The following is a 288358-nucleotide window of genomic DNA, read 5'->3' as shown; positions in this document are numbered from 1 at the left end:
TTTTTATTACAGTGGTTTGATTTTTTTGCATTTTCTTGTGATTCTAGAGCTTCCCCCTGCTTACTTTACCCATATATTTTCACATGTTCTCTACTTTTCCATTAGCACTCTGAAGATATTAATCATAGTTATTTTAAAGTCCTTGACTCATAATTCTAACATCTGTGTCATATCTGAATGTGGTCTGATGGTTGCTTTGTCTTCAGACTTTTTCTCTTGCCTTTTATCACGCCTTATATTTTTTTGTTATTGTTGAAGGCCAGACAAAAATGTATCACATAATAGAAACTGAGGTAAATAGTCTGTTAGTATAAGGTTTTATATTTCTAGGATTAGGGCTGTATTGAACGTTCACTGCAACTGTAAGCACCAAAGTCTTCAATTCCTTTACTATCCTTGATTTTATCTCCCTTGTTGTCCTTGGCTTCCCTGAGATGCCATCCTCAGACAGTCTGTTTTTCAGTTCTTTCAGCTATGAGGCACTAGATCCCTATTGATGTGATAGAAGGGAATGGAGGGGAGGAAGCATTCTATTTTATTGTGACTAGGCTTTGCACCTTTCATGGGCTTTTCCCCTGCTGCTGCTGCTGCTGCTAAGTCGCTTCAGTCATATCCAACTCTGTGCAACCCCATAGATGGCAGCCCACCAAGCTCCCCGTCCCTGGGATTCTCCAGGCAAGAACACTGGAGTGGGTTGCCATTTCCTTCTCCAATGCATGAAAGTGAAAAGTGAAAGTGAAGTCACTCAGTTGTGTCCGATTCTGGCGACCCCATGCACTGCAGCCCACCAGGCTCCTCCATTCATGGGATTCTCCAGGCAAAAGTACTGGAGTAGGGTGCCATTGCCTTCTCCGTTGCCCCTGGGCTATTACCTTTACAAGTTACAACTCTTAGAATTTTTTTTTTCCTCTTTGGTGTTGCAGGAAAGCTAACAGAGGCTGGAAAGGAAAGAATTCCCTTCCTTAGGTGGCTAAGGCTCTTTTAAATCTTTCCCTGATGCATACACCTTTATTATAAGACTTTTATGAGTATTTCACAGTGGCTACTTTTCCTCTCCCATGTGAGAGCCAGGAGGGGATGATTCTTGGCTCTTCAAGGTAAGAACCTGGAATGGTTCCTGGAGGTAAAACTCAAGAAAACATTGGGAGTCTTCTTAAAAGTACAGCCTCCAAAATCTCTCACTTTCATGCTAGTTCATACCCAGCCTCTAGCAATTCATCAAAATTATTGTGTTGCCAGCAGTATATGACCCCAGTGACTTCTTTTTAAGGGAAAGAGATGGAGACTAACTCTACATTTGCCTTTTTCTCTGAATTTCCGGATGGCAGTTTGCTCTGCCATATCAGTTCTCTGATAAGTCCAAGAAAAGTTATTGATTTCAGCTTTTTCTGGTTGCAAAAATGGGAACGACAACTTCCAAGCTTTTGCATGTCAGAGCTGAAATTGGAGGTTTGATCTCTTTTTATTTTTAAATCACTAGTGCTAGACTATTTTGCCTGCAAAAAGTCTCAATACGTCTGCAGTTAAATAGCCAAGTCTCTGTTTGTCTCATAAACAAGGATATCCATAGATGGGCTTGCCTCTTCTAAGGCGAGAGAGGAAATTCATGTGCCAGGGGAAATTTTAGCCTTGGAGTCATTCTCAAGGTTCTGGAAACCCCCACACTTGAAAAACATAAAATTGATATCATCATCCTCCAAGTTTTTATTTTGCTGCTTTTAAAAGTAGTGAAATATATGCCACAATATGTCTCATTCTAAAGGTTGAAAAATTTATGCTATGACTGTAATGACATCATTCTGCCTCCCACAGAAGGCTTTTGCTTGAAGAGTTCAGCAAGAGAACAAAATTAACAGGAAACGTCACTTTCACACACACAGATGGAAAAATGTTAACATCTCCTAAATTCTATGACAGGCTCCTTGATAGGAACATATATGTCACCATAACGTACCAACGATGTGCAAACACATCTTATGAGTAGGTGCTAAACTGAGGTCATTGCTGGAAGGTGGAAGTTTTGGCAGCACCGAGAACAAAAGATTGCTCCTAGGTATAGATTGCAGTTAAGAAATAAGAATCATGTGTAAGAAATGTTCCAGGCAGGAAGACTTTTGGACGCTTTGATGACAGTGTACGGAGGAGGCTTCCTAATACTTCTATTCAAACTTCATTTCGTAGATCACAAAGCAATCCTACTCCTTACTTAAAGACTTTGTAATATAAAATAAAATTTTGTCTCCTGATTAAATAATGTTGTGATTGTTCCAAAATGAAAAAGGAATATGTGACCCTTGTTCCCTGAGGCCTAACTTCATAAGAGTGAATTATGAAAATAGTACAGAAATATCTAGCAGATTCCTTTTGCTCAAATATTCCCTATGGACCCTTTAAGTAGTCCTCCTCTAAAATGTATGCCATGTTGTCAGTATACTGCACTAAGGAGCAGAGAAAGGCAATATATGACCAATTCTATATCCAGGGAAAATATTAATGTGAGTTTTCTATACATAAGATAGAGGAAACACTCTTTTCTTTGCCATAATCCTAAAAAAGTATTATTACTTATAATCCTAAGAAAGTTTTCTATGAATCTTCACAGTGCTATTAAGTGAGGATATCTTTTTGTATTTCTGGAAATAGAAGACAAATTTGATTTACAAAATGTTATAGTCAAAGAAAAGTAACATTCTTGATTGGTCCAAACTATTACCCTGATCCAATCCTGCTTCCTTCCAGTCCTAGCATGCACACGTGTGTGCATGTGCATACATGCATGCACACACACACACACACACACACACACAGAAATACTCTTTTCTGGTATTCTACTCCGTTAATTCTCTCCTTTCTATTGCCTTGGCAATGTATTCCTTTCTTCTGTCTCTTTCCTTCAGCCTAGCAAAATCTTTTCCTCAGTTCTTCTTTATTTTCAAGATATATTTATCTTCCTTTTGTATGTCTTTTGTTATAGCCTTAACATTTGAAACTGTGGACATTGTGTTACTTTTAGACAATCACCTACACATATGTAATGAGGAAAGTGATGAATGTTTTGATGAAAGTGAAAGATATGTATGATGAAAGTGATGATGTCTTGATGAAATGGAAAGAGGAGAATGAAAAAGCTGGCTTAAAACTCAACATTCAGAAAACTAAGATCACAGCATCTGGTCCAATCACTTCATGGCAAATAGATGGGGAAACAGTGGAAACAGTGAGAGACTATTTTGGGGTGTCTGAAATCATTGCAGATGTTGACCGTAGTGGCCAAAAGATGGCCATGAAATTAAAAGACTCTTGCTTCTTGGAAGGAAAGCTATGATTAACCTAGACAGCATATGCATATTAAAAAGCAGAGACATTACTTTCCCAACAAAGGTCCATCTAGTCAAAGCTATGGTTTTTCCAGTAGTCATGTATGGTTGTAAGAGTTGGACTATAAAGAAAGCTGAGCACCGAAAAATTGATGTTTTTGAACTCTGGTGTTGGAGAAGACTCTTGAAAGTCCTTTGGACTGCAAGGAGATCCAATTTATCCTTAAGGAAATCAGTCCTGAAAACTCATTGGCAGGACTGATGTTGAAGCTGAAACTCTAATACTTTGGCCACCTGATGTGAAGAACTGACTCAATAGAAAAGACCCTGATGCGGGGAAAAATTGAAGGTGGGAGGAGAAGGGGATGACAGAGGTTGAGATGGTTGGATGGCATCACTGAATTGATGGACAATGAGTCTGAGTAAGCTCCGGGAGTTGGTGATGGACAGGGAAGCCTGGCATGCTGCAGTCCATGGGGTCACAAAGAGTCGAACACAACTGAGCAATTGAACTGAACTGAACATACACAAAAAACCCACAGAATGGTGGACAAATGTTCTTTACTTTTCCCATTTAGCAGGGTTTCCATCTCCCTCCAAGGAAAGACATAAGAAAAATCTCTGAGTTTCCTTCTTATCACCATGTTTCCTCAAGTCCCTCTATATCCAGGATCCTTCATCTTCTTAAACTTTATCTCAAGCAGTCCATCTATTCCATCTGGTTTTCTCTACATGGAAATTATGTGTGAGTGTGTGTATGTATAGTTTTAATTCCTCTGAGTATTTTTCAGTTTTTGGCTAGAGAATAAAAGAATATAGTTACCTCGAAGTACTCAATAACTCTCCTGAACTTGCTTCATTAAGATAACCAGTAAGACTCAAATGTGTCTTCTTGGTCTCCTTCCCCCTCCTACTTATAACTCTGTAGTACTTGAGCCTTTCTATTAATACTTTGAGCTTCCCAAATGGCTCAAGAGGTAAAGAATCTTCCTGTAATGCAAGAGACACAGGATATACGGGTTCGATTCCTGGGTGGGGAGGATCCCTTGGAGAAGGGAATGGCAACCCACTCCAGCATTCTTGGCTTGGAAAATCCCATGGGCAGAGGAGTCTTGTGGGCTAATACTTTATCACCTTAACTGACCCCTGGAACACAATTTCTATTGGTTTTCATCCTATAACTTTAAAAATTCCTTTTCAGTCACCTTCATGGAGCTTCTGAAAGAACAGGGAGTTATATCTAAATATAAGCATTGCTGAAGGTATGTTTTTGGCTTTCATCTCATTTTGCATATTTTTTCAGGCCATGATATCTCTGATGATTCATCTGTATGTAGATGACATTCAAACTGGTACTGAGGAAGTGACATCCAAACTGGGTCTTGAAGAATGAGTGGGAATTTATTAGTTGGATGATGGGAGCAAAATCAGCTTAGAAAAATGGTACTGCATATTTAAACACAGAGAGAGGAATCAGTATGGCAAATTTCAGGGTACTGTCCACAGTGTACAAGAGTGTGAATTGTGCCACCCGGTCCTTGTTAGAATATTAGGAAGAAGAGGGACCTGTGGAAGATGAGACCACAGCAATAGTAAGATTATTCGTAATAAGGAGTTTGCATTTTATTCGTCATATCAGTATATTCTAAAGTATTGGTTTTTAGAACAAATGATTGCCAAAAAAATTGTTAAATATATTTAAAATGCCCATAATCACATGAATTCAGGCTCATTAGATTAATCACATTTAAACATATTTCTCTACTGGAGGGAGCGCCTTATAGCCAATTTACCCTGTGACCCTCTTAAGAATATAAGATGTAGCACTTGTCATGGAACTCTTTGGAATTTTCTAGAATATATATTGGGAATATGCTTTAAGTAGTGGAGGTCATAGAAGTATTCAACTTGTATTTTTAAAGATGACTCAGGTAGCAGTACAGAAGATGGCTTGAAGATATAAATAGGATAAATATTGCCACAGATAGTCATCAAAGAAAGGAAACAAAGGATAAAGGAAGCAAGATGAGTACTGAGGATTTTATCTCAGTATAATCAGTGAGAAAATGATGTTCTGAATAAAGCAGTGTCACAAGCAATGACAATGGAGAGGAGTCAGATTTTTCAAGGGCTTTTAAAGAGGCAGACTCAACCTACTTGTTCAGCTTCTTTAGGAGTGGACTTAACAGGATTTAGTTGATAGCAGACAGAGGGAGATGGGAGAGAGAAGAGTCCAACGTAGGAACCTGGATTCTGATACAGGAGCTGTGGGAAGAACTTGGGCAGGATATGGATATTCAGTCCTGACTGAGGTGGTGGCAGCATGGGTAGGGCAGTTGCAAGGAGAGCACTACGAAGTGAGAAGCAAAGTGACGGAAAAGTGTTGGAGGAAACCTCTGCAATTTGCATGAAACTGCACACACTTGAAAAGGAACACTTTTTCACACTGTGTGACTAAGTATAGTGAATAATTATCTCATGTGATATGCTATCAGTGATTATTACTAATTTATTTCAATAACATTTGTTTCTATGTAAATTTGATATCTTTAATTGCCATTGAAGCACAGACAAAATTCAGGTTATGGTACTAAAATGAAAAAAAAAATCACCATTATTTCTTGTGTTCATCTCTTAAAATCTCATTTCTGTCAAGCAAACATATAAATAATTCTCCCATAAAAGAGGGTGAAGACCACATTTTTCTCTATTTCTTCCCTCATATTCCAGTCCTACCATTTCATCTTTTAATATCTCTCATATGTAGAAGATCTCAAAACATTCCTGAAAGGCTAAAAAATAGAAGTGGACATATAAAAAACATATTACCCTCTTGGGTGGTAAGGTTTAACACTATAACTGTGTCAACATAATTAAAATATCACTAGGTTTTATTTTTCCTAAGCTAAACAGAGTTTAGCTGGAAAAAAAAAAGTAGTAATAACTCGGAAATAAGATAACGCTGAAAAAGAAAATAATGAAAATGATCTATCCCTAAAAGTTACTGGCACATATGACAAAGCTTCCATAATGAAACAGCATGGAATTTGTGCATGAAAAGATAAGCAACATAAGAAGAAATGTTTACAGTGACTTTTAAAACACAAGAACTTGACTTCCCATCCTTGGAGTTATTCTTAGGTCCAAAAAATGAAACTTGAAAATAAACTGTACACTTTGAGGATTTGTATTGTAGGTAGCAGTACTGTGTTGCTAATATGAGACTGTTACTGCAACAAAGGAAAAAATAAATAAGGATTTATAAGATTATCATTATCATTAAGATCAAGGAGTGTTGTCCATAAGAAAAATAGGAAATAAATGTAAGATCAATACATTTAGGTAAAAAATATACTCCTTAATATGATTTGGAATTCACAATAAACATACATAATATGAACTCACAATAGACTTTATCTTAAAAAAACACACATTTCTTATCCTTGTGCTCTGCTGCTGCTGCTAAGTCACTTCAGTCATGTCCAACTCTGTGTGACCCCATAGATGGTAGCCCACCAGGCTCCCCAGTCCCTGGGATTCTCCAGGCAAGAACACTGGAGTGGGTTGCCATTTCCTTCTCCAACACATGAAAGTGAAAAGTGAAAGTGAAGACACTCAGTAGTATCTGACTTTTAGTGATCCCATGGACTGCAGCCTTCTAGGCTCCTCCATCTATGGGATTTTCCAGGCAAGAGTACTGGAGTGGGTTGCCATTGCCTTCTCCATCCTTGTGCTCTAGAAATGTATAAAAACAATGACTAACTCTATAGCTGTGAGCACACCTAGAATTCATTTGTGGTCTTGAAATTCCATTCCACAACACAAGTAATAGAGTATCCTTGGAGAATTGTTGATTCTGAGTGGTGAGTAGAAAACTTAGAAGATGATCCTGGGACATCTTGTCATGTAAGCAAGGAAGCTTTCAAAGGCTACTAGGGTTGTATCAAAAAGATTCAGAAGTCAATTTAAAGAGGTTTCCTATGGGGCAAAGATACAACAATTTGATCAACAAGGAAAACTGCAATAGATTGAAATACATCAAACATATGTTAATGCATGAGTTCATAAAAATTTCTTTTAAAATAAAGAAAATGATAACTTTGGAGCAGGTTAGAAAATCAATTCTTTTTTTTTTTTTTTTTGAGAACTGGTACATAAAGAGAAATAGATAATTTTCCTGCATTTACTATACAAACTATCAGTTCAGTTCAGTTCAGTAGCTCAGTCGTGCCTGATTCTCTGAGACCCCATGGACTGCACACGCCAGGCTTCCCTGTCTATCACCAACTCCTGAGCTCTTGTCCATTGACTCGGTGATGCCATCCAATCATCTCATCCTCTGTCGTTACTTTTCCTCCTATCTTCAGTCTTGCCCAGCATCAGGGTCTTCTCCAATAAGTCAGTTCTTCACATCAGGTGGCCAAAGTATTGGAGCTTCAGCTTCAGCATCAGTCCTTCCAATGAATATTCAGGACTAATTTCCTTTAGGATTGATGCTTGTATCTCCTTACTGTCCAAGGGACTCTCAAGAGTTTTCTCCAACACTACAGTTCAAAAGCATCAATTCTTCGGCGCTCAGCTTTCTTTACGGTCCACCTCTCACATCATACATGACCACTGGGAAAACCATAGCTTTGACTATATGGATGTTTGTCAGCAAAGTAACGTCTCTACTTTTGAATATGCTGGCTAGGTTGGCCATGGCTTTTCTTCCAAGGAACAAGTGTCTTTTAATTTCATGGCTGCAGTTACCATCTGCAGTGATTTGGAGCCCAAGAAAATAAAGTCTATCACTGTTTCTATTTTTTCCCATCTATTTGCCATCAAGTGATGGGACTGGATGACATGATCTCAGTTTTCTGAATGCTGGATTTTAAGCCAGCTTTTTCACTCTCCTCTTTCACTTTCATCAAGCTTCATTAAAAGCTCTTTAATTTCTCTTTGCTTTCTGCCATAAGGGTGGTGTCATCTGCATATTTGAGGTTATTGATATTTCTCCCCGCAATCTTGATTCCAGCTTGTGCTTCATCCACCCCGGCATTTCACATGGTGTACTTTGCACGTAAGTTAAATAAGCAGGGTGACAATGTAAGACTTTGACATACTCCTTTCCCAATTTTGAACCAGTCCATTGTTCCATGTCTGGTTCTAACTGTTGTTTCTTGACCTGCATACAGATTTCTCAGGTCCTGTGGTCTGATATTCCCATCTTTTTAAGAATATTCCAGTTTGTTGTAACCCACACAGTCAAAGGCTTTAGCAGAATACATGTTTTCTGGAATTCTCTTGCTTTTTCAATGATCCAGCGGATGTTGGCAATTTGATCTCTGGTTCCTCTGTCTTTTCTAAATCCAGTTTGAACATCTGGAAGTTCTCAGTTCACATATTGTTTAAGCCTAGCTTGGAGAATTTTGCGTGTTACTTTGCTAGCATGTGAGATGAGTGCAGTTGTGCAGAAGTTTGAACATTCTTTGGCATTGCCTTTCTTTGGAATTGGAATGAAAATTGACCCTTTCCAGTCCTATGGCCACTGCTGAGTTTCCAAATTTGCTGGCATATTGAGTGCAGCACTTTCACAGCATCATCTTTTAGGTTTTGAAGTAGCTCAACTGGAATTTCATCACCTCCACTAGCTTTGTTCATAGTGATGCTTCCTAAGGCCCACTTGACTTTGCATTCCAGGATGTCTGACTCTAGTTGAGTGATCATACCATTGTGGTTGTCTGGGTCATGTAGATCTTTTTTGTATAGTTCTTCTGTGTATTCTTGCCACCTCTTCTTAATATCTTCTGCTTCTGTTAAGTCCATTTCATTTCTGTCCTTTATTGTGCCCATCTTTGCATGAAATGTTCCCTTGGTATCTCTAATTTTCTTGAAGAGATCTCTGCTGCTGCTGCTGCTGCTGCTAAGTCGCTTCAGTCATGTCTGACTCTGTGTGACCCCATAGACAGCAGCCCACCAGGCGCTGCAGTCCCTGGGATTCTCCAGGCAAGAACACTGGAGTGGGTTGCCATTTCCTCCTCCAATTCATGAAAGTAAAAAGTGAAAGTGAAGTTGCTGAGTCGTGTCCGACTCTTAGCGACCCCATGAACTGCAGCCTCCCAGGCTCCTCTGTCCATGGGATTTTCCAGGCAAGAGTACTGGAGTGGGGTGCCATTGCCTTCTCCCAAGAGATCTCTAGTCTTCCCCATTCTATTGTTTTCCTCTATTTCTTTGCACTGATCACTGAGGAAGGCTTTTTTATCTCTCCTTGCTATTCTTTGGAACTCTGCAATGATATATATATATCTTTCCCTTTCTCCTTTGCCTTTCACTTCTTTTCTTTTCTCAGCTATTTATAAGTTAAGGTAATCAAATTATTGATAGGAAGTTTCTACTTATAGTATTTCAATTAATAAAATGAATGGTTGAATTAGAATATCACTTTTTAATAGTTGCTATAATCCACCAAATATTATGTGCTCCCTGATAGAACACAGCACAACCTGGAGACAGTTCTGTCTTGTCCTCCCAAAAAAATCTAAATCTGATGAATTTTTAAAATGTAACAACCATTTTCTGAGAAATATAGGAGACAGATGAACATTGTAAATAATATCATGAGTGTGTAACTAGCAAATACTGTCTCTGCCCCTCTAAAAATAAATTTCAAGACACCTTAAAAATGGAAAATAAAGCTAAAAATTAAAAATATTTAAGAAACATCATCAACCTATTACAATAAATGAAACTTATTTTAATAGTAATTCAAAGAAATGAATTACAAAAAAAGTTTAAAGTAAAAACTTAGAGAAATTTGAACACTGATTATACATTTGGGATTGTTAAGAACTAGTTAATTTTTCAAATATGATAAAAAATTTTTAGGTATTATGGCTATGTTTTCACACACTTAACACCAGTAGCTACTCTGCTTAAAATTTATGACATTCCTTACTTTCCTCAAAAATAAGTGATCATAAGTTTATTCTAAATAAAACTTAGCTTGACATCAAAGATAAACTTACATTCTACTTCCTTTCCATTCAACTCTCTGACCACTTCATTTCTATGAACTTAATGCTTTAGTCTAAGCAGTCTACCTGTCCACTTGTCCGTGTGTGTTAGTCAGCCAGCCATGTCCAACTCTTTGCGACCCTCCTCTGTCCATGGAATTCTCCAAGCAAGAGTGTTAGAGTGGGTAGCCATTCCCCTCTCCAGGGGATCTTCCCGACCCAGGGATGGAACCCGGGTCTCTTGCATTGTAGGCAGATTCTGTACTGTCTGAGCCACCAGGGAAGCCCACTTGTCTACTTTCCTTAAAAGAGATGTAGGAATTCCACCTCCACCTTTGCTCTTGCCATGCTCCCTGTCTGAATAGTTACTCTTCCTCTACATTTATCTTATTTATTCCTCAAATGACTATTCAAGTCTCATAGTGTTTCCCAAAGAGTTTTCAACTATGGTCAAAGCTCACTTATTTGAACTTCAGTCTAGTCCATGTGTCCCAATAACTTAATCCTGCTAATCAAGATGGTTTAAAAGATACAACCAAACAAAAATAAAAAACCAAACAAAATCCTATTTCAAAAATTCCTCATTGGCTTTATGTAACTCAAAGAATTACAAATGTCTTAGTATAGTTTTAGAGGTTTACAATCATGGTATTCAGTCCCATCACTTCATGGCAAATAGATGTGGAAACAATGGAAAGAGTGACAGGCTTCATTTTCTTGGGTTCCAAAATCACTGAAGATGGTGACTGCAGCCATAAAATTAAAAGACACTTACTCCTTGTAAGAAAAGCTATGACAAACCTAGACAGCATATTAGAAAACAGAGACATTACTTTTGCTGACAAAGGTCCATCTAGTAAAGCTATGGTTTTTCCAATAGCCATGTATGGATGTGAGAGTTGGACCGTAAAGCAGGCTGAGCGCTGAGGAATTGATCCTTTTGAACTGTGGTGTTGGAGAAGACTCTTGAGAGTCCCTTGGACTGCAAGGAGAGCCAACCAGTCCATTCTGAAGGAGATCAGTCCTGAATATTCATTGGAAGGACTGATGCTGAAGCTGAAGCTCCAATACTTTGGCCACCTGATGTGAAGAACTGATTCATTGAAAAAGACCCTGATGCTGGGAAAGACTGAAGGTGGGAGAAAAAGGGGATGATAGAGTATGAGATGGTTGGATGGCATCACCAACTCAATGGACATGAGTGTGAGCAAGCTCCATGAATTGTTGATGGACAGGGAAGCCCGGCATGCTGCAGTCCATGGGGTCTCAAAGAGTTGGACATGACTGAGTGACTGAACTGAACTGAATCAGAACAAACCTAAAATCCAGAACAAATTTCATTCTCTTTATTTCCCTGTACATACACTCTGCTTCAATTAAAATAGTCTAATTTTAAATATCTTTGGAAGCTTTCCTGTTCTATTTCCATTAAACTTCCTTAGTTTAGAGCTTCATAATTTCTTGGATTGTTTCAATTCCTTTACTAAACAAAGACCTGGTCTCCTGGCATGCTCCCTTCCAGTTCATTCTTTCCCCAGCCATCACTGAAACCCAAGAAAGATTTATCCTACTTAAAATTCTTCTATGACAATCTTAGCTATAAAGGCTAAATGTCTATTTAAAAAAAAAACAAACAACTTTTCATTTTGTATTGGGGTATAGAGGGTTCAAAGTGTTGTGATAGTTTCAGGTGAACAGCTAAGGGACTCAGCCATACATATTCATGTATCCATTCTCTCCCAAACTCCCCTCCCATCCAGGCTGCTGCAAGCCTTACCATGGTGTGCAAAACCCATTATGATATTCACTTTCATTACTTCAAATGTCTGCTATATGCTACGGATTTACTGTAGAGGGGTAAAGAGTCTACATCTCGCCCCATGAGCTCACTGTATAGTGAGGGGAAAGTGGAAAAAAAACCAACACACATAAATACATGATAAAGAACAACAACAGCTACAACTGAAAAAAAATGCTAGGGGAAGGAAATTTAGGGAGACATAATTTAGATTGATGAGAATAGGCTGAAGTAACATTTATTATTTCCTTCAAGGAGAAAAAGTTATAGAAGATAAAGATTGAGGCAGCTTTGAGGCTAGAAAGAGCAGTAAACTTAAAATACCATCTGCTTGTGTTCATTACCTGCTTGATATAATATTATCTTAGAATAACTGATAGTGGGAATGCTATTTAAATTATGATAACCCTTTGTATTGGGCTTCCTTGGTGGCTCAGTGGTGAAGAATCTGCCTGTGATACAGGAAAGGTGGGTTCCATCTCTGGGTCAGGAAGATCCCCTGGATTAGGAAATGGCAACCCACTCCAGTATTCTTACCAGGAAAATTCCATGGGTAGAGGAACCTGGAGGGCCACAGCCCATAGGGTTGCAATGAGTTGGGCATGACTGAGTACATACACAACACTCTGTATTACACACTAAATATTTTTCTATTCTGCCATGTGTTTTTATGCTTATAAAAATTTTTCCATCAGAAGTTTAAAATTTAAGCAGCTTAATTTTGAATTTCCTGCTTTCAATACAAGATTATTACACAGTCAGATATGTCTTATATTTTTACATTTTTAACATTTATTTAATCCACCTGATTTTATTTTTGACATGAGAGGGAGACTTTTGTCTAAGTGGTTAGCCATTTATTGATAATAAAAGAATTAGCATTTATTGTGATTTACTATAAGCCACTCACTCTACCAGATGCTTTACATTTATTATCTCTTATTTCTCATAACCCAACAAGGTATGTGTTATATTCCCCTTAACCCTCATATAAGGGAGCTGAAGAACAGTTAGTTGATTTGCTCAAGGTAATAAAGCTATTAAATATAGCTGGAATTAGAACCAAGCACTATGACCCAAGAATCCATTCTCTTCACAAGTATATTGTTATGACTCCCAGAGTTCTTGTCTTGCCCATAGATTTGAAGGGTTTCCTTTTTCATATAATAAATTTTTATTACAGGTATCAAAATATGTTACGACTTATGGTGTTTCTGGACTTTATTTACATATATATATATATTTCATATAATGTTTATATGTGATAGTTTTGACATTAATAAAGGACTGGTAATTAGTTCTTTTAATTCTATGTTTCTATGCTTCTACTAGTTGATCAATTCATTTAATCAAATTATTTTTGCATACTAAAATGTGTTCAATACTTTTACTCTCAAAATCATCTCTATTCAGGTTCTCTGCTATTTCTCTTATGTTTTCCCACTTATTCCTACATCCAACTTGATTGCAGACTTTGAACTAATAATACTAAACTCCATACATTGCTTTTGACTACTTCAGTAGTAAGAACATTCGTGTAATGTAAGCAGAGTACATCATGAGAAACGCTGGGCTGAATGAAAAACAAGCTGGAATCAAGATTGCTGGGAGAAATATCAATAATCTCAGATATGCAGATGACACCACCCTTATGGCTGAAAGTGAAGAAGAACTAAAAAGCCTCTTGATGAAAGTGAAAGTGAAGAGTGAAAAACTTGGCTTCAAGCTCAACATTCAGAAAACGAAGATCATGGCATCCAGCCCCATCAATTCATGGGAAATAGATGGGGAAACATTGGAAACAGTGTCAGACTTTATTTTGGGGGGCTCCAAAATCACTGCCGATGGTGATTGCAGCCATGAAGTTAAAAGACGCTTACTCCTTGGAAGGAAAGTTATGACCAACCTAGACAGCATATTAAAAAGCAGAGACATTAGTTTGCCAACAAAGGTCCAGATATCTAGTCAAGGCTATGGTTTTTCCAGTGGTCATGTATGGATGTGAGAGTTGGACTATAAAGAAAGCTGAGCACCGAAGAACTGATGCTTTTGAATTGTGGTGTTGGAGAAGACTCTTGAGAGTCCCTTGGACTGCAAGGAGATCCAACCAGTCCATCCTAAAGGAGATCAGTCCGTGTTCATTGGAAGAACTGATGTTGAAGGTGAAACTCCAATACTTTGGTCACCTGATGTGAAGAGCTTACTCATTTGAAAAGACCCTGATGCTGGGAAAGATTGAAGGCAGGCGGAGAAGGGGATGACAGAGGATGAGATGGTTGGATGTCATCACTGACTCAATGGACATGAGTTTGGGTAGGCTCCAGGAGTTGGTGATGGACAGGGAGGCCTGGCATACTGCAGTTCAAGGGGTCACAAGGAGTCAGACACGACTGAGCTACTGAACTGAACTGAAGAAGAGATTAGTTTCTAATTGCTATCTACTGTTCTAATGTAGTATAGTTTCATGATATTAAAAAATTAGTAAAACATTCTTCTTGTCTCAGTTCTTGCTATAAAACATAAATGTTACTTGCTTTCAGAGTGTGTTACACATAGTTTAGCAATGTTTTGAAAGAATACAGTATCTGTTACATATTACGATCTCTTGAGATATTCTATAAGAGGAACATCATACCAATGTTTCTCTATAGGATTATTGAATTTCCATTGGCTCCATTTTTCCTTCCATAGCAGAGCTGCTGTATTAATCATTGCCACATGCTCTATTAGAGACTCCTTCAAATGACTTCTCTCAACTTAATATACTTACATTAGATGAAGCTGCCAGTGAGTTATTGGGACATATTCTCTGCTCTGTACATTGCAAACTAACACTGAATTGGCCACTTACGAAAACTGCATTAACTCTTTCAGGCCACCAGGGTGCCATTTAGGGCCCTCATGTAACATTTTCCTTAAACCAGGTCATCATGATGTCATTTAATCATTTTAGAGCACTGAAATAGATATTTATGAGATGGCCCCTAGTAGTCTGAAAGGATTAGTGTAGGTCTCCAAAGACTATGACCTGCTCTAAAGCCAAATGAGATGAACTTCTCTTGGTGTGTCAGTGATTTTTTCCACTCCTAGCCATAATTCTCAGACAGAATGTGCAGCATTTAACGATGGAGAGGAAATCAGTTGAAATTCCAGTACCTAGTTCAATAAAAGGTATTCACTGAAAAACTATTCTTTTCTCTTCATTCCATTTCTGTGTTTACTACACAGCCCTAGCCTAGTTCAGGACTTATTAGCTGGTTGTCTATTCTTACCAGATGATACTCACCTAAGAGAAATTGTCACTAATGGTAGAATCACAGAGCTGGAAGCTACCCTTTGAAACTATCTGGTTAAAAATGGAGTCCTCCAAGCAGAGCCCTTGTTAAATTACATTAAGAAATTATCCTTTTAAGGTTCTCCAAATTTTCTTTCACTGCTGCTGCTGCTGCTAAGTCACTTCAGTAGTGTCTGACTCTGTGCAACCCCAGAGATGGCAGCCCACAAGGCTCCCCTGTCCCTGGGATTCTCCAGGCAAGAACACTGGAGTGGGTTGCCATTTCCTTCTCCAATGCATGAAAGTGAAAAGTGAAAGTGAAGTCGCTCAGACCTGTCCGACTCCTAGCAACCCCATGGACTGCAGCCTACCAGGCTCCTCCATTCATGGGATTTTCCAGGCAAGAGTACTGGAGCAGGTTGCCATTGCCTTCTCTGTTTCTTTCGCTAATAGGATACTATTCTGTATTGAGATAAAAGTTCCCTTTCTGGTCTTATTGAAGATGTAAGGATTTGGGGAAAATATCATGTAGCTGTTCTCTATAGAAATTTCTCTACTAAGTAAAAATCTTTTGACCTAGTCATGTAAGATCTGTGAAATTGTCAGAATATAATATTTTTATAGCCCTCAGCACAACCTACAGGAGATGTGTGGGAAACTGTTTATATTGTCACTTTTTGTGATACCCTAATGAGGTGAATGTTCTAGAAATTGGAGAAAAAAATACATGAAAGAAAATGTTTCACTGTATTAGAATAAAGTTAGCCTTTAAAATTTTTTCCAAATTCCCATTTCCATATCTATTATCTGCCTATTTTTTACTGGTTCGAATTCCCAGACATGCATTTATTTATCAGTTTTGTGCAGAACTTTTATATAATGCAAGGAATGAAATTATACCTTGTGATGTCATGTTGCTGTATTTAACAGATATTTCAAATTGTAGTGATTCTCACATCACTACTCAGAATTTCCATGAATCAGAAGCCAGATAATGGAACTGGAAGAAAAACACTACTTTAGAATAGAGAAGGCAAGATTTTCTACATTTTATGGGTGAAAAATCAGGTTTAATTTGATTTTTGTTCATAATTTTCCAGAACATTTTATTAGACTTCTATCTATAAAAACACAGTACTTACTGTTACATTTCCCATCTTCATCTGCAAGTAGGAGAGTGTCCTTTAGGCTTAAAGCTCCATTCAAAATGCCATGCTAACTATAAAAATGGGTTTGTTTGCACTTATATACTTAGCTCCCTATTCCGGCCATTGTGTGTTTTACACATCGCATACCCGAGATCTATATTCTGAGTGCTCGAGGCAGTCTTATGTGGGTTTGTCTCTAAGCCAGATTTATCTTCGTATTTCCCATTATAGCCTGAAAAAAAAACCGTATTAAGGAAGCCTTTCTTTTTAGTCCCTGCTTGTGATTGCTAACATATCAAATTTATTCCTTCGTAATCCAGATCATTTTCCAGCAGCTTTGAGGGCTGCGTGTAGTAGTTTGTCAGAGAGCTCATAGTAACCTTACACTGACAGACCAAAAAGCCCTTCGACTGTCACTTTATGTCATTAACAATTTTCTAAAGCCATTACAGATGGGATGGACTGATTAGAACTGAGGAGGGAGGATCTTTTTCCCAGCCAGAAATATCCCTTGAGACTTTCACGCCGTGTGAAGTTTCTAGTGATTAATGGGAGAAAAATAAGGCCGCCTGCCCCACAGTTGCCAAAGACTTTATTTGGGAAAGAGCTTATTTATATTTGGTGAGCTCTCTGGATAGCTAAACATTAACATGCTAACTTAAAATACAGATAGGGCAATAGATTTCAAATGATAGAATACATGTCAGCTTTAGGTCCTGAGGTTGGATTTTCTGTCCTTGTTTGAGGATAGCTATTATAATTTAACGTCAGCGCTCTTCTAAGATGAAAGTGTTTATCTTCCCCTGGCCTTTTTCCCTCCTCTTCTGCTGTTTTATTTCTGTAAATGAAAGCTACAGCTGGAATATTGTTTTACTGCAAATCTCACACCAGCACTGTCAGTTGGGATGTGACACCAGAGATTCTTATCTGTAGGTTGGGTTGGAATTATTAAACATTCTCACATTGTGCAAAGTGTTGGGGATGAACAGCAGTGCAGTGAGGTGCATCCGACACTTCTGTCTTTCCCACCTGATCCTTGAAATATGACTCCTTTAAAGGGCTAATGTTCACTTTCTATAGCTTTATATAGAGAAGTGACAGTACTCAAGAAGTAACATGAACTGAAAATTACAGCAACTTCCCATCCTTTGGTCTTAATGCATGCTTTCAAAAGCAATCTTAATGGTAGACCTCATTTGAAAAGAAAACCTTTAGCCATTTGTGATTAACAACAATGAGATTTTTATGAAGAAAAATTGCTTGCAGCCTAAATATTAGAAAATATTTACATTTACTTTTTCACTTCTTTTTTCAAATAACCTTTCCTTTGGCTGTGATACCACAGCAAAGCATTTTATCAAGTTAGAAAGAGAACTGAGCCCCGTGCTTTTTTTATGAAAATTATTATTAAAACTGTGAAAACAGAAGTGCTCTTATGTTCTTACATGTATACACCATAATTATATATTATTTGCCATCTTGTTAATGCTTAACAGATACGGAGTTTTCATCTTCAAAGCAGTCCATAAATGTTAATCACTGTGACACTTTGGGAAGGCTGGAAAGAGTGCCTACAGCTTAAAGATAAGGAGACAGAAGGGAGATGAAGTGATTTGTTCAGGAGCACTCATTTGACTGTGACACTCAAGGGTTCCTGGATTCCCAGCTTGGAGAGAACATTAAATCCATTTCTCAGAGCCTTGACTTCAAATAGACAGTATGGCTCCTGGGTCACTTAAATGAAACACTCTGCCTCAAAGTTACACTTACACTTTCTAGAGAGAGATTTCCAAAAGTTGTACAGGACAAAGCAGAGCTGTGATGATACTTAGGCTACAAAAATTGTCCCAGGGAGTCTGAAATATGTGTCCTGTGTTCTTTGTTTGTTTGAGGTAGGAATGACTAGCTAACATGCTCCATTAAATAGGACTCTGGGGTTGTTGTTGTCGAGTAGCTAAGTTGTGTCTGACACTGTAGGGACCCCATGGACTGTAGCCTGTTGGACTTCTCTGTCCACGGTTTTCTCCAGGCAAGGACAGTGGAGTGGGTTGCCGTTTTCTTCTCCAGGAGATCTTCCCAACCCAGGGACTGTACCTGCATCTCCTGCATTGGCAGGCAGATTCTTTACCACTGAGCCACCTGGGAAGCCCCACTCTATAGTTATAAGATCCCAAAAGCAACTGAATTAGTGTGATTGCAAGTGGTCAAAACTATGGTTCCAGATAAAATGCAGGCTATCCAATTACACTTGAATATTACATAAACACTGAATATTGCAATATTTTTATTATATGATATTCCAATGTAACTGGGCATCCTGTATTTTTATTTGCTAAATTGGCAACCCTAATCAAAACTCAATTTAAACATACTTAGGCATGTAGGAGAATTACTGATTCGGAAAATCTAAGAAAGTTTACACATATAAAGGGGGAAAAAGGTCAAAGATGCAGCTAGCCTAAGGATCAACCAGAAGCGACAACATGAACATTTTCAGTGTTTTCTCTTTATTGCGCATCATGTGTTGGCTGCAGAGTCACTGAAGACTTGCATTAGTGAGAAAAACTGGCCTTCGCTGAGTTTTACATTTGGAAAATGTGTCAGTCGGGAGAGAGTGGTCTAATGGTCTCCCTGCTTCCAGATTCAGAAATACGGGAGAACAAAACTGCACTGGGTCTAGACCTTTCCAGGTACCAACCTCTGGAGTAGTCAATTAAGATCATTGCATAGGTCACCACTTATACAAATATAACACCTTTCACAGAAACTATATAAGTAGAGTAAGACAAAGAAGCAGAGAAAAGGAATAATCTCGAAAAGAATGAGCATGCTGCTCCCAGTTGTAATGGTTTTTTTGGCAGGAGCAAATAGTAAGCAAAAAACACAAATATACATTCCAGGTCAAATCAGTTCATACAAAATGGGGCTTTTATTAAAAGGATGCAATGTTATCTTTAAAGAACACATAAAAGGAAGGCTATCTAGGCATTCTAGAAGACCTAGACAATCAACAAGAAGGCCATTAGGACACACTCCCTTTATCTCCTGTTTCTCTCTTTTTTCTTTTCTATTTTAATTGTTTAATCTCTGCAGACTGTCTGAGGAGGTCTGATCCAAGTAGTCACAGGTACATAGCAGTGCATACTACACAGATGCTGGAGGAACACGTCATGGATAGCAAGGCGAGGAGCAGGGGGCATTTGAGAAAGTTTAGGGAGTGGAGTACAATTTTCTGAGAAAGGATATCTATTACATTCTGATATTTTGAAATAAAGAGTTACTACTTGTTTTATATCTAGGCCCCAGGGGAAAGTATATATTTTCATCTCCTTTCATTTCCTTTCCTAAATTAACTGTACCCTTGGGATAACCATTCTCAGGGAAAACATGTAACTTAGTCATATTGATCCACAGCACTACAATGATCCCTAGATCACTACAGAATACTCTGAGTGGTCACATTCTATGAATTCCATAAACAGGGATTCCCTACACTTACCAATAAAACAGCTATTTCTTTTATGCTAATTGCTTAAAGGTTTTATCCTAAAAAGAACAGTTTAACTAAGATGCATTTGTCATGTACACTTAGAGACTGATGACTTTGTAGCATGAACAGCTTGTCTCTTTGACTTAATACTGACAAACATTCAATTTGAAATTTGAAGAGGTAATGGTGGTAGTTACAAGGAAATGAAAAGCTTCAAAGCTTCACATTTTCTTGGCATGACCTCTACAACAGCATCTGTTCTTGCCTTTTTTTTTTTTTAATTCTTGAGTAATACTAGGAAGTTGCTAGACCAGATGAACTTCCTATGACCTATTTAGTAGACCCAAACAATTAGCAAATGGTTATTCAATCACTCCTAAGAGTAGACTTATGCTAGACAAGTAGACTATCATGGCCTTTTGATTTATTTTATATAACGTTCCATGTACACTTTTTCTTACATTGCCTGGCACATAGTCAGAGGTGACGTGGGTTGAATGATGGCTTTGCATAGGATATAGAGATGACATGTGATTATTTTGCATTGTCTCCAATTCTATTCACTAGACAGTCTTCACCTCTGGACTCAAAAGGGCTGACCCTGCAGACTACATTTTCCTGATTGTTAAGAATGGTCAATAGCAATGTTTGTTGTTTTTGTTAAATCACTCAGTCATGTCCTATTCTTTATGACCCCATGGACTGCAGCATACCATGCTTCCCTGTCCTTCACTATCACTTGGAGTTTGCTCAAACTCATGTCTTTTGAGCCCATGATGCCATCCAACCGTCTCATCATCTGTTGCACCCTTCTCCTCCTGCCCTCAAAATTTTTTAAGCATCAGGGTATTTTCTAATGAGTCAGGTCATCACATCAGATGGCCAAAGTACTGGAGCCTCAGCTTCAGCAACAGTCCTTCCAATGAATATTCAGGGTTGATTTCCTTTAGGATTGACTGGTTTGATCACCCTGCTGTCCAAGGAACTCTCAAGAGTCTTCTCCAGCACCACAGTTAGAACACATCAATTATTCAGTGCTCAGGCTTCTTTATAGTAAAATTCTCACATCCAAACATGGCTCTGGAAAAACCATAACTTTAACTAGATGGACTTTTGCTGGCAAAGTGATGTCTCTGCTTTTTAATATGCTCTCTATGTTTGTCATAGCTTTTCTTCCAAGGAGAAAGTGTCTTTTAATTTCATGGCTGCAGTCACCATCTCCAGTGATTTTAGAGCCAAGAAAATAAAGTCTGTCACTGTTTCTATTTTTTCCCATTTATTTACCATGAAAAGATGGAGCCAGATGCCATGATCTTAGTTTTTTGAATGTTGAGTTTTCAGCCAGCTTTTTTACTCCCCCCTTTCATCTTCATCAAGAGGTTCTTTAGTTCCTCTTTGCTTTGTTCCATTAGGATGGTGTCATCTGCATATCTGAAGTTATTGATATTTCTCCTGGCAATTATGATTCCAGGTTGAGCTTCATCCAGCCTGGCATTTCACATGATGTACTCTGTAGAAGTTAAACAAGCAGATTGATAATATACAGCCTTGACATAATCCTTTCCCAATTTTGAACCAGTCCGTTGCTCCATGTCTGGTTCTAACTGTTGCTTCTTGACCTGCATAGAGGTTTCTCAATAGGCAGGTAAGGTGGTCTGGTATTCCCACTTCTTCAAGAATTTTTCAGTTTGTTGTGATCCACACAGTCAAAAGCTTTAGCGTGGTCAGTGAAGCAGAAGTAGATATTTTTCTGGAATTCTCTTGCTTTTTTATGATCCAACAGATGTTGGCAATTTAATCTCTGGTTCCTCTGCTTTTTTTAAAATCCAGTTTGTACATCTGAAGTTCTTGGTTTATGTACTGCTGAAGTCTAGCTTGAAGTATTTTTGCCTTTAACTTGCTACCAAGTGAAATGAGTGCCATTGTGTGGTAGTTCGAACATGCTTTCTCATTGCCTGTCTTTGAGATTGGAAGGAAAACTAATCTTTACCAGTCCTGTGGCCACAGGTGAGTTTTCCAAATTTGCTGGCATACTAAGTACAGCACTTTAACAGCATCATCTTTTAGGATTTGATATAGCTCAGCTGGAATTCCATCACTTCCACTAGCTTTGTTCATAGTAATGCTTCCTAAGGCTCACTTGGCTTCACAATCCAGGATTTCTGGCTCTAGTGAGTGATCACACTTTTGTGGTTATCTGGGTCATTAAGACCTTTTTTGTATAGCCCTTCTGTGTATTCTTGCCACCTCTTCTCGATATATATTCTATTAAGGCTATATCATTGATTTTTTTTTAGGACCCTACCGTTTCTGTCCTTTCTTGTGACCATCTTTGCATGAAATGTTCCCTTGGTATCTCTGATTTTCTTGAAGAAATCTCTAGTCTTTCCCATTCTATTGTTTTCCTCTATTTCTTTGTATTGTTCACCTAGAAAGGCTTTCTTATCTATACTTGCTATTCTCTGGAACTCGGCATTCAGATGGATATATCTTGACTTTTCCCCCTGGCGTTTCCCTTCTCTTCTTTTCTCAGCTATTTATTAGGCCTCAGACAATCATTTTGCCTTTTTGCATTTCTTTTTCTTGGGGATGGTTTTGATCACCGCCTCCTGTACAATGTTATGAACCTCCACCCATAGTTCTTCAGGTATTCTGTCTATTAGATCTGATCCCTTGAATCTATTTGTCAGAAATGGTAGGTGAGTCTTATGAGTGGGGTGTTCTTTCAGAGATGTATACAAGATAGAGAAGAATGGAAGATGGAATCCTGAGGAATACTGTGTATAAGGCGGATATAATGATGGTGAGAAGCCCACAAAAGAGATGGAGGTTTAGTCTTTAAGTGACAAAAACTGGTTTAGTCTTTAAGTGACAAAAATCTAAGCGAAAAATGGCATGAGAGAGTCATAGAAGTGACAGAAAAAGGAAATATCAAGGAGAGATGGACCGAAAGCATCAAATTGTATAAAGGGGATCCTGGAATGCATATCCTGAATTAGGTTAGAAGTTAACAGTGACATTACAGAGGGCCGTTTCAGTGAAGTGGTGGGGAAAGAAACCAGAACACAGGAAGTTAGAGAGATAGGAGGTAGAAAAGTTTACAAAATGGATATCAACTACCCTTCTGAAAAGCTTGGCTGTAGCCATGCTAAGTATGAGCAGTGATACTGCATATTTTATTATGACTTTAAAATTCTCTAAGCCTAAGAATAATTTGAGACAAAAAGTCACCAATGACCTGATTAAGACCAGATGATTATTCCTGAGAATTCAAAAGGCAGCTGCTGCTCCTCAGTTTTTCTCTTCTTTTGGGAACAGCACTACTTAATTCTTAGCCATTTCCAAAGCACCTACCTGAAGGTCAATCCAATAAAGTGAAGAAAAGGGAGGCACTGTACATATGAAATTTTACCCTTTCCCATAAGTCATCTGCTGAGATTTGTAAAAATGTCCCCATATCCCCAGGAGTTGAAGACATAATGTTGGTAGTCTTTGTTTAGGTGATGTGGATTGTAGTAAAATAATCTGTCAATTAGTTCTGTCATACTTTCTTAATAAAGATGTTGTATAGTACCAAAATGACAGAAAATTATAGGCAGAAGTCTACATCATCCTGTCTTTTGTTTTCGAACCTTCAGCCTTCCCCTCCTAGTCTGTTTTATACTTCTCTGAAGTACCTATGATTTCTCTAAACCCACTTTGTCTGGGGTTGTGCTGGCAAAGGAAGATCTGAGAAACTCATTCACACCAACAAATGATGGCAAAAGCCACCTACCTGTCACCTCTCCCTAGACTGCATATCTGAGAACTAAAATCCAGGAATTAACTTCAAATTAAAGAATTTTAGTTGTGTAGGAGGATGAAACCTTAGAGCTAGGCATGATCCTGTGAGGATATCACAGATAGGACTTACTCTACCTAAGTATATAGCCAATATTGATAGCTCACTTGGTAAAGAATCTGCCTGCAATGTAGGAGACCTGGTTCAATTCCAGGAAGATCTGCTGGAGAAGGGATTGGCTACCCACTCCAGCATTCTTGGGCTCCCCTTGTGACACAGCTGGTAAAGAATCCACCTGCAGTGTGGGAGACCTGGGTTCAATCCTTTGGTTGGGAAGATCCTTTGGAGAAGGGAAAGGCTACCCACTCCAGTATTCTGACCTGGAGAATTCCATGGGGTGGCAAAGAGTTGAACAGGAATGAGCAACTTTCACTTTTTACTACATAATGTTTCCAGTTAAAAGAGCAGACACTCTCAGGAAATAGTTATCACAGTTATCTGTGATAAAAGGGACAAGTTATTTTTCTTTGATATTTTAGAAATATTTACCAGTGAGGTAAACCTTAGATTTTCACTTACACATATGTGACTACACAATTCCAGATTTCAAATGAGTTTGTGGAGCAGGCTGAACTTTCAACAACATCATGATTCTATGGCTATTGTTTATAAAAATGTTAGAGGACATCAACAAATGAACAGATAAAGAAGATATGGTATATATACACACACACAATGGAATACTACTCAGCCATAAAAAATTAAATAATGCTATCTTCAGCAATGTGGATGGACTTCAAGACTATCATACTAAGTGAAATAAGTCAAAAGAAAGATAAATATCATATGATCTTACTTATATCTGGAATCGAAAATATGACAGTGAACTTATCTATGAAACAAACAGACTCACAGACAACAGACTTGTGGTTGCTAGGGGAGGGAGTGTAGGGAAGGGGAAGGATTGAAAGTTTGAGATTAACAGATGCAAACAATTATATATAGAATGAATAAACAGGTGCTACTGTATAGCACAGGGAACTATATTCAACATCCTGTGATAAACAATAATGGAAAAGAATATGAAAAAGAATGTGTATTTTATATATATATATATCTATCTGAATCAATTTGCTATAGAGCAGAAATTAATGCAACATTGTAAATCAACTATACTTCAATAAAATAATTTTTTTAAATAGGAGAAGATTTCAAAGAAAACGGTAGAAATTTATAAATCAAGACTTTTGAATATTGATCAGGCTGTAATATCTAATTAACATTTTCAAGGCTACCACTTCATTTGGATGAATGTCAGGCCTTGACTGGCAGCCACAAGACAGCTGTTGAAAATGATTACAACAAAGAATTTACCTTTGTCAGACACAGACTTTCAGCAATAGTGTTCTCTTGGCTTAATAAAGTTGAGCACCACTTATAATGGATACTTCACTTTGCTTCTATCATATAGCATGTTGGTTGTTCTGTTCTAAGAGCAGACATCTGTGGAGGTGTACTCTCCCACTGTGTAGTACTCAAATTCTCAAGCTTCTAGCTATAAAATAGTTACACACAATACAGTGTGAATTTTTATAAGCTGGTATCCATCATTACTTAATATACCAAAGATTTATATTTCCCAATCTTTTATTTTGACTCATGTATATATGCACTGAAAAAGCCTCTGTGTTTCAATGTGTTAAAAATATAATCACTGAAAAACAGTTATATAAATTTAAAACAACTAGCCTCAGTTTTTAAAAATTACAAAGAATTTATGAAATGCATAGGCCATAGGAAGATATGTTCAAATAATGACAGGTTCAATTATAATTTTATCAATAATGATGTAATAGGTAACTCAAAAAAGTTTTATTGATGAAGTTTGATACTGCATTATTCCAAAAGTAAATTATCTTTTTTAAAACTTATTTTATATTGGAGTAACAATGTTAGGTTAGTTTCAGGTTACAGCAAAGTGACTCAGTTATACATATACAATATCTATTCTATTTCAAATTCTTTTCCATTTAGTTTATTACAGAATATTGACCAGAGTTCTCTCTACTATACAGTAGGTCCTTGTTGGTTATCTATTTTGTTGTTGTTGTTGTTTTTGACCATGTCATGTAGCTTGTGGCATCTTCCTGACCAGGGATTGAACCCAGGCCACTGCAGTGAAAGCATCGAGTCCTAGCCACTGGGCTACCATGGAATTCCCATCTATGTGTACATGGCAACCCCAAATAGAGTACTGAGTAGAGTCTGGTTTTGGTATCAGGATGATGGTGGCTTCATTGAGTAAGTTTGGGAGTGTTCTTTCCTCTGTAATTTTTTTGAATAGTTTCAGAGGGACAGGTGTTAACTTTTCTCTAAATATTTGATAGAATTCACCTGTGAAGCCATCTGGCTATAGATTTTTGTTTGTTGCAATTTTTTTTTTTAAGTGAATAATGTTGCAAGTTTTTAATCACAGTTTCAATTTCAGTTCTTGTGATTGGTCTGTTCATATTTTTATTTCCTCCTGGATTACTCTACAGAGATTGTACCTATCTAAGAATGTGTGCATTCTTCTAGGTTGTCCATTTTATTGGTATATAATTTCTTGCAGTGGTCTTGTAAGATCCTTTGTATTTCTGGCATGTCCACTGTAACGTAACTTCCCCGTTTTCACTTCTAACTTTATTTATTTCAGCCTTCTCCTTTTTTGATGAGTCTGGCTAAAGGTTTGTCAATTTTGTTTATCTTTTCAAATAATCAGCTTTTAATTTCATTGATGTTTTCTATTGTCTCTCTTTTATTTATGCTTTGATCTTTATGATTTCTTTCCTTCTGCTATCTTTGGGTTTTGTTTGTTCTTCCTCTAGTTGCTTTAAGTGTAAGTTTAGATTTTTCTTATTTTCAGAGGTAAGACTGTATTACTGTAAACTTCTCTTTTAGAGCAGTTCTCTTTTAGAACTGCTTTTGCTACATCCCATAAGTTTTGGATCATTGTGCTTTCATTTTCATTTGTCCCTAGGTACATTTTATTCCTTTTATTTCTTCTTTTATTTCTTCCATGATTCATTGGTTGCTTAGTAATATATTGTTTCATCGCCATATGTTTGTGGTTTTTTTTTTTTTTTTTTCCTTGTAGTTGATTTCTAATCTCCTAGAGAACTCCTGGAGTTGGTGATGGACAGGGAGGCCTGGTGTGCTACGATTCATGGGGTCGCAAAGAGTTGGACACAACTGAGCAACTGAACAGAACAACTGAACTGAGAGTTGTGGTAGGAAAAGATGCTTGATATGACTTCAGTTTTGTTAAATTTACTGAGGCTTGCTTTGTGACCCAGCATGTGATCAATTCTGGGGAATGAGCCATGTGCACTTGAGAAGAATGTGTATTCTACTTTTGGATGGAACTCTCTAAATATCAATTAAGTCCATCTAGCCTAATGTGTCATTTAAGGTCTGCATTTTCTTATTTTCTAAATGGATGATCTGTTCATTGATGAAAGTGGGATGTTAAAGTTCCCCATTATTATTTTGTTACTATCAACTGCTGTTTTTATGGCTATTAGTATTTACCTTATATATTGAGGTTTTCCTATGTTGGGTGTGTGCTAAGTTGCTTTGACTCTTTGTCAAAGAGACTATGGACTGTAGCCTGATGGGCTCCTCTGTCCATGGGCTTCTCTGGGCAAGAATTCTGGAGTGGGTTGCCATGCCCTCATCCAGGGAATCTTCTTGACCCACATATCAAAACTACATCTTTTATGTCTCCTGCATTGGCAGACAGGTGTTTTTTTTTTTTTTTTTTTTTTTACCACTAGCACCATCTGGCAAGCCTATGTTGGGTACATATATATTTAGAATTATTTTATTCTTTTGGATTGATCACTTGACCATTGTGTAGTGTCTTTCTTTGTCTCTTTCAACAGTCTTTATTTTAAAGTCAATTTTGTCTGATATGAGTATTGCTACTCCAGCTTTCCTTTGATTTCCATTTGTATGGAATACCTTTATCCATCCCCTCACTTTCAGTATGTGTGTATATTGCCATAAAAACAACAGCTCTGAAGTGTGTCCCCCAAGCATATAAATAGGTCTTGTTTTTGTATTCATTCAGTCAGTCTGTATCTTTTGGTGGAGCATTTAATCCATTTACATTAAAGGGGATTATCAATATGGTACATTCTTACTGCCATTTTGTTAATTGCTTTGGATTTGTTTTTGTTGGTCTTTTTTCTTCTTTCCCTCTTTTATTTCCTTCTCCTATGATTTTATGGCCAACTTTTGGGTTGTGTTTCCATTCCTTTTTCTTTTCTGTGTATCTATTGTACTTTTTCTTTCCATTTCCCGCCCCCCCGCCCCCCAAGCAAGGATTTGTCAGGGCTCCTGCTGGGGGTAGTGAGAATAACCAACAGGTTCCCTTGCTTACTCCCCAGCAAGCTTGTTCCTTATATGGAAAGAGGGTAGGAGTGTGTCCAGGGTTTGGGCCACAGGAATGGCTTAGGTGTTTTGCTCACCCCTTAGGTGGTGGTGTATGCAGGGGTCATGTGTAGTACCCTGCTTTTGCTCTGGGTTCTTCAGAAGTCGCAGTTACGTTTCTTGGCATCTTTGTGTTTTTCTAATCCAGAATTTCCCCTAATGCATGCAGTTATTTTTAGTCCTATACAGTTTCTCTGTATTTTGTTGCTTGAGGAGAGGTGTGTCCAGGTCCTAGCACTGCAGCACTACAGCAAAGGGTCCCAGATCCCAGGCCTATCTCATTCCACATGAAAGACTCTATACCCTTATTCTCAAGGGTAAGGGGCCAAAGGTCTCTTCTTCTGAAACTTCTTCCTACTGGACAGGGGCCACAGACCCTGGCCTACCCTAGAGGTGGAGAAGTCCCACACTGACTGTTCCAAGGACCTGTGGGGAACTGAGACACTTTCCACTGGAATGAGCTGAATTCCTTGAGCCATTGTGAGATTTACTTCAAACTGTTACAGCCTAAAAGGCACAAACAATCAAATGGTTGAACAAGTAAAGGCTAAAAAAGGAGAACAATAGCCATTAAAGGGCCTAGAAATGTCAGGAACCAGGTTAACTTTGGGCTTCCTTAACTATTGATCAGACAAGGGAGGCGATATTGCCCCTGCCAAAATTATGAAGCCACTCTGCCTGGTCATATATTTCCTTGATATGAACTTTTGCATGTCCTGTCACACTGATCCAAGTGCAACAGGAAGTATTAGTTCTCACACAAACTCTACCTTGTTCTGCCAGAAGATAATCAAGGGCCAGATGACACTCAACAACCGCATCAGCCAAGAAAACAAGAGAGGTCTCAAGTCCCATTAAGGCTTCAGGTAGGAGCCAAACCACTGTATCATTTTACTTAACTGTTGATAATGCCTGTCTTTTGAGTAGGTATCTCAGACCTTCCACTGGCTCACAGGTACATCATTCTTCTTTTTTGACCTGCAGGGTTTCTGGAAGTAAAAGTTTTTCATCTGGACAAACATATATAACCAGATATCCTCTGCAGTTTGACAGCAGTAGGGGTGGTTACTTTATAGGGGCCCTTCCATTTTGGCAATAGTTGGTCTTGGGAGGACCCCTCTTCCTAGGTTTTAAGAAGAACTTGGTCCCCAGGGTTTGTGAAAGAACTGCTCTTTCCTCTGTATTTTTAGTGGGAGTTGGTAATGTCTTGTGTGCACAGTCCTGGACTGCCTTCTGAACTTGTCCTATATTAATAATATATCCAGGGCCCAATTGACGTCCTCATGCAGTAGAATGTCAGTAGTAAGAAAAGGCCTCTCGTAGGTCATTTCAGATTGGCTAAGTCTCAGACCACGCCCAGGGGGTACAAGGATCCTGAGGATTGCATGGTCCAGTGTTCATGAGTTTCTTGGCAGAGCTTTGCTAAAGTTTTCTTTAAAATATGGTTCATTTTAGACTCTGGGTGCCAAAAGGTATGTAATTCATAGTTTAGTTCTAGAGCCTCTGTAAATCTCTGTGTGATTTTGGCTATAAACTGTAATCACTCTAGAAGGACTTTGGAGGTCCAAACCAAGGAATTAGTTCTATTAAATGGAACTTGCAGATGTCCACAGCCTTTTCAGATCAGGTGGGTAAGGTAATATCTGTTGATATTTTTATCAACAGAGTTTCAAATTTTTATCAACATCAGAAGATGTTTATAAGAAAATGTTTATATCCTGATCATGGGGGCTTTTGGGTGAAATCTAAATGCCAGTCTTCCACTGGAAATGTCCCTAGTGATGGGCTGGCTTGAGTAACAAAGATGGGGATTGGACAGGTCTGTGGGTTATCAGAGGCACATAAAACACAGGCAAGCTTTACTTGTTTTACTGTTCTTTGTAGCCAGGGGTCCTCAACATCCAGGTTCTAATGCCTTGTGATCTGAGGTGGAGTTGGTATAACAATGAATGGAACTAAAGTGAACAATAAATGTAATGGCCTTGTTGTTCTTCAGTCACTAAGTCATGTGCAACTTTTTGGGACCCCATGGACTGCAGCATGCCAGGCTTCCCAGTCCTTCACTATATTCTGGAGTTCATGCAAACTCGTATTCATTGAGTCGGTGATGCCACCTAAACATGGGATCCTCTGTCGTCCCCTTCTCCTCCTTCCCTCAATCTTTCCCAGCATCAGATTATTTTCCAATGAGTTGGTTCTCCAAATCAGGTGGTCAAAGTAATAGAGCTTCAGCTTTAGCATCAGTCTCTTCAATGAACATTCAGGATTATTTTTCTTTGGGACTGACTGGTTTGATCTTCTTGTTGTCCAAGGGACCCTCAAGAGTCTTCTCCAGCACCACAATTCAAAAGCATCAATTCTTTGATCCTCAGCCTTCTCTATGGTCCAACTCTCATATCTGTACATGACTACTGGAAAAATCATAGCTTTGACTATATGGATCTTTGTTGGCAAAGTGATGTCTCTGCTTTTGAATATGCTGTTTAGGTTTGTCATAGCTTTCCTTCCAAGGAGGAAGTGTCTTTTAATTTCATGGCTGCAGTTACCATCTGCAATGATTTTAGAGCCCAAGAAAATAAAATATGCCACTGCTTCCACTGTTTCCCCTTCTATGAGCCATGAAGTGATGGGACTGGATGTCATGATCTTAGTTTTTTGAATGTTGAATTTTAAGCCAACCTTTTCACTCTCTCCTTTCACCTTCATCAAGAGGTTCTTTAGTTCCTCTCTGCTTTCTGCCATTAGAGTGGTATCATTTGCATATCTGAGGTTGTTGATATTTTTCCCAGCAATCTTCATTCCAGCTTATAAGTCATCCACCCTGGCATTTCACATGATGTACTCTGCATAGAAGTTAAATAAGCAGGGTAACAATATACAGCCTTGATGTACTCCTTTCCCATTTTTAAACCACTCTGGGGTTCCATGTCTAGTCCCAACTTTTGCTTCTTAACCTGCATACAGATTTCTCAGGAGGCTGGTCAGATGTTCTGGTATTCCCATCGCTTTCAGAATTTTCCAGTTTGTTGTAATCCACACAGTCAAAGACTTTAGTGTAGTCAATAAAGCAAAAATAGACATTTTTCTAGAATTCCCTTGCTTTTCCTATGATCCAGTGGATGTTGGCAATTTGATCTCTGGTTCCTCTGCCTTTTCTAAATCCAGCTTAATCAAATGAGTATTCTTGGTTCATGTACAGTTGAGGCCTAGCTTGAAGGATGTTGAGTATTACCTTGCTAGCCTGTGAAATAAGCACAACTGTAAAGTAGTTTGAACATCTTTGGCATTGTCTTTCTTTGGGATTAGAAAGAAAACTGACCTTTTCCAGTCTTGTGGCCATTGATGTTTTCCAAATTTGCTGGCATATTGAATGCAACACTTTAACAGCAAAATATTTTAGAATTTTAAATCATTCAGCTCTAATTCCAGCACAGCCACTAGCTTTGTTCGTTGTAAAGCTTCCTAAGGCCCACTTCACTTCACACTCCAGGGTATCTGGCTCTAGGTAGTGACCACACCACTGTGGTTTTCTGGGTCACTAAAACCTTTTTTTGTATAGTTCTTCTGTGTAATCCCCTTGAATCACCCCAAAACCATTCCCAGTCCTACCTCCCTGATCTGTGGAAAAAGTGTCCTCCATGAAACCAGTCCCTGGTGTCCAAAAGATTGGGGCCTACTGCTTTAAACCCCTTCCCTATAAAACCTTTTTGCATCAAGTCCCATAGTGCACCGCTCCCATAATGGGTGGCATCAGGTAAGCTCTTAGTGAGTGTCTATTGTTGGGTCTCAGGGATTAGAACCTTATCCTCCTTTTTATACCAGCCTGTACTTGCTTCTCATAGCCGCATTTTTCTGCGTTTTCTTGTTCCTGTGGGGAATACTGGGGAATGCCAGAGAGCTCAGAGGAGAGCAGTCAATAGAGCCATAACTTTTTCAGATTTGGATTCTGCAATCCAGCTCCCTGTTTTGCAGTTTCATCAGCTTTGATGTTACCTTGGCTCACAAAACATCCATTCCTCTGGTGGCCCCCAGTGCACTACTGCTACCTGGATCTGAAGCTGTGCTGCTTCCCAAAGAGTCAGAATGAAATCTTTATGTTTTCTGGGGGGATTTCTAGCAGTTAACATTCCTCTTTCTTTCCAAATGGCAGCATTAGTATGTGGAACCCACATTTGGAGTCAGTAAAAATATTTAATTTGTTATCCTTCCCTAATTGCAGAGCTGTCACTAATGAATTAGTTCAGCCTTCTGGGCTGATGTCTGGGGTGACAGGGCCTTGGCTTCTATGACTTCATGTAGACTAACTATGGCATACCCAGACTTTTGGTTCCCATTTCTATAAAACTGCTCCCATCAGTAAACTGTTGTTTACTGATGATGTTGGGGGTTTCCATTAGGAAGGCCTGATATCTTGTTAAGCTTCCTCCAGTCAACCAATGATGCCCTTTGACTTCACTGGCTGTTGGGTGGGGCCAGATTTGGGGGAGAAAATGGCAGCCTCCAGCAGGGCTCAAGCCAATGAGTACTCCCTGGAACTACAGCTGTCTACAAAGGTCTTTGTCCCCACAGTGAGCCATAGCCATCTCCTGCCTCTGCAGGAGACCCTCCAGTAAGAGCATGGAGGTCTGGCCCAGTCTCATAAAAGTACTGCTTTTTTCCTGGGTCCTGATGTATATCAGATCAGTGTGTGCCCTCTCAGAATAGAGTTGTTTCCCCTAGTCCTATGGAATTCTTGCAATCAGGTCTTGCTGGCTTTCAAATCCATATTCTCTGGGAGCTCCTCCTCCCAATGCAAGGCCCTCAGGCTGGGAAGCCTGACTTGGAACTCAGAACTTTCACTCCTGTTGAGAACTTTTGTGATAGAATTAATTTTCAGTCTGTGGGCATATGATTTGATTTTAACACAATTGCACCCCTCCAAACCATCTCACTGTGGCTTCCTCTGTGTCTTTGGATGTAGGGTATCTTTTTCTTTGGTCCCAGGGTTTTTAAATCAATGGCGGTCCAGTAATTAGTTGTGATTTTGGTGTTTCATAAGACGAGGTGAGCTCACATCCATCTACTCTGCCATCTTGTCTCTGTCCTCAAAAGTAAATTATCTTGACTGAAATCTTTGGTTTAGGATCTTCAAAAGTATATAATAAGATTTTAGTTTTTGTCCTTTGAATTTTTTTCAAATGTCATTCTACTCTAAAATTACTCTCATGCAACAATCAATCTTTACATACTTCAAGGTGAATAAAAAGTATAGTAATTTACTGCAAGTTGAACTTGGATATAGACTCTAATAAAAATTTTGTTCTTAAGTAATGATAAAATATAATTGGAAAATATTCATTATTACCTGAAGCATTACTTACAGTTTATCAATATGAAGCCCTGTCACCCTTTTTTTTACTTCATTAATTTTTGGTTGTTGTTGCTCTTTCTATCCTCCTTATATTTTCCTCCTGGGAAGATAGACTGTTGAAACATCAAAGTAAGGTCTCCAAGGAAATGTTCCTGCTTGCACTTCTGAAAAATCAGTCTTACGTACCATAGCTTTGTCTCTCTTGTGTTTTTATGGAAGCCAGTAACACACCAGGACTTAAGGAATATATATGTGATAGTGGAGATCTAGCTCAAGAGCCAAAATAATGGTCAAATAAATTGGGTAGAATAAATAATTCAAAAGACATGTAAACACTGGAAATTACATAGGTTTTTTCACAACAGGAAAACTTTATTTCTTCAACTCGACAATTAAACAACTATCTCTTATGAACTTTTTTCTTCAAAATACATTCTAAACTTGAGAATCATAGTGAAAAGGTATCGCCTTTCTCCAGGGCTACAAGGAAAATTTTGCAGGGGTTACTGAATGGAGGAAGGGACACAGAGCTGGTGGAATTTTGAACATTGGACAAGACACAAGTTTATCTACTAACAAGGGGAATTCAGAATGACCCATGATTACAAAGTACTGCTTTTCCTTTTGTTGGAGGACAATTGCTTTACAGTGTTGTGGTGGTCTCTGCCATACATCAATGTGAATCAGTCAGAATTGTCTATACCCCCTCCCTCTAGAACCTCCCCGCCACCGCACACATTCCACCCTTACAGGTCATTACAGAGCGCCAGGCTGGGCTCCCTGTGTTATACAGCAGCGTCCCACCATCTCTCTGTTCTACACATGCTAGCACACACGTGTGACCTACCTTCACAACCTGCCCTACCGTCTCCTTCCTCCGCTGTGTCCACTAGTCCTTTCTCTACTTCTCATCTCCATTTCTTCTCTATAAATATCTTCTAGATTTCACATGTACACGTTAATATACTCTATTTTTCTCTTTCTGATCTACTTCACTCTGTATAATAGGTCCAGGTTCATCCACCTCACTACGAGGTACTGCATTTGGAGCTGTATGTATGCTTATCTATAATGTTATAAAGAAGAATTTCCTATGACTTCTCATGTTTACTATAAGGTAGTTTTGAGAAATTATCAGTGGAAGATTTTACAAGTCAAACAGGTAACTTTAAGAAACTATAATGGTTTGAACAGTGTGTAAAATTATAGAATAATATGCCATGAGGATTTAGGAGTACACATTATTTGTTAGGCTTATAATATGGTTTATGCTGAATATGGATGATATTACTGTGCTATTGTACCTAACAGTTAATTGTTGTGGCTTTGGATTTCAGAAGAGGGGGTAACTGTGTTTAGGTTTAACCCCTTTTTGGAAGATGAAGAGGAAGTGCATTTAATGTACCCTGGTTTGTACATCTGCACATAATTCTTAACAACAGGAAATCCACTTGGGATAGAGGTCATGCCAGAATGAAGGAATAACCCTCAATGTCATAGCAACCATTTACTCACATCACTGAGTTTGATAAGGACAGTACCAGGGTATTTTTGGAAGAGGAAATATTGCTAGTACCTACCTCTGACTTAACAAGTGGTAAACCCTAAGGGATGTATGTCTCTAGAACCATGCAGAGCCTTCTGGGTTTTAACTATAGTTATGTGTGTGTGAATATATATATATATATATACACACACATTATATATATAATCTGTCTATATTAAAAATATAATTATACAGGAGATATCGTTCATGCTAATATTTACTCAGGATCAACTCTAATTTGGAAGACATAGAATCTTTTTCACTCAAACTTCATTTTCAGAACTAGGAACAGTAGTTACTACCATCTGTCCTATGATACTGACCTTCTCCAAATTATTGGACTCTCTTTCAGTCCAAATAAAATTGGGTTGTGGAAATCTTTCTAGTATTTTCTGGTGTTACTGTACATACCCAACTGAGGAACATAAATTCAAACATACAAAGTTATGGGAGTGAGTTAAATATAATTTGTGTTGCTTCTGTTCACCAATTTTTGTTTTGTCATATTCAACATTTTTGGAAAATTCATTTGCCTTTATTAGATAACCAAGAACTCTGTATCAACTGAATAGCAGAAAAAACATATTGGCCAAAGGCCCACCCAACAATGTATGTTTTTCCATCTACAGATCCAAATGTACTTAAATGAATGTACAGTATGTACTAAAATGAATCCGTTGTGAGACATTCCAAACTCAGGATGTTCTGGGACTCTCATTTGAACAGCCTATAGGAGTCACTGTTTATACAGGTGGTAAGAGAAACAACTGTTCTCTAAGTATGTGGACAACCAGATCTATCTAATAAATTTCTTCCTCAATAGTTTATTCTAGGCACTGGAAATAGAAGTTGGCCACTTGAGATAATAGAGAAATCATCAGTAATCAAGAGGTGTGCTTTAAATGGGGTTCAGTTCAGTTCAGTTCAGTCACTCAGTTGTGTCCGACACTTTGTGACCCCACGAATCGCACTAGATTATAAATGCATTCCGTACTGTTATGATCTAAAATGCCAAAGTACCTATCTTGTCAACTGTAGTTAGCTAAAAGGATATTACAATTTCTCAATATTTCATCTATTCTTCATCACTAGCAAAACTTCTGGTCTTTCACATGTACATAAACAAGTTACAGTTATATTCAGGTACCTATAATAAATCAGATGTATCTCTTAAAGCTCATTGGGTTGAGAAGATCCCCTGAAGAAGAAAATGGCAACCCACCGCAGTATTCTTGTGTGGAGAATTCCATGGACAGAGGAGCCTGGTGAGCTACAGTCCATGGTGTCTCAAAGAGTCGGACACAATTGAGCAACTAACACACACACACACACATCTCTTAAAGCTATTCACTACAAGGTAGATTACTGTACAAAAGCATATTAGGTTTTGGTTTATCCATTGGTAAAATGGAAGTAAGGGCTGTATTAATTTGGCTATGATTTGGGAATTCATTTGGGGATTAAATGAAATAATAGAGGTAAAATATTTAACATGCCTTGTACAAAGCAAGCTTTCAACATATTTTAGTTATCATTAGTTTCTTTTTAGTTAAGTGATACTCATTATTCTGAACCACGCATTTTATTGTTGAACAATGGCATTGAACGACGACAACTAACCAATTTAGCAAAACCACATTATTTCTCAAAGTATCTGGGAGTCAGTAATAGTTTCTTAATTTTGTCAAATAGCAACAGTGAGACACCATTCTTCTCAACCTTATTTTACACCAATACATATCTGTCAGCTCATCTCCTTGACCATTTCAGAAGCTTCTAAGTCATTCTAACTAGTCCATCTGTGCTTCCGTTCAACATAAGAAATATCTGAGTGTTTACCATGTTCAAAACATCAGTAAAATATGACCCCTGTGTTCAAAGAGTTTATAAGCTGTGTATAATTTATTTTATTGACCTGGACTTAAAATGAATTAGTCAGCAAATTTTGAAAGCTAGCCTCCATAGTGTTATAATTAACTTCCAAAGTCAGATTGACTCTATAATTGTTAACCTTAACAGAATTACAGCCCACTTTTTCAAATACCATGTGTCCTTATTATCATATTTACAGATGAAGGAACCACAATAAAGGTCAAGTGAGTTGCTCCATGATTAATGAAGCAAAAAGTAGAACTCATTGTCTCCTCTTATGTTTAACCAAGAGTTCCAGAGAGACAGTACATTGTGAACAAGTTAAATTAAATTGAAATGTTAAAACTTCCTGGAGCAATTTTGAGACAGGTATTCTATAATAGTTAATAAAGGATGCCCAGACACAATTTCAGTTATGTGTAGTATTTGTTATACTCTAAGAATGGTATAGTTTGCTTCAAACAATGATTAAAAAATAGAAATAGTACCCATCAATGGATATATTTTCTCTTTGAATTTACTGACAAAAAGGTGCAGATGGTACCTCAAATAAGAGACTGGCAAGGACCAGTATCTTCTCTGTGAAAATGACTAATGTATCACTACACTTCTGCCAGAAATACATAGAGACTGCCAAAAATGATCATATCATTATCAGCTAGTGTTCTCAATTGTTCACTGTTTGTGTCACATATGGATCCTCTGAAATGCAGAACTCCTACCTAAAGAAACCCTAATATCATTATAAAACATGAACTTTTGTATGTTTTAAAAATGTTTTAAGGAAACTGCATTTCTTCCATAAACAAACATTTTCCTGGTGTCAGTAAAAAGAAAATAGTGCAAAAATTTTTGACATTTAAGCTTAAAAAGTTGTATTCCTAAGCCAAATTAGAATATAAAGAATATTTGATATAAATGACTGTATAAATGACAGAAATTTTGTTTTTGTTCTTTCAGCTACTTTGTATTTTTTGCTAACAACCATCTACCAAACATCTAGCATTAACAATTTGGCCACAAATTGAGGGTCATTGATTTCCCTCAATTTGTAAGATTTTAATAAAGATTAATTGAATGGCATGGTAAAATATAACATACCCTATGGCATTAACATAGAACATAAAATAAGAGATTAGTATGGTTATATACAAGACATTAAGCATCTTTTAGTTTCTTATTAGTGAAACCCTGGACCCCAAAGTTAGTTGGTTTTCACATGAATATATATATTTATATATACACACCCACATACATAAACAAGGAAGTGAATAGTGATACATAGTTACACACACATACATATGTGTGTGTATACACATATACCTTTTAAACTATCAATTGTAACATAAGAGAAATTGAGACCTAGATCAGTTTTATATGTAAAATATTTCAAGAGAAAAATCTTAGTTGGAAACAGAAAAGTGTAATTTGGAAAGTAGGCCTGTGTGATGGAGGATGGTGAATAGGTGAGAATTTTTAGGTCAAGGAAATATTCTGTATGACGTACTGGGGGATGTATGGTGCTGTGCATTTATCAAACCCACAGAACTTTACAGAGCAGAGTAAAACAGTGTGAGAATTCAAAACAAAAACAAAAAACTAGGAAGACGGGATGAAAAGATGCATGTAGAATGTGACCAGAAAGAAATCTAACTAGATTAAAAATATATGAAGTGATCTCACTAAAGAAGGGAAATGCTGACATAAGGAGCCAGAAATGAGTGGACTCTTCAAGACTAAAAACAAAAGGAATTGTGGGTAAATACTGTAACCAGATTATAAACTGATATGGGATAACAATTCTGAAACCACTACACGCACACACACACACACGGATATTAAATAATTAAATAAGTGGGTGGTATATGGTGAGAGACAGATTTCTCACTGTTGGAATGAGAAATTGTAGACAAGCAAGAAAAGGCTACAGTGATTCATGTGGTAATGGATCAGATTGGAAACATCAATTTTTAAAATCTAATTATATATGAATAATAATACTAATAAACAATATATTACGATATATAACATATATCTAGTTATATATACTATTATAATACTACTAATAATATATAACATGATTATATATAATTATATATGTTCTATATAATAGAATATATTAGATATATAATTAGATATTAGATACGTATATAATATATATAATTAGATTTTATATATATATATATAAATAAAGAGTATATTGCCTGTCAACTGAAAGAGTCTAAAAGCAATGATATCCCAGTAGCAATGAGTGTAACTAGTACCCAGATCTTGGTCTAACTCTATTCCCCAATGAAATGAACCAGAGGTGCTTGGAAAAACTGCTGATTCTAGAACTGTGCAGGAAATATACAAAGACTAGATAGAGTATATTGTATTGCCAAAAAAAAATGAGTGTGTTAAAACACACACAGACAATGATGGGGGTATGTCAAGGGGACTTAGGAGCCAACAGAAAGAATTCCCAATGGCCAAAACTGGTGGTACAACTTGAGCGACAAAAAAATAGTACTGGATTATAGCTCAAAGTATAAAATAAATGTTCGTGAATCCATACTAATATATAAATGATTCAAGAAATAAAATAGACAAATCTACCATGCAAAAGATTTTCTTAATTGTGGGTTTCTCATTATGACTATTTCCAAAAAATACAGAACAAACTGGGGAAGTTTTTTTAAAAAAAGTGTTCAGTGGAGAAACCTAACAACAGTACCTCATCCAGGTGATCAAGGGCATCAGCAATAATTAACCACATTGAAAGTATGTATCCTAGTAATTTTCTGGTGGAATCTTTAGGGTTTTCTATGTAGAGGATCATGTCATCTGCAAATAGTGAGAGTTTTACTTCTTCTTTTCCAATTTGGATTACTTTTATTTCTTTTTCTGCTCTGATTACTGTGGCCAAAACTTCCAAAACTATGTTGAATAGTAATGGTGAAAGTGGGCACCCTTGTTTTGTTCCTGACTTTAGAGGAAATGCTTTCAATTTTTCACCATTGAGGATAATGTTTGCTGTGGGTTTGTCATATATAGCTTTTATTATGTTGAGGTATGTTCCTTCTATTCCTGCTTTCTGGAGAGTTTTTATCATAAATGGATGTTGAATTTTGTCAAAGGCTTTCTCTGCATCTACTGAGATAATCATATGGTTTTTATTTTTCAATTTGTTAATGTGGTGTATTACATTGATTGATTTGCGGATATTGAAGAATCCTTGCATCCCTGGGATAAAGCCCACTTGATCATGGTGTATGATCTTTTTAATGTGTTGTTGGATTCTGATTGCTAGACTTTTGTTAAGGATTTTTGCATCTATGTTCATCAGTGATATTGGCCTGTAGTTTTCTTTTTTTGTGGGATCTTTGTCAGGTTTTGGTATTAGGGTGATGGTGGCCTCATAGAATGAGTTTGGAAGTTTACCTTCCTCTGCAATTTTTTGGAAGAGTTTGAGCAGGATAGGTGTTAGCTCTTCTCTAAATTTTTGGTAGAATTCAGCTGTGAAGCCGTCTGGACCTGGGCTTTTGTTTGCTGGAAGATTTTTGATTACAGTTTCAATTTCCGTGCTTGTGATGGGTCTGTTAAGATTTTCTATTTCTTCCTGGTCGAGTTTTGGAAAGTTGTACTTTTCTAAGAATTTGTCCATTTCTTCCACATTGTCCATTTTATTGGCATATAATTGTTGATAGTAGTCTCTTATGATCCTTTGTATTTCTGTGTTGTCTGTTGTGATCTCTCCATTTTCGTTTCTAATTTTGTTGATTTGATTTTTCTCCCTTTGTTTCTTGATGAGTCTGGCTAAAACCAGAAAATTACTAGAAATAATCAATGACTATAGTAAAGTTGCAGGATATAAAATCAACACACAGAAATCCCTTGCATTCCTATACACTAATAATGAGAAAACAGAAAGAGAAATTAAGGAAACAATTCCATTCACCATTGCAATGGAAAGAATAAAATACTTAGGAATATATCTACCTAAAGAAACTAAAGACCTATATATAGAAAACTATAAAACACTGGTGAAAGAAATCAAAGAGGACGCTAATAGATGGAGAAATATACCATGTTCATGGATTGGAAGAATCAATATAGTGAAAATGAGTATACTACCCAAAGCAATTTATAGATTCAACGCAATCCCTATCAAGCTACCAACAGTATTCTTCACAGAGCTAGAACAAATAATTTCACAATTTGTATGGAAATACAAAAAACCTCGAATAGCCAAAGCAATCTTGAGAAAGAAGAATGGAACTGGAGGAATCAACCTACCTGACTTCAGGCTCTACTACAAAGCCACAGTTATCAAGACAGTATGGTACTGGCACAAAGACAGAAATATAGATTAATGGAACAAAATAGAAAGCCCAGAGATAAATCCACACACATATGGACACCTTATCTTTGACAAAGGAGGCAAGAATATACAATGGATTAAAGACAATCTCTTAAACAAGTGGTGCTGGGAAATCTGGTCAACCACTTGTGAAAGAATGAAACTAGACCACTTTCTAACACCATACACAAAAATAAACTCAAAATGGATTAAAGATCTAAACGTAAGACCAGAAACTATAAAACTCCTAGAGGAGAACATAGGCAAAACACTCTCTGACATACATCACAGCAGGATCCTCTATGACCCACCTCCCAGAATATTGGAAATAAAATCAAAAATAAACAAATGGGACCTAATTAACCTTAAAAGCTTCTGCACATCAAAGGAAACTATTAGCAAGGTGAAAAGACAGCCTTCAGAATGGGAGAAAATAATAGCAAATGAAGCAACTGACAAACAACTAATCTCAAAAATATACAAGCAACTCCTACAGCTCAACTCCAGAAAAATAAATGACCCAATCAAAAAATGGGCCAAAGAACTAAATAGACATTTCTCCAAAGAAGACATACAGATGGCTAACAAACACATGAAAAGATGCTCAACATCACTCATTATCAGAGAAATGCAAATCAAAACCACTATGAGGTACCATTTCACACCAGTCAGAATGGCTGTGATCCAAAACTCTACAAATAATAAATGCTGGAGAGGATGTGGAGAAAAGGGAACCCTCTTACACTGTTGGTGGGAATGCAAACTAGTACAGCCACTATGGAGAACAGTGTGGAGATTCCTTAAAAAACTGGAAATAGAACTGCCTTATGATCCAGCAATCCCACTGCTGGGCATACACACTGAGGAAACCAGAAGGGAAAGAGACACGTGTACCCCAATGTTCATCGCAGCACTGTTTATAATAGCCAGGACATGGAAGCAACCTAGATGCCCATCAGCAGATGAATGGATAAGAAAGCTGTGGTACATATACACAATGGAGTATTACTCAGCCATTAAAAAGAATACATTTGAATCAGTTCTAATGAGGTGGATGAAACTGGAGCCTATTATACACAGTGAAGTAAGCCAGAAGGAAAAACATAAATACAGTATACTAACGCATATATATGGAATTTAGAAAGATGGTAACAATAACCCGGTGTATGAGACAGCAAAAGAGACACTGATGTACAGAACAGTCTTATGGACTCTGTGGGAGAGGGAGAGGGTGGGAAGATTTGGGAGAATGACATTGAAACATGTAAAATATCATGTATGAAATGAGTTGCCAGTCCAGGTTCGATGCACGATACTGGATGCTTGGGGCTAGTGCACTGGGACGACCCAGAGGGATGGTATGGGGAGGGAGGAGGGAGGAGGGTTCAGGATGGGGAACACATGTATACCTGTGGCGGATTCATTTTGATATTTGGCAAAACTAATACAATTATGTAAAGTTTAAAAATAAAATAAAAAAAAAGAAAGTATTATATCCTTGACATAATATGTAAATGGCACTTTACCTCTGTGACTTCCTCCTAAAATCTGAGTTTAATTACAATAAATTCATCAGACAAATTCTAAGTGACATCCTACAAAATACCTGATGAGCATTCCTCAAAACTGTCAGGGTCATCAAAATCAAGGAGTCTAAGAAACTATCATAGTCAAAAGGAATCTAAGGAGTCATGATAACTAAATGTAAGGATCCTGGAAAAGAAAAAGATATTAGGTAAAATGTAAGTAAACCTGAATAAAATAATGACTTCAGTTAGTAGTGATATATCAATATTGGTTCATTAACTGTCAAATACCATACAACATGCTAATTGATGAAATATACTATAGGAAAAGGAGTATGTCAAGGCTGTATATTGTCACCCTGCTTATTTAACTTATATGTAGAGTACATCATGAGAAACACTGGGCTGGAAGAAGCACAAGCTGGAATCAAGATTGCCGGGAGAAATATCAATAACCTCAGATATGCAGATGACACCACCTTTATGGCAGAAAGTGAAGAGGAACTAAAAAGCCTCTTGATGAAAGTGAAAGAAGAGAGTGAAAAAGTTGGCTTGAAGCTCAACATTCAGAAAACTAAGATCATGGCATCTGGTCCCATCACTTCATGGGAAATAGATGGGGAAACAGTGGAAACAGTGTCAGACTTTATTTGGGGGGCCTCCAAAACCACTGCAGATGGTGATTGCAGCCATGAAATTAAAAGAGGCTTACTCCTTGGAAGGAAATTTATGACCAACCTAGACAGCATATTAAAAAGCAGAGATATTACTTTGCCAACAAAGGTCCATCTAGTCAAGGCTATGGTTTTTCCAGTGGTCATGTATGGATGTGAGAATTGGACTGTGAAGAAAGCTGAGTATGAAGAATTGATGCTTTTGAACTGTGGTGTTGGAGAAGATTCTTGAGAGTCCCTTGGATTGCAAGGAGATCCAACCAGTCCATCCTACAGGATACCAGTCCTGGGTGTTCATCTAAAGGACTGATGTTGAAGCTGAAACTCCAATACTTTGGCCACCTCATGCAAAGAGGTGACTCATTGGAAAAGACCCTGATGCTGGGAGGGATTGGGGGCAGGAGAAGGGGACAACAGAGGATGAGATGGCTGGATGGCATCACAGACTTGATTCACATTGAGTTTGGGTGAACTCCAGGAGATGGTGATGGACAGGGAGGCCTGGTGTGCTGTGATTCATGGGGTTGCAAAGAGTCGGACACGACTGAGCGACTGAATTGAACTGAACTAGGTATATGGGAACTCTCTGTACTACCTTTTTAAAACTAAATCAGTTTTATTTATTTTTGGCTATGCTGGGTCTTCATCACTGCATGGGCTTTTCTCTACTTGTGGGAAGAGGGAGCTACTCTAGTTGCAGTGTGAGTGCTTCTCATTGCGATGGCCACTTACTGCAAAGCATGGGCTGTTAAGCATGTGGGCTTCAGTAGGTGCAATTCTCAGGCTCTAGAGAACAGATTCAATCGCTGTGGCGACCAGCTTAGTTGCTCCAAGGCATGTAGGATCTTCCTGGATCAGGGATCGAACTTGTCTCCTGCACTGGAGGTGGATTCTTTACCACTAGCCACCAGGGAAGCCCCTTAATCAATTTTATAATAAACGTTTATCTAGAGAAAAAGTGGTCTTCTAGATGAACTAAATTATGGATTGGCTTTAAAGTGTTGTCCTGAGTCTAAAACAAATGAAAGTTTATAATTTGATAGATCAGAACTCAATAGAAAATTTTTTTATTTAAACACTGACTTGAAACCCCTGTTCAGCAAAAACCAACTCAGGGCTTGCACAAGAGTGAGCTGTCACAGGGCCATGTAGCAGATGGGCACGAATACACACACCTGGGAAACGAAACCCAGGACCAGTTGGAAATAATCATAGGATTCCCAATCCAGGATATCCCAATCATGACAGACTTTTTGTTTAGTTTAGTAAACTCAGTTTATTGAATTAATTTCAAAGGGTGTTATAGGTTACAAGGACACTCAATACAGTGATGAGAAAACAGTAAAAGCTTCTTGCTGGCTTCGGCTATGGGATTACTCCTGCCATTAAAAGAAAAGTTCTTGGTTATTTTCCATCTCAAGCACTCTAGGGTCTCTTTCATCTCAGTCATTTGAAGATTCTAATTTCTAGTAATGAGACCCTATATCCATCAAAACAAAGCACATATCTAAAAAACAGCTTTGTGCTAAAACCACAGTGACCTTGGAAACATCTGAAATGCCCATCACACAATGAGTAAGTAAATAAAATGTGACATATCCATACAGCAGAATTTCGAGGCCATAAAAAGGAAGGAAGAACTGATACAGGCTATGATGTGGATGAACCTTGAAAACATTATGCCTAACGAAAGATGCTAGGCACAAAAGACTACCTATTGTATGATTCCATTTATATGAAATGTCCAAATAGGCAAATCTATAGAGTGGCAAAAAGATAGTAGTTGTCAGGGGTGGAGGCATAAGGGAGGATGGGGGACAGCAATGACTAAGAGGTACGGGGTTTCTTTGGTGGGGGGTGTGAAACTTCTAAAATTGACTGTGGCAATGGCTGCACAACTTTGACTATATTGTGCATCATACCTTTAAAAAAAAAGATTTCTTTATTTTTGGCTGTGCTGGGCCCGTGTTGCTGTGTGCGGGCTTTCTCTAGTTGTGGCGAGCGGTGCTGCTCTCCAGGTGCGGTGGCAAGACTTCGCGGTGCCTTCTCTTGTCCTAGAGCATCAGCTCCAGGTGTGCAAGCGCTAGAGTGCTGTCTCAGTAGTCGCGGCTCACTGGCTTAGTTGCATGTGGAATCTTCCCAGACCAGGGATCAAATCCATGTTCCCTGAACTGGCAAGCAGATTCCTAATCATGGGACCACTAGGGAAGCCCAAAGTACATACTTTAAATGAGGGAATTGTGTGGTTTGTGGATTATATCTCAATAAATTTCTCCGTTAAAAATGAAATTAAAAAAAAAAACAAACCTACGGTGACCTTAAGAGGACAGAGTTTGCCCTTCCAAAATCATATTAAAGTTCATGAGGTAGATCTCCCAAGTCAACTTCAGTCATCATGTCCTTGTGAATATTAGGAAATTTGCCTGCCTTATTGTTGAGCATATAGTTCAGATATATCATATCTCTGTTTCTGAAGAATTTTGAATGAGCTTGTCATTACCCAAACGTTATGGGTAACAAGAAAATCTTACAGCTCTAACTGCTTAGTATTTATCCCTTTTACCCAAAATAACCGTGCTGAGTATCAAAATAACCTTGTTTGTTCATATTGTCACTTAAATTATATTACTACCAAGTCACATACAGAGGTATCTTAAATAATATTCATCATAACACCCAATTCTACAGCAATTGATCAGCCATATATATCATTTCCAAATGCTTTATGAGAAAATATTTTTTTAAAAAAATAATAAGCAGTGTTCTGGGGCCCAAGATAAGTTGCTATGAAATATGTAACAGGTACCAAAAGACCTTCCCTTTTTTGCCCTTACGTTTTAGTCTCCTGATGGAATTATATGCATGTTTCCCTCAGAAATATAACAGTGCTATCTGGAACCAGAGAAGTAAACGGTCATACAACACTATGAATTTTGTGAAAAACAATATGTTAGTTTAATACATGGGCTCTAGAACCATACTTCCTGTTCTGCATCTCAAATCCTTCATCTACAAGCTCTGTGACACTGAAGAAGTTACTAAACTTCTCTTTGTTTCATTATCTGCAAAACGTTACCATGTCACAATTTAGCAATAGGTTATCTATGACTAGGTTTCCCTGGTAGCTCAGCTGGTAAAGAATCCACCTGCAATGCATCAGACCTTGGTTTGATTCCTGGGTCAGGAAGATCCCCCTGGAGAAGGGATGGGCTACCCACTCCAGTATTCTTGCCTGGAGAATACCATGGACAGAAGAGCCTGGCAGGCTACAGTCCACAGGGTCACAATAGTCGGATACTACTGAGCGACTCTGACTTCATTTCACTACTTCACACTTCACTTACCTATGACTAGCGCACAAAGAACCCTTCTATAAGAGCACAATGCTTCCTGTAGGGAAGCTAAAAGTTTGTAGAATGAAGGAATGAATGAAGGAATCAGTAATAGCATAAAAAGCCTGAGTGAATATGCACAATAGGAAATGAATGGAACCAGTGGAAACTGTGAGTACGAAATGGAACTTTAGCGATTGTAATGGTAATAGATTTCTGTTTACTATTTTCAACATTGCCAGTTTGTCAGTATTGGAGCCAGTGGAGCTACATTGTCAGCCTTCTTTCTGGAGATATGTCTGAAATGTTAGCCGTGTTGTTTTCGCAACTTATTTCCATTCAAGATGAAACTTCATCAGCTTCACACCTAATATAGGTGGTTCACAGGCTTTCAGTAAATTTAAGGTAATTTATGATTTCATCTTTCTCAAGTAATTTTCAATCAAGTAAAGTTATTCAACAAGACTGGAAGTCGCACATGGAAACATTTTATTTTAAGGTTTCATTAGTATGCATAAATTCACAGCCCCTCCCAATCTCTATCCATTTTTGCAAGTAATTGAAAAAAGTGACTCAACATATGTGGATATCAGTTTTTAGGTTAGCAAATGGGGCATGGCATTTTAAATGCTTCAAATAAGGAACATTAACTGTGTTATAATTTGATTTCTAATAATGAACCTGATTCTTCTTCCAAAAAGAAGACAAGATCTTGTGGTAAACTTGAAAAAGAGGAGGGTTTGCCAAAAAAAATTGTTTGGGTTTTTCCCTAAGATGTTCTGAAAAACTCAAAGAAACTTATTGGCCAAGCCAATACAAGTGGTACTGCTTAAGCTCAATCCCAATGTCCCATTTCCATCTTGGAATGGACTGCTGCTGAGTACATCTTACTTTGACTTGGCAGGCCTCATTGGAATCCACTTGTAATGAGCATTTCCAGAAACATGGTCACTGGTGTTTGCTCCAAAGTCAAGTATTCTGTTTCTACCAGGGCCCAGTAACATGTTAAGAGCTATTTCTCAAAGATTTTGTAATCTCTACTACAGGTGGCATGGCCCTGTTCCAGATTTCAGGAGCCTACATTGAAATCTCCCACTGAGACTTGCCATCATTTCCACACTGCTGCCTTCAGTACTGACAACTCCAGCACCTTTAGAGTCTGCTGAATCGGATGCCCCAAGTGGCCAGGCTGAAGCACTGCAGCCTGGAGCTTATATGGAGCTCTACTCTGATCCCTGGAGAAGGCAATGGCAACCCACTCCAGTACTCTTGCCTGGAAAATCCATGGATGGAGGAGCCTGGTAGGCTGCAGTCCATGGGGTCGCTAAGAGTCGGACACGACTGAGCGACTTCACTTTCACTTTCATGCATTGGAGAAGGAAATGGCAACCCACTCCAGTGTTCTTGCCTGGAGAATCCCAGGTACAGGGGAGCCTGGTGGGCTGCCGTCTATGGGGTCGCACAGAGTCAGACATGACTGAAGTGACTTAGCATACTCTGATCCCAGCTCCACTTCAAACTGGCAGCCATGACTGCACTAAGGCAGTACTCCTAGTGGGTGGATGGACTGTGCTGCACCAAGAAGCCAAAAGAGATCTACCAGGTACCATGTTTCTTTTTATTACTATGGGGGATGCAAGGTGCAGAAGTACTTTGGAGGAGATATCTCAGTACACTTCTGACCACTGTACCCATGAAATTTCACAAAAGTGGCAGATCCTGGAACTTCCTAGAATTTATCTCCCACCCTCAGAATATAGGTGTATTACTAAATTCTGCAGCATTCCAGCCACCTCTTGCTTATCCTGCCCAATCAGCACAACGTCATTGTTGTAATAGACCTCTGTGTCATTCTGCATGATGTTCATGCAGTTCATATCTCTTTGACTACCTTATGACAGAAACAGCAGAATTAATATATCCCAGTGGCAACCTGGATAGGCAAATAGTTTCTGAACTGTTTTTGTAACTGGAATAGAAAACAATCACTGGCTGTGTATCATGTACCTAAAACCTTAATTATCTGCTATAATAGTGATACCGCATCAGCCAGAGCAACCATAACCAAGACTGCTAGTTGGTTAGGTCTGCAGTAATCATTATTCTCCAGGATGGGTTTCTATAACCACAAACTAAATAGAAAATAAACAAATATGATACAGTATATGCAGTAAAAATAGAAATATAAGGACCACCAAAAATGTATTTTAACTGTGCATTTTGTGCCAACTTCCAAAAATATTATTTTCCAGTTATACACACTTGATAACTGGGAAATAAACACTGACTGAGTCCCCTGACCCAGCGGCCATACTGTGAACTGGATCTTATCCAGGGGTCCCTGAAAGTCCATTTCTAAGTGGGGTACCATAGTATTTGTAATGTTTAAGCATTACCACGTGACTATTTCTTTGGGTCCCCATCACCTCAAAGATGTAAATCAACTATGTGATGTGACCCCGATGGTCCATCAGACTGGACCGTGGAGGAGAATCACCACTGCACTTCTTGGTGATCTTGGTGACCCCTCGCTGGTATATTCCTGATGGCCGGGGTGAATGGTATGTCCTCTGAGCCCCTGAGTGGGACATAATTGCCTGGTGGGTCCTCCATCACTACATAAGACATCCATCACAGAATACCAGATTCTCTCAGACTCTATTCCTTCTTTCAACATCTTTCAAGGCAGCTCAGGCTTTCTGTTTTGCTGCATGTGAGGCATAACTTTTTCCAGGCTTCTAAGGTCAATTTAGGTCAATTTAGCAGCAAGTTTGCCTGTTTCCCAGGATTTCCTTTTACTATTTCAACCCTACATCCTAAGAAAGTGATCCCCAAACAATGCATTCTTTCTTATCCAGTCTTACGTTCTGGTCCTCTTGATCTCCAATGTACTGGCTCCTGATGATACATCCTAATGAATTCTTACAATTTTCCAGGCCCAGCACATCCCCAGCTGGATTATAAAGGGATATAACCCTGGTCAGCACATTGGAAACCAAGATAGAGGTGAGGGCAGCTCCTAAGGGAGGTACCTGCTAACATGTGGAGGAAAGGTTTCTTCAGCATCATTCAGCATAGAGAAATGCTAGATGTTACTAGGGAAGGGAGACCTGCTTTGTAAACCCAGAGAGTCTATAGAATCAACATCATCAAGGGTAATCACCCAGATGCACCAGCCTATGTTTTAAGATGCTCAATTTTCCCCACCAGGGCTCTGGCCTTTGCATAACAGACCTGCCTTCGTTGACCATTCAAACTTCTGGAGCTTGACAACCCTAATGATGATATCTTTAAGTTCCTGCTTGATATAGTTGCTTTGCCACTACAGAAGATACGAACCTCCTATGTAAGTTACCACAGAGGCCCTCTGGTTGTCACATTTAACCATTAACTGCTTGTTAATTGCCCTTTCTCTGTCATCATCTCTTTACAGGGCGTCCCAACAACCAGCCAACTCTGTCTTATTGACACTGCTTTCACCAAACCTTTCAAATGTCTGCTTTATTGCACCTGCCAGACCATTCCTCTCTAAGGACATTTTCCCATGTCACCACAAGTGAAACCTTCAGCAACTGAGCTATCACCCTGTGGCAGGGGCTATTCATGCCTCATCTACCAACCAGGAAAGTATCCTCTTCACCCACAGGTTGTAGGTAAGTCAGAGCCAGGGCTTCTTCCTACTCCAGACTAACACATCCTACCAAAAACCACTCTCAGAACCAGTTATGCTGGTCCAGGTCTTCCAAAATCCCAATGATAAGACAGGATTAGACACAGAAGAAACACACCTGTGAGGGAACATGGGCAGTGAGCCAAAGGATTCTGGAAAGCCATTAGAATGTGATACCAATCTGCCCCTTCTTGAGAATGGGAAGGAGGACTTGTGAGCAGGAATGCTTTAGATGACAGACAATTCTAAGGAAGTTCAGCAAGGTGATGGGAACCCTGGAGACAGAGTTCCCATGTCTGCAAGAATGGGCCTGCCTTAGTGTCCCTGCCATGGTCATCATCAGCTGCAAGCAGTGAACGGGAAATTCAGCCTCTGGGCACATACAGGGATGAGTTTCAGAGGGCAGGAGCTGAGGCTATGCGTCAATGCTGTTCCATATCCTGTGATGTACGAGGTGCACTCTGATGGCTGCCACAACGGCCACCAGCATTTACTGAGGATATAGAATACACCAGGCTCCATTCTAAGTGCCTTGTGAACATTCTCTCATTGATACATCACAACATTGTGAGGCTGGATTTCTAGTGTTTATAAATGAAGTGGCTGAATTTAAGTGGCTTTCCCAAGCTTACACAGCTATAAGTAGTGAATGTGCATGCTAAATTGCTTTAGTCGTGTGCAACTCTGTTCAACCCTATAGACTTCAACCTGGCAGGCCCCTCTGTCCATGGGATTCTCCAGGCAAGAATACCAGAGTGGGTTGCCATACCCTCATCCAGGGGATCTTCCCGACCCAGGGATCAGACCCACATCTCTTACATCTCCTGCACAGGCAGGTGGGTTCTTTACCACTAGTGCCTCCTGGGAAGCCCGAAAGTATTGAGGACAGATTTAAATAAAAATCTCTCTGATTGCATAGCTAGATGCCTTTCGGAGAAGGCAATGGCACCCCACTCCAGTACTTTTGCCTGGAAAATCCCATGGACGGAGGAGCCTGGCAGGCTGCAGTCCATGGGGTCTCGAAGAGTCGGATGCGACTGAGCGACTTCACTTTCACTTTTCACTTTCCTGCATTGGAGAAGGAAATGGCAACCCACTCCAGTGTTCTTGCCTGGAGAATCCCAGGGACGGGGAAGCCTGGTTGGCTGCCATCTATGGGGTCGCACAGAGTCGGACACGACTGAAGCGACTTAGCAGCAGCAGCAGCAGATGCCTTTTAACCACATGGTCCCTATCCTCAAAGGACATAGAACTGCCTGGTAAAGAGACCTGAAAACAGACAAATGTAATAAAATGTAATTGTTCTTGATGATGATAATTATAGAGTCTATGAGAAAGCTTCAATCTATCTGGGGGAATCAGAGAGCACTTTGGCTTATACTTAACGGAGGCTCAGATATTTGTGGGGAGATTCCAGAGGGATTCCAGGGAAACAGGGAACAATGCGGAACAGAAAGAAGACATGGAAGAACATCACAATGCTAGTTCTGGTATGGACTTAACTATTTTCATATTATTTAAAGTACCAGTGGTGTCCCAGTCCTTCTCAAAGAGTTGAAAAAATAAGGTAGCTTGTGTTCAGCCCAAGGTCCCAGCACCAGGTAAATTTTTCCACCAGAAAGGGTTTAAACAAATACTGCCTTTGCCAAAACAGGTAGAAAAGATGTTGATCACAGCATAGAAAATGCAGACAGGGAGCAGTCAATTGAAGAAGAGTGGCATCTACAGCAGCAGCAGCCTGTTGCTATTCCAGGGGGTACAAATGAAGCCAGCATTGGGAGAAAAGGTAGGAAGAAGGCAAACTCTTCAGGAGAAGTCAATTGACTAATAGTTGGTACAAAAAGACGTGCTGAGAGCAATAAAGACAAATCACTGTCCACAATGTGAGGGGCATCTGCTGGTGCTAAACATAAATACCTTGTTTCATTGCCTGTGTAAAGTAGGAACAGCCCTGAGGAAAGGATCTGGGCTGAAGAAAATGAAGGTTTTCTTCTGGTGTTTAGAGTCAACCTAATAAGTGTTAAGACTGTGATGCTCAAGTATCAGAATCTTCAATGACTATCCTGATGACATGGGATAGCATTTCCACTTCAGTAAATCTTTCTTATGGGAAACGTAGCATGCAGACATGGAGATGGATATGTAAATTGTCCTATGAAGTATTGCTGACAATAGAAAAAGTCAGATCAATGGAAAAAAATAGAAAAAAATCAATAGAAATAGTCAGCGATCAATGCAAAGAAATAGAGGAAAACACAGAATGGGAAAGACTAGAGATGTCTTCAAGAAAATTAGAGATACCAAGGGAACATTTCATGCAAAGATGGGCACAATAAAGGACAGAATTGGTATGGACCTAACAGAAGCAGAAGACATTAAGAAGAGGTGGCAGGAATACACAGAAGAACTATACAAAAAATATCACGACCCAGATAACCACAGTGGTGTGATCACTCACCTAGAGCCAGACATCCTGGAATGTCAAGTGGGCCTTAGAAAGAATCACTGGGAACAAAGCTAGTGGAGGTGATGGAAATCCAGTTGAGCTATTTCAAATCCTAAAAGATGATGCTGTGAAACTGCTGCACTCAATATGCCAGCAAATCTGGAAAACTCAGCAGTGGCCACAGGACTGAAAAAAGTCAGTTTTCATTCCAATCCCAAAGAAAGGCATGGCCAGAGAATGTTCAAACTACTGCACAATTGTACTCATCTCACATGCTAGCAAAGTAACGCTCAAAATTCTCCAAGCCAGGCTTCAACAGTTTGTGAACCGTGAACTTCAAGATGTTCAAGCTGGATTTAGAAAAGGTAGAGGAACCAGAGATCAAACTACAACATCTTCTGGATCATCAATAAAGCAAGAGAGTTCCAGAAAAACATCTACTTCTGCTTTACTGACTACTCCAAAGCCTGTGATGGTGTGGATCACAACAAACTGTGGAAAATTCTTAAACAGATTCTCCAGAGAAATCTGTATTCAGGTCAGGAAGCAACAGTTAGAACTGGGCATGGAACAACAGACTGGTTCCAAATCAGGAAAGGAGTACATCAAGGCTGTATATTGTCACCCTGCTTATTTAATTTATATGCACAGTACATCATGTGAAATGCTGGGCTGGATGAAGCACAGGTGGAATCAAGATTGCCCGGAGAAATATCAATAACCTCAGATACGCAGATGACACCACCCTTATGGCTGAAAGTGAAGACAAACTAGAGCCTCTTGATGAAAGTGAAAGAGGAGAGTGAAAATGTTGGCTTAAAGCTCATTCAGAAAACTAAGATTATGGCATCCGGTCCCATCACTTCATGACAAATAGATGGGGAAACAATGGAAACAGTGAGAGACTTTATTTTGGAAGACTCCAAAATCACTGCAGATGGTGATTGCAGCCATGAAATTAAAAAACACTTGTTCCTTGGAAGAAACCTATGACCAACCTAGACAGTATATTAAAAAGCAGAGACATTACTTTGCCAACAAAAGTCTGTCTAGTCAAAGCTATGGTTTTTCCAGTAGTCATGTATGGATGTGAGAGTTGGACTATAAAGAAAGCTGAGCACCAAAGAATTGATGCTTTTGAACTGTGGTGTTGGAGAAGACTCTTGAGAGTCCCTTGGACTGCAAGGAGATCCAACCAGTCAATCCTAATGGAAATCAGTCCTGAATATTCATTGGAAGGATTGATGCTAAAGCTGAAACTCCAATACTTTGGCCATCTGATGTGAAGAACCAACACACTGGAAAAAACCCTGAAGATGGGAAAGACTGAAGGCAGGAGGAGAAGGGGATGACAGAGGATGAGATGGTTGGATAGCATCACCAAAATGATGGACATGAGTTTGATTAAGCTCTGGGAGTTGGTGATGGACAGGGAAGCCTGGTGTGCTGCAGTCCATGGTGTCGCAAAGAGTTGGACACGATTGAGTGACTGAACTGATACTGATACAGATGAAGTATTGTTGACAATAGAAAAAGTAAGAAATGTATAAACAAATACAGGAGAATTCTTACACTATACTGTATTAATATGCACCAACCTGGGAGGAGCAATTTCTGTGTTCAATAAATGCTGAGTGAGAAATTACCATGGGCCAAGCACTGTGTCAGTAGCTAAGGACAGAGAAGTAAAGAAAGACTGAAATGGTCTCTGCCTTATTGGGGCATCTAGTCTGGAAAACAGGACAATAGATACCAGGTAAACAAGACACATGCAGATAGAGAGGCAAGTCGGATGTTGTGGTGGAGAATAATGGTGTGGGAGTCTAATATTTCATAATACGGTGATAGAAGTTTCTCTGAGGTAATATATAAAGTGAAATCTAAGGAATAAATAGGACAGGCACTGTCAAAACACCAAAAGCGTAATAATAGTGCTCCAGACAGGAGAAATTATAAGAACCACGGGTGAGATGACAGAGAGAGAGGGGCTACCCAGAGGATCACAGAGGAGCTGAGAGGGTACAGGATCCAGCTTCAAAGTGGAGAGATGGTCCTTTAATAGAAGAAAAACTGCCTGCATTCTAATAGAGGAAAATCAACAGTCTGAGTGACAGTGGAAGTAGTCTCATGTTTATTTGCTAAGTCAGAAGAGGATGAAATTAGTTCTAATAAAAAATTTTCTGTTTTGTTGCATCAATTACATGTGAGTGGAGGATGGAGAGGTTTAAGTGTATGAGTGAGGTGAAAGGTGAGAAGAAAAATAAGGTATAAAATAATTTTCTCATAAAGTGTGAAAGATAACTATTAAAAATATACATAGCACAATTTTCAAGGCAGTGTTGAATGTCCATACAGTGCAGATATGACTATTAATTATTCTTGATATAATTAATATACTTCCTTCTCTTTGTTTAGCTTTCTGCTTTGGTTGGTAAAAACCTCCAGATTTAACACATGTGGGAAAAATTGTGGAAATGACAAATACAAAATAATTAAAAACATAATGATATTTAAACAAGGATATATACATTATGAGCAACCATGTAAATAGTGCTAAATAAAATTACATTCAAATTATTAAAATAACTAAAGTTGCAAATGAAATATGACTCATTTTAACATTATTTACCAAATAAAACAAACTAAATGAATCTCTTCCTAAAATAACTTTAAAAAAATATTACCTTTTAATGTTTCCCAGATTAAAAGAAAAAAAACATATGGGCAGGTAGGAAATTTAAAATAAAAAGCAGAAGTCTTCATGCTGTCTAAATATAGATATAGTAGTGTGCCAGGTTTTAGCTGAAATTCCTCTATATATAACCTGTAATGGGTCCGTTATTTACTTTAAAATGTTCTATTTCTAAAGAACAGATAATGTTAATTAAAATGCCAATTAACAGGTTTTATATTCCTTAATTTTTGCTTGCTCCATTTCTACACACATGTGAATCAGAATTGTGTATCAGAATTGGATTTTATTGAAGAGATAAATTCTTGGGCTCCACTCCATAACTACTGAGTCAGAATTTCTGTGGGGAGGGAGAGGAATCCACTTATTTATTAAAGCTGCTCAGTTTTTGAGGTAGATGTGTCAACTTTTGACACATGTTGAAAAAAACTACTACCAATTTCAAATTATATTTCAGACTGATTTTAGTGCAAAAGGAATAAAAAAATAAATTATCCAATTAAACTTTGGATTCTTAGTAATATGGTTCACAGGTGTTCAATTAAAACTTGGTAATATTATGTTGTAGAATTAGATAAATATCTGGGAAATAAAGATTCCAATGCCAATTTGCATATATGATGGTTCATCTTTGATTACACAATGTCCGTCTTTATGCTGCTGCTGCTAAGTCGCTTCAGTCGTGTCCGACTCTGTGTGACCCCATAGACGGCAGCCCACCAGGCTCCCCCATCCCTGGGATTCTCCAGGCAAGAACACTGGAGTAGGTTGCCATTTCCTTCTACAATGCATGAAAGTGAAAAGTGAAAGTGAAATCACTCAGTCCTGTCCGACTCTTACCGACCCCATGGATTGCAGCCCACCAGGCTCCTCTGTCCAAGGGATCTTCCAGGCAAGAGTACTGGAGTGGGGTGTCATTGCCTTCTCCAGTCTTTATGTTATCTTGTGGTAAAAATACAAAGGCAATTTTTGTTCATTAGATCGATAACTTAGTGTCTAAAATTGTAAAATACCGGAAGAAACTGGATTCTTGTGTTACCATTCAGAGTGACAATGCAGATTAAGAATGGCTTTAATGGAGGCTGTATAACACTCATATGTTGATGAGTAATCTATGAAAGATAAAACAAGAAAGATCTACCTGGATTGCTAAGGCTGACACCAGGGTGGGATGGGGGCCGTGGGGGAGGTGGGTGGTGGCAGGGAGGGCCAAGAGGGAGGGAATATATGTATACTTATAGCTGATTCACATTGTTGTACAGCAGATACCAGCACAACATTGTAAAGAAATTTTTTAAAGTCTGATTAAAAATAAGCAAAAGACTTGAACAGATACCTCACCAAAGAAAATACACAGATGCTGTGCAGCTGAAACTATCACAACGGTGTTGATTAGCTATACTCCAATATAAAAAATTTTTTAAAGATATACAGAGGGCAAATAAGCATATGAAAAGATGCTTCAAATTATATGCCAGAGAAATGCAAATTAAAACAGTGAGTTACCACTACATACCCATTAGAATAGCCAAAATCTAGAGCATTGGCAATACCAAATGCTGGTGAGGTTATAGAGCAAGAGGAACTCTCACTCATTGCTGCTGCTGCTGGGTCCCTTCAGTCGTGTCCGACTCTTCTCGACCCCAGAGATGGCAGCCCACCAGGCTCCCCCGTCCCTGGGATTCTCCAGGCAAGAACACTGGAGTGGGTTGCCATTTCCTTCTCCAATGCATGAAAGTGAAAAGTAAAAGTGAAATCACTCAGTCGTGTCCGACCCACAGCGACCCCATGGACTGCAGCCCACCAGGCTCCTCCGTCCATGGGATTTTTCCAGGCAAGAGTGCTAGTGGGAATGCAAAATGACACAGACGTTGGAAGACAATTTACAAAACTTTGTATGAAACTCGAATGGTGGATACGTCATTATTCATCTGTCCAAACCATACAATATCCAAGAGTGAACCCTAATGGAAACTGTGATTTTGGGGTGATATTGATGTGTCAAGCTATTTTCATGAACTGCAGCAAATGTCTGATTCCAGTGGGGGATACTGAAAATAGGGAGCCATGGATGTGGGGGGAGGTGGAGGGGGAAAATGAGGAATCTCTGCACCTTCCTGGCAATTTACTGTGAACCTAAAACTGCTCTGAAAAATAAGGGTATACAACATTGTTAATCAACTATATTCTAATATAAAATAAAAAGTAAATATATCAGAAAAGTAAATAAAATTTGCTATATTTTTAAAAAGTAAGTTGATAAAGTATAAAATCTGATATTTGATTCAGCATTTTAAAACTTATGTTTGAACCATTTGAATATATAAACCTTCATTTTTCAACTGTACATTTTATGAAATAAACAGATCAAGTATATCCGATGAAAATGTAGTATTCTGATTAAGAAATTCTGTAAGTAGAAAATACTGAATTTTGAAAACTTAATATGAAAAAAAGGATGTGAACCAACTCATTAGTAATTTTAATATTGATTACATGTTTAAATGTTAATTTGGATATACATGGTTACATATAGTTAAATAAATATCCTATGAAAAATAATTTATTTTTATTTTTCTAAATGTAGATGTTAGAACAATTAAAATGACACAGATGGCGCGTGTTATATTTCTACAGGACATGGTTGCTTAGACAATTTGTAAAAAGTTATGTATGTATATATAATTTGCCATGATTTTTGCCATTACACTGTCTGTTGAACTAGGATATAGAATCTTGCATGTAATAATTATGACCTAAATTACATAAGGAAACTGAAGAGTTTTACTTGCACACACACAGACTTGAGAGCAAGAGAGATTCTTTCCAGTGTCATGGGAAAAGAGTAGGAGCTTGCCAGCTTCCAGCAAGATGATCTCAACAAAATGAAGTTACCGCTTCTACCAGCATCTGGTAGTTTGCTCCTGTCTTCAGCACCAAGAGGGAAAATACATAGTCAGGAAGAGTAAAATCATGATTGACTTAAAGTCATCTAATAATTTGAGGAGGGAGACAAAGATGAGCAACCAGAAACTGAAATAATTAAATGTCTGATACTAAAGATGTTCTGAAAAATAAAGCAGATGAAAATGACCTTTCAGAAATCAAAAAGATCAGGTCTTGTACTCAAAATACCATTACTCAGCATTTCAAAATTTCTCTGTAGAACAAAAATACAATGGTTGGGATTTTGCCTTAAAAATACATGCTAAATATTGCTCCATTACCCATGAAGGCCAACAGTAAGTTGGAAGATTTTTCAAGTTATTCTTGGGTAGAAAAAAATAGTATATGCCATTTTATGATGTAAGCATTCATTCAAAATACATTTATTCATTGTGCATGCTCGGTTGCTAAGTCATATCTGACTCTTTTGACCCAATGGACTGTAGCCAACCAGGCTCCTCCGTCCATGGGATTTTCCAGGCAAGAACACTGGAGTGGGTTGCCATTTCCTCCTCCAGGCGATCTTCCCCACTCAGGGATGGAATCTGCATCTCCTGCACTGGCAGGTAGATTCTTTACCAATAAACCACCTAGGAAGTCCATTGCCTCAAGGCAAAACAAACAAACAAACAATGCCATGTCAAATGTTTTGGAGAATGCAAAAGTGAGCTTTATAGAAGTATGTCCTTCTCTGTGATAACAAGTTAATGTCTGTTCTCAGAAAGTGCTCTCCCCAGACTTTATTCATAGGATACTTCCAACTCCCCCATCTTGAATTACTGTTCCTAATCCCATCTTCCTAGTTTCTCTTGCTTCGCTCTGGACTATGTAATTGAAGATTTCCTTTACCAATCCATTGAATCTTCCTCTCTCATGTACTGATGAAGCACACCCAGTCACACTCTCTCCCTGAACTATCCTTCATTCTCATGGAGTATATTTAGAGGAGCCACAACCCAACACGTAAGACTCCTATCAGTGTGGCTGCGCAGCCTAAGAAATGAAAGTGAGAGAAGCAATCTGTCTTAATTACATCATATAAGGAATTCCTCACCTTTTATACTCAGATTCCTATTCTCCTATAAAACATACAAGAAGGTAAGAGAAGTACTAAATTCAAAACTGATATACCAGGGACACAATGGAAATGTATATACTAGATAGAATATGCTAACAAATAAAATAAGTAGTTTTTATAATAGCTGTAAGTATTATTATAATCATCATTTCCCTCTTGATCCTTCACCTTGAGTGATGGCTGAATAGAGTATGCAGTATATTTGCTTTAAAAAAGACACACCTATCATAAAAGCTAAAAACAGAATTAGTACAGCATCTGGCAGATATTTATTAATTATGCCAACTAAAACAGATGGGCAGTAAAGCTTTAAAATCTGTTTTTTTCTGGCCTAGAATGATGATGAACAATAGGTCAGATATCACACTGAAAGTGGTGACTGCTCTTAAGAAGAATGAAGTGGGCATTTTAAAGCTTTGTTTGGATAGTTTTTCTCCCTCCATGAGTTCAGATTATATAATTCTTTATTTACATCATAAAGTATAATTTTTAAAAGTTGGTCATGGTATTTTTTATTCTAGACAAAAGCAGTGATGAAAGTTAGAGAATATTACGATACCTTAAAATACATACCTTAAACCCCAATGCTACATCCAGATCAAACTGTAGAATAAACATGAAATTACTTTCCATAATATGAGAGAAGTATATACATGCTACACAAACACACATATGATAGGGTTTAATAAAATGACACAGAACATCATCCTTATAAATCTTAATTCATAGCAAGAATTTAGCCTTCTAAATCCTCAATATCATCGCACATCTTTGGTTTCCATTCCTGGTTGCTCAGTCTCTGAAACTGTAAGGCAAGACAGAAATATGTAGTGAGATTTCTAAGATGAACACAAGTGGAAATTTCATGAGATGGTTTGCGACTCTTTTCTTCCCTTCCTATCTTCCATCTTTATTTTTTGTAACTAATTTCACAAGGGCATTTAGTAGTTTTGTCTAACACAGGGGAGCTAGTAAGAGAGGAAAGTTGATTTGTGCAAAAACTTACAGGTAAGACACAGGAAAGGAGAGAAGAGAAAGATAAAGCATCAGTTCTTGAAGGAAGTGATGGGAAAGAGAGAAAAACTTCAGATGATTTTCCATCCAAGCCCATATGAGACTTAGAACACAAAGTGATGTAGTTCACAGGGTGGGGAAATAAGGCACAAGTTATTAAATTCAGCACGAAGTTAAAGAAAAAGCTCATTTTTACTTCTATGTTATTTCCTAGATATCTCTGCGGTTTTGGCTCACTAAGAGGTCAAAGTATGCATCAGTAGAAATCCCTGTACTTGACAGAATATAGGGCAGCAGGAACAAGCAAACCTCCCGCTGAGGAGCTTCCTCCTGGCAGTGCTGGTCTTGTGCAGCCACTAGTGCCTAATGCAGAAGAATATGGGTAGTCTTATTACCCAGCACATTACAAGGCCCCTTGAGTCCTCAGAAATAACAAAGATCCCAGGAGATGGTGCCAAAGTCCTGCAATGGTATATGCAAGCTTGAGCTAATAAGTTATTAAAAACCCACAGATGAAGTCTTGAGAACATTTAGACTACAAATTTATGAAACAATAATGAACAACTGAGGACGTAATATAATTAAGTACAAAACTGTGTGGTAGGAACTCCATGTGTCATAGAATTTCAGAGATGGCTGAAAGCTAGAAGAGTTAGTAAATCTTCATCAAAGTGGTAGGAATAATATGGGACATTGAAGGATCAGTAGTTCTTATGGATTATGCCAAAATTCATATGTTGAAATCTGACCTCCAATTTGACAGTATTAGAGGTGGGGCCCTTGAGAGGTAATTAGGTTGTGAGTGTGGAACCCTCATAAATGGGATTAGGGCCCTAACAAGAAGAGAAAAAAAACTCAGCTCTCTTTTGGCAGTGTGAGGATACAGCTAGAAATTGGCAGTCTACAATCCCAAAGAGAGATCGCACCAGAACCTGAACATGCTGGCTCCTTGATCTCGGACTTTCAGTCTCCAGAATTGTGAGTTAAGCTAACCAAAAAAAAGGTAAGAAACTCAAGGAAAAGAAGATTTTTGGTGATAAAAATTCTTCAACATGGAAGTTTCAGTAGTATGATGGAGTGTGAAACAATATCCAAAGTGTTATAAGATGAAATGAAGTGAGGGGAAATCACTCAGTCATGTCTGACTCTTTGCAACCCCATGGACTGTAGCCTACCAGGTTCCTCCATCCATGGGATTTTCCAGGCAAGAATACTGAAGCAGGTTGCCATTTGCTTCTCCAGGAGATCTTCCTGACCCAGGAATTGAATCCAGATCTCCTGAATTGTAGGCAGACGCTTTACCGTCTGAGCCACCAGGGAAGTCCAAGATAATGTTATAATATATAAGTTATAAGAAGCTATAAGATAATGGATATCAATAAACTAGAGAGAATGAACACTACTCAATTCATTCAGTATAAATGTTTGCCAGTGAAATGAATGATAAATTTTACATGGTAAAGAAAGATATTTCAAGCAAAAATGTTTACTTTTTCTTCTTTTAAAAAAGTTTCCCTCATTTGAAATATATTTGAGGACAGAATACATGAAACCCAAAAAACAAGAAGAGACTAGATGTGACAGAATTCGTAAGTGTGGGACCATATTTCTTGGACCCTAACCTTGCTTTGTGCACTTCCACACTAAGATGTCTCCTGCTGTTGCACCCTACTTGAGCTACACATGTTTATGCAGAAACTCATGCTCAGAATGCTTTCATGCCCCTATCAGTGCACCAGTCAAGTTTATCATGCCTGAGCTGAAGCTTACTTATTCATCATTGAAAATATAAATTGATTTCTAGTTATTATCAAGTTAGCATGTTATTGGGCTTCCCTGGTGACTCAGATAGTGAAGAATCCACCTGCAATGCAGAGATCTGGGTTTGATCCCTCAGTGGGGAATATCCCCTGGAGAAGGGAATGGCTTGTCACTCCAGAATTCTTGCCTTGAGAACTCCGTGGACAGAGGAGCTTGGTGGGCTACAGTCTATGGGGTCACAAAGAGTCAGACCAGACTGAGTGACTAATGCTTTCACTAGTATGTTATTTTTAAATTATATGTGTATTTTAAAGTGAGAGAAAAGTCATGATTTGAAGAAATGATTCTCTAATGGGAATTTTAAGCCTTGAAGCAATCAGGCAATTAAGAAGGGAATATGTTGGATTAGAAGTCAGGGAGTGAATGAGGACTTCCAAAAGCATTCATAATGCATGGGATGGGCAACTTTTTATTCTATGAAACTCATCTCATTTATTTCACCACTTTATAACCACCTACTTTCATGTCCTCTATTTTCTGACTTCCTATCTTAAAATTCCTGATATACTAAAACTATATATACAGTATTAGAAGTCAACCTAAATATCTGCTAAATTGGTAAAAAGAGCATTTAGAGATGCAAATTCTCTCATTTTTAAGTTAAAATCAAATATTTTATCTCCTCTTATGCAAAAAAAATCTAATCTTTTGCCACATTTCTCATAAAGTTTAATATGGAAGAAAGCAACTGAGGAAAGATAATGGTTGATCTGATTTTTTGGTTTTGTGGTATTTTGTGTGCTTTGAAATGCCTCAAGCTTCCTTTGAATTGACATAAAATGCATGAATGAAATTTTTACATAAAATTCAGAGTGGTATATGCTTTGATACATCAAATGATGATGGAAAATAATATATTTTAACTTATTATATATTTTATTACTTAATATTTATTTTCAAATGACAAAAAAAGGGTTTTGGAATCCAAAATAATTTAGCCCATTGAAAATTTTTGATTGGTGGTTTTTATTTTCTGTTAGATCTAATTATCTTATTAACTGCCTTTATTTTCTAAATTATTCTTTGTAACAATATCTGGATATGATTGCACACGTGAAAAGTTTGTCACAGTTTTTCCTCCATTGCTCAATTGGTTTTCTGGGCACTCACAACACAACATATATGGCGTTAATCCCTTAAGCCCAGCAAACTGTTGAAGTATAAAAAACAATATTCTTCAAGTGCAGAGGGTCAAGTAGTGCAAAGATACTTAAAATGATACAGAAGGCCCATGTCTCTACTACCAAAAGAATTACTCAACTGCTGTTTGCAATGCTGTGTTTTTGTGTGTAACTTTTCTTGGCAACAGATGCAATATTTATAGTAAAGTCTATCACCGTTTATTAATGTTATACATTAGAGTTATTTGCTACTCTAAAAATGATATGCTAAAATATGCCGAAGCATTTTCAAATAAAACAAGAAAAATGAACTGACAATTTATTAATTACATTTCATTGTTTCATAATGGAACATGATAAACCTTGAATAAAACAATGTAAATATATTGATTCCATTTAGCATAATTGAGCTAACCATTTATAATGAAGTCTCCAGAGAATCCTTTTCTACTTCATTTTCCCTAAAACTGCAAGAGATTTTCTCCCTTTTCTTTCTTTCCTTTACCAATTCAAAAGAGTAGCTTTCCAGTAATTCATAAGCAAGAAGAACACAGCAGTGTGAACGTGCCTATGTCTACTGTGCTGATAAACAACTTGCTCATTGGGATCTTTCAATTAAATGTGATTTGGAAAAACTTGTAGGTATAGTGCATTGTGCATGTTGTCTGTTCCAAGACAAAACAAATCAATAGACTAGTCTCAAAGCTCTGTTAACAGATATTAAAAAGGTGCACTATTAAATGTATACCAATGATTCAGCTCGCCATAAGAAGCAACTGTACCATAAATGTTTCAGATACTGTGGAATGCAAAAGTAGGAAGTTAAAAGACACCTGGAATAATAGGCAAGTTTGGTCTTGTTGTACAAAATAAAGAAGGGCAAAGAGTAACAGAGTTTTGCCAAGAGAATGCACTGGTCATAGCAAACACCCTCTTCCAACAACTCAAGAGATGACTCTACACATGGACTTCACCAGATGGTCAACACTGAAATCAGACTGATTATATTCTTTGCAGTCAAAGATGGAGAGGCTCTATACAGTCAGCAAAAATAAAACTGGGAGCTGACTATGGCTCAGATCATGAACTCCTAATTGCAAAATTCAGACTTAAATTGAAGAAAGTAGGTAAAACCACTAGACCATTCAGGTATGACCTAATTCAAATCCCTAATGATTATACAAAGGAAGTGACAAATAGAATCAAGGGATTAGATTTGATAGACAGAATGCCTGAAGAACTATGGATGCTGGTTGTAACATTGTACAGGAGGCAGTGACCAAATCATCCTTGAGAAAAAGAAATGCAACAAGGCAGAGTGGTTGTCTGAGGAAGCCTTACAAATAGCTGAGAAAAGAACAGAAGTGAAAGGAAAGGAGAAAAGGAAAAACATACCCATCTGAATGTAGTTTCAAAGAATAGCAAGGAGAGATAAGAAAGCCTTCTTAAGTGATCAGTGCAAAGAAACAGAGGAAAACAATAGAATGGGAAAGACCAGAGATCTCTTCAAGAAAATTAGAGATACCAAGGGAACATCTCATGCAAAATGGGCACAATAAAAGAAAGAAAAGGTATGGACCTAATAGAAGCAGAAGAGATTAAAAAGTGATGGCAAGAATACACAGAAGAACCTTACATTAAAGGTCTTAATAACCCGGATAATCACAGTGATGTCATCACTCAACTAAGCCAGACATCCTGGAGTGTGAAGTCAAGGGGACCTTAGGAAGCATTACTATGAACAAAGCTAGTGGAGGTGAAGGAATTCTAGTTGAGATATTTCAAATCCTAAAAAGGGATGTTGTTAAAGTGCTATACTCAGTATGCCAACAAATTCGGAAAACTCAGTAGCCTGAGTTATGAGTTGGAAAGTTATGACCAACCTAGACAGCATATTAAAAAGCAGAGACATTACTTTGTCAACAAAGGACCGTCTAGTCAAGGCTATGGTTTTTCCAGTAGTCATGTATGGATGTCAGAGTTGGACTATAAAGAAAGCTGAACACCGAAGAATTGATGCTTTTGAACTATGGTGTTGGAGAAGACTCTTCAGAGTCCCTTGGACTACAAGGAGATCCAACCAGTCCATCCTAAAGGAAATCAGTCCTGGGTGTTCACTGGAAGGACTGATGTTGAAAGTGAAACTCCAATACTTTGGCTACCTGATGTGAAGAGCTGACTCATTTGAAAAGACCATGATGGTGGGAAAGATTGAGGGCAGGAGGAGAAGGGGATGACAGAGGATGAGATGGTTGGATGGCATCACCTACTCAATGGACATGAGTTTGGCTAAACGCCGGGATTTGGTGATGGACAGGGAGGCCTGGTGTGCTGCAGTTCATGGGGTCGCAGAGTCAGACACGACTGAGTGACTGAACTGAACAGCATTAGCCACAGGACTGGAAAAGGTCAGTTTTCATTTCAATCCCAAAGACAGGCAATGCCAAACAATATTCACATTTCCACATAATTACACTCATTTCACATGCTATCAAGGTAATGCTCAAAATCCTTAAGGCTAGGCTTCAACAGTAGGTGAACTGAGAATTTCAAGATGTACAAGCTGGATTTAGAAAAGTCAGAGAAACCAGAGATCTAATTTTCAGTATCCCTTGGATCACAGAAAAAGCAAGGGAATTCCAGCAAAACATCTACTTTTTCTTCATTGACTATGTGAAAGCTTTTGACTATGTTGATCACAGCAAATTGTGGAAAATTTCTAATGAGAAGAGAATACCAGACCACCCTGCCTGAGAAACCTGAATGCAGGTCAAGAAGCAACAGTTAGAACTAGACATGGAATAACAGACTGGTTCAAACTTGGGAAAGGAGTACATCAAGGCTGTATATGGTCACCTCATTTATTTAACTTCTATGCAGAGTACATCATGCAAAAAGCCAGGCTGGATGAAGCTCAAGCTGAAATCAAGATTGCCTGGAGAAATATCAATAACCTCAGATATGCCGATGATACCACCCTAATGGCAGAAAGCGAAGAAGAACTAAAGAGCCTCTTGATGAGGGTTAAAGAGGAGAGTGAAAAAGCTGGTTTAAAACTCAACATTCAAAAAACTAAGATCATGGTACCCAGTCCCAGCCCTTCATGGCAAATAGATGGGGAAAAAACATTAACAGTGACAGACTTTATTTTCTTGGGCTCCAAAATCACTGGGGATGGTGACTGAAGCCATGAAATTAAATGACAGTTGCTCCTTCAAAGACAAACTATGACCAATCTAGACAGCATATTAAAAAGCAGAGATATCACTTTGCCAACACAGGTCCGTATAGTCAAAGCTATGGTTTTTCTAGAAGTCATGTATGAATGTGAGAGTTGGACCATAAATAAGGGTGAGTGCTTAAGAATTGATGCTTTTGAACTGTGCTGTTGGAGAAGACTCTTGAGAGTCCCCTGGACAGCAAGGAAATCAAACCAATCAATCCTAATGGAAATCAGTCCTTAATATTCACTGGAAGGATTGATGTTAAAGCTGAAGCTGTGATACTTTGGCCACCTGGTATAAAGAGCCAGTTCATCAGAAAAGACCCTGATGCTGGGAAAAACTGAGGGCAGGAGAAGCGGGCAACAGAGGATAAGATGGCTGGATGCCATCGTTGACTCAATAAACATGAGTATGAGCAAACTCCTGAAATATGGAAGGACAGAGAAACCAGCACGTTGCAGTCCATGGGGCTGCAAAGAGTCGGACATGGCTGAGTGATTGAACAAAAAATAGACCCTATTTTTTTCACTTCAGAATAAAACTTCTTCAGCTTGGATAATTGCAATGTATAAGAACACTCAACAACTCAATAGCGCTGAGTTAGATATAGAATCTCTAGTCATGGAGCAAGAGATGCACACTGACATGGAAACTTATCTTTTAAAAACTGTAAATTGTTTGCACACATATTTATTTTTGTGTTCCTGACAGTTCTGGAAACATTATGCATGTATGCCTGTATCCTAAATATGAGGAAACAGTCTCTATTTTAATACCAAGAAAAAGTATAGAAACAGGGCCGAGGGGTGGGAGGAGGATGGATAAGAGAAGACATATAGTCAACTGCATTTGAAAATTCATTATATAAGAATGTTCCATATCTCATATAATCAGAGTAAAAATGGACTCCTTTATAAAGAGGGTGGCTAAATAAGGAGAGCCACATGGAAAATAATAAAAGTGGACCAATTCTTTACATTATACATTAGGGTAAGTTCCAAAGGTATCAGAGTTGACCATTCAAAAAATACAGCAAGACAAGTACTAATCAGTTCAGTCGCTCAGTCGTGTCTGACTCTTTGCGACCCCATGGACTGAAGCACACCAGGCCTCCCTGTCCATCGCCAACTCCCGGAGTTTACTCAAACTCCTGTCCCCTGAGTTGGTGATGACATCCAACCATCTCATCCTCTGTCATCCCCTTCTCCTCCCACTTTCAATCTTTCCCAGCATCAAGGTCTTTCTTTTAAAATGAGTCATTTCTTCACATCAGGTGGCCAAAGTATTGGAGTTTCAGCTTCAGCATCAGTCCTTCCAATGAATATTCAGGACTGATCTCCTTTAGGATGGACTGGTTGGATTTCCCTGCAGTCCAAGGGACTCTCAAGAGTTTTCTCCAACACCACAGTTCAAAAGCATCAACTCTTCAGTGCTCAGCTTTTTTTATAGTCCAACTCTCACATCCCTCCAAGACTACTGGAAAAACCGTAGCTTTGACTAGACGGACCTTTGTTGGCAAATAATGTCTCTGCTTTTTAATACACTATCTCTGTTGGTCATAACTTTTCTTCCAAGGAGCAAGCGTATTTTAAGTTCAATCCCTGGTCAGGCAACCAGAATCCTACATGCCATGGAGCAACTAAGCCCACGTGACCCAACCACTGAGCCCATGCGCCACAACCCCACGCGCCACAACTAGAGAGCCCGGTGCCACAGTGAGAGATGCTGCATGACACAAAATCCTGTGTGTCACAACCAAGACCTAGTGCAGCTAAATATATAGAAAAACACACTTTAAAATTTTTGTAAAAATAATAATAATAGCAGCTTGTGTTTAGGGAAAACTTTACTAACCATGACTCCAAATGCAGAAGGAATAATGGGGGAAATTACTAGTTTTATAAAAATTTAAGAATCTTCTATAAGGAAAAACATATCATAATCAAACTAAAAAAGCAAACCAGGGGAACAATGCAATTATATCACAGGCAAAGGGATAAGTATACTTGATATATTATTAAATTCAAATAATAAAGAAAAGCACCCAAAACCCTAAATGATATGTGTGATGAACAATATTCAATCTTTCTTATAGTAAAAGAAAATATCATAAGACTATTTCTGACCAATCAGATACAATACAAAAGTTTAATAACAGAAACCATACTGAGGCTATTGGAAAATAGACATTTTAATATACTACAGGTGGGAATGCAAAATACTGTCAATTTAACCCCTAAAAAGAGAATTGGCAATATCTAACAAAATCACATATATGTATATTTACTTTTTGACCTAGCAATCCCCCTTCTAGGAAACTATTCCAAAATACATTGATAAAATATACATGAGTTGATTTATTACAGCATTCTTTGCAACAACAAAAGACTTGGGAAAAAAATACATGTCCATCCAATTGGGAATGAGCCATGTACATGAAAAGTAATGAGGAATATACCTGTATACTACCATGACGTGATCTCCAAGGTAGCTGGAAAATACCAAGATAGAAAATATTTTGTGTAGTTTGCTACTGTGTATTTAAGGAAGGGACTACATCTACTTGTATATTCGTATAAAATTATAAAATTTATATTACAACATTATAGCACATAAAATGTATATTATAAAATAAACATGTATTATAAAAATAAGCATAAAGTTAAATACACAAAGCTTTTCCTAGAAAGTGAGGGAAGAGAGAATAAACCAGGAATAAAAAGTAAATATTTTCCAATATGACCTACTTTGTGAAGTTTAAATTTCACTTTGACACCACCTAAATATTTTGAATAATTTTAAAGCAAAATCAATTTCAAAAAGCATTTCCTAAAATTTAAAAGTAAACTCTGTGTGTCATATTGATAGTATAACAACACAAGGAAGAACTATTCCAAGCAACTTGTAAATCTGATCAAACATTGCTCGTGGGATATACTTTAAAGGCAATAGAAACTACAAAAACAAAATTTTAATTTATTTTCTATTATTGTGAGTTTTATTACTATTGTAGATCTGTCATATGTATTGTGGGACAAAGCAAATGATAATTATATTGGTGTTCTTAAAAATCAGGATTTTTAAGCATGGAAGACACAAAATGCAATTATAACATCAGTGAAATTAAGAAAAACCCAGCAGTCCTTAATATGAAATTCATTTACCAATAAGAATTTAAAATGGGTTACACAAGCACAAAAAAAATATGTATTTCATATCTTTGTCCATCAAAAGCTCTTAAAACAGTGACTAAGACAGTAAGAATGAATATCCTTTGTTCCTGGTCTTTAACTCAAATTTCTGACCAAAAGGAACTGAAATTCCTTAGAGAAATAGCTGATTCCAGGTCCAGGAAAAGAAAAGCATAATATGAACCTGGATCATCTTAAATACCTAAAGAAAGTTACTATCAAAGCCCATAAGAATATCTCTAGTGGATTTAGGAACTAATATAAAAAAGGCAGTCACTGGCCATAGAGTAGAAAATTTGAGCATCAATAAGGATAATGACTGCCATGAACTGAAACACATGACATACATTTTATTTAGTCTATCATTTTGCAAATATTCTCAAAAAAAAAAAAGACAACATTAATCTCATTTGGAGGGCATTAATGAACTGACAGCATATTAAAAAGCAGAGACATTATTCTGCCTACAAAGGTCCACACAGTCAAAGCTATGGTTTTTCCAGTAGTCATGTACACATGTGGGAGCTGTACAATAAAAAAAGCTGAGCACTGAAGAACTGATGCCGTTGAACTGTGGTGCTAGGGAAGACTCTCTTGAGAGTCCCTTGGACTGTAAGGAGATTCAGTCAATCCTAAAGGAAGTGAACCCTGAATATTCATTGCAAGGACTGTTGCTGAAGCTGAAGCTCCAATACTTTGGCCACCTGATGTGAAGAGCCAACTCATTGGAAAAGATCCTGATGCTGGGAAAGACTGAGGGCAGAAAGAGAAGAGACGACAGAGAATGAGATGGTTGGATGGCATCACTGACTCAATGGCCAGGAGTATGAGCAAACTCTGTGAGACGGTGAAGAACAGGGAAGCCTGGCGTGCTGCAGCCCATGGGGTTGCAAAGAGTGGGAATGAACTGACATTTTTTAAAACAGTAAAGAAAGGAGAAGATCAAGCAGTTATCCCACGACTCCTATACTAACTGTAATTCAGGGTAACCAAATAGTCAACGAGAGTAATTTCATCTTTATAGAATATTCCAGTTAATGAATAAAGAAATGATAAAAATAAAATATCACATTTTTATACATCCTAAGGAAATATGTCTGAGCAATATTCATCAATTACTATAATATAAAAAAAAAAAAAATTAACCCGTCAGACACCATGTGCTCCCTAACGGAAATACCCTCAGACAGTAAAGAATCTGCCTGTAATCCACGAGACCCAGATATGCTCTCTGGGTCAGAAGACTCCCTGGAGAAGGAAATGGCTACTCCAGTATTCTTGCCTGGAGAATTCCATGAACAGAGGAGGCTAGTGGGCTACAGTCCATGGTGTTGCAGAGAGCTGGATATGACTGAGCAACTAACACTTTCACACTTACAAAGCTTTCTTATAAAAACAAACAACCCCCCAACCCAAATCCGATGTGGACTACACTCCTTGCCTCCTGATTCCTTCTGTTTTCTTCTGTCATCTATGGAGACGACCCTAAATCACTAACCTGAGGAGCAGGGAGATTTCTATACCCCTTTGGGATATGAGTCCTCACCCGTTTCTTACAATTATTTTCTCCTAAACATCATTTTACTCCCATTACAATCCTTCTGTTGCAGAGATTTACCAGCAATCTGAATTTCCATTAAAGACCGAGAGACTAGGAATGGGAAGTCAATGAGAACAGGAACTAGATTCACAGGTTTATGGAATGTGAAGTAGAGGAAATGGAGCCATGGCAAGGTCAGCAGTGTAACTGGTGGATGATTACAATATGGTGGATAAAACAAGTATAATTCCTATGAATCCAAATCCAGTCTCAGTTCCAGTGCTCATCATTACCTATACTTCTGATCAGCCACCTGAATCTACCACACTTTGTGACAGCAGGGCAGAGACAAGGAGCAGTGCCAGGAAGACCCTGGACACTGTAACTGCTAACAATGAATACAGTATCTTTAAGAGTAGGACTTACGTCCTCCTGGATCTTTGTAGCACACACATCACTTAGTACATTGGTATGTATGTGGTAAGCATTTGGTAAGTAAATAGTGAACATATGACAGTGTAATAAAATAGTTAGAGAAGATAATTATGAATGATAGCAAATGGTGTCATCAAGGCTACTAAAGTCTTCACTGAAGGAAAAGAAACCTGTTAAATTGCAACACTAAAATTTTGTCTAAAAATTAAAAAGTTTTTCTTCAGAATATGACTTAAAAAGTTAGAAAAAGAACCACAAAATAAATCCAAAGAGCTGGAGAAAGTGTTGATGAAGATAAAAAACAAATATCCTCAAAATACAGAAACTAAGATACAATTAGAGAGGACCTACACAGTAGTAGTGAACATAGCATGTTTGACATTTGGACCAGAACTTCCTTGTTAACATCCCTTTCCTCTCTATGAAAAAATTCAGTAATAATCATGAAATGAAGTAATGAATAATGGCCAGAAAAGACACACAGTAAATATTTTTTTCTATTATATATACAGTCACACCAGCAGAAAATTTCTTAAAAATAAATATCAATAGCAAAAGGATATAAATAATGGTATAGTTTTTAAATTGCATTAACATATTTTGTTTTGAAAAAAGAAAAGAAACACTTGCATCTATATAATAAATAATAAGTTTAGAGTTAATAACAAAGGACTTTCAGTCAGTTCAGTCACTCAGTCATGTCCAACTCTTTGCAACCCCATGAACCGCAAAACGCCAGGCCTCCCTGTCCATTACCAACTCCCAGAGTCCACCCAATCCCCATGTCCATTGAGTTGGTGATGCCATCCAACCATCTCATCCTCTGTTGTCCCCTTCTCCTCCTGCCCTCAATCTTTCTCAGCATCAAGGTCTTTTCAAATGAGTCAGCTCTTCGCATCAGGTGGCCAAAGTATTGGAGTTTCAGCTTCAACATCAGTCCTTCCAATGAATACCCAGGACTGATCTCCTTTAGGATGGACTGGTTGGATATCCTTGCAGTCCAAGGGACTCTCAAGAGTCTTCTCCAACACCACAGTTCAAAAGGATCAATTCTTCGGTGCTCAGCTTTCTTTATAGTCCAACTCTCACATCCATACATGACTACTGGAAAAACCATAGCCTTGACTAGACGGTCCTTTGTTGACAAAGTAATGTCTCTGCTTTTTAATATGCTGTCTAGGTTGGTCTAACTGTTCTTCCAAGGAGTAACTGTCTTTTAATTTCATGGCTGCAATCACCATCTGCAGTGATTTTGGAGCCCGCCCCTCCCCCCCCCCCCAAAACAAAGGATTTTAGTACAAGCAATTAATAAAAATTAATAAATTTTTATTTTAGTGATAGCATTCAAATTTCATATCACATTTCATATTTGAAGGAAAACTTTGCATTTAACAATGTAATATCATTTGAACTACTTTAGAATCTTTTTAACTATTCAAAGTTTTAAACAAATATATGATGCTGATAAATCATAGATGACACACTACTAGATGGACAGATATACCGTGTTCTTGGATTGGAAGAATCAGTATTGTCAAAATGACTACTGCCAAATGCAATCTATAGATTCAATGCAATCCCTATCAAATTACCAACAGCATTTTTCACAAGAGTTGAACAAATTTGTGTTTTGTTTTGTTTTGTTTTAATTTTTATGGAAATATGCAAGACTTCAAATAGCCAAAGCAATCCTGAGAAAGAAAAATGGAGCTGAAGAAATCATAGCCCTGACTTCAGACTATACTACAAAGCTACAGTCATCAAAATAGTATGATGATGGCACAAGAACAGAAATGTAGGTCAGTGGAACAGTATAGAAAGCCCAGAAATAAACTCACACACCTATGGTCAATTAATCCATGACAAAGGAGGCAAAGATGTACAGTAGAAAAGAGTCTCTTCAATAAATGGTGCTGGGAAAACTGAACAGACATATGAAAAAGAACATGTATACCTATGGCGGATTCATTTTGATATTTGGCAAAACTAATACAATTTGTAAAGTTTAAAAATAAAATAAAATTTAAAAACAAAAGAATATTCTCTAGTACCATACACAAAAATAAGCTAAAAATGGATTAGACCTAAATGTAAGACTGGATGCTATAAAACTCTTAGAGGAAAACAGAAGAAGGTAATTCTTTGACATAAATCACAGCAATATCTTTTTTGATCTATCTTCTAGAGTAATGACAACAAAAATGAAGAAGTGGGACCTAATTAAACTTAAAACCTTCTACCCAGAAAAGGAAATCATCAACAAAATGAAAAGAAAACCCACAGAATGGTAGAAAATATTTGCAAATGAAGCAACCAATAAGGGGTTAATCTCTAAAATAGCGACTCATGAAGCTTTGGAGAAGGCAATGGCAGCCCACTCCCGTACTCTTGCCTGGAAAATCCCATGGATGGAGGAGCCTGGTGGGCTGCCGTCTATGGGGTCGCACAGAGTCAGACACGACTGAAGCGACTTAGCAGCAGCAACAGCAGCATGAAGCTCAGTATCAGAAAAAATATATACATATAAGCAGAAGATCTAAATAGATATTTCTCCAAAGAAGACATACAGATGGCCAAAAGGCACATGAAAAGATCCTCAACATCACTAATTCTTAGAGAAATGCAAATCAAAACTACAATGAAGTGTCACCTCACACAACTCAGAATGGCCATCATCAAAAAGTCTACAATGAATCCTAGAGAAGATGTGGAGAAATGGTAACCCTCCTACACTGTTGGCAGGAATGTAAATTGGTATAACCACTATGGAGAACACTATGGAGATTGCTTAAAAAACAAAATATAGAGCTATTTTGTGATCCAGTAATCCCACTCCATAATTCGAAAATATACATGCACTTCAATGTTCACTGCAGCACTACTTACAATTGCCAAGACATGAAAGCAAAGTAAATGTCCACTAATAGAGGAATGGATAAAGAAGATGTGGTGTATATAAATATAAATATATATAGTGTGTGTGTGTGTATGTATATATACAGTGTGTCTATATATATGTATATATACAATGGAATATTACTTAGCCATAAAAAAGAATGAAATAATGCCATTTTCACAACATAGATGGATCTAGAGATTATCATGCTAAGTGAAGTGAGACAAAGACAAATATCACATAATATCACTCATATATTGAATTTTTTAGAAATGATATAAATTAACTTATTTACAAAACAGAGACAGACTCACAGACTTAGAAAAATGCTTATGATTACTGAAGGGGAAAAGTGGGCTAGGGATAAATTAGGAGGTTGGGATGAACATATACACATGACTATATGTAAAATAGAAAATCAATAAGGACCTACGTATAGCACAGGGAACTCGACTCAATATTCTGTAATAATCTATATGGGAAAACAATCTGAAAAAGAAGAGATATATGTATAACTGAGTCACTTTGCTATACATCTGAAACTAACACAACATTGTAAATAATTATACTTCAATGTAAAATAAAAATTAAAAAGTACAAACCTCCAGTTATAAGATAAATAAGTACTGTAAATGTAATGTATAACATAATGCCTATAGCTAACACTGATGAATGATGTATATGAAAGTTGTTAAGAGTAAATCTAAGAGTTCTCATTACAAGGAGGAAATAGTTTTTCTTTTCGTCCCCATGTCTTCCCATTATATCTAAATGAGATGATAGATGTTAAGTAAACCTATTGTGGTAATCATTTCACAACATATATAAGTCAAACCCTTATGTTGTACAACTGAATAGTGTACAGTGATATATTGATTATATTAACAAAATGAAAAAAATCAGAAAAACTTAAAAGCTCCAAGTGTAATCTAGAATGAAAGAAATGAAGTAAATTGAGATCTATGTCTTGTTATCATTGTTTATTTTTAATCTACTGTATAAACATGGAGGTGGTTTAGTCACTAAGACTAAACTAAACTAAAGTGTCCGACTCTTGTGACACCATGAAGTATAGCCTGCCAGGCGCTTCTGTCTATGAGATTACCCAAGCAAGAATACTGGAGTGGGTTACCATTTCCCTCTCCAGGGGATGTTACTGAACCAGGGATGGAACCAGTGTCTTCTGCACTGGCAGACAGATTTTTTGCTGCTGAGCCGCCAGGGTATAAATAGAGGAACATGTAAAACCACAGCAATTGGAGACACAGACTATCTGAAATAATACCAATTTTAAGTCATTATAAATTTACTGTCTAAAACAATGCTTAAAACTGAGTCTGAAAAGGGCAAAGGTAGATAGACTCAGTAGTTGGATATTCTCTAATTAACTTCCAGGGTGAATATTATGTTTAATAACACAAATAAGTACATTTGTTGTTTACTTGCTAAGTCCTGTCAGACTCTTTGCAAGCCCATGGACTGTAGTGTGCCAGACTTCCCAGTCCTTCACTATATCCTGGAGTTTGCTCAGACTCATGTCCATTGAGTTAGTGATGCTATCCAACCATTTCATCCTCTGCCATCCCCTTTTCTCCTGCCCTCAATCTTTCCCAGCGTCAGTCTTTTTCAATGAGTTGGTTCTTCTCATCAAGTGTCCAAAGTATTGGAGCTTCAGCTTTGGCATCAGTCCTTCCAATGATTATTCAGGGTTGATTTCCCTTAGGATTGATTGGTTTCATATCCTTGCAACCCAATCGACTCTTAAGAGTCTTCTCCAGCACCACAGTTTGAAAGCATCAATTCTTCACTGTCAGCCTTCTTTAGGATCCAACTCTCACATCCATACATAACTACTGGAAAAACCATAGATTTGACTAGATGGAGCTCTGTGGGCAAAGTAATGTCTCTGCTTTTGAATACGCTGTATAGGTTTGTCACAGCTTTTCTTCCAAGGAGCAAGTGATAGTTAATTTCATGCCTGCAGTCACCATTCCCAGTGATTTTGGAGCTCAAGAAAATAAAATACATCAATGTTTCCACTTTTTCCCTTTCTATGTGCTATGAGGTGATGGGACCAGATGCCATGATCTTAGTTTTGTGAATGTTAAGTTTCAAGACAGCTTTTTCACTCTCCTCTATCACCCTCATCAACAGGCTTTTTAGTTCCTCCTCACTTTCTGCCAGTAGAGTGGTGACATATGCATATCTGAGGTTGTCGATATTTCGCCCGGCCCTTTTGACTCCAGCTTTTGATTCATCCAGTCCAGCTTTTTGCATGATGAACTCTTCATAGAAGTTAAATAAGCAGGGTAACAATGTACAGCCTTGACACACTTCTTTCACAATTTTAAACCAGTCTGTTGTAGTTTCATGTCTGGTTCAAACTGTTGCTTCTTGACCTGCATATAGGCTTCTCAGGAGATAAGTAAGGTAGACTGGTATTCCCATCTCTAAGAATTTTCACAATTTGCTGTGGTCCACACAGTCAATGGCTTTAGCATAGTAAATGAAGCAGAAGTAGATATTTTTTCTGGAATTCTCTTGCTTTCTCTATGATCCAATGAATGTTGGCACTTTACTCTCTGGTTCCTCTACCTTTTCTAAAATCCAGCTTGTAGAACTGGAAGTTCTTGGTTCACATACTGCTGAAGCCTAGGTTTGAAGGATTTTGAACATTACATTGTTAGCAGGTGAAATGAGTGCAATTGTATGGTAGCTTGAACATTTTTTGGCATTGCCCTTCATTGGGATTGGGATGAGAACTGACCTTTTCCAGTCCTGTGGTCATTGATGACTTTTTCAAATTTGCTGGCATATTGAGTACAATACTTTCACAGCATCATCATTTAGGATTTTAAATAGCTCAGCTGGAATTCCATCACCTCCATGAGCTCTGTTTGTAATAATGCCTCCTAAGGCTCATTTACTTCATACTCCTGGATGTCTGGTTCTAGATGAGTGACTGTACCGTCATGGTTATTAAAACCTTTTATGTATAATTTTATGTATAATTCTTCTGTGCATTCTCGTCATCTCTTCTTAATTTCTGTCCTTTGTCGTGCATGTTCCTATGCAATATTTTTCTTTACAGCATCAGACTTTACTTTCACCACCAGATGCATCCACAACTGAGAGTCACTTCTGCTTTGACCCCGTTTTTTTGTCTTTCTGGTGCTACTTCTCTGCTCTTGCCCAGTAGCATTTTGAACACCTTCTGACCTGGGGGGGTTGGGGGCTCATTTCTGGTGTCGTAATGTTTTGCCTTTTCATATTGTTCATGGACTTCTCAGGGCAAGAATACTGGAGTGGTTTGCCATTTCCTCCTCCAAATAAGTATACAGTAATTGAAAATTTACATTTTCTTTTTTTCAAAACTCAGCAGCCACGACAAAAATTACTTCAGTCTTAGCATATCAAATTCCAGTTGAGCTACTTCAAATCCTAAAAGATGATGCTGTGAAAGTTCTGCACTCAATATGCCAACAAATTTGGAAAACTCAGCAGTGGCCACAGGACTGGAAAAGGTCATTTTCATTCAAATCCCAAAGAAAGGCAATGCCAAAGAATGCTCAAACTAATGCACAATTGCACTCATATCACATGCTAGTAAAGTAATGCTCAAAATTCTCCAAGCCAGGCTTCAACAGTACGTGAACCGTGAACTTCCAGATGTTCAAGCTGGATTTAGAAAAGGCAGAGGAACCAGAGATCAAATTGCCAACATCCGTTGGATCATGGAAAAAGCAAGAGAGTTCCAGAATAACATCTACTTCTGCTTTACTGACTACTACAAAGCCTTTGACTTTGTGGATCAGCCTTTGATTCTGTAGACCACAACAAACTGTGGAAAATTCTTCAAGAGATGGGAATACCAGACCACCTTACCTGCCTCCTGAGAAACCTGTATGCAGGTCAAGAAGCAACAGTCAGAACCAGACATGAAACAATGGATTGGCTCAAAATTGGGAATGGAGTACATCAAGGCTATATATTATCACCCTGCTTATTTAACTTATATGCAGAGTACATCATGAGAAACGTTGGGCTGAATGAAGCATAAGCTGGAATCAAGATTTCCAGGAGAAATATCAATAAATTGAGATATGCAGATGATACCACCCTTATGGCAGAAAGCAAAGAACTAAAGAGCCTCTTGATGAAAGTGAAAAAGGAGAGTGGAAAAAGTTGGCTTAAAATTCAACATTCAGAAATCTAAGATCATGGCATTTGGTCCCATCACTTCATGGCAAATAGGTGGGGAAACAATGGAAATAGCGACAGACTTTATTTTGGGGGGGCTCCAAAATCACTGGAGATGGTGACTGCAGCCATGAATTTAAAAGACACTTGCTCCTTGGAAGAAAAGCTATGACCAACCTAGACATCATATTAAAAAGCAGAGACATTACTTTGCCAACAAAGGTCCGTCTAGTCAAAGCTATGATTTTTCCAATAGTCATGTATGGATGTGAGAGTTGGACTATAAAGAAACTGAGCTCCAAAGAATTGATGCTTTTGAACTGTGGTGTTGGAGAAGACTCTTGAGATTCCCTTGGACTGCAAGGAGATCCAACCATTCCATCCTAAGGGAAATCAGTCCTGAATATTCATTGGAAGGACTGATGCTAAAGCTGAAACTCAAATACTCTGGCCACCTGATGCAAAGAGCTGATTCGTTTGAAAAGACCCTGATGCTGGGAAAGATTGAGGGCAGGGGGAGAAGGGGATGACAGAAGATGAGATGGCTGGATGGCATTGCCAACTTAATGGACATGAGTTTGAGTAAACTCTGGGAGTTGGTGATGGACAGGGAGGCCTGGCATTCTGCAGTCCATGGGGTTGCTAAGAGTCGGACACAACTGAACAACTTAACTGAACTAGGATATAAAACAGTTTTCACTGGGGGTGTATCATTGGTAAATATTTAGAATTACTAGTGCATGATGATAATAAAGAGCATGTCAACTTTTAGTTAACCTTACTTCAGTTTTATTTCTCTACAGATAATGCACCTACTTATTGCCTATACCCTGGTAAGCCCACTTCTACCATCACATTCATTATATTTCACTAGTGCAAAGAATAATAGTTGAAAGACTAATGGACAAACCTAAAAAATTTTACCAAGGAGAGGAGATACTAATAAACAATTTTAGGAACATAAAAAGGGGTTAAATATGTAATTAAAAAGTTAGTAGTGTTCTAAACAATTTGTATGATAATAATTTGAGATATTAAGATGAAATGAAAATTTCCTAGTAAAATGTTACTTCTAAAAACCAACTAAGATTATTTTATTAGTCAATTAAATTAAATGTTAATTCACATAAAGAAAAAACTAGTCATCCAGGATTAGCAGTAAATTATGCCAAACCTTCAAGGAACTGGTAGTTCCAATTTTAAGTTTACTTTTTCAGAAAATATGGAAGGAGAAACTCCCGACTCATGCCATGAGATCAGCATATCCTTGATATCAAAATAAGATAACAATTCCGTGGGAGAGGGTGAGGGTGGGATGATTTGGGAGCATGGCATTGAAACATGTATAATATCATATATGAAACGAGTCGCCAGTCCAAGTTCGATGCACGATACTAGATGCTTGGGACTGGTGCACTGGGACGACCCAGAGGGATGGTATGAGGAGAGAGGAGGGAGGAGGGTTCAGGATGGGGAACACATGTATACCTGTGGCAGATTCATTTTGATATATGGCAAAACCAATACAATATTGTAAAGTTAAAAAATAAAATTAAAAAAAAAAATAAGACAACAGCAGAATTAGAAATGAAAAGGCTAGCTAGTATTATTTGTGAACCCTAAAGGAAAGATTCCAAACAAAATGTTAACCAAATATAGTGGTATACCAAAAAAAAAAAAATCATGAACCAGGTAGGATTTATTTCAATAATATATTACTGATATTATTAATAGAGATATCTTTAAGAAAATTAGAGACACTAAGGGAATATTTTATGTAAAAATGGGCACAATAAAGAATAGAAACTGTAAGGAACTAACAGAAATTGAAGAGATTAACAAGAGGTGGCAAGAATACACAGAAGAACTGTATCAGAAATGTCTTAATGACCCCGATAACCCCGATGGTGTGGTCACTCATCTAGAACCAGACATCCTGGAGTATGAAGTCAAATGGGCCTTAAGAAGCATTATTACAAACAAAGCTCATGGAGGTGATAGAATTCCAGCTGAACTATTTAAAATCCTAAATTACGATGCTGTGAAAGTATTGTACTCAATATGCCAGCAAATTTGAAAAACTCATCAGTGACCACAGGACTGGAAAAGGTCAGTTCTCATTCCAATCCCAATGAAGGGCAATGCCAAAAAAATGTTCAAGCTACCATACAATTGTACTCATTTCACCTGCTAGCAAGGTAATGTTCAAAATCCTTCAACCTAGGCTTCAACCTAGGTATGTGAACCAAGAACTTCCAGTTCTACAAGCTGGATTTAGAAAAGGCAGAGGAACCAGAGATCAAATTGCCAACATTCACTGCATCATAGAGAAAGCAAGAGAATTCCAGAAAAATATCTACTTCTGCTTCATTGACTATACTATAGCCTTTGACTGGTCAGATGGATCACAACAAACTGGAAAAATCCTTAAAGAGATGGGAATACCAGTTCACCTTACCTGTCTCCTGAGAAGCCTATATGCAGGTCAAGAAGCAACAGTTAGAACCAGGCATGGAACTACAGACTGGTTCAAAATTGGGAAATAAATGTATCAAGGCTATATACTGTCACCCTGCTTATTTAACTTCTGTGCAGAGAACATTATGTGAAATGTTTAGCTTGATGAATCACAAGCTGAATTCAAGACTGCTGGGAGAAATATCAATAACAACCTCACATATGCAGATGATATCACCCTAATGGCAAAAAGTGAAGAGTAACTAAAGAACCTCTTGATAAGTGTTAAAGAGAAGAGTGGAAAAGCTGGCTTAAAAACCAACATTCACAAAACTAAAATCATGGCACCTGGTTCCATCACTTAATGACAAATAGAAGGGGAAAAATTGGAAACATTGACAGACTTTTTGGGCTTCAAAATCACTGGAAATGGTGGCTGCAGCCACAAAATTAAACGATGCCTGTTCCTTGGAAGAAAAACTATGACAAACCTAGAGAGCATATTAAAAAGCAGAGGCATTACTTTACTGTCTGGTCAAAGCTATAGTTTTTCCAGTAATCATGTATGGATTTTGGGCCATAAAGTAGGCTGAGCATGGAAGAATTGATGCTTTCAAACTGTGGTGCTGGAGAAGACTCTTGAGAGTCCCTTAGACTGTAAGGACATCAAACCAGTCAATTCTAAAGGAAATCAACCTTGAATAACCATTGGAAGGACTGATGCTGAAATTGAAGCTCCAATACTTTGACCACCTGATGCAAAGGGTTGACCTATTGAGAAGACCTTGATGCTGGGAAATATTGAATGCAGGAGGAGAAGAGGGCAACAAAGGATGAGATGGCTGGATGGCATCACTGATTCAATGGACATGAGTTTGAGCAAACCCCAGGAGATAGTGAAGGACAGGGAAGCCTGACTCACTGCAATCCATGGGGTCGCAAAGAGTTGGACACAACTTAGTGACTAAACAACAATATTAGTAGAAAACATCTATTTTCATTCTCATATATGCAAAATTTTAATGACAATCAACATTCATTCATGACAAAAAAAAAAAAAAGACTACACTTAGCAAACTAGGACTTCAACATAACTTCTTAAAATGCTTCCTCTGAAGAGCTTAAAGCCAATATCATTTTTAGTGTGAGAATTTTAGAAGCATATCCTAAAATATAGACATAATTCTTTAGCTCTGCATGTAACAAACTCGGAAGTCACCACCCTGCCCTATCCACAAGTAAAAAGGTGAGCATACTAAAGGAATCATCAATTCTCCTTTGATGTGTAAGAGAAGAGAGGACTCAGGGCAAACCACTGCTTATAGTAGTGAACAGAGAGACTGGTATAGACAGGGAGTCAGAGCTTACCTGAGCAGAGACCACAAGCCAGAAACTGGTCCTGAAACCAGTGCCAGAGCAAGGCAAACCTGAAGTGTAATCGACAGTCTGCATAGGCTCAGTATCAACAACTCTGATTATAAACTGCAGTGGGGCCCTAGAATATTGTTAGATCTATCTCCGGGTGGTCAACCAGATTTCCATAGTAAATATTAGATAAAAATCTCCTCTGACTCAGGCAGGAGAAGGACAAAAGAAACCGTTTTGAAAAACTCCAGAGCACTATGTTCTTAGCAAGACCTGCCCTCATGAGAAACTATCAGAACATAACTTTGCTTAGGTACTATCCTAACCTAACTACCCGGAAGGGAAATACCCAACCACAGCCCCCACGAGCCATTCTATCACAAATAAGAGAGAAGAAAAATGGGCCAAACACCTTAACAAACATCTCACCAAGGAAGATACACAGATGGCAAATGGGCATAAGAAAAGGTGCGTCACATCATCTTTTGTCAGGGAAATGCAAATGAAAACAATGAAATACCACTACACACCTATGATGAGTGACCAAAACACACAACATGACAACAACAAATGTTGGCAAGGACACAGAACAACAGCAACACCCATTCTGGTGGGAAGGCAAAATAGTACAGACACTTTGGGAGACAATTGGGCAGCCTCTTTTTTATGAAACTAGACATACTCATACCAGGCAATATCATGATCACACTCTGGTATTTACCCAAAGAAGCTGAAAACTTATGTCCATACAAAAGTCATCCTGTGCATGTTTCTGGCAGTTTTATTGATACTTGTTAAAATTTTGAAGCAATCAATATGTGCTTCAGTAAGTAAATGGGTAAGTAAACTAAGATACATGCAGACAATGGGGTACTATTCAGTACTAAAAAAAAAAAAAAGCTAACAAGCCATGAAAAGACATGCAGGAAACAAGTGCATATTGCTAAGCGAAAGAAGCCCATGTGAAAGGCTGCATGTTGCATGATTCCAACTATGTGAGACTTTGGAAAGAGCAAAAGTATGGAGACACTGAAATGGTCAGTGTTTGCCAGGAAATGGGCAGAGGGAAGGAGGAATAGGTGGAGCACAGAGGATTTTTAGATCAGTGAAACTACTCTGTATGGAATTATAATGGTGGATCCATGTCATTATACATTTTCCCAAACTAGAAAATGTACAACATCTAGATGTAACTAATTAAACTATGACCTCTGGTTAACGATGTGTTGACATAGTTTCATCAATTATAGCAAAAGTATTGCTCTGGGTGAGGAGGGTGTTGTCAATGGGTAAGGTTATCCACCTACATATGGATATGATAACCTCTGTATCTTCCTCTTAATTTTGCCATGAATCTAAAACTTCTCTAAATAAAGGTTTAAAATCTAATTTAAAAAATAAACAATATTTTTTAAAAATTAGATGCAATCAGTAGTTCATCCAGCACCAAATTAATAGATCTCGGGTAGAGTAAACAGATAGGAAGAGGAAACTCAATGCCTAAGAATTGGAAAAGTAGAAATAAACCTGTCATTATTGGCAGAAGACATAACTGTCTACACTGACTATCCAAAAGAAACTAAATTATTAAAGTACAGTGAAGTGTCAGGATACAGGATAATTCAGAAATAATCAATTTCAATACTTTACCTCAGAAACAAACTGATAATTTTCAAAGGATACCATGTACTATAGCAACAAAATGTACTCCTTGATTGGGAAGGAATAAACAAGATTTTAAAACCATTTGTGGAGATAAGTAAAAATTTAATGAAAGTTCTTAGTGAAGACCTAATAAATGGAGAGATGCTTACAAATTAAAAAAAAAAACCCTAATATCATAAAGATTTCAATTTCTCCAAATATACCTATAGAATGTATGTAATTTAAATAAAAAACCAAAAATAATTTTTTAAAAGAATTTGACATCAAAATTTTGTTGGAAAAGCAGAGGGACAAAACAAACATAGCCAAAACATTTTTGAAAAAACATTAATGAGGCGAATCTCTCCAAGATTTCAAGAATTATTATAAACTTCAAGTATTTAGGAAAGTATGATACTGGAATAGTGATAAAGAGATCAATGGAACCAAATAAGAATTAATAAATACCTACATTCCTATTGGTGGCTCAGACAGTAAAGCGTCTGCCTACAATGCAGGAGACCCGGGTTCAATCCCTGGATCGGGAAGATGTCCTGGAGAAGGAAATGGCAACGTACTCCAGTATTCTTGCCTAGAAAATCCCATGGATGGAGGAACCTGGTAGGCTACAGTCCATGGGGTCACAGTCAGACACAACCGAGCGACTTCACTTTCACTTACATACCTATTTGGGCTTCCCAGGTGGCTCAGTGGCAAAGAATCTGCTTGCCAATGCAGGAGATGTGGGTTTGATCCCTGGGTCAGGAAGATCCCCTGGAGAAAGAAATTGCAACCCACTCCAGGATTCTTGCCTGGAAAATCATATGGGCAGAGGAGCCCGGCGGGCTAGAGTCCATGGAGTTACAAAAGAATCAGACATGACCGAGCAACTAAACAACAACAAACAAAGGACCAGAATTTCAGAGAAGTTTAAATATGTGTGGCCAATGCCTACATGCAAAGTAAAGTGCAATATCATCATTGGATCACCCTGTCTGGTAAGTCCATAGTGAGAGACCTTTTTATAACTAGTTTCTCAAAAATCTGAGTTCTGGTTATTCCAAACACTGATGTTGTTGTTGTTGTGTGTGCTCATTCATGTCCAACTCTTGGTGATCCCATGAACTGTAGCCCGCCAGGCTCTTCTGTCTGTAGTATTTTCCAGGCAAGAATAATGGAGTGGGTTGCCGTTTCCTTCTCTAGGGAATCCCTGATCCAAGTGTTGAATCCACATTCCTTGTGTCTCCTGGGTTGGAGGGAGGTTCTTTACCAACACAGCTACCTGGGAAGCCCCTGATGATGTTACTGATCAATAAGATACATTTGGTTATGCGTACTCTTGCATACTGTTGATAGTAGTATAAAATGGTCAGCTGCTTTGGAAATGCTTTCATCTTGCTTTGTAAAGCTGAAAGTATGCACGTTATGATACATCAAGTCCACACCTATGCATAATCCCCAGATACCCTGGGGCATATGCACCAGGAGACAAGTATACAATGTCCTCAGTAGCACTGTGTGAAGTCATAAAACTCTGGAAACAACAACCCAAATATCCAGTGATAGAAAAATAGATAAATAAATGGATAAATTACAATATATACAGCAGGGAAAAATAATTAGACAACTACATGGATGAAAGCTAAGACCATAGTTTGAATAAATAAATTCAGTTCTAAGTAATTGTTATATAGTATAAAAAGTTGGCTTAAAGCTCAACATTCAGAAAATGAAGATTATGGCATCTGGTCCCATCACTTCATGGGAAATAGATGGTGAAACAGTGGAAACAGTGTCAGACTTTATTTTTATGGACTCCAAAATCACTGCAGATGGTGATTGCAGCCATGACATTAAAAGACGCTTACTCCTTAGAAGGAAAGTTTTGACCAGCCTAGATGGCATATTAAAAAGCAGAGTCATTACTTTGCCAACAAAGGTCCATCTAGTCAAGGCTATGGTTTTTCCAGTAGTCATGTATGGATGTGAGAGTTGGACTGTCAAGAAAGCTGAGCGCCGAAGAATTGATGCTTTTGAACTGTGGTGTTGGAGAAGACTCTTGTGAGTCCCATGGACTGCAAAGAGATCCAACCAGTCCATTCTAAAGGAGATCAGTCCTGGGATTTCTTTGGAAGGAATGATGCTAAAGCTGAAACTCCAGTACTTTGGCCACCTCATGCGAAGAGTTGACTCATTGGAAAAGTCTCTGATGCTGGGAGGGATTGGGGGCAGGAGGAGAAGGGGACAACAGAGGATGAGATGGCTGGATGGCATCACTGACTCGATGGACATGGGTTTGGGTGAACTCCAGGAGTTGGTGATGGACAGGGAGGCCTGGCGTGCTGCGATTCATGGGGTTGCAAAGAGTTGTACATGACTGAGTGACTGAACTGAACTGAACTGACTGAACTGATACTATATTAATAAAGCTCAAAAAAGTAAGACTAAATAATGCTTATGAATGCATATTTAGATAATAAAACTAATATTTATTAAGCAAGGAAATAATGTGAGGAAGGAGGCAGGGAGATGAATAGGCTCGGAGTACCAAGACTATAATCACAGTGTTCTGGGTGATACACTGAATAGTTGATTCACTGTTTATCACTAGGCTTTATACTTTACATATATGTAATACAATAACAAGTGGATCAAATAAAATGGTAAAAGACAACTAAGATTTTTGTCTTAAAAAGATAATTAAGAAGAATGAAGGAACAAGGACAGAGAGGAAATGGTGTAACTGTTCATCATACCTCTGAACATTTGTGTGGTGGACAGAGCAGGAGTGAGGTGGCAGCAATGAATAGTGAAGTCGCTCAGTCATGTCTGACTCTTTGCGACCCCATGGACTGTAGCCTATCAGACTCCTCCAACCATGGGATTTCCCAGGCAAGAGTGCTGGAGTGGATTGCCATTTCCTTCTCCAGGGGACCTTCCCGACCCAGGAATTGAACCCGGGTCTCCCACGTTGCAGGCAGACGCTTTACTGTCTGAGCCACCAATGAATGCAACCCAGTAATTCTTTCTTTGTCATAAAAGAAACACATAGGCATGTATGCTTCAGAGCCTTATGAGGTGTGTTCCTGTTTTGTGTGTCATATGGTTTTGTGCTAGTTGAAAGATTTAATAGAAATTGTAGGAAATAGTTCTTTGTTGGGGGAGATCACTGTTCGCTTTTGAAGTACCTTTATAACATTAGGAATACAGTTTGGAACATGAAAAAAGTGTAACCGATTCTACTAAGGCTCTAAAAGAGCTATAATATATAAGAAATACAAAACACAAGGTAACATTTTAACCTCCTGAGAAAGCAATTCTGTGTGACGAATGACTCAGTTTCTCCAACAAATAAAATGCAGAGTGGAAAAAAGAGATTTACAGTTTAAAATATTTAATTGTAATATATGGACTAATCAGACTTTATTGGATCTTGATTCAAATAAAGCATAACAAAAAAATTATCAGAAGAAGTTTGAGCACTCACTGATTACTTGACGTATTAATCACTTTTTCATTATTTTTACTTGTGATAATGGCAGTTCTTTTTTATGAGACCTTAGTTTTTAAAGTAAAAAAATAACATACTTACAAGCAAAAAATGAAATACGGAGAATTTGTTTAAAAATAACTGTGAAAAGTGAATGGGTACATAAAATTCAAATTGGTCATGAATTGATAGCTACTGAAGCTAAGGATGGATACACAGAATTTATTTATATTGTTCTCTCTGCAATATGGTCAAGATTGCCATTGGAACATGTTAAAATGAATAAAAACAAAATGCTTTTCTATATGTACTGTCTGTCCCATTTATTCCTTGATACATCCTTGTGAACAAAACAGAGTACTATTTACTATCTTTTTTTTTTTTTTTTAAGAAAAAACCTGAGATCCAAAGAATGTAAGAGTCATGTTAAATGAAGTTTACAATGAGACAGAAATTAACTACAATCCGGAGGCTACAGACTTTGTCCAAAGTCTTTCTGCTGCTGCTGCTAAGTCGCTTCAGTCGTGTCCGACTCTGTGCAACCCCATAGATGGCAGCCCACCAGGCTCCCCCGTCCGTGGGATTCTCCAGGCAAGAACACAAGTGGGTTGCCATTTCCTTCTCCAATGCATGAAAGTGAAAAAGTAAAGTGAAGTCGCTCAGTCATGTCCGACTCTTAGCTACCACCTCTGAATCCACAGCATTTTATGCTACCAAGAGGTCATGTTCCAGATCATTACTTATAAATGAGATGAATACTCATGAAACAACACTCTAAGCAATGCATTCTTAGACAGATAAATAGGAGTGTGCTGTAACCTTGTAAACAAATTCTAAAAATGAACCAGCCCTTGTGTGTGTGTGTGTATGTGTGTGTGTGTGTGTGTTTCTTCACCTTTCCCCCAGGAGAAACACTTGTCAAAAACTGAATGAACTTTATTGTTGTTCCATTAATAACTTCTCTGAATAAATGAATAGAAGTTACTGCTTCTAAAAGGAGTGTGCCATTTAAATTAATGTAGCAGTTTTGGCACCATCTTCAGGTGCCGAGGGAACAGACAAAAAGGTAAACATTAGATTCTATGTGATTTCAACCACAGTTATAAAAAGGCTGGCCTCCTAGGGGAGAAGGGAAGAAGTGAAAAAGAGATGAGGGTATGGCAGTACATTTGATAGGTGTGGTAGAGTGGGGAGATAGAAATTAAATGCTCATTTTAAATTGTTCAGTGTGGCTTGTTTTACAAAATTTATAGCTTGGTATGAAAATACATTTCCATTTATCTCTTTTGTAAACAGAATAAATAGAAATGGGCAGAAATAAATACCCTTTTGTTGACCAAAGTATGCCTAGCAAGACTCTGAATATTTTGTTTATCAAGTATTAAAAGCCAGAAAGCTATAGAAATGGTAAAGAAAGCTATACATAAAATAACAAAAATTAAAAATAATTAAATATCCCACAGAATATTTGAGTTTTGTTATATCTTCTTATACATTTGTTGTTTCTTGAAAACTTGGTTTCATTTTTGGTTTATCTCGGTCTTTCCACATAGTTTGTAAATACTGTAGTTAAACTAATAACCTTCCTTGTCAGCAACTCAAGCCTGGTTCTCTAAAGCATTTTTAAATTTCAAAGTTAATTGAGCTTCAGAACAAAGTCGTGCACAGAATTCTAATTTGCAGTGGAAAATCTGCACCATGCCTGATGATGTCTCCCTAGAGACAAAGCATCAGGTAGTTTTGTCAATCAAATCAAAGTCACCGTGTTCCCTTCTAATTTATTATAGTTATTTATATGTTTACTTATGTCTTCAAGGGAGATTTGATTATGAATTATTTACTGTTGTTATTCCCTTTTAATGCACCAATCACCACATCGAGATCAATTTAGGAATGATGTCTGTAAATTTCCAGATAAAGAATACTAAGCAATTTATGTGATAAAGTAATGATACCATATAGGAAGGGAAATTATTCTTCATGAAATTCCTTTCTCATCATCTCTCAAAATCTAGCAGTATTTCAAAGTCCAATTCTTTATTCTCCTCCACAAATTCTTCTTTAATGATTCCTGTTGATACAGATAACTCCTTCTTTGATAATGAAATATCTCTCATCTCATACTTGTAACATTTGGCCATAAATTGTTTTTCCTTACTTAAATTTTGAATAGGACTGCAAAGTCCTAGAGGAAAAGGATGATTCATTCATTTCTTTCAAGTAACTTGTATGTCGTTTTATTAGAATACTTTGCACAATTACTGGTGCCAAAAATAGTTATTGGTGAATGTGTTGATTGAATGGCCCAGTGGTAGATTTCAATAGTGATCCAAAGTCTTAAACATCCCATATATTTATACCATTTGCCATATAATTTTGAAGTGCTCTTTCATAGTAAGAGAGGAGGCATAATATGCCTTGTCTGGACCTAGTCCACATGACATGCATCAGCCAATACAAAAGTCAGCAGAGCTTTGAAATGAGCTGACATATTGAGGTTTATTTTCTTATTCTTCCACATCTAGCTACCCATTAGATGTGTGAGCAAGTCCAAGTAAGACCAGTAGAGCAACTGATGAGGCCAGTCCAGATGCATGAGCAAACAATACTTACTGCTTTATGCCACTGAGTTTCTTTGGTATTTACTATGCAATACTATGATGGTAATAGATACTAATACGAAACCTAAAGAAACTATTTTTAAGAGAATTTGCAAAGAAGTAGAACTAGAAAAAGTTTTGCTGTAAAGTTCACTAATGATTTGTTTTAATTAAAGTGGGAAAGAGGTACAATCTTTGAGGTAAGAGCCTATTTATTCATGCATTCATTAAAAAAAAAAAAAAAACTTTCATCAAGCTGCTACATTGTGACAGAAACTGCAACTGGCACCAGAGACAGAAGAATAATGAGACACAGTCCCTATTCTGAAGTAAACCAACAATATGATTATAGTATGATATTTTGATTGGTAAACACTTTCACAGGTTTCCCTGGGAGCCAGACAGGGGCAACTGACTCAGGTCACAGGATTAGTTAAATTTTCCTGGAAGAAGAATTTGTTGAAATGTCATGAGGACTGTTGGGAAATCAGGGAAAGGTGAAAAGAGATCTGCCTAAACAAATACCCGGAGTCCCACATCAGCACATTTTGAAGGAGAGAAAGTCATTGAGTATTCCAGAAGTACCAGTTATATATAGATGAGGACATTCAGGTAAAGCCTAGAAAATTAGGGTCTTACTAGAAATAACAAAGAATTTGGGCTTTATTCAGAAGGTTATGAGGACTGTGATTTTTTAAGAAGAGTGACATAAGGTCTTTATTTTACAAAGATTACTCAGGTGACATGTATGAGGAAGGGCTGGAGCGGATAAAGGAGTCCAGGTGAGTAATAATGAAGATCTAAAGTAAGAACAGTGGACATGACAGAGTAAGATATCAAAGGACTAGAATCACCTGGCCATGGTGAACAGCAGAAAGCAGTTTTTAAACAGGAGAGGAAAAAGTCCAAGATTTCTAGATTAGAAGAAATAGTTAACAGGGAGCAAATATTAAAAGAAGAGCTTGGAAAGACAAAGAATGAGTTAAGTTTAGACACCATGTTGAGATTCAGATATCTCCCGTATTTTGGAGAAGATTTCATAGTAAGTTGGGACCAAAGGAACGAGAGCTCTAAGTAGATATAGCAACAGAAATATGAGCATTATTAGCATATTTAATTATAGTTGAAGCAAGGGCAAAATGAACATGTACAGTTTGACAAGAAAACAGTGAGGACCAATTCATAGAAAACACCACCACTCTCATTTGAAAAGACCCTGATGCTGGGAAAGATTGAAGGCGGGAGGACAAGGGGAGGACAGAGGATGAGACGGCTGGATGGCATCACCAACTCAATGGGCATGAGTTTGAGTAAACTCTGGGAGTTGGTGATGGACAGGGAGGCCTGACGTGCTCCAGTCCATGGGGTTGCATAGAGTCAGACACGACTGAGCGACTGAACTGAACTGAACTGAAAATATAAGTAGTAAGATGCATTTACGTTTGAAGTTTGGTTAAGTGGACTGATTGGAAGAATAAGGGATCAGGGATATTGGTACCACCAAGAGAGGTACCCAAGTGGTCTAAGTTGAATAAGGAAGAAAATACTCTCATAATGATGGAGTTTTTTTTACATATATGGGCAACATATTGAATACAAGAAAAGTTCTAAATTGTTCTATTTGACTTAGGAATGAAATGGGGTCTGAAATTTTGCTATAAAGATTTCACTTGAATTATGTGGATAGTGAAGTGTAGAGGTAAAAGATGAGTGTGACTGTCTTTGCACTGCGCGTGCTAAGTTGCTCAGTTGTGTCCAACTGTGTGCAACCCTATGGATTGTAGCCCAGCAGGCTCCACTGTCCATGGGATTCTCCAGGCAAGAATACTGGAGTGGGTTGCCATGCCCTTCTCCAGGGAATCTTCCTGACCCAGGGATCAAACCCATGTCTCCTGCATGTCTCCTCTTTATCACTAATGCCACCTGGGAAGCTCATCTTTGTACTGTAACCCTAGTTAAATCAAGGGGAATATATCCCTTGCAGCTAACATTTCGTGGCAATCTTCACGAATATGGCAGACTGGATTTTCCTAAAATGGTCATGGCAACATATTCAGTCCTACGTGTTCCTAGAGAACGCTGCCACTCCTCAGAGGAGGCAGTAAACTGCCCCTCCCTTTGAGTCAGGGTGGGATTATGTAACTGCCTCATAATAAACGTGAATAAAATGTGGCAGCAGTGACTTTGAGTGATTTCTAGGGCTGAGTCATAATAGGTGACACTTGTATAACTTCATTTGATATCTATAACAACCTTCAGAATTAAGTTCTACATCACCCCCTTTCCATCTCTGCCATCTTGAGGCTCACAGAGCAAGATAACACAGGTGGTAAGAGGCAGAACTGGGATGACTTGTTGTGTAGGATTCTCCCCCAAACCTTTTTATAAGCCTAGGCTCTGAAAGCAGATTGCCTCATTTGAATCACAACTCACTCCAAGATACCATTTCTGCCAAACACTCAGAACAATACTAACACTTAAAACATTTTTTTAAAAAAACCTATACTAAGATAGTGTTAGTCACTCAGTCGCATCCGACCCTTTGAGACCCCATGGACTACAGCCCATCAGGCTCCTCTGTTCATGAAATTTCCCAGGCAAGAATACTGGAGCGGGTAGCCATTCCCTTCTCCGGGGGATCTTTCCAACCCAGGGATCAAACCTGGGTCTCCAGCCTTGCAAGGAGATTCATTACTGTCTGAGCTACCAGAGAAGCCCAAGAAGTTGTTTGCTAGAATCCAAAAGTGTTGTATGTATAGACAAAGAGTTTAGGAGATCACTGTGGAGGAAAAGAGGGTGAATCAGTTGCCAGAGTACTTCTTCATGAATCTGTGCATTTACAAAGGCTGTTTCTTCTGCCTGGAATAGCTTTACAACCACCCATTTGCCTGTCAAACTCCTATGCCTTTTTCAAGTACCAGCTCAAATCTCAAGCACTATGAATCATTGCCTATGAATCATGTCAAATTAATTCCTCCAAGCTCTCTGATATTATGGCATTTTATTCTCACCTTGATTACAGCATTTAACAGATTGAATTGTATCTATATTTTTACAAATACATCTCTCCATTAGACTGTGAGCTTCTCAATGCTTACCACCAAGTGCATTCTCTGTGATAACCTCCATAGCATACAGAAGGCCTGCCATGTAGCCAGTTTACAATATTATGTTTATTAAGTTCAATAATAGATAAATAAGTAATAGTCACCAAAAGAACATATAGGAAGGCATAATTAATTCTAAGAGAGCATGGGGAGTGTCACATAAAAGGAATCAGGCAAACCAGACCTTTAAAATGTGGAAGTTTTCACTAATCACAGAACTGGAAGGAGGGCAATCGAGGCTGAGTAAACCACAGAAGCAAAAGCATAGCATGGGAAGAAACCAAGGGGTGTGGATTTATCACTCATGAGTACATTCATTTAATAGACATTCATTGATCACCACTCTATTCCAAGCTTTGTACTAAGTACAGGGACTAAAAATAAAATAATAATTCACTGTTGTTACGCTCAAGGATCCACAGTCATAACAAGAAAAATAAACATGAAAAGAGAAAAATTATACAGAGTGGAAGTATTCTTGCAGAAGTACGAACTAAGCTATGGCTTAGCAGAGAGAGCAAGCAGGGAAATCAGCCATGCCTGGGGGCTGAGATGAGGACAGTCACAGAGTGCCGTTTCACTGAGTATTTCAAGGTGAAGAATGGAGAAATGGATCTTCCAGAAAAAATAAGGAACAACATGTGCAAACGCTTTTTGAGAACAACATTATAGAGGGTCTTGTGTTCCTAGGTAAGAACACACATTTATTTTGTAGGCAGTAGCAGGCCAGTAAGTTTTTAAACTGAAAAGATACATGGATGTAATTTACTTTAAGAGGAGATGATGCTACTGAGTCTGCGACAGATACACCAGAAGGGAAATGCAGTGGAGACAGACATCAGTTAAAAGATTTCCAACAGTGCAAGCAAGAGATGAAGAAAAGATAGAGAGGGATAGAAGAAGGAGACTTTAATGTGGAAAACAAAGAACTAAGGGATCCAGAGAGGTGATATCATAAGTTTTAAATTTATTTAATGAGTAATTAAAGATTTTGAAGACAGAGAAACTGACTAGATTTACATTGGCTATTTTAGGAGGCTGTTTTTTGTAGCAATGTGAATGCTGGGTTAGAAAGACAAGGAACTAGAGGCAGAGAGATCTGTTAGGAAACTGATTCCAAGGCCAGTGGAAGAGACAAGAGCTCAAACTAGAACTGTGAAAGAGGGAATGAAAAGAAATCAAAAGAGGGGTCTAGAACTGATAATATAAAAGGCAAAAGGGAGCCAGTTTCTTCATCTACTTATTCATTTGACAAACAGCTTTTCAGATATGCACCAAGGAGTGCTTGGTGCTCCTCGATACTGAGAATTCAGGGTGAACAAAATAAACACCCCTACCCAGAGCTTATGGCTTAGTGCAGAGAGAGATAATTTAAGCAATTAATTACTTGGAAGTAGTTTAATTACTTGGAAGATAATTTAAGCAATTAATTACATAGGAAGAGATGATAAATACTGTATTATGAAAGCAGGGGATGCTATGGAAATACATAGCCACATCTCTTAGCATAGTCTGGAATGTTAGGAGATGGTTATGTTTAGGCTGAAACCTAAAGAAAAAATAGGCATTAACCAGCCCAAATCCTTCAGATAAAGGGATTTGGGGGTAGGGTGAATGGTATATATGGGTGCTTCCCAGGTGGCAGCAGTGATAAAGATTCTACCTGCCAATGCAGGAGACGCAAGAGATGTGAGTTCAATCCCTGGGTCAGGAAGATCACCTGGAGGAGGGCGTGGCAACCCACTCCAGTATCCTTGCCTGGAGAATCCCATGGGCAGGGGAGCCTGACAGGCTACAGTCCATGGAGTCACGAAGAGTTGGACATGACTGAGCACGCATGCACACAGGTAGTGGTATATGAATGGGGTCTTATTTTAGTGAATGCCTGAGTTTAAAATTGAACAAACGTTAGAGAACTGGAGAACACAAATGGGAGTTAACCTGGTCAAAAGTCTGGCTGTAAAAAGGTTTAATCAGATCAATATGGAATCAGAAGAGGATTTTCTTTTCTACGTTTTGTTTTTACAATTCGCATATAAGAAAGCATATATAAGTGTACAATCAGTTCAAATAGTTTTTTTTTTTTTAAATTATACATCCTGTATTGGTGTTTTTCTTTCTGGCTTACTTCACTGTGTATAATAGGCTCCAGTTTCATCCACCTCATTAGAACTGATTCAAATGTATTCTTTTTAATGGCTGAGTAATACTCCATTGTGTATATGTACCACAGCTTTCTTATCCATTCATCTGCTGATGGACATCTAGGTTGCTTCCATGTCCTGGCTATTATAAACAGTGCTGCGATGAACATTGGGGTACACGTGTCTCTTTCAATTCTGGTTTCCTCAGTGTGTATGCCCAGCAGTGGGATTGCTGGATCATAAGGCATATATATGGAATTTAGAAAGATGGTAACAATAACCCTGTGTACGAGACAGCAAAAGAGACACTGATGTATAGAACAGTCTTTTGGACTCTGTGGGAAAGGGAGAGGGTGGGATGATTTGGGAGAATGGCATTGAAATATGTATAATATATATGAAACGAGTTGCCAGTCTAGGTTCGATGCACGATACTGGATGCTTGGGGCTGGTGCAATGGGACGACCCAGAGGGATGGTATGGGGAGGGAGGAGGGTGGAGGGTTCAGGATGGGGAACACATGTATACCTGTGGCGGATTCATTTCAATATATGGCAAAACCAATATAATATTGTAAAGTTAAAAAATTAAAATAAATTAAAAAGAAAAAAACTATACATCCATGTAACTACCATCTTGGCCAATGCATAGAAGAACATTTCTATCACCCTAGAAACTTCCCTCATGCCTCTTTCACATCAATCCTCCAAGGAAACCACTGTTCTAATTTTTATCACCATAGCTTAGTTTTGCATGTTCTACAACTGTATCTACATGGAAGTACACAGTATGATCTCTTTCCTGTCTGCCTTCTTTCTCTCAACACAATATCCTTGAGATTTATCCACTTGTGCTGTGTATCACTGGTGTGGTGCTTTATACTGCTGAATAGTATTCCACTGTATAAATATAAAATATATGTATTATATAGCCATTCATCTGTTGATAAATATTCTGACATCATTTTTAACAAGTCTCTGTGTGGAGATATCTTCTCATTTTTCTAGGACTGCTGGGCCACAGGCAAGGTGTGTTTGTAAGGAGATGCCAAACTTTTTCAAAGTAGTTGTTACCACTTTACTTTCCTACCAATAGTTTATGAAAGTTCCACATGCTTTCTAGCAGTAATATTTTTCACTCTCTTTAAATTTCAGTAATTCTAGAGTGAGCTTTTGAGGTTTTACAATAGTCTGATGACTAATAAATTTAAGCATTTTTCCATGGGCTTATTGGTATTTATATATTTATGTGAAGTGTGTTTTCAAGAGTTTTTGTTTGTTTTAAGAGAGAAAAATGAGAATACATAGAGCATAAAGCCAAGCATCAGGACTTTCCTGGTGGCCAGCGGCTAAGAATCTTCCTGCCAATGCACAGGACACAGGTTCGATCCCTGGTCCAAGAAGATCCCAAATGCCTCGGGGCAACTGAGCCCATGTGCCACTAGTCCTGAGCCTGCATTCTAGATCCCTTGTGCCACAACAACTAAACCCATGTGCTGCAACTACTGAAGCCTACACGCCGGGAGCCTGTGCTCCGTGCCAAGAGAAGCCCTTACGATGAGAAGCCTGTACACTGCCACAAAGAGGCCAGCCCCTGCTCGTTGCAACTCGAGAAAGTCCAGGCACAGAAACGCAGACCCCACACCGTCAAACATAAAACAAAATGTTTAAAAAGTGCCAGAATCAATTATAAGCAAAAAGATGAACATGTAGAAGAGCAATGAAATTAAGAGTAAGTTCCTGATAAGAAACACAGTGTATCAAAAGTATATAATTTATACTACCAGTACTGGATAGGTGACATACCTGCTTTTCAAATTATGTTGGTTAAGAGCTCAGAAACACTTGGTCTTTACTACTGATAGTATAATTTCAATAATGTCCAGAAAATCTTGGTTGATCACTTAAAATCGAGCCAAATCATTTTTATATTATAGGTTAAGCTTTCCTGATTTTGAAATTGCATGAAATTTTGTATATGTTCCCTCAGCATATAATTGTCCTGCATTTAAAAGGGGCCACTGTAGTTCCATGAATCCAAAGTGAAATATACAGTATGTGAAACATGATATAAATGAAATTAGCTATGCTATGTAGCTAAAATCAAGTGACTTTTTGGAATGTCAAAAAAAGCTTGTTTTTAAAGAATACAGGAAGAAGGTACACACAATTGATGTTCAATAGGACTAAATAAAATATTTCTCAAAAGCTAGCAAAATAATTACCTATACCATAAATTTAAGAATAAAAAATTTTAATCTCTGAGTTTAATGATAATTTAACACCTGCATTTTGCCATTTTCCAGTCAGCTTCTTAGAAAACCTTTCAAATGAGTAATATGCTTTCTATAAAAACAGCCAATATAAAATTTTTAATTTTTAAAATTGATGCCTGGTTATAATGGTGCCATAATTTAAATGTAAACCTAATCCATAAATGGTAGCAGCAAACAAAACAGAAGTGAAGGATTTGTTTCAGTTAGAGTTTACTTTCCTTGACATATTGAGTTGCCTCAACCACTCACCCACAACCATATCATATAATCAAATGTTCAAGTGTTACTTAAGGTGCTATTTTCAGCTATATGCAGTGGACCACAGAAAAATTAAGTTTCACAAGTACAAAGTTCGGCTGCTTTTTCATTCCATTCCTTCTGTTGCAAAGAGTATTCCCAAAATCAAATGAATACAGAAGAGAATTCTAGTCTGCATTTGGGATTGTTAAAGGTTTCTCTGTTTCTGACAGTTTGGCTTTCTTTTGTCATTTTCTCACTTAAATGTTGTAAACTCAGAAAGTGCTAAGCTAAGATTCTTTATGTAGTGTTACACATGCCATAAGACAATATTATTTTACCATGTCAAAGTTGTTTGCACCATTTGGAGCACATCTATCATCAAAACTCAATTAAATGGAGTCTTTCTATCTTCAACTAAAACAAACTGTTTACTTAGATTTGCTCAGTGTTTACTTCGCAAGAGGTAGAAGACCCAAATAGCACGGGAATATAGGTGTCTGGGGATATACCCGGGGTCAAAAAATTTAACCCAGAGAAGGAGGCCTTCTTCTTTGCTTGCAACAAGAGACTTGCTTTTTCTTTTGCCAAGTAAATGGCAGCATTATAATGCTATTCATACCTCACTGGTGTCCTAACAATTCCTCTATTCACACTGAAAAGGGATATATTCTCTTTGTTGCAAAGTATTAAATTTGTCCCTAGAGATTAGTGTGTAGGCAGTTTTAAAGGATGAAACAGGATTAGATAAGGTTTCTTTACTGAGAAAGAGTTCTGAAACAGTGCAGCAGAAAACCCTCTTGCATTACTTGTACTAAAAAAAAAATCCTTTGTTTTAACACTTCAAATCACAAGTCACATTTATTAAATTATTAGTTGACAAAATGTTTCTTTGTGGAGTTTTCTGAAAGGTAAGTTACAAATAGAAAAAAATTGACACTTGCCTTAATTGTATTTGAAATTTTATATCTTTGAAATCCCTCTATGGCATTTATAATTTAAATACATTCTAAGAGATGATATAAAAAAGATTATATTAATTGTAGCTACCTGCTCAAAGATTTAGAATGTTTCTGTCTTTCTTAGTGATATCATACATCCACTGAAGTCAGCCAACATTTCTTAAGTGTAAAAGTGTCAAAATTTTGTCGAGGTTAGTTCTTTAAAATATGACGGTGGTTCATTTGGGTTCCATTTACTTGTTTATAGTAATAAACAGTTAATAACACTGTTTACCACAGGAAGACATGATTGAATATTATCATCAAGTTTCCAAGAGAAATGCAAGATAGATTTTCTTCAGAAGGAAAAAAAATAGCCTGTAATAATATACTACGTATTTAGTAAATAATTTTAAGGCTACAGACCTTTTGTAATTCATTGTAAAGCTGCTATGTGAGTGCATGTTAAAGTATTTGTGTGTGTGTATTTTACATGGTAGGGTAGATATTGAGTAAAAGCCTTTCTAGGCTACAGTAGTTTCTTTTGCTTTTGACCATTTATCCACTAGCCACATGGAAAACTTTCATTTCAATAAAAAGGAAGGGTTTGCAATTAGGACCCCTGATTTTGTTGTAAGTTAAAAAAAAAACCTTAATTTAAGGCTAAATATTATGTTTCTGCCGTTATGTACAGATTTTAAAGCTTACAAGAGAAAAGAATTGGAAATATAAGATTTCTCCTAAGATTAAAAAAAAAAAAAACAACTCTTTGCATGCTGATGGCACCTTGTCATCTGAAAACCAGGAAACCTTCTGCATACACTTTTCCTTTTTCACATTGCTGCCAGGTTATCAATCTTCCCATGGCACAGTTCTGCTTATGTCAGGCCCGGCTACAAACTATTTGTTGTTTCCCACTGTCTCCAGAACAAAATCCAGACTCTTTGGCTTAATGTTCAAAGCTTTCTACAATCTTTCTCTAAACTTCCCATTGCCACTTTTCTGAGTTAATTCTGCCAGGCTCATTGACACCCCCTACCTAAACCCCCTCCACACTGTATCCTTAACAAGTTCCTAGACGTATCATGTGCTTTGGGGCTTTCACAGCATCACTTACGTTGTTCTTGCTCTCTATCCATCCTTTCAGTTTTCACATAGACTATTTCACCTTTCACTTGTGAGTATCTTAGTGCAATAAATATTTGCTGGTCTGCTTCTGATAAATACTACTGTGTGCATGCATGCTAAGTCGCTTCAGTCGAGTCCAACTCTTTGCAACCCTGTGGACCATAGCCTGCCAGGTTCCTCTGTCCTTGGGATTCCACAGGCAAGAATACTGCAATAGGTTGCTATGCCCTTCCCCAGGGGATCTTGCTGACCCAGGGATCAAACCTGCGTCTCAAGTTTCCTGCATTGGCAGGCAGGTTCTTTACCGCTAGCAGCACCTGGGAAATCCCAAATAACCACTGCACTGGGCTACAATATGAAGATGTTCTGATGTAATGCTCCTTGCCTGCGTGGAAAGTCAGAGTCTTGTTAAAAGCAGCTTTGTTATTTCACAGGCCAATAAAACTACTATATTTGTTTCTGCTTGCTCAATGGCTCTGGAATGTTTTTAGTGTTTCTCCTGATTTCCACTTACCCTTTCTAGTTCAAAACGGAGATTAAAATGTTAACGATTTTTACAAATATAATTGATGTGAAATAATTAAGCGAGACTTCCCTGGTGGCTCAGGAGGTAAAGAATCTGCCTGCAATGCAGGAGATCCAGGTTCAATCCCTGGGTCAGGAATATCCCTTGAAAAAGGGAATGGATACCCACTCAAGTAATCTTGCCTGGAGTATAGTTGTTATTCACTCGCTAAGTTGTATCCAACTCTCTGTGTCCCGACCGGCTGCAGCACACCAGGCTTCCCTGTCCTTCCCTATCTCTCAGTGTTTGCTCAAATTCATGCCCACTGAATTGGTGATGCTATCCAACCATCTCATCCTCTGTTGCCCGCTTCTCTTGATCTCAAGCTTTCCTAGCATCAGGGTCTTTTCCAATGAGTCAGCTCTTCACATCAAGTGGCCAAAGTATTGGAGCTTCAGCCCTACCAATGAACATTCAGGGTTGATTTCCTTTAGGATTGACTTGTTTGATCTCTTTTAGTTCAAGGGACTCTCAAGAGTCTTCTCCAGCACCACAATTCAAAAGCATCAATTCTTTGGAGAATTTAGTAGTTATATGAAAATAAACATCTAGAAATTTGCAAATACTTAGATACTAAACTAGATTTATTTTCCACATGTTCATCTTGATTTTGAGGTCCTAGAAATAGAATCCTGTGGTTTGAGTTAAATTTTATCACTTTCTAACATTTTTATGAATACTGCCCACTTTTGCGTATCTCTTCCTCAAATTACATTTTGAATATTCTGTATTAATTTGGACTATATCTGGGAAAGTAACCTTTGACAACTTTTGAAAAACACAACTAAAGTGAATGAAATAAAAAATGAACAGATATTAGGTGGAAAAGACAAAGAAAAGATTTGAATAAATATCAATCATTATAGAAAAGTAATTGCTTTTCTCACTTTCACACTCACAGGACAATATTTACTGCGACAAGGAAGACCCTGCCATGAGACTGGTCAGTGGGATTGTTGGTTGTTGCAGATAATGATGCTGTTGTTTTTCCCTCCAGATTTAAGACTTCAAGAACCATGGAACTATAAGGGGAAAAGTCCTAACATAATACTACTTTCAACACTTACACTTCAGAGTTTCTGCTCAGTTTTGCATTTGAAGAGAAGAAAATTATGCTAAAGTAATATGATAAAAAATATATGCTTTTCATTTCAGGACTCTCAGAACCAAATGTACAATGTCTCCTACTGTGATCCTAACATAGCCACCTTAGAGATGAGGAAACCTGTACCCAAAAGCCTTGCTCAAGTTAACAGAGTCAGTTTACAGTAAATCAAGCCTATAATTCAGCTAGTTGCACATCTCATCTGATTTCTTTATCTCAAAGTATATTTGAAGTCCTCTTTGACTAGGCCAGATGGATGACTGGATTTTGCATTACACATATTTTTATGTAGTTTACCACAGTTTAGTTTTCCAAAGAGATTTTTTGGTCAAATCGAAGATAGTTCCTGCAGCCATGCTGCTTGAAATTTGTATATAAAATCAGTTGATCCATCAAGTTGATTTTGGAATGCAGCATCAAATTTCAAAGTAACAAATTGAAAATAAAGAATAGAGAGAAGACTAATATGTTCACTGAAATGCTTTTCCATCATCCAAAGGCTTTGATGGACCTATTACTTTTATAATTCTAATAGCAGCTACCATTTATTGGGTGTTTCCAATATGCCACACATGGTGCTCCTTACACACACACACTTATTTTATCACCTCAGTGATACAGAGGGAAGCATTTGGGTGGGAGGGTGGTAAAGAATCCTCCTGCCAACGCAGGAGATGCAAGAAATGTAGGTTTGGTCCCTGGGTCTGGAAGACCCCTGAACAGGAAATGGCAACCCACTCTAGTATTCTTGCCTGGAAAATTCCATGGACAAAAGAAATCTGGCAGGATCCATGGGGTCGTAAAGAGTCAGACATGACTGAGGACATATACACACACGCACAAACGGAGGCTCAGAGAACTCATTGTACAAATCCAAATTCACACTGTTGAGATCTGAGATCCAGGTGTTTTATTTACATAAAACTCAATTTTTTTTTACTGCTTAAAACTACTAAACTAATACTATAAGCCTTTTAAATAAGCTGATATATATTAAAAAATGTTTGTATTATCAGAATATTAAACACTACATTTGATCTCTCTCTCAACCTTCATAACAACCATTTGAGAGGAGGTATCATCATGTCCATTTTCCTGTGAGAATAAGAAAATTTTGAAAAGTTACATACTGTCCTCAAGATTACTTGGTTAACAAGAGGCAAAAACAGGTTGTCAGCCTGGGAAGACTGTCTTCACCCATTACTCTATACTGCCTCTCAGGGTCTCCTTATCTGTAGGAACACATAGCTATTCTTTAGTTGCATTAACCAGGAGAGTAGACGTAATGTGTTGTAACAAATGATCCAGAATTTCAATGCCTTACCACAGATAGTTATTTCTCACTCATAGTCTCTGTCATTTGTCGCTGTGTCTTTGTAATGAATGTGTGTAACAGGATCCAGGTAACAGGGCAGCCACCATCCATACCTGGTCTCATGGCAAAGAGGCAAAACAAAAAACAAAACGGAGGCATAGACAATCATATGCTGGCTTTTAAACTTCTACATGGAGGTTATATGGCCACTCCTGAGTCCTGCCAGGTGAGGATAAATAATTCTTTCTTGGTGATTGGCTTCCTAGAGACAGAAATCTGACTGGGAATAGCTGACCTGGTATCTGGTACAGTATTACCAGGATATGCATATCCATGCATAAAATGACAGGATACAAGTGTGTTTTCTTGATTGTGGCTCTTCAAACAACCTCAGATCTTAGACTACCAGAGGAAAAGACACAAGTTAGTGGAGCAACTTTCATGAATAAAGAAATAAAAAAACATCTGATGGGATAATATAACATTCTTCACTAGTATAATTTATAGCTGTAAATTTACAATTTATAGCCTAAGAATTTATTTTACTGGGGAAAGAAGAGTTGCATTTGTAAGAAGATACTGAGTAAGGAGAGTAGATATTGTCAGATCCTGCTGGTAAGTGGACAGATATCTACTGCATTGTTTAGAATAGGAAAAATAAAGCAAAAAATATAAATAAGCAACAATACAAAATGGATTACATTCTCTATAAATGGAATTCTATTCAGCAAAGCAAAATGATCAGAAGGAAATGGTACAGAAACTACTAGTGATGGAGTAGAAAAAAAAGCAGGTTATAAAATAATATTATTGTATAAAAGGCATATATTAGGAAGATCACCAAAACATTCAGTTTTCCTTAATATTTTTTTTAGAAATTTCCTTTCTTTTTGGATGAGTTCAAGGAAGGGGTAAATTTACAAATTTTCTACACTGAATACTTAATACATTTCAAAAGAAACTAACACATGAATTAAAAAAATAAAATTTTAAAACATAAGTAATAGCCTGTGAAGTCCAGTAAATACTAAATAAAATTGTCTTTAATAATTTTTAAAAAAGCGTTAAATTCAGATAACTTAATAATCTGCCAAAGCAGTCAAGAGACAATTAGTGATCTTTCATAATCATTTTGACCACTTCCCACTGAATATTTGACTCACATTTTACTCCATCCTCAGTCTCATCTTCAATACAAAGGCTTACATAATCCCCCAATACCTACTAATTCTGAGCTTCACATCAGTTTGGAAATGATTTATTCTTTTCTCTCCCACTAAACTATCAGCTAACTGGTAGCACGGGAGCAAGCCTATTCCTCTTATTATCCTCCAACTAATATTCCTGACTCTGGACTCCTCCATGGCCATCTGTCCTCCACAGTACAGGCAGAGTTCCTTTGATGAAATAAAAATTGAAATGATAAGTTTTGAAAATTCTTAATTTCCTTATTAGTTAGCTTTTTATAGGTTTTGCTTTAGTAACAAATAATCCCTAAATCTCAGGGGCTCACAAAAACTTATCTTTTTTTCCTCCTGTTCAAGTCAACTGGGGAACAGCTAGGACTCTGGTCCCCCCCCCCATGTTTTTTATTTTTTTTTATTATTCCAGAATTCTTAAGGGGAGAACAACTCTTCTCTATTACGTTGGGGAACAAATAATGGTAGCATCATGCAATAACTTTTTTTTTAATATTTACTTATTTATTTGGCTATGCCAGGTCTTAGTTTCATCATGCAACTCTTCTGTTACATGCAAACTCTTAGTTGTGGCATATAGGATCTAGTTCCCTAACCAGGAATCGTACCCAGTCCCACTGCATTCAGAGCTCAGAGTTTTAACCACTGGACCACCAGGGAAGTCCCATGCAATAAATTCTTAAAGCTTCTGCTTAGATGTGATGTAAATCACTTAGGCTCATGAAAGATTCTACAAGAGTGTCCTGTGGCCAAGTCTGATGTCAGTGATGCAATGACTAGTATAATTCTGTCCCACAGAGGGCCTGCAAAAAATCAAAAACAATAATATAATCTGCCACCAAGACAGGCAATGGTAATGCCTTCTCTTCATACTTTCATACAGTTTTTACAGATATTAATAGTTGAAATGAGGAACAATGAGTAGGAAATTGCTAACTTTTACTTCCTAATACAATGAGTATTTGTTTACAAGAAAATTAAAACAATTTAAAGTCCAATTTTGACAAGAATCAAATAAAAGATTGTAAGTTTCTGTTTAGGTCAATTTGGCTTGGCAAATTGAACCTGGGCCACATAATCAGCAGGAGAATATTTTAAAAAATGACGGAATGGTCAGAAGCATTCTAACTGTCCAAGGAATAGGCATGAATTAATATCTGTTCAATAATAATTATCTGAGCAATAATATATGTTTTGGGTACGTCAGACCTATTTTTAGATGGACACTGAAGAGCCAGATAAGTCAATAATGGTTGATGGCACAATCTACATTTTCCAGTGCCAAGTACTGTGTAGATGTATTTTTTTTCTCAGTGGAGTCCAGGAAGAACCCATAAAATGTTCAGCCTAGTGCCTTAGGCTTTTTCACTTGGGCTGTATTGGTTCTTAATTGCCAGAATATTCCCAACAATTCAGATAATTTTTCTTAAAAATGTTGCAAAGCTTAAATTTTGCTGATTATGTTCCTTGATTCTCTAAATGGTTGAAGGTCTTCTGACTGAATGTTAAATCCAAAAACCAACTATTCCAGCAAACTTTACTAATGCAAAAAAAAAAAAAAAAAAAATAGAAGACTCAGTTATTTAAAAAAACTAGTCACAGGAACATTTTTAAGAATTCAGTTTTACTTCATTCAACTGCAATAATTTGATCTAGGTTTAGACTAGAAGACAACTTTAGAAACTGGTTTTAAAGAATGGATAAAGATTATTTGTAATTACCATATCAATTGTTTGTTTATGGACATGCTGCCAAAGTATTAGGAGTGCTTGAGAAGAGTTTCTTTTCTTAAATATATTTATTTTACAGTTTTATTTACATTTACTAGCCTGGCAAAACCTTTCATCTATGAAAGACACTGGTTTTCATGTAATTGAAAAAATACAAGCAAAGCTGTTATTTTGCATCACACAGACAAAAGAAAAAATACTCAGTTTCTTTCAGAATCTGAACATTTAAAAAAGAAACCAATTTAAGAAACATTGCTTATATGTATAAAAAGTCTTTCTTTCTATGTTTCTTAGTAAAATATTTGCAAGGAATGAAAATCTATGTAAACATATATATACATATATATGTGTGTGTATATATACACACACACACACAGACATATATAGAAATAGAGAAAGAGAGAGATACAATTATATACAGTTACTTGTATAGTTGCAAATACATATATAAATGTGTATGTGTGTGTGCTTATATAAATATAGAGGATATAGATATCATTATAGATATAAAGTAATTTTAGGGTTTTTTTCTTATACTTAAGCATTAGAGCTTCATCAGTTTTCCTTTCCTGGAAAGGCTGTACAATATGTAAATGCACAGTTTGGGAGAGATGCAAAATACAGGGTACACAGTGCTCTGAAACTACTTATCCTGGGTAAGTAAAGGTAGATCAGACAGCTAAACTGGGCTTTGCGGATAATGCCACAAAGGAGTGCCAGTCTCTAAAAGCTAATCTTACCCTTGATTATGCTCAGCAAAGTTTCTCACTGTTAGAATGTATATTGACAAAATATCAAAAATTGGTCGCCACATCCCATGTTGACAAATTTTATTTGTATTGATATATTAGAGACAAAAGAAGTAAGAGATTTGCCTATAAGCAACACTATATTCTAAGCTCGTGAGCCCATGATGTCTGTCTCTCACTTGGTGAAGACACGAGAGAGTGTGCTGCCACGTTACTTGGTACAATTTACTGATATGTACAAAACAAAGAGAGTGCTTTTAATAGTTCTGAATATCATACTTCCACATTTCAACAGAAATCCAAACACTGAAGGCAGGCCACAGTTGCACAAAAGACTTCATAATTTCCGTTGTGAATAATTAAAGTAATACTTAAAGCACTCAGGTTAATTCAGAGCTTTGTTTGCACTTCTATTTTGGTTGTAAAAGTGTGTCAGTTATAAGAGTACCAAACTCATATGTGTTTGCTAACTCGGTTCAATGGATGATACTGCCTAGAATGATCACTTTGAATTGAAATATGCTTAACTGCACTTCAAGTTTTAAAACAGCAGTGTTTTTTAGGCAAGGTGAACACATGATAACAGTCATTCCATAGTTGTAAATTTCTTAAGTTAATAGTTGTATGTTACAAACAGTATCAAGTATAAGCCAAACTTTTTATATTTTTTGCATTAAACATGAACTGGGTTACTGTATAATTTCAACATATGACATCCCGCTTCAAAAATTATTTTCCATAGGCAGTTATTTATACTTTTAGGCATTTTAATTTCTTGAATTAAAGGACGCAATGTAGGTAAAGATATTCCTATATTTTCAAGTTCTCTTTTGATTGGTAAGGGACAGTGCAGGCCCATCTGTTTTGCAGCAAAGAAAGCCCCAAACCATCTGTGTAGAACCACATGCCAGCTAAAACACAGAGATATGCACAGTTTTTTTGTTATGAAAAATTTTGCAGTATTTTTTTCTGTATTAGTGTGAATAAATTAGCAACAACTAAATTAAAGAAATCTTTAGAGAACATATTAACTTTCTAGTGCCTACAGTAAATTATATTCATTTAGAAATGATGAAAGTTACATTGTCCCCATATGAATTTTTCCTTACTGTTCTGAATTTGATACAGAAATCACTCATCATCTGCAAAGTAAAATAGCTGCATTGTTGGTAATGTAAGTTCATTTTATGAAATTTTTTGATTGAACAGTTCTCTGACTTTCAAAGAGTAAATAATTGTGATCTTTTGGTTCATCTATAAAAGTACCACAGTAAGATGGATAGTATAGTTATAATTTGTATATTATGAATATTACATTATTTGTGTAATATCCAGATACTATAGTGCATGAAAATGTTTTGTGGCATATTTTAAAGAAGTTCTTGTTTTCCCATTTCCACTGAAGGAACACTGCTAAAGTATTGTTTAGAGTCTACTACAATAATTGAAAATGTAAATTAACTGCTGGTTTTAAGGAGTCAAAAAGAATACCGAGTAATAGATTAAATGCTAACTACATGTTATTATTCTAAGGCACTGAAGAATTATATTAATATTTTTAAATAAGTTCTAAATCTAAAATATTGCACACAGTACTTTATACTGGTGCTTTTGGCTACACAAATTTGGCTTTCCGGGCCATTTATTCTCAAAATCACTAAAACACACATAGGCCAACCATCTCTGAAAAAATCAAAAACATCACTCCTTCTTTTCACAAGTCCTCTATCTTTACTCTGCCTTAGTTTATACATGGTTTCTGTTTGATGAGTTAGAAAATAACAAATAACAGAGATATGTGAACATACATCAGTTCCTTAATGCATAGGAAGTATTGATGAACTATGTCACTTACTCTGACAGAGACCTTTCCTTTTATGTTTCACAGTGGTGTCGAAAATGCTTATTATCTGTTTGAAAAACATTAAAAGCTTTAAATTCAAGCAGCTCATTTTTCATTTTGTTAATTGCATAACATACTAATGTTGCACAAGGTTGTTTTTTTCAGTGGTATAATGATGCAACAATATTTACATACCAACTCTGGTTTTCCTTTAATGGTTTCTATAACAAGATCATAATTTCCTTTAGCGTAATCACTGGCAGATTTATTTGGCGTCCCATCTTCACTCTGCTCTGGCTTTGGGGGGCCTGGGAGAGAGCACATACTTTCTCTCCCTTTCCCCACTCAGTACACTCTGCTCCTGTGTAGATGCGGCAGGTCTGGGCTACACTCCTGCCAGACATCCATGTTTACAAACCTTTTAGGATGCAGTATCAGTGGAAAGCAACTGATTCCTCTGAATTCTGCCCCAGAGCTTTAACAAATTGGTTTAGCCACCATAATTTTACCACACAGTAATGTTGTAAAGATGTGAAAGAGGGATGACTGGAGGAAATTTTCACTGAAAATTTTACTGAACCAGTTTCAATAGATTCATAGGAGAGGTGACATTATGAAAAAGAGAGTTATGGTGTTCAGGTTTTTCTATAATGTGCTGTTAATATCAAGGCTGACTTTGAAAACAGCAGTTTCTACCCAGAGCTCTATGACACTGCCTCAGAAATCCCTGTAACCTGTCCTTCGCCTTGCCAGACTTTCCATCACTGTAGCTAATGCCATGGAATACTGTAAATCCATCTTCTGGATTTTTTTAATTTTCCCCACATAGAACAATAATAAGGTGTTAAGATATGTCTGGCTATCTTGCTCAACATGCCTAAGAGCAGATGAAAACACCATAACATTATGTTCCAAATTTAGCTCCATTTGTCCTGCATGAAGAAACAAAATCAAAAAACAAAAAAACAATTTCAAGCTGTCCCCTAACTGGAGCCGATTTCAGAAGAAGAAAAAAAACACCATTAATCAGAGCACTACAGATTGGTAGGACTTGTGCTTTGGATGACATTGTATGAGATAACTTCACCTACCTCTCATTCTGTTTTGAGAGAGTTTGTTAAATGTCTAGGTTCTTTTCAGTAGGGAGTGACCTGTTTTAAACCATAGGAAGGGCAGACTTTTGAAAAGAAAAACTTCACACATGATCGAGTTGGGTAAAGCTGTGATTTTCTGCTTGGCTAGAACACAGTCTATGATTCAGTTACAAGGTTAATCAATCTGAACTAAAATGTAAAGGGATATACATAAAAGATATACAGCAAATGTAATCCTTAATGTCTTGGAAGGAGCATGTATTTATATGTCCTCATAGTGATGACTCAAGCTAATTCCAATCCTATCATGAGATCTCTAATGGCTACCTTCTGTGTTGTTCATTCACTTTGCTGGGAGATGTCCTTTCCTGAAGAGTAGTTAGAAATATGTATTGAAATCTATGGCATAGGCTTAAAAGAAAACCTTGCATATTAAAAGCTAACAGAATGATTCATGGCTAGCAATAAACGTAACATATTTAATATTTTATTAAAAATGTTCTTGCAATAATTGAAACTCGGAGCAAGATTTATTTCAATTAACTTGGGAAGCAAAATAAATATTTAACTTATTTATCATTTCACAATTAAGATCTATCATTTAAATGAGATGCAATTAGTTTTCTCTCTTAAATGAAATGAGACTCCATGTAGTGTGGGCCAGGGCTGTTATTTCACTTTACTCTTCCAAGGGGCCATTTGTTTTTGAAGGTTTTTCTTCCTTTTTTTCTTTTTTTTTTTTTGGTGCTTTTAATCTGCTCAAAAAAGTGTCAAACTCAACTGCTCCCATACCTGAACAGTCGAGACTTTCTTCTATTTTGTAATGTATGTCTGCTTATTAAAGTCTTCAAGACATCCTAGACTTAGGCAAACAGTGTCCAAATGTACCATATTTAGCTTCTATCTCAAAATCTCCCGAGCTGTCAATTTAGGTGTTAAAGAGACCATTTGTAAAGCTTGGCTGGGAATTGCCATTATTGACTGGAATGTGTGTTTATCATTACATTCAATGATGAAAGTGGAACATGTAGCATATGAATAAATGTCAGCAGATGTTTCTTTTAAATGGCCTGATTTCAACCTCCTGTTGTTTGTCTTGAATACAAATATTAAAAAAGGGAAAAAAGGCAGAATTTTTTATGACATAAGTGCAAGGGTAGTTAGATTTTTTGAAAAACAACAAAAATAGTGGCTAGAATATCAGACTGAGGGAGTCAAGTAGAATTAAGAGTTAGCTGGTTATGCTCAGATACTCTTATGGGCTTCTAAGTAGATTTAGCAAAAGGAGGTTTTCCGTATGTTGTTACAGCAAAATCCAACCTCACGGATTTTTTGTGTTTAACAGCTGCTATTAATGATTGTTTTATTTTTTTTTTTTAATAGCTGAATTTGATTACAGCACAGAGGGTGTTCAACTTGGGTTAAGGGTCTTCAAAAGTCTTGATCTCTTATTTGGAGATGATGAACAAAAATATTCAGGGCCAAATGGACACTGTTTCCTTTTACATTCTTATTTTGAAAGACAGACAATGAACCCAGAAAGCGTATTTTACCTATTGTAGTGAGGGGAAAAGCCAATTTAAATTCAGTGGTATATAAATAAAACAGACATTTTAGTTGGAAAGACAGACAGACTCATCTTTTGTTCACTTCTCTAGCAATTTCTGAGAATGTGTCTATTTAGTGGAACTCTTGTGGTGCTTTGGGGGCTGTAAATATTTGGGTGTCATTTGAAGAGATATAAAATGACTAGAGACAAATTCTGGGTGGGATTTAAGAGACAGAAATGTAACTTTAGAAATCAGGCACTCATATTAAATTTCCAACATGATTGGTCTAAAATACTCCAGAGAAAATTTTCAAATATTATATGTCTTGTAACAAAATTGTTCAGAATTTGTCACCATTTCCACTTTATTTAAATGAGAATAATCTGTACTTCAGATTGTAAGGAGCACTACAGGCTAATGCTTACGTCTGTCAAAAACATAGAACTTTCAAAGCCACTGAAGTTATGAGAAAAGCATGTTCCAAGCTTCAAAAAGGGCAATGACTCGGGGTCGGCTTTTATCCCTGGCTTTCATTTTGGTAGCAGGATTGTTTGTAGCCACTGTTAGTGGTGGGCACAGATATTGCATACACAATTAGCCATTTTCTCTTAGTTTTGAGAGTGTAAATGCCTAATTGCTTGTGCAATTAAAGGAAGCACAAATTTTCTGCCTGTAATATAGAAGGCTAGGGTGGAATGTAAATTAAAACCATTAGTGTAATTTTCTGACTTGTATATCAACAAATTATATATGTTTCTCTTATATGTTGGTATTTCTGTGGTATTGATGAAAAAGCTACCGTTTAAAATGAGATATGCTCTTATATAATGTTTAATTACAGAGAATTAATTCTCACATAATGCTTAAGACAGAGAACATTTTGACAAATCATGCTAATCAAAATGTCAACTTTAATATTTAACAGTCAAACTTTTAATAATACTTTTTTAAAAGGAATTAAAGTATTGCATTTGTTTACTGAAGTTTTCTGGTGGAATAATGCAGTATTTATTTTAAAATCCAAAATTGAATCTAAATCTCCTTTTCCATCATTGGCACATACTCATCTTTGGAAATCACAAATAGCAAAAACTACACTTACCTAGGGGCTTCCCTTTTGTCCCAGCTGGTAAAGAATCCTCCTGCAATGTGGGAGACCTGCGTTCGATCTCTGGGTTAGGAAGATCCCCTGGAGTAGGGAAAGGTTACCCACTCCAATACTTTGGCCTGGAGAACTCCATGGACTGTATAGTCCATGGGGTTGCAAAGAGTCAGACACAACTGAGCAACTTTCACTTTCACACTTACCTAGACCGGAAACTTGCCTCAGCCATTACTGCATCCCCACCAGATACTTTCAGTAAACAAGCACTCACATTCCATACCTGAACACACTTTCCACATTCCTTCAGTTCAGTACTTTGCATAACCTCTTTCTATCACAAACATAAACTGTAGTTTCCCCTCTAAAGAACCGTAGGTCAGGCCATAGTCACCTTCCTTCACATTATTTTCCAAATTCTTTCCTTTCTACTTTTTTCTGTCCTGGTTTTCTACTTCCTAATATGGGTGCACATGCATACCCTCACACTAATATGTCCATGACACATATTCCAGGACTCATCTTCACCTACAGAACTATCAATACTTGACATATGAAATATAAAATGCCTATTAATTAACTCTCACTTAACTATGCTTAACCATGATTGAAATTATGCTCTAAGGCTCTATTATGATAAAAAGGAATTATTAACTAGTTGAAGAGTTCTTTGATCAGAAGGTGAAAGGACCTGAGAAATGCTGGGATTTCATTATACCTCATACATATGTCACATAAGGAAATAGGACCCTGAGCAGGCAAAGGTGCCCATGCTGTGTTTGGCAGGGAAAGAATAAGAATCCCTTCTGTCACTTTGCCTCTACTCATGAGGCAGAGTATGAATTTATTCCCCAGGTTATTCAATGCACCATGGGCCAAAGGGTGTGGTACTAACCCTTTCTGAACTTCTGTTTGCTATCCCAAGGGTCCCAACCTGCCACAAAAGCAGGAAAGGCACAGTGTACATTCCTTCACAATGCTTTATATACAGAAGACATGGGATAGGAGTGTCTCAGGATTGAACGGAATTAATAATGTTGGATGATAAGAAGTTGCATTTAATCCACAAAGAGAAAAAAAAAAAAAAAAACTTTGTCATGAGGAAATTAATAATAACCTTTTGTAATAATGCATCTCATATTTTAGGATTATAAAAGTGAAAGGGTTAATGCTAAGTCATGTTTGACTCTTTGAGACCCCATGGACTATACCTGACCAGGATCCTCTGTCCATGGGACTTTCAAGGCAAGAATCCTGGAGAGGGTAGCCATTACTTTACTCCAGGAGATTTCCTAACCTAGGGATCAAACCGGGGTCTCCTGCATTAGTGAAAGTGAAAGTGAAAGTGAAGTTGCTCAGTCAAGTGTCCGACTCTTTGCAACCCCATGGACTGTAGCCTACCAGGCTTCTCCGTCCATGGGATTTTCCAGGCAAGAGGACTGGAGTGGGTTGCCATTTCCTTCTCCAGGGGATCTTCCTGACCCAGGGATCGAACCTGGGTTTCCCACATTGCAGGCAGACACTTAACCCTCTGAGCCACCAGGGAAGGTACATTGCAGGTATATTATTTACCATCTGAGCCACCAGGTTACATGTCAAAATAAAAAGGTGTTCTAGGATGACAGGTTGCCTTCATCCTTACGGAGATGTTTTTAACTGCAGACGAACAGTTATGTCATTTTGTGAGTCTATATACACCTGGAAGTCCTGACAATTACCCATTTTTTAAGGAAAATAGATTGACTAGAAAACTTGATGGTCTGATGATGTGCATTCCTCTTACACTAAGAACAATGGCTAGTTAAGATATGAGGATTGCCATGTTCTTAAATTTAGCTTTCTCACTGAAGCTGGCCACTGTCTTCCAGAATGAGTTTTAGGAAGTAACGGTTTGTGGGGGAGACGGGATTAGATCATTTTAAGAAATTTTCACTTTCTAGGAACTCATAGACACTCAATGCCATTTTGTGACTCTACAAAACTGAGGGTGTGATGGGTAGGGTGCAGTTTTCAAAGAATTTATTTGAGTGTTTTCTTAGAGTATCTCATTGTACTAGAGTTCTGGACAAAATCTTTCTACCTGATCTAGTTTAACGTTCAGATACTGTAATATATTAATAAAAAGTTAAAGTGACTTACTAGCATGTCACACTTAAAATCAGGAAAGAGCAAATGGTTTTGAACCACTCAGGTTAGAGTTATTTTCACTCTTCTATGGTAATCACAGTGGTCACCATCGTCCTTACATTAAGATTTTTTATTAGTTTTTAAAAATCTTCTATTTAATTGGTGTGCTGCTAGAAAGAGTTTATAGCTTCTAATAGTTTAGGATTCAGGTCCCAAGTAAATCAAATAGCAAGAATTATATAGAAGCTGGAGAGCACAGGAGCTTAAGGACCAATGTTCACCAGAGAAGAACCTATCAAAGACAGGTAGTCCTCCATAAGCACGAACATTAAACAGTTACTAGCTCCCAAAGCCCCCCTTACCCCAGTGCACCAGCAATTCTTGTCATGTGGTTTAGAAGAGTTTAGAGAGAAAGTGTTAGTTGCTCAGTCATGTCCAACTCTGTGAAGCCCCATGGACTGAAGCCCACCAGGCTCCTTGGAACATGGGATTCTCCAGGCAAGAATACTGAACTAGGTTGCCATTCCCTTCTCCAGGGTATCTTCCTGACCTAGGGATCGAACCCAGGTCTCCTGCATTGCAGGCAGATTCGTTACTATCTGAGTCACCAGGGAAGTCCTTAGAAAAAAAACAAAAACAAAAAAACACTGATGGCAGCACCTTCTTTATTCACGGTACTCAGCAGAGCATCTTCACAGAGAATATTTCCTCTATTATCCAACCATGTTGGAAGATGGGTAATGTCACCCTTAATTTCTGGAAGAGAAAATAGATGCATAGTTTCAAGGAAGAACTAGTCAAAGGGCATGTTTCTCCTTGGGGTTAACATATTGGGCCGGCCGGAAAAGAGCAGCCCAAATAATAGGTACTACAGACCAATTATAGAGGCGAAGGATAGAGAGTAAAATGCACAACCTTATATAGAGCTCATTATAATTACTGAAACCAGAGAAGAGCAGGAGTCCTTTAATTCTTCAGTAAATTCTCACTGATATTAAAGACAGGCTTTTAATAATTAGCATGCTCAATTTTTCAGCAAATAAAGGAACAGATGCTAAGAGTTTCCAAGTAGCCTTAAGTCTCAGCATGGACCAACTCAGATTAAGTTTGAGATTATAAAGAGGATTCTTCTTTTTTTAACTGAAGTAGAGTTGATGTACGATATTATATAATTATAGGTGTACAATATAGTGATTCACAATTTTTGAAGGTTATACTTCATTTATTAGTTACTATAAAATATCACCTATGTTCTCTATGTTGTACAATATAACTTTGTAGTTTATTCGTACACAACAGTTCGTACCTCTTAACCCCCTGCTCCTAATTTTTTGACAAGTCTACTGATGCTTTAACACAGCTATCAAATCTAGCTCTTAAAGGAATTCTCAGTTCATTGCACTCATATGTTTTATTGAGAAGTTTTGTTTCTTTGACCCTGATCTAAAGAACTAATTAAGAGTATTAGGAGTTTCACTATATTCCAGAGGTTTCTTAGTCTCTAACTCAACCTTTTGGGTTTTCAAACATTTTTAAAGATTATGGTTTCTATATTGTTTTGGTACTTATGATGGTTGTTATCAGAAATAAATTTCTTTCACTTAAGAGCTTTCAAAATGATTAATCATAAAAAGAAAAAAAAATTTTCACAAAGATATGCAAAATATTTAATTAGGAATCTATTTAAATTCTTATTTGAACACTCTCTACCTATAATCTTTATATTTATAAGACTACAACATCTAAGATTTGTGTTTTTTACTCTATTAAAATGGCTAAAAAAAGAAAACTGCACCTAAAATTTTAAACCCTATAAAATAAAACATCAATAGATACATCAAAATTTTACTCTTCCAATATTATTCTCTAATTCATTCTCTTTATATACTAACACTGTCACAGTTAAACCACTCTCTATCAAATATAGGAACAGAATGATACAACATGGGATGAGCCAGATATGATCAGATAACTTTTAATCTATGCAATTGTGGAGCTCATATTAATGAGGGAATCCACGTCAAAAATTAGTAACAGGAGGTATCGTACAGATGGATGGCGATAAAAAATTCCAATTTAAGATGAAAGTAGCAGCAATGCAAATTAGTGCAAAGTGTAACTTTTGTTCACAAAAAAATTAAGGTCAAATTGCACAGATTTAGAACTAAGTGTGTTAACTTCAGACATTGTCAGCAGTTTCTTTGGAAACTTCAATCACTCATCTTTCTGAGATTATTATGTTTTAGACAAGTGTCATATCCTAAATGGTGTTTTTCCAGTCCTTCCACCTTGACTTGTATACTTGCAGACTCTTTCAACTATTTCCAAATTAGAATCTCCAATCTAAAAACCCATTTTTAAAGAGAAACATTTGGAAAATGAAGTTCAATGCCTAAAGAGCAGAAATATTCTGCGTGAATGGACAGCCCTGCACATAAGATTTTCAATGAGGAAATGAGAGTTCTGAAGCATTTGGGACCAAAGGAAAAGAATATTTCTTCCCAAACATTTCCAGCTTAGAATATGTAGTGAGGAAACTGGAATTTTCAAAACTTAAAAAAAAAGAGAGAGAAAACATTTTGGCTGATAAGATGTTACTGAATAAAATATTATCTGAAACAAATGTTTAATTCAGAAAACACCTGCCAATGTAGATGTGCCCTTCAATAAATATGGCATCTCCATCCTCATTTAACATGTTTCTTAGCAATGAAATGTTGGCATTAAATTTAAACATAAGTTCAGTATAAAACAGGCATATAGCTATATCTTGTGGACATGGTGTTGTAACAGCTAGACCAGGGAGTTTCAATGTTTTGAAGTCACAACATTTTTATATTAACACCATTTGGAGATCATAATTACGTAGTAAGGTGTTTAGCGATATATATAAGAGAATAGTAATCTAACCACAGTGATATTGGTCTTTTGTTGATAATTTACATAAAAGAAATAATCTGAAAATAGGGCTTTTAATAATATAAAGACAGCAAAGTAGGCCGTAAGCAATATAATAATATTTCCATTTTCCTCTTCACAGTGTGTTTGCTGGATCATGTAAAATATCTTCATAACTGTGGCAAGTGGCAATACACAAGCTATTTGTTTTCTAATGCAACCTTGAATGCCCTTGAGACAAATGTTATCTTTGTAGAACAGAGGCAATAAATAAATTCAGAGATCTGAATGAAAACGGATTCATTCTTTCATGGATTTACAAATTACATCCCTCCTAAAAACTTATTATATAAAATAAAGATCTGTAATTTCCAATAAAAACAACCAAGGGGTATTATACTTGCAAACCATGAAAACTGGCAGACACTATGCAACGTTAATTTGAAGGATAATGTAAAAAAAGTCCTGAAACTGGGAAATTGCAATTGTCAAAATAAAGAAAACCAGATGCTACCTTGGTTGAAAGAAAAGTTTCAAGGCACAAGAATATCTTAATTACTATGACAGTTGTTATACCATATCCTCCAGGTTTGAATTGGATTGAGGGTGAAGAAAATCTTCAGAACTTATTCCAATATATACATTTATAACCAGAAAGCTGTAACTTAAAGACTCATGCAAATAATTAATAAAGAAAAAGCAACATTTTTTTGAAAATGTATGTATAACAGAATACTATTAAGATTATTTTATGGAAGAGTTATTATAATGAAGTATTTTGATAGATATGTTTAGAGTTTCACTCGAAACATTTATTTTATTATGTATCAGTTTATCAGATCAAATATTCACTAATATAGATATTAAGAAGATGAGATACTGGTCAGGTAAAATTACATAAGAGAATGGGATGGAGAAGAGTTTATGGAATTAAACCTCCCTTAGAATGAAGATATGAAGATACAGAGGAAAGACTATCCATGATTTTGATGGAGAATGTAAGACGGGCCTTGTGCTTACAATGATTCTATAATGTCAAAAAGGAAAAGAGGTACTGAACATAGCAGTTCCAAAAGTGTTTCCTGAAACACAGTGTTTTCCTAATGTCTGACTCTTGAGTAAAAGGATGCCAAGGTTCACCCTACTTGTGAAATAGTTTAGATTAATGCTTAGATCAATTCTTAACTAATTGAAAGCTATGACTTTAAAAATCTCAATCTAACAATATTTAGTGTTGATTATATTGCTAAATGGATTTCTTGAACTTCATCCAAGAGAGTCTAATTATTGAGACTCTATTTTAAAACTCCTATAGAAGCGTATACCCCAAGAACCAAATATTGTGATGCCCTGAGGGATGTTTTCCCTCCGATTTTGTTGTCACTTTATAACTGCAGTATCACACACCAAAATTCTGGTTTATTAATATCTCTAAACATAACTATGCTTCTCAAGTACAAAATACACTTTTAATTGATAACAGAAAATCATATAGATCAAATTCACAATATACATACTCAAAGCATGCTCAAAATATTACTGGAGTTCTTTGTAATACAAAGGAAGATAGAGTTTAGAATTATTTATTTTAGAACAAATTGTTATATGTAAAATATCATGCAATATTGGATAATCTCATCATAGGGCTGGAGGAGAAATTACTTTCACTTCCAAACACCATGAGGTAGCTTAGAGTAGATCAAAGCTCTTGCTGAGAACAATTAGGAAAAGCTACATAGCACACAAAGACATATGCTTGAAGGCACCGGAGAACTGCTGAGACAGCCAGGACTTGAGGGGCAAACTTCTGGCGGTGGGGAAGGAGCTTACGAGGACAAGCCCAATTTTTTTATGCTTCTTTTCCTCTCATGGCATGTGCCGATTCTTAGCTTAGGGAAAGAAGTTGAAAAGGCACGTTAAGTCAACTGCACCCATTGAGAAGGCAAAAACTGGAGTTTTGTGCTATCAAGGAAGGCAGAAATTTGTTGGGCCTAAAACCACCCAAAAAGGAAAAATCTTATAGTTCTTCAGGAGTTACCAACAATGCTGCATTGATGATTAGGCTAAGAAGTCAGGAAGAAAGTAAATACACCGTAGGACAGAGACATTCTCATGGCCCTGGGAAGTCTCTGTTGGGAACTCTGGAAAGTTGCACCTTAGAAAGGGATGAATAAGAGGAAGGCCAAGTCCTGCCAGAACAGAAAATCAGTTCCCTTTCAGCTCAATCCAACATTGCATGCATGTGTGCATGCTGAGTTGTGTCTGACTCTTTGTTACCCCAAGGACTACAGCCTGCCAGGCTCCTCTGCCCATGGGATTTTCCAAACAAGAATATTGGAATGGGTTTTCACTTCCTTCTCCAGGGGATCTTCCCGACCCTGGGATCAAACCTGTGTCTCTGAATTATTTAAAGTAAATTGTCAATATGTAAAATATCACTCAATATTGGCTAATCTCACTATGGGGGGATTACTTTCACTTCCAAATACCACATAGTAGCTGAGAATAGATCAAAGCTCTTGCTGAGAAGAATTAGGAAAAGCTGTATAACATACAAAGACATAAGCTTGAAGGCATTGCCATCTTATGCATTGGCAGGTGGATTCTTTACCCCCAAACCACCTGGGAAGTCCCCAGTCTATCATTAGATATGTTCTCTCTTTTTGCTGCCTGACAGAGGGTGAGATAAATCCTCTTTAGAATAAGAAAACATAAATTAATTCCTACAATCAAACACAATGTCTACAATCAAACACAATTAAAAAAAAAAAGTCTTACTGAAGTACAGTGTCAAAAGAACAAGTAGTAGCTAATAGAAACAAATCTATAGGTGACACAAATGTCAGAATTTCCAGACATGGAATTAAAGATTAATTGATCAATATGTTCAACAAATGAAATAAACCAGATAATCCTACCATAGAACTGGAATATATAAAAAGAATCAAATAAAAATTTTACATGTAAAAATTGTAACTTAAATTCAGATTTCAAAAGATAAGGTAACTGCAGTTGGGGAAGAGCTGAAGAAGGGTTTACAGATCTGTTAGATGGGCCAGTAGAAAATATCTAAAGAACAGAAAACATTTAATCAACTGTACTGCTGCTGCTGCTGCTGCTGCTGCTAAGTCGCGTCAGTCGTGTCCGACTCTGTGCAACCCCATAGACGGCAGCCCACCAGGCTCCTCTGTCCCTGGGATTCTCCAGGCAAGAAGTGGGTTGGACTTTCTGGAGTGGGTTGCCATTTCCTTCTCCAATGCATGAAAGTGAAAAGTGAAAGGGAAGTCGCTCAGTCACGTCCAACTCCTAGCGACCCCACGGACTGCAGCGCACCAGGCTCCTCCATCCATGGGATTTTCCAGGCAAGAGTACTGGAGTGGGGTGCCATTGCCTTCTCCTTAATCAACTATACTCCAATATAAAATTAAAAATAAAGCATTAATGAAAAATATAGAATATATAGGTGAGTTGTTAAAAATTCTAATATACACACAATCTGAGAGCTTGAAAGAGTAGAAGAACAATGGGCCAACAGCAATATTTCAGAGACTTTCAACAACAAAAAAAAACTGCATGGACAAATACAGAATATCTTATGAACCCAAAGAAGGTAAAAACAAACAAACAAAAAGATTACACAAGGAAAATCACATTGAGTTTCTTCAGCATAAAGCAAACAAAAAACCACAGACAGTTTAGTCTTAAGGGTACTTGAAGGATTAAAAAGTCATTACTTTCAAAGAAGTAAAAAAAGCAATGAAAGCCAGAAGATAATGAAACATCTTTAAAGTGTTAAAAGGAGAAAGGTGAAATCGCTCAGTCATGTCCGACTCTTTGCGACCCCACGGACTGTAGCCTACCAGGCTCCTCCATCCATGGGATTTTCTAGACAAGAGTACTGGAGTGGGTTGCCATTTCCTTCAGAACCTACTAAATCAAAATTTTATACCCAGATGATATATCCTCCAAAAAAGTGATGCTAAGATAGAAATACAAAAACAAAGATTTTTCAGAGCAATAGATTCACACTAAAGAAAACACTAAATTATTTCTTTTAGGAGGATTAAAATAAATCCAGAAGCAGAGAAATGCAGAGAGGAATGAAGAGCAATGGATAAATTAAATATGTTTACACACTGAAACAGATAGTAAATCCACAAAAGGAAATAATATGTTTTTGTAGTTTATAAAATAGTTAGAAGTAAATGTGTGACAAAAATATAAAAAGTCAAGAAGTAGGTAAATGTATATAAATTGTTCCATGTATCTTGCATTATCTGGGAAGTAGGTAAGAATACCAATTTGAAATAAATGCTCAAAAAACAAGGATGTGAGTTATAATTTCTAAGGTAAGTAATAAAAAAACTAGTGAAGTTTAATTATCAAGTTATCCAGAGATTTATGCATGGAACATGGATTGCTAAAAACATCTTAGTAGAAAATGAGGAAAGGGAGAAAAGGAAAGTAACATAAAAAGGGACATTTTCTAATGACTTAATACATCAGGAAAGCAGCAATTTTAAATTTATATACATCTGATAACACTGCTTTAGATTATATGAAGCAAAAAAAATTGACAGAAATAGAAGCAAAATTCACAAATCAAAAATTATATGGCAAGTTTTTAACATACCTCTTAATAATAATACAAAAAATAGATAAAATAGCAGTAGGAATACAGGAGATTAGAGTATGAAAATAAACACTCTTAATCTAACTGACTTCAAATGTGATAGACTATACTTTGAACAGGATTCTCTGCTGGCTCAGTGGTAAAGAACTTGCCAGCCAATGCAGGACATGTAAGAGACACGGGTTCAATCCCTTACTCAGGAAGATCCCCTAGCGAGGAAAATGGCAGCCCACTCCAATATTCTTGCCTGGGAAATCCCATGGACAGAGGAGCCTGGTGGGCTACAGTGCATGCCAAGTCTTCTCAGTCGTGTCTGACTTTTTGTGACCCCATAGACTGTAGCTGCCAGGCTCCTCTGCCCATGGGATTCTCCAAGCAAGAATACTGAAGTGGATTGCCATGCCCTCCTCCAGGCGATCTTCCCAATCCAGGGATCGAACCCATGTCTCTTACATCTTCTGCATTGGCAGGCAGGTTCTTTACCATTAGCACCTGGGAGGCCCTGGGCTACAGTCCATCAGATTGCAAGAGTTAGATACAACTTAGCATCTAAACAACAACAACAACACACTGGATACTGTCTTCAAATGTTACAGTATATGCATTCTTTCAGGTGCACATAAAATTTAGTACACCAAAACAGACCACAACCTATCAATATTGAATATATCCAGCAAATTTCAGAGAATTAAAATCATGGTGTATTCTCTGATCTCATTGCTATTAGATTAGAAACCAAGTTTTTAAAAAGTTAAGTAGAAAATATAAAGATGTTTGAAAATTAATCAATACATTTTTAAGAATAAATTAAACTTTTCTAATCTGCAATTTGTATTTATATAAAACCTACAGCAAGTAATATACACAATAGTGAAACAAACAAACAAAAAAACTCCCCCATGAGACTGGAAAAGAAACAAAGATGTCCATGAGCACTCTTGTGTTTAATAACTAGTCAGAGCAATAAGCAAGTAAAAGAAATAAGAGATATAAGGATAGACAGAGAGAAATATGGTATTATTTGCCAATGATATAACTGTCTAGTTATAAAATCCAAAGGCTTCTATAATAAAACAAGATTCATAAACAACTTTAGCAAGGAAACTGGATAAATGGTCAATATAAAAAAATAAATTGTAATTCTATATACCATTAACAATTAGAAAATTAAGTTTTAAAAATATACAGAAAATTTGCAATAGCATTCCAAAAAGCAAATGTCAAAGAAAAAAATTTAAATATGTATAAGATCTCTACTTATAAATCTATAGGACATTATTGAGAGCAATTAAATAAGACTATAAACACTAGAGATGAAAGGATTTGTGAACAGAATACACTGTTGAAAACAGCATTTTTCCCCCAAATGATATATAGATTCAATGCATTCCCAATCAAAATTATACAAGATATTTTTAAATGTGAAAATCAGCAAGATAATTTTAAATGCAAAGGGGTAAGAATAGCCTAAATCAGTTTGAAAAAGAACAAAAAGGATACACATTGCTAGAAATCAAGACTTAGTACAAAGTATAGTAATTCAGACAGTATAGTGCATAAGGAAACTAAAGGAGAATCTAAATACAGATGTACACATACATCAATACATAGTCGATTTATGGCAAAGGTGATTGCACTGCAATACTGAAAGAATTATCTTTTCAATAAAGTGTTATTGCAATTGAATATATATATAAAGAAAAAATCATAAGTGATTCCTACTCTATAGGATGCACAAAAATCACTTCAAGTTGTCCATAGGTCTAAAAATAAAAGGTTAAAAAATAAGCTCTCCTCCCCCCTCCCAAGTAGGAGTATATTGTCACATTTTGGGGGTAGGTAAAGATATCTTTAACAGGAAACAAAATGCACTAACCATAAAAGAAAAGGCCAAATTAAAATTAAGAAAGACACCATTAAGAAAGTGAAAAAGGCATACTATAAACTGGAAAAAGTTGTTTGCAATGCATTGATCTCACGAAGGACATATGCAGAATATACCAAGTTCTACAAAACTATAAAAAAAGACAGCACAAAAGAAAAATGGACAACAGATATTTCACAATATCCAATAAACACAGGAAAAGTAGCCAAACATTATTAGTTTCCAAAGGAGAGTAAATACAAATTACAATGATATACCACTACATCAGTTCAGTTCTGATCGTGTCCAACTCTTTGTGACCCCATGAACTGAAGCACCCCAGGCTTCCCTGTCCATCACCAACTCCTGGAGTTCACCCAAACGCATGTCCATTGAGTCAGTGATGCCATCCAACCATCTCATCCTCTGTCGTCCCCTTCTCCTCCTGCCCTCAATCTTTCCCAGCATCAGGGTCTTTTCCATTGAGTCAGCTCTTCACATCTGGTGGCCAAAGTATTGGAGCTTCAGCTTCAACATCAGTCCTTTCAATGAACACCTAGGACTGATCTCCTTTAGGATGGACTGGTTGGATCTCCTTGCAGTCCAAGGGACTCTCAAGAGTCCTCTCCAACACCACAGTTCAAAAGCGTCAATTCTTCAGCACTCAGCTTTCTTTATAGTCCAACTCTGACATCTATACATGACTACTGGAAAAACCATAGCCTTGACTAGACGGACTTTTGTTGACAAAATAATGTCTCTGCTTTTTAATATGCTGTCTAGGTTGGTCATAACTTTCCTTCCAAGGAGTTATGGCTAAAATTAAAATAGAATACGGTGAGAATATGAAGCAACATCAGACATTGCTAGCACAAGCATGAAATGGCACAACCACTTCAGAAAATTGTTTTGTCACATCTACCACAGCTGAACATATCTTGTTTCCATTCCCAGGTATATAGTTAATCCCAGGCAGAAAAGTATGCTGAAAAAGGTCCGTTTAGTAAAATCTACTGGTTTGTCCAGTAGTCATGTACAGATGTGAGAGTTGGACCATTAAAAAAGGCTGAGCACTGAAGAATTGATTCTTTCAAAATGTAGTGCTGGAGAAGATTTTTGAGAGTCTCATGGACAGCAAGGAGATCAAACCAGTCAATCCTAAAGGAAATCAACTCTGAATATTCATTGGAAAGACTGATGCTGAAGCTCCAATACTTTGGACACCAGATGTGAAGAGCCAACTCATTAGAAAAGACTCTGATGTGGGGAAAGATTGAGGGCAAGAGAAGAAGGGGGTGGCAAGTATGAGACAGATGGTTGGATGGCATCAGCAACTCAATGGACATGAGTTTGAGCAAACTCTGGAAGATACTGAAGGACAGGGAAGCCTGGCATCCTGCATCTATGGGGTTGTAAAGAGCTGAACATGAATTTAGCAACTGAGCAACAACTGGAAAGTATACTTATATACCCAAAATACATACAAGATGAATAAAGCCAAAAACTGGAAGCAACCAATGCCCATCAAAAGTAGTGATAAATTAACTTTGGCCTGTACATCTGGTGAATACTCTATGCTGCTGCTAAGTCGCTTCAGTCGTGTCCGACTCTGTGCGACCCCATGGACTGCAGCCTACCAGGCTTCTCCGTCCATGGGATTCTCCAGGCAAGAACACTGGAGTGGGTTGCCATTTCCTTCTCCAATGCATGAAAGTGGAAAGTGAAAGTGAAGTCGCTCAGTCATGTCACTATTAGGGACCCCATGGACTGCAGCCTACCAGGCTCCTCTATCCATGGGATTTTCCCGGCAACAGTACTGGAGTGGGGTGCCATTGCCTTCTCCCGAATACTCTATAGCAATGAAAATAAATGAACTGTCATTACATCACCACTGCTCCACAGCATAGGTACGGCAAAGTACATATCATGTGTAACTACTTACATAGAAGTCAACAACAGAGACTTCGCTGGTGCTCCAGTGGTTAAGAATCTGCCTTGCAATGCAGAGGATGTGGGTTTGATCCTGGTCAAGGAACTAAGATCACATGCCATGGAGGATGTAAGACCCTGCGTGCTCTGAAGCCCCATTGCCACAACTAGAAACCCTGTGTGCTGCAACTAGAGAATTTGTGTACCACAATGAAAGATCCTGCATGATGCAATGAAGATCTCTCGTGCCACAACTAAGACCAAATGCAGCAAAACAATTTGTTTTTAAATAAATAACATGAAAATAATTGGAGGTAATAGGAATCAAGATAGTGATTTCTTTTCGCCGATAGTAATAAGAAGGGACAAAGGTGAATTTTTTATACGGTAAAAATGTTCTTTTTTGTGAAACCACTGAAAAGTACATGGATGTGTTGCCTTTGCTCAAATATTCAATAATTTGTATACTCATATTTGTGCATTTAATATGTTTTTTGCTTCAATGAATATTAAAAAAAAAAACCTTACATGGTAATGAAAACAAGCTTTGAAAGAAAAGTTTCAGCTTTGTCTTTTCAGGTTCATTACTGAGTAGCATTGGGTTTATAATTCTGACTTCTTGAAGACTTGGGTCTTTAATTTCACTTACCGCAAAGGGAAGTTAAGAACTTTAGTTAACTACTTTTACAATAAGAAGTCCAAACGAAAGGCACTATAAAGCACAATAGAGTGGTTACGTCCTTACAATTTTATGTGCTTGTACTTTTCCCCCTAAAATCTCAAAAGTTACTGTATTGAGAAGTAATTATCTTTTTGTGTCCTAGCTATATACCCATGAAGTAACTACCAAGTGAGTAAGATGGAAGTGATAGTAGCATCCCATCTCAGAAGTGAGGTAGAATGAACCAAAAACACAGTTAAAGCCATTTGGATTTTTCCTAAAAGATGGGGACTGATTCAGTACTTGTTTTGAGACCTACCTATGCAAACATCAAATTTCTACTTTGACCTAATCTACCACAGACTTCTCTAGTCATTTTCAGAGACTTGTTTTTAGCATCTCCTTCGATGGATAAACCCATGAATATTTGTTTCAGACAAAACACTTTAGACAGCTGTCTACATTTCTCCTCAGAACAGTTTCTCCGCCACCACCACCACCACCCGCCCCCCGCCGCCCCCGCCCCAAACTCCTTCAATTCTTTAGATTTCCAGGTGGTGCAGTAGTAAAGAATCCACCCCCTTGCAGTAGGAAATGGCAATCCACTTCAGTACTCTTGCCTAGACAATTCCGTGGACAGAGGAACCCAGCAGGTTTCAGTCCATGAGGTCCCAAAGAGTTGGAATCAACTGAGCACACACCTCAATTTTTAAAGTATATCCGATAAAGAGTCTGACTGATGTGATAATCAGCACTCAATACCTTAAGATTGCTTCACTCCCTCCCATCAGGGCAGTTAAATTTCCTTTAAAGAGACAGAATGTATCCCCTTGCCCAGAATTCTGACGGCAGCATCAGTAGGAAAGAGAGGTAGACTGCTTCTTGTTCTTAAAGGAGCTGAAGATTATGATATCTATATTGAACCATCCGTGCAGTGTGTGTATTTGAAAGTATTAATGATGCCCCAAATATTGGAAGTACTAACAATGCCTCAAAATATTGAGTGGGTGTCCCGATGATAGTCCATCTCATCCTGCTCAAAATAAGTGTTGAGACATTTCTGGAATGACTGATGGGATCAACCTACGTAGATACACTTTAGCTTATCAGAAGTCAAATGACTTCTCTAAGTCAATTCCTAAAGTAACCTGAAACAATCAGAAGACTAGAGGGGACCTAGTGAGTTAGGATAAAGAGTTATCTACATGATTCTAGCTTCTAGAAATCTCCAGCTTGTTTCAAAAGAGTTTGTAATGCTTTGACTCAAGAAGAGAGCTCTCATTTTCTAAGAGTTCTATAGACCAAATCATTAAAATGATCCCTCATTTGCCCTCAGTTATAGGCACCAAGCCCTGAATGGAAAGGTGATTTCATTCAAGATGACAGCTGTCATGAAATCTAGCTTGGCAAATTTAAGCAAATTCACTTTTCCTAATTTCTAGTTCAATATATTCTGCCAGGTATTTTTTCTATTGTAAGATATTAGCAAAGGATATCAGTGGTGAGACATGAATTATGAGAGCATGGAAGCTCAGAGCTTGAGAACTTCTACCACCTGGTCTTTTCCATTCCAGTTTCCCATGTATAGCTCTCTACTGTCCAAGCTGTATGTCCCCTAAGTATTAATACCTTAATTTACCTTAATCGCCTTAAACCTCATGCAATTGATATTCTTAGGAGAGCAGTATCTTCTGGCATACTTTGAGAAGCAGGCCTAAAATTTAGTTGAAGATGATGAACTGATTTCTCTCTTCTTTTTAGCTTTGCCTATCATGTTATCCCTGCTGCTGCTGCTGCTGCTGCTAAGTCACTTCAGTCATGTCCGACTCTGTGTGACCCCAGAGACGGCAGCCCACCAGGCTCCCCCGTCCCTGGGATTCTCCAGGCAAGAACGCTGGAGTGTCTTGCATCTAGTTTTAGACCTATCAACTATTCCAGTGAACTGGAAGAAAAATCTTTTATGTACACACACCCACAAGGATCCTTCCAGGCTATAACTAGTTGGTTATAAGGATACATTAAAAGAGATTGTTTAACTATATATTCAGAACTATCCTTTGGAAATATTAGCATTCCACACAGGCCTATGATTTTAAGCCGAGGCATAAAATGCTCATGAGAAGTTTTACCTAAAATTGGAATGGAATATCCAAATTATTCTTCTTTGGATTATCATGAGGATTCAATTTAGTGAAATTATTAGATTATGGATTTGCCACTATAATGAGAAAGGGCTAGGACTAAGAATGATTGAAAATCTTTCAAGTTTCAAATTCTTGTAAAAACTATTGCAGCCAATAATATTCGTGAGCAACCAAATAGCATTATAGTCTTTCAGCTCAGAATTTTTTTATAACCTATCATTAATGATAGAAGCACCTATATACAGCAAAATGCTTTTGAAGACAGATTATAACTGACTTGAAGAATAAATTATTTATTAGTATTTTGACCCTCACTCAAATCCAATGTAAAGGAAGAGGGGTTAAATTGATTTTTGACACCCAAATTCCTTTGTGGTTTTCAAATGACTTTTCACTTACCTAGATATTGTGAGTTTCTTCATGCTGTGGACCTTGAATATTGATTTTCATTTAAAAATGTTAAAAGGATAACATTCTGAATTATAAATAACTTAATTTCAAACTTCAATTTGAAATGGAAGAGAGTTGAGAAGTGTTGCTTTTAGAAAGAGCAAAGAGGACAAGTGAACAATTTAAAAATGGAATGAATGGAATTTTAAAATGCAAATGAGTGAATCATATTTTCCACAGAAGCCAGATGTCCACTTGCTTCTATGTTACAAATCAGGATAAAGGCTTATTTGTAAGGCAAGGTTTACACCATAAAAACAAAATGATGTTTTTAGAAAAACAGTCTATTGATCCATCTGGTTTCAATGTCTATGTAACAAAAGGAAAAAAAAAAAAAAGATGGCATTTTGGTTAACTTCACCTCAATTATCAAGATAAGAGTTGCTAATCTTCCTTCAAAAAATCAATGAATATGCGTTACTTTGTATGCAAAATTTTCCTGAATGTGCTTCATGAGCATTTTCTTTGAAGGCGAGTCACACTTAAAAAGGGTGGAATTTCCAAAAAGGTTAAGCACTGTTCCTCTCGCCCAAACAGCTACATTTTAAAACCATATTGTTTGCAACTTTTTTTAGATAATTAACAAAAGATGCAAGTATGACATGCTAAAAAGTCAAACATCCTACAAGTATAATTTTTGCTTGGTGTAGTCCAATTTGTAAGTGGATCAGAAATGAACATCCTTGAGACATGAGATGAAGGAGTATAAGTGCCGAAAGTACTTAACCATAAATTATTATTGTAAATATATCACTTATCTGCAGAAATGAAAATATTAAAAGTCACATACTTCAAGCAAAAAGCTATGTTACAATTATATTAATACTTTAAACATTTTTGCATTTCCTTGGCTGCCGTGGTTTGGGTATTTTTATGAACATAAAAATATGGTGGCCCATATCTAATCCACTTCACCAAGAAAATATCAACAAATAAATTGAGACTTGACAAATAAAAAAACAAATATAAATACCATGTTGACAAACATAAAAACCGTGTTGAGTCACTGAATTTAACAGTATCATATCAGTTGAAAATTTGTGAATGGCAGGGACATAAGAACAAAAATGCATGCAGCCCTATGGTCCTTAAAACCATCCAAAGTCAGTCAAAGTAAATACTGCAGATCCCCCTCTTTTGAATATTACATCTGAATGCTCTATTAGAAATTTCTATTCCAAATGCCATTACCATTATTTCATTTCTCTGTTATTTAAAAGGGCTTCTCAGGTGGCTCGGCAACCTGCAGGAGATGCAAGTTCAATCCCTGGGTTGAAAAGATCTCCTGGAGAAGATAGTATTCTAGTATTCTTACCTGGAAAGTTCCATGGACAGAGGAGCCTGGCAGACTACAGTTCATGGGGTTGAAAAGTGTGATATGACTGAGCAACTAAGCATGCCTGCACACAGAACAGAGGGGATGGAGAATTACCAATTACCAAGAAAATGTAGGTTGAAGAGAGTCAACATTTCTCAGTAAGGCTCCTCCATGCCTAGACCCATACAAGCCACCAGGGACTGTTATCTGATCAAAATTAAGCCTATTTTCCAATTCATTTCACTAACTTTAGTTCAACCTTTTGCTTTCTATGAATAGAACTTGCCTAGCAAAGTACAATTTCTAAACAGAGATGGGGGGAGACTAGATAACATTACATAAATAGTATACTATTTCTATTCTTTTTGTGTCGGGGGAAAGATGTTAAACCAGTCCATTTTCTACCTTCTGTACCTACTTAACAGAATCAGAGAAATATAACACACTCAATACATGGCCAGTCTGGGTAACATTTCATTTCTAAGGTTTCAAGGTAGTGATAGAAATGACTTAAGAAACCTACATTTGACCTAATCTTTCACAGTATCTAGGGCAGGCATTTTATACAGATCAGTAAATGCTTCTCTCAGTAGGATTGTAACATTTACTCACACAATATAAAAGAACAAAGACTAATTCTCTATTAGCATTTGTTGGTAAGGAGACAATCTTATTTGATCTGAAACCAAACTTGAAATCATTTTTTGGTTCTACTATTTTCTGAAAATGACCAAGCCGTGTCATATGACTTGGTCTCATAAGGCAGAACTTCATCTAAGGCCGTGCTTCCTACTGTGTGGTCTACAGACAAGCGATATCAGCATCACCTTTGAGCTTGCTCAAAATGCAAATTCTCCTACCCACCCCAGGCCTACTGAATCCATATCTTCAACTTAACAAGATCCCCCAAGTAATTCATATGCAGATTAAATTTGAGTGAGAAGCACTGGTCTACATCAGTTGTTCTCAAAGTGTGATCCTCAACAAGCAGCATCAGCATCATCTGTGAATTTGTAAAAAAATGAAATTCATCAGCCCAACCCCAGGTCTACTATACTTTTTAACAAGTTCTCCAAGTGGTTCTTATGCACATTATACTTTGAGAATGAATCATTGCCCTAGATCATTAAATTCTGATTTCATTTTGAGTATTTTCTATGTATTAACTCCTCCTACTACCTGTTCCTTTTTCACACCTGCTAAAAAGATAGCCTTTTTAACACATTGTATGACAGAAAGTTCAAAAAGATTTGTATATTAGCTGTTCTTGGAAAGCCCTAGAATCCTCTCAAATATTTAAAACAATTTGAGTGTGGGTTTCCCTGTTCAGGTTTGTTACGCCCCCATCACTCCAGGTATATCAAAAGATATCCTAAAGTTCTCATAATTACATTTACTTATGTCTTCTTTTTTCATATGTATACACACTCACACATACACAAACACACACACACACCATTCAAAAAACAGATGTATTGAATGGCTAGAAAGTAGTCACTAAGTGAATCATATGTTTATATTTAGTAGTTACTGGTTTCCCCTTTCCTTCCAATGTAATAAGGAAAACAGGAAACAAAACCCAGTATCAGAACGAATTGGTGGCAGCAGAGCTTCACAATAATGTATATTTTTAAAGCCACAAAAAAAAAGAATGCTTAAAGCCAAGGTCTCCTGAACAGTACAAATAGGTCAGCCCTCCTGTGAAATATTTGGTTTATACGCAAGAAGCTTCATTTTCACCATCAATCTTGTTCAGTGTTCACCTCCTCTAAGTAGTTTTCTTATCTCTCTGAGGCAGTGTTAGGAGCGCCTCCTCTGACTTCCCACAGAAACAGTGACATGCGTTTATCATATCCCTTGTTATACTGTGTTGTTAATTTTGGTTTATAGCTTCATTCATCAGACTATGAGTATTGTGAAGGTTTGGAACTTTGTCTTCACAGTCTCTGAATAGCTGATAGCAATTATGGTCATGCCCAATATGCTGTAAACATTTTTGAATGAACAAGTAACTGAAACTATTGTAGTAAATATACTCTGTACAGTATAAAAGCTCAGACAACAATAGAAACTTCAGGTATCAGAAATAATCTAAAATAATAATGCATTTCTCCTTATACTACTCGTGTATGGATCTTGTTTGCTTTGTGCCCATGTAAGCCCTGAACAGTGAAATTATTTGCTCAAATTTATATAGCATGATATTGGAAAAGCAGAGAAATATCTTCTTGGTTTTTCCATTGTCCAATGACGCCACTTAAAAGACCATGAATGAACCTACCAATTATGTGCTTTCACACTTAAATAATTATGAAAATTATGTTATGTTTCACCTGAACCTTTGCCTTAGTTTTAGAATGGAAAAAAAAAATTGTTTTTCATTCTGTGCCATCATTTTGAAGCTTCAAAGTTTCTGCTATTGATACAGATTTTCTCCTGTCTGCTTTTGGGTACTACAGAAATTTTCCAGATCTCATTTCACCTTAAAATATCGCTTCCTCTTTCAGTACTTGTCCCTGAATCAGCTTAGAGATAAAGAAGCTATGCGCACACACAAGGAGAGAACAGACAACGTAACATTGCTTGGGAGCATTTCCTTTCCATGTTTTCATCCCAAACAAGAACGTATAATGATGGGAGACCTTTTGCTCCAGACTACTCAGGCTACTGTATAGTAACTTCCTTTTCTCAGATGCAGCAAAGAAGAGTTCAAGCCTCAAATCTTGAAGGGGCGCATCAGAAATTTACCATATTGAAAATCCCAAAGATCTCTGGAACCAGAGAATCACATCATTAACAGTATCACACTTTCACTCCCAAGTTACCCTTCATACTTTAGCTTTCCAAGTAGATTTTAGTTGTAGAAGGCTATTCAAGTGTCATGTTTGAAAAACGGAGATAAAGGGAGAACCCAGGTCTCCTGCACTGCAGGTGGATTCTTTACCAGCTGAGCCACAAGGGAAGCCCAAAGACAGATACAAGAAAAAACAAATGTGGTTAAAATAATGAATATATATATATATATATGAACTTGTCTTTAATAATAAAATTAATCATTAATTTGATGATACACTTATTTGGTTTCTTAGTGAGAACCAAAATGACTTCATGAAACACCATTCCTGGGACTGAGAAAGTGTTTCAGGGCCAATATATTCAAAATGTGCTCATGGAGCTAAAGAAATGTACTGTGTTCGTGTGTGTGTGTGCGTGTACTGCAAACTAAATATGTGGTTTTGAGATCTTGTAAGGGAAAATATATTATTTCTGTATGTCTTCCCCAACTGCATATACTACAAAATGACTGCATAGATGTCATGTCAAAGTCATAATAATTTCTTAACCATGTGGAGGGAGAAAAAAAAATGAATATTGAAAGATGTCGTAAACGTCAGCGCTAGAAAACATTGATTTATAGTAAATTCCCAGCAAACCAAGTCTGAAATAAACAGATTAATTTTAGAATTTAATTAGTTAAAATATCTAATTCATTCAGATCATGGCAAAGATAATTCCTAAAATAAGAGATCTAGAATATATAACTCTGTAAAACTTTGATTCCATGAAATGTGTTAAGATTATTCAGTTTCCTGCTCAAAATGAAACAATGGCACTATAACACAAGAGGAAAAGAAGTTTCTATAACATTGTGAATGACACTGCCATTGCCATATCTATTTTTTTTTTTGCTGTAAATACTGATATTAACTTATTCTTGCTGGTTATAAAAATACTGTAAGAAGAAAAATAGGAAAAAAAACCCAATAGATAATAAAGAGCTTTTTGTGCGTTATTCAATTCTGGTTTAATTCATGAACAGAAATCATTTATGTGTATTTGGTGAAGAATATGTGATCTGGCCAAACAATGAATGGGCTGGGATGTAAGAATCAGCTGTAAGCCTCAGAGCTAAAACTTCGGAGAATTTTTAACTAAATTTAATTTTTAACTAGATTAATTTAATGTTGTTTATGATTTTATAATACTACTATAATCTATGGTAATAGCAGCACAGGCTTTTTATTATTTTGGGAATTCTCAACCCCCTCCTCCAAGAAAATCTGATTTCAGAAGTTCTCACACAGTCAGAACCCTCCCACATGAAATTTATAATCAAAGACTCAGCTCAGAAACACATCTAAATTCTGTTCAAGTAAAATATCTCTCTCCCTTAAATGTTCTCACAGATCAAATCACCATATTCATCCCTACATATTATTTCTGCCATAAAAATTGTCAGTGTGCTTTCAGAAAGGTTTTTACTCTTACAAAATTATTGAGATGTCTATCTGAAAATCAATGGTAGGTTTGGTGACATAATTATTCTAATTTTCAAAAGCCAGGCATTCATAAATGTGGAGCAATGTCTTTTCCTGGTGGTAAAGTTCAGGATCTGCTAATTGGTACAATCAAAGAGAAATGGTTTCAAAGCTGCTGCAGCAGTATGCTCACCTAAATTGAAGCACAAGCTAGGTCCATGGCGAGAAGTGCTCATTTATACATATAAACTCAGAAATTATATTGCCCAATAATCAGCTTGCCTAGGCAGCTGTTCATAGATGTGTCTCTGCTCTATGTACCGAAAAGAAGAGCCATGTAGGGTCTTACTTCTTCACCCTCCAAAGGACAAGTCACAAAACAAATCACAGAGAAGGGACTCAGAAAAACACAGAAGCTGCATCCTTAGCCCACATAAGCTTATTATTTGTTTGTATAGTTATAAGAATTGTATCTGTAAGGCAGAAGAGCACCTAAATAGACATTTCATTTCGGGGGAAAGAAATACAGAGCCTATAATAAAAATATGTTGAAAGCTAGTTATAGTTTTCTGCCTTCAAAGTTCATGAAAGAGATTACAAATAGCATGCACTTTTTAACATCACATTCTATCACTTTTTAAAATATTATATAGAGTATACAATGCATTTTTCAGTTATTGCTTACAGCAGAATAAATATGTCATTTTTCTATATTTCTACTCATAAGGAGAATCCTATGTAACTCCCTTTCACAATATTTGTATTATTAAAGATTTTGTAAGGATACCACAGGTATATTTACATATGTACAACTTGAGGTGCATGGCGAAAAGCAAGTAATCAAGAGCTTCAATTTGGTGTCTTAAGAATTGTTCTCTATTCTTATTATCATGCGATTGTGTTCAGAGCTGGAGAATTTAAAATAGGAAAAAAAAAAAAACCCTTATACTAACAATCACCATTTTTCCTGTAATCAAGTCCATACTTCTTTTCATATTCTTTCACTGGATTGCTTTTCTCTGTTTATTGTTGTTGCTAAACAAGGTGAGAGTTTAGGCGACATTTTCCAATGATGATTTCTTTTGCAATAACAAAATCTTAAACGCAGTCTCTCTTTTCCTCCTGCTATGTGCTATCAAATTCATCTTTGTATGGGAGGCACAACTAAAATGAGTAAATTGCCCTTAGTAGGTAGTACTCTTTTCCAGACACTAGGAAGTAAATTGTCAAAGAGTTACACAGGGTTTTAGCTGCGTGATTCCCATTGACTTTAATGGGAGTTGCAAAGAAAACACCCCACGCAAAGCTTAGAAAAGTAGGGGTTAGTTTTCTCTATGGTCTCCACTGTATTTTGTACCCTCTAGCCTTGAACATTCTCTCTTCACATGCCTCTCTGTTCTCCCCTTCTTTGAACCTTACCCCTAAAAGGATAAAAATCTTGGGCCTTTTCATTTAATCATCCCCAAAGTCAGCCAGTCAACATTCTCCAACCCTAACACCATTTGCAAGATGTACAATTAAACATCTCTTTCTCCATTCCTTACAATCCCAAACCATCCTTTATTATCCAGTTTATGTGGCTAGCTAGAGAAAATATATCTTTAAAGAATATTGTTATAACATTAATTGTATATTTTTGAAACTTGTACTGTATTTCAAATGATATCAAAAATGCCTAAAATTACATTCTTTCCTAGTTGTTAAAAATGACTATTAGTGTTATCACTTTCATCATTATTTAACTTTTATTAGGTTTAGTTTTTCCTGAAAGTTCCCAAAGAGCACAAATATACAAGCCACTGGGAAATGCACCAAGCATTGCGAGGCAGTTATCATAGCCACTTAGGAGCAGTTAAGTGTTTCATAGGACAACTAGTGAACATAATAGATACCATGATGTTAGATCCTGGCAAAATGGGTACACGTTTCCATCATGTCTGGGGAATGAAGGACACCCTTGTCTGTGTAATGGAGACGGCAACACCACAATTGCCTGATGTCACTCTTATATAATACCTCACAACACATACACACACACACACCCTATGGGACTAATTCTCTAGTAAGTGTTGATTGTGGAGACAGCCAAACTAGGCTAGCTTTGAGCTAGATTTTTATGAGTGTTTGGTTCTGTATAGAATGCACAAAAGGCCCAATCTTCGTGCCTACCACTTTTTTCATTACTGTGGCATTAATTACAAAGTAAGATGCCAAGTAATTGGCAAGGGGAACACTACTTGCTTATTTATCAGATACCTTTATCCTATGCCCCTGGCTTCTCTCCTTTACTGCACTTTTATAATAGATTACCAGGGTAGCAATGTAAAGAGTAAAGGGTCTTTCCTTTGCACATTTATAAGCCAACTTACCTTGAATTCTTTGTCCTATTTCAAATCATACTGGCAAGAAAGGATTTGCACTCAGCGACTTATTAATCAACACACCATATACAAACACATAAAGTCTAAAAGAAGAGTATGTTCTGCTAAAAGCAAAAGATTTACTACCAGAAATCTTCCCAGTTCATTCTTGCACCTCTGTACTCATTATTTCTATGAAACACTGTGGGAGTACCCCATAAAACACCAGACCAATCAAGCAAACATCCTGAAAGCTTCTCGCTACACAGGGTACCTCAAAAACAGACCAGAACATATTTTTTCCCAATTTGTTGTCATATTTGCCCCCAGTTATTATCAATCACTACTGTTCCCTCTCTATGTTGATCATGACAAAAGATATGTTTTTCATAAAATAACACATTTGGACATAATAACGAGAACCTTGGTTCCCATCTTCCCTGTTGCCGAATAGCACGTCTCGTGCTGTACAGGCGCAGTTGGCTGTCCAAGGACCCTGATGCCAAATTGCGGAGGATATTCTTGTCGCAGTGACAAATTGCTTGCTGGTGGGCTGTGCAGAGTGTTGTTCTGGCACCATCAGAGTTGTCTACGTGTCTGTCACTTGGTTAGGCTGCTTCAATGCCCCACCGCCGCCCCCTTTCCTTTTCCCTCAATGCATTTTTCAGACTTACCTTTGCTTCCCAGCGAATGGGGGCTTTGACATTCACTTGACAATGAGCCTATGGAAATGTCTCCCGAGCTCTCCGTACAGGTATCTGTAAGGGCGAGAGAAGGATTTTTTTTTTTTTTTTTTTCACAGTGCCATACTTGTTTTCCATACAAACCTACAGGCTGCCATTACAGCCACCCACATCCCGGTTGGCAACGCATTTAGGCAGCGAGCGCCTTAATGAATCCAGACAAAACTGCACAGCATTCCTGACACACAGAAAAATCATGCATTTTAATGGTATTGCAGGGCAATTTATTTCTTTTGTCTGTAAAATGTTGATGGTCAATGTTATCTGATAACATTTCAGCAAGAAGATTATCCTGCTTTGGATCTGATGCTTCTTTTTAAAATTAAAATGATTTCTTTTGTAAGTTTCTAATATTAAGTCTGCTTCATGAATGAGGATCTGCTTTTTGGAAAAATAAAAAAAACGCAGCAATGTAAACGAGTAGACAATATTCAGTAAACAAATTAGCTTGTAAACACACTGCAGGCAATTCCAACAGTGTCTGTTGACTACCTAGGAAGGTATATAATTTAATGCCTCCAGATAATTTGTGGGTAAAGTCTAACCAGCTGACATTTTGAGATAAATAATAAATAATACTCCTATTTCATTACTGAGTTTATAATTAACTATAAACATAAAGGCATTTTAAAAACTATAACTATCAGAGATACGGTACTTAAGATTGTTTAGTGAAACTCAAAAGGAGAATGTAATGAATACAAAAGATGTAGGAGGGCTTTTTTTTTTTTTTTTCATTCTATGGAATGACAGTAGATTTTTTTCCATGAAATATATTCTGCAGTCCTGGTGCATTATTTAAGACTTGAGGATGTATAAAAGAAGCTAATGGGTTTTTTCACAAAGGATAATATACAGTGGAATAATTCTGAAAGGAAATGAACAGGCTTTTAATCTTGTGGCAAAAAAATGTTTGTTTTTGCTCCTCTCATATATGAACGTATGTTAGTTTTATTGTTAAAACTGTAGCCTTGAATTTAGTAGACTCTAACATTCTTATAAATGTTCATGTAAAGATAGTAGATAAGATTTGTTTTTGAAGAAACGGATGAATGGATAGACAGATACTCACTTACATTAATTAGAAGTAGTAATAATAAGGCTGTGAGTAGTAGAACTTGGAGAAAGACTAAAAGATAATAGTTTCTACTCTCAAGACACATAGGTAAAAATTTCACCCCAAAGTGATGTTTAGTTTGTTTTCATTATGAGTGGTGATAGGACTTAAGTCAGCCCTCTGGACTACATGGGTATTTCCAAACTAAACTTATCAAATTATCTTTCCCAGACACTTGTGTGTTTTGTTTTATTCTCCAAAACCTGGCAGCACAAATGTTCTAGCTTTCATCACGTAGGAGCATCCTGTGTGAGGCTATTGATCCTGAAATTGCAAGGGCTTTCTAAGAAGGCTGCTTGTTGGTTCTGCACTGTTGTCTCTGAAGTGGTTAAAGCTTTGTTTGTTTGTTTTGTTCTGAATGGCTCTTAATGGATTAAGCTTTAGGCTTTCACCAAAGCAGTAACTGATTGTAAAAGTAGCAGAAATAAACTAACCACAGGGTGCGTGTGTGTGCTGCCAGAGCAGATTATGACCTTTAAATTCTAAAACTAAGCTAGTATAAATGTGTGTTAAATAAAATATCTCACTATTTATCTTTAATAAGTCTATCCTCTGTAAATTGCCGCAAATTAGGTTCACCAATACCTATAATGGATTAACTCTATTTAATCAAGAATAATTGAATTAAACTATATAATGACCCACAGCTACTGAGATGGATAATATTAATTACAGTTGCAGGATCACATTTTACTATGAAATTAACATGCCATTGTGTTTTGATTCTAGAACTGCTTTTCATAATTTTACCAATAATATTCAAAATGGTGATCCCAAGTTACACAAACCTTGAAAACTATCACTGGGACTTTAAATAATATGTACACTTGTCTTCATAATATTACGCTGTGGTTCTGGGCTCATATAATTAGGTTTTGGTTTGAGTATGATATTAAGTAGAGGATTAATAAGCTGACAAGCAAAGAAACACCCATATTTGGAGAAACAGATGGAAATGCATGAATTTCTAAGACTATTTTCTACAGCGCCAGCTCCTCTCTAAAAGGAGGACCTTATTCAAGGTCTCATCACCAATGGGCAATTTCAGGTGCTGAGTACTCAACTGGAAACATGAAATTCCATGGCACAACTCTATTAATGAGTGCAATGGACAAAACACTACAGATTGTATTCAAGTCACCCTCCTGTTCTCCAGAATGGCATACAGGGCTTCTCTTGAGTACCCCCCTAGCTGCTATTGACAGAAGACAGACTCCCTCTGGCGGAGCTCTTAGATTTTCTAGAGAACAGATATCACCCCCACCCAGGCAAATCATGAACGTATAGAAGAAACGGACTAAATAAAATGGCCTCTACTTCAACTTCAAATAACCCAAGATTCATCGGTCAAAGTCTACAGAGATGATAGTCCTTCCGCAAATCTTCAACATGACTGTTCCACAGAATTGCAACATGGCACCTGGGCCTCTCTGAATGTCATACTTGGAATATTGCATTTTGGAAGTATACCATATTAGAAAGAACTAGGGTACTTTAAATGCAGGATTAAAATCCCTCAATTATACCTCTGGATTCTCTTGGACATGAATATTGAATTTCATACTTATCCACATAAGTGCAGATGAACCATTTGTTTTATTTCTTAGAATCTAAGCTCAACTCACTAAATCTCATGAATTTATGAGGTTCTTCAACAGAAAAAAAATAGTTTTCTTTTTCATAGATGTTGTGCACAAAAGATCCGAAACCTTCAAGGAAGTTTCTAATTCCTGTCTCACACTTGCAGTAAATGCCATCAATTGAACTGAAAGGGGGGCTATATTAAAGGAAATGCATAGGCTCAAAATGAGAGTGCATTTATCGTATAGAGAGAATGATCGATTCTGCTATAATGCCCACACAGTCTTTGTAATTTTCAAAATTCCATCCAGAGTGCTGATATTCTGATGACAGAACTAACTGCCACTATAACTCCAGAGTCTAGCATTAAGAGAGGGATTTCAATGAATGCAATAAAAAAGAAGGCAATTTTTCCCCTTGGCATGTAATATTCTAAAATTAAGGTGGGAAAAGTATTACAAAACCCAGATGAATGCTTTTAGTGAATGACTAATTTGCTAATTGTGTGACACCCAAAAAGCCAAATGTAGATAATATTTATGTAAGAAATGATGATGCATTTATAAAGAGCAAGGCCACTGAGTTCTAATCCTTTCCTAAGACACTGTACCAAAATAATAAGGGCAGGGGGTTTTAAAAGGAGAGGAGTTTCCCCACTCTTTCTTGCCTTTTTTAAAATTTGGGATATCTCTCATTGACCTAATGCATATTTTTCATAACACCTTGTCAAAAGCAAAACAAACAATCTGTGTATACAGAGGCTGCAGGGCCCCTATTGGTTGTGCCTATTTTTCTGATCTTCTTTGCCAATATTTCCTCGTTTCACTTTCTCCATTACTCACACCATCCTGGGCCACATTCTCTTGCACTTACCCTCAGATCTCCTGGACCTCTCTTAACACTCCTTTGTCATAAAGAGAGGAGGAGGGGCACTGAGGAGTGACATGGCCCATGACACACCCCTAATCTTCTTCCCTGTTTACACCACCACCTGCAAATGAGGAGGAAACTTTCCAGAGTTTGAATGAAAGGCTTTGGCCTCTCCTATGGACAGGGATGCACAATACGGAAATTGTGTTTGTTAACCAGGCTGAACCATTAAAAAGATCACACAGGACAGGATAGCTTCAGAAACTCTGAGGAATTTAGGCCATACCAAGTTAATTAAATGGGAAGCCAATAAATCAGGTGAACTTTGCTGACTGCCCCTCAAAATCCAACAGCCCAACATTATACAGGATCTTTAAGAACTGTAAGAGCTATGAAATTTTGCTTTATTTTCTTTAAATTTCATGAAAGAGTACGTGGTACATTGGCAATACTCCATCTGACAGCAGAAACATGTTTGCATTTTAGAAAGAAAGCAGAAAACCATCCAGGATTGACTGTTGATAAATTGATTTCAAAAGTGTTTGGGTTTTAAATATTACATTAGAAAAACGAAACACAATTTTGATGCATTAAAAGAAATGACTCCCCAGGTTTTCATTGCATCCTTATTCCAAACAGAAAGAGGAACACGATTGGAAATATGGAAAAATTAGGTTAAATGCTAAAAGTGTATTTCAAATCTAATATATTAAGGGTTCTTCTTTATACAACATAGATCCTATAGAATAACTTGGGTAATTGTGAAAGATCTACAAAATGTATCTGATTCAGGGATCATAAAAATGATGCGCACATATAAGTAACTTAAAAAAATATCCTTTGTAATAAGAACATTCCTTCACACATGTGAACTGTGAATTATTCCAGGAAAGGAATTTCAAAGAAGATATTTATTTGTATGTTTTCTGTAGGCTTTGCCTTCTCATTTTATCCTCCACATTTTGAATAAAAATGCTTATCTCCCTCCCAGAGATTCTATGGACTTGCCCCTTCATATCTGTGTATATGTATATCATAGAATGTTTGAAGTGCTAGAAATATATTTCCAAATAGCTCAGCATAAGACTACTTTTTTTTATTTGTCGGTGTATGTGTATGTATACACATACATATATGTGTGTGTATGTATACCACTCACTCAGTGATTACAATCTGCCATTGTGTTTACTTGACAGTACGTTTTTTCATGAATTAACTTTAATAGAAGGTACATATTTAGTATAATAATCCAAGCTAGAGAGGTAGACAAAAGATCATGTAGATGGATATAAATCTAAACACAGATGTAGATGTAGATACTTTGATTCAAATTTAGTTGAAGTCAGGGGGATCAGTTTTAGCATGAAATTACTTTCTGCTCTTAGGTGGATGTTTCTAGGCCTTATTTCCCTTGAGATAAACTGCATGCAATGATTGTTATCTGTTTTTAAAGTAATTATGAATCACAGATACCATGGCTCTTCATGGTTGAAAAGGGATTTAAATACCAACTTTCAGCATAAATGGATGGCCAATAGTTTCTCAAAATTTATTCAAGAAGCCAGAAATTACCAAGAGATAGGAAATAAATATGCAATTATCGTCCAGACCCTGGGTTCTGAATTCTTTCAGAAGAAATTTTCAGTCACACTTGCATCTCTTAAGTCCTTCTCTATTTCTACAATAGTTCCAGAGCGTTGCTCAGCGCCATAGATGCTCAGCAACATGGATGTTGACTGACTCCCTGTTCTTAAAGCAGAAATCATTTCTAGCCTAGGTTTCATTGCTGCCAATTCTATTATTTTTTCCTTGAAGAGCCACAATCTCTAACTCTCATTTTGGGAGACTCTAGTTCATTCTGAAGTGTAACATACACACACATACACAAGTCATTTAAGCTCTAACTTCAAAAATAAATGCTATGCCATCTCTCAATACCGCCTACCTATCCTACCCCAAACACTGCCCTCCCACTTTTTTTCCAGAAGGAATTTGAGTGATGGAAAGAATAAGGAAAACATATTTTGAAATCAAACAAAAAAATGTATTATAACTCCTTAAAATAAATCACTGTCGTAGATGGCAGTGATACTAGTACAAATGAACTAGTGATCAGAGGGTTTTTTTCTATTAGACAATTTCACACATACACACACACACACAATCAACTGGGGTTGGAACATGGACAAATTAACAGAGCACCATATTTGAAGCACCTACTATGTGTCAGGCCCCAGATATAAATTCATGAGGATGAAGAGTTTTACAAAATCTGAGAGAAGTAGATTTTTTTGGTCTACCCATTCTATATAAATTGCTTTAATCCATTTAAAGGTAAGATATCTCCAATAATAGGATATTAGGCATTTTGTGCTATTCGACTTTGATAATGTACTTTGAAAAGAATGCTTGGCACATAGGAGAAAGTTAAATATTTATTGAATGAGTGAATGGTTATAAGTACTTTTCAAAGGCAAAATAAATCCTCTGCCACTTCTAATGTATTTGGAAAGACATCAATAAATGGCTATTGTAAAGAAGAGTGCAGATGCTAGTTAAGATAATCTAACTGTGTAGTAGTTTATTTATTCTGCTATTGAATTTTTGTTCAGAACCCCTGGAGGAAAACTTTTGTTGTGATTACTTCCAGGCTGGCAGTCAGGGACTCTACTCCAGAACAAAATCTCAAACCAAGCCCATGTCCTCTCTTCGTGTCCCTGCCAGTTAACCATCCAGTTGTTAACACATTTTAAAATCTGACAGGTTATTTCACTTCCAAAATGATACTAAGAGTCACACATGTCAGAACTCTACTTGATAAGTTGTGTTCGTTTCAAATGCGGTATGTGAGCACTGAATCCTCACTCTTAAAATCCTGCAAAGTATATCAATAATTATGCCAAATCCATCCAACAGTTGATTGAGGTGTTTTCAGTTTGATATGAGTGTCAAAAAGCGAACATTTACTTTATTCAGATCTTTGCCACATATATTGAATGGAAAAAAAGTTCATTCATACATCAGAGTCATCCCTAATACTAGAAATTAGGAGAAGGTGTCTCAGATTCTACACACATTTTCTTTGTGGTTACAGGTGACTGTGTCACCTGGCACCCTGTCCTTTATTATATCCAATTATATCTGTTATATGTAAAAGTTTTAAGGATACAAATTTGTATAATTCCCAAGTGCTTTACCAAGGAATCGTTTTTTGTTTTTTTTAAGATTAATGCCTCTTTAATTGTAAAGTAAATGTGATAAGGAGATCTACCATGATCTCTTTTTTAGGCCTCTTCTGACATAATCTTTCATGTTCCTACTGTATCATCAGTGGCTGAATTCCAATCTGAGAAAATTCAGTGATGGAAACTCTTTACTTGGGCTTCCACATTTATTTGTGACATCCCCAGTTTGTAGCTATGTTAGTGCTAGAGAAGGCAGCAATAACCAACGGAGAAAACAGGAGTAAAAAAAGTTTCATATTTAAAGTGATATCATAAGGCACCAAGGTAGCAATCCAGGAAGACTCAAAATCAATTTTTAACTGAATCAATGTGAACAAAAAAGAGAAACTGAGGAAAAAAAAATCATGTCTAATAAAAAAGAAACAAATGTTGGAATGGAGAACATGGCTGTATATATTAAGTTTACAAAGGCAGACATTTAAAAAGGTAAAACAATGTTTTGATTATAAAACTCTTCATAGGTAAGTTATAGATTAGATACTGCAGATAAATTGATCTCTGGTATATGCACATTTTTTTCAAACGTTAATTCTTGGCAATACATTTGAGAATAATTATCTCGTAACTGTATTTGTTTCCGTTCTAGAATTCTTTCCCTGTAAAACCCCCTAGTCATGGGCAACAGTGGGCTGAGGTTAACATCTACACATAGATTCATCGTCATCTTTTAATTTTGTGGCCTTGAGCCTTTGACCCAAAGAGATGCTGGGAGTTCACAAGGGCAGGACTAAAAGGAGCAAACACTTGTCTTTTGGAGCCCAAGCCCTGACCTTAAAGATGTAAAATGAATTGCCTACTCCCGAGGATATTGTTATAGTCAGGTATGTGAAAATGAGCAGTAGGAATGTGAAAGAAAGACAGACAGGAAAAAAAAAGAGAGAGATGGGGGAGGGGCAGAATGGGGTAAGGAAAAGCATTTTAAAGATTTTGGTTTGTCCTTAAGTATTCACAGTATATTTTATACTTCTTTTTTATTGTTGTTTAACCATTGTCTACTTTTAAAACTGTAGATAGAAAAGAGAGGCTTCTGACTTCTCAAGAATTGCTGTGAAATTTGGTTACATACATTATTCCAACCCTGGGGGGTGGGGGAGAAACAATTATAGTTCATTATATGCATCTCAAGTTGTTTATTCCTTACGATGCACAAGGATAGTTTAAGGACTTGTTTCTGCCAAGAGCTTTTTCCCTCCCCCCAAATAATTTCACAACAGAGTAAAAACACATGGACTTTATATAAAATAAAAATAGAAGTGATATAAGGGTTGTATTTTTATAGCTGTATTTGAGTACATTTCAAATGAATGTTTGTTAAACAGGGGGAAAAATCAGACTGGCATTGTCGTGATTCTAAGCGAATTAGGTGAGGCAGGAACAGGAAGAATCTGAGTAGCTTGCATTTAATTAGCACTTACTGGTACAAAATAAATTAGACAGATTTGTCTTGTTTTATGAGCAAGATCCTGTTTTTCTATTTCATTTTCTTTGTGCTTTTGGTAAGGACGGATCTGGCGCTTTGGATACTAAATAGGCAACTAATTCAATTGGTGCTTTCTCCGAGGGTCTGCTTGCAAACCGGTGCCAGACTCACTGGTCCTTTGTGTACTGCCCGCCCTGCATGTGTCTGGGCTCCCCTGGCCAGTCCGTTTTTTTGTCTCTGATGGTTAATAAGCTTTGAGCCTAGTAGTCAAATGTGGTGGGAACGGGGACAAGACGAGGGTCCTTAGTGAAGGTGTTTGTTGTTAAATAGAACAATTCAGCTGTCTCTTTAGAAAACTTGACAAAAGGAAATGCTCCCTGCTGAAAATTTTCTTAGCCTGTTGCACAAAAGATGAAGTTTGTTTAAGAAATTGCTGCTAAAGAAAGCGTCAACCCATTAAGGTAATTATATGGAACCTGTGCCGTATAACAGCTTAATTGATGTTAATGTTTGTCTAATTGGTGATTGGGAGAGTGCAAAGGACTAAAGGTCTTCCGAGCACTTTCAGTCACGGCTCTGAAAGGGGCTCTTCTGGTTTTCACAGTTATAACAATGCCTGCGCGTCTTTCTCAGATTACGCCTTGTTTTCAGCCCCTTACAGCATTCTGCTCTACTACTTAAAGCGTAAAATAAGGGTGAAGAGCCATTGTCTAATGCAGCCTTTTTCAAAGAGTGTTTCTGACAGGGATTGTTCTAGGAATCAGGCAGGAGAGAAGGGAGTGTGAGAGGTGAAAGCCACTATCACCCACTTGTGTCACCTCCCCAATGAGCAGCAAGAGCCGCCTAATTGCTGCATCTGTTTTTTTTTTTTTTTTTTTCCTCCAACCCTCCATTCTCTTAAACAAGATCCTTACACCAATGCCACATGTTCCTGTGGAATCTATCAAACAAAACAAAACAACAACAACAAAAAAAAAACCACCCCAACCTGGCTGACATTTTTAAAAATTGGCATAAAAAGAACCGTTAGGGAAATGTACACAACGATTAAATGCATGCACAAAAATGTATGAAGTTTTATCTTTTCTAGGAATTCACATTCTAGTATGGACATATTTACAAATAAAACTAGACAAAACAATTCATGTGTGTACCTAAACATGTATTTGTGACTTTCCTGTGCAAAGATAGAGGCATGATTAGTGCAGGGATTCTTCTGCATGCAGACATATAGATTTGGAAAGCTTGCATCTGTTCTCATGTGAGAAAGTCATTTAAATGTGTCTTCCATCTTTACGTGTTTTTTTTTTTTTAAGTCATAGCAAATATCACTGATCCAGGTTATAAACTCAAATGCTTAAATATTTTGCATCCCGAGATAAAGTTACTGAAAAGCCAAGACTTATCTTTAAAAAAAAAAAAAATCTCAGCTTACACACTCATTCATTCACACACACACACACACACATACAATCCATTCAATATCCCCCATCTCTGAAAAGTTATAGTTCAAGCTTTTCAATTTTTATGTTTTACATTTCCTATATTGAACAGATTGATATTTTCCTGTTTGTTCTCTTCAAGATTTCTTTTCTACATACAGAGTGTATTCATATGCTATCCTAATGAGGAAATGACGAGTTTTTATCAACCTTATTAAACATACACCCAGAAGATATCCATTTTAATAAGGGGCCAATTACTAAGTGTGTCTTCAGTTAGAAAGAACTTAGCTTTTACCTTGTTCTTTGGCTCTCCATGTCTCTAATTAATTGAATCTTGAAATCGTTGGACTTTCAGCTTAAGAGAAGACTGAAGAAGGGAACTTAACAACACTGCCTATTCCTTTATGTCTAGAACGGCCTAAAAAAAAAAAAAAGAAAGAAAAAAAAAAAACACCTGTAATGCTAAAAGACTCAGGCTTTTGTCTGTTTCTAATATTACTTTTCTGCCTAATTGCCATCACTGCCACGTACATTAGGCCCTTTTTCAGCAGGGTTAAAACAGGGCCAGTGATGAATGGAAAACTGATTGTACTGCTGTCAAACTTGAATGTGAGGCTTATTCTAGAGATAGAAGTATGAGGAAAAGGACAGAGAATTGCACTTCATTAAAGCTCTACCAAGCTGATTGGAGTGGAGGAGGTAATTGAGATTTAAAGTGGCATTCCCATCACACTGTCCCTTTTTCAACTTAACAACTGTCATTCAAGCCACATAGGGCAACAATTGGCCAGATTTCCCAGCTCTTCTGAGTAATAAAACAGACACTCACCTTCTGGCTATTCGTTTTACTTACTTTGTTCTAATTTCCAATTCATGTGTCATTAGTGAACGAAGATTGACAAGAAATAGCTTTGACCTCACAGATTTGACCTTCAACCCCAGAGACCCAACTCTAGTCTGAACATAGGTTGGAATATGCTAAGAAACACCTTTCCTTTGCACAAGAATGAATGGCAGTTTTTTCATCATTGTACCACCCCCTGCCTGCCACTACATTTAGACTATGAGACATGTCAACTGCCTGTCACAATTACAATAGACACAGCGCACCAGAATTTTCCCCAAATCCAAGGGGAACTTCCTGAACAAAGAGTAAATTTTATTGCACAGATTTTGGAGACCTCCAATTTGTAGAGCCATAATGAATGCATCCCACAGACAAATAGGTAGTTGTTAATTATCCCAGCAATTTCTTTTTTTAATGTGCTAACAACACAGCGTGCTAAGCCTTCATATCCTACACTGTTACCTGATGATCTCATCACATTTGAAAAGATGGTAGTCTGGGAAGAAGGCATTATTATAGCAAGTATGCATGACAATAAGTTACATGATTATAATCCCTTATTATCACGGTTTAATAAAAAGAAAGTGTGATATTTTGGAAGCAGATGGGCCTGGCTATACCTTTACTGCACCAACTAAAGTTCACCTATAGTATCACTTTAAGATAAACATATTTTCCTTGACTGATTATTCAAAAGCGTGTACATATTAATTTTGTGTCAAAAAATGCTGTGGATTAAAAAAAAATGCTGAGGGGCAAGACTTATGACCCAAATAAGAGCCCTCAATAAACTTAAAACTAATTTATACCTTTTACATGGTTTTGAATAGAAACTGGATCCTGGAAATCTATCAGAGTGAGGAAAGGATTACGGTTTCTTCATACTGTGTAACAAAACATTGGGATGATTCTAAAAAAACAGAATGAGATATACCACTTTCTTGTCCCAGATGTTTGAAAAGTTGACTGTTTCCTTCCATGATAAAACATTTTGAAAACACTGCCAGGTTACTGCTTTGACTTCATCTTAATGAAACGTGAAGTCATTTTCATTTTACCAGCAATATTCACTCTGCTGCAGTTTTGTAAAAATCAGGGATAAATGACTATATTGACTTCACTGTAGTGGATGTTACAGTCATGTGGTTTTCCCTTGTAATATTCTAACATGGATTTGCATAGCTCATTGTGTTTTACTGTGTTTTCTGAATTTCTTACTTCTGTTGCTAAAAACGGAGGACACATTGCATTTTCTTACAGGAGGAGGCATTAACTTTCATGAGAAATCACAATTGTTACCACATCACCTGTAAGTACTCTTAAAGCTACTACCTTCAGGACATTTAAATAGGAAACTCAAAGAACTGATTTCTTTTGAAGAAGGTGATTAGCATTGAAATACATGAGAATCATTTCAGACTAGGACACATTTCCAGTGTATGACATAGTAAGAGTTTACTAATAATTCCAAAATTCAGGGAGTCTCTTGTGGATAGAGCATTCCTTAGTAGATCTGTGTCACTATTATGGGTGAAACATGCTTTCAGGGTAATGACAATAACATATTTACCATCACTTTGTCCTGATGCATGTACTCTCCCTGTTGTAACTGTGATCATCCAGCCCAAAAGTCAAAAAGCTCTTTGTATTTGGAATTTTGCTTTCTCGTGGCTGAATTTTCATGTCTTTATAGATGAGAGAAGGTTAAAACTTATAGTTTTATCTCAACAGCATATGGTCAGCGAAAGAAATAAACCTCAGACTGTTGGTAGCTTCTGCAGAGATGTCTTTTATCCTACACTTATGACAATTAACCTGTGTTAGAGAAGCTAACAAGAGTTAAACCAGAGGTCAAGGGTCAGGTCCCTGTCAAGAGGAAGTTATTCTTCAGTCCACTAAATCTCTTATCATTTTCATCTGATGTGATATCCACCCGTCAGCCAGAGAATGAAGGCCATTGTCTTATTCTAAGTGCTGCACTTTCTGCCTCAAAGACAACACATTTTTATTACTTTTCCTATAATTACTGTTTTCTAGATTGAAAATTTCATTTTCAAAATAAATACACTGAACTAATATTATTTTCAGACTAAAATAAAAATGAGAAAGCAATGTTGAAAACAAGTTTTGCGTATTCACCTTTGTTTGATTTAATGCACATATATTGCGAATGAAGTCAAAAGTGTCAACCAAATGAATAATTAATTGAGTAGCATCTGGAGAAATAACAAATGGCAGACTAGCTTGAAAATATAACATGTGCCTAAATGTGTGTCTACAAGTGGGCAGGCTCACCCAGGTATTATGGACTAGCACCATATCCAGCTAGCAAGTATGTTTCTGGAATATAATACAGCATTGTCTGAGAAATATTTTCATGATGGACTTTAGTTGATGTCCATGTGTATACATGGTAAGACCTACTTATACCTAGATACAGTAAAATTTCATTTAGAATGTTGTGTAGGCTCAGCCGTCCTAATAGTACAATATGCAAACTGCAATTCCTCTTGTCATGAGATTCAACTTGTAAGGAAAAGTTATCTCAAGGATTAAAAAAAAAAGAAAAACAGGTATCTCAAAGCATTAAAAGAGTAGAACATATAGTTTGAGTCATAAGGTTAAAGGTGGCTGAGTTCAATTGTTCAGACCTTCTCTTTCAAAACAAGGATACTGAATCACAAAGAAGCCTCATGCTCTCCTCTGTCCGCAGAGAACTGTAACATCAGTCTGGAGCATTTTCATATGCCTCTTTCCTTCTGACAACTATAAGAATAACATGGGCTTCCCTGATAGCTCAGTTGGTAAAGAATGCAAGAGACCTCCGATGGATTCCTGGGTTGGGAAGATCCACTGGAGAAGGGATAGTCTACCCACTCCAGTATTCTTGGGCTTCCCTTGTGGCTCAGCTGGTATAAAGAATATGCCCACAATCCAGGAGACCTGAGTTCAATCCCTGGGTTGGGAAGATCCCCTGCAGAAGGGAAAGGCTACCCATTCCAGTATTCTGGCCTGGAGATTTCCATCATGGGGTCATAAAGAGTCAGACACCACTTTCACTTTCACAAGAATAGCAGAGGGGGTTGGAAAGTTTTCGAATGGAAATCAGGGATCATATACTTTGCTCAGATTTACTAAGTAAGTGAAAGTCGCTCAGTCATGTCTGACTCTTTGAGACCCCATGGACTATACTGTCCATGGAAATCTCCAGGCCAGAATCCTGGCGTGGGTAACCTTTCCCTTCTCCAGAGGATCTTCCTAAACCAGGGGTTGAACCCAGGTCTCCCGCACTGCAGGTGGATTCTTTGCCAGCTGAGCCACAAGGGAAGCCCTACGGGCTAATTAAATAGCAGGAGTCTCAGTTCCCTAGCTGTCAAATGGGAGTGAGAGGTCACTGTTCCCATTCCTGTGGATTTTTAAAGGCTTAACAGCATTTCTCTGCATCCTCACTACAGATAGAAACCTCTCCTCTCTGCTCCCTAAAAAGAGTTTTATCTTAATTCCTAATAAAAACATATATATTCCACCCTTATGGCCTTGATTTTTTTGAGAACAGGAATGGGTGGTGCTTTCTTCATTTTCCCCTCCAGGTACTTAACAGAGTGCCTGTTGAATTAATGAATGAAAGAATCTTTCCAAGGTGATTATACATCTTATTTTTGCCTATTCTTTTCATGTTTAATTATTAATAGGCCCCATTCACTTTCAAAAGTATGCAAGTTTGGATGATGATTAAATAGCGTTTATTATTTCCTTAATGGAGACTTCTTCCATCACCATATGGAAACTACTTACGTCACTAGTTTACTTGAGATAAATTAATACTCACTCCCATTTCTCTTTTCTTCATAACATAACTCCAGTTCTTTTGCCTTTCTTTATTATCTTTTAAAGTTTGGAGATTATTTTAGTGAACAATTGAAGCACAGATTTGGCCTTCTGCATTCACTGTAAGCCAATATTTAAAGCACCCTGCTGTGTTCTTGCCTGGAGAATCCCAGAGAAGGGGGAGCCTGATGGGCTGCCATCTATGGGGTTGCACAGAGTCAGACACGACTGAAGCGACTTAGCAGCAGCAGCAGCAGCAGCAGCTCCCAAACAGGGAACTCTGCAGTTCCCTATATGGTTATAGGATTCTAATAAATACAGTCCTATCCTTTGATGGGTCTCCCAAATTGAACCTAAAGGGCTCACATTATTTACTAATTATTATTTTAGGTCACCAACTCTCTGGCTTCTTAATCATGGCTGTACATAAGACTCTTATTACAGTTTGGGGAAAAAAATAACTCTCTACTAACAAGCAGAAATAAACAATACATTCCAATAGACCTTATCTTGGGAAACACTAACGCTGTAGAAAGGACCCACTTGAAAGGGTGAGGATGAAATAATAATCTTGTCCTTATAATAACAACTGTCATATAAATGACATCTTAAAATAAGCACATGGTTCAAAAGTTGGTATACTTGGTCTCTGTTTCTGAGTATAGTAATATATTAGATAGAAACATGACCATTTCTGATTTCATAATGAAAAAAAAAAGAAAAAAAGACTTTCCTAAGAAGCCACTCCCAAATTCAACCATCTCTTTTCCCAGCCTGGTCATCCTTTTCACTGATGCATTCAAACATTCTACATGCTGATACATTAAAGATTCTGATATGAAAATGAACAAACAAAAAATAGAGGAAAATGTGGTTTTGTAAGACAGAACCTTTAACTTATAATAACATTTTCAATACTTCTCCAATTGAAATGTGGACATTTACTGTAGGCTCTTTAAGAACCTACACCACCATTACTAGCCTCATATATTAAATATGTGACTCAGTTTTAGCTTTTAAAATAATATGTAAGCAAATGTCTTCAGATACTATTCAGAGTAAATGAGCTGATTCTTACACTGGAATAGCCTGGCTGCCTTCCATTTTATTTTAGTTCTACTGGTTTATATTCTTCATATCATATCTAAGTAAAAATAGAGGGAAACCTCAGAGGAAACTTACATGGCAATCACTTCTGATCAGCCACCGGCTCAGTCACCAACCCATAGAATTGCTCTTAATAGGCATATCACAAAGTTTAAAGGCGAAAACAAGAATATTCCTATACATTTAAATGTTTTTTAGATCTTTAAGGTAATTACACTTTTAACCTTATTTCAGCTTCAAAATAAGGTGGCACTAGTGGTAAAGAGCACGCCTGCCAATGTAGGAGACAGAAGAGACTCAGGTCTGATTCCTGGAGTCGGGAAGATCCCCTGGTGGTGGCATGACAACCCACTCCAGTACTCTTGCCTGGGGAATCCCATGCACAAGGAGCCTGGTGGGCTACAGTCCATAGGATCTCAGAGTCGAACACAACTGAAGTGACTTAGTGTGAATGAAGGAGCAAAGATAGACAAGTCAAAATAACGATACTTTCTTGATCTCACTTTTTTTATTTTTAACATTTCCCTATGGTCACCTGTAATCAAACTTGAACTCAATACTTTCCAAAAAGTTAAAAAAAAAAAAAAAAGCTATTAACAACAAAGGAAAGAAAAAGAAATGTCTGTTTCCATGCATGAGTTATATACACTTGGGCAAAGGAAATTTGGAATCTTTTCAAAACATAAAGACCTGAATTATTTTTGTGAAAGGCTGGTATATTCCTCGCAATGATCCATAAACAATGTTCTCCTTCTCCATATTAGACATGAAATAAACCCTCTTCCCTCAATGCAAACCATGAAAACCCACCCCTAAATGATCTCAGTTAAATACATGGCAATCAGCCTCAAAATCTATTCAGCTGAGCATGAAAAATCAGAAAGGCAGAAACACATTGACTTTACCTTATACATTCTATAAAGAATTAAAAAGTATTCAAGCAGAAGAAAACAAGTATCTAAAGAAAGGAGTTTGATGTCATTCCTCGCCTCCCCTCGGGTTTGTTGATTCAGATGTTCTGGTTCCTTTTACTTTTAATATTCTCAGAGATTCTGGCTCAAAATGTCAGTGCAGGAGAAAATCCTGAACTGACAGCTTACTGCGGACACACCAAGCTAAGTATCCAATGTCCTCAGGGAAAAAAACGAAACTAAACTAAAAAGTAGTGGAGCGACCCCGTCACATCAGCCAAGGAGAGGGAAACCACCCCTAAGCATATAGGGAAGGCAGTCCATCTGGCCATGAACTGCCATGGTCACCCATATCAGAAGGGAACTCAAAACCTAGAATTTCTCCCTAAGGAGCAACGAGTTTGTATCTCACATGATGCACGCCAACTTTTAAGACCCAAGCCAGAGAGAGGACACCTCTCACAGAAGCAGCCCATTGAAAAGTGCCCAGAGCACAGGTGAAAGAGACTCGTTTGCTAACTTTAAAGCTTTGGCCTGAGGGATAGTAGTCTTCCATTTACTATCCAGGGATGGAAGCTAGTGGGCGATCTTCCTTCTTTCCCCATGCCTTGCTGAGGCTAGAGGTTGCCATCTTTTTATTGTTTTTCTTTTTCTTCCTGGGTGGTACCTTTGCACTTCCCCTCTGCCTCACTTAAGCCAGCAGGCACCATCTTTGTGCTCTTCCTCTGCCACACTCCAGAGTGCCCGTATATCCCAGAGGGGAGCCTTGGAAAATGAGTTCTCCTAAATTTGAGTTCCATTTTCCTTGGTTGATACCCTGTAAATAACCTTTACTCTGCTACAGGCATGCTTCCCTGGTGGCTCAGATGGTAAAGCATCTGCCTGCAATGCAGGAGACCCAGGTTCGGTCCCTGGGTCGGGAAGATCCCCCTGGAGAAGGGAATGGCTACCCACTCCAGGATTCTCGTGGAGAGAATCACCATGGACAGAGGAGCCTGGTGGGTACAGTCCATGGGGTCAGAAAGGGTGGGACAGGACAGTGATTAACATACACAGCTGCAAGTACTCGCTGCCAGAGTATGGCTTTCTGTACCACGGGCACATGAACCCTTGCTTGGTTACAACTCTACATGCATCTGGCAACCTAGTTTTTGTGGCTGCCACTTAGAGGTTCTCCTTGAACACCTGGCTCTGGAGGACAGGCGGGCTTGCATTCCTAGGACTATTACACTCAGAGAGAAAGTTCTCCCTGGACTACCACTCCCAGGGCACTGCAGGGAGAGCAGATGGACACACACCCTTAGTCTTCCTGAGAAAGAGGCCTATTTGCTTGTCTAGGAACTGTGGCCTGAGGGACAGGCTTTTGGTTTGGCACTGGGGACGACAGAAGCACTCTCAAGGAACTGAGGCTGGGGATGTGGTCACTGTGCTTCTCCTCTGCCTTGCTCCAGCTCAATGGTATCTTCCAGAAGTAGCCTTTTTGGTGCCCTGATCTTTGTGGCTGCTGGCAGGGACACGTCTATATCACCTGGCTCTGGCGACCAGTGTGGCTTATGATCCTTGGTCTCACTGGACTGTAACCAGTGAAGAAAGAGTTCGCAAACAGCTGCCAGACCCAAGACACAGCAAAAAAGCCACAGATCAGGAACTCAATCTTTCTGTGAGAGAAGATTGTTAGATTACAGCTGCAGCCTGAGGGGCAGGCTTTCAATTAAACACCTAAATGAGTGTGTTTAGTTGCTCAGTTGTGTCCAACTCTTTGTGACCCCATGGACTGTAGCCCACCAAGCTCCTCCATCTGTGGGATTTTTCCAGGGAACAATATTGGAATGGGTTGTCATTTCCTTCACCAGGGTATCTTCCCGACCCAGGGATCGAACCTGAGTCTCCCACATTGCAGACAGACCCTTTACTGTTTGAACCACCAGGGAAGGCTTAGGGCTGACTTCGACCCTTCTTGAGACCTCAAAGGGTGGGCACTATTTCACACTCTCCTGCCTTGCTCTGGTGCCAGTATCTCTTGGAGGGAAACTTTTTACCTACCCCAGTTTCTGTGTCTGGCATATAGTATTCCCTTATTATCCATTTGATGACTACAGGGTCTGTAGTGATATCCCATTTCATTTGCCTCCACTTTCATTTATTTTGCCTCCACTGAGGAGTCCCTGACTGAGAGGATAGGAGTCGTTCATTACTGACACCACAGGGTGGGAGAAGAAGGTGGGAAGACCCCACCCTAGCTGGGAAGCAGACTGGCACCTCATTACAGCTAGTTGAGGGTTTAAGTTCAGGCTCTCCAGGTGTTCCCTACTGACATCATTCATAGGACTGACGTGGTGGGCAGAGAGAGTGCAGGGCTCATTACTTCTTAGTAGGGGATAAAAGTTTCATCTCTCCACTCAACCATCTCTGGTACCACTCCAGCAAGAGATTTGAGGAGCCTCATTAAAGCCTAGAGAGGGTGGAATTCTAGGCTCCCCACTTAGCCCTTACTGGTCTGAGTAGGGGCTCAGTCACAAATTTTTCTGCAATGTTTTGGCTAAAATTAAACAGTCTTTGGACTTCCCACGTGGAGCAGTGGTAAAGAATCTGCCTGCCAATGCAGGAGACACAGGTTCAAGCCCTGGGTCAGGGGATCCTCCAGAGAAGGAAACGGCAACCCACTCCAATATTCTTGCCTGTAAAATCCCACGGACAGAGGAGCCTGGAAGGCTACAGTCCTTGAAGTCTCAAAAGAATCAGACATGACTTAGCATATAAACAAAAACAATTCAAAGCAGTTATTGTGTAAAAATTATCTGTCTTGCTAGGCTGCCCCTTTCCCGTCATTCGATTGGAAAGCAGGCTTTTGTTAGGGCTTATTGTGTCTTCACCAGTTGGCATTACTGGGATACCAAATTCCTGAGCTCTAAGTTTATAATATATGAAGCAAAAGGAGAGGTAGTAAACACTCCTAGCCAGTATGTCTTTTTCTCTTCACTTTTCAAACTCTCCTTACGTTTGTTCTACATGTATGTCCAGGGTTTTTCATTTCACTCAGGGAAGAGTTTCTTTATCTTTCCCCAAGTGGAAGTCAATCCATGTTATTTTTTGTAACTTATAATGGTTTTATTAATAGGCCATATATTATTTTGGTGATCATCCACTTAGAATATACTAAATGGACTAAATGAAAACTTCTTTCTCAATTAGAAAATTTAAACCAACTCACCTTGGAAGTAATTGAATAAGCAAAGATAAACTCATGTTGATAAAAACTACCTTAATATCATTTTGGTGGACCTTCTGAAAGCCAGACAATGAATCAATTCTGATGTGAACTACCTAAAAGCAGTGAAATATTTTAAATTAGTGATTTCCAGAGTTTAGGAGAAAAGAGTAAAATTCTCTAAAGAATATTAGGAAGTAGAGTAGAATTGCCAACCTTTTTTTGTATTCTATCTCAAGAAATATTTACTATTATTTAGTGTGATTGGGTTTATATTATTAGGAAGAAAATTCCTTTATTGATCAGTGACATCAAGAACCGTTTTCACTGGCTAAGTGGTTTGAAAAATTGTTTCCATGTGCTTTTTCCAATTGGCAGAGTTGTGCAGTACCTGAGTAATATCTTAGTGAGCTCAGTTTCTTAGACCTAAAAAATACCTCAATGAAAGAAAGCAAAATAAAACAAAAAAAATTACAGGACACCAGTTAAATTTGAATTTCAGACAAATAGCAAATAATTTTTAGTATAATTATGCCCTATGCAATATTTAGGATATACTTATGCTGCTAAGTCGCTTCAGTTGTGTCCGACTCTGTGCGACCCCATAGACCTACCAGGTTCCCCTGTCCCTGGGATTCTCCAGGCAAGAACACTAGAGTGGGTTGCCATTTCCTTCTCCAATGCATGAAAGTGAAAAGTCAAAGTGAAGTCATTCAGTCATGTCCAACTCTTAGTGACCCCATGGACTACAGCCCACCAGGCTCCTCCGTCCATGGGATTTTCCAGGCAAGAGTACTGGAGTGGGGTGGCATTGCCTTCTCCGAGGATATACTTATATAAAACAGTTATTTGTTGTTCATCTGAAATTCAAAATCAATTGGGTGTCCTGTATTTTATCTGACAACTCTATATTTTAAAATGTCAAAAGAAAAATACAGCTCACTCTGTAAGTGTTAGATATATATACATAGATAGATAAATAAATACAGATATACAGGAAATGTTTTAAAGGGCATCAAGTATAATATGTTTATATTTTAGAAATTGCACTCAATAGATTAATAATAAAAGTTAAAACGAAAGGAAAGAATTATGATCCAAAAAATACTATAAGCAGAATGAAAATGATGGGTTAATTGATTAGGAAGTATGAAATAAATATATTTTACCCTTTCTCTGTGTGTGTGTGTGTGTGTGAAAGAGAGAGAAGAATGAGGAAGGAAGGAAGGAACAGAGGAAAGGAAAGATGGAAATATTAACTTGATTGAAGGGGTGGTAGAAAAAATGGTAAAGAATTGAAGAAAGTATCAGTTTTCAGATTGGAAAACAGACTATTAGTGCTTTTGCTAAGGAAAAATAAGTGCCTTTGAGAAAGATGCTAAAAGAGGAGGAGGAGCAGATGGGGAACAATGCTAAATGCAGGGCAGGGTTGTGTTGAGGGGTGATTACAATTTAGGGGCCTGCATTTTATGCTTAGCCTGCATGCCTACAAAGTTGCTTCAGTCATGTCCAAGTTTTTGCAACCCCATGGAATGTAGCCTGCAAGCTCCTCTGTCCATGGAATTCTCCAGGCAAGAATACTAGAGTAGGTAGCCATTCCCTTCTCCAGGGATCTTCCTGACCCAGGAACTGAAACCAGGTCTCCTGAATTGCAGGCAGAATCTTTACCATCTGAGCCACCAGGAAGTCCATAGTAGCCTATTCGTACAGAAACACTTTTAAACATCAAGTATTCAACCTACAAGAAATTATTATTATCTTTAATCATTATCTTTGGAATAGCAAGTAGTGTAAAACTAGATATTAAGGAAAACTTCCATTTTTTCATTCAATAGTTTATGTCTGGAATAAGGAAAAATTAAGCAAAGGTTAATAAAAACTGTTATTGATTCAAAAGCCTTCTAATGTTTCATCTAAATTATTTTATTTTGGTTAGAGTGTCTTCTTCTAAGCCCCAACTGTATATCACTGGATAAATCAGTGACCTCCTACCTGGTAACTAACTTCAGTATTATCTATTCATTGTCGCTTAGTTGCTAAGTTGTGTCCAACTCTTTTTCGACCCCATGGACTGTAGCCTGCCAGGCTCCTCTGTCCATGGGATTTCCCAGGCAAGAATGGGTTGCTATTTCCTTCTCCAGGGTACCTTCCCTACCCAGGAATCAAACCTAAGCCTCTTGCATAGGCAGATGGATACTTTACCACTGTGCCACCAGGAAAGCCCTCAGTATTATCTATTCTTAGTTACAAGCTCCATGCCAGTGATAGTTCTCTTAAGTAATCTTCTTCTCATTGTCAAAACCAAATCAAGGCCAAAGCCTGATCCTGTCTCTCATGGGGCACTTCAGTATGATCCGGACCTCACTTCCAACCTTTGCTCTGGTCATTTCCCCACTGACAACCCATGAAACAATCCAACGAAAATTACCTATTACTGAAGTCGTTTACTTGTCTCTCTCTGTTTTGTTCTTGACATAGCTGTCACTTTCATCTTACTCCCAAGATCTCACTTTTCCTTGTATAAATTCTCACTTTTTTTTAAAGGCATAACTTAAATTCCTCTCCACTACATCGATTATTTCCTGATTGGTAAACCCACTTGTTCTCACTCCCCTACTCTGATTTTCACCTTATTCCTTAATGTTATTTAACATATTATCATTGATTCATCACTGTTTAGTTACTTGTGGTCCTCCCAGAAGACAATAAAATCTATGAAAATATGCTCATGATTTACTCATCCATCTTTGGGCCCCTGCTATCATTTTAATAGTATCTTGGACTCTGTGAGTGTTGGATAATGATCTGTTTAGTGGTATCATTCAGCCCAAAGTTTTGTGCTTTCCAATTAATGACATAGACTTTGGGTAATAACTCTTCGTATTCTTACTTTGTCATGCTTGTCATTCACCAAAATGGAGTTAAATGGACCACTGGAATATGATGTCAATGACTGAGGCCAACAGATTTTATTAATAAATAATTAAAATGGCCAATTAGGATTAAAAAAATATACTGAAAGTGGTTTAGTAATTTCAAGTGCCTTAACTCTAGCTGAGTGCTTGTGAAACAATCAAATTCTTGGAAATGGTAACTAGGATTTAAAGAACCCAACATAAGCTTCTATGTAATTCTTAAAATGGAAAAAAAAATAATTACAGCTTAATTTATAGGCTTTTTCTGATTTAGTTGAAACTAGCATAGCTGAGATTTAGTGCCAATTTGGAAATGTGTTCAAGGTTTTTTGTCTTTGCTACTGGAAATGAGAGAAATGTATTTCTTTACAATGAAAACTTACTTGTGGAAAAAGGAAAAAAAGAAAAATTGCAAAAGGCAGGGAAATTACAGAATCTACAATTTTTGATGTTCATGATTTCCCACTTTCTCTAGTAGATAAACTTGAAATTAGATGACAATAAGAGGTGCTTTCTGTGTCAAGTACTTCAGTTCCTACCAGATTTCCAATAGTCATTTAGATTTGGCATGGCCCCCAAAATGCCTTAAAATGCTACAGCTTCTCTTATTTTCAAAGTTTTATAGATGTTTTAAAACCATTCCTGATATTATGAGTTCTTTACATGGTGGGTGATATCTGTAAATTCTCAGGGGAATCCTTTTCTATACCTCTTTTTTTAAAGACAAAAATGTCCATGTGTATTGACAAAGAGCAACACTGATTACTAATCTGGTAGGGAAAGACAATCTCTATAAAATTGTTTCTCTGAGAAATGACTCTCAGAAGATCTCCAAACAGCCTTGTTCACCTGAACCTCATACAACCCCATCCTTCCTTCAAAGTTCAGTTTAGCTCCCACATTCTTCAGAAAGCCTTTTTTTATTTTCTTTACCTTTCATTTCTTGGTGATAACCCAACTTGAACCCCTGTTGTATATTTGTCACTTGGCACACAGTACCTGGTAGCTTTAATTACTTTGTATGTTGCTCTTATCTTTCCAATTATAACATGAGGCCCTTAAAGTCAGGGTCTCTTATTACAGTGTCCCAAGTGCAATGGGATACTGTCAATAGGTCTATACAGTTTTAATAGAAATGATTTTGCCTCAAATTTATGGAGATTATGTTTGGTCCCTTTCACTGTATCAAGCAAGAAAAGTGCCACAGAATGAGTATTTGTGTATGCCTCTCCCCAGATTCATATGTTGAAACCTAACCCTCAATATGATGGTATTAGGAGGAGGGGCTCATGGTAGGTGATTATGCCATGAACGTAGGGCCCCCATTATGGGATTAGCACTCTTATAAAGGTGCCCCTTCCACTCAGTGAGTACTCAACAAAAGATAGTAACTTGTCCACCAGGAGGCGAGCCCTCAACAGGCACCAAATCGATTAGCACTTTAATTGTGGACCGCCCGGCCTCCTGACCTTTTCTTGTAAGAAATAAATTCCCACTGTTTACAAGCCAACTAGCATTCCATTTGGACTAAGACAGAAAGAAAGTAAGCAATGCTATACTTCTGCGGAATGAATAAATAAATTTTCAAACCACATAGACATTCATAAATTCTAAACATAGGTACAAAGTAAGCAAGTACCTTAACCTGTCGTTTATCTGATACACTCCTTCAAATTGCAGTCTCAGAAGAGTTTCTATTGTTTAAACCTATTTGAGGAACACAACATACTAACCACTCTCTTGACCATCTGCAATGCATGCTTTCTACTGTAAAGATGCATTTTGGAACTCAATCTTTACCCATTGTTCCCTAAATTTGTTTGACCATGTAACATTACATAGCTTAAAATGGCTGTTATTTGGAACTCACTTTGAGAAACAAATGGAAACACACATTTTGAATAGCATCTGAATCATGTGTTTTCATCAGAAGTGTTAGGTGGAATGCTGCACAGGTGAAGAAGTGGAGACATTTTTCACATAGGACTACATCATCATTCTCTTGACATCTTTAGATGATTTCTAATAGCATTTGACCAGCAAAGCAAATTTCATATCTACTTGTTAAACAGCTAAAAGTTTGTCACACTTCTATTCTCATGAAAGCATATACTACATATATCTACTAATGATGTAGTAAACAAGGTAACTAACTATAATCTGAAGGCAAATTATTGTTTTTGTTGTTCAGTCGTTCAGTCATTTCTGACTCTTTGTGACCCCATGGACTGCAGCAAGCCAGGGCTCCCTGTCCTTCACCATCTCCCAAAGTTTGCCCAAACTCATGTCCATTGAGTTGGTGACGCCATCCAACCATCTCATCCTCTGTCATCCACTTCACTCCTGAAATCAATCTTTCCCAGTATCAAGGTCTTTTCCAATGAGTTGGCTCTTTGCATCAGGTAGCCAAAGTACTGAAGCTTCAGCTTCAGCATCAGTCCTTCCAATGAATATTCAGGGTTAATTTCCCCCAGGACTGACTGGTTTGATATCCTCATCATCCAGTGGAGTCTCAAGAGCCTTCTCCAACAACATAGTTCAAAAGCATCAATTCTTAAATGCTCACCCTTCTTTATGGTCCAACACTCATATCCATACATGACTACTGGAAAAACCATAGCTTTGACTAGACAGACCTTTGTTTCCAAAGTAAGATCTCTGCTTTTTAATGTGCTGTCTAATTTTGTCATAGCTTTTCTTCCAAGGAGCAAGTGTCTTTTAAATTCATGGCTGCAGTCACCACCTGCAGTCATTTTGGAGCCCCCCCCCAAATAAAGTCTGTCACTGTTTCCACTGTTTCCCCATATATTTGCTGAGAAGTGGTGGGACCAGATGCCATGATCTTAGTTTTCTGCATATTGAGTTTTAAGCCAATTCTTTCACTCTTTTCTTTCACCTTCATTTAGAGGCTCTTTAGTTCCCTCTTTGCTTTCTGCCCGTAAGGGTGGTGTCATCTGCATTTCTGAGCTTATTGATATTTCTCCCAGCAATCTTGATTCCAGCTTGTGCTTCATCCAGCCCAGCATTTCACATGATGTACTCTGCATATAAATTAAATAAGCAGGGTGACAATACGCAGCCTTGATGTACTCCTTTCTCAATTTTGAACCAGTCTTTTGTTCTATCTCTGGTTCTGTTGTTTCTTGATCTGCATACAGATTTCTCAGGAGGCAGGTAAGGGGGTCTGGTATTCCCATATCTTTCAGAATTTTTCACAGTTTGTTGTGATTCACACAAAGGTTTTAGCATAGTCAATAGAGCAGAATAGATGTTTCCTTGCTTCCTCTATGATCCAATGGATATTGGCAATTTGATCTCTGGTTTCTCTGCCTTTTCTAAATCCAGCTTGTACATCTGGAAGTTCTTGGTTCACATACTGCTGAAGCCTAGTTTGGAGGATTTTGAACTTGACCTTGGTAGCATGTGAAACAAGTGCAGTTGTGCAGTAGTTTGAACATTGTCATTAGTAATTATTAGTGATTAAAAAAAATTAAATGTAGATTGGCACAGGTTGGAAATGTTTAAATCCATTTTTGTCACAATAAAATACAGATAAGTCCCTGAATATATTTACTTGTTGTCTAATATTTAAGGAAAAATAAAGCATCCTTCCTATATTAAGCTTTTTGGAATTCAGATTTTTTTTCTGCTGAGTCACATAAGATCATTGTCACCTGCCTAATTTTTAAACTATTTGTTGCTGTTGTTTATCCTATACCTAAAGCCTAATATGTGGGCATGATAGCTGTGAGGGTTCTTCCTCGATGTAAACTAGGGCACATGTAATTCTGGTTGCACTGGACAATGATCTTGCAACCATGATCATTCATTCATTATAAGAATGAAGTCAGCAAACAAACAAAAATAGGAATGAAGTCCACACGAGGCCTGAAGGGAGGGAAAACACAAAAATAACAAAGAAGTGTTTGCTGTAAAGCCTTCCCTATTTTTATTTGTACACTACTCGACATAATCAAAGTGAAGTGAAAGTGGCTCAGTTGTATCTGACTCTTGCACCCCATGGACTGTACAGTCCATAGAACTCTCCAGGCCAGAATACTGGAGTGGGTAACCTCGCCCTTTTCCAGAGGATCTTCCCAACCCAGGGATCAAACCCAGGTCTCGGGCATTGCAGGCGGATTCTTTTACCAGCTGAGCCACAAGTGAAGACCAAGTATACAGGAGTGGATAGCTGATTCCTTCCCCAGCGGATCTTCCTGACCCAGGAATTGAACCAGGGTCTCCTGCATTGTAGGTGCATTCTTTACAAGCTGAGCTACCAGGGAAATCAGATAATATATCTTCTTTAATATTTAGGCTTAAGTTAGATTTTTCTACCACTTACTAGAGCATAATACTTAATATGGAATCTGTTCCTAAAAGTGGGGTCTTATAAGTATTAGACCCTAAAACATAGAATGAAGTTAGTACAGTGATGACACCTACATCCCAGGCTATAAAGCTGGCCATTCTCATAAATAGTTGCTTCAAATGTTGCCCATCTCTATCTAAGGGTTCAAGTCATGAACTCACGGAGGCTTCAGCTCTTGGATGCTTGCTAGGGAATTTTTTAGATTTTAAATTATTCTCCATATAAGCGAGGGACTCAGCAGGGAGCAGAAAGTCCAGTGAGTTGCAGTTTTGAGAACTTGAGGAAGAGACATTTTTACATAGATATAAACAGAATTAATGGAACTGACTTGGAATCTAAGGCACCTATATATTGACAAAAATAGGAAGCCATTAGCATCCATGAGCCTGTAGCATTAAGGGAAAGAAACAATGTGACTGGAGCAGAGAGGAAGTAAAATCTGTAACCACTGCTAGAACTGTGGCAAACCTGATTCAGAAGGGGTTTGTCATACCTCTCCATCCTCCCAGGCTCCAGTCTCCCACAGATTACTCCTCCTGGTCAAATCACAACTGGTTACTTTGGACCAAAAAGCTCCATAAAGAAAGGAAGGAACAGAGAGAGAAGAAAAAGAAGAGAAAAAGAAAAAATACTGGGATGCTGGGATGCATGTGTCTTGTTTGCAGGCATTTTGGACACTTGAAGGCATTTGGATGATTTTGTACTAATACCCCTGTGTAATAGTTCAGTTCAGGTGCTCAATTGTGTCTGACTCTTTGCAACACCATGGACTCCTATGTGATAGGTTTGCTGTTATTGTTTTCTCCTCAAATAAGATTCTGTATATAATTGGGATAAAACCTTAATGAGAAGTCCTCCAATAAATGTGTCTTACCTGATTATCAAAGACACCCTTGTCATTACTCTGCTGGCCAGATAATACAAAAACAGAAATAACATCAGAATGCTAGGTGTCATTGTGTAGAAGGCAGGATTTAAAATGAAATTTCTCTAAGGGAAAAAGTTTAAAAAAATACTACACTGCCCCTGCTACTGCTGCTGCTAAGTCACTTCAGTCATGTCCAACTCTGTGTGACCCCAGAGACGGCAGCCCACCAGGCTCCCCCATCCCTGAGATTCTCCAAGCAAGAACATTGGACCTGACAATGTTGCACCTGACATTGGTGCATCCTGACAATGTTGCACCTGACATTGGTGCATGAAGGGTTGCCATTTCCTTCTCCAATGCATGAAAGTGAAAGTGAAGTCGCTCAGTCGTGTCCGACTCCTAGCGACCCCATGGACTGCAGCCCACCAGGCTCCTCCGTCCATGGGGTTTTCCAGGCAAGAGTACTGGAGTGGGTGCCATTGCCTTCTCCAACACTACTCCTAGAAGCCAGGAAATTGGAGAAAAGAGTATGGCTAGAGCACTGATCCACAGTAACCTGGGTGATAACGCTTCTAAGTGTGAAATGTCACACTTCTGCCTTCTTACCTATACCCTCACTCCAGGCTCAGAAATGAACCTTCTACCACAAGCAATACAGCATCCAAAATGAAGAGTAGAGCCCAAGCTAGGCATATGGGAGAAACTGCTCATTTGGAACACTTACACTAAATTTTTACCACAAGAAGGAAAAAAAAGAAAAGAGCCCAAGGAATAGAAAAGGGAAAGGGGTGTTTGGAGGAAAGAGATGGAAAGAGGGTAAAAGGAGATCAAATAAGATACAGGAGCAAATTAAAATTTTATAATAGGAAAGACTATAAGATTATCACTAACAACAACCATGTTTTCTAAACTGTAAAGTACTAAATAAGTGTGAGGTAATTTTTAGAAGAAAAGTAGTATATGTCAGCTTTTCATCTAACAATTATTTTCATGATAAACTTGATGTGCATGTCTCATTGCTGTTGTTTCAATAAGATCAAATCTAAAATAGGGTCATGTTAGCTCAGATAACTAAGTCAAATTAATATAAACTCCAGAAAACAGGATATTTTCAAATATTCTCTGAATGTATAGGTCTGTGGTTAAAATGGATCTGTGAAAATCTTAATACAATATTTAAATTCTTTTTATATATGTATATTCATTCTTTTTCGGATTTGTTCCCATCTAGGTTGTTACAGAATATTAAGCAGAATTCCCTGTACTATTACCTTTTGCTTATGTATATTATATACAGTAGTGCGTATGTGCTACTTCCAAGCTCCTGATTTATCTCTTGCCCCTAAGTTTCCCTTTTGGTAACCATAGTTTGCCTTGAAATCTGTGAGTCTGTTTTGTAAATAAGTTCATTGTATCATATTTTAGATTGCAAATATAAGTGATATCAACCCCTTTTAAAATCACATCAAAAGATAAAATACTTAGGAATAAACATGATGAAGGAGGTAAAAGTCTTATATGCTGATAACTATAAAACATTGATAAAGGCAACTGAAGATGATTTAGAGATGGAAAGATATCCCATGCTCTTGGAGTAGAAGAATTAATACTGTTAAAATGGCCATATTACCCAAAGCAATCTACAGATTCAGGCATCCCTATCAAACTATCCCTGACAATTTTCACAGAACTAGATAAATAATCCTAAAAATTATATGAAACCATAAAAGACTCAGAATTTCCAAAGCAATCCTGAGGAAAAAGAACAAAATTAGAGCATAACTCCCCTTCACCAAGTGACTTCAAACAATACAACAAATCTACAGTAATCAAAACAGAAGGTATTGGCACAAAAACAGACTTAGGGATCAATGGAAGAGAATGGAGAGCCCAGAAATAAACCCACACGCCTATGGTCAATTAATCTTCAACAGAGGAGACGGGAATATATAATGGAGAAGTCAATCTCTTCAAGTAAGTGGTATTGGGAAATCAGACAGCCACATGTAAATCAACGAAGTTAGAACACTCCCTCACACCACACACAAAAACAAACTCAAAATGGATTAAAAACTTAAATATAAGACATGACACAACAAAATTCCCAGGAGAAAACATAGTCAAAATATTGTGATGTAAATTGTATCTATTTTCTTGGGTCAGTCTCCCAAAGAATAAAAATAAAAGCAAATATAAACAAATGGGTCCTAAGCAAACTTAAAAGCTTTTGCACAACAAAGGAAAACATAAACAAAATGAAAAGAAAACCTATAGAGTGGGAGAAAATATTTGCAAATGAGACATCATTTTTAGTAAAACATAAGTATGCTTTCAGCACAGTCTCTGCTTACATAAGCCACAAATTTATTCTATCTAGCAGGTTTCTTACCCCTAGGATAAGGTCTGTCATACTATTATTGTAGCTTTACTTCCTTGCATCCTCCATTAAATTATAAGTTCCATGAAAGTTTTATTCATCCTTCACATTGCTAAATATTTCTAATAAGTAAATTCTCATAATTCAAAAAAGATCAAATAAATGACTAATTTGCATGTTTTTATTACATGTACACTCAATATATCAGAATATTTGAAAAACTCGGCAGTGGCCACAGGACTGGAAAAGCTCAGTTTTCATTCCAATCCCAAAGAAAGGCAATGCCATAGAATGTTCAAACTACAGTACAATTGCATTAATTTTTCATGCTGACAATGAAATGCTCAAAATCCTTCAAGCTAGACTTCAGCAGCACATGAACCAAGAACTTCCAGATTCACAAGCTGGATTTAGGAAAGGCAGAGGAACCAAAGATCAAGTGGCCAACATGTTTTGTATCATAGAAAAAGCAAGGGAATTCCATAAAAACATTTACTTCTGCTTCATTAACTAGGCTAAATTCTTTGGCTGTGTGGATCACAACAAGCTGTGGAAAATTCTTAAGGAGATAGGAGTACGAGACCACCTTAGCTGTCTCCCGAGAAACCTGTATGCAGGTCAAGAAGCAACAGCTAGAACTGGACGTAGAACAACTGACTGGCTCAAAATTGGGAAAGGAGTACGTCAAAGCTGTACATTATCACTCTGCTTATTTTATTTACATGCAGAATATATCATGCAAAATGTCAGGCTGGATGAATCACAAGATGGAATCAATATTGCTGGGAGAAATATCAAGAACCTCAGATATGCAGATGATGCCACACTAAATGGCAAAAAGTCAAGAGGAACTAAAGCATCTTAGTTGATGAGGGTGCAAGAGAAGAATGAAAAAGCTGACTTAAAATTCAACATTCTAAAAACTAAGATCATGGCATCTGGTCTCAAGGCAAATCGAAGGGGAAAAAGTAGAAACAGTGACACATTTTATTTTCTTGTGTTCCATAATCACTGGAGACAGTGACTGTAGCCACGAAATTAAAATAAATTTGCTCCTTGGAAGAAAAGCTATGACAAACCTAGATAGGATATTAAAAAGTAGAGACATCTCTTTGCCCACAAAGGTCTGTATATTCAAAGCTATGGTTTTCCCAGTAGTCATGTACACATGTGAGAGTTGGACTGTTAAGAAGGCTGAGCACCTTTTGATGCTTTCAATTGTGGTTCTGGAAAAGACTCTTGAGAGTCCCTTGGACTGCAAGGAGATCAAACCAGTCCATCCTAAAGGAAATCAATCCTGAATATTCATTGGAAGGATTGATACCAAAGGTCTAATACTTTGGCAACATGATGGGAAGAGCCAACTTATTGAAAAAGACCCTGATGCTGGGAAAGATGGAGGGCAGGAGGAGAAGGGGGTGACAGACGATAAGATGATTGGATGGCATCACCAACTCAATGGACATGAGTTTAAGCAAACTGTGGAAGATAGTGAAGGACAGGGAAGTCTGGTATGCTGCTGTCCATGGGGTTGCAGAGAGTCCAACACTACTAAGCGACTAAACAACAAAACGTGACTTAAAATGAAAGTGAAATGGACTGCAGAATATAATTTATATCCTGATTTTAAAGCTGCCAGAGGTTTTGGATTATCCTCAAAGACCTAAGGAGGAAGACTCTTAAAATAATTTTACAAAATACAGCAAAGAAAGTTCTTCTATTTTCATAGGCATAAGTCCAAGAGTTAATGTAAAACATACATAATAATAAAGCTCACAAGAGGTTAGTCTCTCTGTGTATTCAACCTGACTAGACCACATTGCTTAAAATCATAGCCATCCATTTTGTAAGTTTCTTTTTTTTTTTTTTTTTGCTATAGCTGAGATTACAACCTATCATTTAGAGAGAATCTGACACCTAGATAAAAGCAAGTACATAAAAAGAAATCGAAACTGATGCAGAAGGGAAAAAGTACAAATAGACTGCTTTTCTGCTAGTTAAAATGTCAAAGTTCAGAGCTGAGGAGATAGCATCAGAGAAAAAACTTATTAGGTCATTTTTATCAGGTGACTTGTAGGTGAAGGAACATGGAAACATGTCAAAAATTAGTCATATCTTCTAAGTTCATTGTTCTAAATCCTTTCTTGCTCTTTCCAGCTATTCTGTGTTTTTAAGATACTCACTCTTTAGTAGAAAATTAATTTTATATTTGCTTTAAAGATAATAATATCTAAGCATTCTGCTTATTATGTGAAAATTTTAATTACAAATAAAAATTTAACCACAGTCAGAAAATAATGATCAGTCAAGCAGTAATTATGTACATATAGTACATGGTGTACTAAATTTAGTACATTGTTTTACTCTAGATAAGTATACAAAGCAAAAATATGTTTCTACAATTGACCAAGTGGTACCCAATACTGAATGCAGAATGTTTCTCATCTTGTTTCATGTAGGTAATGAAATAAGGCATAGGGATAGGTAGTCAGGAGCCTTGAGTTCTTATTCTGGTTCCATCAACAAGTCACCCTCTGGGCTACACATTGCTCATCTGTAAAATAAAAGCACTTAGACTAGCTGTAATGTCCCTATATTCAGCTCATATTGTTCTACTTTTTGAAGTCTTATGCTAAAGATAAGAAAATGAAGAGGCTCTATATATGATCAATTCAATTCCTTAAAGAACATTTTCAATTGTTTTAATTAGTTGCAGTTGTTGTTCCAAATACTGGATTTCCCTCATGGTTCAGATGGTAAAGAATCTGCCTGCAATGCAGGAGACTTGGGTTCAATCCCTGAGTCAGGAAGATCCCTTGGAGAAGGGAATGGCAACCCACTCTAGGATTCTTGCCTGGAGAATCCCACGGAGGGAGGAGACTGGTGAACTACCGCCCATGGGGTTGCAAAGAATTGGACACAATTGAGAGACCAACACTGTAAATATTATGGTAAATAGGTAGGATCAAATGGCCTCCAAATATTAATAATGTTTCCAAATTTATTAAATTAAAAATCATTAGGTTGGTCTTATACCATTTGTGGGGGAAAATTAGTAGAGTTCTTTTTTTTTTTCTTGTCCTTTAAAACTATTCTATTCTCTTGAAATATTTCTTAACTCTTAGCAAAATGCATACTTGTATAACTCACCAGATGACAAGGGCAGTTCTTCCCCCGCAATTCTGTCCAAGCACCTGATGTGCATTTTCCGTGGTATAAAGGTTTATTCAGTAATTCTAGGTATCAGATGGTGTAATTTTGTCTTATGGGTACTTTAATGATAAAAAGGGAGAAGGGACCAAAAGTCAAGTGTGCTTCCAACTAAGCTATTGTCTATAGTTTGGCTAAAATTATGCTCAATGCTGGCAAACTTTTATTTACTGATTTTTAAGCATTTTGTTTTATTGCCTGCAGGTTTCAAACACCCATTGATGTGTGCCTCATACATTTTGAGGGCATTTTAAAAGAAGGATTTCTATCCATTTGTAAGCTGATCATTGGAAACTGGGGCTGGTTATGATTTCCATGCAATTTCTTATTGCAACCAAGAACCATAATCACAAAAATCAGGGCAGTAAATGCTTCAAAAATACAAATGCATTTAGTAGCTTAGAAAGGAATAATGGTGTCAAATCATACAATGGGATGGAAAGTACATTTTTAAAGAAGGGAAGAAGAAAAAAAAAGGAAGGAAAGTGGGAGGGGGGAAGGAGGTGGGAAGGAAAAAGGATGGTGTCCTTACTTGGGCATATTCTCGGCACTGAATAAATTCTATATTCTTTTTATATTAGGTTAAAGCACATGAAATTACTGATCTCATTTTTACCTACCCAAAAATGTAATTTTCATATAGTTCAATCTAGTAGGTTCAAGGTTATTTTCCAAACTTGTCTTTGTATTCGACTAGTGGTGAAGAATAACATGTCAAGTCACCCTCACCTGGATGGAGAACACTGACAGGCCAGGCTTCTTAGATGGCCAGAGCTGTCAGGTTCCGTCTGCCTAACCAGAACCTCTTCTCTACTCGGAACCAGAAGCCTACAAGTAGCTATTTTCCACAGGGTATTTAACTCTTCACTGCAGGTGAATGTCCTGGCTTCCATACTCTTGCTGTCTGTGTTGTGATTTGCCCATCAGGACTTGCTACAAAATCTACCTGCCATTCTCCTCACCACCAATACATCTAACACCGTGGAGTTTAACCAGATCATACAGGCCAAGTGGCAAAGCTGCTTTTACTGCAACATAAACCTGATGCAGGGCCCTTCAATGGGCCCAGTCAAAATAGCAGCCTTTTATGTCACCTATGTGGCTGCTTTGGTGGCTCGGGCAGTAAAGAATCTGCCTGCAGTGCAGGAGACCTGGGCTCAATCCCTGGGTTGGGAAGATTCCCTAGAGGAGGGAATGGCAACCCACTCTAGTATTCTTGCCTGGAGAATTCCATGGACAGAGGCGTCTGACTCCAGTTCATGGGGTTGCAAAGAGTCAGACACAACTGATGAACTTTGACTTTCATGTCACCCACGTAGGTCAGCATATGTGTGCTCAGTCATGTCCAACTTTTCGCGCCCCCATGGACTGTAGCCTGCCAGGATCCTTGGTCCATGGGATTTCCCAGGCCAGAATACTGGAATCGGTTGCCATTTCTTACTCCAGGGATATAGGTCAGAAGGACATTCAAATATGTGGTCTACAGGTAATGCCTTCAAACCCAGGGAGAGTCACAGGGCACTGGCACTTCCTTTTTCATAATGGATGGTGTGAGTATAATGATTTATCCTCTCTATTTGGACAAATGTTCCAAGATAATGCCTAATGTTGATTGGGTCCCGAGTTCACCTGGGTATGATTTATAATGTTTGGGCAGGGTGGGGGGAGGAGTGGTTCTTTAGGATCTATAAAGAAAAAAAAGCTGATCAGTTCAGAAGAACAAAGTAACACTTTTAGTGAAAAAGCATATTTTCTAACTTTTTATAATTAGTTTTAGAAATGCTTAAATTAACACGGGTAAAAATGTGTACATAATTAATGTAGGCAACTATATACCTAAGTATAAATTTATATGTAAAATATATTGTATAAATAATTATATTTGTGCTTAAGGTAATTGTTACATGTATATAATTAGCATAAACACAGGTATTTATTTTTTTATTTTCAAATTATCTGCCTTAATCTACAAATAATTAAAGATATTTAGGCAAATAGATACATAAGATAATTAAATATAACTGTTAAATTAAAATGAGGATTAGAAAAAATACCAATTAGATTTTTCAAGCTCAGAAAAAAGCACATAAATGGAAGCCACAAGTTCCTACTATAAAACACAAAAAAGCATGTGTGGTCCATACAAAGAATTATACACTCTTGTACAAAAATTATATGCAAAATCATAGTTGTTTGCCTTTTTTTGCAGGAAGGGGCCTCTTTTCTTTTTATTCCCTAATCAGCTTGTCCAGTTCTTGGGTTCTATAGGATATTCTCTGTAAGCAATAAAGAACTTTAGGTTCCCTCTATTTTCAGTGGTTTTTCACTCCAATATGAAAACTTTATTACTAGTACTGTTATTTATTCCTCTGCTCATTATATGCATTTCTTGTACTTATGTTTTCCTTCTTGCACCCATTTCTAGCTGCTGTCAATACAGACCCTGAACATTATGCTTTCTCTTTGGCTATATTTTAGACTGTTTCCTCTGCATTTATGCCAAATGGTTACAAGAGCAATGATCTTCCTGGTCATGCTGCCATCAGTGACTTTATTGCCCCTTTATCCATTTATGTTTTTGTCTTGTTGACCACCCTGGTAGAGTCTCAGTTGCTATAAGCTTAGTTTCACTTCAGCCAATTATGATGCTTGTTCAAAGTCATAAAGGAATATGACAACTTCCCATTAACAGATCGCTCTGTTCTGATCTGTAAATCTTTATGAATCTTTACAGTTTGCTTTCATGAAAAGGGAAAATTTTCTTTTCTTGACACCCTTGTGGTTTGAAGCAGAAAGAAATAGCTTCTGGGAGAAAGGAAGGTAGGCAGATTGCCCCTGGGGAATTAAATCCTCTTTCTGAATGATATTTTCCTCTATCCCTTTTAAAATGCCTAGTGACTCCCAGGCTCATAACAAAGACTTCTAGAACCACTACGGCAGTATGTGTCTGTCCTGGATTGAGGCTGTGATTCCCTATACAATAAAGACAGCCTAACTACTGAGAGACACATTCAGTACTTTTAAAATTCTCCAGCTCCTCTGTCACCCCATCTTTACATCCCAAATGTAGCCACTGCACTATGTAAGCTGATGACTCTAAAATTCACACAAAGTTTGTTACAGTTAACAGTATAAAACACAGAAATGCACTATATAAATAAAACCCTTAAAGTCAAATGTCTAAAGACCAAAGATAATGTGATCATTAAGTAGGAAGTGATTATCTAAGCAGGTCATATTCATAAAAGATATGTGTGTATGCTGGTACGTGTGTACATGTGTGTATGATGAAACAAAGAGCCTTTTATAAAAAAGAAGCAGAGCTTTGATTATGATTATGCACAATAATTTATACAATTGTTTTGGATTCTCTCTTGTAGATACAGGTGTGACAATTTTACATCTTGTGAAGGTAATTAACTTAGTGCCTTAGTAATATAAACACTAGTCCACATTCCTTTAGCTTTCATGAAGTCAATCAATAGTCATTTTTGGAACACCTACCATATTTCAGGCCCAGGCTAGGTTCTAGGATTATGAAGATTTGCAATATGTGATACTTGTTTCACAGAATGGTTATCTTCTGGCAATCTTGACGCGCCTTACAACACACACTTCTGGAGTACTATACTGGTAGAAGCATACACGAATGGCATCAAAGTATCCCACAAGATAGGACCCAGTTTTCCTAATGAATCTAGAAAAGTTCCATAGAGGTTATACACTTCCAATGTATATGTTAAGAAACTATTCTTTCGTAGGTAATCGCGATTAAAATGCAACCATTTGACTATTTGCATGAATTAGGTTGTTAGAAAAATAGACTAATCTTGGTTTAATATTGAGTTCCTAATGAAGTTAAAGTGAAGACAGAACATCAGTGCAAGCAATGAAATATTATCCAAATGTATATTTAGGGTCTATGTCTCAATGGGATCTGTTTCTCTGAAGTTTTGAAAATGCTTGTCCCTAATTCTGTAGAATGCTGGTAGTACTGCATTTGTAGCCGTAACACAGTTGCAGAATTCCAAAAGGACTATTTTGTCCCATTTATTATAGTAAAAAAGAAATCCTTGCTGAATATAAAACATTGCTGTTTTGATTATGTGAACTGATTGTGTGTAATTTTGCTGCTTCTTTTTATGTCATCATGTCCATTGAATCCCTTTTAAAGGAAAATCATTTTCTAGACTAAAATGTTATCATAAGAGCAGCTCTACTTTTGCTGACATGATTTTGATTAGGAAATTTAGATCTTCACTCTATATGAATACATTAGGAGAGGATTACTCTGATCGAGACTCCACAAGAGAGCTAAAATATACCACAAATAAATAATCAAGCATCTTGTATGAATTTAAAAATAAATCATGTGTCATAAAGTAAAAATGGCCAGTTTAGGCTCAGAGAGAACACAGATAGCATTGCTAATTTGCAGCGGAGTGGATCCAGTAACATGGGTTTCTAATTAGATGGCAGAAACAGTAAGGTGACAGGGCTGAGAACAGGTAAATCATCCAGGAATAGCAAAGCACGGAACGTGGAGCCAGCTGGTGCGGTACTGCCTTGGTGTCAGAGAGCCTTGCTGTATCCTGAAACTGTGACTGTTCAAACAGCCTGTCGCACAGCTGTTCTTACTCAGAAACAAACAGCCAGGTCTGGTAGCGGTATCACTCTGCAGGTACCATCATGACAGGAAAGTTTCTAGGAAAGACTGGGCAGCTCAGGGAGATGGGAAAAAAAAAAAAAAAGCAAGCTTTATTGGAAACACCCAAAAAATGTACTTAAAAATATTCTCTTCTCCCTCCTTTGCTTAATCTATGGCATTATGTGTCTCAATTGAATTAGTAAGTTAGAACTACATTCTTACCATCAGATTTGGGGTTCTCCAAAATTTAGGCTGAGGAAAAGCTGCAAAAGGTTGATATTATTTTTAATGTTTGATGTGATCACAAATAAATTCTGGGATTTAGTTCTTTTCATTGAGATCATATTGGTATGGGTAGATTCATGATTAAAAATTGTTTGAGAAGGAAGGCCTTTAAAATATTAATTTCTGTTCCTTTATTGATGCTTTTACTACGGTTTTGAAAGGCATTTCATTTGTTGAGACCCTCTCCCTCAGTAGCAATTGAAGCTCGCTGAATTTATTAAAGTAAGAAATGACATGTTTAGAGAGGTTTGAAAGATAGAAAGTCAATATCTAGGATATAATTAATCAGAAAGGTGTTTCATTCAAAAGGGAAGAGAATGATGTAAACTGGCACTCCAAACAACTTTTTAAGAGGACTTTACCCCAGTACTGTGAACTGAATCATATCCACACACCCGAAATTTATATGTTGAAATCCTAGGTCTCAGTGTGACTATGTTTAGAAGTAGAACCTTTAAGAAGTAAGATGAAATGAGGCCCTAAGGGTAGAGCCCTAATCCAATAAGACTGTCTGCCTAATAAGAGGAGGAAAAGAGAGATCCTTCTTTCTCCTTCAGTGGGCATACAAAGAAGGGGTCATTCAAGTACACAGGTCAATGGCCACCATCCACAAGTCAGAAAGGGAGCCTTTACCAGGCATTGAACACTGCCACACCTTGATCATGAGCTTCCCAGTGCTCAGACTGTGAGAAAATGATTTTCTGTTGCTAAAGCCTCCTAGGTTATGCTAATTTGCTCTGGCAGCCAAAGCTGATTAATATACCCAGAGACAAGTGAGAGTTCCCTGCAGATCTACTGGTGAGTCAAAGGAACTGGGCAGTGGGGAGGTAAGAACTGCTTCTGTGAACTCCTGAGCTGGTGATGGAGCCTGCACAATCCAGCAAATGTTGCCACAAACCCCAGATGCTTGCCATGTCCCTTCCCATTGATGGTGTTGGCGTTTGTTGGTTTTGTTTGTTTTGTTTTCTTATGTGTTTGTGGGAAGGAGAGTTTGTTTGCTATTTGTTTGTTTGCTATTTGTTTGTTGTACATAAATACAGAAATACTTCCATTGGATAAATTACTGACATTTCAGCCATTTTGCTTTACAAAACTATCTTCATGAAATAGAGAAGAAAACACATCTGAAAAATAACAAATGTTTTATTGAATATTTTCTATCAATGACTTTGATGATTACAATGGCACCCCACTCCAGTACTCTTGCCTGGAAAATCACATGGACAGAGGAGCCTGATAGGCTGCAGTCCATGGGGTCGCTAGGAGTTGGACACGACTGAGCGACTTCACTTTCACTTTTCACTTTCATGCATTGGAGGAGGAAATGGCAACCCACTCCAGTGATCTTGCCTGGAGAATCCCAGGGACGGGGGGGCCTGGTGGGCTGCCATCTGTGGGGTCGCACAGAGTCAGACACGACTGAAGCGACTTAGCAGCACCAGCAGTAATTTTTATGTAAAAACCAGCCAACCTCCATTGGGAAATAAATCTATTACTTTATCAAATCACCTATTAATTGCTTGCTTTGTTGAATAAGCACAGGCTTAAAAGTGGTGTCATTAATAACCTTTGAGCAAAGATGGTAGAGGGGGGACAATCCGTAAGTGAGATTCTAGTCAGAATCAATACAAACATGAAAAGCAGTTTAGGTTTGGATTTACTACCCCACCAGTTTGGCCTCTCAATTTTTTATCACTACTCATATTAGTTTTCCGTATTTGCAGGTATCCAGAAACTATCTTGTATGCTCACTCAGTCATGTTCAACTTTTGTGACCCATAGACTATAGCCTACCAGGCTCTTCTTTCCATGGGAATTTTTAGGCAATAATATTGGAGTGGGTTGCCACTTCTTCCTCCAGGGGATCTTTCTGACCCAGGAATCAAACATGCATTTCCTGTGTCTCCTGCATGGGCAGGTGGATTCTTTACCACTGAGTCACCTGGGAAGCCTAGAACTATCATATTCATTCAAAAAATGTGATAAGCACTGGCTAGATATTGGAAAAGCAAAACTAGACAAGCTATTTTGCTTGATTTCAGAGAACTAAAATAATTTAGTGGGAAGACAATTGTGTAGGTAGCTAAACTATAGTAAGCTAAACATTACAATGGGAACATGAATACAGTTGGCACTATGGGAATACAAAGGAGGAAGGAAATCCAAAAAGTCAATGGAAGGAGTAATATTGCTGTTGGCCTTGAGTGAGAGGCTGTAATTTTCCATAAAAGTAGAGTAAGAAACACAGATATAATTCCTTTGGTCAGCACAGTATTAAAATATAAAAATTTTAACTTGTATGCCTTTGCAAGGAAAGGGCATATGCTTTCCAGTTCACACAGTTTCCATCCCTGCTTTACCAGATGCCTAGTAATATTTACATTCACAACTTACAAGATAGAATAAGCAAAACTGCAGCACTGGGAGGATGGAGAGTGACTACCTAGCACTTTTTTTTTAATTGGAGTATTTTATTGGAGATGTACAATGTTGTGTCAGTTTCTGCCGTACAATAATGTCAATCAGCCACATGTATACAGCCTACCTAGAGCTTTATGAGAACTATAACTACTTGAATATAGTAGTCCATTACACAGTACAGATTGCTATAATAGGATGTTAATAATAATTACTAACATTTTGGACTTTCCTGGTGGTACAGAGCTTAAAAATCCACCTGCCAATGCAGGGAACATGGGTTTGATCCGTAATCTGGAAAGATTCCACATGTTGCAGAGCAATTAACCCTGAGCACTACAATTACTGAGCCCACACTCCACAACCGAGTCCACACGCCATAGAGCCCATGCTCTGCAGCAAGAGAGGTTATCTACAATGAGAAGCCCCAGCACCACAATTAAAGAGGAGCCCGAAATTACCAGAACTAGAGAAAGCCCATGCACAGCAACAAAGACCCAGCAAAGCCAAAAATGAATGAAGAAAGTAATTAAATTGTTAAAAAATAATTACTAACATTTACTGAATGGTTACCGTATACTACTCCAAGTACCTGCCATGTATTCATTCCTTTGCCCTTTACAATAATTCCATGGGAAGCTAAGATTACCATTGTTTTAGAAGAGGAAACTGAGACAGAGAAAAAGAAAGGCTTGGTATCTCATTCTAAGTCATGCAACAGGTAAGTGGTAGAGTTAAGAATTGAAGCCAGGCAGTCCAGAGCATGAATTCCCAAACACCAATGCTGCTGCTGCTGCTAAGTCGCTTCAGTCGTGTCCGACTCTGTGCGACCCCGTGGACGGCAGCCCACCAGGCTCCCCCGTCCCTGGGATTCTCCAGGCAAGAATACTGGAGTGGATTGCTATTTCCTTCTCCAATGGATGAAACTGAAAAGTGAACACCAATACATATGCAATAAAGACAGGATGAGAGAGATGGAATGGCTTTGAATCACTCCAAGGAATTTGAACTTTATTCTATAATAACAGGGAGTCACTGACAGTTTTTAAGAAGACAGTGACTACTCAAGTGTGTGTTTTAGAAAGATAACATGAAGGATATATTGGAGCAGAGTGCTGACTTTAGTCAAGAGAATGATCAGAAAACAATACTGATAAACTAGACAGAGAAAATGAAAGTGAACCAAGGCAATAACTTTAGGGATGCAAGGATCTTTCCAGAGATGGAATTCATAGGCTGTCCCAGTTTCCTTCCCTGGGACCCTCAGGTCTTCTCCTTTTTCCTGCCCCCATCCCACTCAACAAGAATGTTGATGGCTATGCCTCTCTCCCATACTGAAAAATACTGACTGTGTTGACTCTTTTACTACCTTCTGAGTTCAGATCCTTTAAAGGTATTGGTCAAGATGGAACCTAAAGAATCTGTTGCTTTAATACATGTTGAAGATCCCTGGAGGAGGAAATGGCAAGACATTCCAGTATTCTTGCCTGGAAAATTCCATGGACCAGAGGAGCTGGTTAGCTACAGTCCATGGGGTGGCAAAGAGTCAGACAGGACTTAGCAATTAAACCACAATAACAACAATATGAAAAATAAGTAGAATTTAACTGAATGATCAGGTTATGCCATGCAAATTAAACATTATTATATAAATTTATCTGTAGAGTCTTAGTCTGTACACATGTAATTTCAAAACTTAATTCTTGGTTCAGAAGAGATTCTGGAATTTCTTGCATTTATTTTGTTCATTTAGCCTTTCTTCATTTTTATTTTTTAAATGTTTCCTACATAATATGTGTCAATTTTTATGTACATTTTAAAAGATAATAGCAAATAAACATCTCTGTTCACAAACCAGGTCCGAGATTTATAGAACAGAACATTATTATTCACTCCTATGTATTCATTATTTATCCTTTTGTCTGATTCCAAACCAATGGCACTCTATGACTGAGAAAAATTTTTGTGCCTGCGAACATCCCTGATAGACCCGTCAATGATTTATTTGCATAAAGGACCTAGGGCCTGACTGGAGAAGAACTCATCCACAGGATCATTTTTTATCCACTCTAATCTTCCTTATAACTGTCCAAGAGCCTGTTTGCTCTCATGGCTAGAGAGTGAAAAGTGTGAAGTGATGAGAAGGGCTTTCAATTTCCATTAGCAACTTTTGGCTGTCTGCAGATATCTTGAAACTCTATTTCAGATACCAATACTGTTCAACCTAGAACCTCATTTACACATGAAAAGAGATAACCAAGAATTGGCAGATATTTGAGGAAAACCACCAGCAAGAGAGAAACTAAAGTCAACACAGTCAACACAGAAAAGAGCTAAACCCCACACCAAGTGAAACAGGGCTGTTAGAAGGAAAAAACAGGTAACTCTAAAATAATTTAAGTAATGTTTCTGAGAGAGACTGAAGAAGATAGCACATTTATGTTTTAGTCAAGATGTAATCCTTTCACAATATTACAAACAATTCTGGGAGTGGCTGACAGAACATAACCAAATACAAAACCTACTCCTTAAAAAAGAGAACCAAGCCTGCAAGGAACAGATTATTACTGTGTTGTGTGATATCTTCCAGAATACCGAAAAATATGTAAACCTTCCAAACTCATTCAATGAGATGTTGTGACCTTAACATCAAAAATAAAACAGGTTAACATAAAAAAGACAACCTTCCAGCCTATACTTTTACAAATGTTTATCAACAAAGTATTAGCAAATTACAAAAGCACTACATAAAAGAACAATACATTACAAAGTAAGTTTTATCACAAAATTCAAGAATACTTCAATCTCTGGAAAACTATGAATGTAGTATTTACAAGTTGGAAAATAAAAACCATATACTCATCAAAATAGATAAAGTTATTTCATCAAACTTAGCACTCACTTCTGATTTGAAAATTAATAAATTAGAAATGGAATATTCCTTGGTTATGGGTTATTTACAAAATAACTATCAAAAACTTAAACCCAATGGAAAAGTCAAAGTCAATTTCATTTCAGTCGGAAACTAGTCAAGAATGTTCATTGTCACTGGTACAGTGCAAAGATAGGAATGGTCACCTTCACGTATAAGGAGGTATGTGTTGTCTACGGAGAATTCTAAAATGGTAGCAAAATCAGCTACTACACTCTGCTTTTACTACCATCATGTGGCAATAACTCTAAACAATGTCAATAATAAGATACTTCTCTCTGGAAAAATGATATTGCTGGTCTAAGATCTAAAACTTCCTTGATGGCTCAGGGGTAAAGAACCCACCTGCAATGCAGGAGATGCAGGAGGTGCAGGCTCGATCTCTGGGTCAGGAAGTTTCCCTGGGTGAGGAAATGTCAACCCACTCTAGTATTCTTGTTTGGAAAATCCCAAGGAAGAGGAGCCGGGCGGGCTGCAGTTTATGGGGTCATAGACTTGGACACGACTGAGAGACTGAGGAGGAGCATGAGCAAGAACTAAAACTCCAGCCTCAGTGACTATTGTTTGTTAATGTGTGCATACATGTGTATGTGTGTGTGTGCATTACTTCACACACACACACACACACACACACACATATATATAGGCAGACAAATTAGCATATTTTATTATTTTTCCTTTAATAACTTGTAATATATCTGGAAGCTACTATGGAAAATTCCTAGTTATACAGTCAGCTCTGACCTAGGGCTAAGTTACATGGAGTTGTATTGAGAGAAAGTTCCTAAGAGTTTAGGATTATTCAAGATTGCTTCAGGCATTGTTTGTGTCTTGTACCCCTATGGCACTACATATTCCTGCCTTGAAACAGTAAGTTTAAAACCAAAAATTGATGTCAAGGTGATTATAAAGATGAAGAAATTAAACTAGATTTACTTCAGTTCTGCCATTGTCTGAAATGCCAGGAGAAAGATAAAAGATACTGGGCTTGAATGCCTCAATCATTTCCCCCAAGAACCAGACACATTCTAAAGCAATGGATCAAGCAACACCAATGTTTTCTTACTATTCAGAAATTCAGAAACTTACTGAATTTCTTACTATTCAGTGAGAAATAATATTTCTTAATATTTTCTTACTATTCAACTATTTCCTCTGATTTTAGCAGGAAAACAAATACTTCTTTCAATAAAATGTAATAGAAATTTATTATGACTTTCTGATGAAGATATTTAAATGGAAGTTTTTAGCTTGCAATGGTATTTGGGAGCTGATAGAATTGATAACAAATAAACATGCATATGGACAGTATTACAGTTTCTGGACTGTATTAAGAAATAGGATCTTTATGAATCACTGAAATTTTTATCTTTATGTTTAAGACATTTCCTATTTGTGTATCTGCTACTTCTTGGAAAAAAAACTCTAAAATTAAATCTAATAGAAATATTCTATCCACTATGAGCAAGGATGGATTAACAAACCTAGCTATACTGTTAAACATGAACAACCAAGATTAATTTTTCCAAAGTTTAATTGACAAATTTGCAGAAGTTAAGGCTTGAAAATAAAAAAAAGTAACATTATTATTACTGATTATATAACTCCCCCTCTTTTCAAAAAATACATTAATTTAAAAGTATTAACCACAGTTTTTTTCCTTTTATGTACTTTAATACTTGTATTCTTTTTAATATTAACTTTAGCTACCATGTATATAAATATTCAATTAAATTTAAAAATTTCTAATCTGTCTGCATTTGTATCCTAGCTGCTATTATTACTTGTTTCCTTTCATGATTATTACTGAAAATAATTTTGTCATATAGAGAACAGAGTGATAAAAAAAGATCCACTCTAGATGTCAAATACATGAGGTATGCTATTATGTCTATCTAGAAAATATGAGACTGTCAACAGAAAACTCTCCCGTAAATTATTAGATTTGGCAATGTTGAACAATATTAGCTTTCCTATCCTAGCAATAACTCTAAAATACCAAATTAAAAATTAATAAGCACTAAAGTATAAAATAATTAAATGACTTAAAATGAATAATTATACAGGATGATGCTGAAGAAGACTCCTGAGAGTCACTTGGACTGTAAGGAGATCCAACCAGTCAATGTCAAAGGAAATCAACCCTGAATATTCATTGGAAGGACTGATACTAAAGCTGAAGCTCCAATACTTTGGCCACCTGATGCGAAAAGCCAACTCACTGGAAAAGACTGAGGCTGGGAAAGATTAAGGGCAGGTGGAGAGAGAGGCGACAGAGGATGAGATGGTTGTACAGCATCACAGACTCAATAGATATGAATAAGAGCAAACTCTAGGAGATAGTGGAGGACAGAGGAGCCTGGCATACTACAGTCCATGGAGTTGAAAAGAGTTGGACACAACTTAGCGACTGAAAAACAATGACACAGATTGGGAAGAGTCAACATTTTAAGATCTAAATCTTTCCACCTTGAATTAACTGAGAATCATATTAAGACTCATACAATCAGATCTGGAAATGACCTTAAAGTTCTATTAGTTGGATCCACTGAATATACAAGCAAAACTAGCACATTCTAAGTATAATACCTTATGTACACTCTGAGGTGGAAGATAAACAGGATATAGTTTTGGTTTCCTCATCATTGTGATGTGGGGGCTTTCATATCATAGAAGCACTAAGATGCAGCCTACCAGGGAATGAACATGCCTACATCAATTTTATAACAGTTTTAGCAGTTATCCCACCACTGTATCCTCAGTTTGAAACACCAGTGAAATCATACCAGGATAAAAATCAGAGACAAACTCCATAAACATTCATGAGCACTCAAGACTTTGTGTTCTTAACAAGTTTCATGAAGGTAACTCACTAATTAAGGACATTTTTGTTGTTTTGGTTTGGTTTTGGCCACACTGCATGGCTTGTGGGGTCTTAGTTCCCAGACCAAGGATTGAACCTGGCCTCTTGGCAGTGAAAGCACAGAGTTTTAACCACTGGAGAATTACCTAAAGATTGTTCTGCAACAGCATCATTCTACTGATATTGACCTAAGAATTTTTATTTACTAGTGACACTGTTCCTTGGCAACACATATATATGATAACCTCTCTAGATTTGTAGTCCAAAGGAAAGAATCTATTTTTAAAGAAATGCATTCTGTACTTGGTATCCTTTGGTTAAGTAAATTAAAATCTTGGAATTTCATATTCTTAGTTGGGAACTGTCACTATTACCTCCTAACCATACTTACCAACATTTAATTATAGGGTATAAAAGAAAGTTTCTAAAATCATGAAAGATTATTTAAAATGAACACTTTTCATATCACACAAAAATTTTATAAAGTATTAATTTCCAGACATTTTGTAGGAGTTAAATAAGAAAACTTTTGTCATATTCACAGAAGACTTTATATACATACTTTCTGCTCTGAAATCCCTCATTTTACTCAAATATCTGAGATCCCTTCCCAGTGACTAAGACCTTACTCTTTTCTTCCTCAGGACCCACTTCCTGACACAAAATCATTTCTTTATCTTACAGTTCCTTTCTGGATTTCTTAGCTCTGTCTTTAATTTTCAGTGTCACAAAATTCTACTCTGCTTACAAAATCTGTGGGTCCTCTTTCTCTGTAAATTCATGCTCATTTAGCATTAAGTTTCTTCCCATTTTTCATTCATCCGACTCTAGCCATACAGAAGGGTTCCACTCACTCCATCCTTATCTGTTGGTCTAGAATGTGCAACTAATAGTGTGTAAAAAAAAAAAAAAAAATGGAGTCTTAATAACCCCCATATGTCCTGGCATTCCCTCTCCCCAAGCCAATAACAAAGCAGGCAGCTGAGTTAATGTAATATTTAGACTAGCAGTGAAAAGAGAGATCTTTCTCCTTCTTGTACTCTGAATAAATAAATTAGTCTGACCAAATGAAGAAATGTGGTGTAACGTGATTTATTTGGGCGAGAGCTGACACTGGTAAGACAAAGCCTCCTTATCTGCTTACAGAAACTTAAGCAGAGGTCAACAGCCACATCCTCTGATTTGTATGCCACGCCTGAACACCGTGGGGAAGAACTTGAACCCAGTCTTCAATAGGAGTCCAAACATATACTAATATGTCTTATAGACTAAGAGAGAGTGAAAATAGAAGCCAGACTACAGAGAGAAACAAACAGTATCCTAAGAGAATTCCTAAGCAAAGCATCAAGAATAAGGTTCAAAACTGGCTTTGCCAAGCAAATCAAGAGCCCTATTCAGAAGATGGAGTCCCAGGAACAGAGCTTTCGTTCAGCAAAGCTGAAAAATCAGTGTCACTTAGGACCTGGTCTCACTGGGACCACCACCACTAACAATCTGGACACTAGAAGGGAAGGTATTTCCTTGTTAGATGGAAAGAAGTGGAGGCAGCTAGAAACTATTCCCAGAGGCCTCTGAGACACTGTGAAACATAGCACATGAGCACATGGCTGTCATTCCTCTATCACAGGGAGAGAGACCTGGAGGCGCACTAGGGGAGAAAAGGTGCAGCTGGAGTGGAAAAAGCAGAAGCAGAAACTGGGACTGCAATTCTGAGTGCACTTACCTCCTCTGGATCCTGCACAGAGGAGAAGGGGAGGCATCATTCCATCTGGGAGGTGAAGTCTGTTGACCCACTGTGCCCAGGAGCGAGTGACTAAAGTCCTCTTACCTAGGACTGGGGATCTAGCGTAATGGCAGAAGTAATACCTAAGTACAAATCAAAGGGCCATGTAGACTAGGAAAAAGCAAAACATTTTCCCTTCAAAATATGTCTTTTCGGGAGGGACTTCTCCGGTGATCCAGTGGTTAAGAATCTGCCTGCCAACGCAAAGGACATGGGTTTGATCCCTGGCCTTGGAGTATCCCACATGCTGTGGGGAAACTCAAGTCTGTGCACCACAACAGCTGAGCAACTGCTGAGCCCACAAGCCACGAACTGCTGAAGCCCCAGCTGCAGAGCCCCGTGCTCTGCAGCAGAGAGTAGTCCCCACTGTCCACAACTAGCGAAACCTTGTGTGCAGCAACAGAGACCCAGTGCAGCCATAAATAAATAAATACGCTTTCAAAATACTTTCTTTTTGGAAAGAAGTGAACTATTTTCCAACAAACATGAAAATTCAAAGTAACCAAATAAGGGCTTTTGTTGCCAGGATAAGAAGTTTAAGGTCAAGAATACACAGGGAGTGAGGGTGGAAGTCAGGTAAACCCGTCAATTAAGAGATCTCTTTGCATTAAAAAGTACACTAGAGCTAAACCTATTCTGACATGTGCAAACTACTATCTTGAAAACAGATAACCAACAAGGACCTACTATATAGCACAGTGAACTCTGCTCAGTATTCTGAATAACCTAAATGGGAAAAGAATTTGAAAAAGAAGAGTGTATATGTATAACTGAGTCACTTGGCTATACATCTGAAACTGACACATTGTTAATCAGCTATGCTCTAATATGAAATAAAATTTTTAAAAAGACACAAAACACAACAAATCAAAAATATATCCAAACTAATAGAGTGATGGAGGGAGAAGAGTTTGGAGTATTAATTATAGAGAAAGGAGTCCATCATTTGAGGAAATTCAGCATAGAGGGGTCAAGGGAGAGGTAATACATTCCCAGTTGACAGAACAGAGGCAACTTGGTAGTTGAAGAAAGATAAACAAAGGTTTTGGGAGAAAGGCTTCTAAAACAAACAAAGTCCACATAAACTATAGTGCCTGGGTTCCTAGAGCAAACTGCTTCTATGCTATGAAAGACCGTTTTGATGTAGCAATTGACTTTCTGCTAGAGGTCGCTAATGATAAGAATTAGAGCAAAATCACATGAGACCTAGAAAGTGTGTATAAATAAATCAATAAACAATTTAAACACACGTCTTTGAGGTCCCACTTTTTTTATATGAGGCCTCTCCCCCACAAAGATCAGTATCATTTTATCTTTTTCTTTTACGTATAGTCCATAGATTCCATTTAGGTTGAAATAAATTGTCTATAGCAGTTCACAGAAGAATTAATTCCCTTTGAATAAATTATTCATCCTTTTATAAAGGAAAGCAAAAGATGCAGAGATGTAGATATAGAAATCCCTAATTCAAGAAATTAAACCAATTTTCTTTTTGGTTCATTAGTGTTCCATTTTTGTCAGCTTTCAGTATCTTTACACCTTCTGCAGTGCTCAATTCTATTCATGTACACTCTATTGTTCTCCTTGTTTCAACTACTGGCAAAATCACAAAACAGAAGACAAAGGAAGTCATAATATTCTATCAGTTCAAATCGAAGGACCACGCGTTTAGGAAGGATTCAAGCCTGCTTTTGCAAGATGATCCTGGAACACAAAAACATGATGAATATATCAAAAATATTTCTCACATACTGCCTGCCATAAAAAGATTGTTTGAATTAAACATCATTATTGCTTTGTTGTCAACATGTTAGAATATAGAGATAAGCCATACACACATGCCTAAACTCTGTCATGATCCAAAAATTAGTGTTATATTTGCTATTGCTGGTCCTTTTATTGTTTAAAATTTTCCAGAGCACCCTAACACAGACCTTGGATTGTATTTTTGACAAAATTCATTTTTCTTCAACTTGTAAGAGACAAATTCTGAGTGATCCTTTGAACCCCTCAGATGTTTCAAAGTGCATTGCTGATGAATGATACCCTCAAGGACAGGGGCTGTCACTGGCATGGGATTTTTTCATGTAAATGTAAGCAAGGTTAAGGATCTTTGCTATTATTTAAAGTGCTTATTGTGATAGAAATGTCTGCTTTATCTCATACAACTATATATCAATTTTTTAATAATTTATGATTGACCTACCTAGTATACAGACCATGAAAATTTTAGAGATATAAAGGATTTCAAAATTATCTTATTGAAACCATTCTTATGTTCTATGAGGAATCAGTTTGGTCTACTGTTTAAACGGCTTTCCCAAGGTCATGCAACCAAATAACAAGCTGGGGGACCTAGAATCTGCCTTTCTCCTTCACTGCTAAGTTCCTCCCAGTGTGCGTGATATCTCATTTTGTGGACAGTTACACTTATCAGAACATTTACTATAAGAAGTGCAAGAAACTCAATGATGCCGATCCTTACTCTAGTTCCAATGGAAGATATTAATTGGCTTTGGAAAGAATCAATGGTCTTGCTACCTCCTGGTACAGAGAGGGTTCCTTTCACATGAGAGATTAATTTCCTGCTTCAAGGGGGACAAAAGAGGGTCAGAGTATTCTTGCATCAGTGTTTTCTTGCATGGGTACATGCTGAGTTGCTTCAGTTGTGTCCAGCTGTTTGCGACCCCGTGGACTGTAGCCTGCCAGGCTCCCCTGTCCATAGGATTCTCCAGGCAAGAATACTGGAGTGGGTTGCTATGCCCTCCTCCAGGAGATCTCTCCTTAAGTAACTTTAATTCAAAATAATCAATATGCCAAAGAGCATATTTTGAAGTGTGCTGCCTTGAACCTCATTACTTTGAAAAGTATCAAGTTCACGAAAGTTAAGGAAAGACTGGAACAGCTACATTCTGAAAATCACTAACGAGACATGATAACTGAGTGCATCGCATGATTCTGAAAGCTATTTCTGGGCTTTAAAGGACATTTGGGGAACAAAGTTTACATGTGAGGGTATGAGAATTAGATTGGTAATAACTTACTGTTAATTTCATGATTCCTGTGGTTTGTCTTTATGCAAGAATTCTAAAATACTAAATTATTTGGTTGGTGCATCATGTTCTCAGCTTATGGGCAAATAGTTCATGAAAATATAAGAAAAAAAAAAAAGAATCAATGGTTTGGCTTACTGGTTCTCATTCAGCTCCTATTAGACTTGGTATATTTTACATCTTCATTAACTCTTAAATGAACATGAATTGAAGGGTTCAGACTGTACACTTTCTAAACACATCAGAAAAAAATGTGCAAATTAGAGGATCGGGGCATAAGGTGTAGCTGGTTATGCCGTTGACAGTTCCATGGTCAGATCGTTGTGCTCCAGCTTGCAAATCAAGTATTCCCATGTGACATAAGATAGCAGGAAAATGTGACTCTGATCCATCATCCGTATGGAAATATTTTCAGATAGAAAAAAAAATTAAGTTCTGAGAAAATAATTAATATACATTTTGTCCCACAAAGCTTGCTGTGCTTGCTAAGTTCTGTTCCTCCTCCCCCCACCCCCCAAAAAAAAAAAACCTGAAAATCATGACTGAGTCTATACAGACTAAACAAAAAAGAAACATTAATTTGATTGGTGTGGATAGCCACATTTAAGAATTCTGACTGAAACAAAGTTAGGTATGAGGGGTAAATTATTTTGATAACCATTTAATCAAGTGACAGAAGCAGAAATTAATAGTAAAAGAAGAAATTTTTTGTCAAAAATAAAAATAAATATTGGAATTTAAAAAATCCTACCCCAAGGTTCACTGCAGCACTATTTACAACATCCAAGACATGGACACAACCTAAATGTCCATCAACAGAGAAATGGATAAAGAAGAGGCACACATATACAATGGAATAGTCTTCAGATATAAAAATGAAAAAATGCCATTCAGAACAACATGGATGGACCTAAAGATTATCAAACTAAATGAATCTAATTTTTTTAAAAGAAACAAATAAACTTACTTATAAAACAGAAACAGACAAAAAGATACTGAAACTTATGGTTACCAAAGGAGAAATGCAGTTAGGAGAAATAAATCAGAAGCCTGGGATGAACACACACACACACACACACACACACTACTATATACAAGAGAAATAACCAACAAGGACCTACTGTATAGCATAGGGAACTCTACTCAATATTTTGTGATAACCCATATAAGGAAAGAATCTGAATCTCTTTGAATTCCTTGGACTGCAAGGAGATCAAACCCATCAATCCTAAAGGAAATCAGTCCTGAATATTCATTGGAAGGAGTGATGCTGAAGGTTCAATAGTTTGGCCACCTGATACAAAGAACTGATTCACTGGAAAAGACCCTGATGCTGGGAAGGATTGAAGGCAGGAGGAGAAGGGGATGACAGAGGATGAGATGGTTGGATGGCATTACCAACTCAATGGACAGGAGTTTGAGCAGGCACTTGGTGATGGACAGGGAAGCCTGGCGTGCTGCAGTCCATGGGTCACAGAGTCAGACATGACTGAGTGACTGAGCTGGCTGTAAACCTGAAACGAACTCAGCATTGTAAATCAACTATACTCTGATAAAATACAACTTGAAAAAAATAATTTGGGATAATTGTTCCAGAACAGAATTTGGAAATACTATTCATGAGCCTTTGAAGTGCTTTTTATCTAAGTAATTCACTTTCAGATTAATATGCTAAATAAAATATCATGGATAAGCAATAAAAATCCTGACTATACAGACTGGGCTTCAGAATTATAGGAGTAAAAAGGAAGAAAGATGTGTTATTACAAAATTTTCTCCACGTATTAAAATTACAAAGAGACAGAAATCTATTCAATAACTATAGAGCAACTACTGTGTTCAATATGCTATTTTGGACAACAAGCAGATTTTAGCAGAAAATAAAACAGGCCATATTCCTGTTCTCTGGCAGGTTAACATTCTATTAAAGGAAGGCAGCATATTAAAGTGAAGAAATTCATGGAGTGATGTTCCTACTCTTTTGTGTCAGGTTTCCATTTCTAAACCAAAGGAGTTTGAGACAAAGAGTGAAAAAAAATCTGCATCTCTTTTCATATTTGATACCTCTTCATGCTAGAAAATTGTCCAGTGATTGTCATAAAATTTTGATTTCATCTCCCTAAATATGAATACCTATTTAGACACATTAAATGTTTTCATATGAATGAAACAATTTCATAGTTAATTAAACGAACATGGACTGAGCATCTACTACTTGCCAGGCACTTCCATAAGGACTGGGGATATACATTTCAAGAATTCTTATGGAGAAAAGGCAAATACTTAAAGACGGTTATTTCGGCTTCCTGGAAGCTCAATATCCTTGTCCTAAGAAAACATAGATAATAATAATCCCTGAAAAATGTTTAACAATACTATTTTTAATCCTCCCATTTTTACCACCATTTTTAATTGTACATTCATAGTGTCCAGTCCTTACAATTTATATGATATGTTCTTTTTCCTGCTTTGTAGATGAGGAACCGGGTTGATACTGGGTAAATATTTTCTAAGGCTGCACAGGAAGTAAGCAGTAAATCCAGGAATATGTCTTTACTTAGCCTTATTCCAAGACCTACACTTCTCCAACTCCCCAGGGTCCTTACAGTTACTACACCTTACTATTTATAAGCATTGAAGAAACTCTTTACATTTGCTCAAAAAATCAAATAAATGAAAGAAAGTGATTTGTGTAGAGAGTGCTTTTATGACACTGCCCCCACAAACCATGGAGATGGAGACCCCAAAATGACTTGCCACTCTCTGTGAAGTGATGTGCCCTGTTGTGTAGGAGTGTGCTTTACTCCTAACAAGCGAGATGCATGCAAATCATTTCCATGTTGTAGGCAGGCTTCTGAGCAATATGTAAATAAGTGAGAGAAAAAATATCCACATTAATAAACAGCCCTTTAGATACACGAAACCCATCTGCGACATTAGGTAAAGAGTTTGTATACTGTGCAGTCAGACGGGGTGTCCATATTGCATTCCTCAGTGTCTGTAAGGGAAAACAGAATGATGGTTCAGGTAGGGCGGTGCCATATGGCTGATTCCATGAAAATATCACAGAGTTATTTTTTTTCAGCAACTGTGATCGGTCCATGTAAGCAAGGATCAAGTCTCTGCAAATAGAATTATGACACTCCAAGTTTCATCCTGTTTCCAAGGTCTCTTTCTCACACATCCTGCTGAGATTAACCTATAATATTTCTCTGCACGTGGACTGAGTTCTCCTAAAATAGGGGACGGCGACCAAAGGGAAATTGCAAGTAGAAGAGACACAAGCAACAGAAATGGCCCAAAGTGAGAATCACAGATTGACAATACAACTTGTGCCAGTGAGCCCATGGCTGACATTATCAAGTGAGATGACTCAGAGGAAAGAAAAAAAAAATCCACCAAAGGAACTGTTAACTCACACCAAACAGGAACTGAGTGATTAAAGACGGAACAGACATGCAAAGCCAGGATCCAAGTCTGACGTCTTCAGCTATGGCCTCCTAGGACAGGACCACAGTGCATAATAGGGCCTATACTTGCCTGATACTGCTGCCTCTCTCCTGGAGAACTAGGGATGAAAGCGAGAAGGTAACAGGCATGCTGTCATTTCTTTTCTTTTAATGACTCCACCCATGTTTTAAAATTCTTTTCCTAATGAGAATTGGGGTTCAGTTTTGTTATAATGAAAAAGCAAGAATTAAGGATGACAGAATCTGAATAGAGTAAGTCAAGTTAGCTGTGAGTTTTGCAGCAGCCTCTTTTATACTCTTGATTCTAGATAAAACAGACTGCTTCTTTTAGCTGCTCTTAGCATCTACTTAGGGAAGGTGACTTTTAATGTCTTTAAAAGGATTTTTGCAAATCATACCATTCAACACAAGAAGCTCCAAAACTTTTGGCTAGACTTTATCTAGGTTTACATTAGAATTTCAACCACTTCATCCCGCATATGAGTTCTACTTTTATGTGATCCATGCTTGTTCCCCATACCCACTCTGGATTTAATTCTTTTTTTTTTTAATATAAACTTATTTATTTTAATTGGAGGTTAATTACTTTACAATATTGTATTGATTTTGCCATACATCAACATGAATCCGCCACAGGTGTACACGTGTTCCCCATCCTGAACCCCCCGCCCACCTCCCTCCTGGATTTAATTCTCTAAGTGTATTCAGTCAATATTCTGTTTGGAACCTCAAGCCATGTTGCCCTCTGCTAATGAGGCCTCAGAAAGGAAGTAGACAGGCCTATAACTTCTGAGACCTCAGCCAATGACAGCAAGCAGTTGTGTACATAAGTCCTCTTGAAAACATAAACATTCAGCTAAGTTTCTCTCCCAATCCTGTTTGCTTTGCCTATCATCCAAAATGCAAGCCGGACTTTTCTCTCATTCTTTCCTGTCCTTTCACTTCCTATTCACTATGCCCTTCCTGCTCTCTGAAAGTGAAAGTGATAGTCACTCAATCATGGCGACCCATAGACTGTAACCCTACAGGCTCCTCAGTCCATGGAACTCTCCAAGCAAGAGTACTGGACTGGGTTGCCATTCCCTTCCTCCAGGGGATCTTCCTGACCCAGGGGTTGAACTCGGATCTTTCCCATTGCAAGCAAATTCTTCACATTTGAGCCACAAGGGATGCCCTGTGCTCTGAGTCAGCTGCCAAATGAAATTCCCTCACCTCTTTGCCTTTAACTAAAATCTGGCTTGCCCCTGAGAACAGCTCTCCTCATCTTTCTAAGTATATTTCATATGTCTGGAGCTGGGGAAGCAGAATGGAGGGACTAATTAGTATTAACATTTCCAGGTCTTCACTTTCAGACCATTATCTTCCTACATCACATGAAGTCTTTCCTCCTTTCAGGCTTTTGCCCTCTAGGATATCATGCTTTGTTTTTCTTTGCTGTTGTCACTCACAGTATCTTTACTTCCTTCCATTTAATGAACTGCCCATCACTTTTCTATATAGTTTAGAACCTGACTTTTTGTCTTCTTATTTACCCCAGGTCTAATTTTCATTCTAACTACCTTCAATTTCCATCAAAAGCCCAGAGTCACAGTAAAAACTTTCTACCTTGAAACTATGAAAACTCATTACCTTCTTTGCTGATCACATCTGTCAACTCTCCAGCTCATTTATTGTTTTACTCCCACCATTTGTAGAGATCCTCCATCTTCCAGTCCCACATCCCTCCACTTCCTCCAAGTCTTCAATGCCTTGCTATCATTGAATGGACAACAATGGAGAAAATTTCCCATATTTGTCCAGTTTTTTTCCACTAGGAATTTATGGAAACATATGGCTCTTTTAGGTATTACCTTACATTTCTTACTCGTAGTTTGCTTTCTGTTCTCAGCTGTTCTTTTAATACTTAACTACAATTTCAAATTCATTCCCTTCAGAATTACCTAGGGAATTACCTCTTTTCTTATGAAGATTAAGGGGGAAAAGTCTATAAAGGGAAAACTGTTAGACTTCATAGTTTTCTTACATTTGTTTGTGTGGAAGAAAATCCAAATTTCTCAAGTGCCGCGAAGGAAAGAAAATTGGCTGAGAGACCCCAAAAGGGTATAGGGGTCCTATGGCCAAGATGAGAGTTGGTTACTGTCCCAACCAGAAACCTGAGGACAACACAGCTGCATCTTGGAAAAATCACTTCAGCCAGAGATCTAAGCAGATTCCCATTAAAACCGCAAACTAGTCATCACTGACGGAGAAGGCAATAGCACCCCACTCCAGTGTTCTTGCCTGGAGAATCCCAGGGACAGGGGAGCCTGGTGGCTGCCATCTATGGGGTCACACAGAGTCGGACACGATTGAAATGACTTAGCAGCAGCAGCAGCAGCAGCACTCATCACTGAAGAAACAATGGACACTTTGTGACCGTGGCTGGGTTTGATAAGTGATATCCAGGGAAAATGCCAGCACAGAACCAATTCAGAACCAGACCAGGAAGTGGTCCTTCCTTTCCCAACACTGGTGGCAATTGCATATGGCTTCTTGAACCTGGAACACCCCCTAGAGGATGTGGTGGGTGAAATAGAACCAGGGTAGAAAATGTAAACCCCTTCAAGGCTGAATTTTTATTCTGTATTACCTAAGTATAAGATTAGTTTTTTGAACTGATTAAATCTGAAGTTGACTATACAGCATCTTCTATTATCAAGTGGAAATGGGGGATTTTAATAGAGATAATGTCAGATCATGAGGGAAATGGTTATAAATTATATACATGAATATGGTTTGCCAATTCAACTTAAAATTTTCATATAATTACCCAAACAAAAAAAAACACACTAGAAGAAATTTTCCCTGAGAAGATGCTCAACTAAACAAAAATAGATTTGTGTCCCAGTTCAGTTCAGTCACTTAGTCGTGTCTGGTTCTTTGCAACCCCATGGACTATAGCACGCCAGGCTTCCCTGTCCATCACCAACTCCCAGAGCTTGCTCAAACTCATGTCCAATGAGTCGGTGATGCCATCCAACTATTTCATCCTCTATCGTCCCCTTCTCCTCCTGTCTTCAATCTCTCAGCGTCAGGGTCTTTTCCAATAAGTCAGTTCTTTGCATCAGGTGTTCAAATTGGAGTTTCAGCTTCAGCATCAGTCCTTCCAATGGATATTCAGGACTGATATCCTTTAGGATGGACTGGTTGGATCTCCTTGCAGTCCAAGGGACTCTCAAGAGTCTTCTCCAACACCACAGTTCAAAAGCATCAATACTTCACTGCTCAGCTTCTTTATAGTCCAACTCTCACATCCATACATAATTACTGGAAATATCATAGCTTTGACTAGACAGACCTTTGTTGGCAAAATAATGGCTCTGCTTTTTAATATGCTGTCTAGTTTGGTCATAGCTTTTCTTCCAAGGAGCAAGTGTCTTTTAATTTCATGGCTGCAGTTACCATCTGCAGTGATTTTGGAGCCCCCCAAAATAAAGTCTCTTACTGTTTCTATTGTTTCCCCATCTATTTGCCATGAAGTGATGGGACCAGATGCCATGATCTTAGTTTTCTGAATGTTGAGTTCTAAGCCAAATTTCACTCACCTCTTTCACTTTCATCAAGAGGCTCTTTAGTTCTTCTTCATTTTTTTGTCATAAGGGTGGTGTCATCTGTGTATCTGAAGTTATTGATATTTCTCCCAGGAATCTTGATTCCAGCTTGTGCTTCATCCAGCCTGGCATTTTGCATGATGTACTCTGCATAAAAGTTTAATAAACAGGGTGACAATATACAGTCTTGATGTACTCCTTTCCCAATTTGGAACAGTCTATTGTTCCATCTCCAGTTCTAATTGTTGTTCTTGACCTGCATACAGATTTCTCAGGATGCAGGTCAGGTGGTCTGGTATTCCCATCTCTTTAAGAATTTTCCACAGTTTGTTGTGTTCCACACTGTCAAAGGCTTTGCCGCAGTCAATTAAGCAAAAGTAGATATTTTTATGAAACTCTCTTGCTTTTTCAATGATCCAATGAATGTTGGCAATTTGATATCTGGTTCCTCTGCCTTTTCTAAATCCAGCTTAAACATCTAGAAGTTCACAGTTCATGTACTGTTGAAGCCTGGCTTGGAGAATTTTGAGCATTACTTTGCTAGCATGTGAGATGAGGAGATGAGTGCAATTGTGCAGTCATTTGAGCATTCTTTGGCATTGCCTTTCTTTGGGACTGGAATGAAAACTCACCTTTTCCAGTCCTGTGGCCACTGATGAGTTTTCCAAATTTTCTGGCATATTGAGTACAGCACTTTAACAGCATAATCTTTTAGGGTTTGAAATAGCTCCACTGAAATTCCATTGCCTCCACTAGCTTTGTTTCTAGTGATGCTTCCTAAGGCCCACTTGCCTTTGCCTTCTAGGATGTCCTGCTCAAGGTGAGTGATCACACCGTCGTGGTTATCTGTGTCATCAAGATCATGATCATGGGGTCCTAGATTGTTCATCAAATCATTCATAACAAAAAAGGCATCACTGACAATAGTAAAGGCATGGAGAAAACCAAGGTACCCCAAATAAGAGATTAGTTATATGTTTAACCATAATTTATACACATAATAATATACAATGAGTTATTTAAAAGTGTATATACCTAATGGGCTTTCCCAGTGGTGAGTGGTTAAGAATCTGTCTGACAATGCAGGAGACTCAAGAGATGCAAGTTCGATTCCCTGGTTGGGAAGTCCCCTGGAGGAGAAATGGCAACCCACTCCAGTATTCTTGCCTAAAGAGTCTCATGGACAGGGGAGCCTGGCAGGCTACAGTTCATAAGGTCACAAAGAGTCCAGACACAACTGAGCACACACCATATATGCCTATATTTATTTGTATAGAAAGATGTCACCACATAATCAAAACAGACTGAAGGGAGAAAACTGACAGCCTCTCCCCATATATGAAATAGTATATTTTCATTCTCCCCTAATAATCACATCCACAATATCCATTTGGCCATAGTTCAGGGCTCAGTTCCTGATTACAGTCATGGTATGCTCATCAGCATTCTTGCTAACAGTGTCATTGTGATGCTTCATCAGACAATCTCTCCTTTCTGCACATTTGGCAGCAGAAGGAATTTTGTCCTGTCAGAAAGAGAGCAAGGGGTGCGGAAGCCACCTGTTCTAAGAGCACAGTTTTCAAGCCCTAAGGTGGTCCTCCCATAATCATGGGATTTGAGATAACAGATCTCACAGCCTACCTCTTAACTGGTGGTACTCCCTTGATTTCTTGCCTTGGATATTTTTCTTTTTCATTTTAATCACTCTACTTAAGTTGTCTTATTCACAACATGTTGTAGGTACACAAACCCAGAAAGAATACTTGAAATGAGAACTTGTGTCCAAGTGATTCATTAAAGAAGTGCTTCCTAGGGAAGCCAGTAAGGGACTGGGGAAGCAAAACAGGAAACAGGATCAAAGCAAGCAAAGATACAGTTGACGGCAAATTACATCTCACAGTTTGCCCCAACTGGAGGTGAGAAAGCTGGTCTTACGTGCTCTAGTATCATTTGATTATTGGTTAAGGTCTGTCCCTTGGGCACTGAAACAGCCAGAAGCTTCCAGCTCTCTGAACCTGCAGACAAAGTAACCATAGCTCCTAAGGGCAGTACCCCAGAGGTACAAGCCATGAGACAAAGGACCATATGGAAGATGGGGTGGAGATGTGGGCTAGAAAACAGAAAATGCATAAGGGATCCCAAGGGGTCTGTGTGAAAATTACCAGTGTCCACTATAACACCCATAGTGTCAACAAGCATGAAAAATTCCAAATATATCATTACTGCAGACCTTGCCCTTAACTCCAGATCTATATATTTTACTACTTATTGGACCCCATCCTTGTCAACCAGACTCCCCAAACACACCTTGTCCAAAACGGGGTTCACATCCTTATCCTCATACACTACTTTTCTCAGTGAATACGCACCTTCATACCCTCAATGGGCCAATCCAGACACCTTGTCTGGCAAGGTGTCTAATTCAAAGACAGGGTAAAGTAAAGACAAAGACTTTAAGTCTTTCATCAAGTCTTTGTGACTTTACTTTTTCAGTATACTGCTAAGTCACTTCAGTCATGTCCAACTCTGTGCGACCCCAGAGATGGCAGCCCACCAGGCTCCCCCGTCCCTGGGATTCTCCAGGCAAGAACACTGGAGTGGGTTGCCATTTCCTTCTCCAATGCACAAAAGCAAAAAGTGAAAGTGAAGTCGCTCAGTCGTGTCCGACTCTTAGCGAACTCATGGACTGCAGCCTACCAGGCTCCTCCGTCCATGGGATTTTCCAGGCAAGAGTACTGGAGTGGGAGTATCTCTAAGCTATCCCTGACTCTCATACCTCAGTTCCAGGTTATTACCCTCCTCTCTGTTCCTTATCTCCTGTGTTCCCAATATTTCATCTCTATCATGCTACCATAGAGTATCACTCTCAAATTTAAATCTTACTGTATCACTCCTCTGCTTAAAATCTTTCAATGGTTTCTCATTTTTCAGGTTAAAAAACAAAATACTTCACATTTCAACATGGCTTCTCATTTTTCAGGTTAAAAAACAAAATACTTCACATTTCAAATTACATCCATTCTCTTCTAACTTCCATCTACTTTTCCAGCACCATTTTCTACCCTTAAAATCTTAAACTCAAGACATAATAAACTCTTTCCAATTTCCCAAAGTTATATTGCTCTCTTACTTTTGACGTAATCAATAAATCAGTGAGTAAGTATACATTTTTCAGTACTTAGTCCCCACATTCCCTCTTCCAAATATTTCCTTGACATTTCTTCCCTTGAGCTGATTAATTTCCCCTTTCTGTTTTCCATTGTAACTTGTGTGTACTCTCACGGCAGGATACGTTTACGTCTAGATTATTAGATGATTAGGTCTTAAAAGAAAGAAATATTCACCCTTGGTCTATCTAACACACTGCTTGATGTATTTGTATCTTGTCATATTTGTCTAACCTTGGGCTGCTTATTCATGATCAAGCAATATATAGCTATATTGGGTACCAGGAATACTGGGTACCAGTCCATAGGGTCACAAAGAGTCAGGGACACGACTGAGGGGCTAAACAACAACATTTATGCATATATTTAATAGACTCTCCTTAATGGAAACAATATCTGGAATGAACTTACGTCCCACTTATCCTAGATTGTACTAGGATTAAGCAACTAGCAGGCAAACTTCACATAGCTGATTTTCCATTGTCTTTTTAAAGGTATCACCAGAGTCCAAAATGTTTGCAAGGCTTTTTTTTTTTTTAATGTTATTGCAATAGGATAAAATTTTATTATTATATATGGAAGCTAATCATTTCAGAGTAAACAACAGATGTTTGCACCCTTATTACTGTTTGGTACTGACATCGGTATTAAATGATAATATGAAAACATGTCAAAGACGTGAATGATGAATTCAGATGTCAGAAATGGAGGAAAAGAAGTGTTTAAAATAGAAAATGTAAGAGTCCTGGGTGAGAAGTAAAACTATGAGCACCTTCTTCAGGCAGAGTGCAACACTATCTTTCTGCAGAATAACAGAAACCTGGAAAATTCCAAGGCACATTTCTCTTCAAGGATAGTTGCTGAAATATAAGTGATTAAAGTTTTCATTTGATCGAATAATAGCACCTGGTAAAAAAATGCAGTTGTGTCAAAACAGTAAATTAGATGTCGTGTATCAGATCAGATCAGATCAGATCAGTCGCTCAGTCGTGTCCAACTCTTTGCGACCCCATGAATCGCAGCACACCAGGCCTCCCTGTCCATCACCAACTCCTGGAGTTCACTCAGACTCACGTCCATCGAGTCAGTGATGTCATCCAGCCATCTCATCCTCTGTCGTCCCCTTCTCCTCCTGCCCTCAATCCCTCCCAGCATCAGAGTCTTTTCCAATGAATCAACTCTTCGCATGAGGTGGCCAAAGTACTGGAGTTTCAGCTTTAGCATCATTCCTTCCAAAGAAATCCCAGGGCTGATCTCCTTCATTTCTAGATAGATGTTCTCATATTGCATACCATATTTTCTGGGCACAGTTTGCTATGTTTCTAGAAAGCCAACCTCATATACTTAGATATTAATTGATTTGCCTTACATTCAGTTGCAAGTGATACTGTTAATTTAAATTACCATCATTCAGTGTTTTCTGAGAATTAACCTGATTATGCGAAAACATGTACCTATCAAAACTACGGCTAGTTTTCACCCAGTAAAGATCATTGCTAATTTTTTATTCATAAAATTTTAAAATATTGAGTTAATTTTTCACTAAATGAAATGTTCAATCTCTTTTTTTCTAGCTATTAGCTCAAAATGATCAAGATTGATTAAACAGGACATCAAAGGCTTTACCTCTAGAGATGAGCTTTGTCTCCCCTGAGTAAAGAACAGGCTTTGTGAAAGCAGGCATCCTTGTCTTGTTGAATTCTGGGTCCTCAGAGCCTATGATAAGGCTCATACCTGGGAAGATGTACAATACATATTTGTAGAATAAATAATTGTGAAATGAACAATGAGTGAATGAATGACTAATAAAAGCATTCAGAATTTTAAAGTTTCCTTTAAAATGATATCACCTTGAGCACAGTTTTGAAACTTGTGAGACTTTGAAAGTATATTGTAAATTTTAAGTTGTTCAGTCACTAAGTCATGTCTGACTCTTTGTGACCCCATGGACCTTAGCATGCCAGGCTCCTCTGTCCTCCACTATCTCCTAGAGTTTCCTCAAATTCATGGCCATTGAGTCAGTGATGCTATCTAGCCATCTCATCCTCTGCCGCCCCTTTATCCTCTTGTTCCCAATCTTTCCCAGCACCAGGGTCTTTTCCAATGAGTTGGCTCTTTGCATCAGGTAGCCAAAGTATTGGAGCTTCAGCTCCATATCAGACCTTCCAATGAATATTCAGGGTTGATTTCCTTTAGGGCTGACTGGTTTGATCTCTCCTCTCAAGAGTCTCCTCCAGCTCCACAATTTGAAAGCAATTCCTCAGTGCTCAGCTTTCTTTACAACTCTCACATCCATGCATGACTACTGGAAAAACCATAGGTTTGACTATATATACCTTTGTTGGCAAAGTGATGTCTCTGTTTTTTAATATGCTGCCTAGGTTTGTCATAACTTTCCTTACAAGGATGCAGGCTCCACTCACAGTGATTCTGGAGCCCAAGAAAATAAAGTCTATCACTGTTTTCATTGTTTCCCCATCTATTTGTCATGAAGTGATGAGCCCGGATGCCATGATATTTGTTTCTTTTATTGTGAGTTTGAAGCCAGCTTTTCACTTTCCTCTTTCACCCTATCAAAGGCTTTTTAGTTCCTCTTAACTTTCTGCCATTAGAGTGGTATCATATGCATATCTGAGATTGTTGATATTTGTCCTGGCAATCTTTTTTAACTTATTATTTTTAATTGAAGGATAATTGCTTTAGAATATTGTGTTGGTTTCTGCCATGCATCAACATGAATCAGCCATCAGATCAGATCAGATCAGATCAGTCGCTCAGTCGTGTCCGACTCTTTGCGACTCCATGAATCCCAGCACGCCAGGCCTCCCTGTCCATCACCAACTCCCAGAGTTCACTCAGACTCACGTCCATCGAGTCAGCGATACCATCCAGCCATCTCATCCTCTGTCGTCCCTTTCTCCTCCTGCCGCCAATCCCTCCCAGCATCAGAGTCTTTTACAATGAGTCAACTCTTTGCATGAGGTGGCCAAAGTACTGGAGTTTCAGCTTTAGCATCATTCCTTCCAAAGAAATCCCAGGGCTCATCTCCTTCAGAATGGACTGGTTGGATCTCCTTGCAGTCCAAGGGATTCTCAAGATTCTTCTCCAACACCACAGTTCAAAAGCATCAATTCTTTGGCGCTCAGCCTTCTTCACACTCCAACTCTCACATCCATACATGACCACAGGAAAAACCATAGCCTTGACTAGACAAACCTTTGTTGGCAAAGTAATGTCTCTGCTTTTGAATATGCTATCTAGGTTGGGCATAACTTTCCTTCCAAGGAGTAAGCATCTTTTAATTTCATGGCTGCAGTCACCATCTGCGGTGATTTTGGAGCCCAGAAAAATAAAGTCTGACACTGTTTCCACTGTTTCCCCATCTATTTCCCATGAAGTGGTGGGACCGGATGCCATGATCTTCGTTTTCTGAATGTTGAGCTTTAAGCCAACTTTTTACTCTCCACTTTCACTTTCATCAAGAGGCTTTTGAGTTCCTCTTCACTTTCTGCCATAAGGGTGGTGTCATCTGCATATCTGAGGTTATTGATATTTGTCCCGGCAATCTTGATTCAAGCTTGTGTTTCTTCCAGTCCAGCGTTTCTCATGATGTACTCTGCATATAAGTCAAATAAACAGGGTGACAATATGCAGCCTTGACGAACTCCTTTTCCTATTTGGAACCAGTCTGTTGTTCCATGTCCAGTTCTAACTGTTGCTTCCTGACCTGCATACAAATTTCTCAAGAGGCAGATCAGGTGGTCTGGTATTCCCATCTCTTTCAGAATTTTCAACAGTTTATTGTGATCCACACAGTCAAAGGCTTTGGCATAGTCAATAAAGCAGACATAGATGTTTTTGTGGAACTCTCTTGCTTTTTCCATGATCCAGCAGATGTTGGCAATTTGATCTCTGGTTCCTCTGCCTTTTATAAAACCAGCTTGAACATCAGGAAGTTAACGGTTCACATATTGCTGAAGCCTGGCTTGGAGAATTTTGAGCATTACTTTACTAGCGTGTGAGATGAGTGCAATTGTGCGGTAGTTTGAGCATTCTTTGGCATTGCCTTTCTTTGGGATTGGAATGAAAACTGACCTTTTCCAGTCCTGTGGCCACTGCTGAGTTTTCCAAATGTGCTGGCCTATTGAGTGCAGCACTTTCACAGCATCATCTTTCAGGATTTGGAATAGCTCAACTGGAATTCCATCACCTCCACTAGCTTTGTTCGTAGTGATGCTTTCTAAGGCCCACTTGACTTCACATTCCAGGACGTCTGGCTCTAGGTCAGTGACCACACCATCGTGATTATCTGGGTCATGAAGATCTTTTTTGTACAGTTCTTCTGTGTATTCTTGCCATCTCTTCTTAATATTTTCTGCTTCTGTTAGGTCCATACCATTTCTGTCCTTTATCGAGCTCATTTTTGCATGAAATGTTCCTTTGGTATCTCTGATTTTCTTGAAGAGATCTCTAGTCTTTCCCATTCTGTTGTTTTCCTCTATTTCTTTGCATTGATCGCTGCGGAAGGCTTTCTTATCTCTTCTTGCTATTCTTTGGAACTCTGCATTCAGAGGTTTATATCTTTCCTTTTCTCCTTTGCTTTTTGCTTCTCTTCTTTTCACAGCTATTTGTAAGGCCTCCCCGGACAGCCATTTTGCTTTTTTGCATTTCTTCTCGTCCAAGGTAAGGAGCAATGGCTGTGCTTTCCTGGAGAAGCCGTGAAGAGATACCCCACGCCCAAGGTAAGAGAAACCCAAGTAAGATGGTAGGTTTTGCAAGAGGGCATCAGAGGGCAACACACTGCATCAGCCATAGGTATATATTTATGTCCCCTCCCTCTAGAACCTCCCTCCCTCCTCCCACCCCACCCCACACCACTAAGTTGTCATAGAGCACCGGTTTGAGCTCCCTCAGTCATACAGCAAATTCTCACTGGATGTCTATTTTACATATAGTAATATAGATTTCCATGCTGCTCTCTCAATTTGTCCCACCCTCTTCTTCCCCTCTGTGTCCAGAAGTCTGTTCTCTATGTCTGCCTTTGCTTTGCTGCCTGAAAATAGGCTCATTAATACCATCTTTCTAGATTCCATATATCTGCGTTAATATATGATACTTGTTTTTCTCGTTCCGACTTACTTCACTTGTATAAGAGGCTCTAGATTCAGCCACCTCACTACAAGTGACTTGAATTTGTTCCTTTTTATGGCTAAGCAATATTCGATTGCATATATGTACCACAGCTTCTTTGTCCATTCATCTGTCTATGGACATCTAGGTTGCTTTCATGTTCTAGCTATTGTAAACAGTGCTGCAATGAACACTGGGATACATGTGCCTTTTTCAATTATATTTTTCTCAAGGTATATGCCCAGTAGTAGGATTATGGGTCGTATGGTAGTTTTATTCCCAATTTTTTCAGGAATTTCCATACTGTCTTCCTTAGTGGCTGTATCAATTTACATTCCCACAACAGTGCCAGAGGGTTCCCTTTTCTCCACATTCTCTCCAGCATTTATTGTTTGCAGATTTTTAAATGATGGCCATTCTTACCAGTGTGAGGTGATATCTCATTGTAGTTTTGGTTTGCATTTCTCTCATAAATGAGCAATGTGGAAAATCTTTTCATATGTTTATTAGCCATCTGTATGTCTTATCTGGAGAAATGTCTATTTAGGTCTTCTGCCCACTTTATGCTTGAGTTGTTTGTTCTTCTGGTATTGAGTTGCATGAGCCGCTTGCAACTCACGCAGGATTAATTTTGGAGATTAATCCTTTGTCAGTTGTTTCACTTGCTATTATTTTCTCCCATACTGAGGGCTGTCTTTTCACCTTGTTTATACTTTCGTTTGCTGTGCAAAAGCTTTTAAGTTTAATTAGGTCCTATTTGTTTATTTTTGTTTTATTTCCATCACTCTAGGAGATGGGTCATAGAGGATCTTGCTGTGATTTATGTCAAAGAGTATTTTGCCTATGTTTTCCTCTAAGAGGTTCATAGTTTCTGGTCTTACATTTAGGCCTTTAACTCATTTTGAGTTTTATTTTTGGGTATGGTGTAAAGAATTGTTCTAATTTCATTCTTTCACATGTGGCTGCCCCGTTTTCCCAGCACTTCTGTATATTCTTGCCTGTTTTGTCAAAGATAAGGTGCCCATAGGTACATGGCTTTATCTCTGGACTTTATATCTTGTTCTGTTGGGTCTGTATTTCGATTTTTTGTGCCAGTACCATACTGTCTTGATAACTGTTTAACATTGAAGCATAGTCTGAAGTCAGGAAGGTTGATTCTTCCAGCTCCATTCTTCTTTCTCAAGATTGCTTTGGCTATTCAGGGTCTTTATGTTTCCATAGAAATTGTGAAATATTTTGTTCTAGTTCCATGAAAAACTGAAACAGTGCCATTTGTCCTGAAAATCTTGATTCTAGCTTGTGAGTCATCCAGCCGAGCGTTTCTCATGATGTACCCTGCATAGAAGTTAAATAAGCAGGGTGACAATATACAGCCTTGACATATTCCTTTTCCAATTTTGAACCAGTCCGTTTTTCCATGTCTGGTTCTAACTGTTGCTTCTTGACCTGTATACAGGTTTCTTAGGAGACAGGTAAGGTGGACTGGTATTCCTATCTTGTTCAGAATTTTCAACAGTCTGCAGTGATCCACAGAGTCAAAGGCTTTAGTGCAGTCAACGAAGCAGAAGTAGATGTTTTTCTGGACCTCCCTTTCTTTCTCCATGATCCAGTGCTGTGCTGTGCTTAGTCATTCAGTCGTGTCTGACTCTTTGTGACCCCATGGACTATAGCATATCTGTCTCCTCTGTGCATGGAATGTTCAGGCAAGAATACTAGAGTGAGTTGCCATGCCCTCCTCCAGAGGATCTTCCCAACCCAGGGATCCAACCCAGGTCTCCAGCATTGCAGGTGGATTCTTTCCCACCAGAACCACCAGAGAAGCCCCTCATGATCCAAAGAATGTTGGCAATTTGATCTCTGATTCTTCTGCATCTTCGAAACCCAGCTTCTACATCTGGAATTTCTCAGTTTATGTACTGTTGAAGCCTAGCTTGAAGGATTTTAAGCATAAACTTGCTATCATGTGAAATGAGTGCAACTGTATCATAGTTGGAACATTCTTTGGCATTGCCCTTCTTTGGGATTGAAATGAAAACTGACCTTTTCCAGTCCTGTGGCCACTGAGCTTTCCAAATTTGTTGATATACTGGGTGCAACACTTTAACAGCATCATCTTTTAGGATTTGAAATGGCTCAGCTGGAAATCTATCACATTCATCTTCAAGATTTGTTTTTAGTAATGCTTCCTAAGGCCCACTTGACTTCATAATCCAGGATGTTTGGCTCTAGGTGAGTGACCACACCATCATGGTTTCCCAGATATTCAGTGGTAAAATACTCAACTGCCAAGCAGGCTATGTGGGTTTCATCCCTGAGTTGGGAGGATCCCCTGGAGAAAGAAATGGCAACCCACTCCAGTATTCTTGCCTGGGAAATCCCATGGACAGAGTATTCTGGTGGGCTACAATCCATGGGGTTGCAAAAGATGTGAACATGACTTAGTGACTAAACAACAACAAACAACAAATCCTAAGTATTATGTCTATAATAATATTTGAAGAACAACAAAACCAGCGCGCTCGCGGCCGGCGCCCCGACTCTAGTCCCCGCCCTCCTGCCACTTGCCGCCTTCTCGGCCGCACCCGGCAGTGAGCCACGGCTCCGCTGCCCGAGGGGTCGGGCGGAGAGCTGACCGCGCCCTTCGGCCAACTTCTCCAGCTGCCACCGCGCCGCCTCGCGAGACCCGGGGCCGGACCTTGGGCGCCAAAAAAAAAAAAAATAATAATAATATTTGAAGACAGTTGAGCTCATATTGATTTTTGTCCTCTACGTAGAGGTTAACAGGCATTGGTTACAGCCTCCTGTTGACCATGAAGGAAAGTCAGGGAGGTAGTTGACCCATCTTCGCAATCATAACCATTAAAAGTTAAGCCAGACTTCTTTAAAGTAGACTATGCAAACCAGAATCATTTATTTTCCAAGAGACTAGGAATGATGACACGATTTAACTTTGGAGTATAAAGGAATTGCCACCGCTGTTGGAAGGTTGTGACCCTTCTCCAGAAAAATGAGGTCTGGATCTAAGGCCATGCTCACAGTCCTGATAAGTAGCAAAGCTGGGACTCAAACCCCAGTCTGAGCCCCTATATCGCTTGAATAATGTCCTGGTGCTACTCCTAGTCCTAGGCCTCTTGTGCAGGGCTCTTTCCATCCACACATTGTCCCAGATACAGGATTCTTACCAAAACACTCCTGGAAACTATGAGGACGGAACAGTGCAGCCCCACCACTCCTCCATGCCACCACTTACCAGTAGTAAAGCAGACCTTTTGAGCTCCATCCAGCTGCTTCTAATACCTATCTTTTAACTGAGTCTATACTTGGGAGGAGTTTCTATTGATTGGTCTCCTGTAAACCCTAGGCATAGCCAGTTGGAATGAGAAGCCCAGTAGACAGGGACAGACAGTCTGATTTGGAAGAAGAGACAGCAGTTGCTGGCATATCTGGAACATATCAAATAAATCCTGCTTTTACTATTGAATGACTCAGGTTAATTGGCTGACTTTTTTTTTTTTTTTCCCTAGATAGTTTTGTGTGAAGAGAAATTTTCTAACCCTTTCTATGTAGGCAACTTTGCTTTGAAGAATGTAAGGAGTGTTTTAGAAAGAGTGCTAGAATTAAAGTTGGATTCTCAACACAGCAAGTGACCTACTGCATGATTTCTGGCAAGAGCTATGTGAATAGTAAAAACCAAAAGATAATGTTGATTGAGTTATCTCCTTTATAACTTGATTTCTTTCATCTGAATGTGTATAGATGTTTGAGATTCTTGGAAGAGATAAGCTAAATGACTCTGTATATCCTATTGCAAATGCATTAATTTTAATGAGACTGAATTATACCTATTAAATTTTTCACCACCTTTCTTTTGATAGAAAATACCCTTCTGTTGCATTTACTATCTTCATAATATATTCTAATATTCATCTGCTCTTCTTTCCATTAATATTTCATTCAAATTATAAGGTGACATCATTGTTTACATACTGGTATTCAAACATCTTTCCTGGGGAATATTTTCCTTTTTTATTGTTTAAACAAGGTAATAAGCAGATCAATTTAAATTCAAGCTGAAGGTAACTTTTATATACATGTTTTTATCCCACTGAATGCTATATACAACCCAAGATAAATATAACCTCCAAATTCAAAGTTTAACTGGAGGAAAAAAACTATTTTTTCCCCATGAAACCTAGTTGAGCCTTTGTACAAATTCATGATGACATGTTTTGCATAGAAAATGAGAGGTGAATTTGACATTTAAAAATTGGCCTACCCCTGCCCTCTCCTCAATCCCTGTCTACTTTCACAATATCTTCTGCAGAGCACAAGAGGCTTGAGGGACATTTTTTTTTTAATGGCAATTTATTCCTGATTCTTTTTTCAGAAGTAAGATAAAATTGTGAAAATAAACACCGGAAGTCTGCTAGTTGAAACTTACCCATTGACAAATAACATACGTGCCTCCATTGTCAAAATGTGTTCAAAAAGGAAGAGCTTAACAGTGTCTCATCTTAGCAACCCAGATGTGTGTTGTCAGCTTATCTTATTATTATTAATAGGAATCTAATTGATATCAATTCTTCAACAACTACATTAGCACTTTCTCACTGTTTACCTTTCTCTCTATAGTTGCCACATTTAGCTGTTTCTTAAATTCCCTCCAGTCAAATTTTACATGACCTTCTCATCTGTAAAGATAAGCTGTAAAGATAGCAACTTTGTTTAGAAATACGTTTTACCAAGCTTAAACGTTATTGAAGTCTCATCAGCTAATGCAGGGCATTTCTCAGATAGCTCACATTGTTTTCCATAAGGTAATGACTGGAGCTTGGGATGTTTAAATGGTACTTCACTGTGCAGACGTGGTCTAAACTTCTTCATGATTATACATATGCTCTTCTATGCTGTGCACTAATCTCTTCTGCCTTGGGTGTTTTAACCAAATGGCTGAAATTTTCAGCCATTATGGATGAGTTATTCAGCAAATCTGTAAAAGCAATTCCACTTGACAAGCCTATAGTAGTACTACTTTAAGTGATTGAATCTCTTTGATTCCACAATAGCAAGGTCCTTATTATTCTTGCAGGAATTTTACAAGTTCTAAGAATATTTCCCAAATGCCACTAGCCACAGTGCCAAAGAGAGACAGACAATTCAGTCAGAACTATACTAATTTGATTTAGGGAACCCAGTTAGAGCAGTGATTTTTTTTTTTTTTTTAAGAGAAAAAAAAAAAAAACTTTATTATACTTTATGTTCAAATGCATTGATCTTTTATTAGATTGAGTGTCTTGAAGATCTTATCCATAACATGGTATTCCCCTTACTTAAATATATTTTCTAGTAAATGAATGGAAGTCACAAAATTGGTGAGGTCATGAAACTTATTTATCTGAAACTGAATTGTATACATCCCTTAAAGGCGAAGGGATGTTTTTTGCCCTGAGGGTATTAGTCATGGTCCATAGTTCGTGGGAAAAACTAAGGAAGTCTCAAAATTGTGTTCCTATTATTTCCATTTCTCTAAGACTTTGTTTGAATTCCAAAGTGAATTTTCTATTATCCCATTGTACATTGCATAGGAGGGTACCAACCAACAGTCTTTGGGGCGCAACACCTGCAGTTACATTCAAAGGCATGACTTTTCCAAGCAGTTTTTGAGCTCGTCGGCATTGTCCCCAGAAGGATAAAGGCCTAGGTTTTTTACCTGACTGGCAGAAGCATTCCAGCACCACCAAAGGACTCTAAACATTGTTTTGTGAGTAATGAGTCCTGCTGGTTTCATCCTGCAAGACATTGAAATCCCACAGGGAAAATGTGGTTAGAAATAAAACAGAGGGCTGGGGCCTTTAATGAGTTTCCTATCCACAGATGCCATCAAGCTTTTATACTATTCATTTTATTTCTACAGCTTCAACAAAGATTCCCAGAGTTGTGGGCCATACTCTTAACATTGAAGTGCATAGAACTTGGCAGAAATCTACACTTCAGAGATAATAACATATCATTCCATGAAATAAAGGAAAAGGCATAATCAAAAAAAGAAGTTAAATATGGAAACCTGTTTTGACAACAAATGAATACAGATGAAGCCAGACAGGAAAGGTGTTATGTATGCATGTCTTTTTTTTTCATGTTTCACATAATTCATGATATTGTAAGAATCTATCAAGTTTTTTTCTTTTTTTAAATATCCTTTAAGTCAGATTATTTATAATGCTCTCCATCTTGTATCAAGGAAAAATTTCAAAGACTGGTGCTTTGAAAGAAAAGAATAGAACAACATTTGCAAAAATCTATCAAAAATATATATGGTTCATTCTCCAACTCATTTTATTAATTATACTTGGGGATTCCTCAAAGCCATTTGAATGTATGACAAAATAAAATCAGACTTTCTGAAATTAAAAAATAAGAAAGAGGAAGAGCAATTGTTACTGAGTAGGTAAATCATGGAAATTACCAGTGGAAGCAAATATTCATCAAATATATTTTGTTAATAAACATAACTACTGAGTTATAAAAAGCTTCCCTGAATCTTGCACTGGGGGGAAACATCAGATCTCATCAAATTTTTAATTAAATGACAGACAAGGGACTTTCTGGATTTGTAATTATTAAAATCAAAGTAAAAAGCTTTTTCCCAATCTTATAAAACTATTCCCAAGTTTACTTTTTACTTACAAAGATTTTTTGTGTATGTTCAAACTAGAAATCCTTAGAAGAGATTTAATCAAAAGTCAAGAATTATGGAGAGACTATACCATAAAAATCTATCTCCCCAACCCAGGAAGTTTTTACTTGAGGGTGAGATGTATGGAAAGAGTAACATGGAAACTTACATTACCATATGTAAAATATATAGTCAACGGGAATTTACAATATGGCTCAGGGAACTCAAACAGGGGCTCTGTATCAACCTAGAGGGGTGGGATGGGGAGGGAAATGGGAGGGAGATTCAAAAGGGAGGAGATATATGTACACCTATGGCTGATTCATGTTGATTTGACAGAAAACAGCAAAATTTTGTAAAGCAATTATCTTTCAATAAAAAATAAATTAATTAAAAAAATATTTTGGTTGCCTTATGACAGCTTCATATTGACCCTTGCTGAATTTTTCAAATTGACTTCTGATGAGCCAAAAGTTTCTGTCTGTCTTGGATTTTTACCATCCTATCTAGAAAATCATTGCTTAACTAAATTAATGATAAATCTAATACATAATTTTCTGAATTATTCTTGATAAATAATATTGAACAGGCTAATAGGTATTATTGAGATGTTTCTGCCATTTGAAACTTGTCTGTCCCAACACAAATGAAGGAGAAGCTAATAATTCAGGAGAATATAGAAATTTCCTAAAAAATAGATACACAAGAGACCTAAATTGATGAACATTCAAAAACAGAAGCTTGGAGTTGCTCAAATGCATTAACAGAACAGAAAAACTTTTTAAGAGACAATGAATGGAGAAAACCTGAACATCCCCACCCCATTCTGAATCATGTGTTTTAAATTCGTTAATCAATAACATTCTCTATTCTTGCTATCCTTATTTACACAACTAAGAGGTCAATACGGTTGAAAAACAAATTGACATTCATATATAAAACCCAGAAGTTAGGGCTCTTTCTTCCACTATTTCCACCATCACCTCACACATTTCCTTTTCTTCATTCCATGGATCATAATAACAGCTTTCATTTTTTGAGTGCCTACAACATGCCAATCATGCTAATGCACTTTTGCAATAAAACACTTCCTATAAAATAGATTTTCCGTTTTACAGAAGAGACTTAGAAAGTTTACATGAGCAAAGTTTCCCAAGATCACACCACCTTAAAGAAGCTAATCCAGTATTTGAATCGTCTTTTCTTCTTTTTTTTCTTTTACTGCAAACTCATGATCCTCATATATATATGAGGATATATAATGTTATAACATGTTACATATAATATGTTACATTATATATTTACATTTTCTTCTGTCCTTGTTTTATATTGTGTTTATATCTCTCTTTCTTTTATTAAACCAAATAGACTATTTTTTTCCAAAAAATTTGATTAGTCGAAATGATCAAATGGATTAATATTTGGAGATTCAACCTTAAGACATTATGATGGAAGGCATCAATTGAAATAATTGATTTTTCTTAAATGAATTTTCTAAGCTTGGCAGTTCAAATAATTTTAAATTAGTTGAGCTATATTTAGCACATAATAATGCTTGAACCAACTGCAATAACTGAAATCAGCATGGTGCATCAAATATGAAAGCTTGAAAGAATTGACAAATAGGAATGCTATGATCCCAGCAACAATGGAAAATCGTTTCAAGATAGAAGCAACCTGAATAAATAAAAGAGAAACAGTTCCTGTGAAAAAGTAGAAAATGTACATATGTTTAAGATTAATAAACAAGGACTTTTCTGTACCTGTATACTATTTTTCTTTTATCAAAATTTTGAATGAGGCGTGCATGGCATCTCCACATTAGACATGAATTTTAAAATATGTGAAAGATTCGTTGCTACCAAAAACTTTTCCATAGCTGCTTTATTAATTTTGACAGCAAAGTAGTGGTACGGGGGCCTCATTTGTTATTTGACTGTTCTTTGCATTTCCAGACAATTTTATAATTTAATTCTCTCAAAAAAATAACATTAGTTTACTATTATGTTTGCATTATGTTGGTCTATTACCTAGTATTAGTTACCTTATCATGAATGTTAAGTGAAAATACCTTGACATTTTTAATTGTACATGATTTGCAATGCATTAGCTTAGTCAGTTAACCTATTCAAGGTTTTGTTTTTTTTTTTTCAGAATAGAAAAAAGACATATATTAACCCTTCTGGTTTTAGCAAGTAATGGTTTGAGCTAATTTAAACTGATTCACAGATTTAAAAATTAATATACAGGAAAAATGACTTATTCCTCAACATGCATTCAACAAAGGCCTCAGTAACATCACATACAAAATATATTTGAAGGAAAAGTAATATCTTATCTTGGTTTTCAACTGGGATTCACATAGTTCAACTTCTTGATTAAGAAATATTAAAATAGGGTTTCATGTTCATGGATCTGTTTGAATTGAGAGAATCAGAGTTGATTTCAAGACTTACAGGGTTTAAACAGGAGGAAAACAGAGACTTGGATCTTGCAAAGCGATTTAAAGAAATTTTGTGATCCGCATTTTAACTACCACAGGAATTGAAGTTATTTAGCTAACAGTTAACATTAAAGTTATACATGTTTTTTCATTGTTTGTCACTAATCTTGGTTTCATTTTTAAAAATCATTTCATTTTATTCACAAAATGTGAGATGAATTTTTAGGTCATTTTGAATCAGCTTTTGTTCCCATAGGCACATTTTTAAATGAACAATATTAGAAGACTAAAAAGAAATTATATAGGAAATTGCAAATTATGGAGAATGTGTTTTGGCAACATCCTACTATGTATCAAAAATTACTTATTTTTAAAACAAGCAACATTCTAGATATAGATTCTAAGAATCAAATGTTTCATTTGAAAGTCTCTTAAAGATTTATAGTTACAATAATGGAAAAAACAACACACTTACAAGACAATTTCTATGCATAATCTATTTGTTACTATCTATTTTTGTGTGAGTAAAATAAATAGCAAATTATTTCAGAGGTAAATAACTATTAATTTTTAATGCTTAAATTAGGCTACTGGGGTAAAGGGAAGAAGTTTAAGAGCTAACTAGTATTTTGCATACATACCATAAGATACAAAATAGCACGTGCTTTCTATTTATGTTGGTTACCAATCTTGATATTCAAGGGAAGAGTGTATAAAGTTAACAAGCAATTATTATTTGGCAAATTAGTACTCAACAACCCTGAGTAAATAGGAAGTTTGAAACCTATCTGTTATACAGCTACTTTAATTTGCATAGCACACTGGTGTGTTTGCTTTGCAAATACTTTGCAATGAATCATCATTTGTACTATACAGTCCAAAGAAAAGCAATCAAAATTCACAGCAAGACAATGAAATTAATTATAACTGTTGAATTCTGTGGTGGTAATTCCTCCTCATGCAGGAAGATTAATTGCATTGCACTTTCCTTGCACTCCACTAAATGATCTGATGAATGTATAATCATTTACAGATTTCTCAAATGCTGAAAATTGATTACCTTTGATTAGCTCTGATCTGCACAAAGAGCTCTGACAGAGTATCAGTGAAACATTACAACATTACAGACAAAGTAACAAATGATTTAATTACCAGTGTGCTTATTAATGTTAGATTCCCTGCAGTGATCCTGGCAAATCAGGGGCCTGTAATAGACCTGTGGGTTTCACTGAATTCCATTAGGGTTTAAATAATATTTCTCACTATTTCTCAAATCCTTCTTTTCATGGCTCCTTAATAACTCTAATTAATTTTAATTTGCACCCCCAAAAAATCCACGGCATCTTTAGAAACTTTTAATTAGCTATAAAATAAAACTCTTCTCCCATGAAGACATATATGATCAGCTTTGGAGAAGACTCACAAATAAGTTTTCATTAAGGGTAGTTATCTCTCTGTAGATTATTAAATGAAAATCTAAAACAAATGGTGAATTGCACATGTGGTCCAACTCTCCTCTTCTAGCGGCAAACAAAATGAAATTTGTTTAACAGGAACCGAGTGAAAGAACAGTATGGTAAAATGTTTAGATAGTAGTACGCTAAGCATCATCATAATACTTTTTTTTTTGGTCTCAAACGCATACTTTCAACCATTTTCTTAACTATAGTATAGAAAACACACTGATTAAGAAGCTTCAGTGTATGTTGAAAGAGGATTTGAAAACGCAAGAGCAAGAGAACCCTGGCCCAGTTAGACACAGAATGTGATGAATAATGTTGGCACAAACAAATCAAGCTTATCTAGGCTTGTACGCGGGAACATTCAGATCACTTTGGATTGGCAGCTTTTAGGGTTTTCCCCAATTTGATGCCATTATATATGACATTAAATTATTGTGAAGCAATGACAATGAAAACCCAGATGATCAGAGGAGTCAAACAGAGCAGCTTAAATTAAAATATGTGCCTGCAAGTGTTTCCAGGCAAAGAAAAATTAGAGGGTAGGCAATTAAAAGGTTGTTTAGCACAGAAATGCTGATATACAGACAACTTTATAATAATATTTTTGCACAGTGGCTCTGTGGTTCTGCAGAGACGAGGCAGTGCTGCAGGTGTTTCTGGGTGGCATTTCAAAGCCACTAGCTGTAAAACTTAAGACATGGGGATATGCAGCCCCCAGTGCTAATGAATACATTTATTATGTTCAGTGCTGTCAGCAGCTGAAAAGCTATCCATCACGTGAAAACAGTGCAGAGTCAGGAGTCTCTTTTTGTGGAGAAATATTGAAGTCAGATTGTTGATGTCAAAAGTCAAAGTCTAGTTCAGCTATCTGTTTTATGAATCTGACTGAGACACATTGTGCCTGAGCACAAACTGATATCTAGCAGAGCTCATTTTAGCAAATGTGTGATTTAGAAGTCAAAAAAACACTCCTACAACCAAACTCATAGCAGGCAGAGGCTGTGGCATGCATGCAGAGTTTTTACATTTTAATATGACACCGTTTGGTAGTGTTTATCATCTGAAATCCAAACCATATCAACTTTCTAGCTACGGTATTTAAGATCTGTGTACTTTCAAAAAAAAACACACAGAATAAGAGAATGCATTAAAATACCACCACAATAGCAAAGTGATTGGCCTTGTGGGGCTTGGTTTTGTTTTCATTTTTTTTCCCTACAAATCAAACCACGAATAAATAGTGAATTCACTTTATTCCCAATTAAAAATAGACAAATGGGGTCGAAATGAGATGAGTATTTAATGACAGCTAAATTGCAGACACTGTTCAAAGCTCCTTTTGGACATATGAACCTCATTATATCCTGGAACCTCTATTATACTATTACTTACAGTGTCTAACTATATATTTTATACATAACACACCAAACATCTCCAACAGCTAAATGTCACTGCATTCTTAGAAAACTGGAATAAAGCAGGGGGAAAAAAGAGCAAATTTACTTTGCCCAGGACCTCTTTTTTATTTTGACTCTCAGCTCACCTTGTTTCAAAAGATATCCACCTTTTATCTTTTTTCAGTGGAAAAAAATTCAAATTAATTTACAATAAAAAGTGAGTGAAACGAGATTGGTTTGGGTAGTGCATATTTAATCCTAATAGAATTTTTAAACTAACTTTAAAATAGATGACATAGCTGGGAAACTATAGTTTTATTTGAACAAACCTTGGGAATCAAAATGTACATTTTGTGTGTATTTCTTTAAAGGAGGGCTTTGTGCCTCTGATGTAGCATATGCTCAGAATGCTATTACACTTGCCAGCCTTCCTACGAATTTGTGGTGTTTAACAAAAAACAAGCACTTTTTTCCATTCAAGTCAGGAAGAACTCTTTTATTTTTGCTGATTTCGCCTTCTTTTTTTCTTTTCTAGCACAACCCTCAGGGCGCATGATGTAATGGTCAGCACTTGCGCACGGGAGCAAGAAAGCCTTTCGTGAACTGCAAACTTTATTCAATAAAAATATCCTGCCCAGCTCTCTTTTCCTCCCAAAGTGGGGAAAACATACAAATACCATGTAGAAAGCTTTTAGGAATTCTAAAGACCTCAGTAGGTCTTAGAAACATCAATTATTATTATTTTTCTAGAAAAAGGAAAAGAAGCAACACACACACACACACAAATAGCAGAGATTATTTTTACCCTAACTTGGTTCAATGACACCAGAGGTAGAATAGGGGTCGATGGCTTGAAGGGTCACGAGTTTGAGTCAAAACTCAACTTCAAGTTAATTGGCTGGGGTTGGGAGCTGTGCAAATTGCAGAGAGGTATTTGTTTCTGATGGGGAAAGAAGGGATTGCTAACCCAGAGCCTCTGAATCCCTTACTAACTTGCCAGGAACTCACTCATAAAACAGACACATTTCCTGATAATAAACTAAAACAAACAAACAAAAAAACAATAAATGCAATCATGATAGATCCTGTTAGAGAGTAAAGGGAACAATGACAATAAAACCCACATTAATGAAGGGAGGAATTTATTCCTTCCAGATGCATATTTGAAAGCAGTGTTTGTTTGTTAACTCTGAATTTTGCCTATATTACCCAGCAAATCTGCTGATACCCATATGCATTTCAATAAAACCTGACATCATATCCTAATTTTAATATTTTGTAAGGTATGAAGGCAAACACTGTAGTTGAATGGCCAGATTTTCTTGTGTCTTTTTTTTAATCTTTTTTCTTTTTATAAATCAACTTCTTTGGAATACTAGGCAGGATTATTTCATTTTAAAACTCCTTCCAGATAGATAACTCAGAAACTGTTTGGAATACCGCTATATATCTGTCAGGGAAAAAAGAAAATCAACAGAAGAGAAAGAGCCACCATATGGAATTCACTAGACACTAAAGCTCTTGTCCACCCAAATTACACCAGTCCTCACATAATAAGAAGACACTGCAGAGGCAGTGCTGTGTGCCTTCCAGGCAGAGCTCCATAGCCAGCAATTAGTCTATATAGTCAGAGGCCAAAAAACCTTATTGTCTTACTTGCTGTATAATTATCTGTTATGATGAACTGTGATTCTAAGGACTATTGTCTTTACGCTTGGATCTGTGTGTGGAGTGGTTGTCTGGCTGAGACCCAAGAATGGACCTTCTTTTTAGTATCTCTGCCTGAGTGATTTCTCTGGTCTCTTCCTGGCTGGATAAAACAGAGACTGTTTCTGCATGATTTCTTGGGTTGATGAGAAGCAATTATGCCTTAAATGAAGTCATTCATGTCTGCCATTTTGTTTGCATATTTTCCAGTGTTCACCTGTTATTAAACCTGTCTTTAAACTGTAAGCTGGTTTCAAGTAGACTTTTGTGTCTAACACAGTTTGGTAATCAGAGGAAAACAAAATAGATAAAATGTTTTCTGCACAAATCACTCAAGCAAGAAATCTAATAAAGTGATTAAAATCTAAAATAGCATTTAAGAATTTCCTGGACATTTTTATTTCTTTGAATTTCCCTCTCATTCCCTTAAAAATGGCAATTGTCTTCACCATCTTAGCGTGAAAGTTAAAGCAACTTTGTCATCTGTTGGAGGAAAAGGAAAGGGCAGGGAAAGGAGAGGATGTTAAGAAATCTTTTTCTCGTTGTCAATGGTTATTGTTCATTATAACATGAAAATAATATGCTGACACATGTAACTAAAAGGATATTAGAAATATTTGTTTAAAATTGATTGTACCTTGTAGGTAATGAGCTCATTAGAAAATATGAATTAAATATTTAAAGGATGTAATGTAACCAGACATAATTTTTAATTAAAATTGTATTCTAATGAACTTTAGATAACTAAAAGAATATTTTATGTGAAATCTTGTAAAAACAGCAATCCATTGTATACCTTCTGGTATTCAAACATATGAAAAGCAAATGCCCATAGTAGATTATAGTGCAAGATTAGATGGACTACAGTTCAACATCAAAATAGTCATAAAACAAAAATTGAGCTTACTATAAATTTATCGAAGTTAATGTATGTTCTATTAAACGAAGTTTTATTAAATGACTTTTTTCCCTTTTTGGAAAATTTTACATTGAGTCAGCTATTTATTAGTTATTCTTTGTTAATGGATATGTTTTATATATTTAAAAATAAGGCACAGTGACTGGATCAGAATGATTCACTGGATATTTTTCTAATAGTAAATAAAAAATTAAGATTGTTAAGCAAATTGGAAATATAATTGATGCTATTATTCCTTATATTATTTCCTATCATGCACATTCATTTTGGAAAATAATCATTTTTAAAGGATGTAAACTTGGAGAGTAATTTAATTTAAAAAAATTCACTTTGTCTAAGCTTAAAAAAAAAATCCAGCTAACCATATGTGTTTGATTTTTTAGTTTCAATGAAATAAGAGAAGACTTGCTGATGGTTTAAAAGTACTTAATTTATCACCACTGAACAGAAAGCATTTCCCCCCTGAAGAGGTTTGTACTAAGGTGACCTCTGCTGTTTAAAAAAAAGGCTTGCAAAAAGCAGCCCCTTTCCTAAAATATTCAGTAATTCTAAATTACAAGGATGGAAGTGGGTACTGCTGTGCTTGGAAGTATTTACTAAATTCATTCCTATTTCGATTATATATGTGATTTTAGCCTTTTTCCCCTCATAGCTGGGAAATTTCCTCTGTCATTTACTTCCTTGTATTTTACGTGTAAATTCTGACTGACTGGGATCCCTGCCATTGAATTTTCTTCTCACTGAAGGGTTTTCTCTGCTCCTGGTGGGGCAAAGTCATGACCCAGAAAAAAATTGATTCATGAATTCTCAGGGTACAAGTAAAGAAGAGAGGAAATATGCCTTGGCTGAGCTCCGACTAGTGACAATTTAAAACCTGTAATTAGTCTGAATTCAAGCTGCAAAAGGAATCTGAATTGAAAATTCATTAATTCAAACTGATATATTAACTTTAACAAACTAGATCCCTTATGGTAAATAATTGGTTTTTACAAGCTGCTGTGTTCATGGCTGGAACTTACATTTTTAGTAATTTTTAAATTATTTAAAAATGGCAGAAAGACCACCAAATTGTATTGCACTGTGCCTTTTCTCTACCTTGATAAACCTAACTTATATTGGATTTGCCTGGCATTAACACCTCAGACTTGGGGTTCTGTTTTTGTTTTTATTTATTTTTTCCGCCTTAGCCCTAAATTTTGTGATTGTAAATCCCCATTGTCCTGTGGAGTACACGTTCTTTAGTTGCTTTCCCCCCTGATGTTTCCAAGACCCCAAGTCCCCTTTAGCCAAGCCCCTAACATTTCCATGAACCATACTGCTGAAACGTTATACAGTAATTAATGTTGATCTTAGTACGCACTCAGCCTCCAGTACAAATTAGGATAGAAAAGGTTATCATAATATTTTGCTAGTCTATTTGGTAGAGCTGAATTGCTCCCTGTGGGGGACAAACAAAAAAGAAAGGTGTTTTAAAGTTAGGCTTCAGAAGAAAGACCGTTCAGGTAGTAATGAGCCTTTGAAAATCACTCAGATTTTAAACTTTTCGTCTGAACATAATTAATCGTCGTGTGTCGACATACAGATTCTTAAGCTATAATCCCTCTGGACAGATGCACAAGACTGTCAAGTGGGTTCGTAGGCACTGTCCATGGATGGGCTCTGGAATTCAGACTAAAACTCTGTTATCATTGGGTGGAGTTCAAATCCAGGTACAACCAGCAGCTGGAGCTTCTCCAACTGTCAGTAGTGTCTGAAAAACACTAAGAGACTAAATAATTTAGATTACACATTATTGACCTGTATGATTGTTTAAATGAGTAAAGCAGCCACCAACTGAAAGAGGTCAACCATCTGTAGAGGAAACACCGAATTTGGTTTCATTTCCAAACAAACTTTTGAAGAGCAAATTGTTTTTTTCTGTGGGGAGGTAGGGGAAAGTCAGAAGACAGATTAATGGCTTCTCCTGCTAAATAAAGGTTAAAGCTTCTGTCATTTATAGAATGCAACTTCAACAGCGAAGAAGTCAGAATGCATCTGGTCCAACCGCCACGTAATCAGAGTAAACGGGCATTGTTTCGGGTGGGTTCAAAAGTAAGTGGCTTTGAGAAGGTAACATTATTTCATTATATGTCATCATCATTCATGAGGTGTACGTGTGAGTACGCGTGTGTGTAAAGGGAAAAGACTCTGGAAAGACAATCCTGAAGTCAGAATAACCACATTTTTACAGATAATGGCAAAGTGTTTGTTTTAAATGCAACACTACCTAAACCCTTATCTCTCAAGTATGGAACAGCTGTAAATCAGGATTTGAGAGGCATACATTGTACACCCAGTTTATTTTGAGGGAAAAAAGTGCCTATTTTAACTAGATTAATATATAACAGATCCAAACTCCTGGTATTTGGGCAACTCAAGATGAATTAAAGGCTGCAATAATTAAGTGCCCCTACCAACTCCTTCAGCGCCATGCCTTCCAATGGGCTGCTTGCCAGGCAGAGTGGTTTGGTTTTTGGATTTCTTCTGTGACCCTCTATTCTCCTGCCATTGTACTTTAACAAGCTTCTCCAACCTCTTCATGGTAAACAAATGACTAAAGAAAAGAATGGCAAAGAGGAAAGAGTTTAAGCCCTGTGTGCCCATGAGCTAACTATGAATTTGATGTCATGAATTAAAGGATAAAAACCTGTATTCCCATTGGTCTTTACTTGCTACATGCACACACGCACACGCATTTCTTCTTACAGTGCTTGAGGTCATGTGTGGACGAATGTTTAGTAAACACTTTCCTCAAACGCTTTTAGACGCATTGCCCATGCAGTTAAAAAAAATATTTTTCAATATTTCTTACTGCATGATTAGTCATCTGTTCAGCAATAATAAAACTTTTATCATAATAATTCACTAATATCAAGAAGATACTTGTACTGCATATGTGAAATGCTGAGCTTTTTAAATGCTCCCTGGCTGTAGTAATACTCATCCAATTAATCTCTACACATTTGGGCAATATACACTTATTACTACTAAAATATAATTTTGGTTGCCATCAGTTGATAACAAATGCTAATTGGGAATCTCTTACTTAAAAAAAAACATATTGGGACAGCCTACTGAGAGCTTCGTGCTGTGAATAATGCAGAAATAAATAAAATGTAAACACTATTAAAAATTTACTTATAGTATGATGAAATGGAAAAATCCATTGACTCATTTCTAAGAAGTATGACCAGAACACACAGCCGTAATGATACAAGTCCCTGTACCATGGTTTCAGGCTCTGACTTTCATGAGCAGGCACAGGTTCCTCCCTCCCACTCTTCCTCTCTCTCTTTCACACACACACACAGACCCCATAGGAAGCTTTACACATTTCTTATCTGAGCCAACTTAAATAAAAACAAGGAGAAGAAGTAGGACTTTACATGGTCCTACTTGGCATTTATTTGTGAGTCCTGCACACCACCAATATTTCCCATTCCCACCTCCCTGTCTCTCCAGAAGTGAAGGTTACGAAAGGTTGTGATTAGCAAAAGGTGATCCAATTGATCAGTAGAAGCCACTGTAACAGGTATCTCCTCTGTGTAAAAGAAAAAACTCAGTACTGGCTAAGGAAAGACAAGGTTCAAATATTGTGTTCACTTTTCCAACAGGATGTACCAGTTACATCGACACCTTGATATTTTAATGTCTATTTATGTACCCTTTTGGACCAAACATTTTCATGTTATCTATCACAATATTTATCAGAGAAATTGGAAATAGAAAACAAATATAATTCCGGGGGAGTACTCCTCAAACATTGTACTGAATTTCTAAATATTTTCTGGTCTGAAAACAAAATCATGTTCTGTTTGAATACTGTTAATACAGTATTGGATGGTGACTGCAGCCATGAATTAAAAGATGATTGCTTCTTGGAAGGAAAGCTATGACAAACCTAGACAGCATATTAAAAAGTAGAGACATGACTTTGCCGAGAAAGGTCTGTATAGTCAAAGCTATGGTCTTTTCTGTAGTCATGTACAGATGTGAGTGCTGAACTGTAAAGAAGGCTGAGCACTGAAGAATTGATGCTTTTGAATTGTGGTGCTGGAGAAGAGAAGATTCTTGAGAGTCCTATGGACAGCAAGGAGATCAAACCAGTCAATCCTAAAGGAAATCAAACCCAAATATTCAGTGAAAGGACTGATGCTGAAGCTGAAGCTCCAAAACTTTGGCCACCTGATGTGAAGCACTGACTTATTGGAAAAGACTCTGATGCTTGGAAAGATTGAAGGCAAAAGGAGAAGAGGGAGGCAGAGGATGAGATGGTTGGATAGCATCACTGATTCAATGTACATGAACTTGGGCGAACTCTATGAAATGGTAAGGGACAGAGAACCCTGGGTGCTACATACAGTCCATGGAGTTGCAAAGAGTCAGACACAACTTGGCGACTGAACAACAACAATTGCTAATACAATTATTGTTTATTTCAATATATATTAAGTCTTTACTTCATGCCAGACTCTTAACTGAATTCTGGAGATACATCACAGGAGAGACAACACCGGCCATACAGGAGTGAATAAACATGCAGTCTCTGTGCTCATGGAGCTAATGTACTAGTTGAAGTTATAAAAACTATTAAACTTCTCAGAGTGAGGAAAAGGCCATTTTTTTTGGAAAAATAAAGAGCTTAGGTATCTAATCATCTAGCTCAACACTGTCATATATGATAGCCATTAGATACTTGTGGAAACAGGAGATTGCTAGAGGTATTCAGTAGATTCTGACCTGACTTTTTTCAAAGATCACTGTGGCTTCTCTGTTGAGAATAGACTAATCTTGGTTTATACAAATTGTCTTGGGATGATTATTAATAGTGCCCTGTTTTACTATCAAAGGTTTGGGGGACAAACGTATGGTCACTTGAGGGTCTGAGGCGATGGGGGCCAGCTAGTGAGACACTGGTCCAGGCAGCTTGGATAGGATGAAGTATCAGTGAAGTAAAGCATGTTACACATGGGAAATTGCTATTTTTATTACATAACCCTATGTCTCCCTTTTTCTTTCTTTTTATTTTTAATTGTGGCAAAATATACAGACCCTAAAAGTCTTCATTTTGCCCACTTTTAGGGATGCAGTTAAGTGACAGTAGGGCTTTCTTGGTGGCTCAAAGGGTACAGCATCTGCCTGTAATGCGAGAGACCTGGGTTCAATCTCCAGGTCAGGAAGATCCCCTGGAGAAGGAAATGACAACCCAATCCAGTGTGTTGCCTGGAAAATTGCATGGACAGAGGAGCCTGGTAGGCTACAGTCCATCAGATCACAAAGAGCCACACACAACTGAGCAACTTCACTTCTAAGTGACAGTAAGTACACTCAGATATGCAGATGACACCACCCTTATGGCAGAAAGCGAAGAGGAACTAATGAGCCTCTTGATGAAAGTGAAAGAGGAGAGTGAAAAAGTTGGCTTAAAGCTCAGCATTCAGAAAACTAAGATCATGGCATCCTGTCCCATCACTTCATAGGAAATAGATGGGGAAACAGTGGAGACAGTGGCTGACTTTATTTTGGGGGGCTCCAAAATCACTCCAGATGGTGATTGCAGCCATGACATTAAAAGATGCTTACTCCTTGGAAGGAAAGTTTTGACCAAACTAGACAGCATATTAAAAAGCAGAGACATTACTTTATCAACAAAGGTCCGTCTAGTCAAGGCTATGGTTTTTCTAGTAGTCATGTATGAATGTGAGAGTTGGACTATAAAGAAAGCTGAGCACAGAAGAATTAATGCTTTTGAACTGTGGTGCTGGAGAAGACTCTTGAGAGTCCCTTGGACTGCAAGGAGATCCAACCAGTCCATCCTAAAGGAAATCCATCCTGGGTATTCATTGGAAGGACTGATGTTGAAGCTGAAACTCCAATTTTTTGGCCACCTGCTGCAAAGATCTGACTCATTGGAAAAGACCCTGATGTTGGAAAAGATTGAAGGCAGGGGGAGAAGGGGACGACAGAGGATGAGACGGTTGGATGGCATCACCAACTCAATGGACATGAGTTTGGGTAAACTCTGGGAGTTGGTGATGGACAGGGAGGCCTGAAGCATTGCAGTTCATGGGGTCACAAAGAGTCGCACACGACTGAGCGACGGAACTGAACTGAAGTACACTCACACTGTTGTGCAACCATCACCATCATCCAACTGCAGGACTCTTTTCATCATCAAAACTCAAACCTTGTGTCTATTAAACAATAACCCCCCCATTTTCCCTCCCCTCAAACCCCTAGTAATCACCATTCGACTTTATGTTCTATGAATTTGACCTCATATAAATAAAATCATACAGTATTTATCCTTTTTTTGTGTGACTGGCTTATTTCACTTAGCATAATATCCTCAAGGTTCATTTCTATTGTAGCATGTGTCAGAATTTCCTTCCTTTTTAAGGCTAAATAATATTCCATTGTATGTATATACCACACTTTGTTTCGCCATTCAGCCATTGATAAGTACTTGGGTGCATCCACTTTTGGCTATTGTGAATAATGCTGCTGTGAATATGGGTGTACAAATAGATCTTCAATATTCTTTTGGGTATTAACTCTGCTTTCAGTTCTTTTGGGTATATACTCAAAAATAGAATTGCCAAGTCATATAGTAATTTCATTTTTAATATTTTGAGAAAGCATCATATTGTTTTCCACAGAGTCTGTAGCATTATATATTTCCACCAACAGTGCAAAAGTGTTCTAATTTCTTCATATCATTACCACCACATGTTATTTTCTGGGGTTTTCTGATAGTTGCCATCCTGATAGATGTACGGTGGAATCCTCTGTTTCTTAAAACTCAATTTGCATTTCCAGATTCAACACGGTGTTTTTCCCCAGAATGTCAAATTATTGCAAAGTATTGGATAAAACATATTTTTGTACTAATAAAAACAGATTTGGGGGAAATTGAATATATTCTGCATAAGAAGTTCTCATATCTGTAAGATAAGTTTCAACATGATATTTAAGTTCAAGCATGGTACCTTGCTAGGTCTCCATGGAGTGCCAGTTCTTTATTCTCTCTTATTTGAGGTTCTTGAGGAGAAGAGTTTGTGAAGCAGTGGGAAATTTGTTTTAATCCTCATCTCAGTTAATGTCAGCTAATATTTCAGTCTATAGTTGACCAAATGTGTGATATACCTGATACAACTTTCAGTCTTTTGACTAGAGGTAGGCGATGGCTGGAGAAGGCAATGGTACCCCACTCCAGTACTTTTGCCTGGAAAATTCCATGGACGGAGGAGCCTGGTAGGCTGCAGTCCATGGGGTCGCTAAGAGTCGGACACGACTGAGCGACTTCACTTTCACTTTACACTTTCATGCATTGGAGAAGGAAATGGCAACCCACTCCAGTGTTCTTGCCTGGAGAATCCCAGGGACGGGGAAGCCTGGTGGGCTGCCATCTATGGGGTCGCACAAAGTTGGACACGACTGAAGCGACTTAGCAGCAGTAGCAGCAGCAGGCGATGGCTGGAACACTAATTGCTAACGACCTAGAAGATCCATCAATAATCTCAGTACTACAATTTTGCTAATTCTTACAGCCTAATACCTCCCCTATTTTTATTTGCCAGAGTAACTAGTAATTATTATTTTCTAATTTTATTATTTTTTAATTGAGATGCATCATTATGAAGTAGTTAAAAGAATGACCTCTGAAAACAAACTGCCTAGATGTTAATTTTAGTTCAGTTACTTGCTAGCTGGGTGGTATGAGTGACTTCAGGCTACTTACTTCTCTTTGACTTAGTTACTTCATCTGTAAGATGTCAATATATGTAAAGCACTTAGAGTAAGACTTCAACAAATGTTTGTTATTTTTATTATTATTTTAGTTTAAATTGCATTTAAAAACATATACTTCAACCAAAAGAATAAATGTGTTTTTTCTGACTCATGAACTTTATTGTTCACTATGGTTATGAATGTGTACTATATCTACTAAGGGATCACTGTGTAAGTAAACAAAAATAAACATAAAACAAATTCACATTAAAAAATCTCCAGGTTTATCAGTCAAAGGCTTTGACTTGATTAGAAAATTCACTTCAATTGGGTTGATTTAGCATTGCTAGAAATTATCTAGGATGAGAGAACATTTCATTTGATCCACCAGTTCTAAGTTACCACTGATATAAATCAACTGAAGTCCTTATTTCACCTAGAAATGTGCTACAACAGAATGGGAAAGACAAAAGATCTCTTCAAGAAAAACAGAGATATCAAGGGGACATTTCATGCAAGAAGGGGCACGATAAAGAACAGAAATGGTAAGGACCTAACAAAAGCAAAAGCAATTAATAAGAGGTGGCAAAAATACAAATAATTATACAAAAAAGGTCTTTAAAACCTGGATAACCACAATGGTGTGGTCATTTACCTAGTGCCAGACATCCTGAAGTGTGAATTTAAGTGGGCCTTAGGAAGCATTACTACCACCAAAGCTAGTGGAGGTGATGGAATTCCAGTTGAGCTATTTCAAATCCCAAAAGATGATGCTGTTAAGTGCTACACTAAATATTTCACCAAATATGGAAAATGCAGCAGTGACCACAGGACTGGAAAAGGTCCATTTTCATTCCAATCCCAAAGAAGGGCAATGCCAAAAAATGTTCAAACTACCACATAATTAAACTCATTTCACATGCTAGCAAGTTTATGCTCAAAATCCTTCAAGCTTGGCTTCAGCAGTATGGGAACCAAGAAATGCTGGATGTACAAGCTGGGTTTTGAAGAGGCAGAGGAAACAGAGATCAAATTGCCAACATTCGTAGGATCATAGAGAAAATAAGGGAGTCCCAGAAAAATATCTACTTGTGCTTCATTGATTACACTAAAACCTTTGACTGTGTGGATCACAACAAACTGTGGCAAAGTCCTTATGAGATGGGAGTACCAGACCACTTTACCTGTTTCCTGAGAAACCTATATGCAGGTCAAGAAACAGCAGTCAGAATCAGACATGGAACAACTGACTGGTTCCAAACTTGGAAAAGAGTATAACAATGCTATATATTGTCACTCTGCTTATTTAACTTCTATGCAGAGTACATCATGTGAAATGCCAGGCTGGATGACTCACAAGCTGGCATCAAGATTGCTGGAAGAAAAATCAACAGCCTCAGATATGCAGATTATACCACTATAACGGCAGAAAGCCAAGAGGCACTAAAGGGTCTCTTGAAGATGGTAAAAAAAAGGAGAGTTAAAAAACTGGCTTGAAATTCAACTTTCAAAAAACTAATACCATGGCATCTGGTCCCATCACTTCATGGCAAACAGAAGGGGAAAAAGTGGAAGCAGTGATGGATTTTTATTGTCCAGGGCTCTAAAATCTGCAGACGGTGACAGCATCCATAAAATTTAAAGATGCTTGCTCCTTGGAGGGAAAGCTATGATAAACCCAGACAGCGTATTAAAATTAGGGACATCACTTTGCCGATATAGGTCCATATAGTCAAAGCTGTGGTTTTTTTCAGTAGTCATTTACGGATGTAAGAGTTGGACCATAGAGAAGGCTGAGCCTCGAAGAACTGATGCTTTTGAACTGTGGTGCTGGGAAAGACTCTTGAGAGGAGAGATCAAACCAGTCAATCCTAAAGGAAATCAACTCTGAATATTCATTGGAAGGACAATTTCTGAAGCTCCAATACTTTAACCACCTGAATCAAAGAGTCCACTCAGAAAAATCCTGATGCTGGGAAAGATTAAGGGCAGGAGAAGAAGGGGTGGCAGAGGATGAGATGGTTGGATGGCATCACTGACTCAATGGACATGAATCTGAGCAAACTCCAGGAGATAGTGAAACACAGGGAAGCCTGGCATGTTAATGGGGTCACAAAGAGTCAGACATGACTTAGGACTGAACAACAACATCATAGATAGTTTACATTGCTGTGTTCCATAGTAATCTATTAAAACAATCTGCAAATGCCTACTCCACTGCACTAACATCTGATGGGCAAAAGACATTTCAACTCTAAAGATTTCATATTTCCTGATGTATATGTCCAAAAGAGTCACTTACATTGGGCAGATAAATGGCTACAATAATTCAGTTCCCTATTGAAATGAAATAGTCCACAATAGCTACCTATCCATTGCTATAAAAGGACAATGCATCATTAGTATCAAAATATGTATTTGGGCATTAGAATGACTACATCTGAATTTAACTAAGAGTTTTTTTTTTTTATGAGGTAAATATTGTTTTATACAGAGATGTATTTATTTTTTTGTTATTGAGTCTATAGTAGCCCTGAATATGCCCTTGCCTGGAAAAAAATTTCAGTAGTGAAAAATGTAATTACAATAAAATCACCTTTATGAAATTTAAAGATAAAAATAAAAACTTTAAGCATTATGTAGTTGTCTTTATGTGATTATATATGAGGGTGAAAACCAAACTATAAAAAATGCATTAATACTGTCTTCTGAAGAAGCATAATATTTAATATTTTAGTTGTGTTTTTTATCAAATTTGCTCTTAACCCACTATTATTAGTCAGTCAGACTAGGCTATGCTGCAGAAATATGTAAATCTTAAAGTCTTAATGATTTTAAACATGAAGTTCATTTCTCATTCATACACGTTGCTCTGAGCATCCAGCAGTTTTGTGGAACAACTTCCTTTCACACTGGGATCTGACAATCCAATATGCTTACACTGTGTGGATTTACCATTTCAACAGAGGAATTCAAAGCTTACCACAGGTGGGAAACAAAGAGTATGGAAAACTTATGCCCATTTTAAAGTGCTTCAGACCATAACGGACACATATGACTTCTGCTAACAGCCTATTTTTTGTTGTCCTATTTTTGTTACTCACTATGTCATGTCTGATTCTTTGTGACCCCTGCCAGCCTTCTCAGTCAATGAGATTTCCTGGACCAGAATACTGGAGTGAAGTTGCCATTTATTTCTCCAGGGGATCTTCCCAGGGACTGAACCCTAGTCTCTTATGCCTCCTGCACTGGCAAGCGGATCCCGTATCACTAGCACCACCTTGGAAGCCCCTGGGTCCAGCTGCAATTATTAATAATCCATGACTAGTAAAGGGGTGACCTTGATCCAGAGAAATAAGGGTTTTTTGTTTTATGATTAATATTAGTATCAGTCATCATAGGTGTTGCAACCTGTGACTTCAGGGAGGAGACAGGATATGTAAATTAAATGAAAATATACCAAGACTGCCCTGGTGCTTCAGTAGTTACGAATCCACCTTGCAGTGCAGGGGACACAGGTTGATTCCTGGTCGTGGAAATAAGATACTACATGCTGCAGAGCAGCTAAGCATAGATGCCACAACTATCGAGTCTGTGCATTCCAGAGCCCTGGGGTGCATTCCTGTGCCACAACTAGAGAACCCACACACCATAGTAAGAAGATCCCATGTGCAGAAAGACCCAATGCAGCCAAATAAATAAGAAAGCAAACAAATTAAACTTTATATATATATATATATATATATATATATATATATATATACACACACACACACACACATACATACACATATGCAAACCACACTTCTCAATCAAGAAGTAGGGATGGTCTACTCTTCATAATCATCTTCCACTGGACCTCAGGTAACCTCGTACCACACAGTTGGAGATGTGAGTGTTGCAGGGAAGCAGATCCGATGACAGAACTACACTAGAAATGCCTCACCACTCACTCTGATGTTGTGGAGATTGTCCCTATCCCATGAACTAAATTAAGAAGGGGAGGCCATGACTCATCTCAGAAAATAGTAATTTATAAATCTCTTTGTGAATGTATTTTTTGTTGTTCAGTCATTCAGCTGTGTCTGACTCTTTGCGATCCGATGGACTGCAGCATGCCAGGCTTCCCTGTCCTTCACTCTCTCTCAGAGTTTGCTAAAACTCACATCCATTGAATCAGTGATGCCATCCAATCATCCCATCCTCTGCTGTCCCCTTCTCCTTCTGCCTTTGATCTTTCCCAGCATCAGGGTCTTTTCCAGTGAGTCAGCTCTTTGCATCAGAGGACCAAAGTATTGGAGCTTTGGCTTCAGCATCAGTCCTTCCAATGAATATTCAGTCAATTTTCCTTTAGGATTGACTGGTTTGATCTCCCTGCTGTCCAAGGGACTCTCAAGAGTCTTCTATAGCACAACAGTTTGAAAGCATTATTCTTCAGCTCTCAGTCTTCTTTATGGTCCAACTCTCACATCTGTACATGACTACTGGAAAAACCATAGCTTTGACTAGATGGATCTTTGTTGGCAAAGTAAGGTCTCTGCTTTTTAATACGCTGTCTAGCTTTTCTTCCAAGAAGGGTCTTTTAATTTCATGGCTGCAGTCATCGTTCACAGTGATTTTGGAGCTCAAGAAAATAAAGACTGTCACTGTTTCCATTTTTTTTTCCCCCATTCAACTTGCAATGAAGTGATGGGACCAGATACCATGATCATAGTTTTGCAAATGTTGAGTTTTAAGCCAGCTTTATCACTATCTTCTTTCACCATCACTAAGAGGCTCTTTAGTTCTTGTCCACTTTCTGTCTTTAGGGTGGTGTCATCAGCATATCTGAGGTTATTGATATTTCTCCCAGCAATCTTGAGCTTCATCCAGCCCAGCATTTCACATGACCTACTCCGCAAATAAGTTAAAAAAGCAGGGTGACAGTATACAGCCTTGTCATATTATTTTCCCAATTTTGAACCAGTCCATTATTTCAAGTCTGGTTCTAACTGTTGCTTCTTGACCTGCATACAGGTTTCTCAGGAGGCAGGTGAGGTGGTCTGGTATTCCCAGCTCTTTAAATATTTTCCACAGTTTGCTATGATCCATACTGTCAGAGAATTTCCCATAGTCAGTGAAGGAGAAGTAGATGTTTTTCTGGAGTTTTCTTGCTTTTCCTATGATCCAACAGATGTTGGCAAATCGATCTCTGGTTCCTCTGCCTTTTCTAAATCCAGATTTTACATCCATAAGTTTTCTGTTCAGGTACTGTTGAAGTCTGTCTTAAAAGATTTTGAGCATTACCTTCCTAGCATTGGAATTAACACAATTGTGAGGCAGTTTGAACTTTCTTTGACATTGCCTTTCTTTGGGATTGGAATGAAAACTGACCTTTTCCATTCCAGCACCCACTGTTGAGTTTTCCAAATTTACTGACATGTTGATGCAGCTCTTTAACAGCAACTATTTTAGGATTTGAAATAGCTCCACTGGAATTTCATCACGTCCCCTAGCTTTGTTTGTAGTAATGCTTCCTAAGGCCCACTTGACTTCAAACCCCAGGATGTCTGGCTCTAGTTGAATGATCATTCTATCATGGTTATTCAGGTCATTAAGACCTTTTTTGTACAGTTCTTCTGTGTATTCTTGCCAGCTCTTCTTAATATCTTCTGCTTCTGTTAGGTCCATACTCTTTCTTTCCTTTATTGTGCCCATCCTTGCATAAAATGTTTCCTTGGCACCTCTAATGTTCTTGAAGAGATCTCTAGTCTTTTTCATACTATTGTTTTTCTCTATGTCTTTGCATTGATCACTTAAGAAGTTCACTTATCTCTCCTTACTATTCTCTGGAACTCTGCATTCAGATGCATATATCTTTCCTTCTCTTCTTTGCCTTTCACTTCTCTTATTTTCTCAGCTATTTGAAGGCCTCCTCAGACAACCATTTTACCTTTTTGCATTTCTTTTTCTTGGGTATGGTTTTGATCACCACTTCCTGTACAATGTTATGAACATCCATCACTAGTTCTTCAGGCACCCTGTCCCTCAGATCTAATTGAATCTATCACTTCCACTGTATAATCATAAGGGATTTGATTTAGGTCATACCTGAATGGCCTAGTGGTGTTCCCTACTTTCCTCAATTTAAGTCTGAATTTTGCAATAAGGAGCGCCTGGTCTTGTTTTTGCTGACTGTATGGAACTGCTCCATCTTCAGCTACAAAGACTATAATCAATCCGATTTTAGTATTGATCATCTGGTGATGTCTGCATATAGAGTTGTCTCTTACATTGTTGGAAGAGGGTGTTTGCTATGACCAATACATTCTCTTGGCAAAACTATTAGTCTTTGCCCTGCTTCATTTTGTACTCCAAGGCCACACTTGTCTGTTTGCCAGATATCTCTTGACTTCCTACTTTTCCATTCCAGTCCCCTGTGATGAAAAGAACATCTTTTTTTTTGGTGTTAGTTCTAGAAGGTCTTGTAGGTCTTCAGAGAATTGTTCAGCTTCTTGGGCATTAGTGGTCGGAGCATAGACTTGGATTACTGTGACGTTGAATGGTTTGCCTTGGAAACAAATCAAGACCATTCTACCGTTTTTGAGATTGCATCCAAGCACTGCATTTTGGACTCTCTTGTTGACTGTGAGGGCTACTCCATTTCTTCTAAGGGATTCTTACCCACAGTAATAGATCTAATGGTCATCTGAATTAAATTTGCCCACTCCAGTCCATTTTAGTTTGCTGATTCCTAAAATGTCAGTGTTCACTCTTGCCACCTTCTGTTTGACTACTTTCAATTTACCTTGATTCAGGGACCTAACATTCCAGGCTCTTATGCAATATTATTCTTTATGGCCTCACACTTTACTTTCACCACCAGACACAGCCACAGCTGGGCACTGTTTCTGCTTTGGCTCAGCTTCTTCATTCCTTCTGGAGCTATTCTCCCCTCTTCTCCAGTAGCATGTTGGACATCTACCAAACTGGGGGGTGGGGGGGCGGGGTGTTCATCTGTCAGTGTCATATCTTTTTGCCTTTTCATACTGTTCATACTGTGTGCTTATATGAGTGTATTAAAGGACAAGCATAGATACTATCTTCAGATTAATGGTCCCTTTGGAAAAACAATTGAGAATTTAAATTCTTTGTACTTCTTGTACTTGCTTAAGAAACTATATTGATTGCTGTCAAATACTGTATGCTATCAATTTCTATGCAGGTCTTCTTAATAGTGATTGCTCTCTTTCCTTCCTCATTCCCTTCAGCCACCTCAGATTGGAATTTTCATGATTTTCTCTATACTATCACAATCTTTTGCTTGTATCTCTATTTGTGAACACATCCATTTTTCCATCTAGGTTTCTTTAAGACCAAAATGTGTACCTTTGTATTTTCCCAGAATCTGAGTCTAAGCCTTTTACACAGTAATTTTTCAGTAAATGCAGATAACTTTTACTAGATCAGGAATACTGACAGAGGGATTTCATGGAGTGCATTATGCAATATAATTTTCCCCTACTTAATGTAAATGGTAAGGCTGGTATCATCCTTAAACTAGGAAATAAAGTACCAGCAATCATTAAGAGCATTAGTTCTAGAGCTGGACTGTGTGGGTCTATAATCCTGGCTATTCACTTCCTCTCAAAATCCACATCTATAAAAGGTGATAAAGTTGGACATCCCTCACAGAGTGTCAAGACTATATAAATTAGCTAGTACATGCAGAGTCATTAGGGCTTACAAATTAAACTTCAGCAATGAAGATAAACAGGAAACAGAACTTTTCACTGGAAATCAAGAAAGACATGGTTGATAGAGTAATTTTTAAGTTAGAATTTGATACCTAGAATTTCATTAGTACTTTATAGGTCAATGAGCTATTATAATACATCATCATGGATTTTATAACTTCTCAGAAGCACTTTTATTATATGAGATATCACTAATATTGGAAAAAATCTTGTCTAATAATTTTATCAAAATAATTACTCTTATTTCACTAAGTACACAATTTTTGAAAATACTGTGTTATAAAAAGTGAAAGTGTTAGTCACTCAGTCATGTCCAACTCTTTGCTGCCCCATGGACTATAGCCTGCCAGGCTCCTCTGTCAAAGGACTTCTCCAGGCAAGAATACAGGAGTGAATAACCATTCCCTTTTCCAGGAGATCTTCCCAACCCAGAGATCAAACCTGGGTCTTCTGCACTTCAGGCAGATTCTTTGCTGTCTGAGCCTAGAAAAAAAACTTTTGTATCAGTTTTGTCTGTCCCATGAGATTTATCCTAGAACACTTCTTAAAAAATTTCCATCCCCAAAATATGGGCAAAAACAAGATTCTAGGGGTAATGAACTATCTTTATAACAGATCACAGAGCCTTTAGTGTCTCAGGTTGAATAACATATTTGTCTCATTTTTGTAAATCAAAATGAAACACACAGTTAATGAAATGAAACTGCTAATGAGTTGTTGCACAAATAAAAAGCACTCACTTAACCATCTGTCTAGTACATATTCTGATAATGCATTTAGAAGTTGTAATCAATAAAGTTTTACTCTATTGTCAAGAGCAGTCATAACTTAAATAAACTTGAAGCATCTAACCCTCTGTCTTTATGTTTGTATTTTGATCTTTGTACTTTCAAGTCTAAAGTAAACCTGAATAAAATTTTAAAAATTGAGGGAGAGGGTGGGATGATTTGGGAGAATGGCATTGAAATATGTATAATACCATATATGAAATGAGTCGCCAGTCCAGGTTCAATGCACAATACTGGATGCTTAGGGCTGGTGCACTGGGATGACCCAGAGGGATGGTATGGGGAGGGAGGAGGGAGGAGGGTTCAGGATGGGGAACACATGTATACCTGTGGCAGATTCATTTTGATATATGGCAAAACCAATACAATATTGTAAAGTTAAATAAAATAAAATTTAAAAAATAATAATAAAATATTAAAAAAAATAAAAATTGAGAACAAGTAAGAAAATATTTCCAAGATTCATTCTCCAAAATATTCCTTTGATTCTTCTTTATAAACTCTGTGCTTTATTAATCACCCAAACTTTTTTTATTAACTAAATATTAGTCATTTTTGAATCTTAGATTTTTTTAATATAGCCTTTGTAAAGTAAAAATAATTGTCCACTGATTATGAAAAAAAGAATTTCTAAGTTTACTCTCTCACTGATCTGATCTAATAATCAAAGTCAATATAAATCTTGACTTAGAAACATAGAAATGAAACTTGAGTTATTGCTTTATGATCCTTTATACTTTTGTGTATCTTAAAAATATTCACGGTATGCCAAAATATGGAAGCAGCCACTAGTTCAATAGCTAAAGAAGATGTGGTGTATATACACACAATGGGATATTACTCAGCAATTTCACTTTTCACTTTCATGCATTGGAGAAAGAAATGGCAACCCACTTCAGTGTTCTTGCCTGGAGAATCCAGGGACAGAGGAGCCTGGTAGGCTGCAGTCTATGGGGTCGCACAGAGTTGGACACAACTGAAGCGACTTAGCAGCAGCAGCAGCAGCATAAATACCAGGCTCCTCTGTCCATGGAATTCTCCAGGGAAGAACACTGAGATGGGTTGCTATTTCCTTCTCCAGGGGCTCTTCCTGACCCAGGGATCGAACCTGAGTCTCCTGCACTGCAAGCAGATTCTTTTACCATCTGAATCATCAGGTAATTCTATAAAAAAGAATGAAATCATGCCATTTGAGATACTGTGCATGGACTGAGGGGGTATTATGCTAAATGAAATGTCAGTCAGAAAAAGAGGAATATTGAATAATTTCATTTATAGGTGGAATCTAAAAACAAAACAAATTAGCAAACATAGCAAAACAGAAATCATTATAGATATGGAGACAAACAGGTGGAAGACAGAAGGGGAGATGAGAGGAAAGAAATAGATGAGGGGGACTAAGAGGTACAAAATTACACTTGCAAAGAAAATGAATTACAGGTGTGGCATGTACAGTGTAGGGAATATAGTCAATAACAATGTAATATCAGTGTGTGCTGACATAGTGTATGTGGAAAGTCAAATCTACATTTGAAATTTCGGCTGTACATTACATATTGGCAACAGATGTTCCTGTATTTAAAATAATAGCAATAGAGCTGTGATTTCATTTAGTTTTTCTTAGTGATTGCGGAAGACACTACTTTGTGAGTTGGTATGAAATTAATGGGGCTTCCCAGGTGGTGCTAGTCATAAAGAACCTGCCTGCCAGTGCAGGAGATGTAAGAGACATGGGCTCAATCCCTGGGTCGGGAAGGCCCCTGTAGGAGGAAATGGCACCTCACTCCAGTATTCTTGCCTGGAGAATCACACGGACAGAGAAGCATGGAGGGCTATAGTCCATAGAGTCACAAAGAGTTGGACATGGCTGAAGCAATTTAGCATGCACACATGGAATTAATGATAAGCTACCTTTGTGTGTAATGTTTAACTAATGACTTTAAAGAACTAAAAAATTATTAGATATCAAGAGAATTTAAGAGATTGATTTTGAAACTCACTTAAATTAACAACAAATAGAAAGACTTTAAATAGACAAAGCAATCCTAAGATAGAAAAATGGAACTGGAGGAATCAGACAGCCTGGCTTCAGACTATACTACAAAGCTACAGTAATCAAAACAGTATGGTATTGGGACAAAAATAGAAATATAGATCAATGGGACAGGATAGAAAGCCCAGAAATACACTCTCATACCTATGGTCAATTAATCTATAACAAAGGAGGCAAGAATATACAATGGAGAAAAGACAGTCTCTTCAATAAAGTGGGGCTAGGAAACTGGATCAGCTACATGTAAAAAAATGAAATTAGAACATTCTCTAGCACCATACACAACAATAAACTCAAAACAGATTAAAGACCTAAGTATAATACTGTACACTATAAAACTCTTGGAGGAAAACAGAGAGAGAAAATTATTTGACATAAATCAGAGCAATATTTTTTATCCACCTCCTAGAGCAATGACAATAAAAACAAAAACAAATAAATGGAACCCAATTAAATTTAAAATCTTCTACACAGCAAAGGAAATAATCAACAAAATGAAAAGACAACCACAGAATGGGAGAAAATATTTGCAAATGAAGCAACTGACAAAGGATTAATCTCCAAAATATACAGCAGCTCATGAACTTCAATATCAGAAAAACAAATCAAAAATTGAGCAGAGATCTAAACAGACATTTCTCCAAAGAAGACATACAGATGGCTAAGAGGCACATGAAAAGATACTCAATATAACTAATTATCAGAGAAATGCAAATCAAAACTACACACTAGTCAAAACTACATCACTTCACACTAGTCAGAATGACCATCATGAAAGTATACAAACAAATAATTGCTGAAGAGATTTATCTGGTGTCCAGTGGCTAAGACTCCATGCTCCCAATTTAGGGGGCCCAGGTTTGGCACCCCACTCCAGTACTCTTGCCTAAAAATCCCATGGATGGAGGAACCTGGAAGGCTGCAGTCCATGGGGTCACTGAGGGTCGGACACAACTGAGCGACTTCACTTTCACTTTTCACTTTCATGCATTGGAGAAGGAAATGGCAACCCACTCCAGTGTTCTTGCCTGGAGAATTCCAGAGACGGGGGAGCCTGGTGGGCTGCAGTCTCTGGGGTCGCACAGAGTCGGACACAACTGAAGTGACTTAGCAGCAGCAGGTTCGATCCCTGGACAAGGAAAGAGATCCCATATGTCAGAACTAAATATCCTGCATGCCACAAAGGAGATTGAAGATCCCATATGCTGCAACTAAGATCAGGACAGAAAAAATTAATTAATTAAATAGATAATATAAATAATAATAATAAATGCTAGAGAGGGTGTGGAGGAAAGGGAACCCTCCTATACTGTTGGTAAGAATGTAAATTCCTAAATGTAAATGTATAACCACTATGGCACACAGTATGAAGGTCCCTTAAAAAATGAAAAACAGAACTACCCAATGATACAACAATCCCATTCCTGGGCATATATTCAGAGAAAACCATAATTCCAAAAGATAACATGCATCCCAATGTTCTTTGCAGCATTGTGTACAATAGCCAAGACATGGAAGCAACCTAAATGTCCATCGAGGACTGGATAAAGATGCGGTACATATGTACAGTGGAATATTACTCAACCACAGAAAAGAATGAAATAATGCCACTTGCAACAACAGGGGTGGACCTAGAGATTATCGTGCTAAGTGAAGTTAGAGAAAGACAAATATATGGTATCATTCATATATGGAATCTAATTTTTAAAGTGATTCAAATGAATTTATTCACAAAACAGAAACAGATTTCCAAATACAGGGGAAAAAAAAAATACATGGTTTCCAAAGGGGAAATGTGAGGGGGAGGCATAAATCAAGAGCTTAGAATAAACATACATGTACTACTATGTATAATATAACCAACAAGAACCTACTGTATAGCACAGGGAACTCTACTCAATATTCTGTGATAACCTATATGAGAAAAAAATCTAAAAAAGGTTTAATATATGCATTCAGTTCAGTTCAGTCGGTCAGTCATGTCTGACTCTTTGCGACCCCATGAATCGCAGCACGCCAGGCCTCGCTGTCCATCACCAACTCCTGGAGTTCACTCAGACTCACGTCCATCGAGTCGGTGATGCCATCCAGCCATCTCATCCTCTGTCATCCCCTTCTCCTCCTGCCCCCAATCCCTCCCAGCATCAGAGTCTTTTCCAATGAGTCAACTCTTCGCATCAGGTGGCCAAAGTACTGGAGTTTCAGCTTTAGCATCATTCCTTCCAAAGAAATCCCAGGGCTGATCTCCTTCAGAATGGACTGGTTGCATCTCCAAGGGACTCTCAGGAGTCTTCTCCAACACCACAGTTCAAAAGCATCAATTCTTCGGCGCTCAGCCTTCTTCACACTCCAACTCTCACATCCATACATGACCACTGGAAAAACCATAGCCTTGACTAGACAAACCTTTGTTGGCAAAGTAATGTCTCTGCTTTTGAATATGCTATCTAGGTTGGTCATAACTTTCCTTCCAAGGGGTAAGCGTCTTTTAACACAATATTAGATATCTTAAAAATTTATCAAGAGTGAAAAAAGTGAAAATCATATATCCTGAACTTATTTTTGTCTAGTGTGCTTCTACATTAAAATAGAGTTTTCATTTCCATAGGTAAACAAATAGAACCAAAGTGTTCAGATTGTGTTATGCATACATCCAATATTCACAATAATAAAAGTACATATAATACCATGTGTGATAACTTTGAAAAACTTCTGTACAATAAGAAATGCTATTCCCCAAATTGTAGGTAAATAACAACAGCCTGTGGTCATTTCTGATGTTGCAGTATTCCTATTTACTTAAGTATAAATACAATATTTACTTTAAACATTTGCTTTAAGCACTGCTTACAGTATTGTAGTATTCATTTACAATAAATATTCCTTTAGTACCTGTCCTAATAGCTATGAAATGTTCTCTATTCATATCCTCCTCTCCACAGAGCACCAGCTTTTAGGAAATAAAGCCTGGAACTTAAAAATCTGATTAGTTAGTCTAGGCTATTGTGGAGGTGAGGCTATTGCTACCTTCCACCTGAAAACACAGCAAACCTCTAAATCTTGCAGACATTGACATACTCTATAATCCAGTGCACATTCTGAGTTGATGCTATGGATAATTATCTCTTTGGTCTTAGTAAGGAGTTAGATTGTATAATCAAGCAGTGAAAAGCCATTAGACAGTACTAAGCAGGAGACAGTGAAATAACATTTTTGAAACATGCTGTCAGGGTTCTATATGGATTAGTGTGGAGAGAGAAATGTGAGGATGAGGTGTGAGGAAGTGGGGTTGGCAGTCCATAGGAGAGGTGATGGTGGGTTCACCAGAGGAGGTGGCAGCAAAGATGGTACAGGATGGACAGATCCAGGATACACTGGAAACAGTTCTAAAGGACCTTTTGATGGATTACAAGTGGGGCTGGGGAATCAAGAATGAATACTAGATTTTTTCACGTAATACTGCTGTGAGATAAGGAAGACTGAGGATGACAGGTGGATTTTTTCAAGAGCTGGGATTCAGACGTGACAAGTCGGAGGTACTTGTGACCCATTCCTGTGGAGATACAGGAGGGGACCAGAATCACAGATCTGGAGTTCACAAGGTGGGGAAGCCCAGCAGAAGGTTGTCAACTAGTGCTTTGAGCTCAGAGTCATTCTCCAATTCATCTATCCAACAAACATCTACTGAGCATTTCTGATGAATGAGGTACTGTTCTATGTGGTAGGAAAACAACACTGAAAAAAATCACATAAAGATTCTTGCCCTTGTGGGGCTAATATTCTATGAAGAGATCCTCTAGAAAGAAATGTAGAAGGCAAGAAGAGGATCCAGGACTGACCTCTGGGGCATCCTACCCTGACTGGATGACAGGACAAGTAGAAGCCCACGGAGAATAGAGTGAAAAACCTACCCGGAGAAGAAAATAAACGAGAAGACTGTGATGTCACAGAAGCCGTGAGAAAAAAGTGACTCACTCATTTAAATTCTTTTTTCAACAACAGTTCAATTTTGTAAATGTCTGCTGAGGTGTGGAGAAAGATTAGAAACAGAAAATGATTTTTAAATGAGGTGACAAGGACATTGTTTGTGTCCTTAAGACTCAGTGAAATGGAAGGTGGAATCTGTATTTAAGCGGACTGAGGCAAAAATTGAGGGGAGAGTTACAAACTGGAGGCAGTAAGTGTGGTTTTTGTTAAATTTTACTGTCCAGGAAAGTTGAGAAGTTGGCAAGTGACCGGAAGACAAAGAATTAGACATAGGTGTGGTGTCTGAAAGCCCTAACCAGAGTGTATGGTACATAGTTAATGCTCAGTAAACATGATACATTATTTTTGATGATAGGTGAGATTTAAATTTAATAGTTTGGATTAAAAAAAATAATTTACTGACAAGGGCTGTCATAGAACCTGAGAGTTATGGATTTTCCACCAGAAGTCTTTTTTTTTTTTTTTAATTGGAGGCTAATTGCTTTACAATATTGTAGTGGTTTTTGCCATACATTGACACGAATCAGCCATGGGTGTACATGTGTTCCCCATCCTGAACCCCCCTCTCCCCTTCCCTCTCAATCCCATCCCTCTCAGTCATCCCAGTGCATCCGCCCTGAGCACCCTGTCTCATGCATTGAACCTGGATTGGTGATCTGTTTCACATATGATAATATACATGTTTCAATGCTATTCTCTCAAATCATCCCACCCTCACCTTCTCCCACAGAGTCCAAAAGTTTGTTCTTTACATCTGTGTCTCTTTTGCTGTCTCACGTACAGGGTCATGATTACCATCTTTCTAAATTCCATATATATGTGTTAATATACTCTATTGGTGTTTTTCTGTCTGACTTACTTCACTCTGTATAACAGGCTCCAGTTTCATCTACCTCATTAGAACTGATTCAAATACATACTTTTTAATAGCTGTGTAATATTCCATTGTGTATATGTACCACAGCTTTCTTATCCATTTGCCTGTCGATGGGTATCTAGGTTGTTTCCATGTCCAGGCTATTGTAAACATCCACCAGAAGTCTTAAAATTAGTTTAGATAACATAAAGTCTGAATTCACAAATGAAAAAAAAATTAGCAATAAAGATAGGTAGCATTTTTCATCTATTAAATTGGCCATTTTTTAAGTATAATATTCAGTGTTGATAAAGGTGCAAGGAAATGAATCTTCAACTGAATTTATAGGAATATAACCTTTCTGAAAAGTAAATTCATATATATTAAAAACCTTAAAAATGTGCTTGCTTTTAGTTTTCTTTTTTCCATGAATCTCATTTAGTATATTTAACAGAAGAGAAATTATAAAATTAAAGAAACACAGAAGTCAGATATTTGTTTAAAACCTAGAAATACACATTTCCTTTAAGTAGCATCTGATGTGGGGCTGTTTGCATAAATGTGGTTAAATACCCATCCATTCAGTCTTTTTTTTTTTTTCAAACCTCCAGGCTAATTGTTATAAAACTCTATACTTAATGCCAGCCTTCGAGACCACCTGGAGTTTTCTGCATGGATGCAGAATGTTCACCTTCTTAGTTGGATGAGCTTCTGGGAGCACAAATACCCAAGAGTCAGTCTCTGGGTTGGTTTTGCTTGTTTTTCTCTATTTTCGGAAATAGTGCCACAGTACTGTTCATATTCATCAGAGCCTTCAATGGTTAGGGATCTGTTTTTCCCAAGAGTCCCTGTCTCTTTTTTAGAGCAACCCTGCTTTAAACTGAGCCCACGTGCCACAACTACCAAAGCCAGAGCGCTCTAGAGCCAGCGCTCCGCAACGACAGAAACCTCCGCAACAGAGAAGCCTCCAAAACGAGAAGCCCCAGCACCGCAACTAGAGAAAGCCTGAAGTCATAAGCCATACTGAACCTCCGGCACAGCCAAAAACAAAAGCAAAACAACAACGACAGAACAGTACAGTTCAAATCTGGGCTGCTTGTGTGGGGCTCAAATAGTCCTACCAAATAATTTTGATTTGTGTAAAATGTGATGGCCCTGGAATACAGCTGGTACACTGAAAGGGAGAATTCCTTGAAGGACCACAAAACCAGCCCAGTGTCTTGGAATGAGTTGATTCTGACATGGTGGGGATCTCTGCTGATCTTATAAAACTAGAATCTTCAGACTTTTGCTGGCTAGAGACAGGGTGCATTTCACAATGCAGTGCTGTTGTATTTTCTTCTTGAAACTCAGTTTTTTACATCAGCCCATAATATCTTATTTTTAGCACCTGACAAGGTTTGAAATGTTTTTATTATTTCATTTGCATTTTAGAGTAATGTGATCCCCCATTTAAGGTATTGAGAAACTCAGATTCAGAGACTGCATCCCCTATGCAATAATAAAACTGCTTCATAAGATTTCCTTAACCATTCTGAGCAAAAACCCCCAATGCGGCACAATACGTGGCAGAAAGGCTACAAAGCATGAGTGGGTATGAGGGTGTTACACCAACTTACCTCTGCCCTTTAAAGGCCGCTGGGAATACTTGGGCAAGACTATCTTTGCACTAGCTGCTTCTTACATATGGCCCAAAGCATGCTTCCGGCACCAGTGTCTGTGCAAGAGGTGTGAAAAAACTTCTCTCTGAGTCCAGGAGAGTGGGCTGTTCAAATCCTCCTGGAGACAAAAGAAAGAATTGGTTCCAGTGCCTTTTTCAATCCTAACAGCTTTCAGATGACACATCGGGAGTCATTTATACAGACTTGAATATACCCAAAAGCATTCCTCGCCAAGCCTTCCCACAGTCTACATGAGCCAATGCAGATCACTTTATTTAAAAAGGTTATATGTTATGTAAAACCCACACAACTAGCTGTCTTAGATTTTTCTCTACCCCTGCTTGGACTTCTGCGGGGTTTCCTCCATATTTTTCATCTTTAACTATAGACTGACTGATTTATAGTCTCCCATAAAACAATGTTCATTTTAATAGCTCACCTTACAGAGGTCCTAACCATTGGAAGTTCAGCTCAGTTCATCAATAAACCTACTACTCAGTAGTCATTTCCCCAGCCAGTCAATAGGCAAATTGTAATTTAAAAGTGACACTCCTGGGGATCTTTTTAATAGACTAGTAAATCAAACCAATATACAGTGCGGTTTATTCCTTAAAATGTTGCTTTTTTTTTTTTTTTTCTGATAGGAAACCCTCAGGGTCATCTTTGAATCCCTGCCTTGACCTGTGAGTCAACTGTATTTAACCTCCTGCTACAGGTGGATGCATCAGCAAGATGTTTTTTCCTACTAGTTCTTCTCAGCAACTAGAAATTCTTACATCTTTTTTAAAGGTAACGGCTCTAAGGAGTATATTCTAGCACCAAAAGGTACTATTTGAAGTGACATATTGGACTGGGGAGACATTGCTGGCCATGTCTAGAGCAAACAGCCTACCTCCGCTTAAAGGCCTTGGAGGGCACTCTTTCTTCCAACATATAAGTTGGAAAATAAAGTCTTATTCCTAAGTATCTGTTATTATAGCTACTGTTTTAAGAGTGATACCTATCATTCTGTTGTGGTAACAGATGGCTATTTTGTTTTTTGTTCATATTTACAACAAGCCATTAGATAGGTAGCTTTAAAAGAGATTTACATGGTTAATATTTTAGAGATGATAGGTATTATAATTCCCTACCATGCTACAGACCTGACCCATCTCATGAACAAATTTCACTGAAATAGCAACAAGGGGACACATGGACAAAATATTTGCCAGTGGGCACTGGTCACCCATGATGTTTAGCTTCCTTTATTTTATCTGCCTTATGACATCATTTTTATTCTACCTTAATTAAGCCTATATGATTTTCATTAACATAAATTCTGGTTCAAATAATTCCAGGTTCAATTACTGTTATGTAATTTCTGGCTCTGCTTCTTGGTTGACCAGCAATTGAATGTTTCATATGAAAATACAGTTAAAATGCAATTTCCCTACTTTGAGAACATATAGCAAAACTAGGTCTTTACAAATATAAATATTTTAAAACCATTAAAGAGAAATATAGATTCATAATTTTATTCATAGCTTGAGTATAAATTTATATTTTAAGGAGTATAATTTAAATTTTATGAATATAAACTAAATTTTATTTATAAATTAAGAGTTCAAGTTCATATATATGTGTGTGCATATTTTTTCTTAGATTTTTTAAATGCACACTTATGAAAATATGTATACATACTCAATTTCTAGATTTCATGTTGGAGTCTGCTGGTAAGTGCAATAAGCAATTTTTTCAAATCAGTTTTTTATTATTTATTTGCTAGAAATGAAAACAACATGAAATTATACTTTAATAGTGGATTGCCAATGCAATTATAAGTTATTTTCCCCAACCATCTCTATTTTTGGTAGATGATTAGTGCCCCGTGGGATCCAGAGACTTCTCTGATCGAGAGCTGTTTGTTTTCTGCATGCTGCAATTATATATTACACACACACCAATGATGAGTAGCCTCATGTGTTGGGATAAATATGTTATTATAAGTTCAAATGCTTAGATACTTCTTCGATGTTTATTTGAGCTGAGCAAAGCATAGTGGTTTGAGTTCACAGGGGGCTTACATAAACCTTTTGGGGGAGAATTTCAGCTCACTGGGGTTTGTAAGCAGATGGCATATGCAAGCAATCACACTTCTCCTTGGTGGGAGGAATGGCATTCTCAGGGTAACAAAATAAGGGAGGGAGGTGCCATGACAAGTCTGTTCTCAGTCTCCACCTGGGCTTTCCCCACAAGGCAAAGGCACTAAGCAGAAGTTTGAGGGATAACATCAAATGAGAACGCAGTGAAGTGCTCCTCTCTCCACCTCCAGGCCGGCCCACCCCCACTCTCCCTCTGGGAGCCTCGGTAGCAAGTTGAACCATCCCACTGTTCAGAACTGAGGTGAAATTTTGCAGGAATTTGATGAGATTATGTTTAGGAAGGTTAGACCCCAGAACTACCTGTTACTTGCTCTCGCAGTGTGCCACGTGCGGTGCTACAAGCAAGAAATAGTTGCAAAATGGGAATCAAAGGACATTTAAAATAGTTGGACCAGCACTCAGTTCTCCAGGGAACAGAACTCTGGAAAACTTGGGTGGGAACACATGTAAGAAAAGCTCCCCCACCACTTCCAACCAGCTTCATCCATTCTCCATCTAGATCTGGGAAGGATCATGCTGTCCTTGGTTTCTACATCTGTAAACGCAAAGCAGTGACTAATACAGTAAGGTAAAGAAAGAGACAGGAGAAAAATCTGGCCCCAAGGAAAGCCCTAAACCAGTTTACTGAATGCATAAAATTGGGGTGAATGGGGAGCAGAACAGGGGAAAGGGAAAGGAAAAAAGAGAAATAAGGGAAATAAAGGCAAGGGGAAAATTTTCTTAACCCCCAGTGACCATACTCACTGGCAAATGCATCTCACTCAAAATCCTGCAACCTGCAAGAAACCATAGCAATGCTCCCTGTTCGAGGGGAAATGAAGAAAGAAATGGACACAGAAGATGTTTTTGTCCTCTCTTTCTCACCAAACCATTGTGCTTTAAAATAACCAGGATATCTGACCAGACCTCAGCTCATTGTGGGACAGAACCTGGGAATCAGCTGCACTCTAGACAGGTCTACAACTTCACCACTGAACACACACAAACACACCAAAGCTGACTCCTTAAATTTTGGTTAAACTGGAAATAAACTTGTTTATTAAAGGCTAGGAGAGCAGAGAGTTGACTGACAAGACTTCATGCTCTTACCTGCATGTCTACTCATAATAAATGTATATTTCAAAGGAATTCTTTTCCATCTAGATTAATATGGATCTACTCAGAATGACACGGAAGCCATATTGCTCCAAAGCAGAAACAAAAAGCACTACTATGTTCAAAGAATTTTACTCCAAGCTCACTTTATATATACTGAAACAATCCTGAAATACAACACCTAAATAGAAAGATCATTTCTCTGTGTCATACCATTTTCCTAGTGGCTGTTACTCTTGAATTATGACCTTAAACTTGTTCTAGTCTTTTGTATCAATTTTCTTCAAATCCACAAGTGTAACAGCTGGCAATGCTGCTCATAGTTGAAGTTCCATCATTTCACTAGCATCTAGCTTATCTTATGATAATAAACAGTGTAAATGTGTACAAGTCATTCTATAAATGAAAATTCTATGCCAAATCCTGAAACTCTGGGAGGGGTCCTCAGTAAGTCAGTAGATTATATCTTGGAGGCTGCTAAAACAAACAACAACAAAAAGAAATACCAGTTCCAGTCATTTATGCCTAGTGCTTATAAGATGTCTAAACTGTAATGCTGCTTAATAGTGAGCATTGTTGTTGTTCAGTCACTAAGACATGTCTGACTCTGTGACCCCATGGACTGCAGCACACCAGACTCCCGTGTCCTTCACTATCTCCTGGAATTGGCTCAAACTCATGTCCACTGACTCAGTGACACCATCCAACCATCTCATTCTCTGTCACCTCCTTCTCCTCCTGCCTTCAGTCTGTCCCAACATTAGGGTCTTTTCCAGAGTCAGTTCTTCTCATCAGGTGGCCAAAGTATTGGAACTTCGGCATCAGTCCTTCCTATAAGTACTTGGGGTTGATTTCCTTTAGGACTGACAGCTTTGATCTTCAAACAAGTCAATCCTAAAGAAAATCAATCCTGAATAGTGAGCATGAAGTGAAGTGAAGTGAAGTCATTCAGTCGTGTCTGACTCTTTGTGACCCCATGGACTGTAGCACACCTCTAAATGTGAAAGTTGTATCTGATTAGAACACAAAACACTATTCAGATAAATATAGACTCATAGTGAGTTCTTCACACAGCAGAAACACATCAAGCTTCAAAAGAAAGAAGTTTGGTCTATGGACGGAAAAAAAAAAAAAAAAGGATAGGTAATTCCAAAGATGTTGCAAATGAATAACGAAAAAGATCTGGTGATCTGGAAAGTGGGCAGGTAAAAATACAAATATCTTGAAATTGTATTGAAGATCTGAAAATCATTTAATGTTAAAGTTTTATTATATTAACAGTTGTTTAACTCTTCATGGACACTAGGAAAAACAAGACATTTACAAGGAGAAGTTTTTAGGATTCTATTATTACAAAATAGGGCAGATGAGCTGGCTTCTACAATGAAAGGTAAATCAGAACCTACAAGGCTACTGTGGAAGTCCTGGTCTGTGCTTTCAGAAGATAATGGGTCAACTAGAAAAGGGCTCATGATGAAGTGGCTCAGTGAAGGCAGATGTGACAAGACGATAAATGTGTAGTATTTAAATTCCCCTGGGATAACAAAAATATTAGGTGGGGAAATTGAATTTTAAAAATTGGGTTTCTAACAGTACATGTGTAGGTTATTGGACATTAGAGGAAAATGTATTTTCCACATTTATTTTTTCCATATGGAACATCTAGAACTGAAAAAGGGGCTTTAGAGCAAAACTAATGAATGCCAGTGGAGTTTAGTCAATAGTAGTAGTAATAATAATAAAATATGAAATTTAGATCGCAATAATGTATCAGAGTTGGCTCATTAGTTGTGACAAATCTATCACAGTAATGTAAGGTGTTAGCAATAGAGTAATATATTGGAACTCTCTGTACTCCCTTTGAAAACTTTCTGTAAATCTAAAACTATTCTAAAATAAAATGTTTCCTTAAAATAAAAAAAAAAAAAGTAAAAACCACTTGCTAGTACATGCAAGTTTAATCTAAACACATGCAACTTTGGCCCATGTGTTTAGATTAGTTCTTACATGTAGTAAATCCTCAATAAGTTATAATTATTTTATGAGTAAATATAAGTAAATGTACAATGTACAAACATTTAAGAGTTTAAGACTTTTACATAATTAAAAAGAAAGTTCTAGAAAACACTGATTTAGTGCCTTTTTGGTAGTTGGCTTGGATAAGGCAGTGAAAGTTATAGATATTGGGAGATTAATAAGAAAATTTTTACCTCTCTGTACCTTGGTTTCTACATCTGTAAAATGCTGAACTCAAGTTTGCCTTCCTCATAGGCTTTTTGTTAAGAGTGGGTTATTAATGTAAAGTGTTTCTTAGAACACTGTTCTTAGAACAGTGTTTGACATTTAGAAAGAGTACAATAAGTATTATTTATTACTACCATCATTTTTATTATCATTGTGTTATTATTATATTGAGAGTTGCTGAAGAAAAGAATAATTATGGTACTGACAAAATGTGGGGGGGGGGGACAGTAATTTTTAAGACCAAAAATAATCAGCAAAGAAAAAAATATCTAGCAGAAATTGGGCAACATGAGATTAGAAAACTTTTTGTAGATGCAATGATTTAAATATGAAAATAAATAAAATCTCTGTGACTTTGGAGAAAGGAGTGGGTCAAGATCTCAGATTTAGAAAAGTAATCACACCTAAAGGGTAGGAAAAGGTAGACAACCTCATGAAGGAAAAGAAGAAGAAGAAACAGAAATGCAGAATTGATCAGGCTATTGTAGTCTCAGAATGGAAGAGAAAAAAAAAAGAGGAGGTCAGCCATATGGAAGACCTCAGTTCAGTTCAGTTCAGTTCAGTCACTCAGTCGTGTCCGACTCTTTGTGACCCCATGAATTGCAGTATACCAGGCCTCCCTGTCCATCACAAACTCCCAGAGTTCACTCAGACTCAAGTCCATCGAGTCAGTGATGCCATCCAGCCGTCTCATCCTCTGTCGTCCCCTTCTCCTCCTGCCCCCAATCCCTCCCAGCATCAGAGTCTTTTCCAATGAGTCAACTCTTCGCATGAGGTGGCCAAAGTACTGGAGTTTCAGTTTCAACATCAGTCCTTCCAAAGAAATCCCAGGGCTGATCTCCTTCAGAATGGACTGGTTGGATCTCCTTGCACTCCAAGGGACTCTCAAGAGTCTTCTCCAACACCACAGTTCAAAAGCATCAATTCTTCGGCGCTCAGCTTTCTTCACAATCCAACTCTCACATCCATACATGACCACCAGAAAAACCATAGCCTTGACTAGACAGACCTTTGTTGGCAAAGTAATGTCTCTGCTTTTCAATATGCTATTTAGGTTGGTCATAACTTTTCTTCCAAGGAGTAAGCGTCTTTTAATTTCATGGCTGCAATCACCATCTGCAGGGATTTTGGAGCCTCCAAAAAATGAAGTCTGACACTGTTTCCACTGTTCCCCATCTATTTTCCATGAAGTGATGGGACCTGATGCCATGATCTTCGTTTTCTGAATGTTGAGCTTTAAGCCAACTTTTTCACTCTCCACTTTCACTTTCATCAAGAGGCTTTTGAGTTCCTCTTCACTTTCTGCCATAAGGGTGGTGTCATCTGCATATCTGAGGTGATTGATATTTCTCCCTGCAATCTTGATTCCAGCTTGAGTTTCTTCCAGTCCAGCCTTTCTCATGATGTACTCTTCATATAAGTTAAATAAGCAGGGTGACAATATATAGCCTTGACATACTCCTTTTCCTATTTGGAACCAGTCTGTTGTTCCATGTCCAGTTCTAACTGTTGCTTCCTGACCTGCATACAGATTTCTCAAGAGGCAGATCAGGTGGTCTGGTATTCCCATCTCTTTCAGAATTTCCCACAGTTTATTGTGATCCACACAGTCAAAGGCTTTGGCATAGTCAATAAAGCAGAAATAGATGTTTTTCTGGAACTCTCTTGCTTTTTCCATGATCCAGCAGATGTTGGCAATTTCATCTCTGGTTCCTCTGCCTTTTCGAAAACCAGCTTGAACATCAGGAAGTTCATGGTTCACGTACTGCTAAAGCCTGGCTTGGAGAATTTTGAGCATTAGTTTACTAGCATGTGAGATGAGTGCAATTGTGCGGTAGTTTGAGCATTCTTTGGCATTGCCTTTCTTTGGGATTGGAATGAAAACTGACCTTTTCCAGTCCTGTGGCCACTGCTGAGTTTTCCAAATTTGCTGGCCTATTGAGTGCAGCACTTTCACAGCATCATCTTTCAGGATTTGGAATAGCTCAACTGGAATTCCATCACCTCCACTAGCTTTGTCCATAGTGATGCTTTCTAAGGCTCACTTGACTTCACATTCCAGGATGTCTGGCTCTAGGTCAGTGATCACACCATTGTGATTATCTGGGTCATGAAGATCTTTTTTGTACAGTTCTTCTGTGTATTCCTGCCACCTCTTCTTAATATCTTCTGCTTCTGTTAGGTCCATACCATTTCTGTCCTTTATCGAGCTCATCTTTGCATGAAATGTTCCCTTGGTACCTCTAATTTTCTTGAAGAGATCTCTAGTCTTTCCCATTCTGTTGTTTTCCTCTATTTCTTTGCATTGATCGCTGAGGAAGGCTTTCTTATCTCTTCTTGCTATTCTTTGGAACTCTGCATTCAGATGCTTATTATCTTTTCTTTTCTCCTTTGCTTTTTGCTTCTCTTCTTTTCACAGCTATTTGTAAGGCCTCCCCAGACAGCCATTTTGCTTTTCTGCATTTCTTTTCCATGGGGATGGTCTTGATCCCCGTCTCCTGTACAATGTCTCGAACCTCATTCCATAATTCATCAGGCACTCTATCTATCAGATCTAGGCCCTTAAATCTATTTCTCACTTCCACTGTATAATCATAAGGGATTTGATTTAGGTCATACCCAAATGGTCTAGTGATTTTCCCTACTTTCTTCAATTTAAGTCTGAATTTGGTAATAAGGAGTTCATGATCTGAGCCATAGTCAGCTTCTAGTCTTGTTTTTGTTGACTGTATAGAGCTTCTCCATCTTTGGCTGCAAAGAACATAATCAATCTGATTTCGGTGTTGACCATCTGGTGATGTCCATGTGTAGAGTCTTCTCTTGTGTTGTTGAAAGAGGGTGTTTGCTATGAACAGTGCATTTTCTTGGCAAAACTCTATTAGTCTTTGCCCTGCTTCATTCTGTATTCCAAGGCCAAATTTGCCAGATATTCCAGGTGTTTCTTGACTTCCTACTTTTGCATTCCAGTCCCATATAATGAAAAGGATATCTTTTTTGGGTGTTAGTTCTAAAAGGTCTTGTAGGTCTTCATAGAACCGTTCAACTTCAGCTTCTTCAGCGTTACTGGTTGGGGCATAGACTTGGATTACTGTGATATTGAATGGTTTGCCTTGGAAATGAACAGAAATCATTCTGTCGTTTTTGAGATTGCATCCAAGTACTGCATTTCGGACTCTTTTGTTGACCATAATGGCCACTCCATTTCTTCTGAGGAATTCCTGCCTGCTGTAGTAGATATAATGGTCATCTGAGTTAAATTCACCCATTCCAGTCCATTTGAGTTCGCTGATTCCTAGAATGTCGACATTCACTCTTGCCATCTCTTGTTTGACCACTTCCAATTTGCCTTGATTCATGGACCTGACATTCCAGGTTCCTATGCAATACTGCTCTTTACAGCATCGAACCTTGCTTCTATCACCAGTCACATCCACAGCTGGGTATTCTTTTTGCTTTGGCTCTGTTAGGTAGGTAGAATAGGGAAAAGGAGTCCAAAATGGCGGTGGCTAAAAGACAAGGAAGGTCCGAGGACCAGAGTGAAGACTTCAGGCAGAACAAACAGCACTCCTGGCTAAGCCCAATTTGCATAGGGCAGGCCCAGGTGGAGGAAAAACATATAAAAAGAGGAGCCAAAGCGCTTTCTCATGGACCCTCTCTCTCCCATGTGCGTGTGCGCACACTCTCTCTCTCTCTCTCCTGCTATCTTCTAAATAAAATAGAGCTGTAACACTGATTTGCCTAAGAGCTATAACACGGTTTGTCCAAGACCCAAGAGCTGTGACGTGCCGAGGGCTTTATTGTCTGTCGCTCCAAATCTTTGTTGTGACGAGACAAAGAACTGAGGAACATACACTCGCGTGACTGCTCCATCCCTTCATTCTTTCTGGAGTTATTTCTCCACTGATCTCCAGTAGCATATTGGGCACCTGCTGACCTGGGGAGTTCCTCTTTCAGTATCCTATCATTTTGCCTTTTCATACTATTCATGGGGTTCTCAAGGCAAGAATACTGAAGTGGTTTGCCATTCCCTTCTCCAGTGGACCACATTCTGTCAGATCTCTCCACCATGACCCGCCCGTCTTGGGTTGCCCCATGGGCATGGCTTAGTTTCATTGAGTTAGACAAAGCTGTGGTCCTAGTGTGATTAGATTGACTAGTTTTCTGTGAGTATGGTTTCAGTGTGTCTGCCCTCTGATGCCCTCTTGCAACACCTACCATCTTACTTGGGTTTCTCTTACCTTGGACATGGGGTATTTCTTCATGGCTGCTCCAGCAAAGCGCAGCCTCTGCTCCTTACCTTGGATGAGGGGCATCTCCTCACCGCCGCCCTTCCTGACCTTCAACATGGCATAGCGCCTCTAGGCCCTCCTGTGCCCACGCAGCCACCACTTCTTGGACGTGGGGTTGGTTCTCCCGGCCTGCACCCCTGGCCTTGGGTGTGGGGTAGCTCCTCCCGGCCACTGCCCCTGACCTCAGACGTGGGGTACCTCTTCTCTGCCGTTCCTACACCATTGCAGCCTGGCACTCTCGGCCGCTGCCCCTCACCTCGGACGTGGGGTAGCTCCTCTCGGCCGTGCTTAGTGTGCTGGTCACAGCTGCCGTCACGCTTCTGAGGTCTGGAAGACCTCAGAAGACATCAAAGATTTAAGAAAAGCAGGAAGATTCACTCAGAACCTGAAGCAAATAGTTCAAGCCAATGAATGGTCTTATTCATTTGTATACTATTTTTGTCTTTCACCCCATGAATATTTTGTTTAATTTATTCATTGATGTTTGCCACACAGTAGGCATTCAGTACTATGTGGTGGATTAAGGAATAAATAATTCACAAATCAGGTCAATAAATTTTAAAATAGTCTGTATTGTAATACAATTGGTGCATCAATGAGAAAGTATCTACTGTCAAAAATTACTTGGCAATACTATCTTTTACTGGGCTTCCCAGGTGGTGCTGGTGGTAAAGAATCCGCAGACATAAGAGATGCACGTTTGATCCCTGGGTTGGGAAGATCCCCCTGAGGAGGGCATGGCAACCCACTCCAGTATTCTTGCCTGGAGAATCCCATGGACAGAGGAGCCTGGCAGGCTACAGGCAACAATACTGGAGTGGGTTGCCATGCCCTTCTCCACAGGGTGGCACAGAGTCAGACACAATTGAAGCAACTTAGCATCACGTACGCACTAACTTTTACTGAGAAAAAATGGAACTTGGACTGTAGAATTTCAAATTGGCAATAACAGTGTTATTATTTTCAGGAAAAAAATTCCAATAATAAATAACAGCAAGTAAGTCTAGCATTAATTACATTTAGCTTTTTATATAGAGAAATGGATATCTTTTCTAACACCTCCAAGACTATAATCATCCTGGACAGTCTTCTCACCTTTGGTGCTCATTGTAAAATAAACTTTTATGGCAATTTGGAAGTAAAATTTCTGATTTTTATATAAATTTGGAGTCTGGAGTGGTAGACAACAAAAGAATGCCAAAGTCAGATCTTGTTTGAGGATTAGATTATCAATATTCTTTATGATAATAATTAAATATGAGGTCAAATATCTTACAGAAATAGAGGGGAAAAAGAAATACGATGTGAAAATTTCCAAACCACTAGAGAAAGTCTAGTTTAAGTCTATTTTAAGGCCAAGTCTACATGATCATATAAGTCAAAAATTAAATGGATGCAAATAGCATTAAGAGAAAGCAAAACATAAGATGTTAGGAAAGATATATAAGAGGTCATAATAAATATGAATGGACTATAAAAAGTCCCTTTTAAAAGACCAAACATTCAGTTTGAATAAACAAAAAGGAAAATCTATAAATGCTATTTTTAGAGACATACTTAAAATAACACAGAAAGATTAAAACAAGAAAAGTAAAAAGATAACAGAAATGAAAATAAAGCAAGTTTGAAAATTAATAATATATCAGTAAGTGTCCTGGCAAGAATTATTTAGTACAGTCAGTTTGGAGTTTAAATAAAATAAAATTTGAAAAGAGAGTTTAATAAAAAGAAAGGATGGGCAGAGTTTAGGAAGACCAGTGCTATTTATAGCAAGAAATTCTTACACCCTCTAAGTCTGCATGGGTAAAGGGAAGGAGCTATTATGGGAATACACAGGCTATAAGGAGAGGGCAGTCTGACAGGAGTGGTGACCTTTGGTCAAGACATAGAGTCACATGGCAACTCCACGAGGAAGGAGTCTGTGGAAGAGGCATCCCAACTTCCCTCACCTCCCTCCCTGAGATGTCTTGCCAGCAGTCCTTGTCAGCCTAACCCAACCAGAAACCAGGGGGCAGGGTCACTTCTTGATGCGAGTGTTTCATACAAGAGGCAGAGAAGAACAGAAAAGGGTGGCGTATGGATCTGGGAGGAAAGTATACGATTTCCAGGAGAGATAGTCATAAAAAATGAGTAAAAATCAACTTAAAATCATTAAATGAAGAGAAATGGGGGTGGATATTTTATTAGTTTAAAAATTTCAAAAATACATGGCCAGGAGTTTCTATGAACCAGTAAATGTATCACTGAAATATATAAGGCAAAAAGACATCAACAGTTTAAGAATAATCTGATGAAACTTTGATTGTGGAGAGACATAGCTCAAAATTTGACATGACCAGAACTGAACGAATGATTGACAAGTGTGCTTGGTAAACATATACAAAGAGCTTTGTACCTAACTGAGAAACTTTTTTTTTTTCTAAAGACACATAAACAAATTAATCATCCACTAAGAAACAAAATAAGCCTCAGTAATTTCCAAAAGAATACATTTATAGAACACATTCTCTTACCACAATTCAATAATGACTGGAATTCACTAAGCACTAATTTTGCATTCTAATTTAATTCACATACTACTATAAGAGAGATGTTATTATCTTCATTTCAAAAATGAAGAAATTCTAAAACTGAAGGAAAAACCATACTAAATTTCAAAGTGCTGTGGAGATAGTAAATGCATTTAAATATCAGCTATATATATTCTTACAGCAGAATGAAGTAACAAAGATAATGAGAAGAAGACAGCACCAGAAGATAATATATATAATATACACAGATTATATATGTATATGTGTGAAGAGATATATATATATATATATATATATCTTTCAAGAAAAATAAAATGGAACAGAAGGAAGAGTCAAATAAAGAAAATTCTCTAAAGACTCAATTGTTCAAGATCAAAGAGCCCACTTAGTACCAAGCAAAATGAAAGGAGAAGCATGACTAAACATATCTTGCGAACTTTGTTTCTATTTCAAAGGCTGCTAACCTTACCAATCACAAGCCTGAAACTTTGAAAATCTAATAATCATAAATATGTTGAATATTTAAACATATGAGAAAGATCTCACCTTAAAAGAACACTTAAAAGTTCCCTTCTACTTATTCTCTGGGTACTTTCTCTTCTGGGCAAACTCACCCATGAACTGAGATCATGGTTTTTTTGAGGTCCCCTTTCAAACACTGCAGCTATTCACTTGAGGTCTATTACAATTCTCCTCTGCATCTTTATTAGGTATCTTTCAAAATGCATTGAAATATGCAATTCATGACTTGAATATTATTTTGAAATTTTTTTGTTTGGAAGCAAGTTACAGAACAATGATTCTGTTTATGTTGAAAAGAAACTTATGCGTGTGTGTGTGTGTGTGTGCGCGCGCAAAGAAACAGAATGAAACCGGAAGGACACAAACATAAAGAGTGGTTACATGAAGGATATTCAAAACTTTGTGAGACCTAAACTACTGAGCTCAAGAACAGTCCCCGTCTCATCCAGGATAGCAGTATGGATCCCCCATCCTCAGCAATTAGCCAACATAATTAGGCTAAGTGAAAAAAATGCAAATATACAAGAACCTGTATTCAAGTTAGGGTAACTTTGTCTGAAGGTATTTCAATGCACAGACTAATTAAGTGGAAAATACTATTTAGAAAATCGCCATGACCTCTAGCCAAATTTCTTAGCTAAAGTTCACTGTAGTTGCTTCGGTGATACATAAATGCCTCTTTAAAAATTGAAAACTTTTGTTGCGACATTTTTGTCATGTCCATACATTTGTGGTTCAGTCAGCAGTAGCAATTGTGATTTCCTGTGGTTTCTTAAGATAGCCCACTGAGTTGAGAGAGTTGTTATTTCTGAGTTCCTGCAGGTCACATAGCTACCTAGAAAGTGATACATGTAAACACTCACAAACACTCACATCTTATTCACTTCCAACCCACTCATTAAAACAAACAGCATTTGCCTGCTACATAGCCTACTTTTACAATCTTGTTTTTCAGTTTTGCTATCAATGAATTTACTGTTTTTGAATGTCTTAGTCACTGTTCAATAAATTCCTTGAGGATAAAGATCAAAATTTTTTTATTGTTCTGTCCTTCAGATCAGATCAGATCAGTCACTCAGTCGTGTCCGACTCTTTGCGACCCCATGAATTGCAGCACGCCAGGCCTCCCTGCCCATCACCAACTCCCAGAGTTCACCCAGACTCACATCCATCGAGTCAGTGATGTCATCCAGCCATCTCATTCTCTGTCGTCCCCTTCTCCTCTTGCCCCCAATCCCTCCCAGCATCAGAGTCTTTTCCAATGAGTCAACTCTTCGCATGAGGTGGCCAAAGTACTGGAGTTTCAGCTTTAGCATCATTCCTTCCAAAGAAATCCCAGGGCTGATCTCCTTCAGAATGGACTGGTTGGATCTCCTTGCAGTCCAAGGGACTCTCAAGAGTCTTCTCCAACAACATACTTCAAAAGCATCAATTTATCTATCTATGACTGGCATAGAAAATAGAAATAGAAAATAAATATTCTATTGGTGGATTAAATGATGGGTAGGTGAAATGAAGTATTGATGAATAGATAGATGGATGGATGGCTATATTCACTTACAACTTTCAGTTCTATTTCATCAGAGAGAACTTAATGTAAAGGATTTCTAGTCCTCTGGAGAAGAGCATGGCAACCCACTCCAGTATTCTTGCCTGGAGAATCCCACTGATAGAGGTGCCTGGCAGGCTACAGTCCATAGAGTCACAAAGAGTTGGACATGACTGAAGCGACTTAGCATGAACAAATGAATGAATTAGTAAACAGCCTTTGCTAACATTTAGGCATTGTCCTGACTTTACTGTGTTGATATGTTATAATAAGAATACAGTTTTTAAATTTCACCCTCCAAAAAGGTTAATCCAAGTGATTAACAAGTAACTTCATTTATGAGAAATTGAGTATATTTCCATCTTCTGGTCAATTATTTTCACTGGTTCTTTCAGTTCCCCTTTTCTCATTTCTCTAAAAAATTATTTCTCAATTTCTAACAAGGGTCATCAAATAATGCTAAGATTTTATTTCCAAAGGTGTCCTAAAATGTTTTTGAACTCCTCTAACCAACATTTCCATTAAGCCTGCCATAATGTGTCTGAATTCAAGATTGACAGTCTCCATAAAGTGATAGAGAAAATCCTCCTCTTGAGCCTGTCACTCTCAAGAAGCCTTTGCCAAAAACCGAAAATCATTTTTACTTTATTTCTGTATTATCAGCCCAGCTGTAGGTTAATCATCCTATGACAGCTGTTGCTCACTGAATTAAACCAAAATGACACTAGTGAACAAAACTGAACAAGCTAACCATATATATCCCAGAGTGGGAGCGAGTATTTTCATTGTGTTCTCAGTCTTAGCAAAAGAGGTGAGAGAAGAGCAGTTAGATTAATACTTTGACATTAAAAAAAAATCCACTTCTGGCTGTACTCCTGTTTTGTTATAAATCACCATTAAAAATCAGTAAAGGAACAATAAGAAGGAAAATCAGAGTCTAAACTCAGATCTGTGAAATTAGGCTCACTGTCTATTGAATACACCCTACACCTGTTACATTTTGCCACTGAAACAGGATAAGAATTGTAACTAAATGGATTATGCTGCATTTTACTAGAAACAAATTACCCAATACTACCATTTATGAGTTAAGATTTCCTGTAAGAAAATAGTGCAGGAAAAAAAGAGGGATTATTTCATATCTTTGAAGGGTGTTTTATCACACTGTGCAATTGCATGCAATTTAACACCTAAACTGCTTAAAGTGCAAATGATATCAACTAGTCCACCCTAAGGGCCTGGTAATAGTCCTGCATTTGTGCAGCTAGAGCTGGTTTTTGTCAGCACTTCCATTATAAGTCCGGTCTTTCAGGATTTTTTTCCACTCAACCATGAAAATTTGCTGTAGTTTACAACTTGGCATAGCAGTTTCAGCTTAACAGCTCCTATTTTTCTTCCAGCTATTTTGTCGCAAAAGAAGTCAGCTGGCCATCTCTTTGGTTTGTAAAAGAAAGAAGAAAAAGAAGAATTTGTGCTATAAGTTATAGGAAATAAATGTCAAACTAGTAGTTAATTCATCAAACATTTTATCTAATCTCATTGGTGCTAAGAGAGTTTTACCCCTCCAGTTCCGTATCTATGAAAGCCTCCTAAAATATTCGAGGGAAAATAATTACTCCTTTCCAAAGTAACCACTTGGCTGGCAAGTCTTCCTCAGTTCATATATTGGGCCAGAAAGTTCATTTGGATGTTTTCATAAGATGTTACAGAAAACCCCAAAACTTTTTAGCCAACCCAGTACACAGGTGGGTAGCACCCAGTATTGGTGCTACAACAGAGAAATAAGGAATGTTTCATAAATGGTCAGAGAAATCTCAAAAGGATGATTCCAGAGAAACATAAGCAGAAAACATTATAACTGCACTTGGTTAATTGCTTCCTAGAACCACACCCCACCACAGAAGAAACAGCTTAGAGCATTAGGTCATTGAAACCAGAGTGTCCAGTGTTCATACTTTTCTGATGTCTTTCTCTTCTCTTCTAGATAAAGACCATTCTCTTAAGTGCTTTTCTAGAAGATTCTTCCTGTTTTTCAAAAGAAATTATTTTTCATCCCTATCTTTAATTTTCATGGTGGAAAATACACATTTAGCTCCTCTTTGTTTTATAGACAACCGAAAACACAACTTTACATATGGTAGTTCAACACTGGCTGCCAATGAAGAATCATCCTTTCTCACATACACATCAATGGTGTGATCAGTGTCACCATCCTTCATGCCTTCTCAGGGACTTTATTCCTTTTATCATTCTCTTACACGCCCATGGTCCAAACCCCTTTTTTTCTGACTTCTTCCTATAAATTTATTAAATAAACTCCACCTTGAAAAAATGTAAAATTTCCCCTTATGCCTCTATAATCTTAACAAAAAAGTTAATTATTTCAAATACTATAAGAAAACATATTTACACATTAATCCATCCAGAATTTTTATTCAACTATGCAGTGAGACAAGGATCTATTTTAATTTTCTTCTCAATGGTTGTTAATTTTTCCCGAACCATTTACCGAAAAGCCTTATTTTCCCTATATAACTGAAGTCCTAATTACCTATTTATTTAAGTAGACAGATTCATACATCTTTCAGTAAAGTTTTTGAGGTACACACATACACATGAATGTATTATGTATATGCACACATACAAACCATTTTTACAAAACTAATTCCTATGCATTTTATAGTTATTAATGCAAACGTGATTGAAATCTTTCCTGACACCGTATTTTCTAGCTAGTTTTCACTGGTATAAATAAAAAACTTATTTAGTTTTGCATATTTATTTTGTATCCTTCAACTTTATAAAATTGTTTTTGTAAAGTCTGTCACATTAAGTAAATTTTGTAACTATCAACTGAAAAAATTAGTATATTTTATTTTCTATTGTTAATTATTTCTGTTGGTAACTTTTTCCATTTTACTCACATTACATTAGTTGGAACTCCCAGTAATGTTAAATAATAGTGAATATCCTATTTTGATACAGATTTAAGATAGAAAGTATTTAATATTCCAGCATTTAATATGATTCCATGTTTGATGTTTTGATATTTTTTTTAAAAAATTATGTATTAAGTTGCTTCAGTCATGTCTGACTCTTTGCGACCCTGTGGACTGTAGGCCGCCAGGCTCCTCTGTCGATGGGATTCTCCAGAAAAGAATACTGGAGTGGGTTGCCATTTCCTCCTCCAGGGGATATTCCCAGGGATCAAACCCACGTCTCATTGTCTCCTGTGTTAGCAAGTGGGTTCTTGATGTTTTTTATAATTTTTTTTAAATGATTAGTGTGTATCTATTATTCTTACTTTACCTATATGGAATTTATCAGAAATGACTGAATTTTGTCATGTATTCTTCAGGACCTTTATATATAATCATTTTTTTTGTCCATCATTTTATTAATAGCTACTGCTTTTGTAGTTCCATTATATGCCAGACATGAACATTTTATATTTATGAACTCATTGAGGTATGTCACCCCAACTTTAAAATGAAGAAGCTGATACCTAAAGCGGTCACACAGCTTCAAGTGGAACAATCAGGATTCACACTCGGCAGTCTGGATTCATACCCAGAATGCACACTCATAACCTCTATAAACTATTCTTTTCTCATGTTGATCTATTTCCCAGAATTTTGCAGTCTTTGCATTCCTGGAATAAATGATATTTTATTGCTATGTATTGTTAACAAAAAAAAACTTTTAATGTAGCATAGACTACAACTGTGTAATTTATATTGTTAATTGTACATGAAAAAATGAGATTGGTCTGTAGAGTTTTGTATGGAAAGTAAATGTATGACATTTTATTATTACTAATATCTTACTTTTTCTAAAATGAACTAGGAAGATCTCTTTTTCTGTGCACAGAAATAGTTAAAACACCGTGGGATTACTGCTTCCTTAGAGATTAAATATAGTGTACACACAAAGTTATTTTGAATTGCAACTTTACCTAGTGTTACATCTTTGACCATATTTTTTATATCTTCCACAGTTACTGTTATAATTTATTGACATGTGCTTATATTTTCATATAATACTGGTAATATCATATTTACATAATTATATCTATTTTCATTTATAATATAAATTTAAAATTATAAAATTATACATTTTTAGGCATGTCAGGCATTGTATACTATATTCAACAGTTTGAGGTGAAAACTCGGGTTGACATTTTTTCCTATTTTACTGTTTAGTTGTTTTCTATATAGAGGTGAGAGCACTTAACATGAGATTAACCCTTCTGATATATTTTTAACTGAAAATACAGTATTGCTAGTTATAGGTACACTGCTGTACAGCAGATCTCTCAAAACTTATCTTTATCTACACTCATGTGCCTTGCTTTTTGTTGCTTTTCATCTTTAACTTTTTGTTCAATGCTCATTTAACAACAAATCATATAAGGCCATAGAGGCTAACTACAGCCTGCATTGCATCATAGGTTTTAATACATTCACATTTATTTTACTCAACTTCAAATCATTTGCTTCACTTTCGATTGGTTTTTAAGTCCATATGTTATTTAGAATAACTCTTTTTCTCTAAATTTTCTAATTTTTTGGTATATTTTTATTTTTAATTTCTTAATCATGTAGAGAAAATATTTCATAAAATGAACATTTTAAGAACGATAATTCAGGCTTTATTTGTAACCTTTTTTCCTAAGGAAAGTTTCTTTTACTTTCACACATATTTTGTGAAAATGAAACCTCTGTATCCTCTGGAGGATACATGTGCTCCCTTTTCCACAGTATGTGTGCATGTGTGTATTTAGGGGTATAATTAATATTTTTATGTTTGTTGCTCAAATCTTTTATTAGTATATTTTGTCTAGTTCATCTGTTAAATTGTTCTAAGGTAATATATTAAAATCTTAGACTGTGATTACATTACTATACACTTTTATTTCTAAGAAATTATAGATATTCTATTGTTAGATTGTTTGGAAGATGATGGTTAATGTTATTCTATTCTTCATTTAGTTTAATCTGTCCTTATGCATGTAAATTAGGTAAGTAATAAGCAAGGTATCGAAATATATTTGTTAAAAATGTATGAAGGTAACCACTAGAAAAATAGATGGCATAGTAGAACTTCCAAATATCCATAAAAAAGAAAGAATTCCAAACACATCCTTATCAACTTAGCAAATGCAAGAAACTGGATGAGAGGAAAGTAGAAAGTGAATTAAAAGAGTAGCAGAGAATATCATAAAATAGCAACAAAATAGAAAAGAAAAAGATGGTAGGACTAAAAGAAATTTAATTACCCAGAATAATATGAACTGATTCAATTCCTATATTCAAAACCAAATATTGCTGAATTAACTCAGCATTCAAAAAACTAAGATCAAGGCATCCAGGCCCATGACTTCATGGCAAAGAGACAGGGAAAAGACGGAAACAATGATAGATTTTATTTTCTTGGGCTCCAAAATCACTGCAGACAGTGACTGCAGCCATGAAGTTAAAAGACACTTGCTCCTTAGAAGAAAAGCTATGACCAACCTAGACAACATATTAAAAAGCAGAGATATCACTTTGCCCAAAAAGGTCTGTCTAGTCAAAGCTATAGTTTTTCCAGTATGTATGGATGTGAGAGTTGGACCATAAAGAAGACTGAGAGCTGAGAATTGATGCTTTTGAAGTATGGTGCAGGCTCTTGAAAGTCCCTTGGACAGCAAGTAGATCAAACCAATCAATTCTAAAGGAAATCAATCCTGAATGCTGAAGCTAAAACTCCAATACTTTGGCCACTCATGCTAAAAGACAATGCATTGGAAAAGACCCTGATGCTGGGAAAGATGGAGGGCAAGAGAAGAGGGTGGCAGAGGATCACAGGGTTAGATAACACCACTGACTCAATGGACATGAGTTTGAGCAAACTCTGGGAGATAGAGAAGGACAGGGAAGCCTGACATGCTGCAGTTCGTGAGGGTACAAAGAGTCAGCCAAGACTTAGGGACCAAACAACAACAACAACTCTAACAACGTGGGGAGTTTTCTATACAAGAGCCACATCGGGAACAAATCGGCAAAAGGGTGTCCAGTTAGGCTGCTTATCAACCTTTCCATCTGTAGTGTCCACCCTGTTCAGTCTTCCCCACTGAAATAGTCCACAATAGTCTTCCTCCATTCTGACTCTGACAACTATAAGAGCTCCCCAAGTGGGCTCCATACCTCCAAATGTACTATCTCTAATCGATCCCTCCACATTATAGCTTGAATAATCTTTTTAAAGTTAGCTCCAAGTTTCTCCTTAACTCTCCAACTTCATCCCCCAGTGCTGCCCTGTGAATCTCTTCCCTTAGTCACACCAAACCATGCTCCTCAAAGTTCTCTAAATAAGCTGTACTACATCAAGCCTCTAAGTTTCAGTACTCAGTAAAACTCATGAGAGCAGAGTCTGTGTCTGTGTAGACTCTCAATGGATACCAAGATCAAACCAATCAATCTTAAAGGAAATCAACCCTGAATGCTCATTGGAAGGACTGAAGCTGAAGCTCCAGTGTTTTGGTCACTGATGCAAACAGCTGACTCATTGCAAATGTCCCTGATTCTGGGAAAGATTGAGGGTAGAAGGAGAAGAGGGCATGAGAGGATGAGAGGGCTGGATGGCATCACTGATGCAATGGACATGAACTTGGGCAAACTCCGGGAGATGGTGAGGGAGAGGGAGGCCAGGCATGCTGCAGTCCATGGGGGTTGCAAAGAGTCAGACAGGACTGGGCAACTGGACAACAAAGGCTCTCGATAAATTTTTGTTCAGTGAGTGAATAAAAAATAAGGGAACTGGTAAATGGATGAATAAATTCCATTCCCTGTTTTTGGAGTTCCATCTTCATCAGATGGTCCAACTTCTATACTCATTTATCAAGGCTTCTCTGTGAAGTTTATGACAGTATGATATAATGACCTATTTTGTGTGATTGTGCAGATATAATAACTTCTTTTACAAAGAATTCCACAGAAACTGGAAGTAACACTTGACATATTACCTAAAAATAGTGTCCTTCTATTAAATGACCTGGAATTCATGCTCATTTTTTTTCCTTGCCTTTATTCCCTTCCTATTATTCATCTATCCAGTCCTTTTCTTATTTTTCCATCCAATTTAGGAGTTTTCTTTTTCTCAGTGACAAGTATCCTTCCCATCTTCTAATAAAGAAGTCATGAGTTCATCTTTCCAAGGCTCTGGATAATGAGTTAGAATCCCAGGAGATGTGTCACAAAGAAAAAAGAAATCATCCTACTCATCTTCACCTACATTTTCTCTGAACTGACTCATAACTAAGAGAGAATGGCACACACAAAAAGATGGGCAGGGACAAACTCTCGTGGTCTATTTCTTCACATGTAAAATGAGGGTCTCTGATACAATAATCCTGACAATGCTGATACATGACCCAACCACTGCTCTGTACCAGTTCATCCCAGGTCTGCGCTAGATAGAGAAAAATGAACAGTTCTTCCCTCTGCATAACTCTTTATTTGCAAGTCCTCCTAAATCTCAAGAAAGGAAGAGTCTAGTTTTAAAGGATACTGGCCATGGCAATTAGGGTAATGAAGGAAGCTTTCAGTCTCATTCTAAATCCATTGACACCAAGACCTAATCTCTCTGTATGCACTTTCCCGGACAAAATAATTTTATGTTTCTCAGGCTGAAGGACTCTAATCTGGAGTCTAAAATCTGATCAGTTTCCATACACGTTAATTTGTTGTACTCAGTCTTGAAATAGCTCAGTAATGTGGTATGCCTTGATGAATTGTGATGGACCTCAAGTAATTTGTTGCTAATAATAAACCACCACATTTTCCAAATAATTACTTTTTAAAACAAATTAGAGCAGACTCAAAGTTACTTCTATCTACATCATCACTCTTAGTCGCAAAGACTCGGGCATGACTTGGACAACTGAACAACAAGGCTGATACCACTGCTCTGTGAACTGCTGTTTTGAGAAGTGCTCTTCACCATGCCACAAAAAGTACCAGATGATCATAACACATTAGAAACCCATTAATAACACAGTTTCCAAGACTAGTCTCCTGAAGATTTTGATTCAGGATATTTGACATGGGATTGGGGAATTTTTACTTTAACAGTTATCCTCCATGACTTCTCACCAGGCAAGCTTGAGGATGCCCATCAAGAAGAGACCTCCGGCAGAAAGCAGAGAAGGACAAGCATGGTGAAGCCCCAGGTGTTTGCATAGGACCGCTTCATGGTTGGAGCCAGTGGCAAGTTACCACGCGGCATCAGGCTGTTTCCATACGGCAGGTGTCAGGACGGATCTTGTTCCACCATAATCTGCTCTTCCTGGACTCTCCATGACTTTCTGACCGTATTGGCCTCCTTTCTCTGTCTTGGCCCAGCCTGCTTAGCTCAGCTGATTTCTCTACCATTTATTCTACTTTTCTTATTCTTTTTCCCATCACATCTCTCCAATGGATGCATTATATCATCATAACCACCATTTTCTTACCATAAACTCTCCATAGATGAAAGGAATCTAGCTTTCACCTACATTACTGTATGAAGCAAACTTTTGTACAGGTTTTCTTATATTTGAGATATGTACCTCTTATAACAGAACCCTCTTCTAACATACTGGTGGTATTATTTGTATTTTTGTGCCACCTAAATGTGCACAAATGCAAATTCTATTTAAGCTCTAACTGTCATCAGTTATGATAATGTAACCATAAAAATGTAAATTAGATACAAACTGAAAAATCAATAAATTATAAATTTAAAATATAAATATAGTACATAGATGACATATTTCATTTAGAACTTAAAAGTACTTTAAAATCATATTTAATTTTTTTTCAAAGTCAGTCAATGATTAGTCAGAGAAAAACATCTGGGTGAAAAACTTCTGGTTCCAAATATGTCTTAATGAATAGGATTTGAAATCTGGACCATAGCATAAAACACAAAATAACGATGATATTTGGAAAGAGATGAAGACCAAAATGAACAGAAAGTTTTTTCCCCAGAAGACTATTTGACTTGATCAGAAGGACTTTATATTGAATATAGGTGGAAACAAACAAAATATTTAAAAACCTTGAGACATCAGTTTCAGTAGAGGAATTTATATCAAGTATATTTATACACAGGACCTTACTAAGGTGTTTTGTGATTCATAAGATATAATTTAAGAAAGGACACATGACAGCTATGTATTCACTTGCAGTCTAGTCTTCTCGGCTGTTAAAAAAACTGAATTCATTGGACTTTAATATCCTTATTAATAAAATGAAGGGTTTGTATTAAATCAGATTGTTAATTATGCTGCAGTTGATAATTTAACCCTAAATATCAGTGGTCTAACACACAAATGTAAAATCTTTCTCAATGTCCAACATTGGTCTGCAAAGATTCTGCTGCATTTAGTTACTCAGCAACCCAGCTGGCAGAGGTCTTTTTATGTTGAGACACCACCTGAATCGCAGGACAAGACTTCACAGGGCACCATGGTAAGGAAGGATGTTGGTGGAGGGGGCACATAGCTTTGAATTATCTCAGCCAGAAAGTGATACACACAATTCCCATCACAGCCAATTGCCCAGAACTATTCTTATGGTCTAAAGATGTTGGAGAAATACAAAGGATCACATGGGATATTTTTTGTTGTTGTTGTTGTTGTTGTTGTTCATTTGTTTGTTTGCTTGTTGTTTTTGTTTTTATTTTTTATTTTTCGTTTTTTAATTAATTTTATTTTATTTTTAAACTTTACATAATTGTATTAGTTTTGCCAAATATCAAAATGAATCCACCACAGGTATACATGTGTTCCCCATCCTGAACCCTCCTCCCTCCTCCCTCCCCATACCATCCCTCTGGGTCGTCCCAGTGCACTAGCCCCAAGCATCCAGTATCGTGCATTGAACCTGGACTGGCATCTCGTTTCATACATGATATTTTACATGTTTCAATGCCATTCTCCCAAATCTTCCCACCCTCTCCCTCTCCCACAAAGTCCATAAGACTGTTCTATACGTCAGTGTCTCTTTCGCTATCTCGTATACAGGGTTATCATTACCATCTTTCTAAATTCCATATATATGCGTTAGTATACTGTATTTATGTTTTTCCTTCTGGCTTACTTCATTCTGTATAATAGGCTCCAGTTTCATCCACCTCATTAGAACTGATTCAAATGTATTCTTTTTAATGGTTGAGTAATACTCCATTGTGTATATGTACCACAGCTTTCTTATCCATTCATCTGCTGATGGACATCTAGGTTGCTTCCATGTCCTGGCTATTATAAACAGTGCTGCGATGAACATTGGGGTACACGTGTCTCTTTCCCTTCTGGTTTCCTCAGTGTGTATGCCCAGCAGTGGGATTGCTGGATCATAAGGCAGTTCTATTTCCAGTTTTTTAAGGAATCTCCACACTGTTCTCCATAGTGGTTGTACTAGTTTGCATTCCCACCAACAGTGTAAGAGGGATATTTTGTAATCATTTCTATATCTGCCATTTCAAATTTTTCAACAGAGGTTCTAAAATCTTTGACCATAAAGGCTGGCATTTACTGACTACCTTCCATTCATTAGGCAATTAAAACTTATTACCTGCAGTACTAAAATTTGTAACTATATACCTTAGGCAATATTATCCAGTATTGTAGGCAATATTATCCAATCTTATAGATAAAAAACAGATTCAAGGTAAATAATTTTTTTGATAACTATTGGAGTTGAGCCCTAAATCCAGGACTATTAACTCAAATAAACAGTAAGACTGTTTCTCTGTACCTCAGTGTCCTCCCTGAGTATGGTATAATAAAAATGGCTTTTGACAACTTGTGCTTTGGCATAAGTAGGAAAACAAATCTGAAATTTGTTTTATGTCAAAATGCCTAAAGGAAATTATATGTTTATCTGTAATATGACTGCAGGTTATCTAAAATGTCACATTTCTTTACTTTTGATTGAAACTATATAAAATCATATGATAACAAGGATTATATAATGCTTATTAAACATTCTTATAGCCCATTACAGGTCTTTGATGAATAAAAAGAAAACATTACAAAATATTTGATCAACTGGGTAAAAATTATAGTGATTCTTCAGGATATAAACTGGGTAATATTGGGATATGTTAGATGATCATGAAGATATTTATAGCTCTAGGATTCCCAGAGCTTATTATATACATTGTTGCTCCTGTATTTGCATCTTCTTTGTTCTTCCCAATTGAATATACACCAATCATCACATTAGCTCTCCTGATGTTTTGTTTATATGGCACCAACTCTGCAGTTATTTGGAAACCCCAGGTGATTGGATGAAGTTTTCCCTTTGTATTTGAAGGTTTGACGTCAATTAATGCAACAAGAAAGTCATTAATTTAATTAATAATCACTGAAAATTCTCCCTAGCCCTGCCACTTCTAAATTTATCCTCAATTAAAGACATTCTTTTATTTATTCATTTAGCTCTATTCATTGAGTACCTACTGTATGCTCAGCACGATGCTGGGCTGGGATTACAAAGATGAAGATGTCAAAGAACTTGCTTTTAAAGAGCTTAAGATATCATGAGTAAAAATATTTTAACATTAGTTTCAATTTTTTTTTCCTTAACTGGGGCCCCAAACACTCTCTTTCCAGCAATTCAATTTACGTATTTCCTAATGAAACCAAGCTTTTCATTATTTTATTAAGGCATTTGTGCTTGTACTGTCTAAATGGCACCTGTTTTCAAAATACTTGGGAATATTAATTAGCTTGTTTTTCAGCACAAAAGATAAAATCATGTTTTAAAAACATAATTATCTTTTATCAGTTGCAGTAATAGGATTTATTTTACATATCTGTTTTGTATTAGTATACAAACAAATGCTAGAAACAAAACATGCATGGACTTTTTTTCTTTTAGTTAATACAAGGTTTTTAGGATCTCAATACTTTGGAGAAATGAATAGCATCTAACACTTTGAAAGTATATATTACATTTCATTTGATAGACACCTGAAAAAGAACAGCCAATTTCCTAGAGTGGAATTAATATAAAATAAAAATTTTAGAGTCTTTATTTTGCTTTATTAATTAATTATTCTTAGTTTGCTTTTGGGATTTAGAAATGCATCTCAGTGTTTTCAAATATAGAAAAATTTACTGAGTTAATCCATAAATGCCCTCTTGTGACAGTCTCCAAAAATGCAACTGCCTTTTTCCCTATTTACTTTATTTTGTTTTTTTCTAAAGTAATTTAATACATCCAAGCTATAACTGTTATGACAAAAAGTAGTTTTGTATTTTATCGGATCAGATTAACATATCTCTTTTTCAATAAGCTATTATTATGTGATGTTTTGAAATTGAGGCAGAAAACTTGTGACTATACTATTCCCTGTGTACGGTAATTATTGGAAAGACTTAGGAAAAATCTAATTCTACCATCATTGTATTCTGCTTTGATGTGCACAGTAAGAGAACTCTAGATATTATGAAAAGATCCTTTTTCAACCTTTTCTTGAGAATTTTTAGGGTCATAGCACCTTTCCCAATGTGATAGCTAAAAGATAATTAATATATCAAATTAGTTAGAACCATTCTTTCATAAACTATTTTTCATTTTTAACCAATTGTCTTTTATATTCATTGGTCATCCTGAATATCCTAAAAGAAAATTTTACTATTCATATTTGGAAATGAAACAATTCATGATTAAAGCAGTTAAATGACTTGCTCAGAGACAAAAGTGAGTGCATCGCTGTATGCCCAGTGGGTCAACACATGACTTCCATTGGCTTTACTTATACCTATATTTGAAACTCACATATCAGCAAAAGCTTTTCAAATAGCAAGCGATGGGTACTTCTTAAAATTTATTTCTAAAACTTTGTTTTGGACCAAGAATACTTAACATAATTTAAAAACACAAAAAGAATGCTGAAAAGTGTTTTCTAAGATTCATTCTACAAAGGTTTTCAATAAAGATATAAACATTAAATTTCTTAAGAATATGACCTGACATAAAACCTTGAAATAAGACAGTCCTATGTCTGGGGAAATTACTTGATTTAAAAAAAATTCAGTTTCTTATTCTGAAATATGGGACTAAGAATAACCTACTTCATAGGGTTTTAGTAAGATTTACATGAGATTAATTTCCTTGCCCTTAGCTGAAGCTTAAAAATTATAGAGACTCTTGAGAATCCCTTGGACAGCAAGGAGATCAAATCAGTCAATCCTAAAGGAAATCAACCCTGAATATTCACTAGAAGGACTGAAGCTGAAACTCCAATACTTTGGCCACCTGATGTGAAGAACTGACTCATTGGAAAAGATCCTGATGCTAGGAAAGATTGAGGGTGGGGGAGAAGGGGACAAGAGAAGATAAGATGGTTGGTTGGCATCACTGACTCGATGGACATGAGTTGGAACAACCTCCAGGAGATAGTGAAGGACAGGGAATACTGGCTTGCTGTAATCCATGGAGTCACAAAGAGTCAGACTTGACTTAGTGAGTGAACAATAATTATTAGACAAAAAGCTTAAATGTGTGTTGTGGACTCAAAAGAAATCACATTTGCCATAATTGAGTGGCTTTATTTAGATGGCCACATTTCAATACCTGCTAATTCCTTATCCTTTAAATTTAAAAATTGTATAATTTTATATGGCATGCTTAATGTTCATAACAAATGAGAATAAGAAAATTCAATAATGTGAATCCTATTTATACTTTTGTCAACTTAAATACTTTAAATTATATTATCTTGACAGTAAAATTGGATAATAAGTAGCCAAGAGCCTTTTTTTTTTTCTTGAAGCTGATACAACCCTGAACTTATAGAGTCTTACCATAACCAAATGGGGACCACTTGTAAAGAATAAAAGTCAATGATCTATGATGGAATTTAGGGGCATCCTGAACAATGGAATGTAAGAGGAAAAAGCAGGGAACAGGGATGCTTGTAATTCTCACCTTTAGGAAAGGAACCTTAGGAGCAATAGAACACCTAGTCACTCAGAGTTCGGAGAAGGACATGATTGCAGAGCTACCAATACAGTGTGATTTTCTCTTTAGGGATCTCTTGCAAATAATCACATTTTTAAATTTTACAATCATGTATGAATTCCATACCAGAGTGCAAGATAATGTGAAAAAATAATTGTTAGTTATGGTATCTGAAAAGGTCCCTCATCCCCAAAGTAGCTTTTGACATTCCTTTTCCTCCTCACTTCCCATACCCAATGTAATGCCATTCTTGTAAATTTTACTTCCTAAGTATATCTTGAATCTTGCCTTTCTTCTCCACCTTTACCATTATCACCCTACTTGAAGCCACCATCATCTTTCTTCTCAGTTACTCCAAGAGCCTCCAAAATAGTTTTCCTAATTACACTCTGTTCCCCCAGTACCACCCCTTGTACCTCTCACCAAATGCAGGCTCCAAATTCTTTCTCCAGATCACAGGGTGATTTTTTGAAACCACAAATATGATAAAACAATGCATTAGTTTGGAACTTTCAACCATTTTTCCATGATACATAAAACCCTAAAATTGCATAAAACCTCTACTGATCCTCCTTGTCCACTTCTCCAATCTCATGTTTAACCACTCCTCTCAGCAAATTCTGGACCACACTGGCCTCTGTCTAGTACCCCAAATACATTAATTTCTTTCCTGTTTTAGGGTTCTCCTGAAATTTTTTCTTCTACCATCTTTTGCCTAATTTTGTTCATGCCTCTTCTGCTTCCAGTTCAGCTCGAACATTCTTTCCATGGAGAAGTAACACCACCACCAGGACAAGTATAGTATTTGTATTATAAACACACTCCTAAGTCACTTCCTCCAAACAACTTACCACTCATTATACTTAAATGCTTATTTGGTGACGTGTTGATAAGTACTGGTTATTGACCTCAACAGACTATAAACTCCCATGAGGCCATGTCTATCTGCTCACCAGTAAATGCCAAAGCCTGTAGCAATAGTTGGCATCTAGTTGATGGTTCAATGATTATTTGTTAAATAAATTAAATTGCCTACTTTTCTTTCAACTGGAGAAACCATTTTGTGTTTAATCTGTCTTCAGGACAAATATGTGTCTCTGCAATAGTTTCAGTCTTTTCCTCTTCTTTCCAGTTCCAACCTGATCGGCTCACTTGCCAAAACACACAAGTGTCTCAATCCATTGGTGCCACCTGTTGGCCCTTATCTGCCTCATGCATTTCTCTCCATCTCCTTCCTCCTTTAAGGGGAATGAGACCCTTAGAGTGTTCTTCTTGCCTCTCATCCTTCTCTCTCATTTTAAACTCATAACCTAACTTACCTTTAGTTAATCTCTTTCTCTCTCACACACACACACATCTTTTTAAATTTTCTTTTTTCTATTCCCACTTTTGTTTAGCAATTTAGAAAAATTTCCTCTAAGACTGTTTCCCTACGTCTACTCTTTTTTTCTCATTCTCCCTTTTCCTTCCTCCTTCACCCCTCTTTCTCCTTCCTCCTCTATAGGCTTCTTCCTCTTCCTTTTTAGTTATGATAATATTATACATGTAGAAAAAGATATTGAAATTCCAGAGATCCACTTTCCAAATTTTAGCTTGTAACCATTTGTAAGATAGGACTCTCTAAAATACCTTTGACTTATAAAATCAAGATGGGAAGTATTTGACCCATTAGCATCCTGATAAAGCCTAAAATTCTAAAAATTTTTATAGCAATACTGTGTTTTAAGGGCAAACATATAAATATCTTTAGAAAATATATAATCTCAATGAATTACTGTGTTAGTAAGTCATGATTGACTTTACCTATGTGGTGCTATATTCAGTGAAAATTTATTGTGGTCTTAATAACCAGAAGGGGCTTCTCTGATAGCTCAGTTGGTAAAGAATCTGCCTGCAACACAGGAGACCCTGGTTCAAGTTCTGGCTTGGAAAGATCTGTTGGAGAAGGGAACAGCTACCCACTCTAGTATTCTGGCCTTAAACATTAAGCAGAGTGAGAGGGAAATAAGTCTGTTTTTAAATTTTCTGTGTAGATTTATTTACTTCTTAACCCCAACCACATTGTACTTAATGCTACCAGCTTACAATTATAAATTTCTAATTAGCTGTATCTAGAAACAATCTAAACTAGCAAAAGTTTTGTATTTCCAGTAGTATTTAAATTCTAATCATGAATAAATAATGCAGTCTTTCTGGAATTACATATGAAACTCAACAACTAGATGTTAAATTGAGTGCAAACTTCCCTATGTAATTGGATAGGTTATAAGTATATTGAGCAACATTGATAACAAATATATATATATAAGAATTCTTGAATGGCAAAGTTAATTTCATGAAAAATATTTGATATGAGCATTGATTGCTTATCTACTCTAGCATGAGGTATTACGACATCTGTATTTCTTTAAACTTTTCACATACAATCAACTGGATATTATTTACACTTTTACAGAGGCTGACAAGTCACTAAAACAATTATGGCCAAAATTACTCATATATTTAGGACATGACAACCAAGAAGGGGAATTACACTTTGTCTAGGTCTAGCTTATGAAGTAGCTGGACTTCAAATTTCCCCAAGCCAGGCTTTAGCAATACGTGAACCGTGAACTTCGAGATGTTCAAGCGGGTTTTAGAAAAGGCAGAGGAACCAGAGATCAAATTGCCAACATCCGCTGGATCATGGAAAAAGCAAGAAGTTCCAGAAAAAATTCTATTTCTGCTTTATTGACTATACCAAAGCCTTTGACTGTGTGGATCACAATAAACTGTGGGAAATTCTGAAAGAGATGGAAATACCAGAACACCTGACCTGCCTCTTGAGAAACCTATATGCAGGTCAGGAAGCAACAGTTAGAACTGGACATGGAACAACAGACAGGTTCCAAATAGGAAAAGGAGTACGTCAAGGCTGTATACTGTCACCCTGCTTATTTAACTTATATGCAGAGTAGATCATGAGAAACACTGGTCTAGAAGAGCACAAGCTGGAATCAAGGTTGCCGGGAGAAATATCAATAACCTCAGATATGCAGATGACACCACCCTTATGGCAGAAAGTAAAGAGGAACTAAAAAGCCTCTTGATGAAAGTGAAAGAGGAGAGTTAAAAAGTTGGCTTAAAGCTCAACATTCAGAAAACAAAGATCATGGCATCTGTTCCCATCACTTCATGGGAAATAGATGGGGAAATGGTGGAAACAGTGTCAGACTTTATTTTCTGGGGCTCCAAAATCACTGCAGATGGTGACTGCAGCCATGAAATTAAAAGATGCTTACTCCTTGGAAGAAAATTTATGACCAACCTAGATAGCATATTCAAAAGCAGAGACATTACTTTGCCAACAGAAGTCCATCTAGTCAAGGCTATGGTTTTTCCAGTGGTCATACATGGATGTGAGAGTTGGACTGTGAAGAAAGCTGAGCACTGAAGAATTGATGCTTTTGAACTGTGGTGTTGGAGAAGACTCTTGAGCGTCCCTTGGACTGCAAGAAGGTACAACCAGTCCATCCTAAAGGAGATCAGTCCTACATGTTCATTGGAAGTACTGATGCTAAAGCTGAAACTCCAGTACTTTGGCCACCTCATATGAAGAGCTGACTCATTGGAAAGACCCTGATGCTGGGAGGGATTGGGGGCAGGAGAAGGGGACAACAGAGGATGAGATGGCTGGATGGCATCACCAACTCAATGAACATGCATTTGAGTAAACTCTGGGAGTTGGTGATGGACAGGGAGGCGTGGCGTGCTGAGATTCATGTGGTTGCAAAGAGTTGGACACGACTGAGCAACTGAACCGAACTGAGCTTATCAAGTTAATTGTTTCTCTAAATTTAGTAAATATTTTACTATAAGGTGCAACATCATCTCTTTTAAGTAAAGACAAACTCACCTATCACAGGGTTTCAGTTCATGTTGTCAAACGTTTAGTGAGCAGTGACTTAGTGCTATGAAGAATACAGAGATGAAGACAAAATTCCCACCCTCTTGGAGCATGAGTGAACTGAGCAAAAGAACTGGAGATCTGCTTTTCAAGCAAAAAGAAAATGAAGAAAAAGTTATTTACTTTATGAATAGTAATCTTTCACAAATCGGAGAACCACCTTTCAAGTCTTTATGACTAACTCTTCAGTGAGGTCATGGGTCTAGCATTCTTCATACATCAAATCTAAAATAACTACATATTGGTTTGGGTGGCACCATATTTGCAAAAAAGAAAAAAATCAGCATGAGTGTTATAACCAAAGGTTTGTATATGACCAATAAAGTAGCCTTCAGAGGACTTAGACTGGGATTTATAAAAAAATTTATATTGCCCTTTATTAACATAAGAGAGTCCTGAATATTCATTGGAAGGACTGATGATAATGCTGAAACTCCAGTACTTTGGCCACCTGATGCGAAAAACTGACTCATTTGAAAAGACCCTGATGCTGGGAAAGATTGACTGCAGGAGGAGGACAACAACATCTTCTGTTGTCCCCTTCTCCTCCTGCATGGTATCACTGCATGGTATCACCTCCTTGGATGGTATCACTGACTCAATGGACATGAGTTTGAGTGAACTCTGGGAGTTGGTGATGGACACGGAGGCCTGGCGTGCTGCAGTCCACGGGGTCACAGAGTCAGACATGACTGAGCATCTGAACTGAACATAAGAGAAAAGTTTATCACGGTGAAAGTTCTGAAGTAGCATTTGTCTAATAAAGATGAAAAGGTCCAGTTCTGACATGAGTGTTTCAGTATACACTCTTTGTTTATGAAAATATTCTTTGATTTTATTCTTTGATTTTATAAAATAAGGTGTAGTTTATGGGCACATAGGTTTGATTAGCGGTTTTATGTATAAATGCCTAAACTTTATTTTCTAGAGAATAGTTCAAATTTGAATTGTATATTTTTCTTTGCTACAATTTTTCCTGTAAGAATCTTCTTTAGACATACGATTCTTTTATCTAGATAAAAGAGGAAAAAACAAAATAATCAAGCAAAAGAAAAAATTTTGCTGGACTGACTAGAACTTAAGATTCTAAGAGTCAAAAGTCCTATCTTCAGAGATGATTATGCTTCCATATTACACTGCTATAAAGCTGGGCGGCTTATCAATTTGACCAAGAGTTAAATAGGAGACAAAACAAAAAAATGTCGATGTTTAAACTGTCTTTACATTAACTTTGAAAAATTTCAATCTACAACATGTTCTTTTAAAGTCAACTTAACTAAATATATGAGATAACTATCTAGCATGCCAAAATTCTAAATCAAGCCTTTGGAAAGCCTTTCTATATGTTTTATCGTAAACATATAGCACACGTGGCTTGTGGGTCACAGGTGCTATAATGTATCCTCCTGTACCATATACCTTAGAAAACAATATCTCAGGGTTAGATTCTTTAAAATGGCCTAATCACTGGAAGCTAATAGCCAGTAATTATTAGCATATTAATTAATGGAACAATGCTACATATATCTACTAAAATATTACAGTGTATATATTAATTTTAATTTCTCACTTGATTAGGAAATATTATTTATATAAGTAGATAATAAACCAGCCAAAACAGGGTCTTGATTTTCCCAGAAAACAACACAACCCAAATCTTGTCATTAGCATTATGTTGACATGTTTCTGTCTCTATTCCCATAATGCATCAGACCAATTTTTTAAATATTCAACTATTCAAAGTTTAATATTTGTATCATATTACATATTTTGTGTTATGACAATAACAAATTATATCTCAGATTAAAATTCTTTGCTATTAAAGTTTACATTATTATTCCATTTTAATTTTACAATAATTTGTAATGTGTACATTTTCCACACTTTGTATAAAATATCATATAAATGTGCTAATCTACTTAACTCAGGAATAATACATATTCTGACATTTATTTTAAATGATTTGTCTCTTGGGCAAATTGAGTTTTTACTACATTGTTAATCTGAGTTCATCTGAAACTACTGACCAACTAGTTTGTTGAACTACATGTCAAACAAAAGTGAAGATATTGTAAAGGCATAAATGTGCAGCTGATATTATTTAATCCTTCTCCAAATAATGGCAAGGTTATCTGTTCAAACCTTAAAATTCTTAAGAATTTGTGAGGTCATTAATTATTTCCCCTTCTTCACTACTTAGCAAATTCACATTGAATGAAACTAGACTGAAACGTTATTCTGTAAAAGATTAAATCCAAAGGCTAAGCCTGATTAGTTACTGCTCAGTTTTAAATACTTTCAGCACTCTTATAATCAAAATAGTCCACCAATAAAGTTATATGATAAATGTATCATATATGTGACTAAGAAGGTTTATATAAATGCAAGTATATTTATATATTTTATGTTCATTCATTTATTGAACAAATATTAATGAAGCATTTATTATTTGACATGAGTTTTTAAATATTTTAATGTTGGGATTTTTATATATATTTACTATTTCATTTTCTGCTGCAGTCCATGGGGTTGCAAAGAGTCAGACACAACTGAGCGACTGAACTGAACAGTTTTTAAAGTACTCCAAAAAGCTGAAAAAAATCTACTTTTATTTGATACGTATTGATTGTATTTCATGTATATTTTAAAGTAGTGATTATAATACATATTATTTATAGATCAAATATTATATCATTTCATAATATTGTAAGCAGTTATGAAGCAACATAATAATTTAATATTACCCAAATTGAACTCCTTAGAGTCAGATATATTAACAAAAGTATACATAAAACTGACCTTGAGCAAAATTGACTTTAACAGTTGTCATTCTGTATTATTCATATTTCTGTGTGGAAACAAAGTGAACAAAACTGATAGTTCCAGTGAGGAAAGGATAGTTAATGTGATTACAGGTTATAATATATGTAAACATAATAATTTTTTGCTGCATTTTTATCTTTGTTATGGTCAGGCAGATACAACAATAGCTTTACTTGCTCTTAATACTGTATGTGGATGTTGGAAATAATCATGAGAAAAATGATAAGAGAATTCACTAGGGTCATACAGATATAAAATATGTGATTTATCAAAAGAACATAATATAAGGAATAGTGTAAAAATATGTGTATAAATATAAATACACTTATATATGTATATTTTCTAGTTCATAACCTTAATCTCTATCTTTACATTAGTTATCAAATTAAAGAGGGGGATAAGCAACAAACTTAAAAAAAAATTAAAGGAATTTAAAACTTGAGGTGTTATCAACCACAAGATAATTTTTTTATTTAACCAAAATCATAGTAATATCTATCACATTATTTATAGTAAGTCTAATCAGTGAATCTTATTATAAAGCTACCCATAATTTAGTGTACTTAGAGCATAAATGTGGTGCCATTTAACTGCTGACAATCCAGTTTTATTGATAGAAATAGCTTGAGTTGAAAGAAGGATCTTGAAAAGTTTTCAGCTTCATTTTTTCAAGCACCACAAACTAATAAGTAAAAACATATGAATTAGATAAAATACTTCATTAAGTTACTTTTATTGGGTGAGTCAATGTGATATGATTACATTTCAGAGATATTTAATTCCCCATCATATAAAATCACATTGATGTTTGGTTATATTTTCTCTTCTCATGATGTAGCCATTCAAAGTATTTTACTCATATCAAAGCAGAGATTATTATGAAGTTAAAGCTAAAGTCATTTTCATCAAAGCTAATCATAAATTTTATTTTCTAAAGTGTTTCCCAGAGTAATCACATTGCAGGTCTGTAAGGGAGACTCTCAAAAGTCCTCTTGGGTCTTGGGTTCTAATTAGAAAGAATCCCATCAAGCTTGGAGAATTGCTGTGAATATAGTTGAGAGAACAAAAACAGCAACACCCACGTATGGTTCATGAAGCTTTGGATGAACCCACACTGAACACTGATATTTTAGGAAGGTATTTCTTAATGTTGAAAGTATAATTGGCCATTCATTACGTAGATGGCCAGCTCTGCGGTGCTTTGCACCCATTTGTATGAGTTATGTAAATGTATAAATGCTTCCTTTGAAATGAGATAAAACTTGGTCATTACATAAACTAGTAAATGATAGTTGCTCACTATATTGTACACAGGTCCCTTTTTATTGGTTAAAGAAGGTAGGTGAACATCACAGATGCAAACTGTTTTGTTGTTAAGAATGTGTGTTTACAGGTGTGGAATACCCTAAGGATGGATAGAACTGATATCCTGCTGCAGGTGCAGACTTTAATAAATAGGAACTTGTCTTTCCTCTAATCACTTCTCTCCTTTATCATGCTTTTGGATTATTTCAATTCACATTAAGTAACACTTGTGCATAAAGCATATACAGTGTACTATATTTATTTAGATATACATGTGACTAGATTTTCTGTGAATAAAACCCAAAATGCATTCACATGAGAAAATGGAGTGGCTTAATTTAAATATTTTAGGAGTGCTAGAATACTAATAAACATCTGGAAGAACAGATAAAACTAGATAAATGTTTAGCCTTGTTATGAGTAACACACTAGCATACGATTAGGTTTATAATGGTTGTAATTTAACAAAACTGTTGTATGAAATATTTTGTTTAGCATTCATTAAAAACTGTTAATGCACTTGTGTTTTTCATGGACTAAATTTTTTTTGCAGCAGACGCACATTATTAGTATAATACAAATATGCTAAAAAGCAAACAGTTTGGTGTTAAAATGCTTTAAGTAGAATTGTGAAAGGAAATTTTACACCAATCTTTATTTTTTTTTTCATTTTTACAGGGAAAATTTTACCACAAATTCCGTATTTTAATGATATTATACCAACTCTATTTTTTAAACTCATTTTGTCACTGTTTTGTAACAGAAACACTGTAAATATTATAGATGTGGTAAACTATTATACTTGTTTTCTTATAAATGAAATGATCTGTGCCAACACTGACAAAATGAATTAATGTGTTACTAAGGCAACAGCCACATTACATGCTTCTCTTTCACAGTAGGCAGCAGAGCATATGGTTTTCTCTTAATGGAACGCTAGCTTCTCATTAACATACCAGTAGCAGTGTCAGAACTTACAAACCAGCATAACAGGGAGATGGAAAAACTTATAAATTAGACCCTTTCAGTACTATTGAGAAGGAAATGACTGATGTTCTAAGGTACAATATTTAGCTAATACTGTGCCCTTTTCTGCACCTTCTTTCCACCGAAAAAAAAAAAAAAACAAAAACTTTTTTCTTATCATAAATAAAAATATAAATATTGAAGTGTAAGTAATTTTTACCCTGCTTCTAAGAGTGATTGGCACCCTGATTATGATAACTCTTCTTAAAAATAATATTTCCTTTTTCCACACAGTATGTTTCAAACAGCTGTATTTTCACCAGCCTGTTTCAATACAGTAAAGCAGTTGAAATGTAAAGCAAATTTTCATGTCTCCCTAAAAGACTAAAGCCATCAGATAAACAAAAAATGAGGATGAGAAGGAAACCCTTTATTTTTCTGGAGGCAAAAGATGACCATTCCAGTAGTAGAAGCAGAGCCACCAAGAGGTTATAATTGGTAGTGAAGGAAAAGAATTATTTTATAAGTCCCCACATCATAGGCTTATACTATGTATGTAGTATAAACCATATGTAGCAGGCTCATAGTAATTATGGTGATTCGAATTTTTCATCCATTTTTTAAATTTCAAAATTCTTCTCACAGAGAATTCAGCTATATTTGTAGATGAAATTTATCAATGCTGTGTCTTAAGAGACATTTCAAAATTTAAACCAATAAATATGGCATGGCAATTATACTTATATATGGATAACTATGATATGACCTCATATTGCAGGAATCCCATAAACTGAAGTTATTTTTGTCATTTATGCTTCAAAAATGTTGATAGCATTTACCTATAATTAAAAGGTTGAGAACAATTAAAAAGTAAAATATTAATATACAGCCCTGTGGAAATAGCCTACATGTTCTGAGTTGCTGTCGAGTAAAGTCCGGAAAGAAAGCAGATATACTATTCTGATAACTAAAACTCTAGAGAGAGAACAGTGAACTGACAGTTCTTTTCAAGACTTTAATGTCTACACTAGTTCAATTTGCTGAAAGGAAAATTTTAGTCCTCAGAGTTTACCCATTTACTAGGCTCTTTCTGCATGTTTGTATTAATAGCTGCATCCCTTAAATCTGCAGATCATCATAAATGACAAGAACCTCTTTTAAGGGATTTCCCTGATGGTCCAGTGGTTAAGAATCTGCCTGCCAATTTAGGGGACACGGGTTTTATCCCTGGTCTGGGAACTAAGATTTCACATTCTGCAGGGCAACTAAGTCTGGGAACTACAACCACTGAGCCCACACACTCTAGAGCCCCGGCCACAAGGAAAAGCCCACCCACTGCAACTAAGAGAAGCACCTGCTCACAGCGACAAGAGACAGTCCAGGCGCAGCAGCAAACACCCAGATAGCCGAAAATAATAAACAAATAAAATTATAAAAAAGAACTTTGTTTAAAAGGATGTCAGGAATACATTGATAATACCAAAATTATTTGAATCTTAACCATAAAAATAACAAGCTTTCTAAATATCATTATTCTGAATAAGTAATCCATTGATATTTGTAGCTTTTTAAACCGACTGTTTTCTCTTTGGTGAAGTTCAAAATTTTACCAAATTTTTAGAACTACCTAAAGTTAGAATATATGCGACTTCAGTCATTTTGTACCAATATCTGAAGAATTGTCCAAAGGGCTAGGAATCAATAATATAGTTATCTGTAATGAGAAGGTAGCCAAGTAACTTTGTTCCCAGATATATCATAAGCCTGGTCATACAGAGTTAACTTCAGTATTTAAAACTTTAGAACTCATGTCTTTTCCTTTTGCAAAATGAAATATACTAATTCTATTCACAGAAAGACCTTTCTGTCTCCCATCTATACTACAGGACGTGACTGGATGGGTAGTCATTCTCTTCTTCCCCCCGCCTCAAAGTTTGCCATTATCCCCAAACAAGATCGCAAATGCTTTGAAAACTAAATTAATAATTATTAATGATTCAAACTCAGTGTTATTAATGAAAACTGTTAATTTAAGGGTGTTTGCATACTTTCTGAATAGGAAGCAAACAGATAACCATGGCCCATGTTGCAAATTTACTTTGTGAGTCAACGCATCTAGATTTTTCCATTCGGTGAGCAAACTTTTTTCATTTTACCAGTATCCAAGGGAGCCACAGGGAATAACTGGCTGCTTGGCATAAACCCTGTCCTATCCTATAGACCATTTCTTTGTAACTCTAGAAAAGGCGTGTGAAAAGTTGCTCCCTCTCAGTGTGTTTTTCAACACCACAGAATCAGGAACATCTCTGCATACAGGTGTTAAAAGAAGCTTCCACCTCATGTCTAGCATTAAAACTTAACCTGACGGTTGTTATTCAGCTGAAGACAGTATCAGTGTAAAGTGTCACCGATCTGGTCACTATCTCTGGGAGGCTGCCAGCGCTTCTGCATTGGCATCACGGTGTCGTCTGTGAAGGAAGCCAATTAAGATCACAAGATAGTGGCTGGTAATAATAAACTTCTAATGATGTTCCTAACTAAAAAGAGGTAATTAAAATGTGTATATGGATGACCCCAGCTTCTGTCAGCTCAGTGTAGCTGTTACGCCGACAATGTCCATGTTTTGTTTGGGAAGAGGCGTTCGTGTTGTCTAACAACAATAAGAGAAGCAATTTAATAATATGGAAAGGATTGCCTTGGAAATGCACACCGGTTTCAATGTTGTTGCATCCCTGATAGAATTCAGTTGACTGCTGTCTCCTGACTGGTCAATAGTTTTGTTGTTCTGCTTATTGCCTCAGTTTAAGTCTCTCTCCTTCCCTCTTCATCCTCCCATCACCTGCCTCAAATTTCAATATGAGTTTTGGGTTTGCTTGTTGTATTTCACTAGGACTAGGTCTTATCTCTTTCAGATGCTTCTCAAAATCAAAGACTGTGTTTTGAAAAGAAAGACAATTAATTAGATAGCAAAGGAAGCCTGTGGTCTTATCACTCGATCTGGTCATGGACATAAGTGTTTCACACTTTTCCAATCCCCTAACCCTGCAGCCCAAAGCTTTCTTGTACACCTGCTCAGCTCAGCTCATCAATTTTCTGTGGGCCAGTTAAGTTCCTTTAAGCCTGTCCACTGAGAGGTGGTGATAGCTCTCTGAGAAAAAGAAGAAAAGGAGAAACAGAATGCTGCTGCAGGCCCTTATCTTGATCACACTGTTTGTTTTCGCATTGATGTCTGTAATGAAACAAAGAGGATTTAATCGTGTTAAACAAAAGCCTGTTGGTACCCAGAGGAAACTCATTTAACTCTACTCTCAAGTCTCAGAGTTTCAGGTTTCCCGTCTTCCTTTTTGCCCATCCACCAGGCTGAGTTTCTTACCTGGGGCTTAAAATTGTGAGGTGTGAAACTCTTCTTTTGTTTTGACAGGTGCTCTTTGCTAAACATCAGCCTAGCCTTGATGGTGATAATACACAGGAGAAAAAAAAAAAAACTTCAGAGACGCTAATGACTGTAGTTACCCAACTTCTGCCTTTCATGGTTTTTATTCGTTTCCCTCATTGGAGTACTTGAGGATAAAGTGGGAAACAAGTTGGGCTGATGGGAGGTGAGTTGTGAAAGATAGTGGCTAAGAAGAAGACCCAGAAACCATCCCCATCTTGGCATCCCAAGAAGGAAAGAAAAGTGAAGAAAATAGGCCTAAGATTGCTCTTTATTGATCCATGAGTTACCTGGCAGGACTGGAAGCGTTAAGTGTTATTTGGTGGAGGAATTGACTCACAAGTGACGCCGGTAACTCGATATTTGGCCAAGGAGTCCTCAGACATGATTCTCACTTTAGAATGCTAGAAGAGTTGTCAAGAGACTTAACTGATAGTCCTTTTCTCTTATGCAGAGAAAACAGCCTCTCTGTGTGGAGGGTGAAGTCCTGACTTCACTGACTTGTGACCATCCTGATATGTTTCCTGACTGACCCTTCCTTTCCAGTGACTCCAAAATGGCGCTCCTGAGTTTGTCTAAAGCACCAGTTTCCTTTACCTAGTTTCCCACCTGCTGTCACATTCCTCTCTGTGCCTCCCACCGTCTCTCAGAGCACACTTACCTTGACATCACTCTTGAGGAGCAGAAACTCTCCGCTTCGGCAGACGCTGACGGCGGATCTGCTCTGCTGACCAGGCACTCTGGGGCAGGGCCAGCTAAACCACACTTCCCAATAGTGAAAACACCTAGACGTGTTGAGCTTGGTTATCAAACCAGAATGTTCCACTGCCCCCAAATTAAGAAGAAGCACCTTCTCTGTTGGCTGTATAAAACCCCCGTCTTTTCCATCTTTATTTAGACAGTGATGATAGGAGTAAGAGATAGACTTCTTCCAGAATAAATTCAGTACTCACAAAAGATTCATAGACAGTTATTGGAGAGGTGGTAGGTATTAGTAGTTAAAAGTAGACTCAGATCACCTGGGTGATTTTGGGTAAAGCTGTTTGTGCTGCAGATTCATTGGCTTTAAAATATAAGTACAATAGCACCAAGAACATAGATTATTATAAGCATTTAATTAATCCATCAATTAATCTAAAATATTTACTGAAAAGAATCCTGAGGTCATAGTTTGCATTCAATAAATGTTAACCATTATTATCTGCCGCTGAATGATCTCAAGTCAGGTTGTTGATTCACTGAGCTTCATTTTCTTCAAAGCGTATTTTGTCTTCCAAATGCTGGCTTCAGGTGTTTGCCAAGGTTTTGGTAGAAGTGAGCTGCTTCTTTCACTTAGGAGGGTTTTGCCTCCAGTAACCATTCCTTCTTCTCAACAAGCAAATCCTGATTTCTTCCCACACACTCCTATCCCAAAAATAATTGGGCTATCTAGCCTTTCTGTCTTCTCAGTCAAGATCTTGGAGAGGATGGAATTAAGTATTTAATTTCAGTCCTTCTCTTGAGCAAGACCTTGAGGCAGAGAAGCAGTGAAGAATCTTCAGTTCTTCTTTCAGATCCTTGCTGATCTTCACAAACTGATCACATCTTCTTGTGTCAGCTCAGAAGTCAGCCCTACACAACCCTCCATGTCCTTCTTCCTTCTTTGCAGCAGTGTGCAAGGGAGGTGGATGGATCCTGTTTGTAGAAGGCAGCCGCCTCAGACCTGGTGTTTTCATCTTAGAGAGGGAGCTGCTCTTAGATCCGGTGAATCTTTTTATGCCAAAGTTTGCTTCCTTTGTTACCTCGCAAAGTTAATTATCAACTGATATCTTTATAGAGGAAAGAATTATTTGGTGGGAAACTGAGGCATGTGAGAAGGCTTAGTAAAAAGGCTAGTAGCATATGTCATTACTCTTCTCAGAGACAAGTAAATGATAGGCAAATTATAAATGTGGTTGATTTCTTAGCTCAAATACCTGGAATTAAGCAAAAGGATAAGTAGAGGAATAAGAAAGGAAGAGTAGTAAGCCTGATGCCTTTCAAAACAAGAAGATACTCATCACTGATACATGCTTTTATTGTGATCTTTACACAATATCACGATAAAGGCATCTTTACATAATATCCCTGCATTTGCTTTCAAAATAACAATTAACACATTAACAACAGAGAGGGCTTTCAGACACCAGTTACCTAACTGGAACAATTCAACTAAATAGGCCTGATGTTGAAATGGATATTGTGGTGAAATGTTTCTGTGTAGACTTCTCTTTAAATTATTCTCATTTAAACTGCAAAGCCGGAGAAGGCAATGGCACCCCACTCCAGTACTCTTGCCTGGAAAATCCCATAAACAGAGGAGCCTGGTAGGCTGCAGTCCATGTTAAGGGTCGGACATGACTGAGCGACTTCACTTTCACTTTTCACTTTCATGCATTGGAGAAGGCAATGGCACCCCACTCCAGTGTTCTTGCCTGGAGAATCCCAGGGACAGGGGAGCCTCGTGGGTTGCCGTCTATGGGGTTGCACAGAGTCAGACACGACTGAAGTGACTTAGCAGCAGCAGCAAACTGCAAAGCCAAACAAAATTCTAATGTCACCTTTGACAGTAAGAGACACTGATGTACAGAACAGTCTTTTGGACTCTGTGGGAGAGGGAGAGGTGGGATGATTTGGGAGAATGGCATTGAAACATGTAGAATATCATATATGAAATGAGTCGCCAGTCCAGGTTCAATGCACGACACTGGATGCTTGGGGCTGGTGCATTGGGACGACCCAGAAGGAGGGTATGAGGAGGGAGGAGAGAGGAGGGAGGAGGGAGGAGGGAGGAGGGTTCAGGATGGGGAACACATGTATATCTGTGGCAGATTCATTTTGATATATGGCAAAACCAATACAATATTGTAAAGATAAAAAATAAAATAAAATAAAGAAAAAAAAGATTAAAAAAAATATTTGGTTCTTCAAATTTTGGGGGGGATGGGGCTGGAAAATAAATATATCAGTCCATTTTATTTCTTTCAGTGTAATCACAGTACCTATGATAGTAAGGTTTTTAATACAAATTTATAGAGGGTTTCCTACAATAATGATTCAAACTAGCTAGGTAGTCAGAAAATAAAGAATGATAAGAAAAATGTTCTTTCTGCTGTTTTCCTCTCAAAATAAGAGTTGTCTGACTTTAAAAGATCAAGTTTT

General features: G+C 37.4%; 1 protein-coding gene across 20 annotated transcripts; it reads right to left on the bottom strand.

Annotated features, from left to right (window-relative positions):
- Positions 1–59987: 59987 nt before the first annotated feature.
- LOC147349325 (uncharacterized) lies at positions 59988–286899 on the bottom strand. Of its 20 annotated transcripts, none has more exons than XM_086365224.1 (7): positions 285840–286899; positions 285119–285193; positions 244293–244452; positions 210476–210667; positions 201375–201482; positions 138150–138233; positions 59988–60555 (listed from the first exon to the last, which is right to left on the bottom strand). In XM_086365224.1, the coding sequence occupies exons 4-7, from the start codon at positions 210552–210554 to the stop codon at positions 60509–60511; spliced, it is 318 nt and encodes a 105-aa protein (XP_086221350.1). In that variant the 5' UTR covers positions 210555–210667; positions 244293–244452; positions 285119–285193; positions 285840–286899; the 3' UTR covers positions 59988–60508. The 20 variants fall into 20 exon arrangements, 6 of the variants coding, with proteins under 6 accessions (XP_086221350.1, XP_086221353.1, XP_086221351.1 ...); XM_086365227.1 differs by lacking the exon at positions 285119–285193 and adding an exon at positions 130854–130938 and having other exon boundaries at positions 285840–286176; XM_086365225.1 differs by lacking the exon at positions 285840–286899 and adding an exon at positions 285519–285779.
- Positions 286900–288358: the final 1459 nt, after the last annotated feature.

Source organism: Bos grunniens, chromosome 21, assembly GCF_055505025.1.
Source record: "Bos grunniens cultivar Pamir isolate PY7600 chromosome 21, Bosgru_T2T1.0, whole genome shotgun sequence".
NCBI classification, from domain to species: domain Eukaryota; kingdom Metazoa; phylum Chordata; class Mammalia; order Artiodactyla; family Bovidae; genus Bos; species Bos grunniens.
This window is presented reverse-complemented; position numbering and strand designations above follow the sequence as displayed.

What these genes read in the sequence shown, in the direction of transcription:
- LOC147349325 (XM_086365224.1), bottom strand. Translation starts at nt 210,554, where the DNA reads ATGCCGACGAGCTCAAAAACTGCTTGGAAAAGTCATGCCTTTGAATGT. An exon ending in TTGCGCCCCAAAGACTGTTG is followed by an intron (nt 201,483 to 210,475) that starts GTTGGTACCCTC and finishes ACATCTTCCCAG; the next exon opens with GTATGAGCCTTATCATAGGC. An exon ending in GACAAAGCTCATCTCTAGAG is followed by an intron (nt 138,234 to 201,374) that starts GTAAAGCCTTTG and finishes TCGCCCTTACAG; the next exon opens with ATACCTGTACGGAGAGCTCG.